Source organism: Culex quinquefasciatus, chromosome 2 (genome assembly GCF_015732765.1).
Source record: "Culex quinquefasciatus strain JHB chromosome 2, VPISU_Cqui_1.0_pri_paternal, whole genome shotgun sequence".
Lineage (NCBI taxonomy): Eukaryota > Metazoa > Arthropoda > Insecta > Diptera > Culicidae > Culex > Culex quinquefasciatus.
This window is the reverse complement of record NC_051862.1, coordinates 161,343,211-161,631,568: the sequence shown is the minus strand read 5'-3', so window position 1 is coordinate 161,631,568 and position 288,358 is coordinate 161,343,211. Positions and strand designations below refer to the sequence as shown.

The window sequence follows — 288,358 nt, the reverse complement described above, 5'->3', positions numbered from 1 at the left end:
CACTCGCCACTACGTGGGGAGTCCTGGAGCTGGTGATTTTAATGTTTCAGCACATTGCACCAGCTGAGTTGTCGTTTTGCAGATACACAGGTTATCAAGAAAGCAAAACATTGTAAAACTTGTATTGAAGGTTGCAAATTTTATTTGGAACAATTTATCATTTTTTAGTAATTTTGTTTTTTTATATTTATTTTACAGTCAGTGCACTGAGCTGATGTCAATTGGTGGCTATTTTGAACTGGCTCCGATGCCCCATAGAACTTGACCATGTCATTTATCATTAAAGCATGATGTATTAGAATATCTCCAGTAAAATTAGACCGCATTTTGTCAATAAAATAGAATTAATGGTTGATGAATTATAAATTTTATGATAAAATAAAGCTAGTATTAAAGCAGTTATAAGATGTTAAAATCAGGGCCGTGCACAGGATTTTTGAAAGGGGAGGGTTTTCTCGAAAGGGGCGCATGGGGTGCTTGTTTAGATTGCGAAAGGGCGCTAACAGTCAATCTTTAAACTCAATAAATAATACTTTGGTATATTTTGCTGGTTCGAATCCCGCGGCGGACGCTCTAAAATTCTAAGTGTAAATATAGGTATCCGGCGCCGTCGCTCTGTGCCTTACTCAAACAGGGCGGCGATTAATTCGGAGTTTGAGCGAATTTGAGATTTTTGCGCAAATGAGTGTTTTGGCGTAAATCGGGAAAGGGATGGGCCGTTCACTTGTGGAGCGTAAAACGAGGTTTTAGTGAAGAAGTGTAGCAATAATTGCTCAAAACAAGTTTTCATAAGTTTTCTTTTTTTTAATATTAAGAGTAGTTCTCTACGATTTCACAATTTTTTTCACGATTTTTAACTTTTCATTTTTTTTATTTGGATGAAACTTTGCCATGCACCATGCATTCTCTATGTCAAAAGAAGCAATTTTGCATCATTCGTTTTTCTATACAAATATCCATACAATTCTGGGGGCTGGTCATATTAAATTTATTTGCAAATTAATGAATTTCTATATCTTGACAAGGGATTTTCTGATCGATTTGGTGTCTTGGGCAAAGCAAAAAATCCGATTTTTTATGTTTTAGGGGACTAAAAAAGACATCTTCGGAGCTTTAGTGATGGTGAAAATCTGGATTAGGAGATATGAATTTTTGAAGCAAAAAAAAAAACGAAAAAGTGGACAAAAATGGTTGAAGCAATTTTGTTAACAAAATGTACCGTTTTCAGGTTAAAGCTTATTTTAGGACCGAATTTTCAATTTATTTTGGTTTCTTTTCATTTTAAAATAATACTTCTGGAATTTAAAGTACCCCTAAAAAATATTTTTGGAGAGCCAAGAAAATTTTGTACAATTTTCTCTCTGAAACTTTCAAATCGAGCAATTTGTTTCTGAGATACACAATCTCAAAGAAATCAAATCGATGAACTTGATTTTTTCTAATTCTATTTTTTTCCCTTTGCTGTCCAACTTTTTTCGATTTTTTTTAATTTTTCCCTTGTCATTTTGAGGAACTTTTGTTCTACGAAAAACTTTACTTCTCTTGTTTTATGTTGTTTTTGTTTCATTTTTAGTTTTTATATTTGCATTTATCTTGTTTAGTTGATATTTGTTTTTGGTAGTATTTGGCCTATTCTAGCACCTAATTTGTCATGTTTTTACAGCCAATTTTTTCATTATTTTATGTATGTTTTTCATTTTTTTTTACTCTAGAACAAACCATTATCATTTAAATTGTTAAAAAATGTTTAGAGGTATAGTCTGAGACAATAGAAAAAAAAGTAAAGAAAATATTAGTGAAAAACACAGCCAAGAAAAACAATCCATTTTTAAAACATTAGTAAAGTCACATAAAACAACACAGCAAAAAATCCGATGGTAAAATCGCATGCAAAAGCATGCACATCACCTTCGTCAAAATAAACACTTAATATTACACACTGCATGTACAATTTTTGCAACACACAAAAAAAAGTTGCAACCGACGGGATACAAACCCAGCACCAACAGTAAGGACTGGCGCCTTAGCCCACTCGGCCATCAGACCGATAAAAATCGGAAAGGATAAACGCATATATGAGCTTGACATTTCGGTCAAGTAGGTTTCCCATACTGATGGGCTACATATTTCAGAGTGTAAAATCACATAAATTTGCATAAAATAATGCAATATTTATTTTACATCCAGGCCTTTTACACGCAGCTGGATTACTACTTTTTTAGCTGTGAAGTCACACGTTCAACCCTAAAAAAAATTCAAATTTTAAGAGTTCTTCTTTTTTAATGCTTTTTAAAGGTCGAAATTTGGTTAAAAAGTTGATTTTTGGCGAATTATTAGATCGAACCCCGTCTAGAGGTGGGGTTGGGTTGTAGCTGGATAAACTAAAAGTGTTCAACTGATCATAACTCGGAAACTACTGGTCCGATTTTCAATCGACTTTTCTTTGCATTTCCTATGTCAAAAGAAGCAATTTTGCATCATTTGTTTTCCATACAAGTCTCCATACAATTTTGAGGGCTGGAATGGGTATGTAAACGTATGAAATTTTGTATCTTTGGACGGAAATTTCTGAAAATCTGAAAAATTTGATAAGAAACTTCATTTTTGGGTCAAACATGTGTAACAGACTTTTTGAGTATAAAAAATGAAAAAAGATAATTTTGAATATATTCCTATCGATTCCTTGACTTTTCCGAAGAAACGTCCTAGTCCTAGGTCCCGTCCGTGTGGATCAATCGGACCGCGCACTGGACTCACAATCCAGAGGTCACTGGTTCGAATCCCGCGGCGGGCGCTCTAAAATTCTTTGTGTAAATATGGGTATTCGGCGCCGTCGCTCCGTGCCATACTCTCGTACACTTAGGAGCCCAGGGCGGCGAAGTCCTTGTAGATAAAAAGGAAGACACTAGTGGTTGGTACTAGCAATGGTGGCCGACAGCTATAAAGTCAACTTCGTTTTTTTCGTCCTAGAAAATCGATAAAAAGTAACAAATTTGCTACAGGAAACAAAGATATACCCAAGTAACCACAAGCACTAAATTGAGGTATTAATTCAGTACTAAATCAGCACTCGAATGTTTTGAAGTAGTAAATAAGCTTTGCGAATGCCTCATAGTACCAACACTTTGCAGCATTACAACTGGCATTAAATCACCATTTACGACCTTGAAAATGTGCTTCAAAGCATTTGATGTTTATCAACAAAGTAACCCATCGATACGGGAAACATTTCAGCCAGACACGCTCTTATTGACTTCAATCCTCCTCCCGTCATACCATTCTAATAAGCGAGCGGGCTAAGGCGCAGTTCTCCCAGTGTGCATAAGTTTTAATTTTGCGTGAACTGGGTTCAATTCCCGCCGATTGAAGTGTTTTTTATTCGTTTTTTTTTTTTTGGTGGAAAACTGCAGCCTGTAATTAAGCCAAATTTTTCAAAACATATGTCCAAAGGACAAAGGACATTATCAAAAGTTCTCCGGTAAATTGAATGACTTTTCTTACAAGCAATAAGCTGCTTTCCGGAAGTCTGATACACATTGTGAAATTTTGCCAACCGTGGACCAAGCACTCCTCGGAAAACTAGTTTACGTTAGCCCTTAGCCAGTACTTGTCCCTATTAACCCCAAGCCTTCCGTAATTGATTGTACTGTGCTTGACTGGATGGCCGCAATAGGGGGATGGCGTCGCTATTTTTAGACCACATTTTCCACTTTTGCTCATCGAAACCGACTACTTTATCGACTTCATTTTGCTGGGCGAGATAGGACGCCGTCTATTTTTAGACGATGACTCAGCACTTTTACACTCTTGCGCTTAAAAAAACCAGGTGGCAGCACGATGTAACGCCACTTCCCTATTTGCTGAGTGATTCGTCAATAATTTTCTTCCAACGCAATGACAACGGGTTTTTCTCATGAACCAGAAACTCGAAACAGAAGAAAGAAAGTCTTCCTTAATGTTCGATGCATCAACCACATCGATTAAAACTTTCAAAACAAACACTCATTTCAGAATACATCAGTTGGCTGGCGCGCATCCTGGAGATCGACGAGAAAAATGCAAGAATAACATCAAAGTGTCACACTCACATGACACGCAACAGGAGAAAAAAAAACAAAGGAGGCCCACCACCAAGTGTGTGGAGCAGCTAGCTGTCCTTTTTTTTCCTCCAGCCTTGACGTCGATAAAGCAGTTTTTTTGTTCGAGCTTTCGGTGAGGCATTAAATCGGCATCACTGTGCGCCACTTGAAATATTTCTCAAGGGAAAAGTGCTGATTTAATGTTTTGAAGCATTATTTGCTGGTATTAAATGCCAATATAATGCTGATTTAATGCCGCTATTTAGTGCCTCGCAGTTACTTGGGTAATTCGACTTACCCCAGAAAATGTTCCAAAAAGGCACCTCTCTCATAAACAAAATTTAAAGAATGATAAAATAATTAACTTATTAAAAAACACTATCAACACGTGAAAAGCACCATAGAAATGATGAAAATATTTTGAAAATAAGATTTCAAAGAAAGTTTCACAACACGTAAAAAAAAACAATCACAAAAGTTAGTAAATATTGCTCGGTTTGTTCTAGAGGTCGTATCGAGGTGCTCCGATTTGGATGAAACTTTCAGCGTTTGTTTGTCTATACATGAGATGAACTCATGCCAAATATGAGCCCTCTACGACAAAGGGAAATTTTGTCATATTCGGAATCCTCGGACAATTTCACGTAAGTTAGAAGTATTGGAGTTGTAAATTTGATTGGAATAATTGCCATTTAGAATGAATTAAAATATTTTTTAACAATTTGTTGGATTAGGGGTAAAACAGGTTTTCGCCTACTGATACAGCATTTGACATATTGATCACAGGGTAAATAAGATCTATTTCTTTTTTCAAAAATGTTTTATTTAATTATTTTTTAAATCAATATTACAACTCCAATACTTCTAACTTACGCGAAATTGTCCGAGGATTCCGAATATGACAAAATTTAGACCAAAAAGTGCCGCTATGGCAGCCTACAGGGCAAAAACTAACGTTGTAAAATGTTTTTTCTAGAAAAATCGAAAAACTATGAGAAAAACTGCGATTGGCCAAAAAGGCTTATAGTCCATGAAATTACCTATCTTTTGACCTATGGGAGTAGGGGAGAGTGGGGAGACTTGATCCCCTTTTTTTGTATCGCACATAACTCTGTCAATTTCTCACAAAACTATAAACTTTTTGCATGAATTGAAAGCTTAAACATTCATCTATGTTTGGCTAATAAGGCTAAAAAATATTTTAAACAGGTTCAAACTGCAGTAAGTTATGTATAACTATACTAAGGCCGATGCAAATATTTAAAAAAGTTTTTGTCCCTCGGCCCTGGCCGAGGTCAAGGGGGGGGCAAAAAAATAAAAAAATATAAAAATTTTAATAACAAGCCATAGTCTTCACATTTAAATGAAAAAAGTGTTTTAAAATGCATTTTACACTAGTTCAGTTGTTTTGAAATCATTAGTTTTCAAAAAATCTAAGATCTGATAAAAACAAAAATTGTATCGAAAAAAAAAGATTTTGCATCGAAAATTTTCTAAAAATCTTAAGATTTTTTAATAAACCCAAACATGCTAAAAATGATTTTAAACGCAGAAGAATGTATTTTAATTTGATTTCAGCTGGTTGCACTTGAATTTTCATTGAAATTTTGAAGTTTATTGTAAAAATATTTTTTTTGCCCCCTGATTTTTCGGGCCAATTTTGAAGGGGGGGGGGGTGACAAAAACTTTTAAAAATATTTGTACCAGCCTAAAGGAAACTATGTATGAAAACCCAGCTCAATTAATTAATCTTGAGGCTGATTCCAGTGACTGTAAAAATGCAGGGATCAAGTCTCCCCAAACGCACTTTTTTAAACAATTGATTGTAAAAATAGTATGACGATAAATTTAACATCAAATGCGTAAGGGTTTTGGAGTTGATAAGTTTATCAAACAATTCATGTATAAAAAATATTTTTTTGAATAATTTTTGAGTGTTTTCTATACATATCAATACAAAGAAAAAAAGATCTCTTGGAAGTTTTTTTTTTTTTTTAAATGTGTGTAACTGAATCTAAACATTTTTTAATTTTTTTCTTTGTTTTCTACTTTGAGTTTTAGTTAATTTCGCACAACATTCTAGAACAAAGCTAATTGTTTTACCCACATGCTGACGAGATACAGGCTTGGGATCAAGTGTCCCCGGGGATCAAGTCTCCCCACTCTCCCCTATGGGTGTTGGAGGCTGTTGCAAAAAGATATTAAGGTTTTAAAAAATCCATTTTTAACAGTAATTTGCAAAAGCTATGAGAAAAAGTCAAACCAATCCTGGATGTCTATGGCACATTTTGAAAGGCTTCAAAAGACCTTTCGAATGCATCTAAGAGAGTTGGAATTGATGAAGTTTTACGGAAATGCGAGCAATTTTAAGATTTTTCACGTTTTTTGGACCTCAAACTTCAAAGCCCGTTTTACCCCACTTCCCTTTGTCGTAGAGGGCTCATATTTGGCATGAGTTCATCTCATGTATAGACAAACAAACGCTGAAAGTTTCATCCAAATCGGATCACCTCGATACGACCTGTTACACATTGGTGAAAAACTCGCTCTTAAGCAACATAAAAATGATAAAAAGTTGCGCCTTGTGATGAAATAAAAATGTTAAATAAAACAATTTGACTACCTTTTTGAAAATAAAATTTCACTAAAGGTGCCCTCATGACAAAATAAAATAAATGAAAAAAGTAAGGCAACATAAAAAAAGATCAAAGATATTTTGAAAATAGGATTTTACCAGTGACGTTGTGTTAAATTAAAAACAAAATAAAATTATTTGACTATCGGCGCTCCTCAAGCAACATGAAGACTGTTCAAAATTAGTCAAACAAAGTTTGCCAACCGGCGCAAAAAACTTGTTGTAGCTAGAACGCTAAACAATTTTTTTTTATGTTACCGTACGCCAAACTCGAGAATTTGCATGATTTTTTTTAAGTCGTAGGGGCGCCTCAAGTCAAATTTTTATAACAAAATCTGTTTATTTTTTTAACGTCATAGTGGCCCTTCCAATTAAATTTTCATATTGAGAATTTTCATAAAAAATTTTAAGTCATAGAGGCGCCTCCAGTAAATTTTCATAATAAGAAATTGTATGATTTTTTAAAGTCGTAGGAACGCATCCATTAAATTTTTCATAGCAAAAATTTTCATTATTTTTTAAGTCTTAGGGGCGCCTCCTTTCAAATTTTTAATATTGAAAATTTGTTTAAAAAAATTGAAGTCGTAGGGGCGCCACCAGTTAAATTTTCATAATAAGAATTTGTGTGATTTTTTTTAAGTCATGAGGGCGCCTCAATCCAAGTTGCCATATCGAGAATATGCCTTTAAAGTCGTAGAGGCGTCTACAGTCATATTTTTACATTGAGAATATGTATTTAAAAAATAATTCATTGGGGCGCTTCCAGTCAATTTTTCATATCCAGAATTTGCATCATTTTTTTAAGTTGTAGGGGCGCCTCCAGTCAAATTTTTAATGTTGAGAATATGTTTAAAAAATTAGGTCATAGGGGCGCCTCCAGTTAAATTTTCATATTGAGAATTTTCATAAAAATGTTTCATTCATAGTCATAGGTCAAATTTTCATAATAAGAATTTGTATGATTTTTTTAAGTCATAAAAGCGCCTCCATTCATTTCTTCATATCGAAAATTTGCCTTATTTTTTTAGTCGTTATGGCTTCTCCAGTCAAAATTTTACATTGAGAATTTGTATTGGAAAAAATTAAATCGTAGGGTTAAATTTTCCTAATTTTCATTAAAAATTTTAGTCATAGGGGCGCCTCCAGTCAAATTTTTCATATCGAGAATTTGCATGATTTTGTTAAGTTATAAGGGCGCCTCCAGTCAAATTTTCATAACAAAAATTGTATGATTTTTTTAAGTCGTCGGGGCACCTCCAGTCAAATTTTCATATTGCATATTCGTATTGAAAAAAAAATAAGTCATAGAGGCGTCTCCAGTTAAATTTTCATAAAAATGTTTTAGTCATTAGGGCGCCTCTAGTCAATTTTTTCATATCGAGAATTTGCATGATTTTATTAATTCGTAGGGGCGCCTCCAGTCAAATTTTTATATTGCATATTCTTATTGAAAAAAAATAACTCTTAGGGGCGCCTCCAGTTAAATTTTCATCATTTTCATAAAAATGTTTTAGTCATTAGGGCGCCTCCAGTCAAATTTTTCATATCGAGAATTGGCATGATTTTTTTAAGTAGGGGCGCCTCAATTTAAATTTTTAGATTGCATATTTGTATTAAAAAAATGAAGTCTTAGGACGCGTCCAGTTAAATTTTCATAATATTCATAAAAATGTGGTAGTCATAGGGGCGCCTCCAGTAAAATTTTTCATATCTAGAATTTGCATGATTTTTTTTTAAGTCATAAGGGCGCATCCAGTCAAATTTTCATAACAAATCATGTATGATTTTTTTAAAGTCGTAGGGGCGCCTCCATTATATTTTTCATATCGAGAATTTGAATGATTTTTTTAAGTCATTGGGGCGCCTCCAGTCAAATTTTTATATTGCATATTCGTATTGAAAAAAACATAAGTCATAGAGGCGCCTCCAGTTAAATTTTCATAAAAATGTTTTAGTTATTAGGGCGCTTCTAGTCAATTTTTTCATATCGAGAATTTGCATGATTTTATTAATTCGTAGGGGCGCCTCCAGTCAAATTTTTGTATTGCATATTCGTATTGAAAAAAAAATAAGTCATAGAAGCGCCTCCAGTTAAATTTTCATAAAAATGTTTTAGTCATTAGGGCGCCTCTAGTCAATTTTTTCATATCGAGAATTTGCATGATTTATTAATTCGTAGGGGCGCCTCCAGTCAAATTTTCACATCGAGAATTGGCATGATTTTATTAATTCGTAGGGGCGCCTCCAGTCAAATTTTTGTATTGCATATTCGTATTGAAAAAAAAAAATAAGTCATAGAAGCGCCTCCAGTTAAATTTTCATAAAAATGTTTTAGTCATTAGGGCGCCTCTAGTCAATTTTTTCATATCGAGAATTTGCATGATTTTATTAATTCGTAGGGGCGCCTCCAGTCAAATTTTTATATTGCATATTCTTATTGAAAAAAAATAAGTCTTAGGGGCGCCTCCAGTTAAATTTTCATCATTTTCATAAAAATGTTTTAGTCATTAGGGCGCCTCCAGTCAAATTTTTCATATCGAGAATTGGCATGATTTTTTTAAGTAGGGGCGCCTCAAGATAAATTTTTAGATTGCATATTTGTATTAAAAAAATGAAGTCTTAGGACGCGTCCAGTTAAATTTTCATAATTTTCATAAAAATGTGGTAGTCATAGGGGCGCCTCCAGTAAAATTTTTCATATCTAGAATTTGCATGATTTTTTTTTAAGTCATAAGGGCGCATCCAGTCAAATTTTCATAACAAATCATGTATGATTTTTTTAAAGTCGTAGGGGCGCCTCCATTATATTTTTCATATCGAGAATTTGAATGATTTTTTTAAGTCATTGGGGCGCCTCCAGTCAAATTTTTATATTGCATATTCTTATTGAAAAAAATTAAGTCTCAGGGGCACCTCCAGTTAAATTTTCATAATTTTCATAAAAATGTTTTAGTCATTAGGGCGCCTCCAGTCAAATTTTTCATATCGAGAATTTGCATGATTTTATTAATTCGTAGGGGCGCCTCCTGTCAAATTTTTGTATTGCATATTCGTATTGAAAAAAAAAATAACTCATAGAAGCGCCTCCAGTTAAATTTTCATAAAAATGTTTTAGTCATTAGGGCGCCTCCAGTCAAATTATTGATATCGAGAATTTGCATGATTTTATTAATTCGTAGGGGCGCCTCCAGTCAAATTTTTATATTGCATATTCTTATTGAAAAAAATTAAGTCTTAGGGGCGCGTCCAGTTAAATTTTCATAATTTTCATAAAAATGTTAAAGTCATTAGGGCGCCTCCAGTCAAATTATTGATATCGAGAATTTGCATGATTTTTTCAAGACATAGGGGCGTCTCCAGTCAAATTTTTATATTGCATATTCGTATTAAAAAAAAAGTCTTAGGACGCGTCCAGTTAAATTTTCATAATTTTCATAAAAATGTGGTAGTCATAGGGGCGCCTCCAGTCAAATTTTTATATTGCATATTCGTATTGAAAAAAAAAGTCATAGAGGCGCCTCCAGTTAAATTTTCATAAAAAATGTTTTAGTCATTAGGGCGCCTCTAGTCAATTTTTTCATATCGAGAATTTGCATGATTTTATTAATTCGTAGGGGCGCCTCCAGTCAAATTTTTATATTGCATATTCTTATTGAAAAAAATTAAGTCATAGGGGCGCGTCCAGTTAAATTTTCATAATTTTCATAAAAATGTTAAAGTCATTAGGGCGTCTCCAGTCAAATTTTTCATATCGAGTATTTGCATGATTTTTTTAATTTGTAGGGGCGCCTCCAGTCAAATTTTTCACATCGAGAATTGGCATGATTTTTTAAAGTAGGGGCGCCTCCAGTCAAATTTTTATATTGCATATTCGTATTAAAAAATTAATTCTTAGGACGCGTCCAGTTAAATTTTCATAATTTTCATAAAAATGGTTTAGTCATTAGGGCGCCTCCAGTCAAATTTTTCATATCGAGAATTTGCATGATTTTTTCAAGACGTAGGGGCTCCTCCAGTCAAATTTTTATATTGCATATTCTTATTGAAAAAAATTAAGTCTTAGGGGCGCCTTCAGTTAAATTTTCATAATTTTCATAAAAATGTTTTAGTCATTAGGGCGCCTCCAGTCAAATTTTTCATATCGATTTGAAAAAAAAAAAATCTCTTTGGCATTTTAGCAACATAGCTAAAAAAAATCGGCCCTTCGGGCCGAGGGGCGCATGGGGTGTAACTAACTTAATTTGCCAGGGGGGGGGGGTTAAACCCCTAAAACCCCCCCCTTGTACACGGCCCTGGTTAAAATGTAACGAACGTTATCAACGGGATCATTCACTGCGAAACTCAGAAATAAAGTTACCCAAAAAGAACAAAAACAAAAAAAGCTCATAGATCTCCGTAGTCACCCCGGCAGAGACCCCGCGGTGACCAACTAGGCCAACTTGGGAAAGTTCCCCCGGCGGGGCGGAGGCGAAGGTGGACAGCAGATAATTTATCGTTTTTCGGTTCCCGGTAAATGTTGCCCGAAAAACACACCTCTACCTAAACTACCCATCATCCGAAGGTCGGTACTGAAGCGAAGGCAAGGAGGACACCCTCCGGGGATTTGAGGCCGCCTCGAAATGCTTCCCCCTGAACTGGCCAGACCATTTGGCGGGAAGCTGATCAGACCCAGTGTCTGAGTTTTCAGGCAAAGGAGGAAAGATTGAGCAGTTGGTGGCGGTGGCGGATCGGCGGCAAATGCTTTAAGGTGCAAATGTGTGAGGACGCAGAAGCCCCGGTAGACAAATGGACGCCTCGAAATTGATTAATCGAAAGGTGTTATTGGGGTGGCTCTGCCAGAGATAGATGGATAAAAGTGGCGGTTGGTCGGCGGACTCTAATGGATTGGTTGATTGTGGAGTTTTAATTACGTTTGCTATTTTTATCTTTAAATTTTGGAAATTCCAGAAAAAATAAAAATATGATATAGGGGAAATATATCTATTCTCATAACTCACCTATCTTTGTTTTGTCGCTTTTTCAATGTTAAATATTTTTCACATAAATTGGTTTTCCACTGTTACATACCAACCAAACGGCTGAAGACTAGTAAGCACGCATTCAAGTAAATGGTTTAAAGCCAAAAATAAGCTATAATTAGCAAAAAACATAATTTGGATCGATTTTAAGAACTTTTCTGGAAAGAGGGTTTAAATATAACTTCTGATCGCTTGAGCACAGTCTTTCAAAACACATAATTTTTATTCCATTATTTCATACTTATTCTAGCACACTTTACAACTTCTTTCGACGCCAACGTTTAAACATTGACATTGACATAGGGGAACAGCATATAATTCCAGCGTGCCTCTAATGTTGCCATATCAGCACTTTGACATTCAATTACAGCTCATTAAAAGCGTTTTCAACTGAAATCGAGTGATAAATAGCTCAATAAAAAGTGAGCAAGCAAGTTTTTATCAAAAGTTGTGCAAAATTAGTTGTTTAAATAGTGAAAATCAGCAAATTGGGTGGAGTTAGGAGCGAGTGCATAACCTGCCAAAACATACGAGAATTTCCCCTAATTTTTTCTTACAAATTCTAGTTTTTAGTAAGAAAATTCATTGTTATATTTTTTCAAAACCGCCGAAGTTTGATGAAAATCAAGTTTTCGTCAAACTTCGGAACTCCTTTTAGTTGACATAAACACATTAGCAGTGTTGTCAAACGATAACATTATTTTTCTTGTTTGTCTATTGACCCTTGCACTGTAACTTGGATTTTGCCCGCAGTTTTCTCTCGCACTTTTGACAACAAGAATTCGAAAAACTAGGCAACCAGTAGTTGTTTGTTTACACTGCCAGTCGCAGTTTCCACCAAACTGGACATCCGCACTTTAAAATTGCGATTGACAGCTGAAAAACAAGCGAGCACTTTGATCATTTTTTAGGAAATTTAAATTTTCCCAAGGCAGTTTGACAAGTCGCAATAGTGCGATCGATAGCAATAATTTAGTGCGAAGTCCAAGTTAGTGGGAATTGCGCAATATGACTCCAAAAATCGTTTCCTTCCATGCAACCCAAGTATGTCACAAAACTGGCAACTCATGCTTCATGCTCAACTGGAAAACTGATTAGACCCTTTGTGAATTTGGTTGACAGCTGAGCAGTTGTCAAAATTTAAACGGCCGCTGCGTGTTTTTAAAAAAAAATGATTTCTGGTAAGTTTAAAAAATAGGTAATTTTGCTGCAAATATTGAAATTCAGCAAATCTTATTGTTGCAGAACCCAAAGAAGACCCGCTGGATTTGTCGATTCCGGGCTGTCGAAGCCACCGGGGCAACAATCCTCAGCGGCGTTGTTTATTTCAATCAACTCGTCCACTTGACCTCCGAATAAACAACAAGCAATCAATGACTGCCAACTCACATGACGGCATCGGCGCTCTGGAGAGGAACGTGACGTTCCTTGAGAACAACCCGCCCGGCGGAAGTCTCGGAACATACAAGAGTGCATCCGCTGTTCGGGAGACCGCTGTATAGACCGCGATATATCGCTCACTACGGATACTTGTGAACGGAACTTTGATAATGAATACGATTAGAAATTCTAAATAAAATTAGAATATATTCGAAATATTCCAATTAAAAAGGGTCACCCCAAGTAGAGCAACCTCTCAAAAATTTGTCCGGGGATCTGCCCAAGGTATGTAGATTAGATGAGGTAAGGCGGGATTTCCCAGCTGTCAAATTAGTTAGCACGAATTCCGGAACTTATATGGAGATTTTCTAAGAAGTGATTTGAATTTGACCAGATTTTTTTTCTGGAGGGTTGCCAAACTGAACCGAAAAACGCATTATTTGAATTTATTTTTTTGAAAAAATATTTTTGTTTTAAAAGCGTATTTCGGTTCAGTTTGTTATGGTTAACAACCCTTCAGAAAAAAAATCGATGAAATTTCCCCTTTTTTGAAAATCTCCATATAAAATCCGGGATTCGTGCTAACTATTTTGGAAAACCCACCTTACCTTACTAATCTACATACCTTGGAATCTGCCAAGGATCTGACACGCGTGCAGTTTACTGAAATCACCGCCAGAGGCGCTGTCAATATTGTTTACACGTGTGGTGTATGAAAAGGTCGTATGAAATAAATACATATTTTTTCCTAAATTTTTCTTTTGTTAGTTTTCACTATCTTTTGGATATTGACGCTGTCGTGCTATCTTGTCGCGCGTCGCTTTTTGACGTTCCGAGAAAACCGCGTTTTAATGTTTGACCTTGAATAAACAAAAATCAGAGCATTCCATGTAAACAAGAACAAACACGTTTTGTAGAGTTGACCATTCTGTGCATTGTCCCGAAGTTTGGTTGAATTTGGTTGCTGGAGTTCCGGGTTATAATTGCAAATGTTTATGGTAGTCGGGCTTATACGTGTGTCAAACACGTTCTAAGCTGAAATCCTTTTGGCCAGTTGTCGCACTTACACCATTTTTCGGGGTGTGTCAGAGCAGCACGACAGCTTAAATTAAATCTTCTTTAATACGAAAAGTGACAACAATTCACGGAGTTTCTTCGGTTATTATTGAATATTTCAGGATTCTAACATTGCTGAGCCAGATAGGATCGAACCCTTAACCTTACGGCCACGGTAGCTCGGCTCGGGATTTGTAAAGTTATCTTCATTATTCTATGCATAGATGAGTCCAAAACACTTGAAAATTTATTAGGTCCACCGCGGAATTCGAACCGACAACATCTGAATTGTTTATTCCACTGTGCGGTGCGATTGATCCACGCATCCAGACAATAGCGAATTTTAATGTATATTTTGAAATAGATTTGAAATTTTATATATTAATTTTTAATTTAGTATAATAATTCTTGTTCAAATAGTTTAAAGATATTGATCTGATGCATTAACTTCTGTTCACCGATAACTGAGACAAACTGCCTATAATGGCCATGCCCTGCTATAATCATCAATTATTTTTATTTACGGTTTAGCCAACCACAATTTAAGTTATAATCAGGAATCTGCGGCAACACCACAGCTGGAAATCGTCCCTTAGAAGGGAAGAGTTCGCTTCCTGTGAGTAGAACACACCACGGTCGGTAGCAACATCGTCGCCCCCATCATTCGTGATATTCGCACCATCAAAACCTGAAAAACCACAAAATCGGAACCTCATCAAGAGCGGGGACAACTTGAAAGCGAATCCGTCACAACAACAACAACAAGCTGTGTGCAACCCAGGAGAGGAGAACGGTGCCGTACGATACGAGAGTTCCGCCCGTTGATGTCATCAGCTGCGCAACGATAGCAAAAGACCCTGAGCTGGGCTGGGGTACGGGCTGCGGTAATCGGCGCGGATAGAATTACACTCTGTGCGTTCAACAATCTCCGGGAAAACGATTCTGCCGCTGCTGCTGCGTAGTCTGATCGCAATCAAGAACATTTTTCTGCCTCCCTACTGATGGCTTTCATAGTGGGATTGAGGGTGGTCAAAATCCTAAAAAAATCTGCTTATTGCATACGTACCTAGAATTTGAACTTTTTTTATTTTATTTTATTTTTTTTTATTTTATTTGTTACAAAATATGTTGAAAAGTGTTCAAGTTTAATAACATTTTCCAACAGAAAAATCCCACTGTGCATTCGGCTGGCAGGAACAGGGGCCGTTTGGTACAAATTTTCGGCAATTTTAGTAATCATAATTTCATCGATTGCCGAGGATAGATTCTCTAGGAGGATGCTCCTAGTTCACCAAACCCAGATCCGCTCGCCGAGATTAGCTCTGTTTACGATCGGTGGCGGTATTTTGCCTCCAAAAGGGACTCCGTACTCTTCAAATAGTTCAAACGAGGAATAAGAAAAAAACATTACATGAACTTTGGTCTATCGATTTGGACCATCTCCGGGTGCCGGTGATGCGTACCGCGCGGCTCGACCCCGGACGGACGATAACGCACACTGCAGCGCAGTCGTAGTCTGGGCTTTGTGGAAGCCGGGCATATTCGGTTAATTGGATAACAAGATTATTATCCCTCGGAGAGGCGGGATGCGTCTGGGACGGGATTTTGGGTGCAGTGCGCTACCGGAGGGACGTAACGTTTACCGAATTAAGTGGATAATTTTTCATTTTTTTTTATTTTTACCTTAAAGTTCAGTCGAACATTTTACCAACTTTTATAGACCCAGTTCACGTGAAACTGAAACACTTTTTTTGCAATTTCGTTTTAAACTACTTAACTGTTATTAGCAAATGACTTAATAGCCTACTTTTTATCGTTCAAAAAACAGTACTGAAAAGTTTTAGATAGTTCAGCTTTTCAGCAAATCCTATTCAAAAAGTGTTTTCCGGATTTGCTTGAAAAATGTATTTAACTCGTTGCTAAACTTGAGATTTTCAGAACTGGTAAACCTAGTAGGATACATTTTGGACTCGTGCTGAACATTTTGCTTAAACTATTGTAGCGTGTTCTTATTTCGTACAGCCAAACTTGAATTGCCAAATCTTCCGACAATTCGGCCATTGGATGTAAAAAAAGTTTTACATACGCTCTTACATCCAATGCACAGAAGTCAAAATTGCAAAATTAGGCAAACATTTGAATTTAAAAAATTGCTGCGGTATCTTCAAAAGAGTTGTAGCAATTTGGTTGCAAATGGGAAAGGGCAACTTTTGGCTAGGGAGAAAAGGATGTGCGACAAAAGGTCGAAAGACATGAGGCCAACGGACAAAAGGTCTAATGTGAAAAAATGAAACAAATAAATATAATTTTAGACTTCTAAAAAATTCTTGACAAAAATATTTTCTTACAGACAAATCTGATTTTTTTTCTGTGAGTAATACTTGGTTTATCCATCCATTTAGTATTGATCTTGATTTTTAAATAAACAGGTTCACTTCCAAACCATTTTTGAGAAGATTTCCGTTCTTTCAAACATGAGCAGTTCTTCCAAAAAAAGTTCGACTTTTGAAATATTTTGGAAGTTTATTTTTATTTTTGTGAGTTTTTCCATTCTTTGAAACATGAGCAGTTCTTAAAAAAAAGGTTTACTTCTATAATTTTTTTAAAGTTTTTTTTATCAAACAACCTATTCTTGTCAGTCGTAATGTTTTTGTGAGTTTTTTCCAATTTTTTTAAAAAAAAATAAGAGCATTTTTTGCAAAACAGTTCGACTTCTTAAATATTTTTTAAGTTTTATTTTATTCATAGAAATTGTTGGAATATCTTAGAGACTTTTACATTCTTTTAAATTTATAAAGTTTCGAAAAATGAAAAAAGTTTTGCTTCATAAATATTGTTGCAAGTTTTCAATCTCTTTTAAACTATCTTTTATGGTCACAATACATCCTAAGAAATAGGAATCTGACTTCAAAACATAGCTGTACACAGCAATTCCCCACGAAAACAGCATGGAAAAAAACAAAAGTGCACGGATCGGGCTCAAATTTTTTCTGGGGGTTCCCTGGCCGAAATAATTAGACCCGTATTTTTTTGTTTGGGTATTAGGGTGGGCAACGTCATGTTAGGGTGGTTCGAAAATTTTCCATTTTTGTCGATTTTCGCAAAACCACTTTTTGCAAGAAATCATAGCTCCCCTCCACTTCAACTGGTTTTAGCTGTCTTATACGCAAATGAAAGGTAATAAGTTGGCCTTTCAAAAAAAAATAGTAAAAGGTTTCAAAAATCTAGCCTAACATATGAAATGGTCAAAAAGGTTGAATTTACGCTTAAATTGAAATAAATATTCACTATTTTTTTCGGAGCAGCAAGTGCTTCCAGAAGAGAGTGTAGAAGAAGTTGATGATTTCAGCGGCGGTGTTCTGTAACATTTTAAATAGTGGACGAATCTTTTCGCACTCTTCGGCAAAGTTGTTCCCTGGTACACGGACTATGAGCTCATGAGGTTTTTGAAAAATTTAAAAATTGTTAAGGGGCTTAAAACTGTCAAAAACCAAAACGCACCGATTTTACGGGTCAAATCCCATCAAAACTTCAAATACAAAGCGCCGGGTCCTGTCGCAAACAATCAAGCTCATATTTGGGATTCGGGCTCAGTTGACCCGTTTTTTTACATTCTAATATAGATGGACTATTTTAGAATTTCGTTAGGGTGATATCATACTTTTTTCCCTTGAACACATTTTAAAATATGAATATCTCGAGTAACCAGACATTCTTTCAACGTTTTTGCGCTATTTCCCCCTTTTAAAGCAACCTGGTACACTATATTCTTTTTTTAAGTCACCTTTTTTTAAACGATTCTCGATTTACACAACTTTTTTTAAGTCATGACTTAAAATGAGAATGAACATGACTTAAATTGAGAATCTGACTTAAATCAAGAATCTTTGGGATTTCGTAATTTGTCGGAGTATTTTCGAAATGTATCAATTGTATTTTGTTTAGTTATGTTATTAAAACATTGTAGCATGGTTTTGGAACACCTGGGATGTTCTAGTCCATCCGAAACTTCCGGGAATTTTGTGCAACTGGCTTACCAAAGAAACTAGTCGAAACTTCAAAACTTTGACAACGGATCCTACCCAGACTGCTTCAGTGAGTGCGGTAAGCTACAGTACATTGTTGTAACAACTTATTGGGATGATCTGGGTCATCCAAGGACTCCCTGGAGTTATGACCTGTGGGTCTACCACCGTAACAAGCCAGAGGTCGACGGTGTTTGACCCCGGAACATACCCGCATAGCTTCAGTGAGTATGGTAGACTACTTTCCAAATGTGTTGAGATGTCCTGGGTCATCCAAGGACTCCCTGGAGTTATGACCTGTGTGTCTACCACCATAACCAGCCAGAGGTCGACGGTTTTTGACCCCGGAACATACCCGCAAAGCTTCAGTGAGTATGGTAGACTACTTTCCAGATGTGTTTGGATGTCCTGGGTCATCCAAAGACTCCCTGGAGTTAAGATCTGCAGGTCTACCACCGTAACAAGCCAGAGGTCGACGGTTTCGGAACATACCCGCATAGCTTCAGTATGGGACTACTTTCCAGATAGATGTCCTGAGTCCACCGAGCTGGAGTTAAGATCTGCGGTTTACTACCGTAACAGAGGTCGACGGTTTGACATATAATAGTTGAGTGGAGATACTTTCCAGATGTGTTTGGATGTCCTGGGTCATCCAAAAACTCCCTGGAGTTAATATCTGCAGGTCTACCACCGTAACAAGCAAGAGGTCGACGGCTTTTAATCCTGTGACATACCCGCATAGCTTCAGTGTGTATTGTATACTTCATTCCTGGTATGTTGGGGTTTTCCAAAAAGTCCTTGGATGACCCAGGACATCTCAACACAAAAATACGTCAACAATACGCACTGAAGCTATGCCGATTTATTCCGAGGTCAAAAACAGTCGACCTCTTGCTTGTTACGGCGGTAGATCCACAGATCATAACTCCAGGGAGTTCTTGGCTGACCCAGGACATCTCAACACATCTGGAAAGTAGTCTACCATACTCACTGAAGCTATGCGGGTATGTTCCGGGGTCAAAAACCGTCGATCTCTGGCTTGTTACGGTAGTAGAACCGCAGATCTTAACTCCAGCTAGTCCTTGGATGACTCAGGACATCTCAACACATCTGGAAAGTAGTCTACCATACTCACTGAAGCTATGCGGGTATGTTCCGGGGTCAAAAACCGTCGACCTCTGGCTTGTTACGGTGGTAGACCTGCAGATCTTAACTCCAGGGAGTCTTTGGATGACCCAGATCATCCAAACACCGCTGAAAAGTAGTCTACCATACTCACTGAAGCTATGCGGATATGTTCCGGGGTCAAAAACCGTCGACCTCTGGCTTGTTACGGCGGTAGACCCACAGATCTTAACTCCAGGGAGTTCTTGGCTGACCCAGGACATCTCAACACATCTGGAAAGTAGTCTACCATACTCACTGAAGCTATGCGGGTATGTTCCGGGGTCAAAAACCGTCGACCTCTGGCTTGTTACGGTGGTAGACCTGCAGATCTTAACTCCAGGGAGTCTTTGGATGACCTAGATCATCCAAACACCGCTGAAAAGTAGTCTACCATACTCACTGAAGCTATTCGGATATGTTCCGGGGTCAAAAACCGTCGACCTCTGGCTTGTTACGGCGGTAGACCCACAGGTCATAACTCCAGGGAGTCCTTGGATGACCCAGATCATCCCAATGAGTTGTTACAACAATGTACTGTAGCCTACCGCACTCACTGAAGCAGTCTGGGTAGTATCCGTTGTCAAAATTTTGATGTTTCGACTTGTTTCTTTGGTAAGCCAATTGCACAAAATTCCCTGGAGTTTCGGATGGACTAGAACATCCCAGGTGTTTCAAAAACATGCTAAAATGTTTTAATAACATAACTAAGCAATATTCAATTGATACATTTTGAAAACTCTCCGACAAATTACGAAATTCCAAAGATTCTTGATTTAAGTCAGATTCTCAATTTAAGTCATGGACATTCTTTTGACGTAGACTTACGTCTTTGTCGAAGGTACTGGGGTGTCATTCCAAAAAACCTGGGCCGAAGGCCCTGGATTACTGCGTCATCCGTCAAACGCTTATATCTTCCTTCCCTCTAATCGAATCGACACGATTTATGTGCCATTCGATTCGAAAATTATTCAGCAATTTGCTATAAAAGTTTCATTGTTGGCAAAATAGTTTAACTATTGAAACAATTGAATGTTTTAAAATGTTTTCAAAATGCAGAGATTTTGCAAGCAAAATGAGCGCTTCCCACTCACGGAAGGGAATGTCAAGTACCTATTTTGAGGGGAAAATCATCCGAGCAACGCGACCGAGTGTCGGTCGCGAAAAAGGAGGGGAAGTAGCGGGCCGAAATCATACATAAGAACGTGCGCCAGAGCCCATTCCATCATTCACGTCTCAGACGTCGGACCGGCAGCAGCAGCAGCAGCAGCAGCAGGAAAGCTCAGCCCAGAGCAGCAGGAGAGAGACCAGAGCAGCAGGAGAGAGACCAGAGCAGCAGCAGCAGGAGAGAGGGACCAGAACTGGAAAAGAAGTGCGCATCGCCTTCTCGTCGTCACCGTCAGCCAGTTGCCTCTCGATGGCCGGACCGTTAGGATCTTTCGTAGTTGCTGTGGTTCGGAGGTGCTTCAATCCCCATCCCTCGTCCCACCCGGGACGAGGCATCAACAAGATGAGGCGCGCGCCTGCTGCCTTCCGCCGAAAAGCCTCTCGTGGGTCAAGCCTTGGTTGTTAAACAATCGGGACATCCAACTAGCTCGTCGAATTCGCGGCGAGCGCTTCTGAAAGATTTACGTCTCATCAAATTCTAGTGTTGAAAGAGTTGCCCTCGTCCCACCCGGGACGAGGCAGCGAGCTAATTTGAATTTAAATTTAAATTTCAGGAACAAATTTTGGTCTTCGGGGGCGACGGATTGCACAGCTTTCTGAGGCTGCTCTCGCCCCCAACCCCTATGCCCCCTCTCCCCTCCCCCCATTCGGCTCGCTAAAATTCCTTCGTCTCTTTCTTTCCTCTCTTTGCCGTTCGAATGGGTGTTCCTTCCAATATATATAGCTAATTCTTCAAATTAATATATGGAAAACCCACATGTCCACATATCTAAATTTTACGTAAGTCTACGCCATTCCGGTTATGTCTGTGACATAACTACTTTAACTTTTATTAAATGATTCTCGATTTAAACACCCCCATTTCGTTGTGTAAATCAAGAATATGGTGTACATACAAATAGAATAGCGTTTTTTTTTCGAGATATTTGAGTTTTAAAATTGCATTATCAGAATAAAAACTGACTCAAAAAGTGACACAACTTATTTTTAAACAGTAAAATTTCCTCAGAAACTGAAAAAAGTCGAGTGAGATGGGGATTGAACTATTTAACAAAATTTATTTAATTTATTTAGTCTTTTAAGAATAAATGCAATTATTTCACCTTTCAACAGTTAAGAAAAATCCCCATTTTCTGCCATTATTTCCTAAATTACCCGCCTTCATCCCCAGTAAACGCCTCCAATGCACTGCAGTCTCCAGTGCACAATTCTTGAGTGCTTTACTGGTCGATCGACTGCAATTCACCATATCGCATCGCCGGCATCGACCTTCCACGCGGGAATCGACAAATCACGGTATCGACGTCAACGATGATGATGATGACGACGATGGCAGTAAAAGCCCGCTCGCGCTCGACGGTTGTTTAGTATAATGCTGATTATACCTATCATCTATTAACATAATTTCAAAATAATGACATCTAATGACTACAGTACTTGTTCGGTAACTGGGCTGAGAACGTAGCCCAGTTACCGAATGCTGCTCGCTAACTGGGCTGAACGAAAAATTACGAGGGGACCACCGATGCATATTTTTTTCCTAATGAAACATTAAGACAAAAGTTACTTAAATTTGTTTACCATGTTTACTTCATATTTTTCTCTAATTGTGACTTGAAATTTGTTAAATGCTTGAAAAAAGTTTTTTTAGTTGTTCCACGTGATTTTTGCATTTACCAACCCCTCGGCCATTTCGGTTTGTTTTGGTTTTTTGACGTTTGTCTGCTTTTTAACTGGGCTACGGCCCATTTATCGAACGCCCAGTTAAAAAGCAGCACAGTTAAACAACGCCCAGTTACCGAACAACTACTGTATTGGAAATCGATTCAATTAGGGAAATTATTATTACCACTTTTCAGCTTTGGCAGAGTGGGAAACGGAGAGAAATATGCGATGGCATCGCCAAGTGGGGGTGGTTTTTCTCGTGATGGAAAGGAATTGTAGGGAAATTGAGAGAGAAAGAAATGTTGGGGGCGAAAAGTGGCTGCGATTTTTTATTTATGAAAAGGAGGAAGTAATGCGAACCCCGCGATAAGATGCTTTTTGTTTGCACCTCTCATAAAACAGTGATTACTCGCTAAATTGGTTCTTTAAAATGGTTGGTAACGGATACTAAATCATTATAATAAAGAATGGAATTCAAATAAATTGGTAAATTGTTGAACATAATCTAACAATATATTTTTTAAACAATTGACTCGAGCTTGTTTACACAACCAACTGATTCATTCTAAGCCCTACAACCAGGGAGCTCTAAATCGATTCATTAGAAGTCATGTTCGTGCACCACGTACCCTTAGGAACCTGCCACCACAAATCACTACCGCCCGACGAACGGTGGCACCAGGACCAGACCAGAACCACTGTTCAGGGCCCCAGAACACACGGGGTTGATGATGATAGCATGTAACATATTAGGGCATTTATCATGTTTTAATATCGGTATAATTTAATGGTCACAATTATGACCGTAATGGGAATTGATTGTGTCTGGTTGTTATTTATTTGCCGCAAATTTATAATCTGAGCGATAAGAATCGTCAAATTTGTGACCGTGGCTGTGGTGTGGCCAGCTCGTGGTGAGTTGTGAGTGTTCTTGGGACCAGTACAGGGGATTTCACTGACTGGTTTTGGTCGAGCAAACCTCACAACGAATCTATGACATTTCCCCGAAACCCACATTCCCGAAAAGACATTTCCCCGAATGCCACATCTCCGAAAAGACACTTTCCCGAAATGTCATTTACCCGAAAATCATTTCCCCGAACAATCCATTTCCCCGAATGGCGACTTCCCCTAAAAACCATTTTCCCGAATGGCCACTTCCCCTAATTTTCCACATCCCCGAAAATCATTTTCCCGAATGACCATATCCCCGAACGGCCATTTCCCCGAACGCCACTGGCGTTCAATGAAGTATCATGTCCACAATTGAACGTTCAAAAAATTCCGAGATTTTTACGAGCGTTTTATTCCAGCTCCACTTGAGTTTTGAATATTTTCTAAGTCAAAATGCCAAATTTTGCGTTACGTAATAAAAGAACGCTCCCTTATTTCTAATGAACAAATCTAAATAGCTGCGTGCCGCTTAATTCATTTGCCTATTTTTCTCATTTCGTCGCAGTCGAGCTAACTTGTCGTACGTCGATTTTGGGCCAAATTGAATTGAGAAAGTCATTTTGTGCAGCTCACAATGCCCAAAACTCGATTTCAATTCTGAGATATTCAATAAAAACCGAAAAATTTTGTCTCGTGCTAACTTGACACACTCTGAAAATTGCTGTAAGTGAGACAACTGGCCAAAGAGGTTTTAGATCAGAATGCGTTTGACACACGTACATGCCCGACTACCGTAAACGATTGTAATTATAACTCGGGACCTCAGCAGCCAAATTCAAACAAATTTCGGGACAATGCACAGAATGGTCAACAAAATAAAACGTGATTGTTATTGTTTACATAGCGTGCTCTATTTTTCGTTTATTCAAGGTCAAACACTAACACGCATTTTTCTCGGAACGTCAAAAAGCGACAAACGACAAGATAGCACGACAGCGTCGATTTGATGCATTTTGTTGAAAATCGAAATACAGTCCAGACTCGGATATCTAAAGGCCTTGTCGAAAGTTCACTTCGGGTAATAACCCCTAAACTACTTTAAAGTGATTTAGTAATTTTAAACCCAAAATGGCGGTGATGAAATCGACGGTAACATTTCAAAAGGCATCATGTACATTTTGACACTTTCTGGGTTATTGCATATTCTGAAAGTACTCCTAATATCCTACCTCTCCACCAAAAATGAGCAAAAGTTACTTCAGTAAAGTCTGTTTAATCATGACTATAAATAAAGTAACATAAACAAAATCTCTGCCATCAGCAGTCCCTGTTTATATAGCCCTGTCAACCTGTCAAACAAAAGACTACATGAACCTCGTGACGAAAAAAAAGCATCATGAACAAAGCGCCATGTACATTCGGCGAAGAAAAACGAATCATAACAAAGCACCCCCCTCAATGACAGCAGGGTGATATCGACGTTGGTGATTTCAAAAGGAGTTATGTTTGTTTTTCTCAAATAAAATTACGGAAATGATGTTTTATTGAATTTGGATGATCAAGTATCAATAAAAGCAACGTTTTTCATCGTTTGTTATTATTAGAACATCTTATTTTGCTTTTATATTAAAATGGGAATTGAAAATGGGTGCTCATCATTCAAAGGCGTTTTTTTCAAAACGCATGGTTTGTACATGATGCTTTTTGAAATGTTGGCGTCGAAATATTTAAAAAAAATGCATTTTGTAATTCAATAATCAACTATTTGGATTTCACTAAAAAGTTAAACAAAATCTAGAACAAACTGATTCCTGCGTTTCGAGTCGTCGCTTAAAGATATCGGTGCTGTGCAATCCTTACCACGTGAATACCGTTTTGGAAAATTGTGCTTTGCTGAAAATTGTCCATACAAAAAATCTTTTTTATTGAACATGGATGATCTCAAAACCTCGCTTTCTTGAAGTTTCCGCGTGGTTTATGAATGGCCTTCTACGGTAATTTTTTTTTCATATTTAAAAACACACGTAGGATAATTTAATATTAAAGTCATACTTTTGTAAAAATATCCCTAAAAAAATTTAGTTTATATCTAAGTTAATATCATTCGAGAAAATGGAACTTTGGGAAATAACCATTCGGGTATATGTAAATTCGGGAAAACGACAGTTCGGTAAAATGGATATTCAGGTAAATGACATTCGGGGATATGGAATTTTCGGGAAAATGGTTTTCGGGGATGTGGAAATTTCGGGAAAATGATTTTCGGGGAAATGGCACTTTCGGGGAAATGATTTTCGGGAATGTGGAATTTTCAGGGAAATGATTTTCGGGGATATGGGATTCGGGAAAGTGGGATTCGGGGATATGGGATAAAACCCTCACAACAGTATTATTACAGCATCCAGAACATAGAAACTAAGAAAATTTAGAAACTAAGAAAATTTAGAAACTAAGAAACTAAGAAACTAAGAATCTAAGAAACTAAGAAACTAAGAAACTAAGAAACTAAGAAACTAAGAAACTAAGAAACTAAGAAACTAAGAAACTAAGAAACTAAGAAACTAAGAAACTAAGAAACTAAGAAACTAAGAAACTAAGAAACTAAGAAACTAAGAAACTAAGAAACTAAGAAACTAAGAAACTAAGAAACTAAGAAACTAAGAAACTAAGAAACTAAGAAACTAAGAAACTAAGAAACTAAGAAACTAAGAAACTAAGAAACTAAGAAACTAAGAAACTAAGAAACTAAGAAACTAAGAAACTAAGAAACTAAGAAACTAAGAAACTAAGAAACTAAGAAACTAAGAAACTAAGAAACTAAGAAACTAAGAAACTAAGAAACTAAGAAACTAAGAAACTAAGAAACTAAGAAACTAAGAAACTAAGAAACTAAGAAACTAAGAAACTAAGAAACTAAGAAACTAAGAAACTAAGAAACTAAGAAACTAAGAAACTAAGAAACTAAGAAACTATCATTTTCCCACATTTCGAAAAGACACGATACCAAAAAAAACAGGTTTAAAGTGTGATAGAATCATTGACTACCTCCACACTGTATGACAAACAAAACCTTTCGGGCAAATATTGACTCCGGTGGCACCTCCGTTTGAGCACCTCGTCAATGTTTTCGCTGCGCTTCGGCCGTGTTTACCCCTCACTAATTTCCATAATATTACGACGGATGGTGGGAAACTTTGAACGACAGGTAGAACACGCAGTGGCCCCTCGACGTCAGCACCGTCGAAACGTTGACAACAGTTTCGAGTGGTTTGCCTGGCCGGCACTTAGTACCTGTGTCTCATAAAAAAATGAACTAAACTGGAAGTAATTCTGGGGGAGGTACCGTTTAGAAACTGGTAGCGCCAAAAGGGATTTATGGGGGTCCCGTCACCATCGAACCCGAGCTTAGACACTCTGTCTAGTTCACACAGCCTGCACCGGGCTAATGACGGCCATAAACTGTGGGAAGATCCCGTTTAGCACTGATGCACCTGATTCAACACAGAGCAGAGAAAAAAATCATCTGTTTGCACATTTAATTTGTGCTTCCAAAAGGGCACTTGGTTGGGATTAGGAATAATTGCTTTGGTCTCCGGACTCCACCTTCGAACGAAACCCAGCAAAAGGATTAGAACTGGAAGAGAGAGGGACCCCAAGAAAAACAATAACATCTGAACCGATTATTGAGGCTTGTGATAAATAACACCTAAGGTAAGGTGATTAGGATTAGGATCTGCGCTGGTAATCTGAAATCCCGTGATTATACTGCACATTTTGAGAACGATTGTGGTTTGGTGGGATCCGCCTCAGACTGTGCGGTGCCACGTGGTTTGGAGACCCAGTTTAATGGCAGAATTGTAAGCTGAAATTTACAACCTTGCGCCGAAGCCGTGACCCCAATCAGGTTTAAACTTTATGGGAGTTTTGCATGATTTTGGTGTGTTTATTTTATGGTCCAGTCATTTGCAATATTTTACATTGCCATGTGGGTTGAGTGGTCCAACCTTGATAGTTTATAAAATATTTAAAATTGTTTGAATAAAATCACTTTGAATTAGCAAAAGATGCTAGGCACGGTCTACTAAAGGAAAGCTCCAAAACACTTATGAGAATGGAAAAATTAAATTTTTCAATTTGGTTTCAACTTTTTTGAGGTCTTGATGAAACCTGGTTGTAAAAGAGATAAAATTAAGTTGTCTTCGACAAAGTTTTATTCATTAGCATGACGAGCAACCTTCAAGAAGAAAGTAATCCAAAAATTATTTGTTTTAACTTAGCCCGGGCAGATGGTAAAAACAACATTCATGCCATTTCAATAACAAATTCTGTTAAAATTACAGAAAATGTTATGGAATCTTCTAGAAAAATCCTTTTTTGCATAACAGTTTAATAACAGTTTTTGTTATCATAACAACATTTGTTATTGGTCTGATATTGGTTGAAAGCCAAAACCACTTTGGAATAACATTTTTTGTTATGGAAGAATAACTCCAATTGTTATTAGAATGATCGGATTAGTTGTTAAAATAACAAAAAATTTAACAAAGATTTGTTCGAAGAAAAACTAATAGTGTTATTAGTCTGTTATTACAATAACAATCCAATAACAAAAAAATCGTAACGACGAATAACAAATCCTGTTATAAATAACATATAATGTTATTAGCCTAGCATTTGCAAATATCAAAAAATGTTATTCCCAAGTTATTTCCATCTGCTCGGGAGATTATTTTGAACACTCTATTCGTGGACCATCTTACTGTGCATTGAGAGCTGCACAAAATGGCCTTCCTAACTCAATTTGGCACAAAATGCACGTGCGACAAGATAGCACAACATCGACGAAGTGCAGAATAAGTTCTTCATATTTTTCAAAATAAATCTAAACGTTATCAGCAAGAGATACACCAAAAAAATCTGGTTTTGAACAACTAATAAACTTAATCTTTTTTAACCTATAGCCTATACCTTTCAAATTCCTGTTTTATCCAGTCTTTTATAGCTATAATTATTTTTATATTTTTTTAGGAAGTTCCTAGAGGAGTTTGTTGTTGTAAGTTTGTTATGATTCCTCCCTTTCAAAATTGAAAAAAAATAATTCATTGCTTGAAACCGTGGCCCAAGTGATAGGAAAAATCGTAAACAACTCGACATTTTTAAATATGATGTCAGTAAACGCTTCAATTTCGTCAAGGTATGATTGATTTGGGCTACCTGAACACGCTCCAATTGTCAGAATTAAATTAAAGTGATTCCCCGACCAGTAAAAAAAAAATTGTAAATTTAGAGCATAATTGATATGGACACATCGTAAGCAACCATGCGCACCCACGTTTATCTATTGGGGTATGAAAAAGGGGATTCTCATGGTTGCTTAACACGATTCCATTGCATTTATACCTAAATTTACAATTTTATTCGATGGCAAGGAATTCACTAAAATTCAATTCTGTCGATTGGAGCGTGTTTAGGAAGCCCAAATCTATCATACCTTGATGAAACTGAAGCGTTTACTGACATCAACCTTAAAAAAATTTCATGTTCTGTTATTCTAGAAGTAAAACAAATCTTTCTTTTTGTTACTAATAAACATAAATCATCATACTTTATATTTGACGTACGAATCCCTTGATCCCTTAGGCGTATACAAAAAAATAGTAATTACAATCTGGGTGCAGAATAGTTGTCCGCAAAGGTTTCAATTTAGAACTGTCAAAGCGGAACCAATTTACTGTTCGCAAAATAATAGCAAGAAGTGGAAAGTATTGTGATCGATCTATAATTTATTTTTCAGGAATAAAAAAAGTCGATGGCGTCGAGCTATTAAGGTATTCGAAGTCAAAACATCTTAAGAAGAGGGTTGAAATCGAGATTGACATGATTCGTTGCTAACATTTCAAAATCGCTATGTCTCACGCAAAACCTATGTTCTTGACGCTTTTTGAAATGTTAGCGACGAATTATCAATAACTATGAATGGTACTTGCCAAATAATATTGGATAATCTTATTCCGATATTATCACTGCACATCAAAGATACATAATCTCGGAAATTCCATTCGGTTGCTCTTCTGATTCATGAAATTCCACCCACTTTTGACACAAGTTTTCATCACGCGGAAAACAAACAAGGCCTCTTTTGGCCGCCCATCGTTTAGTATATGAAGAAAAAAGAGGGATGCACTTAATTTTTCATCGAAAACATCAACATCAACAGATCCAAAATGTTTCAAAACAATTTACTTCAGCAGCAAAAAATATGTCACGCTTGAGCTTGAACATAGCCTTCTACTTTGTTTATGTTTACAGCTGTAGTGCTGTTGTATTAGTGGGGAGCAGTGGGGAGCTTTCGAAAATCACGTTACGCATTCTGTCTTTTCTGCACCCAGATTACAATCTGAAATAAATTGTAGGGCAAGTCGGGTTTATTGAAAGCAAATTGAACCATATTTTATACGATTAGCAGTGCTTTAGTTAAAGGATTATTGTTCTGTCAAAACAAAATTTAGCTGCTGATAAAAATGCAGAGATAATTTTAAAGCGGAATGTAATAATTTGAAAATGGAAAAATAAATAACAATATTTAAAGAAATCATCAAATATTTTCGTCGACCTTCCCAATTTCCCGCTCAAAAACGGAGTTCCACTTGGCATTATTATGATTATCGTCCGAAGCAATTTCCATCAATCCATTCTATCGTCCGCCCGGTCCGTTCATACATCACTCACCCTTCACGGTTCCATCGACGATAATCGGTTTCCGAAAATCAATTAAAATTTTTGCTTACAGGTGTTACTTTTTTGTACCTGGCTGTTTTTCTGCTGAAGTACCATAAATGTTTCAGAGGAACGTGAGTGAGTGTGTGTGTTCGTTCGTTCCAGGATTTGCACAAGAGAATGGAATACAATGTAAGCGAAGAATAGCACGAAGAAGCTGGGAAGCCCTCCAGCGTAGAAAATTATAAATTTCTTCGTCCTTCTCCCCGAAGGCGATCACTTGCTGGCCCAGCGAACTCCCGGACCCTTCGGTTCTAAGGTTTCTTGCTGAGGACTGCAGATTTCATCGTCGTCGTCCTTCGCGAAGACCCTCCCGAGGACCACCTGAGCCGAGCTGAGAGTTCTTCGTTTGCTAGAAAAAATACTAGAAGAAAACTGAAAATCACCGAAAATAAAAATCAGCGCTCTAATCCCGAGCCCGAGCAGACTCCAATTTTCGGTGTTATTTTTCGCTTGAGTGATATTTTGCTTTGCCCCTTGCAAGAAGTAAAAAAAACGGCTGCTGGAAGCGAAAATAAAATAATTTCTGTTTGTGCTGTCTATTTTCCGTTCATTTTCTTATTTAGCTAAATAAACTTGCTACTGCAGTTTTTCCCTCTTTTCAGAATTGAAAAAAAACTTCGCTGATGCTGTTTTTTGCGGTAATCCTTGGGAAAATAAATAAATCGATTCGGGTTACAATAATGAGAGGAAAACAGTTTCATACCTTGGTGAACAAATATTAACTGGTTCTCATTGTTATCTTTTCTTCCTGGCTCTGGAATTGAGCTCGAGGATTGAACTGGTAGCAGCGTCACGTGTTTATCCTGACAGGCATGACATAACACTCGAAACTGATCAATGATCGCTTGAAAAGAATGGATAAGGCATTTTTCCAGGTGGCTCGAACAATTGAATTTCGACGATGTCATTTTGGGAGTCTTCCAATAGGCTTCGGGATTAGAGTAACTTCAGAAGGTGAAACTATTTCGCTGAATTTTGAAAGAGTTTGAATAGATACATTAAAAGGATCGTAAACATGGGCTGAATGAGGACAGCAAGTTTATCGATGATTATATAGCTTTTTTCAACTTATTTTCTGGTTTCAGTTATAATTTATCTAAAACAATCAAATGTAAACAACTATGTTGAAACTAGGAGCTTCTAAAATTGATGTCATTTTAGTATTTCCTAAGTGGCAGTCGTTTGAAAAAAGGCGTAAATCTAAATGAATTTGATTTGAAGGCTTGGCTAGGTTGAATTCCCCGCACTCAAAAAAATGAGTTCGCGTAAACGTGAACAGAGTTCATGCCAACAGGAACCAGGAAGAAAACTGTCCACTTTCATGGTGCAATGCACTATAAAAGTTGAAAAGTTTTCTTCCTGGTTCCCGTTGGCTTGAACTCTGTTCACGTTTACGCGAACTCATTTTTTTGAGTGCGGTTAATTAGGGTGGTTTAGGATATTCTTAATATTTTGCTTTTCATTTTTTGGTTATATCGAGCAAACCAGTTAAATTTTGACCAACAATCATTCTGCACATTACCAGATCATGGGAAACATAATTAGGTTTCCAGAATCACGTGCAATAATCTTTTCTGATATTTGGATCTTATTCCGTTCTGTTCTGAGTTGTATGCAACAGCGATGATCCACCCTATAGCTCATCAAACTAACTTCCTAGAAAAACCATTCAGCCCTCCCAAAGAAATTGAGAAAAATCAAATTGAACTTAAGAACTTCTTATTTATACATCCTCATAACTTGAGAATGTGCAGAAATCGTAGTTTATGCAACAAGTTGCAAAAAGAGGATTTTTTCAGCACGAGTCGTACATTTATCCAACGAGGTTCACCGAGTTGGATAAATATGACGAGTGCTGAAAAAATCAAGTTTTGCAACGAGTTCGATACAACAATTTTTGCAATTCCGAAAAACACCCATTGAGTGAAATTTTTAGTCAAATTTTCATGTATTTTGTCAATAAATCATTTAAAAATGTTGAAAAGTGTTACTTTCCGAAACAAGTGCTGAATAGTTCAACTTTTCAGCACCCATTTCAGTGCTGAAAAGTAGAACTTTTCAGCATTTATTTTGAAAAGTATTCGATTCTGTTATTTTTGGTACAGAAAATTAGGCTATTTCGTCGTAAAAGAATGACAGAAAAAGCAAGTAGTTTCACGACGGAATTGCAAAAAAATATTATTTTAAATTATTGTGTTGGATCGTACAATCAATTCCATTTACGAACAAATTTACCAGAAGCATAATTTCTAGCCCAGAAATTCTGTTAACAATTTAGATAGAAATTATCCACTTAAATCATAAATCAAATGTTACGTAAATGGTACGTAAATTTTTGTTTGTGTTTTCCAATCAAGTTCCAAACATCCGTATGCTTTGTTTTTTTTATTTATTTTTTTAGGGAAAAAGCTTGCTACTTTTGAGCCATAGAAAAGTACAGAAGGTAATTTTATCCAAAATTGTCATTCATTTAATTCAAAATCAAATTGTCAATCAAAAATTTATTTACAAAAATGTTCATGATATGCGTTTTTTTTTAAAGATTCAAGCCACTAAATGTTTGATTATAAATAAATAATATTTTTGCTTTTTAATAGGAAACAGTGTTCATGATTTTTTTCTCTAAAATTTCAGGAAGTTTTTTATTTGTCTAAGAAACATGGAAGATTGAACTTCTGGTTGCTGAGATACAGCGAATAGAAGAAAAAGAAACAGGAAATTTTAAATTTTCTGTGTGATTAATTTCATCCTAATTGTACACAAGAAGTACTAAGTCGTTTTTTTTCTGTTCATGTTCAATTTTAGCGGAACTATTGTTACTATCTAATCATTCTAGAATTTCCATATTTCAGCAAAATCGACCCCGCCCTAATGTTTTGAGATTTTCACCATTTAAAAAATCTCTGTTTTCAAATGGCCATATCGTGAAAACAAAAAATGAATTTCAAAATAATTCCACTGCCATATTTTAAAGGAAATCAGATCAATAATTGAATGGCGTCATTAGATTTTCCAGTTGAATCAAACTCTGGTCCATCGTTCTTTCTTTAAACCGACTTAAATGATGAAAGATAATGGTTTTTGTAAGCTTACTTAAATGTTAACCATAGACCACCATTTAAATAAGTCGTTCTTAATAAAAATATACACTAAAGCGAATTGATCTACTTAACCTCACAGATCATCCCCAGACCAGACCAAATTACCATTCCAATGGTATGTACACTTTCTGCTCCACCCCACCGGAATTCCACAACACACTGCCTGCCACGACTGCCCTCAATTATCGCCGTTGTTGAAATAACTATCATCTTCGCGGGCCTTCGCATCTCAGAGCACATCTCATTGGAGGGCCTTCTCAAGCCACCAAGCTCAATTGCTGCTGCTGATGCTGCCCGCCATCCCGAGAGCGCATTTATTGTGGAAACTTCATTTTTCTGGAGTGTGTAGATCGCGATGAATTTTACGGTAGCCAAGTGTTGCCTCTCGAGCGGCCTCTTGTGGGCTAGTTGCCTCCCGGCCAAAAAATCAGCAGCAGCAGCAGCATTTGATGCAAGAGACCACAAATCTAAACTCAACGGGGTCTTGATGGACCATTTGGCCAAGACCGGCAGCAGCAGTTAGTCATTCGGGTACTCGACAGTCATTTCAGCCCCTGGTTGATGAAGGTGGTGGTGGTGATTTTCATCAGCTAGACGGTTGGTCAGGATTTTAATTCTCAAATGGATTCCTAATTACATCTCTCGAACACATGCACATACACACACCCTCACTCGTCATCGTAGAGAACTCGTCCATTTGCGCAAAGATTAATTTTTTTCGGAAACCCCCTCGAGTTGGCGATATGATGGGTGGGAGGAACAGTTTTGCGACTGATTCCTAACACTCTTGGAAGGGTCAGTGGTTCGAACGTTCTAAAAAGGTAAAATGATAAAACAAATTTTACCATTCAAAAAGATGGATTTTTCAGTAAAAAAGTAACAACCATAAAAAATCCTGGTTATATTAATTAATTTTAAGAAACAATCTTAAATTTGCAATCGAAAATGAATTTAGGGTAATTCTCTGCCAACTCACACAGCAGTTGCCCCGACCCCGCTTCGATTTGCGTGAAACTTTGTCTGATAATCCGAGGGTGAATCTTTGTCTTCCTGAACATGCGAAAAAAGAGGTGTTTTTCAATAATTTGCAGCCTGAAACGGTAAAGAGATTAAATTTGGTGTCAAAAGGACTTTTATGTAAAATTAGACGCCCGATTTGATGGCGTACTCAGAATTCCGAAAAAACGTATTTTTCATCGAAAAAAAACACTAAAAAAGTTTTAAAATTTCTCCCATTTTCCGTTACTCGACTGTAAAAATTTTTAGAACAAGTCATTTTATGGGAAATTTAATGTTCTTTTCGAATCTACATTGACCCAGAAGGGTCATTTTTTCATTTAGAACAAAATTTTTCATTTTAAAATTTCGTGTTTTTTCTAACTTTGCAGAGTAATTTTTTAGAGTGTAACAATTTTCTACAAAGTTGTAGAGCAGACAATTACAAAAATTTTGATATATGGACACAAGGGGTTTGCTTATAAACATCACGAGTTATTGCGATTTTACGAAAAAAAGTTTCGAAAAAGTTGTTCGTCGTTGATCATGGCCGTTCATTGTCACCCGCGACAGACACGGATGACGAAACAAAAAGAAACGCAAAAAGTTAGTTTTTCAAAACTTTTTTTCGTAAAATCACGATAACTCGAGATGTTTACATGCAAACCCCTTATGTCTATACATCAATTTTTTTGTAATTGTCTGCTCTACAACTTTGTAGAACATTGTTACACTCTAAAAAATAACCCTGCAAAGTTAGAAAAAACAAGAAATTTTAAAATGAAAAAATTTGTTCTAAATGAAAAAATTACCCTTCTGGGTCAATGTAGATTCGAAAAGTACATTAAATTTCCCATAAAATGACATGTTCCAAAAAATTTTACAGTCGAGTTACGGAAAATGGGAGAATTTTTAAAACTTTTTTTGTGTTTTTTGCGATGAAAATTACGTTTTTTCAGGGACAAAAGTTACCCCTTAGGACAAAGTTTCACGCTAATCGAAGAGAGGTCGGGGCAACTTTTCCCGATTTCGTGTGACTTGGTAGAGAATTACCCTTTAATATTTTTGATAAAGTACCCCGTTATCAGGTTATAAGATTTTTAAGGTTGATATTTTCAAAATATGTTCATTTTTTGCAAATCTAAAATATTTTATGATGAAAAGCACTCCTGCCAAAAAATGTTCGATAAGCTGCGAAAATTTCCAACAATTTTACTTTTTAGATTTCGTTGTTCGTACTGCTAGTTGTTTAAATATAGCCTCTTATAGAACCATTTTGTGAAAATTTGGGTTTTCTCTGAACTTACTGCGCTAGATAAGGTTAGATGATATGTGCCATGATTCTAAAATACGGACTCATGGAAACTGTTCTTTTGGTTTTCTCTGTTAAAACTAAAACTTTTGTTAATTCTTCTGATCATTTCAACCTTTTTTTTTTAATCATTATCAACATTTGAAAAGGACTTAAAACACTTATTTTGGTAATTTTAAGATGTAAGAAATGTTTTTTAAATTTTGATATTAATTTTATAAATAGATATTTATATTTTAACTTTAAAGAACTATTTTTACAGCGGTGCTTAACTTTTAGAAAATATGTTTGAAGTGCAAAGCGAACATTTTCGATTTTTCAATTTGAAAACACATTTTTGCAGCAAAAAACATTACTTCGGTATAAGATAATGCACCAGAATAAATTCCAGTCCAAAAAAAATTGTTCCTCAAGAACATATTGAAAATCTAAATAGTAGTTTATGCAACATGTTGCAAAAAGAAGATTTTTTCAGGACGAGTCGTAACTTTATCCAACGAGGTTTACCGAGATCGATAAATACGACGAGAGCCTGAAAAAAAAACAAGTTTTGCAACGAGTTGATTATATTTTTTTTTTGCAATCCCGAAAAACGCTTTTTGCATGGAATTTTATGTCAAACATACATGTGTTAAGTAAACTCACCATTCAAATTTAAAAAATATTGGAAAATGTTACTTTTCGATACTAGTGCTGAAAAGTTGAACTTTTCAGCACTGGTATTGAAAGGCATTAAGTTTCCAGAAAAAAAAATCAAAAATATTAAAATTTTCGAATAGTACGGTCAGGAATACAAAATAAGGAAAAATGAATAATAAAAACATGGATTTTTGAAAAAAGATCGTGAGTACATTTTGCCTGTACAAACATTTTTAAATTAAAAGAGTACAATCTCATTTAGCGGAAAAAATACACAAAAAAAATCATGTTGTTATTTGTTGTTCCAAATAGATCACCAAAATACAAATTCTGACAACAGGTGATTTTAGGTCGGAAAGACGGGGTTTCGTTGCAATCATCAAAAGTCAATGGGTAATAAATTAATTTGGAAAATTAAGGGTAGCTTTCTGCATTTAACTTTTAAAAATGTTAATGTTATTGTATTAATCTAGAGTTTTTTTATAGGTCCCATAATCTTTTGTGTTTCATATGTTTATACCTTTTCAAAAAAAACTCTAGAAATGTTCAATTCTTATTGTGACACTTAAAAATAAATCTTTAGTAAGGTAGACAACATTCTTGCTAATTCAGAACCTCTGCCATTTCACCACACGAAAACGGTTCCCTCAAAAAGCGAAACCCCTCTACAGGCCTTCCCATTCACACATCCATTAAGGGAAAAGTCCTTCCCTCGCTAGCATTCCGACAACATTAAGGAGGCGCCCGTACGTCTCCCACCCACTCGCAGTGTACTGTGTAATAAAAATCAGAAATCAATTAATTACCAACTGGAAGTTGATTAAATAAAGATAATTGCACAGTGGTGGTGGCGACCAACCCCAGAAGGGACGCAAGTTGCAGGTTCAAAGTTCATTCCCATCGTTGTCATTTGCAGCGTGGCCCACAATTTGGCTCCCACCCACACGAAATAAGATTGAGGAACCGTGAAAAAGGACCCGGTCATGCCATATGGCCTGCCACAAACATATAAACAGAAGAAAATGTATTACATGTGAGGGGAGTTCTCTGTGAAATCAATTTAAAGATTTTGATAAAAGTGTTTAGTAGAAACTTACAATATTAATAAATGAAGAATACTTTAAATAATATTTACAGAGAAAAAAACAGAGAAATTCACTAACTTCGAAGAATCTCCACAGGATCTTCCCAGAGAGGCCTACCAGCTTCTCGAGGGCAGCAGACACGTGGAAGTTGGTGCGTGTCAGCCGTCAATGTTCCACTTTACCACGAACAACGACCCACGACATCGGCAGGAGGTTTGGCCACCGGCGAGAAGGAATCAACCCTCCCTCCGCCGTGTCGAGTACTAAACTCACGCCCGAGCGCGGCAGACACTTAATTTGTTTGACTCTAATTTGATTACATTTAGGAAAACATACGTTCGTTGATGTCTGGCCGGGACGTGACATTTCAAGGGTTGTGCGTCTTTCGGTGGCAGAGGCCACGTGGTGCTGCTGCCGGGATTTTTATGCTGGTTGGGAATTTTAGTTTGACTCTGATATCGGTGGGGTTAACTTCTATGACATGCTAAAGGCCAAAGCGAGGAAAAAAAAAAGAGTTGTTGCATCCAGTCGATAAACGAGCCCTTTGCTGATGGACACGGGTTTGTTAGCACCAGTTTGTAGTTGGTAATTGGTTTGCGGTTGTGATTGACAAATAAACAGCGGCAATTATCGTCCTAGGGTTGTTTGGGTGTGCCAACAAGTTGTAATCCGATGGGCTAACATTTGCAAGTGAATTTGTAACTTAATTATTTTTTTATGATATCAACCCAGGGTAAATTGATTTTTAAAGCAAACTGCAACCAAAGAAAATAATTCACTTCTTTTGATTTGATCAAATTTAGCAAAGGTTCCCCGAGCATGGGTAAATAACAAGGGAAATGCGTAATAATACCTTTCTCTGGTATCAATACCAAATTTTGGTATTCCTGAACCCTTTAAAATTTGTCTTAAGGATTATCCAAGAGCAAAATTTGGTATCATACCAATTTAAAGTATTGTTTTTATATTACAAAATTGCAGAATTTGTCAATACACCACATTTTAGTATTCTTTTGGTATTGCAGAATTTTATCAAATTACTCTGAAACAATGGGAAATTTATGACCAATTTTGACAAAATAATTAATTTTGCGCTAAAATTATGTCTCAAAGCGAATGCTTTCATTGAAAACCTACAATTTTAAACTTGATTTTTAACATTTTTGAAAAGAAATGACTTAAAATTGTGGAAAATTTTCTAAGTCAGGATACCATATTTTAGTATTGAAGTGTTTTTTTTTTCAAATTCCTCTGAAGCTATGGGATTTTTTTTACCAATTTTGACAAGATAATTAATTTTGCGCTAATATGACTTAAAACCCAAAAATGTTAAAGCTGATATTCAACATTTGTACATACCCACTAAGATTTTTTTTTAAATCGTTGAAATTTCTCTAAGTCGGGATAACCATTTACTTTGAAAAACGAGCCAATCGACAGAATATTGAATTTTGGTGAATTTCAATCCAATTTCATTTTGATAACACTTATTTTTCAAAATTGTTTTTTTTTTCAGAAGCTTCAAGAACTTCAAGCACAAGCCGTTCACTAATGACAAATGTATTCGATGTGGTGAAGAATATCACTAATAACAACATGGAATCATCAGGTGAGAAGATTTGGCTGTTGCATATGGATCATTTCCGTTGTTTCACTAAGTGCAACTGCTACAATAAAAAATGGCATAAAAATACCAAATTTTGGTATTACTTGTACAAAAACCAGCGACCAAAATGTGCTCTTGGTTGCCCAGTAATAGATGGTGAAACACCATGAAATCAGACCAAAATTATATATGTGGAAGACCACAGGAATACCAAAATCTGATTTTCCAAGGGCGCGGGACTACCTAAAAATAAAACCATGGTAATACCAAGTTTTGGTATTCAAGCAATGGTATTGGTATTGAAATAGTTTTATTTTGAGGTATTATTTTACCCTTGGAATAACATGGTTTGATATTGTTGTGCCCTTCCACATACAAGACTTAGTATTATTATTATTTATCTTTATTAATGAGCTAACAGCCGGAGGCTGGTTCAGCTACATACAAGACTTTGGTATGATTTCATGGGGCAACCAAGGGCACATTTTGGTCCCTGTTATTTGCCCAAGTAATACCAAAATTTGGTATTCCCGTGTTTTTTACCCCTGCTTGGATCTCATTTGATAAATTTCAAATAAAAGAAAAGATTCGCAACGTAGTTAAAATGAATTGAATTCGTAAAGATTAATCAAGTCGCTCATAATTTGAAAAGTTTCCTGAAAACATCCCTCAGAGAGACCAACTTTAAGGATTAAAGTTCTGCTCCACCAAAAACTCACAATCATTCCAGCACCCAGCAACGCAAGGATTATATCTGCTGCAGTTGTACTCCTTTCCCTCCTTTTCCACCCACGTTTTCATCTTATGAATTTTGATCAGCCAATTAGGATGCTGGATATGCAGTGACTTACACTTTCTTGATTGGGGCATTCCCTGCTCTGTCAGTCGTCGTCGTCGTCGAGTTGCTGCTCTGGTCCAGTGCCTCAAGATTTTGTCAAGAAAAAGTTGAGAAAATTGAAAATTACGCCAAAACGAGAGAACATTGCACTGCTGATGGCTGCAGGGGAAAGCAGAGGTAATAACGACTTGGAGTGGAAGAAAAGTTCATCCGTCCGAGATTTTTCACTCCCACTTTTGCGCCCAACTTTTGGTCCTTGGAGGAATAACCGGTTCGGTAGTTGAGGGGAGGTTGGGGGAATGTCTGCCAGTCTGAGCAGGCGTCATGGAATGGAAATCAGATGGTTCTGTTTTCTAATCAGCGATTCTCGGGGGAGTATTCGAAATGAACTCATGTCAGGGACAGAAAAGTTTTTTTTCTTACTTCTAAAATGGGAGCACTGCGGCAAAAGAGATTCTGATTTGAATTTTATCGATTTTCTTCTCAGTACATGAAGTTGAATGTTGAACCAAGTTATAAAGGAGGTTTTATAGAAAGAATGCTTATTAAATTTATTTAAAAAAAAACTATTATCTACTTATTTGGAACTCCAAAAACAAACTTATATGAATATGCCAATTTTGGTACTAGAGCCAGCTTTCTAATTCTGTAAAAATCAAAATTCGTGATCACGTCATCTCAACCACAAGTTTCGTGACGCAAACATTCCACACCCACAGGGATTAGATCAAAACTCTGAAAAACATGTTCCAAGTTCAGCACCGGGAGGACACCAAGCTGTCGAAATTCCGACCGATCGGCCGCCTTTGGCCCATACGATGTCCCCTGCTGCGCAAGGACCTGGACCATGGCCGTGAACGTTCGAACGCCCGCTGGGGTGAGGGTGTACCAACCACCCGGTGCAAGCTGCCAAAGGTACCTACCTAAAGCGCGTCACAATGTCTGCTTGGGACCTCCTGAACCGATCGCCGTCCGGACACGGCAGAAAGAGAGAGAGAGAGAAGGGATCGAGAAACTATAAATTTTCGAGAAATTCGTGCCAACCCAGGGAGGGACTCCGAGCCGTGACCATCTGCCTAGTCATTAGGCTTCCTTCTGGGTGTCAGTGTGTGTGTGCGGGGGTGTTTGTCGGTGTGTGTGCGCCCCTGAGGAATGCACGAAGGGAGGGACGAATCATGAATTATGGCTAGTCGCTTCCTAGGAGGTTCCCACTTTGGCCAGAGCGGACCGTCCGACCGTCGGATCATTGGCGTAAATCGAACAGTTCATAATTTTAATTGTTGATTCAATCAGACCCAGTGGTTCACCCTCCCCCTCCGTTCTCACTGTTTTCATCGAGCACACCCCGTGTGTTGGGTCGTGTTGTGAGTGGTGAAGAACACACATCGATTAGCATAAAACTCACACTATTCAGCATTAAACAGCCACTTTGGCTAACATTATTTAAATTTGTTTATTTATGTTTATTTACACATAAATTTAATTTTTATTTTTCACACCTTACATCATTTTCTCTGGGCCGGGGTTAGGAAGCTTATAGCCACCACTCCAAAAGTGGTGCGTAGTGAGAGTTTGAGGAAATAGAGTTTAGAGCGTTAGAGTTTCCGAAGAAGTAAGAGCAGATTGCAGCATATTCGATATTTTTATCAATCATTTTTGTTCTCTTTTTATACTCTTTGTATGTACATTTACATTGCTACAATTTTATAAAACATAAGCTGTCTGAGCCAAAAAAAAAGAAAAAAGGAACACAGAACTTAAATTTAACTTTTGGATAATCGAAACTTCATCGGGACTGGCAACACCAGCCAGCAACAGTCAAGTGTTCGGAGCTCTTCAAACTTTTCGTTTTTTACGCCGTATTTAACCGTGATTACCCGCGAGTTTGCTCCTCCAGCATGCCAAGGGCCGGCCGTGGCCGAGGCAGTTCGAGTGCGGCCTCGAAAAACCCGCGAAGTTCATCTACCGGCAGAGTGCAGAAAGGTAAACATACCAACGCCGCATCGACCGCCATCGCGCACGGGAGCGTGCCCGGTGACGTCACCGATCCTTCATTTTTACACGTGTCATACCGTCCACGTGAGTCCCCAGTACGAACGAGACAATCGACCCGGGCATCCGGAAGCACATCCGGCCAGCAGCAGCAGCAGCCGTCCACAAGCACCACGACAACAACCACTTCCAACGTTCCCACCAGCAACGAATTTGAGATGCTGAGTGGAGAAGAAAACAACACCGCCAGTGACAGCAGCAGTGCTAGCGACGACGATGACGATGATGAACTTGCGCGCAAGCAAGAAAAGAAGAAAAAATGCAACTCTCCGAAGGAACGACGTCCACCTCCAATTTTTGTTTTGGAAACGTTGGCAGACGATATTGACGAGTTGCTTGAGGGACTCCAATATTGTCTCAAAATTGGCAAAACTTCTGTGCAAGTGATTACCCACAAGAAGCTGCATTTCGACTTGGTGGTGAAGAAGTTGAAGTTGCGAAACTTCAAATTCTTTACATTTGACCCTGCGGAGAAGGTCCCAGTGAAGATCGTCCTTCAGGGATATCCGGACCGCCCGACCTCCGACCTGGAAGAACACCTGACGGGCGTCAAGGTAAAGCCTCGAGAGATAAAGGTGCTCTCAAAATCGACTACGGTGACAGGTACGTACACCTTGTACCTCCTGTACTTCGATCGCGGGTCCGTCAAAATCCAGGACCTACGGCGGATCAAAGCACTGGACGGCTTCTTTGTGACGTGGCGATTCTTTACGAAGAATCCGGCCGACGCAGCCCAATGCCACCGCTGTCAGAAATTCGGACACGGCTCAAGAAACTGCAATCTCCCACCCCGGTGCGTAAAGTGCGGTGAGACCCACTTCACCGAAAGGTGCAATCTTCCGCGGAAAAACCAGCTGGGGGAAAACGCCCAGCAGCACAAAGCGCGCGTCAAGTGCGCGAACTGTGGTGGAAACCACACGGCGAATTTCCGTGGCTGTGCCGCGCGGAAAAAGTACCTCGAGGAGCAGGACAAGAAGAAGAAAGCGCCAGCGTCCCGCCAACCTCCGAAGACTTCGAGCTCGAACGCTGCAGCAGCTGGCGGCGGAGCGGTTCCATCGACCAACCCAGCGTTGGGGAGGTTCGTACGCTAGAGTAGCCGCTTCTGGGAGCGGTACTTCACCGGGACAAGCAGACGTCACCGGAGATGACCTCTTCACGCTTCCCGAGTTTTTCGCTCTTGCTGGAGAGATGCTCACGCGCTTTCGTGCCTGCCGGAACAAGGCAGAACAATTCCAAGCTCTCAGTGAGCTGATGATGAAGTACATCTACAACGGATAAGCTGCCTTGTGCAGCGAAGTTTTTCGACGTCAATAGACAAAACATACTGTGATTTAGTTTTAAGCTTTTCTATTTCTATCCTTTTCCTTAGTAAATCTAGAAGGTTTTTTTTTTAATTTTTCCTTCACTTGCCAAATCCATTGTTAGAATATCCAATTACATCAAGATGAATTATAGTTCAAATCATAGTTGAAAGGAACTCCAAAACTCTATTAGGTTATAAGAAATACGGAATTGTTAATTGATTATTTACTAATAAAATGAATTGAATTGAATTGAATAATCGAAACTTCGAACTATCGAGACTGAATTTTACCTGTATTTTTATTTACTTTTATCTAGTTTTTTCCCCCTTCTACTTTTTTAACATCTAAGTATTTTCACATTTTATTCTCCTAAGAGACGTGGTTACGTAACAAAGTAGTAAAATAACAATACGAAACAATGCATTCAAATTCAAAGCACTACTACATATTTGATACCTTGAGAAATTTTTTATGTTATTTCAAATCATAATAAAACAATTTCGGTTGCAATATCAGATACCTACAGCCTTTTATTTAATGGTAAAGGGAAGCAAACAAGTAGAAAAAAAAACTTTAAAATGTCAAAACAATTTAACAAAAATTATCTTACATTATGATAAATTATTAACTGAATCTTTTTCCGAAAGTTTAAAAATATCTTTTCTATATTTCCGATTGTAACAAAAGAATTGAACATAAACTCAGTTTGACTGAAACATTAAAAATCCATTCCTTAGCAATAATAAATTATATTCCGTTGACATTTTGAATTGAATTAAAATGAAATATAAATGCACGAGCGGTTTTACTATCCACAAAATATCTTTTTAATTAGTTTATTAACACCTAAACTACCATGCTCGAGGAAAAGGGGGAATTTCCATATAAATTCCCCCTTTTTCTCGAGTTTGGGAGTTTAGGTGTTAACATAATAAACTAGTTATGATATTTTTTTTTCTAAAAAGAGATGAATTTGACGAAATTGATTATTAAAACTGATTTATTATTATTAAGAATTATTCAGGATGTAACATAATGGGTCTATTTTACGGGCATTTGAGGGCATGATCCCCTAGGAGTACACAGAAAAAAATGATGGTAATATTCATCAGGGAATGGTGACCAATTTTGTGTCAACAAAAGTGCAATATTACATAAGAAACTAGTAAATTTTCATCAGATTCACATTTTTACACATTTTTTTAAGTAAAATTACACAAAAAAAGAGGTGATATTAAACCAACCAAATTTTCAAGCTTCCAAAATTCAATTATCAAACCATAAAATCAGTGCGATTTGGTTTTTGGCAGTTTTGAGCTCATTAACAATTTTTGCATTTTTCAAAAATCTCATGATCTCGTAGTTTGAAACATTCGTCAACCAGTAAGAATGTGAAATAATTTATAACACCGCTACGTAATACCTCAACTTCAAGATCTTCATTCACAATTTTGAATCAAGACTAACATTTCAAAAAAAAGGTCAAATATTCCATATTACACCCTTTTGAAATGTTAGTCTTGGTCCCAAAATTTTTGAAAAAAAATTCCGGAGATATCAGAAAATTTCTCATTTTTTCTTTTTTTAAATTGAAAATAGGACCATAACATTATTATACTAGAAAATAATGTTTAAATGAAACTTTAGGTGAAATGTGAATTCAGTTAATATTGATTCCATTACTCGAAATTTTGAAAACACCTTTGAGAAAACGCCGTAACTTAAACAAGTTATATCTGTTGCAGACAATATATCGATATCGCTCGAGTCCAGAAGTTGATTTCAGTTGAACAGAAGTTGTCCAAGAACTGGCGTCCCGTTCTACTTAAAAAAAACTTGAAATTTTCTTGTTTCTATTTCTTTTATTCGCTGTATTTCAGCAACCAGAGATCCAATCTTCAATGTGTGTGTGTGTGTTTAACCAATCCAATATCCGTAGGCCGGCTACGAAATTATGGGAAAGTATAATCTGTATCAGACTTGGTTTATGCTGATACAGCTTATCGCAGTCTCGGACATTAGGTGGTGTTAGCCCTCGCGCTGCTTCCAATGACCCGTTTCAGAATGACAGAGCTCCTTGCGGTCCAATTCCGAGGTCATTGGGCATTGTCTGGCCCCGCCCAAACATAGACCAAGAACCAGAAGAGTCCTCGAACTATCTTCAGACTTCCAATCTCATAAGGCAAAAATGAGATTGGCGCGTATTTAATGGTTGTTGATAAATAGGCAAATTTTGAAAGATTTAATTTGGATAGATCTCACCAAGTTTCTGGAATTCCCGGTAGCCCTCTTTTTCGGCTGCTTTGCTTCTAAGAGACTGAATGTTGCCATCCGTTTTCAGTCGTAATCATTCCGATGGCCAGCTGCGAGTTCCAAACACGGGCAGCTTAATCTTGCTCATGCTGATACGACACACATCCTGCTGAAAGGATGCATTTTGTGGAATGGTTTCCTTGGCAGCAGCGGACACTATCCTTCGGCTTCTTCGCCGTGTCCTCTTCAGCATCAGCAGCAACTAAATTCCCCGAAAAGATCCCACCAGAACTTATTCTTGTTCACTCTTCAACACGATACACGCACCAAAAACTTCTCATAACGCTTTAATTAATCGAATCAATTATGACCAATTATTCACAAAACAAAACACCTCGTCGAAAAATAATTTGATTCGGCATCACTGTGTCGAAACTGTCAGGAAATCATATATGACAGGGTGAGTTCCGTGAGAGCCCACGCGAAAAAAATGACGTTTGAAAGAGTGACCGGCAAACGAAATGCATAGCCTAGCAACACAACAAAGATGAAGAAGAAATTTACGAGCTAAACTTATGAAATTCTTGCAAAAATGCCGTTATTTTCTCTACACTTCACTGAATTCCATATCTTTGTTCCTTTTTTCACCACTACACGCCAGCGGACGCTTCGAAAGATGCGAACCAGAGATCCAATCTTCAATGTCTCAATATTATTGAAAATTTTCTCAACTGGTCAAAAAAAAAATATTTTCAGGAATGGACACTGTTTTAAAAATCAAAAAACTTATTTTTTCATTAAATATAAATTAATCAATATAAAACTAACCAAATTCGAGTATTTTTTTATTTAATTTTTTTTCAGGAAATCAACATGACAGCATATATTTTGTCCATACTTTACTATTGTTGGCTCGAATGTTGCGGTTTTTGCCCCCTAATACATAAAAAAAAATCCTGGTAAAAATTATTTTTCCTCAATTTTCGTCATAAAAACCTACAACTTTGCCGAAGACACCAAGTCGATCTGAAAATTCCTTCAAAAGATAAAGTTACTTACCATTTTTGTATGGACAGCTGCCAAAATTGTATGGAGTCTTGTATGGGTGAACCAATGACACAAAATGGCTTCTTTGAAAAGAAAAGGCCCAAAAAAGTTTAAGCCAAATAAAAAACATAAAAAAATAAAAAATTTACGAAATTGTCCGAATTTGTAGAGAATTGTTCTATGGAATTTGAAATTAATTTAATTTGGTCAGAGCAAAAACTTTTAAGTGCTTATGCATTTAACGAATTTGGCTTAATTTTTTTTAATTTTTCAGTTAACTCAAAAAAAAACAATTCGAATTTCGAAAGAAAAATCTTCGAGTAGCCCTAAAATCACAATTTTTCAGTACCCAGCATAACTCTCCAAACCGTCTATGCTCGCATTCGAGTCCGGTGGTGGTCAGTACCAGTCAGTGAAACCACTAACGGAAGCATTCCTCAAAAAACCTCCACTTGCCACATAATTGTACTTTACCGCGCAGATGACGACAACGAGCGGAAAGGCAATTGTTGGATGAAAAGTCGTAAACACATAATAAAAATTTTAATTTTAGAAAATCAGTATTTTGCAATAACAAATAAAAGATGCTATTTAAATTAATGTTTATTACAGATTTTTAACTGTGCACCTCAAGAAGATATAATTTCATACAGATTGCTGATTACTTATGCTGCTGCGATGTTGACCAGCTTCTGGAACCCCAAAATGGAAATGAATAGTTTATTTTTCACATGATGCAGCACAATAATATCAATATTGGTTCCGCTGCTGGTGGTACACGTCAGTTCCCGATGCCAGCCTGTCTGTCCAACCAACATGGTTCGGGGTGTGTGTGTGTGTGGGAGCCCCGGGTCCAAATCGTGTGAGGTCCTCCAAACCTGAATGATGCTGATGATGAAAGACAGCGCGAAGAATGAAAGGTGTTAGCTACTTAACCGTGGGTCAATATTTTCTTCCGCATTCATACTCGAATGTTATAATTTAAATTTAAATAACAACGCGCACACACGGACACACAAAAGTTATCACAACACAATTGAGGTGTAACTTTACCACCATGCTTACATACATGGGAATCGGTGGCAGGTTCACACGGGTTCTTTTTTTTTCTTTCGGGGGAAGGTGTCGAAGATCAAGTATGTACAGGTCATTCATGAATACATTACATCAATGGGTACAAGCATATATTTAAATAAATGAGAAACAACGTGGGGTTTTCCAAATCGGTTCTGAAAATTTTCTTTGTTGAATAGTAAGTTAGATACACAAACTGGTTTATTAATTTATTATTATTTTTGCATTTAAATGAAATCAATGTCTTAAAGGTAAACTCATGCAGCAATTTTTCATGGGCTTGATTGAATTCTACTGACCAAATCCTCGTCATATCAGCAAATCTTCACGTTACATAATACACACCCACATGCAAAACTACAAATACATAATCTAAAAACACTCCAGCCCACCCACACACGCCCAGATGTCCACATCAGCCGGTCGAGAATATTGATTTTTCATCTCAAACTCAAATATTCATTTTTGGCTCTGGCGTGAGAGTGTGTACCGAATATCTCACACACACACACAAATCCACCGATTCTGAATCCTGAATGATGATGAATTTCGCTCCCAACCCCACCGACATCAACCAACCAACTACATGAGGAGGAAATTCTGATCCCGGATGATGACGGGCAATAACAGGAGGAAGGAGTCCCGGAACGAATGGGAAATCAGACAGGAGGACAGGCTGGTTGTCGGCCCAGCATCCTGAAGAGTCCCAATCCGGCGGCGTCGACGTCGTCGTGTGGCCCTGAACACGGACGAAGGACAGAATTGTGCAGTTCAGTGTAATGTGGCACATCCTTTTGCAGTATGAACACGTAACGCCGTGCGTAGCTTGTTGAGTACATCGTTGGGGTTGTGGCATCTTGACTCATATTTTTTTTTTTCAAATGTATGGAAACATTTATTGACCAACACACATATTTCAAGTGAGACAAGATAGAACAACACCAACTTCTTCTAGTAAACCTGGTGGTGGCTTCTGCAGTTATCCGCATTCCGTCCGAGACTGAGGTTCTACCTATGGTGCCAAGTAGCCCTCTCGGAAAGGGATAAACCGGACGGTGATTGCCCAGCACACGCGCAGCTATCCAAAGAGCATGTTGCCGATTTTAATGATGTTGACGATGTTGTGCTGCTGCTGCCCAACTGCATCTGGCTCCAGAGACCATCGAAGGGGCCAGGAGCAAATCTGGTCAATGGGGTAGAAACGTGGACGGAGCTTCCAGAAGGGGAGCAAGGAGTTGGGACAGGAAGAAGAAAATTCATATCATTATTATTATTATGACGGAGGAATGGCTTCCATATGAGGGAAATAAATTTTGATCGATGATGGTCTTGTGCAACGTTCGAGCTGGAAAACGGACATGGGCGTTCTATCATTGTATCGTTGCTAAGAAGTAGAATTAAATGCCCTAAGTAGAAATAACCAATTCCTGATATTTTTTTCAAATTCGTAATGTTCAAATTAATTAGTTTTACAAATTGAATCATAATTTCATAAAAATTGTCGATAAAAACCTGGAACAAAAATGTTTTGCTTACACGTACATCATTCCCGGGATTTCCCGTAAAAAATAATTTCCGTTTCCCGGGAAAATTGTAAATCTTCCCGAAAATTCCCGAAATTTAAAAACAACTATACATTTTCTTAACTTGTTTGCACCATTTAATGCATACGAAAAAAATACAACATTAACATTTACTGTTGTCATTTAATATATCAGCTCTTCTGAAATTGTATGTCAAGGTTTATTTTTAGATAATCTTCAATTGTTTAACCCATTCAAAACTTCGAATAGATCTTTCTTATTTGTTTAGCGTCTACATTTTCTAGAAGTCTAGCCAATTATTGAACTTCACCCGTATTTCGAACATTAAAGTTGCTATCTTATATAATTCTAGAAATATTTTTGAAAAATTTCCGTTTCCCAGGATTTTTGTAATTTTTCTCGTATTCTGGAGGTCAATTAAAGCAAATTTTGCTCTACGAAAATTTCACCTGTCTTGTTTTATGTTTTTCTTATTTTATAATTAAAATTTTTGGTAGTAATTACGCATGTTCTACAACCTCTGATCATTATCTTTTGCCTATTTAGAAAAACATTTTCCAGTCATTTAAGAAAAATTAGTAAATAATAATTGGGTAATTCTCTACCAACTCACACGAAATTGGGAAAAGTTGCCCCGACCCCTCTTTGATTTGCGTGAAACTTTGTCCTAAGGGGTAACTTTTGTCCCTGATCACGAATCCGAGGTTCGTTTTTTGATATCTCGTGACGGAGGGGCGGTACGACCCTTCCATTTGAACATGATGAGAAAAAGAGTCCAGATATTTGGTGCAGGGACTTTTATGTAAAATTAGACGCCCGGCGTACTCAGAATTCCGAAAAAACGTATTTTTCATCGAAAAAAACACTAAAAAAGTTTTAAAAATTCTCCCATTTTCCGTTACTCGACTGTTAAAAAATTGGAACATGACATTTTATGGGAAATTTAATAAACTTTTCAAATCTACATTGACCCAGTAGGGTCATTTTTTCATTTAGAACAAAAATTTTCATTTTAAAATTTCGTGTTTTTTTCTAACTTTACAGGGTTATTTTTTAGAGTGTAACAATGTTCTACAAAGTTGTAGAGCAGACAATTACAAATATTTTGATATATAGACATAAGGGGTTTGCTTATAAACATCACGAGTTATCGCGATTCTACGAAAAAAAGTTTTAAAAAAGTTACTTTTTGCGTTTCTCTTTGTTTCGTCGTCCGTGTCTGTCGCGGATGACCATGAACGGCCATGATCGACGACGACCAACTTTTTCAAAACTTTTTTTCGTAAAATCGCAATAACTCGTGAAGTTTATAAGCAAACCCCTTATGTCTATATATCAAATTTTGTGTAATTGTCTGCTCTTCTACTTTGTACAACATTGTTACACTCTAAAAAATAACCCTGCAAAGTTAGAAAAAACACGAAATTTTAAAATGAATTTTTTTTTTCTAAATGAAAAAATTACCCTTCTGGGTTAATGTAGATTTGAAAAGTACATTAAATTTCCCATAAAATGACATGTTCCAAATTTTTTTACAGTCGGGTAACGGAAAATGGGAAAATTTTTAAAACTTTTTCAGTGTTTTTTTCTATGAAAAATACGTTTTTTCGGAATTCTGAGTACGCCATCAAATCGGGCGTCTAATTTTACATAAAAGTCTCTTTGACACCAAATTTCTATCTCATCACCGTTTCAGGCTGCAAATTATTGAAGACACCTCTTTTTTCGCATGTTCAAAAAAGGAAGGGGTCGTACCGCCCCTCTGTCACGAGATATCAAAAAACGGACCTCGGATTCGTGATCAGGGACAAAAGTTACCCCTTAGGACAAAGTTTCACGCAAATCGAAGAGGGGTCGGGGCAACTGCTGTGTGAGTTGGTAGAGAATTACCCAATTTAAAAAAAAAAAAACAATAAAAAGACAAAACTATGTAAAATCATTGAATCTGAACTTCTAAAAATCGTGAAATTAAAAAAAAGTCAGGCAAGTACTCACTATTCGCAATTCGCAATTCGCAATTTTCAGTGTAAGAACGGGCCTTGACCGATCTTATGCACCAGGTTCCCGACGAACACGCACTGCCCTTACACCTACATCTCACCATTGCTCTGAGTCAGTACGAGCAACACGCTAGAACACGCTTTGAGTGTTCGTGCCAGGCATGCACACCTTCTTTTCCGGTTACGCATTTTAACTCGGCCGGGGGTGGTACATTACGTAGGGTTTGATGTAAGTATAAGCGCCTAACCATTTATAGTGTGCCTATCAACTTTCATTAAAGCAAAAACTGTTATATTTTTAGTTTGAATTCAAAAACTAATTGTTATTTTACTGTGTATTGTTTTCTCCTGAAATCTTTCCTAGTGTTGAGTCGTGTTTATCTGTTGCTATTTCTTCTGTCGCGGTGTTTTGTTACAATGTTTTGAACTTAAGCATGTTATTAAAAAATTTACCAAAAGTACAATAATGTTACGTGTGTGACTTTGATCATTCAATATATTGAGTAAGGACTCAAACCTTACTTGTTTGAAGAAAAGGGCGTAGATTAAAACAATAGACAATAAAGGAAAAAGCATACTACATAAAGTTCGCTACTGAAAGAATAAGTGTATGTTGAAGGAAAGAAGAGTAAAAGCTGTATGAAGTAGATTAAAAATATAGGCAATAATTTATGAAAAAAGCTATCTGATAAAGGATAAATAATATCATATAAGCTTAGATAGCATTAATGACAACTTCAGGAGCCGATTGGGGATGTTAGGGAAAACACATAGCAGTTAAAACTGGCAAATAAAGTAGAGGAGACTTGACAGATAAGTGAAACAGGACTAAAGTAGTTGGAGATAAGAAGAAGAGATACTCCGAGTTGCGATGTTCTAGGTACATCCACAACAGTTCGTTCAACATGCTGTGGATCAAAACAATACCTTCTACAATCACAAATTACTTCCCTTTCCCACATTGCCGCTTTATGATGTAGTCCATGCTCTGCAAAGAAAGGGATGTTAGTAAAATATAAACACTATAAAATATCGATACAGTTACTTTCGTGAACCTGAGTGACATCAGGGTTTCTAATGTTGTTGCTGTTGTCTCCAGTGTGATAATATCACTCCAAAGTGGTTGTCGTGGTGCAATCGTTCTCCAACCGCAGGCCCAGACACGACATGAAAATGGAAACAAACAAAAACAAAACAAAACAAAAGATGCATTAGTATAAGAAAATAAGAGAAACGAAAGATCATGCAATCAAAATAAAATGGTGGATAGTAAACAGAAGCAGAATTAGAAAATCAGTTATACATAATAAAGAAATAGAAGATAGATAGTAGCTGAAAGTGGAAAGAAGAGAAACCCCGTATTGCGATGTATCAGGTACATCCACAACAGTTAACTCAACATGCTGTGAATCAAAACAATACCGTCTACAATCTTCCCTTCCCACATTGCGCATCCCTTTCTTTTGGCCGCCTCTACTCTGACCCTCGCTGGTCAAAGGTTTACGAGTTCGTTTCCACAGGCCACCAGCAAGGTCACGTGTTGTCATCATGATGACGAAACCAAGCCAACGTGGAGGTAAGAAAATGGGTAACTTGCAAGGAACCAGAGCAGCTGTTTTGACCAAGGTCTAGGTCAGCTAACAGCACTACGGGTGTAGTTCCGCTCCTTCCAGGATGTTCCTCACCGGGTGTCAACCGAAAAGGTATCATTTCACCCTTGGCCTGCCAGGCAAGTACTCACTATGAAATAAAATTGAAACTCCCTTGTCGAGGAGAGGGTCAAACAAAATGAATAATTCAGATCACCTGCCATGCTTTTTTACATTTTAATGACAAAAGCGTTGTAAAATGCATTGAACACCGGTACAGTTGTTTTACAATCATTGTTTTTTTTAATTTAAGTTTTTTCGAAAAAATAATTATTTGTGAGTGAAAAAAATTTGAGCTATTTTTTATTTTGGATACTTGGAAAATCATCGAAATAATTGTCACAGTACAGTTGAAAAAAACATTTACGATAAAACTATTTATTGAAAATTAATGGCACATAAAACACATATTTTAAAATTTCAAAAAATGTACCTACAAATTTAAAAATAGATCCAGTAAATCAATATCATTTAATCATTCAATGTAATAAAACATCAACATGGCAATCATTTTCGAGAAAGAAAAAAAATTCTTTAGAAGCCTGTTTTTTATTATTCCGTACTATATTTTGGTAAAAAAATAATAATTTAAATTCGAAATCATAGTCTATTTTGATATGCTTATGAAAAATTTATTGAAAATGTTTTTTTATGCAATTGAATTTCTTTCAAAGTAATTTTAAAATACCAGCTGAAAATTTGACAATAATATCTTTTGAGATCGAAAATCGAAAACATTTGTTTGGTTAATTACAATTGAATTTTAAACGTTTTGTTTAAACAAATACTCTTTCTTAAATATCAATTAGTTTAACTTTTTTCAATGCTTATTTTATAGCTTAACAAACTAAAAATACGCAAATGTTTAAAAAACGATACAGCAGAATTGCCTACTGGAAATTGCATAATTTCCCCTCAAACATCGCAATAAAGCTACACTGCACTGCACTATCCACTTTAGCAATATATCATCTGAGCAATCCCTTATTTCGACCCAAAATTCAAAACTCCGGCCACGTCGACCTCCATTCCCTGGCCCTGTTTGCAGGCAGAATCATCCCTCTCCAGGGTTTCGCCATGACCACCGGCCCAACCGGACCGGTCAGCCGTCGGCCGCCCTATTTGCATATGTTTGAAATACACTTCATAATATAATGATCCTCCGCGGGTTCCCCACCAGCCTTTCACTGTACAGGAGACTGGACGCGTCCACCATTGCGTTTTACTCCTGGGGACAGGCCCCCTTCTAGAAAAGGGTTATTTATCGCTTTTTCCCTGCCCTGGCCGGGATTGTATGTACATTCTGCGACGACGGCATGTCGTCCGGAGTTTGGAGAGTGCTCCCGGAGCATGTATTACATTGGGGCACTTGCAGCTACTGGAACTGGTCAGTTGCAGGTGCAGGTTGTTCTAGTGAGAGGGTATCAAATCTGAAAAAAATACATTGAAACAAACCAAATACTTAAAATTTGTGTTTTAATACAATTCTTCAACAAACATTAAATTAAACGAAACTCTCTATGTATTGCACCGGCGTCCGTGGGTAAAAACTTTTCTGCCCTAAAAAACCAATGTGTAACGAACTAAAACTCCCCTTCAAATTCCAATAGCGAAATGTCCAAGTTCATGTCCGAGATGTTCGCGAGCAGGCTCCATCTCTCTAGCTAGTTGATGATGGAAAAGCCGGTCTCCCCAGTCGATATGGCTAGCATCGTCCGTCATTTGAACATCGCACCTCCACATTCTCTCTCCCCCTCATTGGAATACTCTCTGACGAAAGCCATTTTGGTTTACGAGCAAATATTTTCTTCCTGTAGATTGGAAATGTGCACGGAAAAATTTAATTCTAAAATTCAGTTAAAAATTTCCAGAGACATTTATTACTTTGAATACAAAGAGACGAGTTGTTCCTTTTAATTCCGCTATATATTTTTAATATCTTGACAGATACGTATTTCGTCTACTACTTGCAGACTGACGTCGAGAACAGAACACTGATGAAGTCTGCAAGTAGTAGACGAAATACGTATCTGTCAAGATATTAAAAATATATAGCGGAATTAAAAGGAACAACTCGTCTCTTTGTATTCATAGTAATGCATTCTGCTAAAACGCTCAACCAAACCACAATTTATTACTTGCCAGTCTGCCAATCAATTATATAAATAACTGGGTCAAAAAATAAATTTAACTATTTGTTTAAATGGCTCCAAACGCAGTTTCACTATGATTTTTTCAATTGCTCACCAGATATTTTTTTAAATTAAACTATAAATATAAAAATTAAAAAAAAAGAAAAAAAAAAAAGGGCAATTGGAATTTAGTTTTGATCGAAGATCAAAATTATGAAACGAACGAAACTTTTTTCGGTACTGAACAACGATTATTCACACAAAAACATAATATTTTTTGACTGGTTCAATCATTCTCAAAATTAATATCATCGCAGTAAATGAATTTATAAATGTATTGTTATTGCAATTCAAAATCAAATTTGAAAACGAAAATGTTGCTCCCAATTTTTTCGAGCCGTCGAAATAGGCGGCGGGTCAGATAATGTCAAAACCTCTCCCCCCTGACTTCGTCTCACCATCCAGCTGCAGCTATGTTGACAAACAAACGGAGCACGCGGTTGCATGATGGCGGCATTGAGCCAGAATTAGGGGTGATCATGTGGTTAAAAATGATTTTTTTCCAAGAAAAATAATATTTTTCCGACTGAATAAAAAAATTACGAGCATTTTAAAACAACTATTCTTGATGTTTGAGAAGTTATTAAAAATCAAAATTTCAATCCATTATTTTTCTTTTAATTACTTTTTTATTTAGCATCGTAATGTGTCATTTAATTAATGCAATTGAACATATGAATAAAAATGTGGCATTACCAGCAACAACTGTATAATTGTTGTGAAATTATTCATATTTTTTTTTCAAATATTGAATAAATATTAATAATTAATTAATTAATGATTATTGTCAGATTGCTTCACAAAATAATTATCTCTGGATATTGTTTAAATGATATGATATTAGTTTGTTGTGTTCGAATATAATTAATAATAACACCGTGCAACACAAAGTTGAGCTTCATGACGAATCAGGTGAAAGCATAATGTTTAAACATCTCCTTCTATTAAAACAGGCCTGCCCAACGTCCGGCCCGGATCCGGCCCCTGAAGCCGATTCATCCGGCCCGCGACGGCTTTCCAAAATAGTTCTATGACCGTCCCTTAAGGCTGTTCATGAAGTATTAAATAAATAAAATTATTGTTTGAATTAAACAAAATAATCTTGGGATCAAATTTTAACATATTATAAAAACATTCTTCATATTTGCATTTAATTCCTATAATTTTTATATTGATATTTTTTAACTGAAAAATTGTGCAGGAAAACAAAATTATCCATTTTGTAAAATTGTGAAATTGGATTGTTGTCTTAAAATTTACTAAAAGAAACTAAATGTTATTTCTTTCAGTTTTAACTGTGTTTATTTCAAATTGAAGTTTTTTTTCTATTTTCTTTTTTTTATATAAATCAGTAAGCAAAACGAATGTATTTTTCCAGAATACTTTTTAGTGATAAAGTTTTTTTAAAAAAAAGCTTAAAAAATCAAATTATTCATACTGAAAAAAGATCGCTGCAAATATTTTAAAAATATTAAAAAATGTATCGAAAACTTCAAAAAATTGCAACGATCATTTAAATTTGAATGTTTTTTAATAAAAAAAATATATCAAGGTATTTAGTTGCAATCGTCAAAAATAATATCCATACAATTTTAAACAAACAAAAATTAAAATAGGTCAAATAAACACATTTTTGAATGTTACCTTTGTTTTTCATTCTTAAAATCAAGATCATATTTGCAATACTTGTTCTTTTATGTATTTACTTTAAAAGAACTCAATCATAAGAAAATTGAAAAAAAAAATGTGTTTACTTTTTCAACTTTTATCAAATATTCAGTTCCGGCCCGCAGGGCCAAAAGGTTGGGCACCCCTGTATTAAAATTTAAAAAAGTTGGACATCATTGTATACACATTTATGTAGAGAATTTTAGAGCATAAGACCCTATAATACAGAGGCTGTATTTTTGGCATCTTTATGTGACACTTCCATTTAAAATAAACCCAAAATTATGTATAGATCAAGACAAAATCAATGATAAATCAATAACAAAAAAATAAAAAATCTTTTAGCAAGTACAATTTTCATCAAGTTAAATTATTTCAATTACACAATCACTACATTAATTACACATAAACTAATTTTAACCACACTATTTACCATTTATCACTAAAGATTTAATGAATTAGGAAGTTTAGTAAGATTACTGTTAATATTTCATTTTGAAAAAAAGTTTATTTAATTAACATTTAAAACTTTTCATAAAATGTATTTAAATCTGAGGTTAATTTAACAAAAAGTCTCAAATTAGCTCACAATTCACTATAAAATGATTTTTTCCTTAAAATATCTATTCAATCAAATTGAATTTTATGGCACGATTGAAAAAATCCAAATTTAATTTAAAAAAAAAAACGTGCTCTACTGAAAATGCCTGTAAATCTTAAGAATTATTTAATTTCTGTATACTTAGAACTTGTAACTTAAAACTAATTCAAATTGTTGGAGTTGAAGTGTAAAGTTTTCCTTAGAACCCGATAATGAATTTCGTTTTCCTTATTTTCCAATGGACAAATACATGACAGTTTGAGAGTATTGATATAATCGTATTTATCAAAGTTTTCATAATCTTAAAAAAATCGAAATTTGTTGAAACTACTTCTTGAGGTACTTCTTCTCAGGTACCCAAACTCAGGTTAATTCGTACTTATCATTTCGTTAACAAATCTTTAACCTATAAATTTTACCCTGGTTTACGGTACTTTATTTTGTTTTATAATGTTATTATATAATGTAAATATCGCCTCACTTTACTTTTATTTTTACACCCTCCAACCCACAACGAATACATTTGTCATTTATGAACGGCATATGGTTCAAGTTCTTGAAGCTTCTGAAAAATAACAATATTGAAAAATAAATATTATTAATATAAAACTGGATGCAAGTACACCAAATAATTCAATTAAACTATCAATTGTCTCGTTAATCATAGATTAGGATAAGTAATACGAAAACAACCCATACAAACCTTCGGATAATCGAAACTTCGGGTAATCGAGGCTTCGGGTAATCGAGTCTGGACTGTATTACGCATTTCTCGTGTTATTTACCCATGTTCGGGAACCCGTAATCATTTTTTTTAAATAAGAGTTCTTCTTTAAATAATTGGTTAGAGAACATAGTAGAGAATGGATGTTTGCCGTATTTTTAAATGGAAGCTCCTCAAGGGGCGGGATTTGGTCAAAATATTCAACGAGAATTTAAATTTTTCCGTGCATCAGCTTATCCCAGCTCTACGGTCCAGTCAGCGTATGCTGATGTGATGGTTCAACGTAGTGGTGCCTGTATATTAGGACGCCCAGATTTGAGAGGACTTCATAATAACAAACAAAAATTGGACTTTGTATAAATCTTGAAGATTTTTTGATCTAGAGAAATAAAAGGTTCAGATGATGTTACGAAATAAGAGTGTTGTTTAATATTCATGTTCGAGAAAACTAGTTCAACTGACACTGGATTGCAACTGGTCACCCAACTATATGTGGAGAATCCTCCCCAACGCGTTTCTTGCCGACTGGATTTCGCTCATCCGCAGCATCCAACGGACCATTGCGCGCGTTCCAGCCATGCTGTGGAATGGGGTTTCATCGATGTTGTTGTTGATAGCGTAGCCCAGTAAAAGGGCGAAAAAGTGCGAATGAGAGACTTCACTGCCCCCATCCGTTCGTTCGGTTTCAGAACTTTCGCATCCACTTTTGCGATGGTTCCGCTTCGCCTAGTTCCAGCAGGACCAACCATCGGACGGACGGGCACTTTGGACGATGCTCTGATTTGCATTCGGAACACGAACTTTGATCTAATTTTGCGTTACTACCTCGTACCAACCAACCGACGTTGGCCAGCCTTGGCCAAGTTAATTTAAGAACCATCCAGTCGTGTATCGTGGCTTGGGACAGAGCCCGACTCTGGCAGTTTTATTGATTGATACTTGCACTGTGTGTTTACGTGGAGAGTCTGTTTGAAGCTGAGAGCAGGAGAGCAAGAGAGTAGTGGGAATGTACATGAGGAGTTTCTTCTGATGGCCTGTATTTGCGTACAGGTCAAACCAGAATACATATCTTGGATTTGCGAGTGAATAGGAAAGAAAAATTTATTTAGATCATACAGATTAAAATTTGAGTAAAGTAAATCAAACCAACATTTTACATACCTTCACATATTATACTTACAAAAGCAACAACTCAACTCTATTTTTAGACGATATTCAATTTCAAAATTCGTTAAAAATCAACTTTCTAGCAAATTTTAAATTATTTTTAATTATTGGAAGCAGAACTTTCACGAGAGTACATTTTATGATACATGCCTACAAACAAATTTAGAATATCAAAACACAGATTTGCAAAAATACGCTCTGAAAACATCCAAAATTATATTTAAAATCCACCTTAACTTTTTGCGGTTGTCATAAACATTTATTTCCTCTACGAGAGCGGTTCAAAGAAATCCCGGAAGTTACCTCTCGGAAGCAAGTTTGGATTCCCACAAACAGACACCCCCATAAAAGAACCCTTGAACACCTTACCACATTGTTGTCGCTTCCCGAGGAAGTGTCACTTTTGACTCTCTTGCTCTCATAATGCATTTATTGTGGGAAGCGCCACAACCAGCCAGCCAGCCAGCCTAAAATGTGCACCGAACCACTGAAACCGCAAAGTTCCTGACTCCTCAATAAAGCCGAAAACCCGGGCCAAAGTTGGTTCGGGCAAAGTTTTAATTGCACAACACTTTCAATTTTGCGATGGGTTGGAGGTGCTTTGAAAGATGGTAGCTGCTTCTATTATAAGTTTTGTTATTCGATTTTGGTTTTCAAATATTAACAAAATAACATTAAATTTAAATGTTTCCCCAATTGAAATCATTTAGTTTTGATTAAAAATATTTCGAACCATTAAAAGGTACAATATCGGATCACCTACCTTTCCTATGAGGAAGTGGTTAAAAAGTAAGAATAAAAATCAAGCTTTGATGCAAAGCAACCAAAACTTTTTTTTAACTATAACTTTCTGATGAGTGATGTTCACATAAAAAAGTACGATTTTCACTGCCTTCTAACACTTGCAGCGCCGAGTTTGCAGTTGCTAGTAGTTATGGATGTGGGTGCCAGGACAACCTACCATAATTGGCAAAAAGTGATACGATGTTGCAAATGGGCAAGTTTTTTTTTCTCAATTAGGAAGTTTTTTGCTCTGCAGAAAAAGATGTTGTGTTTGAACGTGCTAACTGGTTTTGCAATATGAACGCTGTTTAACAACACTCAGCTCATAGATTAAACGCGTTCAGAACAAGACACGAAAAAAACAAACGTTTTTTTCTGATCAAGCTCAAATTTGGTGGGACTGTTGATACCATTAAAACAAGCAAAAATCTCGATTTTCGTCCAAATCGGACCACCCTCTCCTTTTTGACACCGATACGCCTTTTCCCCAAAAAATGTTTAATCACCATTTAAAAAAATGGTCGAGGAACCGATTGGTGCAATATATTTTCCAATTAAAAATTGATTTCGTTTTATGTTGCGCTAATGAAAATGTTAAAAATTATTATAAAGGCAAGGAAATGCACTTTAAATTGATTTTAGCTGATTGCACTTTAAATTGCATTAAATTTAGAAATTTTTTAGTTTTCTGAAATATTTGTTTTGATTTTTCGGACCGTATTCTAAGAAAGGAGAAGGAGGAAGACAAAAACTTTGAAAAATATTCGAAATTGGCATTGTAGAACCCGATAAAAATTTGAATTTTATGTAGCATTTGATGTTGGTATGGATAACAGGTTAAACAAGATCCAGCTATTTATTGTCAATGTGATCAATTTGCATTAAATCAGGGATCATTCGCAGTAAGTATAATCTAGAATTTTAAGATTTGAGAAAATCGTGCTCAATCGATCCATAACAGATGGAGCTGAATGCAGGTATTTTAACGGTAAATTCAAAATTTTGCCAAGTAGGTCACATTTCATCACTTGAATTCCTTTCTAACCGATGATGTGAACTTCAAGTACTCACCTCGAATGCATAAAAGCAACAATTTGAAAGGAAAATGAACTTAATCTCATTCATTAGTCATTTTTGACGAGAGGAAATGTCCGCAGTAACAGTTCAATAGGGCGAATCCGCGTTTGTAAACAAGCAGTCTATCCCTCTCTTACTTGACGTGAACTGTCACTTGAGCAAAAGGGATAGACTGCTTGTTTACAAACGCAGATTCGCCCTATTGAAATGTTACTATGGATGTGTCGAAAGGTCGTATTGCCAAAAACGGGATGGCACTGTAGTTACTTATAATGTTTCACTACCAGGCAGAAAAAATGAAATGGTGAACGATTTTCAATAAATAAAAAAAAATGATAGGCTGTATTTATAAATTTAAAAAAGCTGTTAAACACGACATCAGATCTAGAATTTGAACAAAACCATTTGATTCTTTTTTAAAGGAAAAGTAGCTTTTTGAATTGAATTAACATCTCCTACAACTCAAACTCATGAAATTTTTTCTAAGGATTTGGAAATGAGAAAAAAAATTCCGTCATGTCACAAAGCAAAAATAAACAGTGTTTAGAGTTTAATGCAGGGCTTAAAAATAGAATTTTTTTTATAATAAGAATATCTAAGAATTAAAAAACATTTGTAATAGCTTCACTGATATGTTCACTTTAAGTAAAAATTTGCGCGAATATTTTTTTTAATAATCTAGAAATTTTCTTCAACGATATTTTGCATTGATACAACATCAGTCTACCAAACTTTTTTTTTTTTTGAGTGAAATAGTCAACATTATGATATCGTTATTATTAATATATAATTGTTTCTAAATTAGTTGATGACACAGTTGGAGGTGCTTCAAAATACCTCAAAAATGCAGCAAAGAGAATAAGATATCGCCAAATGTAGCGAAAATTCGAGCAATTTTAAAATATTTAATGATTTTTCGATTCAAAACACAATTTTCAGAAAAATCAGAAAAGGCGAGTAGCTTGTTAACCCTCTACAACCCAACCCCGCCTCTAGACGGGCTTCGATTTAAAAAATCGCCAAAAATCCATTTTTCAACCAATTTTTGATCTTCAAAAAGCATTGGAAAGTAGAACTTTTTAAATTTTGGAAAATTTTAGGGTTGGAAGTTTGACTTGTTTTATGTGACTTTGCCAATGTTTTTAAAAATGTAATTTTTTTTGGGTTCAACTTTGGCTGTGTTTTTTACTAACATTTCCTATATGTTAAGTAAAAAGAAGCATGCAGTAATTTTTCTAGTGCCCCAGACTATGCCTCTACGCATTTATTTACAATTTAAATAATAATAGTTCCATTTTATAGCAGAAAATGTGAAAAACATGCAAAAAATTGAAAAAGTTACTGTAAAAACATGAAAAAATTAGATAGGCAAAATGTAATGATAGGAGGTGGTAGAGTAGGCCAAATACTACCAAAAACAAACATAAACTAAACAAGATAAATGGGTAATTCTCTACCAACTCACACGAAATTGGGAAAAGTTGCCCCGACCCCTCTTCGATTTGCGTGAAACTTTGTCCTAAGGAATTTTTGTCTCCGATCGTCTGAGTCCATTTTGAACATGCAAAGAGGTGTTTTTCAATTTGCAGCCTGAAACTGATGAGAGATTTGGTGTCAAAGGGATTTATGTAAAATTAGACGCCCGATTTGATGGCGTACTCAGAATTCCGGTTCATCGAAAAACACTAAAAAGTTTTAACTCTCATTTTTTTCTGTTACTCGACTGTAATTTTGGAACATGTCATTTTAAATGCAGAACATTGTCATTTTTTCATTTAGAACAAAATTTTTCATTTTAAAATTTCGTGTTTTTCTAACTTTGCAGGGTTAGAGTGTAACAATGTTCTACAAAGAGCAGACAATTACAAAAATTTTGATATATAAGGGGTTTGCTTATAAACATCACAAGTTATCGCGATTTTACGAAAAAAAGTTTTGAAAAAGTTACTTTTTGCGTTTCTCTTTGTTTCGTCGTCCGTAACTGTCGCGGGTGACCATGAACGGCCATGATCGATGACGACCAACTTTTTCAAAAAAAAATTTCGTAAAATCGCGATAACTCGTGATGTTTATAAGCAAACCCCTTATGTCTATATATCAAAATTTTTGTAATTGTCTGCTCTACAACTTTGTAGAACATTGTTACACTCTAAAAAATAACCCTGCAAAGTTAGAAAAAACACGAAATTTTAAATGAAAAATTTTGTTCTAAATGAAAAAATGACCCTTCTGGGACAATGTAGATTCGAAAAGTACATTAAATTTCCCATAAAATGACATGTTCCAAAATTTTACAGTCGAGTAACGGAAAATGGGAGAGTTTAAAACTTTTTAGTGTTTTTTCGATGAAAAATACGTTTTTCGGAATTCTGAGTACGCCATCAAATCGGGCGTCTAATTTTACATAAAAGTCCCTTTGACACCAAATTTCTATCTCATCACCGTTTCAGGCTGCAAATTATTGAAAACACTCTTTTTTCGCATGTTCAAAATGGAAGGGTCGTACCGCCCCTCCGTCACGAGATATCTAAAAACGGACCTCGGATTCGTGATCAGGGACAAAAGTTACCCCTTAGGACAAAGTTTCACGCAAATCGAAGAGGGGTCGGGGCAACTGCTGTGTGAGTTGGCGGAGAATTACCCAAATGCAAATTAAAATACTAAAAATGAAACAAGAAAAACATAAAACAAGAGAAGTAAAGTTTTTCGTAGAACAAAAGTTGCTCAAAATGACCTCCTGAACTCGGAAAAAATAAAAAATTTCGAAAAAAAAATTTGGGCAGTAGAGGGTTAACAGTTAAAAACACTTTACACTTTAAAATTTGTATTTGACATATATCAGCATTATTTTGGCCTATTGAGGAATTTTTTTAATGTTAGTTTACAGATCCACAAAATGTCTAGCGCTTTATATATATTTTCTATTTAATTCTTTATATTTTAAAAGAACTAGCTATTATATTTGAGAAAAAAATCGTTTTTTGTTCAAAGCGAAACTTATTTTAACCTACACAGAAAAAAATGATGGTAATATTCATCAGGAAATGGTGACAGATTTTGTGTCAAAAAAATGATTAATTTTACCCCAGAAAATGATGTATTTTCATCAGTTTTTAATGAATAATCATCAGGATCACATTTTTACACATTTTTTATGTAATATTACTCAAAAAAGAGGTATTATTCAACCTACCAAATTTTCAAAATTCCAAAATTCAACTTTTTTTCTGTGTATAAAAGCTCTGACTAACCTGAAAATATTTTTTTGAAAAAAATTTCAGCTTGCTTCAAAAATATTGAAGGTTGGGCTAACGGTTGACAGAATCCGAAAGAAAATAATACAAGAAAAAAGGGATTTTTCTACATAAAGTTTTTCCGAGTTTTCGAATATAAATATTAAAAAAATAAATAAATTAAGCTTAACGTTAAATGTATTTTTGGCTTTTTAGTTAAATGCAAAATTACTTCTTTGGTCATGGAAAAAACAACTTTTGCAATTTTTTTGCAGTGCAATTTTTTTCGCCAAGTATTGTGTTCTGATTTACTATGTGCCTATCAGGCTCATAGGCCTGAATAGATCTGCTTGAAATGTAATTTGATAGTAGAAACCATTTTGTTCGATAATTTAATTTACCAAAATTCAGTAAATTGCTTGAAAATGAACGTGTTTAAAGCTCATCTCCTTAAATAAAATGTTGATCAATTTCCTGACGCCACACTCACGGCATGCCATTACAAAATTCCAATCAATTTCAACTACACGATCCTCCTGAAAACATAATTATTCACGGCTGTATGACAACACCGACAGGACGCGCACATTCATCGTGACGGCTGTTAATTTACAAAACTGCTATTGAAAGCACACTGCAGCCGTTACCTACCTACCTTTATAATTAATAATTGTGCCCATGCAGGCAGAGGTACACACTTCAATCATCCTTTTATTTTGTCGATACTGATTTGGATGGAACGGACTAATTATACGTGATTTTTTTTGTTGAACGTTAATCACCATAAATTAAAGCTGCTTTAAATTTTTGTAACTTTATCATGCTTACCGATTTATACTTACTTGTTATTTTTTTTCAACATTCAACATTTTTAAGCGAAAACCAAGGTGAAACAATTCAAAAGGGCGAAATAGATAAGGTGAGGGACTTTTGAAATAAAAACAACTTGCAGTTTCACTTTTTTCATATTATTAAATAAAGTTCTTTTTGCTCGATTTATTTCATCAATATGGTACATATTTATAGATAATGTCGTTTTGTTTTGCGATTCTCATTCTCACGTTCTCTCTCTCTCTCTCATATCTCTCTCATCGTGCTAAATGCTCACGATTCACACCTCGCGCATCATCTCACTAGTTACAATAATAATAATAATCATAATAATAGAGTAATAATAATGCATCACTTGTGTAAATTATAAACGCGTGTCATGTTTTACTTGTTATCTTTTCTTTCTACAGTCGTTTATTAGTGTTGTGTGTTTGCTGATGTGCTGATCTGTGTTTGTGAGGTGTGTAAATTATAATAGCGCAATTAGAAGAGTACTAAACATGCTATCTGCTGTGTTTTTTGTTACTTTCAACACTATCGAGTCGTTTTGTTTATGCTTTTTTTTTTTTGTTTATCATTTTTAATCGTATCGTTTACACACATTCACTCTCGTGACTCGCGCTCACGCTCTTTGTTTAATTTGTTTAATTACTTTCACTATACTTGTTTTGTTTTAATTACTAGATTAACTTTTTACAAATTACATCGTTTTGTTTTGTGGCTTGTTTTTCTTCGTTTTCTCTCTTGTTTTCTGCTCTTCTTTGAGTGTCGTTTAATTATATGTTTTTGTGCTTGTATTCTACACCTTTCTATTGTTTTTTTTTTTTTGTATTTTCAAGGAGGATAGCTTTAAAAAATAGAACAACTAGACGCGTAAACGTTCAACTGAGAATTCTCCATTTTCACGAGATAAATTAAATAAATCGCTCTCTCTCGTTTCGTTCCGGCCCTCCTCCCCCACTCTAATCACAACTAGATCAAACTAATTGGGCATGATTATAACAGGAACCTCTCTCTCTCGAATGGCTCCGCGAAGTTGTTTGTTTTTTTTTGCCTAAATCTCTTTAGCGTGTAACAAAACAATCGAGAAGAAGATGCAACAACAAAAAAAAACACAAATCTCGCGCGTTCTCTCTGGCGTAAAATTTCAGCTTCCGAATATCGGAAAACGAAAAAAAAAACCGTGAGCCAAGAAGAAACCAATTTTATCGGCTGCAAAGCATCGATAAATTAAGCTTTCCGCTTCAGTTTTTTTGTGTTTTGTTTTTCTTCTGTTTGCTTTTTGCTACCCAACTTCTTCCGATTTCCCTAACAAGGCAGCGCACCGAAACGACCTCCTCCCTCCCCCTCCCGCGGAAAACGGGTGTGTAAACAAAACGGATCGAATAAAAAATCATAATAATAACCTAAAACGCTACACAGTTTTGTATGTTCACATATTTACAGGTTCTACTAATTTCACTTTGCCAACCTTTCTTTTTGGCGGGGGCTTCCTCTCACTTAGCACTAATCAATTAATTATATAATAATTTACAGTGTTTTCTCATAATCGATTTGTTTTTTTTCCTATAAATTAAATGAGCACTGGCTAAATTTGTCGTCTTTGATTTATTTTGTTCTCTTACTACTTAACTTGTTTTTCTTTTTTGTGAGTTTTCTGGTTTCATTTTCAGCACTTTTTTTCATTCTCTTCTGTGTTGATTGTTTGTTGTTTGATTAAAAGTTACTATTTTCTGTTTAGGTGTGCTTGTGTTTTACCTATGTTGAGGACTGTTTTTTTTTTTTTCTAATTTTTAAAATAGGTAAAAGATTCCTGATTTGACGACGGTTTTGCGCACGACGCGAGCTTCAAACTCTGCAACTTTAAAGAATCTCAAACTTAATAGGGACAGGGAATAATTTATCGATTTGAACTCCAAGTTGAAGGTGGAAGGTAGCCCAAAGATGTGTTGATAATTTCCGAAAAACTTTTTTTTCCATCGAAAAGCCACTCGAAATTGAGTCACAGCACAGCAAACGAGTTTGAAAGATGATAGATTTCTCTATTAAGACCAGACCAAAAGCGACTTGAACTTAACTTGAAGAAGGAGGAGAAGAACCTCAAGTTTTAGAACACCCGTCGGCAAGAAGGATTGGATTTTGACGGTGGATTTGATGTATTGGATGCGCTCGAGAAAATAAATGCTTCTGTTGAGGTTCGGTATGCACCAGCATCAGGGATTAAGGTGACGCACGGTTGGATGCGTTTCCATGTCATAATGTGTTGACAGCTGCTGGATGTTGGGAGGTGGTTTTGTGAAATAGGTAGGTTTAATCGAAGCGGGAAAAGATTACACCTGGATGATCAAACTAATACTCTTGAAGTAAGATTTAAAATCGGATTCGTGTTGGTCAGCAACCCGAATATTTCTTCTACCAAGACATCAACTTAAAAAATTGTAGATAAAAATTAACCTTTTCAATCGCCTCTTGATACTCATTTGAGTTCAAAACCGAAATTTCATGTTTTGCGTCATTCTGTTTTACTCTGATAATATTTTTCTGAAATTTTGTTATGAAATACTGAAAAAATGCTCAGTTTAATAATACCACAACAAAATTTAAACACTTTTCATATGAATTCTATATTTTTCGAGCCTTGGATGTTAAAGTGATAAATAAATTATTTTTGTATTTTTGTCGTTTATTCCGCAGTTTCAACAGAATTTTTTGCTATAATCGCATGATAGATAAGCCAAAATCTAACTGATTTAAAAATTTTCGCAGAGAACAGTTAATTAGAATAAATTATAGTCATTATTTGTCAAATGTAGTAAAAGTAGCATTGAACAATTATAAAATTTAATTAAGCCATGTATTGAAATAAACAGAAGTGTCTTTTTTTAATTTGGAACGTGTAATATTCAATTCAATTGTGTTTTTATTAGAATTTAACAGTTCTGCTCCAGGATGTTACATTTGCAATTCAGAGATTTGGAGAACCTTTCAACTGAGATCAATTCATAAGCCTTTGCAGGGAGGATACATATTTCTAAGTTTAGATTTTGCTAACTGGGTGTTCTTTTAGGGAAAATAAATTTTGAGAAAAAACCCTAGATCTATGAAAAAAAAAACGTGTAATATACCCTCAATTTAGATTAAAAAAAAATTCAAAGCACTGGAATAGTGGTAAATTTACATATTTTTGAGGTGAAATTACACATTTTTTCTTACATAATAGATGTATCCATTCTCAGACGTAATATTACCATGATTATTTTACTATGTAGACGTCATGGGTTTTTTTCTCGATCAGTGAATATAACCTTTTAGAAAGCCATTTTTTTCCTATGTTTTGGCTATAAATAGGGGTAAAATAATATAGAAGAACTTTGGAAAAAGAAACGCCAGCAAATTTATGAGAATCATTTTTAACATTAGGTACATTTAATAAAAAATAAAAAAAAGTCATTGGCGGAAATTTTGTTATAATTTTTAAACAATCGAAAATCTTTTTTTTTCGACGAAAATCACTCCAAAAATTATTAAGTAAAACTGAAGTATTTAATTGGTTTTGAGCCCATTTGGTAAGATCCAATTTTGATTTTGTTTAAATAAGTTATCAAATTTTTTTTTGTCTTAAATAACTTTACACCTTGGAAAACTATTCCTTCAAGTTCAGTTAGAGTTATCGATTCAAATTATTTGACTATTTTGTCAGAAACAAACTGTCTTTTAAACCTGTTTTGAATTGTATTCATAGCTTTACTGGAAACAGACTAGCTTGATCTGAGAAAAAAAAATAAAGAGAAATATTGTCTTAACCTTTCTATGAGTAATAAATTTAAAACCATTCATTTTCCATCCTTCAAGACAATGTTATTTTAAAACGAATATAATTTTAAAATAGTATTTTTTTTGTATTGAGCAATTCTCTACGAAATCGGTCTTTTTTCTTCAATTTTAATTTTTGTATTTTTTAATCCGACTGAAACTTTTTTGGTGCCTTCGGTATGCCCAAAGAAGCCATTTTGCATCATTAGTTTGTCCATATAATTTTCCATACAAATTTGGCAGCTGTCCATACAAAAATGATGTATGAAAATTCAAAAATCTGTATCTTTTGAAGGAATTTTTTGATCGATTTGGTGTCTTCGGCAAAGTTGTAGGTATGGATACGGACTACACTGGAAAAAAATAATACACGATAAAAAAAATTTGGTGATTTTTTTATTTAATTTTTTGTCACTAAAACTTGATTTACAAAAAAACACTATTTTTAATTTTTTTTATTTTTTGATATGTTTTAGAGGACATAAAATGCCAACTTTTCAGAAATTTGATTTTTTTAATCAACACTGATTTTTTCAAAAAATCGAAATATTAGTCGTAAAAATTTTTCAACTTCATTTTCGATGTAAAATTTTGCAATCGTGAGCTTTTTAGTTTTTGACAGTGCAACAGTTATCAGTTTTTCATTTTTATTAGTGCACATGTTTGCCCAGTTTTGAAAAGCTGAGAAATATTTTGCTTATTCGGACTTTGTTGATACGACCTTGTTGCTGAGATATTGCAATGCAAAGGTTTGAAATTGTTTTCTGTCTCACCCAAACAACCCACCATTTTCTAGCGTCAATATCTCAGCAACTAATGGTTCGATTTTCAATGTTAATATATGAAACATTTGTGAAATTTTCCGATCTTTTCGAAAAAAATATTTTCAAAATTTTTAAATCAAGACTAACATTTTAAAAGGGCGTAATATTGAATGTTTGGCCTTTTTGAAATGTTAGTCTTGATTTGAAAATTCCGAAAATATTTTTTTCGAAAAGATCGGAAAATTTCACAAATGTTTCATATATTAACATTGAAAATCGAACCATTAGTTGCTGAGATATTGACGCTAGAAAATGGTGGGTTGTTTGGGTGAGACTTAGAAAACATCAATTTTCCTGTTTTTAAACCTTTGCATTGCAATATCTCAGCAACTAAAGGTCGTATCAACAAAGTCCGAATAAGCCAAATATAGAGAATTTTCTCAGCTTTTCAAAAATATTTTTTTCAAAACTAGGCAAACATGTGCACTAATTTTAAAAAATGAAAAACTGCGACTATTTTCAAAAAAGTCACTTAAAAATGGATTTAACTTGAAAACGGTGCACTTAATCAAAAAATCACTAAAGTACTTTTTGATTGCAAATTTGATTTTACATCGAAAAATGAAGTTGAAAAATTTTTACGACCAATATTTCGATTTTTTGAAAAAATCAGTGTTGATTAAAAAAATCATAACTCGGTCAATGATTTTTTGCACAACCTGGAAATTTCTGAAAAGTTGGCATTTTATGTCCTCTAAAACATATCAAAAAATAAAAAAAATTAAAAATAGTGTTTTTTTGTAAATCAAGTTTTAGTGACAAAAAATTAAATGAAAAAATCACCAAATTTTTTTTACCGTGTATTATTTTTTTCCAGTGTAGTCCGTATCCATACCTACAACTTTGCCGAAGACACCAAATCGATCAAAAAATTCCTTCAAAAGATACAGATTTTTGAATTTTCATACATCATTTTTGTATGGACAGCTGCCAAATTTGTATGGAAAATTATATGGACAAACTAATGATGCAAAATGGCTTCTTTGGGCATACCGAAAGCACCAAAAAAGTTTCAGTCGGATTAAAAAATACAAAAAAAATCGAATGATCGAAATCCAAGAGAACTGCTCTATTTGTATTGTATTTTAGAGCCAGTTTGTTAATTTTGTACAGTCCAACAAACACGAATATTTTTTTTGAAATCCAAGATGTCGGCAATGAAATATTGAAAAAATGCAGCTGGTAAATTGTCAGCAATCAATTATCCAAATTCAACTGAAAAGGGGTCGCAGAATTCGAATTTGATGTTTATAGTACACATAAATAAAGTGGAATGTTGGAAGGCTGATTAAATATTACCTCATTTTAAGTAATTTTACCTTGAATATGAGTAAAAAAGTGAACCTAATGAAAATTCATCAGAAACTGATTTTTACACAAAATCTGTAACGATACAAAGTAAAAAATAATGTAAATAAGGAAGGTGTAATTTTTAAAGGTTGAATATTACCTCTTTTATGATGTAATTTTACCTCCATTTGGACTGAAAAAGTGACAATACACCAGAAAAGTGGTAAAATTACCCATTTTCAGAGACACATTTTTTCTGACATAAAAGATGTACTCCTTCCCAGATGTAATATTACCATGATTTTATTTACTTTGTACCGTAATGAATACTACCATCATTTTTTTTCTGTGTAGGTAAATAAATAAAATATAAAAAGTTATTTGTGGTTCGATTAGCCGAAGTCCCATACAATTCAGATTTCCAAGTTTCAAAAAATCAACTACTTTTGACACTTAATATTTTTCTCCAATTTAGAGCTTGAAAAATCAGTATACTTTACTACCAAAATAAGCAAAATTATCCTAGTAATATTATTATTCTTGTAAATTGAACTTAAGTAATTTGATTTGGCACTATTCGAAAAGATTTTATCAAAGCATATACTCAAAAGGTTATAAAACATTGGAGACGGTCTTGTAGTTAAAAAAAAATATTCGACTCTTCTTGCATTTTCTTTGCATTTTTGGACGAATGAGAAAAAGCTAATACTCAAACATAACTTCAAAAATTGAACTTAGTTCAGCTGATATATCTTAGGAAAGGTATTTCCCAACGAATTTCAATGTATCTTTTTACATATTCAAATCTAAAACATTATCCGGTTTCTACAGAATCATATTGACAGTTCAACAAGTTCAGGTGAAAAGCATTGAAAATTGTTTTTTTTTTTGCTTCTGCCAAAAAACATTCAAAACAGTTTTTAGAGTGATACATTTATTTTGAGCAAATTCATGAGGTTTTACCGAGGTGAACTGAAAAAGATTGATTTTAAAGGTAAGCCAAAATACATTTACTACCATTATTTGCCTAAACAGTAAAAAAAAAACTCTAATTTTGTAACTGGGAATAGTCAAGTTAACTCAAACAAATGTGTTATTTTATCGCCAAAATGTGTCAATTATCTTTTTTCGGGCCAGTTCTAATATTCAAACATTAATTAAGGTAATATTACTTCAATCACTATCAAGATTTACACCTTTAAAATTTTTATTTTTGTGAAAAAAACAATTTGATTTCTACAGTTATATAAAAATTTAGTACTGTTGTCATTAAAATTCCGCCTTATTTTTGTCAAGTTGAGACCACTTCAAAAATAACAACAAGAAATTATCCCTGGTGCATACAACCCGCGTTTTTCCTCCTCTCAAATTCGAGGTGTTAATTCGTTCTGAACTTTCCGAAAACCTTCCAGAAATAAACCTATCTACTTCACACGTTCCTTAAAAGAAGTCATCATCCAGCGGCAAGTCTTGCGCCCTTCTAATGAACCAAATCCGGACCCAATTCTCGCTCTCGCGACCAAGAATCGTTCTGAACCTCTGCCTCAACGTGCCGACGGGGTTTGGCTCCTCATTTGTCACGGAGGGACTCAGCCTTCCCTAATGATTCCCCCAAAAGAGGGGCAAGCCTATAATCAACTGAAAACTCCAACCGAACCGAGAGGTTCACCTTAATGAAGTGATGATGATGGCCTGCCGACGGGGGGTTGTTGGTTACCGGGAGATTTAATAGAAACATCTCAGGGCGCGCTTCGCGCGCCGTTTGATTAAAAATTAACCAACTTGGGTTCGTCGCTTGCTGGTCAAGTTGCTTTTGCTCCGGTGAGTCAACAATCGAGTTTCGAAAAAAAGAGAGAAAGATTAACATAATTTTTTGTTTAATTTTATGACACCACTTTTTTCCCGAAGGGGATCCGAATTGATCCGGATCGATTCGTTCACACATTAATTACTATCACAAACTAGAGCAGATGAGCTCGCAAGAGGTGACGCACTTTCGAAATAGAGAAATCACGCCGATTTCGATTTGATGATTTTATGGCTGGGCTCGTCCCAGCTGGGGCGCAAGGTGCCGTTAATGGGCTCGTAAAGTTGTCACACTCGTAAAATCTCGGATCTTCGATTTGGGGTCCAGAAAAACAAAGCCGGGTTCGTTATCTGCGTACGCACCAAGTCTCCACGCGCTCGGCTGCCGAAATTTTTAATTAAAATCCACATAAAATCCGTGATTATGACCTTTTTTTTCGAAATTCTGATGAGCCCGGGGGGACCAGCCTCTCGTCACGCCAGAAGTTCAAAACTCACAAATTAAGGCATTTTCCGCGAATTGAAGTTAAAGGTGGTCGTCGCGCCCAAATTATTTCGAATGATTTTACAGAAAAAAATACACCACAATTTCGAAACCGGCAGCTGACGACCTGACGGCGAGCAGCTCTCCTTGGTCAACAAATAGCAATTAATGCACTCACAATTTACCTGTCTCTCGGCTGACACGGTCGATTTTTCCCTGATTTTACGAAACGATACCAGAAAAAAACGCGCACTTTTTGAACGAAGCAGCACAATGCGGCGGGGACAGGACGGGAGGTCGTTACAAGCACTTTTTTCGAGATATCCTTCAAAGTTGCTGAACTCGGGCTGGCAGAGTTTGTTGTTGGCGAAGAGAAAATTGTGTTACACTTGGTTGCGTAAGAGGAGGCGAGTTGATTTTTTTTGAAATAAAATTGTGAAACAGAAGCATTTAATAACTAAAAGAAAAATTAAAGTTTTTTGAAACCTGGAAAAATATTGCTAGCAAAAATTTGGGAAATCAATATTATCAAAGAGCAATTTTGAGGTATAATATTAATTTTAATTTAGTTGTAAAAGGAAGCTTAAGTAATAATTTATTGCAGACCCTTACCAACACGTTTTTTTGACAGTTATTGTTTTCCTTAAAAAGTTATAACAGAAACCACAAAATAAAAAAAAAACATTGGATTTGAACCGAAGAAGTTTTTTAAATTTATGAGAACATTTCAGCGCTTCGTTTTAAAAAAAGCTCTTTGTCTGAAGCAAGACAAATTAACTTAGAATAATGTTTGCATCATAACTCACATTTTTGGAACATTGACAGAGTCGATGAAAAGTATGCAATGCGATAAGTTTAAACTTTTTTTTTATTCAATCTTTTATGAAACCATTAAATTAATATTTGAGAGAAAAATATCTGAAAAAAAAATATGATTTTTTTTATTTTTCAGTTAAGACTTTTTTTAAGAAACTCAAAAACTGTCACGGATTACAAAAATTTGAATTTGTCTAGAATTAGAATTTCAAACTATGATTCCTAATTTTAAAAAATCTACCAAAAGGGAAAATTTCAACAAAACAATGTTAATCAGCCAAAGACAAAGTGTAAACCACTACTCCATTTTACTCAAATCAGTTAATGTATACAATTCATTTAAAATTAGCATGGATACAAATGGAAAACTTTTTAAATTTACATGGAAATTAAATACAAAAATAAATATTATTTAACAGTAATAAATATGCTTAATTTTTCCGTTTATTGTGCAATAAAAATAATTTTTTTGTAAGAATTTATTTTAAATGCTTAAATCAAAATTTTTGGAAATTAATTTTAGCAAATTTATAACATGCAAAAGGGTGAATTTTAACTAGTTTTTTAAAAAATCGGAAACTGTAAAAAAAATCAAAACTTTGAATCTTGTTTAGTTTCTTGCAATGGAATATCACTCTAAAAGTTTCCGAAACTACAGCAATAATAACATAACAAAATCATTACAGATGTTTTAAATAGTGAAAAAGATGGTTTTTTTGTTTCTATTATGGCAATTTCAAAAAATAATTACGATGAAACAAAAAAAAAATGCAAAAGTTTTTTTTTTTCAGATAAGTTGAGGAACAATAGTTTTTGAAACTTTTTTAATCAACTTTCGAAAAGTTTAAAAACAAAAATTGCCGTATTGAAGAACATCCTCAACTCCTTAGACTGATCTATCGACTTTTTATGTATATATTTTTTTAAACAAGGTTATGATATTTTCAGAGCGGGTCTGGAATTGTAGGTTTCATTAAAAATATCAAAAACAAAAAAAAACTGGGTTTTTCAAAACATTTTTTTTATTCAATAGATAATTCGGTCTACGTTGAAAAATATGATTAAGATATTAAAATATAATTAATTTTACACTATCATTATTTATCGTTTAATCATAACGTTTCGAGACAGACTTTTGGAGTATACAGTAAAAAAAGTCATTGTTATATTAAATCTGAGAATGTGGGATAATTTTATATCTGAAAAAATATGGTTTATTGCCTCGAATAACATGTAAATTTCACACCTTTCTGTGTGTAATTTTAATCTGTTCCATATAAATTGAGGTAAAAATATATAAAAAGGAGGTAATGTTCTAACATCAACTTTTCAATATCCAAAATTAATCTTTTTTACTTGGTTGCATTTTGTAAAATATCATTTAGAGCAGACAAACCAAATTAAAACATCAATTTAAAAAATAAAAAAAAAGCCTTTTGACTTCAAAAATTCAACGAGTATAAGTGGACAAAGCTAAGTTTCAAACTTTAAACAAAGAAAATTTAAAGGAGCACTCCATATACAGTAAAATAAAATATATTTTTGGAAGATGGAAACTTTACATGATTAAATATTACTTCTTTTTGATGTAATTTTACCTGAATTTATGTAGGAATTCCCAACAAAAAGATTCGAACTTACACAGAGCACTTTATTGCTAAAACCTTCAAAATTTTCCATGATCTTCTACTCTGTAGAAGACCATTTATATTTTTTGTAAACAATCGAAGATATTAAAGTTTTTAAAACTTTGGCACAATTGATGTTTTTTTTTACTATTTGTAGAATTTCAAGGAAAAAAATCGTATCTAGATTATATTATTCTCAAAGATTATAAAAAAGGTTGAATTTTGAATTTAAGTAAAACTAGAAAGTTGAAGAATTTACTAGCGGTAAAACGATGTACTCAGAGATCTTTTAGAAGTTTAGGGTTTAGGGTGGACAGCAACCAAGAAAATTGGTGTCTTCTTAGTCCAAAATTGTCAAACTTACGGACCCAATCCTGCAAAAATTCGATTGGAAAATAGTCAAATTTTGTTGTAAACTATTTTTTGAGACAATACCTTAGGGGATGAATGAAAAATTATATTGATAGTTCTCGTAGTTTTGAAGATATTAAGTCTATAACAAAAATTTGGGTTCAAAAGCTCTGGTTGATGTGCACCGTTAAAGACAAAAGTTTAACCCGAACAAGTGGTACAAGACGAAAAAGAAGTGTTAGTAAACGTTAAGACAAACCGTAATTTATAAAGAAATATTTTGGTATCTCAAAATTGCTCTTTCTCTGTCAAAAAGGGAAGCTAAATTTCGGTTATTCCCCTCCCAAAATGTAGGCGATGACGTTCTCAAAGTTTCAAAAAAGTAAAAAAAATGCGATGGATTGATTTTTCTCTAAGTTCAGTTTATTTATAAAATAAAAATTTTCAATTCGACTTTCTCTTACGCTACCGAGCATTGTTCACTGCGAAAACTGGGCCTTCTGTCGCGCGCATAACCGAAAAAAAACTATATATGTACAAGTTTGTGTTTTTTTCTTGTTGTTTTGTGGACCGTTGAATTGAGTTTTGTGCTTCTCTCTCTCTCGGAATGTGTTAATTTAAGATTGTTGTTTTTTTTTATTTGCATTATTTTTATTTCAGTTCTTTTGCGTTTTTGCGTGTATCTCAAATTAGCGGGATACGCATCGAATAACAATAGCTCACTTAGTAAGAGAGAGGGAGTAAAAAGGGGTTCTTTTTTGCGTTTTTTGATTTTTTTGTACAAAAGAAAACATCGTAAATAATTCAACTTTTTTGTTCTAAAACGCGAATCTCTAAAAAATATAAAGTTAATTCAAGAAGAAAATGTACAGAATTCATTAATAAGAAAGGAGGGAGGATTGGGGAATGAAAATAATATCACACAGTGGTTGTTTTTTGCTTTCCTCAAAGTTGCACGAACCGGACATCGGCGCGGTCCGGAACCGCTCACAAAACTTAACAAATGTTCCAATCGTTTTTTTGTTTAAATAATAAAGGAGTAGTAAAGTGAGGATTAGAGTGGCGATATGTCCATAAGGTGATTAGTGCGATCGGTACTAACGCAGTTGCTGACGGCGTGATGAAGTTCCGGCGGGGGTGAGGAGGCCGCCGCGTTCAGGCCACCACCGCCGCCGCCGTTACTCAGGTGGTGATGGTGCAGATGGTGGTGATGGTGCTGGTGATGGCGGTAGGCCGACAGCGGTGACGAGGACGAGGATGAGGACGATTGCGAAGGCGGTTGAATGGCGGAGGTGGCGCCGGCCGAGGGGTTGTGGAAGAGTTGGCCGGAGTTGAGGACCGGCGATAGCTGGGGAGGCGGCGCTAGCGGCGACGAGGCCAAGTCTCACATGTGCGAGATGGGGGCCATCGTCCGGAGGACCTGCTGCTGCTGCTGCTGCTGGGTCTGGAGGTCGGGGGAGGCACTGTGCTGGTAGTGCTGCATCAGGTTCCGCTGGTGTTCGGAGGATTGCATTTCCGGCACGTGGTACATGTTGATGAGGTGGCTGAGGTCGGGCCCGGTCGGTTGGCCGTACTCTCGCTTCATGATCAGGTTGTTGTTGGTGGAGGTTGGACTAGGCGAGACGGGTTCGGACTTGACGCTGGAATCGCTCGGACTATGGCTTTGGCAGGAGATTTGGCTGCCGGGCTGGTTGAGGCCGTACGGCGAGCCGGGCTGTTGCTGGATTGAGCTGTACGGCGAGCCGGGTTGCTGGAGGCCGTACGGGGAGGTTTGGCCGCCGGACACGGTGCCGTACATGCCGTAGCCGGTCGCGTTCATGTACGAGTTGAGCGAACCCGTCGAGGCAGCGTTGTGCATCTGGCCCATGTCGTAGCGGTGGTAATTGCTCATGTAGTGCTGCTGGGACTGGTAGGCGGCCGCCGACGGGTCGTGCATCATGTACCCATTGGGCATGTACCCGTTGGGAGGCATTTGGTACATATCACGGTTGGCCGCAGCCGCCGCCGCAGCTTGCTGGGCCGCCGAGATCGAACTCGTGTTTCGCATCGTGTTGCCTTCGCTCGAAGACTGCAGCAACGAGCCCACTCCCAGCGGGTACTTCTCCTTGGTCTTGGTCAGCGTCTTCGTCTTCCGACGTGGCCGGTACTTGTAGTCCGGGTGTTCCTTCATGTGCACCGCCCGCAGCCGTTTCGCTTCGTCGATAAAGGGGCGCTTCTCCGTCTCGGACAGGTCCTTCCACTGGGCGCCCAACCGCTTGGAGATCTCCGAGTTGTGCATCTTCGGGTTATCCGAGGCCATCTTCCGGCGCTGTCCCCGAGACCACACCATGAACGCATTCATTGGCCTCTTGACGCGATCCGCGTTCTGCTGGGCCGCCTTGCTGGTGTTGTTATTGTTGTGGTTCACGACGGTACCTCCGTGCGGATGCGTCTGTCCGCTCGAGGTAATGTGATGATTGCCCAGGCCCGTCGATGGAGGTGTCTGCTGCTGGCTGGACTGCGTCGTCGGACTCAGTCCCGAGCCCGGCTGCAGCGGAGATCCGTGCGGATTGCTCAGCGTCTGGCCGCCGTACGCACTCCCACTATTGCTGTGCGACAGATGCTGCTGGTGACCCAGATGTTGCGTCTGGTGGCCACCCAACTGCGACTGGGCAATGTTCATCATACTCAGCGAGCCCAACGCACCGTACGGCGACGTCGAGTGCCCGTGCAGCGAGGACCCGTGATGCGGGGGCATCGTGGCGTGCAGTATGCCGCCCTTCATGTCAGACTCCATCGTCAGCATATCGTCGCCGGTGCTTTGCCTGTACGTAAACAGTTTGAAGATCTTCGCTTAATACCTTGCACCACAACACAAAACTTAATCCCAATCTCGTTCTTCTAGTCTTCTCGTCTTCCCTTCTTCTTCTACTACTCTTCTTCAACACAGATTAATCCACATTTAGCATGCTTTTCTTCGCCCACGAACGATCATCATTCTTTCACCCCCAGGATCAACCCCTTAATCACAGACACAAACCCCCACTTCCAGAAGGGCCACTGACACTTGCGTGTACTCGCTCTCGCTTTAAAGTCGTCGCGCCGTGCAACTTTAATTCAAACAATTGCTTCTTTGTTAATTGAAACCTTCACCCCCTTCTGGATTTGCGTGTACGTGTGAGAGTGCACTATAACTAGTGGCCGGGTTCTATTGTTAGTAGTTTTTCTTTTGTTTTGCTCGCTCGCTCTCTCTCTCCTCTCGGTGTGCGCGCCCAGACTGCTCTCCCTCTCTATTGTTGTCGTCACTCTTGACGCGATTCGCTGTGTCCAGTCGATGGTGTTCAATTGATCGATAGAACAATCATCATTGCGGAAGGACAATAACAACACACACGTAAAACATCCACGCGCGCCGGCTGCGATCACACGTGCGTTTTTTTACACTGACTAAAACTTTCACGCCGGGATTCGAACCCTAACACTCTGATTGCGCGGACTCTGGCGACGTACAGAAAAACGACTTGAACGCTCGAACGCGAACGGAACACGGAACGGCCGCAAAAATGCCTCTGTACTGCTTCGAATTGAGCACCCTTCTGGCTCGGCAGAGCAAACCTGATAGCGCTGGACGGTCTGGCATTGCCTTACGCTTACCCCCACCACCAACGCGGCTGTGTGGAAGAGCGTCAGCCGCGCCTGTCGAGACCGGAACGGACCAATCCCGGCCCGCCCCGGCACCAACACATCGAAAGCCCCCCGGCGAAGGTAGTGCGAAAACGCACCCGATGAGAGAGTCATGCGAAGCGCACCGACTTGGTAGCATAAATGCGGCAAGCGTGTGTGCGTTGATTGATAGCTGCACGCTCGCTCGCGCGCTCTCCTCCATTACACTGCGTTCCGACACACGCACACAGCGCGGGGAACAAGTTTGCCCCGTAGACAGGCTGACTCGAGCGGAGTGAGAGCGCCGATTGGGGGCGTGGCTTGGCGAGCAACCCCGCTTGCGTGATTTTTCTCTCTCGCTCAAAATGCTCGCTGCCATAATGCGACGTTGCCGCATCTGCTGCCATAAAAGACGGTTTAAGGTCAAACCCGCGTCCGCTATAACGAGAATTGTGGAAAACCTAAAGCGAATAGATCCATCCGGTACACACAAGTCGGGTGACGACGAGGAATCGAAAAAAGCGAGGCATAGAAACCAATATATTTATTGCGATTGGAATGTTGACTACCCCCTTGCGTGACTCCCATTCATACCCGCCCCGGTGGACCTTCCTTTCCCATCGATTCTAGACACCGAGAGAGACAGAAAACGAACAAAAATAGGTAGAATGAAAAATCCTCTTTTTTATGAATTAATGCAGCAACCTACTACACAACGCCGACAGAGGCGAGGGTGTATGCGAAGTGGACACAGCCTCACTCTCACTAGTGCGGAGGAGGACCTGCGGGTTTCTGTTCCGGGGAGACCTGCTGGCACCGACGATGACTCCCGGGTTTGTTCTTTCTTTTTTTTCGGGGGGTCTCCACCACCTTAGGGGGCAGCCCCACCGTGATCCCCGCGTAACAATTCAAGCTTGTTTTAAACACAATAATCCAAGCTGGCCTGATGAATCGAGAGATTGAGAGGGTAAAGGGTCGTCGCCGTTGTACCCTTTTGTTGGAATGTTGCACTCTCAGTTCGGTGAGGATATGACGAATTTAGAGTGCGGTTATGATCGGGGATTGTAGGGGCAAGGGGTACCAGATTTGTGAACTATATCTGTTGTTCTCTTCTTTGGATAGGCTCTTTTGAAATGTAAACACACAACACCTGTTGGTCAAAAAAATATTGTGGAAGGTGGAGAATTTTCGAATAATAATGGTTAATCAGACTCAAATTTAGCTGGAAGCCATGTGTCTGAAATTGATCGTTTTATTCATCTTGAGACCAGCCGCAGACTTTTCCAAGAACCTTTAGTAGAACGTGTTCACATAATTAATTCCGAAAACATTAGTAGTACACTCCAGATTCGATTATCCGAACTTCGGATATTGATGCCTCGATTATCCGAAGTTTCGAATATCCGAAGTTCGATTATCCAAAGGTTTGTATGAGACTTCAGATAATCGAATAACAAAAAAAAATCTTTTTTTCATTTTCTTGTTTTTAACATAAAATTCGAGTTCTGCGACCCCATTATAGTCAAATTTGAGTTGTTAAAAATATTGCATCAACGCCATTTTGGATTTAATATTTTTAAATCATTTTGGCGTAGTTTAGGGGTCATACCTTAGTTCAACAATCAAAAATCAGACAACGAAAATTTTTTTTTATGATTCGATTATCCGCAGTGAAATTTTTCCGAGGCCTTCGGATAATCGAGTCTGGACTGTATTGATTATTGGACCACTTTGGTGAATTAAATGACTGCAAAATTCCCCTTTTGAGTAATACTTTAGGGTGACACATCCTTACCAAAATACAATCTTTACTTAGAACTTTCGTTTTCTGATGATGTAGGTGAAATATCTCATTTGTCTCATTTGTCAACAGAATTGAAAATTTTGAAATCACGACTTACATTTCAATAGGGCCAAATAATATGATAATTGAATTGTAAGTCATGGATTAAAAAACCAGAAAATATGTTTATCAAGGGGTTGAGAAAATTTCACAAAAAAATCACTGTCATCAAGATATCATCGATTGAAAATTGAGGTTAAATTGTTAAGAACTAAAAGAACTCATTTTTGGTGACTTCCGTTCTTTGCAACCAAGGTCGGATCAACAATGCCCAAAAAATCAAATTGAAGGGAATTTTCTCAGATTTTTTTGTTTAAAGTTGGACAAAGATGGACACTATTTTTAAGAATTAAAAAAAAAGACAATTTTGTTGAATAATTCTACCTAAAAATGGCTATAACTCAAAAACGATGCAGTTTTTAAAATTTACAAACGTACTTTTCAAATCCGAATTCAATTTTACGTCTTAAAATGATTTTTTGATTTGATTTTTTTTCTTGTGTTCATTTCCGATACTTTCCAAAAAACACCGTTTCTATTTTTTGTTCGTAATTTAAATTTTGCTAAAAAATCTTCAACTTATCATTCTCACCCGGCTATCAAAGTCACACCGGTTTACGGTATCAAAAAATGAAAAAAAAATATTGCGCCTTGCAGCAATTTCGAGAGTTTTGTGTCAATCGTGCTAGGCCAAGATTTTTTCATCACACTGCTTTGCAGGACTGACAACTGTCAACTTTGCGCACTTTGCACCGCGCTAGAGTGCTGCGGGATAATTTTCATCACAGTTGGCAAACCGAATTTTCATCACACCATCAAAACAAAACAAGTGCTATACATCGACTTCTGACCCCAATCTAGTCATCAAGCTGTGGTGGCCGAGGCAGTTAAGTCATTGAGATGGTCTGTTAAAGGTTCTTGGATCGATTCTTGTAGTTGACACTTTTCGGTTTTTTACGGGTTATTTTTTCTAATAAGCTCGAGGGCATAATTATATCGGCCATCTTGTAACCGTTGGTCACAGTACTTTTAACATGATTCCTCAACCTACAACACTACAACCTACACTAGCAGCGAAGGGATTAGCGTACCACTGCAATTAAGACAGGCTCGACAGCGCTGCGTCGAAACTGCATCAAAAATGGGTGGGATTGGAAAATGGTGGAGTTTCCTTCCGGAAAAGATTAGGAGGGAGAAGTGGAATTTTATCACCGATTGCAAAAATCGGAATCTTTTGCCATTCAGGCGTCTGTGTGGTTAGTCAAGTGTCCCAGTGTCAGTCCCGTTTTCGTACTGGTCACGCTCTGCAACCCGGAAAAGGAAGTGCCCCGGCGGAAGTCAATAATCCACAGGACCTCGGCAACCCACGGTTTTTGGTCGGTCCAGGCCTGTGAGTGCGTAGGGGCCATTGCCTGCATCAAAACGTCCACCATATATCTCCACCTCTGGCGGACCATCTTCACTCCTGGCGCGGAACGCGCCGTCACCGTCAAGGAGGTTCCCCTCTCGGTTCAACCGGATCAGCCAGGTGCTGGATTGGCCGATACCGTCACTGAGGGAAGACGCCTAGCCGCGCGGAAGTCCAGCAACACCCGCTCGACATCCGGCAGCGGAATCCTGCCCAGAGCAGCAACAACAGCCATCAGTCGTTATTTGACTCCAAAGATCCACCGTAAGCCAAGATGCCGGCGCAACACCACTGCATCCCGGCACCAAAGACCGCGATTCCACAGTCGGAACAAGACGGTCCGAAACACTTTCTCTGGGCTGGACGAGCTTTCTGAACATACAAAAATAAATAAATAAACAGCCTGCCATAGCAACGGATATCTTCGTCATGACTGTGAAGAAAAATCACTGTGATGAAAAAATACTGTGATGAAAATAATTGCGCAAGACTCTAGTAAAGTGCAAAATGCGCAATAAGATTGTAACTTTTTTTTAATTGTCCTAATCATTACCTACAATTTTGCTGAAGACACTAAATCGATCAGAAAGTCCCTTCTCGAGCAACAAATTTTGGAATGTTTTAATAGCACTTTTCTATAAACAGTCCCCAAATTTGCATGGAGACTTGTAGGACGAATCTAATGATGCAAAATGGCTTATTTGGACATAAGGAATCGATGGACAAAGTTTCATACAAATTATTGTTTATTTATTGAATAATTGAATAATCATATATTTTCCTGGAATTTAGGAACACCGTTCTCTTGTGAAATTTTCATAATGATGACCTTTTTCGATGAATAACGATTTTATACATAATGCCTTTTAAAACCCGTTTAAAAAAAAATCATAAAAACATGCTCTAAATGGAATTAAGTTCGTTGCAAATATTTGTCAACGTGAATGTCCTTTACCCCCAAAACCGAAGGAGGAATTTACAAACATAAGTTTTCATAATTTTTGTACATCAAATTTTTAAAAAGCTTTTTAATATGAAAATAATTATCAAAACAGGAAACTGCATTTTAAATGGGTTTCAGTTGATTCCACGTCTAATATCATTGAAATTTTGAAGTTTTTTGAAAAAAAAACCCTTGATTTTTTTAGGCCAATACTGAAGGGGGACAGAACTTTGAAAAATATTTGCAACGGCCTAAATAGGTAAATAAAAGAATAATTGAGCTAAACTCTGAATTTAACATAGATTTCAATGCTTTTAGGTAGGAGTTTATTAAATTTTAAAACTCACATAAATATTAGAAAAGGGTACTCGTATTTGAAGTAACAAGAATCTTTAAAAGGTTTAACGATGACGTACATATGTATGATTACAGCTTAGTCTTGAAGCCATGCGGTAGAAAGTACACATTTCACGGGTCCCCCACAGACCGTTATTATGAAAAAAAAAATTCCACCCAAACCAATGATTGGACATGGTTCCTGGGACCATTCTGCACCTCTGGGCCAAGTTTCAAAATATTTGCCGGCAGAAATTTTGAATACGGTCAGTTTTAGTGTTTTGAGTAGAAATTAAGGGGAAATCGCATGTAAAATGCGTAGGAAAAGATCAAAGTTTCAATGTTTTAACTCCGAAACATTACTGGTCATGGTTTTAAATTGTACTAACATGTAGCAGAATGATATAAAAACGATTTACAGCACTGACTTAGCCGGATTAAGCTTAAGTCAAGTGACTTAAGTTATCATTTACAAGTTTATACCTTAATATTGAAAAAAAAAACTACTACATTAAGGAATTTTCAGTCAAAGAAAACTAGATTGCACAAAAATAACTTAAAATGGGGTGACTTTGAGCCAGGGGGTGACATTGTATCAAATTTTACGATTTTATAATAGCCAGATAGTTTAAGCTTGAATTGCAAAGTATAATCGTAGCAAATATTGTTATTAGATTTTGTTGTCCTCTGCCATAAAAAGTTCAATAAGAACGAAAAACAAAAATAAAACAATAGATAAAGCTTTAGTTTCATAAAGCCTTACCGCTTGATCCCAACAAGAGTTTAGGACACAAGTCACATTGAAAACTTACATCGCCTGTACGTATTTGACTATACTGGGTTCGGTGGTGGAGTGTTAAACGTGGTTGCCTCTCACCCTTGTTGGGCTGGTATTGTTTGTAGAGCGAACAATTTGATTTGATTTGATATTTAACTGTACTATTTCCATGTTTTCATAAGATATGCCAAGCTTGTTATAAGATTGATTGTGTTTTTACATTGGGCAGAAGTAGGTTTTGTTTTGATTAATACATTATTAGTGAGTGATCTTGATGATCAATAATATGGTCTAGTGATTTCTAACTATGAGTTACTTTTATCAATTATAAAATGTTATTTTTATTTTATGACGATAACTGCAATGTTGGAAATAATTGGTTGGTTTGAAATATTAATCTTGTGGGAAGTTGTGTCATATAACATTTTCTAAATATTATCATTACACAGGACAACAAAAATATATGAGCTAAATGATAGCTGAAGTACTCTCTCTCTCTCTCTCTCTCTTTCTCTCTTTTTTTTTGTTCTAATTGCAATGTCAAAAAATTGGTATGTACAAAAATTTGTTGCCCTAATATTTTGATTGTTTTTTTGATTTCAGTAGAAATTTATTCAAGACTGTAAATTGTGAACATCATTTTCAAATTTGGAGGATTCCAGAAGATTGTAAATTTATTTTAATTAATTTAACTTTAAATCAACTGGCTTTATTTAAACAGATTAAGCAGATTTACGTAGCAATATCATCAAATTACTTTGTGGGAGCATAAATAGACCAAATTAATCCGTCTACAAATATAAATTGTGCAATCTAGTTTTCTTTGACTGAAAATTCCTTGATGTAGGAGTTTTTTTTTTCAATATTAAGGTATAAACTTGTAAATAATATACTACAGTCACTTGACATAGGCTTAATCCGGCTAAGTCAGTGCTGTAAATCGTTTTTATATCATTCTGCTACATGTTAGTACAATTTAAAAACATGACCAGTAATGTTTCGGACATTGAAACTTTTATCATTTCTTACGCATTTCACATGTGATTTCCCCTTAATTTCTACTTAAAACACTGAAACTGACCGTATTCGAAATTTCTGCCGGCAAATATTTTGAAACCCAGAGGTGCAGAATGGTCCCAGGAACCATGTCCAATCATTGGTTTGGGTGGAATTTTTTTTTTCATAATAACGGTCTGTGGGGGACCCGTGCATTTATTTTAGTTAAATTCGCCAAAATAAGGGGATAATTGATTTATCAAACCAATTAACACATATTCGATTAAGACTCATTGTGTAATAGCCAGAGGCAAAAAATAAATTTTGTTTGAGAATAAAAAAAACCAAAGTTATAGTAAGAAGTATTCGTATCAGATTTTGAACTAATTTCACCTTACAAGAACTGGATTCTTCGATCTTTTAACTGAGAAAGAATATTTCTTAAATTTCCAAAGTATAATACGAACTAATTGAAAAAAACAGGTTAATATATGATCGTACGTTTATTCAACTAGATTTATGCTTGGTATTTTTTGGACCTTGAGGACTAAGAGCTTGGAGTTTAACAGTAAAGTTAAGTTTCATCAGAAACGATACATTTTTTTAACTAGCCTAATTTTCCCAGGACTTATTTACGAAATAAAAACATTGTTGAAAAATCTACACCCAACAGACCGAGACTATCACCTTTAATTTGATATTTAGAAAGTTGTACTTTAGGGATAAAATAATTGTGTGGTTATCTCAAATCCATGCGGGTTTCTACTCTCATTTTGTCTCGCGTGCTGGCAATTCGTTTGCAGTGCACAGTGGGGCGAGGTGGCAATCTAGCGGGACAAAATTAATAGCGCTCTGGGGTTACGTCCTAGAGCTTCGGTGTCTTCAGCAAAGTTGTTCAGAAAAATCAGGGCTACATTTTGGTACTAAAATGTAGTTCCAATTTTGGCCGCATAGGTGGCGCTGAAATCTAACTTTTTCCAGTGACCTCCTAGCGAGTTGGTGTCTTCGACAAAGTTGTAGATCTCGCCAAATTACGTATAGTCACGGAACATGTCAAAATTCTTAAAAATAACTGCGTAAAGTTACAGTTAGTTTAAAAAATAGTTATAATTAAGCTATGAATATTCAGTCAATCTAGCGGGACAAAATTAATAGTGCTCTGGGGTTACGTCCTAGAGCTTCGGTGTCTTCAGCAAAGTTGTTCAGAAAAATCAGGGCTACATTTTGGTACTAAAATGTAGTTCCAATTTTGGCCGCATAGGTGGCGCTGAAATCTAACTTTTTCCAGTGACTCCCTAGCAAGTTGGTGTCTTCGACAAAGTTGTAGATCTCGCCAAATTACGTATAGTCACGGAACATGTCAAAATTCTTAAAAATAACTGCGTAAAGTTACAGTTAGTTTAAAAAATAGTTATAATTAAGCTATGAATATTCAGTCAATCTAGCGGGACAAAATTAATAGTGCTCTGGGGTTACGTCCTAGAGCTTCGGTGTCTTCAGCAAAGTTGTTCAGAAAAATCAGGGCTACATTTTGGTACTAAAATGTAGTTCCAATTTTGGCCGCATAGGTGGCGCTGAAATCTAACTTTTTCCAGTGACTCCCTAGCAAGTTGGTGTCTTCGACAAAGTTGTAGATCTCGCCAAATTACGTATAGTCACGGAACATGTCAAAATTCTTAAAAATAACTGCGTAAAGTTACAGTTAGTTTAAAAAATAGTTATAATTAAGCTATGAATATCGAGAAATTAAAAGTGAGAGTGTGTGCGTGCAACATGGAGTTAAACTTTTCAAAGTGCTATGATAATCTTCACAGCAACTTCACAGAAAGTTTAACTCCATGTTGCACACACTCTCACTTTTAATTTCTCGATTCAGTCAATCTAGCGGAACAAAATTAATAGTGCTCTGGGGTTACGTCCTAGAGTTTCGGTGTCTTCAGCAAAGTTGCTCAGAAAAATCAGGGCTACATTTTGGTACTAAAATGTAGTTCCAATTTTGGCCGCATAGGTGGCGCTGAAATCTAACTTTTTCCAGTGACCTCCTAGCGAGTTGGTGTCTTCGACAAAGTTGTAGATCTCGCCAAATTACGTATAATCACGCAACATGTCAAAATTCTCAAAAATAACTGTGCAAAGTTACAGTTAGTTTAAAAAATAGTTATAATTAAGCTATGAATATTCAGTCAATCTAGCAGGACAAAATTAATAGCGCTCTGGGGTTACGTCATAGACATTCGGTGTCTTCAGCAAAGTTGCTCAGAAAAATCAGGGCTACATTTTGGTACTAAAATGTAGTTCCAATTTTGGCCGCATAGGTGGCGCTGAAATCTAACTTTTTCCAGTGACCTCCTAGCGAGTTGGTGTCTTCGACAAAGTTGTAGATCTCACCAAATTACGTATAGTCACCGAACATGTCTTAATTCTTAAAAATAACTGTGCAAAGTTACAGTTAGTTTAAAAAATAGTTATATTAAGGCTATGAAAATTCAGTCAATCTAGCGGGACAAAATTTCTTAGAAACTTCGTCAAAATTACTTAGTACTTCGTCGCATCCGAACCGGTATACGATTCAAAAAGTTTATTTAGCAATTCTATGGTAAGATATTGACATCTAGTTAAATTAAAAGTATGCAAAATTAAGTTTAGATAAGTTTTATATAGAATTTCCAAAGTTATATAAACATTTATACTAAGTAGTTAGTAAACTTTATATTCAATCCAAATTATTTTTTAACCAGTCAAAGATGCCTATTTGGAGTTGGGAGACTGGATTTATGGTGATATGTCAACAAATAACTTTATGTATGTTAATTTTTCGAAAAGTGTACACATTTTTTCGCACCTTTTTTGATTTTTGTAATAGTATTTGTTATATAATTTTTTATTGAAATCATCTTTTCATGAGCAAACTTTAAATTGTTTACATGTTTCATCACAATTTGTGCATAGTGTCCAAGGGGTGTAAACATACTTTTTTACATACTGTATGTTTCAATGCTTTTGTCACCACCCCTAAATCAGAGGTAGAGCATATTTTCCAAAAAAAAATCAAACTTTCAATGGAAACTTATGTGCAGTCAGCTGAAATCCATTTAAAATGAATTGCTCTGCGTTAAAAAAAATTTTGTGCATGTTCGGGTTTATTCAAAAACAATTTTAATTTAATTAAATTTTAGATGAACAGTATCGCTTAAATTTTTTTTATTGCCGAATCTTATATTTTTTGAAAATAATGATTGTAAGTCAAGAGTACTTTTGTATAATATATTTTATAACCATTTTTTTATTGAAATGTTTAAATTCTGGCTTGTAATCTCACTTTTTATATTTCTTTTAATTTTTTTGCCTCCACTCGACCATGGCCAAAGTCTAATTGTTGCAAAATAACGTCCAAAACGTTATAATTTATTGAAAGATAAAATTAGGCCACTACATAAATTGTTTAGATTTTATGTCACCTAAAAATGGTCTCAAATTTCAATGAAAACACAAGAACATTAAACTAAATACACCTAAAACAATAAAATTAACAAAACTGATAGACAACTGTTATTTTCTGTTTTCTATTATTTTTAAATACCAAAAATTACAGAAATTAAAAAAATTTCAAGTGATAGATAATTTTTTAGTCTTTTAAATGAAAATAACGTAATTTCATTTTTAAATAACCAATTTTGTACATTTGGCCCGCAAGCTAATTTGTTTATTTTTTAAACTAACTGTTACTTTACACAGTTATTTTTAAGAATTTTGACATGTTCGGTAACTTTACGTAATTTGGCGAGATCTACAAGTTTGTCGAAGACACCAACTCGCTAGGAGGTCACTGGAAAAAAGTTAGATTTCAGCGCCACCTATGCGGCCAAAATTGGAACTACATTTTAGTACCAAAATGTAGCCCTGATTTTTCTGAACAACTTTGCTGAAGACACCGAATGTCTATGACGTAACCCCAGAGCGCTATTAATTTTGTCCTGCTAGATTGACTGAATATTCATAGCTTAATTATAACTATTTTTTAAACTAACTGTAACTTTGCACAGTTATTTTTGAGAATTTTGACATGATGCGTGACTATACGTAATTTGGCGAGATCTACAACTTTGTCGAAGACACCAACTCGCTAGGAGGTCACTGGAAAAAGTTAGATTTCAGCGCTACCTATGCGGCCAAAATTGGAACTACATTTTAGTACCAAAATGTAGCCCTGATTTTTCTGAGCAACTTTGCTGAAGACACCGAAACTCTAGGACGTAACCCCAGAGCACTATTAATTTTGTCCCGCTAGATTGACTGAATATTCATAGCTTAATTATAACTATTTTTTAAACTAACTGTAACTTTACGCAGTTATTTTTAAGAATTTTGACATGTTCCGTGACTATACGTAATTTAGCAAGATCTACAACTTTGTCGAAGACACCAACTTGCTAGGAAGTCACTGGAAAAAGTTAGATTTCAGCGCCACCTATGCGGCCAAAATTGGAACTACATTTTAGTACCAAAATGTAGCCCTGATTTTTTTGAACAACTTTGCTGAAGACACCGAAGCTCTAGGACGTAACCCCAGAGTACTATTAATTTTGTCCCGCTAGATTGACTGAATATTCATAGATTAATTATAACTATTTTTTAAACTAACTGTAACTTTACGCAGTTATTTTTGAGAATTTTGACATGTTCCGTGACTATACGTAATTTGGCGAGATCTACAACTTTGTCGAAGATACCAACTCGCTAGGAGGTCACTGGAAAAAGTTAGATTTCAGCGCCACCTATGCGGCCAAAATTGGAACTACATTTTAGTACCAAAATGTAGCCCTGATTTTTCTGAACAACTTTGCTGAAGACACCGAAGCTCTAGGACGTAACCCCAGAGCGCTATTAATTTTGTCCCGCTAGATTGCCACCTCGCCCCACTGTGCAGTGGTGCCAGAAAATTAATATTATTATTTTATGAATTTACATTTAATGTACTTAAATTTTCAAAGACATTTTCCACCTTGAAAATTTAAGGAATTTCAAGAATGGAAAATTGGTAAAATTTGTAGGTTCTAATTTTATATATTTAGCCATTCTGCATCATTGTTTTCTCCGTAAACAATTTAAGAGTTAGGATAAATGCAAAAAATGGTTACACTATAAAAACAAAAACAAACCCAAAGAGTTCTCTAAACCGTAAACAAAGTTCATCAGGAACCAAAAAGAAATATATTTTTTGTTTAAAGTTGTTTGAATTTGCAGAACAGCAACATAAACTTGAGTATCAAAATTATATCGATTTTTTTTTAACCTTTATCCTCTGTTGAAACATGCCTATTTCTAAGCAAATATCCTAGTTCATGTGCTCATGCCTTGCCCTCTCAATCGAATCCGCCGTGATGCGCGTTTGATTTCAGGAATCCTTCAATTGACAACGCACACATCACTTGGAGTGAGCTTATTCGCGTTCGCGTATTCTCCCGATGACACTAAATTTAGACTCTGACGAACCGAAAAAAACAGAACTTCATCGTCGTCGTGACACATTTCGGAATCCTTGAGACCGCGCCACGGCTGCGGGTATGAGAAACACAAACCAGCGCACAAAATCTGGCCAAGCCAAGTAGGACTTGTCCGGAATTGAGGTTGTGAGTGTTTGCAAACCAAACGAGTGAAGATAGGTGTAATCCTGTTTTCCGGTTATTTTTTTCGTTTTATTTTTTTTTATTTCAGGTTCTTCTCCGCGCGCACCAATTCTCCGAGGAACGAAAACCAGGACGACAAGGACTAGTTTTTGTCCCCCGGTGTGTTTTGCAATTGCTAAACAGGATTTTGAGAGGGTACAAGCAAGAGGGAAAAAACTGTACCAAACGAAGCAGACAGGCTGGAACCCCTCGGGTTTTTGGAAACCGTAGAACGACGTGTCGAGGAACTTTTTCGTGCACTCTCGGATGGAACACACGATGGAATTTCGACGACGACGATCACAAAAACGCGCTGTGTGCGACGCAAATTCTAATTTAAAGTTTTTGATTAAAGTGGCAGCAGCTCTGCTCCGTTTTTGTACCTGGGCTTGGGCAGCGTTCGGCAGGTACAGGGTAATTATGTGTTTTGTCGAGTGCAGAGCAAGTGCACTTTTTATGGCCCGGGATCCGAAGGAGAGAATAATTTGTGGCACTAATGTTTGGGAAAACAAATTCGAAACGATAGCCTGATGATGGTTGGTCGTCAAAAGATATTGAGCGCACAAACTTGTAATGAGGTGAACGGGGTTGAGGAAATGGAAATTATCTGTAAACTTTGTTTGAATTTAGGAACGGCCTTTTAAATGATAATAATAAAAAAGTTGTCTAATAAGATTTCTTTCGTTTCAATTATGAGGACAAATTTAAAATGAATGAAAATCGTACCAAACACGATACAATCTGATAAACAATACCGAGCAATTCTCTACGAAATCGGTCTTTTTTTCTTAATTTTATTTTTGTATTAATCCGGCTGAAACTTTTTTGGTGCCTTCGGTATGCCCAAAGAATCAACTTTGCATCATTATAGTTTGTCCATATACTTTTCCATACATTTGGCAGCTGTCCATACAAAAATGATAGTTGAAAATTCAAAAATCGGTATCTTTTGGAGGATTTTTTTTGATCGATTTGGTGTCTTTGGCAAAGTTGTAGGTATGGATAAGGACTACACTGAAAAAAAATTATACACGGTAATAAAAAAATTTTAAGTGATTTTTAATTTCACTGTTTGTCACTAAAACTTGATTTGCAATTAAAAAAAACACTATTTTTTTAATGTTTTAGGGGACATCGAATGCCAACTTTTCAGAAATTATGATTTTTTGAATCAATACTGATTTTTTTAAATCGAAATAATGATTGCAAACATTTTTCAACTTCATTTTTCGATATAAAATCGATTTTGCAATCCAATAAACTTTTGTGAAATTTTGATAAAGTGCGATTAAATTTACTGTTCTTATTTAACTTACAAGCTTTTCTGGAAATTTCATCACAAGGTATATTTTAAGATTTCATAATGCATGAAACATTCAAAACTGAGAACAGTTCTTGATTAATTTGAGGGCAACAGAAATTACTATTGAGTTTTTCATGTGATACTTTGTCGGAGAAGCAGTCGATTGGGCGGTCTCTATCACTCAAGTATCGGACTAACATTCCCATCCACTTCCCCGTGACTCTACCACTGGTCGTGGCCGGCGCCGGTATTGATCAGCATGATAGGGGCCTTTGAGAAGTTGCGAAGCGAGGAAAGATAGCACCCACTCATCTTCCACGGCTCGTGGATGTAACTTCTGGAGGTCCTGGTCAATAACGGAGTAGCAACTGCGGGTGGGCACCTATGCTTATGCTTATGCTTAACAGAAATTACTATTGAGTTTTTTTGCCTTCCTCATCTTACCGAGGAAAGGCTATAAAATCACTCGAAAAATGAACTTCTTAATTCAACCACGTAGACACACCTTCACGTGTACCTATCGATTCAGAACCAAATTCTAAACAAATGTCTGTGTGTGTCTGGATGTGAGTCCGTGCACCAAAAAAATGCAATCAATTATCTCATTCGATACGTCTAGTTAATATTATGAAGTTTAGAATAGTACTTCAAAAGTTATCCTAAAAACAATTTTGGCTAAAGTTTGGAAGATTGTAAAAAGGGTGGTTTTTATAAGAAACCTCGTCTTGATATATATTTTTAGAAAAGTATTTGAAAGGCCTTTCCAATGCGCCCAAATGATCGAAGGTCTGATGATCCTATCAAAATGTATTAGTACTTATGTGATTTTTTATTCATTTTGGAAGTTGGACCTCAGATATTTCGATGAAAATGATGTCCGGATCCATCATGCAACCCGTCATAAGTTGGATAATTGAAAGACCTTTTCAATTGGCCTAAAACATCTGGTAACCCTATCAAATTGTATGAGAACTTAAGTGCTTTTTAAGCAGATTTTGGAGGTTAGATCTCAGATAATTCGAAGAAAATTACGGCCGGGTCTATTATAATTGAAAGATCTGTCAAATGCCTCAAAAACATTGAAGATCTGATAACTCTATCAGAAGTTTTGAGCAATTAAGTGATACTTTAGTACTTTTCAGGAGCCTGATATGTTGATGAAAATGATGTGCGGATCATTCATGCGATCCATTGTTTGATGGGCAATCAAAAGACCTTTTATTGTAGGGTGTTAAGAGATCTTTTGAAATTAAAAAAAATCCAATACAAAACCAATCGTCCCCAAATTTTGATGACTTTAAGAAGAAATAAAAAAAAAAACAATTTTTAGTTGTGACTTCATAGAAAACTTTTTAAGGTAAAAAAACATTAGTAGTTTGAATTTCAAGGTGAATTCAACGCTTATACTAAAAAAACAAAAAAACAAGTGATGCATGTTCTTGAAAATTCATTAGTCTTGAAAAACATAGTTCCTGCATGGATTCCATTCTTTTCTATTTTTTTTCTTCCATGGATAATTTTCTAATTTATTGTTTGATTAAATTTTAAAGTTACATATTTTCTTCAAGTTTAAAGTTTTTTTTCACAGGCAGTAAAACCATTAACTGATCCACACACTTATTCTGATCATTAAACATTTTGTTCCATAATATTAATAGAAACTAGGGTCAGAAATTGTCCAAATAAATTTAAAGTTTCCCAGGAAATTTGCTGAAAAATTTTCGTTTTCCGGGATTTTTGTTAACCCGGGGAGATTATTCTGCAAAAATGCAACTTGTTATCAAATCAATCAAGTTAATATTTCAGTTTTCAGTACATTGCAGTACTTTTTTTTTTTTTTTTTTGGGAGTGTGGTCCAGCCGCACATCGTTGATGTTGAAACCTCTAAACTGGGCCCTCGTCCTGTCACGTCCGTCAGTAGTCTTGTCGTACATTACAACTAGAATCAGATCTGCCAATGAATTAGTACACCTCGACCAAATAAACACTGACGCTGTATGGATCTGACTCTAGAATAAATGCACAGTTGTGTGTTATTCATAAGTCCAAAATGTTCAATTATTCATATAAGTCCAAATATTCATTTGCTAACTACTTTGGCTAACTACTTTGGAAATTGTGAACTGATATACAAATAGGATAGAAATCGCGAATTTAAAAAGAAATGACCATTTACGTCAAAAGATCCGTAGTTCCTCGATTCGCAACAATGGTCAATACAATCATAATCCGAAAACCGTTAGTTCAACAGATCAACGAATTTTGTCCGATATCATTACATTATTGATTGATCGAGACTCTATGGACAATTTGACATAAAAGAATGCCTAGTATGCTACATCAATCAAAGTTTATTAACAGCATTACTCTAACTTAACAATTGCAACTAAATTTATCATCAAATAGATTTGGAAAGCATACAGATTTACTATAAATGCTAATGGTAAGAAACAAATCAATTGTACTATCCTGAAGTCCCACCTAAATCCCACTTTGTGATAGTGAAAAAGTCACAGAAGCAGCGGTGTCTTGTGCAATTGTGATATTTTCACTATCGGAGAACTACTTAGTTCACGAAGACAGCTTATCGGTCAACGCTTAAGCCCTGGGGCTGCGGCAAAGCGAGTTCTCGTAGCATGAAGTGGTGTCCATAGTGCTTATAAAAAAAGAATGTATACCCAAATTTTAACTAATGCACTAGGATCAAATCATGCCCCTTGACTTTACAAGGCCCAGGGAGTTTTCAGTACATTGCAGTACTTAAAATTTAATACAAATCAAAAATATTTTTGCTATAGAAATATTGCTGGGATTTTTAAACTAATCCAATACAAGTAGGGGAACAGCATCTAATTCCAGCGTGCCTCTACTTTTGACAGGTCAGAACTTTGACATTCAATTAAAGCTAATTAAAAGCGTTTTCAACTGAAATCGAATGATAATCAGCTCAATAAGAAGTGAGCAAGCAAGTTTCTATAAAAAGTTTTGCAAAATAAGTTGTTTGAATAGTGAAAACCAGAAAATTGGATGGAGTTAGGAGCGAGAGCTTAACCTGCCAAACATACGAGAATTTCCCCTACTAGGTATATTATACTTTATTTATTTTGGAAACAAATCGATTCAACTGATAACAAAAAATCATTTTCAAGGCCCTTTTATTTTCTAAAGCGATTTCAAATTCTAAATCTCTTTCCAAAAGTTACAATTTCGTCACACCAGCAACCCGCAACAACTGCGCATTTCGAACCAAGAAGGGTTATCTCGATAAGCCATCCAGCTAGCTATTTCTGGCAAACGACAACCACGACGACGACGTTTTAGCTGTTGTTTGCGCCGTTGACCGTGGCTTCAGCCAATGAATATGCGGCTTCCTCGTTCGTCGTCCCAAAATAACCCCCAAAACGGTGTGTGTTTACTTCAACAGCTCTCGAAATTGTTGTTGTTCATACCTACATCCAAAAGCGATGATGGTGGTGGTGGTGGTCCGCCCACGAACCGCCTCCCAGCACCTCGCCCCAGGCCAGCTCGACCTGTGTCCTATGCAAATCCATAGTTCTGCCTAGACAGACCCATCATGAGATCAGAGAAGCAGAGTGGAGAGAGTGTTTGCATTTTGGGGGTTGCAATTTTTGACTTTAATAATTCAACAGACTGCGACCACGATGCTATCTCGTCACCACCGGACGACTGGCCTGGCCCGGTCTGGTTGGTTGATGACAACGCAGTCCTGCCAACTGGTTCGGGCTGGTTCTGTGCGGGTTCGATTCTCATTTGTCGGCGGTTTAATTGGTGTGGAATTATTTATGGGGTGTTTGCCTTGGCCCGGGGGAGGTCAAACCTTTAAAGGTTAACTTGTGTCCCCCCCTAGTTTTACTCGCTAGAGCATGAGCAGTTTTTCTCCCAAGCCACTGATTTGGTTTAAAAAATATTTTATGTTTAAAAATTAATATTGTACACATCATTACATAAACATTTTATTATATTTTAAGCAAAAATATTTTTACTTCTTGACGTTCAGTGCAGCAGCGCACACGAAATTGAAATGAACAAATACCGAGCTCAACACTCAAGCAGCCGCTCGACCCGAAGCCACATACTGTTTTTTCTCTCTTGTTTCTCTCTCTTTCTCGCAAGTGCGGTGCTGCGTGTTGACAGCAATCATTTGAATGCAGTCATGGTGAAGGTGATCGGAATTTCGGTAGAATGTCAAACGAACGTGAGCAGTTCTCTACGGAATCGGTCTTTTTTCTTTAATTTTAATTTTTGTAGGGGAAAGTGGGGCAAGTGTAACAAGCTAAGGAAATGCACGTTATAACCCACTAAAAACGTTAAAAATCAGTCGGATTTTTTATTATCATCTTATTCCAGGACTTGACTAAAACTTTGATAGAACAAGTTTTTAAAAAATCCTGTTTTTTAATGTAAAAAATTGATTTTAAAATTTTAGATTTTCCGTACGTTCTACTCAACTAGTGGGGCAAGACGAACAACCCGTTGGGGCAAGAGAAACAATGCATGAAACAACATGTTAATTTGCTAACAATTGAACTGTTATCCTGCCCACCATTGAAAAAACGGCTAATATCTACTTTTGGCAAAAACGAGGAGCATCTCCTGGAACTTGAATTTCACTGAAATAATGTTTAGACTTGGCTGCCGATGCGAAAAACCAAACGGCTAATATGCCACTCTTATGGGAAATTGCCTTGACAGAGATTTTGTGACAAACTCTAAAACGCGTTTTTCTCGGAATACTTGATTTGGCATAATAGCCGAATTTTCAATTATGGGCAGTATCATTTAGGATACATCAGATTAGAATGTATTTGAAACGTTTCTTTCATTTTTAGATTAAATAATAAAAGTTTACTAAAAAAATGAACGTTTTTACGAAAAAAAATTATTAGTTAGATGATAAATAAAAAAATTGCATAATATCGCTATATTTTGAATGGACATTTTTTTTAAACAATGGTTTATCAGTTTTTATGTACTTTTATGTATTTATTTCCCAATAAAATATGTTGTTGCAGCAATTCGTATTTTTTTCCATACTAAAAATCCATATGGTACACTTGCCCCACCTGAACAAGATTTTTTTAAAATTTTTTGATGATTTTGCAAAAATACACTATTTTTCATTTTTTTTTTTAATTTTTGATGTGTTTTAGAGGACATCAAATGCCAACTTTTCAGACCGAGTCATGATTTTTTGAATCAATAAAACATTTTTCAAAAAAAAACGAAATATTGGATGCAAAATTTTTCAACTTCATTTTTCGATGTAAATTTTGAAAAAAGTTATAAAATAATAATGGCTATTACTTGAAAACGGTGCACTTTATCAAAATTTCACTGAAGTACTTTTTGATTGCAAATTCAATTTTACATCGAAAAATGAAATTTGAAAATTTTTGCGACCGATATTTCGATTTTTTGAAAAGAATTGTATTGATTCAAAAAATCATAACTCGGACAAAGATTTTTTGCCCTTCCTGGAAATTTCTGAAATGTTGGCATTTCGTCAGCTGTGTGCTATCTTGTGACATAGACCATTTTGGTCGAAAATGAGTTAATGATGACGTTTTGCTATACTTAACAAACACTACAAGATGCTTTAACCCGATTTTGGAAACTCGCTTCCGTGTACCGGATATCGCAATACACACTTGTGACATAGACCAATTTATCATCAAAATGATCGTGCACACTTGTGACACGTCATACATGTTGTTGGAAAATGTGGAAATTTTTTCTTGTTTTCCACAAATTTATGTACACACATACTTTCTAAAGGCAATGCAACCTTTTGTTTTTGAAAATATACTGATTAAGTCGGTTAAACTATTGATTTAAGCCTATTTTAGTTTGTATGGGAATTCTGTGCACACTTGTGACACGTAGTACAATTTTACTTTCGAAACACACTTGTGACACGTGCTTTTCAGATTTTTGTTTACATTATTTACTGTATCTTTTAATTGGTGTAACCAAATTAGTTGAAACTTGGAGCGTTTGTTAAGCGATATTATACGAACCGATTGCTTCAAAAAGTTTGGCTCTGTCAAATTGTCAAATCGATTTTCTCGAAAAGTACTAAATGGTCGTTGTCACAAGATAGCACACAACTGACGATTTGATGTCCTCTAAAACACATAAAAAAATAAATAAAAATAGTGTTTTTTTGCAAATTAACTTTTAGTGACAAAAAGTGAAATAAAAAATCACCAAAAAATTTTTTACCGTGTATCATTTTTTTTCAGTATAGTCCATATCCATACCTACAACTATGCCGAAGACACCAAATCGATCAAAAAATTCCTTCAAAAGATACAGATTTTTGAATTTTCATACATCATTTTTGTATGGACAGCTGCCAAATTTGTATGGAAAATTATATGGACAAACTATTGATGCAAAATGGCTTCTTTGGGCGTACCAAAGGCACCAAAAAAGTTTCAGCCGGATTAAAAAATACAGAAAAAATCGAAAGACCGATATCTCAGAGAATTGTTCACGTGTAAAATTTACTAAAAAGCAAAAAAGGGAATAAAGCAAAACCAAAACTTTCAAACACTAGCCTAACCAAACATGGTTTTGCTGATATTCTAAACATTGGGACAAGTATTTTGTGTTTCCTGTGGCTTTTAAAACATGGATTCACTAAAATTACCTCAATCTCCTAGGACCCATAAACTACATTGGTCACAAACCCTCGTGGATTCAAAACTTGAGGGAGAAAGGATTCGTTCCAAAATTGTACCTCTAGATGCAGATCTCATCGCACTGCGATCCCTCCTCTCGCATGAGTTATGAATTTGTTCGCATGCGGTCGACCATCAACTATGCACCAGAGACGGAGAGACAGAGAGAACGAACTGTTAATTGCATAATAATTTAACCAAATTTATAGTGCCTCATAGCTGACAACGATTCGGCGCTGGTGGTAGTGGTGGACCACGGTCGGGGGATGGCCGGTTGATGCTCATTAGAGATGAGAGCTGTGATTATGCGTAATTTATGCTTTCACGTGGAGAAATATGAAGGGTGGATCGCATATTGCGCGGCTACGATTTATGGGCTTCGGCTAGAATGCAAAGTATGGCGGCATTATACGGCTTAAAAGCAATAACACTGGACTTTAAATTGTTTTATGTTGAAGTGAGGTTTGCTCGCTATTCCGGAAATACTACAGCATTAAAATACTTTGAAAGTATGGATAAAACTGGTTAAATTTTTATGGTAACTGATCTAGATCCAAATTAAAGTTCTACTAGACTCATCAAATTAAAAAGCATCACACAAAAAAAAAACTCAAACATTCCACTCGTTCCCATGTGAACACATGTAGCACATTGTTTCACACGATATCTGCTCGTCACTCGCGGAGTAGCTAATTAGCAGTGACTTTTGAAATTAATAACACCGACAATAGCCTAGAAACCCATCAGACCGCCTCCCACCCAACTGGCAGTGCTGACTTCCTCTCTTAACCAACCTAGCCAACACGGCCACTGGACAAACAAAAACAACCTAATAAACATATTTCCGCTGACCCCCGCACATGAGGTACTCCACGCCAAGTTTCATCTGCGCCGAGATTGACAACCTCCACCGCCAGTCAGAGAAGTTGGCCAGCAGCAGCTTTGAAGTTTTCCCCCCGTTGGCAAGAAGTGAGCGTAATTTATCACTCGAGTTACTTCGACGACGACCTGGTGCAAAAAAACATCATATATGGGAAGCGACATTTGCTTATTAGTTGGAGCCGGTTAAAGTTAGCAATGCAGTGTGCTTGCTGCTAATAACCTTTGGCGTATTAACGAGAATGTCAATTTTCGTCCAGCGTCAAAACGTGTGGTGCACGTGGGGTGAGAGAACGATTAGTCAAAATGTTTTTATTTTATTTGTATTTTTATTGTTTTTAAGTTTTTAGGCTTCAAAATCGTTCCAAAAAATCAGGGGGCAAAAAAAATATTGAAAAAATTTAAAATTTCAATGGAAATTCAAGTGCAATCTGCTGAAATCTATTTAAAATGCATTCCCCTGCGTTTATAATGATTTTTAGCCCGATTGGGGTTATTCAAGCACCTCTAGAATTTTAGAAATTTTCAATGTAAAAAAGAAATGTTCGCTAAAGCTTTGGTTTATGTCAAATCTTACATTTTTTGAAAACTAAAACATTGAAAAACATTTGCATCGGCCTTATCAGTAAAAAAAAACACAACCCAGAGATAAGGAATTAAGCAACAAAACAAACATTTTATGAAAGGTATCAGCGAATTTGAACAACTTAATGTGTTGAAGATTTCAGAGATAAACAGGTCATATTGTATTTTTAAATAATTGTTTCATTTAATTCAATTTATTTCTCAGGGTCGTAAAAAATACTCTGATTTGTTTTTGTTTTTTTTGCGATACTACAAATTTATTTGACCCGTGTAAAAAACCTAAAAAAAAAGTCGACAACTTATACCGTAAACCGGGGTGACTTTGATAGGATTTCAATTTGTTTTTGGAATATTTTCCAACAGGTAAGGTTTTTGTCAAGCTTATTATTTTTAAAACATGTACTGGGGTAGGCCACACAAAGTCCATGCACTTTTTTGGAAACAAAGTTTTTTCAATAGTGTTTAAAAAAATAGTTACGTTAAAAAATCTTAGTTTAAATTCCGGGGTGACTTTGATAGTCATAGTTTTTCTTGTTAAAATCATATTTAAGATGATCAAACTTTATTTGTACGTTAAATGCACCATCACTAAAGTAGCTGACATACTTTTTAAGATAAAAAATATCAATGTTTATATTTAGTTAACTAAGTTTATAAGCTGTTTAACAAAATACATATAAATTTAAGGTAAAATTGTTAAAAGGTTGGAATTTTGCCTGAAATTTGTTAAAACTAGTTTTGATTAAAAAATTATCGATTCAATGGCATTTTATACTGAAATCGAAGCAAGAATCGAAAGTTTTCACATTTTATATGAAATTTGTTCCACTGAAAATGCCTATAAATTGGGAGATTATTTTGAATTATGTTTCCAAAACACATAATATCAATTTTTTACAAACTTATTTTACCTTCTCCTAGTAGAAAATTGTCCAAAGAATCCGAAAATGCATTCCATTTTTTGATTCAAAATCAGGTTCATTGAGCAAATCATGACACTTTGAGAATATTAAAATAATGCTATTTATCGACATTTTCTTAATTATAGTTAACCAACTTTCTAAACTTTTCAAAATTTTATGAAAAGTTTTTTTTGAGGTACTTTGAACACTTCTATACCACGGTCAGTATGATTCTAAACAATTCTGTACGTATTTTAATTGTATTCTTCATTTTGCGGAAAAATCTCAAACCTATCAAAGTCACCCCGTTTTACGGTACCTTAAATTTGAAAACGGTACATTTTATTAAAAAATAAATTGCCAAATACTTTTCGATTGCAAATTCAATTTTGCTTTAAAAAATCGTTTTCATTATTTTTTTGTCGCGATTTTCAATATTTAAAAAATTACGATTAAAAAAATCATATCATAACCAGATTTTGCACAAGATGTATTTTTTTCTCCCCTACAACAAATTAAAAAAAATCGGTAGTTAAAAAAATATGTATTCTGGGCAGTGTTGAAAATCTGACGACTATGATTAATTTTGCGATTAATCGCTGCCTGTTACACCTCACGAATAAGACTGCTGAGAATAAACTATATTCTTAAATTGCCACGACTAGCTGTCATTCATCATGAGTGCAGTCGATGATTGTAACAACCCATGACTGCTGGTGTTAAATGGGGAAAATTATAATCAGATCGCAGCAGGTTGGCGACTAAACCCAATCATTAAAATTTTTATTCATCTATGCCACAGCCAGCGATCAAGTGGCAGTCGGGAAAAACGAGATCAAAGCATACTCAGAGGACTTTTCTTCAGGCAATCATTATTCGCTCGAAGAGATTTTTTTTCAACCTTGATTCTGGGACTTCAACTTCACCTACAACTTTGCCGAAGACGCCAATTCGATCAGAAATTCCCTTCTCGAGATACATAAATTCATACATATACATACCAATTTTGTATGACCAGTCCCCAACATTGTATGGAGACTTAGGCGGAAAAACAAACTCGGTAAAAAACAAAGTTTCATATAAATAAAAAAAAAGTCAATGTTATCAAGCATTATTTGTTCTTCTCAAATATATTTAATAAGTGTCAGTACAATTTTGTTTGTATAAGAGATGTTCGCTACGATTTCACAAATCAATTTTATTTTGTATTTTTTTATATGAAAACATTGCTCATTTTAATAAATTTATAATTGGATCTGATTGATGAAATAAGGAAAACTATCTATTTGTAGAGCATTTTAAAAGTAAAGCTGGATTTTAAAATATTGAAATTATTTTTTAATAAAAAGATCAAAAAATCACAAAAATTTCATTTATAGAGATATCGTCAGTTGAAAATTACAGAATAATTAGGTAACACTTAAAAAAAAACTCATTTTCAGCGATTAGAATTTTTCGTGAGGCTGTAACGCAGCAACTAATTGCACGATTTTCAAAGTCTCAGAGAGGAAATTGTAGGAAATTTTCTCAGCTTTCAAAAAATATTTATTTCAGGGTATACCTAAAAGTAACTATAACCTTAAAACGTTAAAAATTATCAAAAAAATGGTAATATAGTTTTCGATTGCAAATTTAATTTTGCTTAAAAAAATGTTTTATAATAAGTTCAGGTTCTTGGTATTTAAAAAAAAACACGATTTTTTCAACAATTCATATTTCTTAAAACATATTTTGCAACATCACGCACTATGGCTCAATATTTCAAAATACGTATTTTGATAATGTAACTTTTAGTAATAAAAAGTTCAGTAAAAAAAAACGGGGTTTTCATGTACCTATTTTCCAAAAAAAAAGTCTTAATCATAACCTAAAACATTGCCGAAGACATCAAATCAATCGGATGCAGAATTTCGTACATTTACATACATACATGGACAAAGTTTCATCCTAATAAAAAAAATAATTAAAAAATTACGAAAAAATTCGCGAAATCGTAGAGAACTACTCATACAAAACAACAACAACATAAGATTAAAGAACGAGATTTTTAAAACAATTTCTTTCAATTAAAAATGCATATCTTTCTTATATTCTGCACAATAAAAAAGCCAATCGCGGGTATCATGTTAAAACCATGGCTTGTCTTTTAATTTTTAATATTTCGATTGTCTTCTAGATAATTTTAAAATAATTTGAAATAATAATAATTTTGATCAAATAAAATAAGTTTTACAAAACATGGTAGATAAAACAAAATAATACTAAACCCCACACCACCCAGTTCATAACTCATGATATATCCCTTCAAGCGATTCCCCATCGCAGTGGCACATGTGGGTTGAACCCGGCGAAATAAGCTCTGCGCTAACCGAAAGTTCGCTTTCAGGGACATTTCTGCCGGGACAATATTTGTTCAACCAGAGTCCCCGTCCGCCAGCGGAAAATATTCACTAGCCCCATACAACAACAGAAAAAAAGTCGCGCGCAAAAAAAAAGCACGTAGAAATGAAATAAAAACGTCATAATCATTAATTTTGGTCACTCCTTTGGACATGTAAATAATTGAGAAAACAAACGGTGTATACGCGCGCGCGCACACACACTCCCGCCAACCTACACTTGATTGGAGTGCCTCGGCGAAGCCACCGTGGGGAACCGTTTCCCAAGACCCATTCCACCGAACCCCGGTGTGGGGACCACTCTGAGCAAAGCCATTCGTGGCCAGTGAGGAGCTGGAAGGAAGGAAGTGAAATTTCATACACAAAATAGTTGAGGTTATGTTTAAGGAGAACTGTCAAAATCACCAAGGCCGTTCATAAGGTTAGAAACATTTTTTACAGCAAAACCAAATTTTTAAAGGAGGAGTGATGGTAAACATTATTTTAACAGTTCTTGGATCGGAAACTCTCAGTAAGATTCCGCCTCTCTTACACAGACTCCTCAATGGCGTGGCTCAAAGTAGTTTTTTACCTTTAATTTCTTGGGCTCTATGCCAAGCCGATTGGCCGAGGCGACCAGGCACCACGGCACCGAAAAGATTGCCGGAGATTCCTACCGAGGGCACAACCACCGTCGTCGGTCGGCGGCGTGAAATTGACGAAAGAAAATTACACATGATAAATTATGCTTCTCCCAACTCTGTGTCTCTCTCTCTCTCGGCAACTACTTTAACACGTTTAATTTTATTCACCTGGGATTGAGGCGAGTGAGTGTGAGAGGCGAAATAATAATGTCGAAGTAATTTAAAATACTAATTAATCAATCAGCGTAATTAACACAACGCGGTAATTTTTCATCGCCGCGTTGACGGGACGGAATGAACGTTGAGTCGGGATTCCGCGATGGGGTGTCAGAACACCGGTGAGGTTCTTGAGAAATTAAACTTTAAGAAGTGCGAGTGCTGGGAGGAATGCGACAGAAGTTTGAAAAAATCGTATGAATAAAAAAATCACATCTAAAATTCTACAAATATCATTACAACTATTGTACAATTGTCGAAAAAAAAACAAATAATCAAACATAAGCTTTCTTTAAAATTGAAGTCCCCTCCCCCTAATACCAAAAACAAAAAAAACAAATTAATTTGCTTGACTCAACTTTTTTTCCTTCAGTTTTTAATGTAAAATCAAACTGGCAATAAAAAAATTCTATACAGATCTTTTGAAAAAGTTTAATTGTTTAAATTCATTTCAACTGAAAAAATCCCGTTTTTCGATTTTTTGAAAAAGTGTCCATGATTGTCCTTTCCTATTTTTTTTTTACGTAGGTTCAGCAAATTTCAAATAAAGTTGCCTAAGAGACATTGGAGATTGGAAATAGGATAAATGAAGTTCTCTAAGGCTCATCCAAAAAGCCTTTTTTTAGTACTAATATTTCAGAAACTAATGGTTCTATATTAAAAGTAAAAAAAAGAAACTGCTTTTAAATTATATGATTTTAATTTTTTTATTCACTACTGAGCAATTCTTTGAGATTTCGGTCATTCGTTTTTTTTGTATTTTTTAATCCAGCTGAAACTTTTTTGGTGCCTTCGGTATGCCCAAAGAAGCCATTTTGCATAATTGGTTTGTCTATATAATTTTCCATACAAATTTAACAGCTGTCCATACAAAAATGATGTATGAAAATAAAAAATCTGTATCTTCTGAAGGATTTTTTTTATCGATTTGGTGTCTTCGGCAAAGTTGTAGGTATGGATAAGGACTACACTGAAAATAAATGATACACGGTATAGAAAAAATGGTGATTTTTAATTTCACTTTTTGTCACTGCAACTTGATTTGCAAAAAACACTATTTTTATTTTTTTATTTTCTGATATGTTTTAGGGGACATCAAATGCCAACTTTTCAGAAATTTCCAGAACGGCCAAAAAATCTTTGACCGAGTTATAAATTATTGAATCAATACTGATTTTTTTCAAAAAAAAAAAAACAAAATATTGGCCGCAAAAATTTTCGATTCTTCGATGTAAAATCGAAATTGCAATCAAAAGGTATTTATGTGAAATTTTAATAAAGTGTACCGTTTCAAGTTATAGACATTTTTAGGTAACTTTTCTGTAAATAGTCGTCACCTTTTTGGTGTTCAATTAAAAATAGTTCTAAACATTTTCGACGAAAATTTAGTGATTATTTTAAAAGCGCAATTTATTTTAAACCAACGGTCAGAACCAATAAACGTAATTTATATTGTTTCAAGGAAATTGAATTTATTTCATGTTTAGATCAGTGTATTTTGATACATTGCTTGGATGGTCAAGTAAAACCTTGTAATATTTTGATATTATAATTGTTAAATGTGGAGACATTTACTTAATACTTGTAAGACTGGTACAAATATTTTTAAAAGTTTTTGTCACCCCCCCCCCCCCCCTTCAAAATTGGCCCGAAAAATCAGGGGGCAAAAAAAATATTTTTACAATAAACTTCAAAATTTCAATGAAAATTCAAGTGCAATAAGCTGAAATCAAATTAAAATACATTCTCCTGCGTTTTAAATCATTTTTAGCATATTTGGGTTTATTAAAAAATCTTAAGTTTTTTTGAAAATTTTCGATGCAAAATCTTTTTTTTCGATACAATTTTTGTTTTTGTCAGATCTTACATTTTTTGAAAACTAATGATTGCAAAACAACTGAACTAGTGTAAAATGCATTTTAAAACACTTTTTTCATTTAAATGTGAAGACTATGGCTTGTTATTTAATTATTTATATTTTTTATTTTTTTGCCCCCCCCCTTGACCTCGGCCAGGGCCGAGGGACAAAAACTTTTTTAAATATTTGCATCGGCCTAATCATCTCAAATATATATGTAAAAGATAGTGAAAACTCACAAAAAATAATTTGGAAAAATATTTATATATGTATTTTATAAGACCTTTTCAAAAAAACACACGTAAACAATATTGACAGCGCATCTGGTGACTTCAGAAAACTGCATGCGTGTCAGATCCTTGCACTCAAACAACCCACCATTTTCTAATGTCGATATCTCAGCAACTAAGGGTCCGATTTCCAATGTTATGGTTCTGGAAGGCACCATTCCAGATCGGCCATTTGGCGGCCATGTTTGTTTTAGAAAAACATTCAAATCTTGGTTCAGAATGTTTCAATCAAAAAACGGTTTTCTTTGTGTTGTTTGTAGAAGCATTTTACATAACGTGATTATTTTTTCATTTCAATTTACTATTTCTGGACCCTGAATTCAGAACCATCATTGACAGTCATTATTCCAAAAGTGAAGGACACCTTCTACGACCTTAAAATATGAAACATTCGTGAAATGTTCCGATCTTTCCAAAAACAATTTTTTCATTTTTTTTATCAAGATTAACATTTCAAAAGAGCCAAACATTCAATATTGCGCTCTTTTGAAATGTCAGTCTTGATTTAAAAAAGCTGAACATAAAAATGATTTTCATCAAAAAAAATCATGAGACCATAAAAAATAGAAAATGTCAAAACAAATGAAAAATAAGTTATGAAAACCCAACGATAGCTATTTTTGTAAACATGAAATTCATAAGAGAGTCAGATAACAATATTTTTTGCAATTCCGTCGTGAAACTACTTACTTTTCCTGTCATTCTTGAACGACGAAATAGCCTACTTTTCTGTACCAAAAATAACAGAATCGAATAGCAACACTTTTCAAAATAAATGCTGAAAAGTTCTACTTTTCAGCACTGAAATGGGTGCTGAAAAGTTGAACTTTTCAGAACTTGTTTCGAAAAGTAACACTTTTCAACATTTTTTTGATTTAAACGATTTAATTACAAAATACGTGAAAATTTGACTTAAAATTTCACTCAATGGGTTCTTTTTCGGAATTGCAAAAAATGTTGTATGGAACTCGTTGCAAAACTTGATTTTTTCAGCACTCTTCGTATTTATCCAACTCGGTGAAGCTCGTTGGATAAATGTACGACTCGTGCTGAAAAAATCCTTTTTTTGCAACTTGTTGCATAAACTACTATTCTTTGCACATCTGTTCAATTGTTTTATACAATTTTGTGTAGCAGCCATTGACCTCTTGGTCGATAATCATTAATTGATGATGATTTTCACAACTTTACAAGTAAAGGGAAAATCGATATCAAAAGTTGCAAAAAAGTAGGGTACTATTCTTAACAACTTGTTGAAGGAATGCTGTCAAAATATTGTCAGCGGAGAAAAATTTATAAAATTCGAGATGCAGTATCTATTTAAAATTCAATTCAAAGCTATGTCCAAAACTACGCAATATTCATTAGGATTATTGCTAATGAAGAGCTCACTAACTAACTAGCAATGCTCTGAATTTCGAAATCCCTTTAACACATATTACATTTCTGGTAACAGCTCACTTCTCAGCCGTTTAGAGCGGCCGTGGCTGACTGGTTACGGTGTTCGCTTTATAAGCGAATGGTTCTGGGTTCGATTCCTATCTGCTCCCAACGAGAAAGTTAAGAACACATAAATTTGAAATGATGAATATGAACGAAAAATCAAATTCGCTCGAGACGGGGTTCGATCCTCCGTCCTTTGGATTGGTAAGCAAAAATGCTAACCATTAGGCCATGACGACTTGGTGAGCGTGGACTGGAATTAGGAATACTGTTACAGAGAGCGAGTTGTGGCGCTATAACCACGGCAAATAGTGTCCAGGGCATTCGTGGAAATACAATGTCCCATCCCAGAGGGTCCCGGAGTACCAAACCTTCTTAGCATGGTGCTCCCAACGAATACAACCAAATCTCGGAGCGTATGGTGGTGTGTCCCCACGCTTCTTCCTCCCCTGTCGATTCAGAATTGTGTTGTTGTTCGAACACTCAGTGCTCAAACTCAACCCAATTACGAGTCATCTCTGCGATACGGCTTTATGCAGTAGGCCTGGCCGCTTTAACGCTTGTGATGTTCCAATGCATTCTAATGCAATGGCGCACTACAAATGTTAATAAATGACAAGAAGGGTGCTAGGCGTCATCTAACCTAAGGCACTCTCCAGGATCCCTTCGAAAGATTGGCTGCGCTAGGGTCTGATTAGATTAGATTAGATTAGATTAGACAGCTCACTTCTCAGCCGTTTATTAAGAACCAAGCAAAGCGTGTTACGATATTCGACCCAAAATTATGTTGTTTTTTCCGGCACAACCTCGGCGAAGAAGCGTTCCGAAATAAACTCATTTGCGCGTTCATTAATCAAAAAACAAATGATCCAACGCAACGCAACAGTCTACCTGGGAAGCTACACGGTGTGATTTTCACAGATCCTAAACTTTCTACAGATTGCTTAATTTCTTTCAGCCTCACTCGAAGAAGACCCGATTTTTCCATCCTTGTGCTCAAACAGTTTCAAAATAAACTCGACTACCCCGATCCCAGTTCAACGACGACTTCATAAAATAAATTAAGGTGCCCACCGAAAAAAAAAGTCGTTTACCGTCCACGTCCAGATTGGAATTTAACGGTCCACCACCACAGTTTGAACAGTTATTGGCGCGACTTTGGTGGGGTGGTGATGATTTTTTGTTGTTTACTTTTGCATAAACAAACCCTCCCCGAACCTGGCCACCGATCGGTGGGTCCGATGAGCAGGAATAAACAAGTTCAATTATTTATGATTAGACGCGTGAAGATTGCCTTTTTAAAATGACGTGGGGTCCATTCAGCGGGCTCACTGATAAATCGATTTTCGGGCAGGTATTATCTAACATGCAATTTCGTGGTGAATTTGTGAGAAAGTCCAGTTTGCGCGTTCGGAGACGACAGCTTGATGGACAGTAGCAGTAGCTGATCGGAGCACTTTTAGGTTAGCCTTATAACGGTTTGTGGTATGGCAGGACTAATTAGTTAACGTCGAAGAATTTCGAAAGAGGTAAAGGACCTTTTTCGAATTTTTTGAATTCTTGGATGAGAACCAATATTTAAATAAATTTATTTTTTTTCCAAAAATTAATCTAAATTGCATGCAAATTTACAATATAAGTGTCAAATGAATCATTAAACGATCCCAAAAACTCATCCTTCTTTTTTTATCAATCTTACTGTGAACTCTCAACTCATCATTCCAGTTCGATCGCAATCGCATTATCAAATTACGAGAAATGGCATAGCACACTAATTCACAGCAAGCCACCCAACCCAACAACCAAAAAAAACACATCTTTCAAATCACGTTTGGACCCCCCAACCGGGCACCCATTGACGCAATAGATGGCTGTGTAATGGTGAAGCTGAGCAAAAACAAAATGCTCCAACCGCGCGCAGCCAAGTCAAGTACAGCGAGCTAGAGAGTAATTTACCCCGCTTGGCCCAGCGTGGGGGCCACAAAACTTTAGCGCGATAGGTGATAGATCAGATAATTTGTTATAATGAGACAAAAAAAGCATCATCTCTCACAGTGAGAGTGTTCAATTACAACCGTAACAATTTTGGAAGCCCATCCAAATTCACACGCAGCATCACCACCACACAACCAGCCCTCTCTGGATCTGATTTCCGGATTTGATCACTCGGACAGATCGTGGCCGATTCCTCGAACCGAAACATAGCGAGCAAATGAAATCACAATGGGTCAGCGTCGGACTGACTGCTGGCTTGGCTATTATTCACCATTTTTACCATTTACCACGCCACATTTGTGCAAGCCAGGGCTGCTGCAATTAGAAGCAATCATAATGATAGAGAAACAAAATATCACAACTGTTGAGTGGAGAGAGTTTGAAATGAAATTTCATCAACAGATACTACATTATGACATGAATTTTATGTTCTGTCTAATATCAAGAACAGCTTAGGAGCAATCATCGGCACACTCAGAAAAAAAAAACATCTAAATAATGAGCCCAGTTTGATTAAGATCGTTCATGAATTAAGTGAGCTACACTGCCAATTTTCGCATAAATGTCTATATGCAAAAACAGTAATCTGAGAAAAACGCAATTAAGGTTTGTCCCACACAAAAGGCTACGTGTTAAGTTTTTGCGGAAAAAAAACTAGGAAAGGACGTGAGTGATTTAACTATTTTTGTATTTTGTAATTTCAAAATTGTTGTAAGTCGAAGGCGTCAAAGACAAACTTGTAGGAAATTGGACGGGCATCCTGAAAAAAATACACTGAAAGAAAAATACACGCCACTTCTATGAAATTTTCAAATTTTTTAGCTTAAGAGTTAATTTTTTTTTTTTTGAGGAAATGGCCTAAGATGTTACAGAAAGACTCACGAAAAATGCAGGATGGTATGTCTCTCCTTAAAAAAATACAAACATTATTCACTAAAGCTGTTTTTTTATGGTTTTTTGACATTTTCTATATGCCAAACTTGATTTTTGAGTCCCGTAAATATTTTTAACGAAAAGCTCGTCCAATTTCCCATAAGATTGTCTCTGACCTCTTTTGAAAATAATTTGCTTTTTCTGATGATTTAAGCAAATTTACTATCCAGGTTACTATCTTCCAGCGAACTACACTGAAAAAAACATTCTATTTTCAGTTATGAGAAATGTATATAGCATATATCTGTAAGCCCATACTTTCAATTGAAATGTGGTCAAAGACAATCTTATGGCAAATTGGACGAGCTTTCCGGTAAAAATATTTACGAGACTGAAAAACCAAGTCTGTCATATAAAAAATTGTCAACAATCATAAAAACCCATTTTTTCAACATATTTATTTTTAAAGCCGCTGTAACTTCACAAGCATTGGACGTAGTACAGTGGTCACTATGGAGACTTTTATGTAAAATTGTCTGGAGAATCGATTTCCGTTAGAGCGTCCAATTTCCCGTCCCGGGAAAAAATGTCCCGGGAATTCCTGAAACTTAAGCGGAAGTATACATTTTCTTAAATATTTGGAACTATTTTTTTTAAATGCTCTGGAAAAAAATGAACAAACTCAACATGATTTTGTTCAATTCAATTATTGTTTGGTTTATATATAATTATTCAGATTATCAGAAATTATGATATCTTTTTTTTTTTTTTTTTTGGGAGGGTGATCCAGCCGCACATCGTTGATGTTGAAACCTCTAAACTGGGCCCTCGTCCTGTCACGTCCGTCAGTAGTCTTGTCGTACATTACAACTAGAATCAGATCTGCCAATGAATTAGTACACTTCGACCAAATAAACACTGACGCTGTATGGATCTGACTCTAGAATAAATGCACAGTTGTGTGTTATTCATAAGTCCAAAATGTTCAATTATTCATTTAAGTCCAAATATTCATTTGCTAACTACTTTGGATTGAAAATCTAAATTTTAATCTAAAATCCTCTAAACTTAATGTTCTAAACTAAACGTTCCTTTAACTGTTGCAGTACTACTTCAATCAAAAAACAATAAAAAAAAATTGTGAACTGATATACAAATAGGATAGAAATCGCGATTTGAAAAAGAAATGACTATTTACGTCAAAAGATCCGCAGTTCCTCGATTCGCAACAATGGTCAATACAACCATAATCCGAAAACCGTTAGTTCAACAGATCAACGAATTTTGTCCGATATCATTACATTATTGATTGATCGAGACTCTATGGAAATTTTGACATAAAAGAATGCCTAGTATTCTACATCAATCAAAGTTTATTGACAGCATTACTTTAACTTAACAATTGCAACTAAATTTATCATCAAATAGATTTGGAAAGGATACAGATTTATTTTAAATGCTAATGCTAAGCAACAAATCAATTGTACTATCCTAAAGTCCCACCTAAATCCCACATTGTGATAGTGAAAAAGTCACAGAAGCAGCGGTGTCTTGTGCAATTGTGATATTTTCACTATCGGAGAACTACCTAGTTCACGAAGACAGCTTATCGGTCAACGCTTAAGCCCTGGGGCTGCGGCAAAGCGAGTTCTAGTAGCATGAAGTGGTGTCCATAGTGCTTATAAAAAAGATTGTATACCCAAATTTTAACTAATGCACTAGGATCAAATCATGCCCCTTGACTTTACAAGGCCCAGGGAGATTATCAGAAATTATGATATCAGAAATATTTCTGATAATATTAATTTTTGAAGCAACTGGGAATAGATCTTGCCTAATGAGTATTAAATTATTACAATTAGGTAAGCTTTTACAATATTAACTCCTTACCTCCAAATTAAAATTGAGTTTTTTTACGTTTTTGTTTACCATGATCAGAAAATCGAATTTGTGCAAAAATAATTAATTCAATTGGTTGAATACCTAGTACTAAAAAAATTACAATTTGAAGTAAAAGAATTATGGAGCACTGGTAAAACTACAGGTGTTAGAGGGTTAAATGTGAAAAAATAGAAGACTTTTTGTGGAATGATGTTGATTTATCGTATAATTTTAATCATGTTGCATAGTAATACAAAAAAAAACATTCAAAAATTACTTTCTATTGTTTGTTTTCAAAAAATGCAAAAATATATTCAAAGCTTGCATCAAATATTTGTAAACATTGGGTTGTTTGGAGCAAAACCAACACTAAAAAGCTTTACCATTTGTTCAAGAGCTAAACCCAGTATTTGTCATGAAAAACATAATTTCTGCATTTTTTTTTCTCAATTCAATAAACTGGTTTAAAATTTCTCATCAAAAAATACCAAAATACATTTTCTTGTAGTTGAAAGATTTTTACATGTAGTCAAGCTGTTCATTGATCTTCACACTTATTTAAACCATTAATGTTGATGTCCTATACAATTTTGTTGCATAATATTAATTAAAACCAAGATCATAACAATTTTCAATTAATTTAAAATTTCCCGGGAATTCCCGGGATTTCCGAGAAATTGGCTGAAAATTTCCCGTTTCCCGGGGAATTTGTAACCCCGGGAAATTGGACGCTCTAATTTCCGTATTCTGTTTTTGAAAATTTTTACGTTAAGAGCACTTTAAAAAAAAATAGTAAATGATTTTTGTATTTTTTTGGAGAGTTGCTCCATCCTGCATTTTTCGTGAGTCTTTTCGTAACATTTTAGGCTATTTTCACAAAAATTTTGAACGAAGAAAAATTGTGGGCTCACCATCAAATTTGACTTTTAAAATTAAAAATCAAAAAATCTCTTAAAAGTAGCGTGATTTTTTCATTCAGTGTATTTTTTTCGAAAAACCCGTCAAATTTCTTACAAGTTTGTCTTCTACCTCTTTTTGAAACGATGCAACGGCTTTGAGATACAGAAATATTTAAATTCCGAATTACAAAAATATTTTAAACACTTACGCCCTTCTCAAATGTCATTATCGAGTGAAACTGGCTCCATATACAGATACACTCAACCCCCGGTGGTTGGTCACTTTTTCGTTTGATACTTTTTTAGTTTGTACCCCGTTGGTTGGTCAAAGTCAAACTAAAAAGTGACGAACTGTCACTTTTTACACAGCGCTCACGCACACTATCAAAACAAACGTTTGGTAGTATGTGTGAACTCCGTGTAAAAGGGGTGTCAAACTAAAACGTGACCCCGTTCTTTTGACAACAGTTGGTGTCAAACCATCGGGGTTTGAGTGTACACAAAAATGGCTTACCTAAGCGTAGGATAACATGTCTACAAAGTTTCATTGAAATCGGAGAGGGTCGGGTACAAAAGTACCAGAAAAATCCTAATTTGAGCTGGAATTGCTCTAAGGATTAAATAAATAGGCAATAATCTAAAAAAACAATACAAATAGAATAATTTTTCAGGAGTTTTGTACAAAGTTCTTTGTCATATTGGTCATGTAGAACATAACCACCTGCACCTTTTATTATTTCCAACATAGTTCTTTAATGCATCATTTTCTGATCTTATCTAACAAAATCAAACCCTAGCACAGTCTCCTCCTTCCGAAGGAATTCTTAAAAATGCCTTAGGTTAGATCACGCCTTGCATTCTTCTTGTATTTTATAGCCAAACGTCAAAGCGGCCAGGCCTACTATGTAAAGTTAACCGCAGAGATGAATCGTTAAACTAGGATGATAACAGAACTTGAATGACCAAATCGCAAAAAAAAACTAAATTTAGTACAAATGAAGAATATCTTGTATTTCCAACTGCCATGTAATGTTGGCTTATCAGCACTTTTCGTTTAAAAAAAGCGCTTTCAAATTGTTTTCAAATGCAACTAAGTAATGAACAGCTTAGCTTGTGAAGGATTCAGATTTCCATCAACAATTATGCAAAAAAAAATAAATGAGTATCGGCAACTATGATGAAAATAATGGATTTAACTTTTAACCTGTCAGAATTATTTGTTGTTCCCATCCCATAAAACCTTGTCAGAGTCACCTCTCTGTACGATATCAATCCAACCATCAGCAGTGAAGCAGCAGTAGAGAGTCAATTAAAGCCCAAGTATGGCCAGTTAGAAAGCTTACACTGAACTCCACGGATGCTGGGCTAGACTGCGGGCCACCAACCAAAACACGTGATCAGTCGTAATTGATTTGCGAATTTCAGCTGATCAAGCTGTAATCAAAACTTACTTTTCAAGCAGTTAAAAAGTCGCCAAGTGGAGAGCCTTACAAGAAAGTAATTACACCTGAGTTGATCCACTTGCAAAGATCACTCAATTTACCCAGAACAAACGGTTGCAGCACAGGTCAACGTGAAACGATCGGACACCGAACAACAATAGCAGAGGAGAGGGCTTAACCGAGAGTGAGCGAGCAAAAACAGGCTAAACTTGGTTTATATCTGGAGCAACATTTGAAAGGGGCGGTACGACATTGCTCTTACGACCTTTCATTACACGCGTTTAAATGGGACGAAAGGCCGTAAGAGCAATGTCGTACCGCCCCTTTCAAATGTTGCTCTGGATATTATACTCTTTTCATCATTGTAACCTGCTAAACAGTGTGAAATGGCACGAACAATACGGCGTTTGAACTTCGAGACAACAACAACAGTGTGCAGTGAGGTAGGTCGTGGGGGCTGTTCAATCGCTACTGTTACAACCTTTTCACACGGGGCGTAATGCCTTTTAAAAAAGCCGTTGTTAGCATGCAAACACACACACAACAAAAAAGCAAAACAAACAAACAATAACTCACCGCATCGATTCCATCTTGTACTGGATCATGTAGCTGTTGAGGAAGGCATTGTCCGGATCGGCGGCCGGATCTTCGTCCTCGCCGGAAGAGTTGGCCGGCAGTTCCAGCTGGTTGTAGTACCGGTCGACGGCTTTCTTGACCTCCTCGTCGGATTCCTCGCCGTCGGGCAGTTCCATCACGGTTACCGTCGTCGTCGTGGTCGTCGTGTTGGTCGCCGCCGATACCGACGGCGGTGGCGACTGGGAACCGCCGCTGTTGCTGGCGACGCTCAGCGTGTCGGCGAAGAAGTGGATCGTGCCGCTGCGAGAGAATGGAGAGGAACGGGGTTTGGTTCGAAAGGTGAGCTAGCGAATGGTAATTCTAACGAGATATGAGTGATAGTGATATAAATTTACAGTTTTGTGATTGCATTTACAAAAGAATTACATTAAGTTAGAGAATAAGATGTCGTTAGGCAAGAACGAACTCAATTTGAATGGTTTATACATTCAAAATAGCTAAATAAGTCATACTGTAAATAAAAAGCAAATTGCATAAACTTAAAAAAGTCTGATGAATTTCATTGTTAGCATCACATAAATTCATTTATTTTGTATTCGCTTCGCTTGGAGACGGTGATTTTAGCGGATTGCAGACTGGATTTCGCCATGTATATATCTCGGGTAATTTTCAAAAGGTCCTAAGCGCCAGTTGTAATTAGAAGCCGTTTTGATCGGTTCTGGATTAATTTATTAAATACAAAAATGCCTTGAGTTGTTCATCTGCACGTCCTTGAAATGCTCTTTATTGAAAACAATTTAAATTTAATCTGATTCAAAGAAGAATAACATTTTAGGTTATATAGTAGCTGTTACAACCGCTATAAAACCTATCAGCCAAAACCAATAGTTAAACCACCTAGTCGTAACAACCTCCCCAGAACCCCTATAAATCTCTCTTAAAACCCAAAAGCACCTCCGCCAAAGGTTGTTACGGCCTATTTATAAAACTTTCATAGAAGTTCAAAGCTTTACAATAGAATCTTAACAACCTCTACAAAGCCTTAATAAAACCATTGTTAAAACCTAGTCAGGAGCTATGGAAAAATGACATTTCATACGTCTTCAAACGCCTTATGTCAAACAGGTTTTATTCTGGCAAAACATAAGTCTTCGTCTTGCCAAAAGATTTTATGGAGATGGCTTGCAAAAATCGCGATGATAAAATAATAAATATTGGAGGAATTTAAAACAATCTATAAACTTATTTCTGGTGGTGGATCAATTTCAGCTGCGGTTGAATTTTTTTCGATATATTTGAGGGAGGTAGAGCCAAAAAAATCAACTCGCTTCATCGAAAATAATTCTTTAGTAATTATAGTTTTCATGAAACAAATATTTTATTGCAATTCTTTGAAATAAATGTTCCATTTCGCTTCGCTTCGCTAGGAGACGGTGATTTTAGCGGATTGCAGACTGGATTTTCGCCATGTGATGTGATGATTGTCTAAGCCCAAGTTGCCTAGGAATCGATAATTGGGAATAGAACCAATTCCACCTGAACCAGATTCTCACCACCATGGCAGCCGTCCATTGCCGGCCGCTCCCATCTCCACCGCGCACCAGGGACAAGGAAAGGGAATTGGAGGACGGGAAGTGTTGATGCTCCACTTTTTTAAGAGTATTAAGGGAAAATCTCCACGGTATCCTCAAGTAAGTTTCGCTTGGAGTTGGACGGTTTTTGGGAAGGTGAATGGTCTGAGGAGCCACCCTAGGCGAGTGGTAACGACCGTTGGCATTGTTGTTCGAATTCTTCGTGTGTTCTCATTTCTAATGGGAATGCTTTCAATTCTTCTCATCTCTTATTGGATGAATTCTAGCAGTCGCCCAGGCTTTTTATAGCGAGGTAATGTAGTTTCTTTTCAAATGCGCCTGCATGCATGCAATGCAATGCATTCTTGTATGTTCTGATATTCAACTTGCATTAAACTTTTATTCTCGTCCGTTTCTTGGATTCAACTATATCAGTCTAAGTCCTACTAAAGCTACTAATGCTCCACGGTAAAGTGGAAAGCATTTTGCTTGTCAATCCTAAGGACAGGGGATCGAACCCCGCCGTGAGCTGAAGTTTTTTTCATTAATTCCAAATTCAATGAGTCCAGAACTTTCTCGTTGGGAGCAGATGGGTATCGAACCCAGAACCATTCGCTTATAAAGCGAACATCGTAACCATTCAGCCACGACCGCTCCTTCAACAAAAGGATTTTCTTTCGGTTCATCGAAAAACAAAACACAGAGAGTTGCACACCTGTTCCATTTATTTTAAAACATTCAATATTACGCCCTTTAAAAATGTTTGTCTTGGCTTAAAAATGTTGAAAATATTTTTTTTGCAATTCCGTCGTGAAACTACTTACTTTTCCTGTCATTCTTGAACGACGAAATAGCCTACTTTTCTGTACCAAAAATAACAGAATGGAATAGGAACACTTTTCAAAATAAATGCTGAAAAGTTCTACTTTTCAGCACTTGTTTCGAAAAGTAACACTTTTCAACATGTTTTTGATTTAAACGATTTATTGACAAAATACAAGAAAATTTGACTTAAAATTTCACTCAATGGGTGTTTTTGGGAATTGCAAAAAATGTTGTATGGAACTCGTTGCAAAACTTGATTTTTTCAGCACTCGACGTATTTATCCAATGTACGACTCGTGCTTAAAAAATCCTCTTTTTGCAACTTGTTGCATAAACTACTATTTTGAAAAGATCGGAAAATTTCACGAATGTTCCATATTTTAACATTGTAAATCGGACCATTAGTTGCTGAGATATCGACATTAGAAAATTGTGGGTTGTTTGGGTGAGACTCAGAAAACATCAATTTCCACACTTGCATGGCAATATCTCAGCAACTAAGGGTCGTATCAACAATGTTCAAAAAAGCAAAATATAGAGAATTTTCTCAGCTTTTCAAAACTATTTTTTTTCAAAAGTGGGCTTTTTGATTGCAAATTTGATTTTACATCGAAAAATTAAGTTGAAAAATTTTTGCGATTAATATTTCGATTTTTTGAAAAATCAGTATTGATTAAAAAAATCATTACTCGGTCAAAGATTTTTTGCACAACCTGGAAATTTCTGAAAAGTTGGCATTTGATGTCGTCTAAAACAGCGAATCTCAACCTTCTTCTAGGCTGGTACCCCCTGCCATATAAATCAAGTAGGCCCGGTACCCCGTTGAGAATCGCTGCTCTAAAACATACAAAAAAAAGTGTTTTTTTGCAAATCAAGTTTTAGTGACAAAAAGTTAAATTAAAAATCACCAATTTTTTTTTACCGTGTATCATTTTTTTCAGTGTAGTCCATATCCATACCTACAACTTTGCCGAAGACACCAAATCGATCAAAAAATTCCTTCAAAAGATACAGATTTTTGAATTTTCATACATCATTGGTATGGACAGCTGCCAAATTTATATGGAAAATTATATGGACAAACTAATGATGCAAAATGGCTTCTTTGAGCATACAGAAGGTACCAAAAAAGTTTCAGTCGGATTAAAAAGTACAAAAAAATCGAATGACCGAAATCTGAGAGAACTGCTCAGCTGCAAAATTTGTACAGAAAATGATATGGACAAACTAATGATGCAAAATGGCTTTTTTGGGCAGCCGGATTCAAAAATACAAAAATTAAATTTAAAAAAAGGACCGATTTCGTAGAGAATTGCTCAGGTAGGTCCACAAAGGAAGAATACAATTTTCTAAGAATTGATTGAATCAATGGACTTCCGATAATCGAGTACGGACTGTACTCAACTGACCCCATTCTCCCCACATGACCCAAACTCGCAAAACCAACACACCGGTAGCGTCACCTCAAAATGGCTTCCCCTTTTCCATCCTTACCCGTACTCATCGACGCCCTCGACCAGAATCTGTCCGCTAGGCCAGTGGTCATCGATAATTACAGAGGTCACTTCCTCCTCCTGCTGCTGCTGCTCGCCCTCCCCTTCCCCAGCCTCAATCACAACCCCATCTTCCCCAGAACAACCCGTGCTATCATGACCGAGTCCGCTGGTGTTGTCCCCGGCGGCGACCAGCAGCAACTCTTCCGTCTGATCGATCTCTTCCACGACGATCTGCTGCTGTAGGCCATCCCGACTCGACTCGTCTTCGGCCGAGCTCATTGTTCCGCACTTAATCACACAAACAATCACTTTGTATCGAAATTAAAACAATACCGATTGTTTTCGCACCCGCCGCGATTGTTTACCGCCGATCGAACAGAAGAAAGCGTTTTAAAACAACGTGGCTTTGTTCCTTTCTGACAGAAGAAAGGAATCTACCGTTGTTTGGGCAGGATTTGACGCGATCGAACCAATACAAGGACGATCACAAACAGGGGAGAGTGAGAGAGCATGCTTCTGCGCGTGATAATAAAAGAGGCAGCACGAATGTGACGAGTCCCGTTAGGTTGGCGCCTCAACACAGCTGATTCTATTGTGTGTCTGTGAGTGCATATCGATTTGTCTGTGTTGGTTTTGTTGTAGAATTTCCGGCCGATTCGTTGACCTCTTCGCATCGCATCAGCTGTCAAACAGTGTGTGCGATGTTTTCGGGGGCGATGATTTGCGCGGCCGGCGCGTGCTTTTTTTGAAAGGAATAGGGTAGGCAGACTACAAAAGAACCGTTGCGCCGTGACGTCGTTGGAATCGGACACGCGGTGTGTGTGGTTTGAATAGGTTTTTGAACTGTTTTGAAAAGGTTGGAAATTTGTAAAGGACTGTTGTTGGATGAATGGAGGGAAGAGCAGACCAGCAGACAGTCAGGCTGGTGCTTGGATGTGCGGTTTGTTTTTCTATGGTGCAATGTTTACATGAAATTCAAAGGAATTTTTGTTTGGACAAAAGATATCAGCTGACTGCTTCGAAACGGAAAGTATTACTTGTTGACCTTGACCTAGAGCAGAGTTGATTTAAAGGTAGTTTCACGTGTTATTTTGCTTTGCTCATTGAGGTAAAGCTCTATTTTTGTACTTTTAGATAAGGCCGCTGTATTTTAGCAACCAGAAGTCCAATCTTCAATGTCTCTTACACAATTTTATAGAATTTTTTTTAAACTTTTCAACAAAAATATTTTTAGAAATTGTCATTCATGGTAACTATTTCTAAAAATCGAAAAACTGCAAATATTTCACTGAAATCAAACTTTCGGTGGCTATATCTTGAAAAATCTGTAAAGTACTTTTCGATTGCAAATTCAATTTTACATAAAAAAATGCGGGTAAATTTTGTTTGTATAAAATTTCGATTTTTTTTCAAAAAATCACTATTTAAAAAAACTTTGCAGCAGAATTTTTGACCATACTACTCTATGGCTCAAAAATTGTGGATTTTTGTTCCCTAAAGCATATCAAAAAATCTCGAAAATAAAAAATACGTATTTTGGGAAATTGAGTTTTGGTGAAAAAAAAACAGTTTTCAAAAAATCCGCATTTTTTTCCGTGTACCATTTTTCTGATTATTCCTCAACAATACCTACTACAACTTTGCTGAAGACAACAAATTGATCAGAAAATTCATTCAAAAGTTAAAGATTTTCGAATATTTACGTAAGTTCCATTTTTGTTTGAACAGCTGTCAAAATTGTATGAAGACTTGTATGGGTGAACAAATGACACAAAATAGCTTCTTTGGTCATAGAGAAGGCCCCACAAAGTTTGAGCGACAAAATACAAAAAATACAAATGGTCGAAATCGGCTCAACTCAAAAATGTCTAAAAATAATTAATATTCTTTTAAATAATTTATTCTAGTTTTAGAAAGTTAGTATCACATTCTTTCAAACTTGTAATGTTCTTTGAAAAAAACAAATTGTTTTGTATTAGTATTTTCCCAGTTTTTAATTCTTTGAAAAATATTTGCAACGGCCTAAACATTAAAAATTTATAAATTAGTTCAAAATGATGTTTTGAAAACAGCCATAAAAAATCCCTCCACCTTGATAAATTTCCTCAAAGTTAAAACAAAGCCTCAAAAACTTTCGGGTGCAAAAACTTGAAATTGACAGCGGCACCAAAGTTTTCGCTGCCACCACCCTCCCCTCTTAACATATTACGAGTCCTTTTTAAAAAGCGATGGAAAAACTACACCTTTTTGCACAGGCCCCTCACACGCTCCGACAAAAGTCAAAAACTTTAAGACGTTATAAATTTCCGCCACAATGTGCCATTGCCGGGTGGCCATGTGTGGGAGTCACACAGTTGCCTCTCCAATGGAAGCTAAATATCCCACTTTTTTTAAAAGGTAGAATGGTTTCAGTAGTCTTTAATGATTGAAAGATTAATTTTTTTTGCTTTAGTCTATTTTTTATTTTTAATAATGTACAATTTTAAAATCATTTTTGGGGCGAGTTAAGCTTAAAAAGTTTTTTTTTTAGTTTTTTTTTCATGTTTCAAACATAGATTTTTAGTGTTTTCAAAAATGTTCATAACATTTTTTTAAGTTCGTTTTAAACCATGCTACCTTTCCAATTTATCCCTCCCCCAACTCAGATCAGAAAACTTGGTCTTGTGGTACTTTTCCATATTTTTAGAGCAGACTCCAAACCAAAGTACGTCAGTGGAAGCGTAGGTGAAAAATTCTTCCAGTTTGTCCCTCACCACCCCTCCAAAACACCCGGTTCACACAAATTTCTTGAAACCCGCAGCATCACAACGAACGCACACACAACATCCCACACGTATGTTTGTGTGTGTGGTTCGTCGGTATGCATGGGTCCGTCCGGTCCTTTACAACCGATATCTAACCGGAAGTCCTGCCATGCACAACCTCACACATCCGCCTCCACGCGTCCAAAGGGAGGGACGAGGTGAAGTTTAAAAAATAAGACGAAAAAAAAACACGAAGAAGCAAAACGAAGGTGCCAAAGAAGCGGGCAGATCCATAAATTTCTAACCGCACTCCCGAGATTTTCTCCTCCTACCTCCAAGCTATGCCGATCCGGTCCGGTCCAGCCAGGATATTTCCCGCCAAGGATGCCGGCGAGCAATCTGGACGAAAGTTTTATGGAGGCACTACCGTTGGCGGGAGGGGCTTTGGAATTGAGGATGAATTGTCCTAAATATAAATTAAATGTGCACAAAAAATAAACTCTGACCAATTATTATTAAAAACGAATAGAGCACTTTTCACAAAAATAAGCTAATTATAAAAAATATATTTGAATGTATGCAATTTTATTTTGATGAAACGTTATAGGTGCTTTATCTAAAACTAAAAAAGTTATTTTGCATCATTCTTTTGTCCATACAACTTTAGAAACTCTTCAAACAAAAATGCTATTAAGATATTCAAACATCTGTATCTTGAGAACGGATTTTCGAATCGCTTTGGCGTCTTCGGATAAGTTTTAGGTACATCCCAAGTAAAATTTTGAGCTTTTTAAAAGCTATTATCAGCCAAAACCAACATTAAAACCACTTAGTCGCAACAAACTCCCCAGAACCTCGATGAACCCCACTTAAAACCCAAAAGGACCTCCGCAAAAAGTTGTTAAGGCCTATTTATAAAACCTACATAGAAGTTCAGGACTTTACAACTCTTCAAAGCCTCAATAAAACCTTTGTTAAATCCTTGTTACGAGTTAGGGAAAAATCACATTTCATACGTCTTCATGCGTCTTATGACAAACCGATTTTATTCTGGCAAAAAAAAAGTCTTCGTCTTGCCAAATGAAATAATGGAGATGGTTGTCAAAAATGGCGATGAGAGATATTGGAGGTAATCAAAATAATTTCTAAGCTGATTCCTTGCAATTGATAGCTCAAATTCGACTGCGGTTGAAATTTTATGAATAAATGTGGGGGAGATTGAGCCAAAAAAATCCTCGCTTCATCAAAAATATTTCATCTGCAATCACAGTTTTTAATGAAATTTTTTTATCCACATTTCAAAAAAAAAAATTATTTTTGAACTCCTATGGCTACGATGTCAGAAGTGCATCATAATTGTGTGTCTTCGTCAAATTTTAATCAAATTTATGTTTTTTTATCAATTTTTTCTGCTTAGATGGCGGTCAATCATTTTGAATCAGACCCCGCGTTTAGCGCCATATTTAAGGATTGCTCTTTGGCTGCGTTAAATGCTCTTTTAGGAGCTTATGGTTTTAAGTGAGCTTTTTGCATGCCTAATGGCACATAACATCTACACCTTTGGTTTTAAAGAAGCATGCGATAAAACCGTGTGGCATTGCCATGTAGTTTTCAAGCCTCTATTAAAACTTTTATAAAACTTCATTGAAAGCCATTCGGCTTTTATTTTCACCAGGTTTTATGTCCGAGGCATAAAACCTTGTTAGAATTTTTTAATTAGCTCTTGCATATTGGTTGTGGTGAATGTCCAAATAAAGCCATTAGGCAATCAAGATGCTACCATAAAACCTTAATAAAACTAGGTGGTGGCTAGTTGGTTTTAAAATGTTACTTGGGACTTAACCCTTCTAAGTTTGACACTTTTTCGTTTGTTCCTCGTTGGTTCGACAGCTCTTGGTGTCAAATCATCGGGATTTTAGTGTATTGCTTAGAACTTTTAAGAAAAAATATCAACACCCTAAAAAAACCTTTTTTTTATTGTTGACACAGATGTTAAACTGCGCAAAATAACTTTTTTTTTTTAATTCTCATTTCTGCATATGTTTTATATGCAAAGAAAATATGTATTGAGTTATGACACAAGCTAGTCAAAATTCATTTGGCGTTGATTTTATGTCTCTCGGTTCTGGTCAAGGTCGAAAGCGGGCAAAACGTAAAAAAAATAATTTAACATTATATACTCAGCTTTTGGAGCAATATGCTTTATACATTATTACAATATGCTTTATACATTATTATAGGTTTTATAGCTCCGAAAATTTGCAAAATATCAATTAAATTATAAAAAAAAATTTTTTTCCTAAAGTATTAGTCCACTTCCGATCAGTAATCTCAAAGTTCCAAATTTGCTAAAATCTGGAAATGTCCTTTTTGATCAAAACTATAGCCATAATATATTTAAAATTTGTTATAATCAATTGCACAATTTTTTCATGTAAAACAAATATAAGCAACAATAATTATTTTTTGGCCCCCTGTTTTTTTTTAATTTCAAAACTTTATATAAAACATACAATTGTCTAATTTTATGATGAAAAATGTAATTTAAAATTGGAAAGAACTGCACTTAAATTTCAATATCGTGCACCGTTTCACCTAAATTGATTTTTTTTTATTAAGTGACTTTTTTCCTGTAAAAGTCGTGGCCAAGCTTGTCATATTAATGTCTTCCTAATGTTTAATAAAAAAAAAACACAGACAAAAATATAATAGTTATAGCAAATTCCGCTCTTTACCAAACTCACTCCACCAACCCGTTCCACGAGGTTAAGTTTGATGGTCTTCTTCCAGCCAGTTCAGCAAGACGTGTTCACGTGTGCTCGAAGTCACCGCAGAAGCTACGGCCAAGTTTAAAGAGCACACCTGGGTTGACAAAATATCGCCATCATGCTTCTAAGCTCCAGCTCCCACTCCAAGTCCCCCAAACCCGAGTTGGACGGACGGTAAAAAGCTAAAACTTTTCCTGTGCCAAAGATAAGAAAATGGGCGTCTTTGTCGGGGCATTTTTCTTCGGCAAATCTTTTTGGCCGGGCAAAAGTGCTTCGATTTTTTACTCTCCTCCCTCGCGCTCCGGTGCGGTCCTCCGCTTTGCGAACATTAGCAGACCTTTAAGGATCACCATCCTTTTCCACATTTTCCTAGAAGCTTTTCTCGGGGAATTTTCCTTCTCTCTTTTTCCTGATTTTCTTCCAAAAGAAAGAGTATCGCATCAGCATGCTGCAGGACCTGCGCGTTCTTGGCGAAAATTTTCTCCTCGTAACCTTTCGTCGAGAAAGGGTTGAGAAACCGTGACCGAGACAGGAAAATACAATCATTTATCCTGATGATTAATAGTTTAATTAGAATAATTTACACTTCTTTCTTGTGCCATTTGTTTTTCCAGGGTTCCACAAGGGTTGCCCGGAAGAGAGCTCTGGGAATAATTACCAGAGAACGTGGGCTTGGTCTTTTCTTGGAAATTTTCCTGCGGTTAAGGTGTAGGAAGTGCAAAGTTTTCGTCGTGTCCGGGTAAAGGATACGCTTAAAAGTGTAAGTGTTCTATGGAGACGTACGAGGAACAATTAAAAGCCAAAAGTTTGCTGAAATTGAGTGATGGATTGCGGGCAGTAACTTTCCACTTACGGTGAACGAGGGTAAAGAGTCTGATATTTGAACATAGTTTCAGAATAGAGGTAACCGTTATTATTTGTGAGCGATTTTTTAATGCTCTTTGTTGGATGCAATTATCAATATTTAATCAAAATTAAAAAAAAACGCGGTTATAACTCGGCAACTATTGGTTTGATTTTAAATGCAAAAAAATCTGTAAATTTGTTCAATCTATTGCATTAAAATAACTGAATATTTTACTTCATATAGGTTCATACGATAAACTGTGCTTAATTTTTTGAGATCATCAAGATGTCCTAAACTTCACAGCCCAATTCCAGACCGCCATCATTCGCCAAGACTCCTCCTTCTGAAACACTTGTGGACCGGTTGCTGATGCAGTAAATTCCTCAATGAGCTCAAGTAATTCCATCCTGTGTGTAGTCTCCTGAGTCTCGAGCATGTCAACCAGCAGCAGCAATGTCTCACACCAATCTGCTGAGGTCCAATCCGAGACGTCGTCGTTCGGAGAAATAAAAAGCGTCAATATCAATCTAGTGGTCCACGCTACTGGTTCTGGCCAACCAATCAGAGGGAAAGCTAATTTGGCCAGTTCTCAATTAGAGCCAAGCCAAGATTTATGGGCGCAATTCTGAGTCGTGTCTTGTCGTCAGCACATCTCTGCGGATAGGTTTTTTATGTGTGCTCCTGTTGCAAAACCGTTGGCTTCCTCGGGCCAGTGACTTTGGCATCGCGACATGTCGGGAAATAAAACTTAGTCAGCTCTAATTTAATCAGCGCGTCGCCGTCGTCGTCGTCGATGAGACAATTTAGTCTTTTATTCGGTCCCCGGGTAAACGAAGCCAATTTACCAATTATTTGCAATACTCGGGTTGAATCAGAACTGCTTCTGTTGGCGAAAATGAAGAAAATTCAATTGGCTGCAACGACTTTTGCTCGATTCTTGGACAGATGTAGTTTTAGTATCTTGAGAATCCTCCTGGAATAAATAAAGCAAGATTATTAAATTGGTACTCAGTGAAATAATTAAACAGCAAGAGCAGTTCAAACAATGACCCAGTGAAAATTCTAAAAATAACGAAGAACACGAAAGAATCTTTTAAATTGAATGACTCGTGATAATGCTCACGCACTTAACCATCTTGCACGCAAAAAAGAAATCCAAGCCAGTTTCTTGAGCGATTTTTGATTTATTACCATCTACGAAGGATGAAATATGGAACACACACACACACACACACACACAAAAGTTCAGAGGCGACAAAAACTTTTAACACTTCTGGTGCCAACTTTGGGAACAAAATAAACTTATTCAAAAAAAAGGATCCCCAAGGGCTGTTCGGAAAACCACACATGAATCGCGCTGTAATTTATGGCCGCTTTTTTTGGCACTGCATTTTTCCTCTTTTTGGCATCAATTTTATGACGGGTTGCGTTTATATTTTATTGCTCTTTGACTTACAGGCGAACAGACCTAGTTTCCTTGAGGTTGCGAGTGATGAAGATCCTTGAAGTAAATAACTTTCAGCAGGGTAGCAAATAGGATGGGTTTTAAGGATCGTCGTAAAATCATAAACAAATAACCTTCCCACCGAGTGCAGTCGAAACTCGAACTTATGTTTTACGGTGGATGATTTAAAAAAATCTGAGAGTGACTAAAAACCATATTGATTAAAGTAACGCAGCTTCTATGTATAATCTTCACAATTGGGTCCTAAAATGAAGCTTAGATTGCTGATATTATTGTTTACAGCGATAAAGCTTATTTTTCTGAATACAATGACCCTTTGTACGACCACAAAGAGTTTAAAATGAATTTTAAATCAATTTTGAAAAATTAACCTCGCGGTCCTTCTTGACAGAAAAGCTCCTACTTGACAGCTCGTTCCAAGGGGACCATAGTTGATCCATCGAAAAAATGTTGTCTTGTCCAAAAAAAAATTGCATTAAAATGAAAAAAAAGTGATCAGAAATGGTTTTTGATCGTGTTTTTTACCGTTGTAGATAAAAATTGACATAGGGCTTTAGTACCCAATTGAGAGACTTTAGAAAAGTTGTAGTTTTTGTTCAGGATCAGGATAATATGTGAGTAAGAATAGCAAATTGGCTTAGTTGGTTTAAACAACATGTAAACGAATGTCAAAAAAATAAATTTAGTTCAAATAGCAAAGCAAGAATACATTTTAATTTTCACTTTTTTGTGGTATTGGTTAAGCCAAGATCCAGAGTATTATTTCATTCATCAAAATGTGTTTAATCACAAAATTAACCTCAATTTCTAGCAAATCATGTTGATTTGACTCAGAGGTCACAGCGTTTACTGTTCCCTTCAACTTTCAAAAAAAAAATCAAATCAAATCCTTAGAACAAAATACCCGCTAGGACTAGCCGTCGTGCCGCCTTCCGAAAAAAAATCTTGCACAATGGGAAACCTATTCCAAGAAATATTAGGTTTCAAATAATTGCACTTTCCGGAGGTTCCTCCCGGGCGGAGAGTGGGAAAAAAGCGGAGAAATCTTATTCACAAAATCACAGGATTTCTTTTTCGCTATACTCCCGTCCTCCTTCTCTTCGTCCACACAGGATTGCTGTCAATGCCCTCCCGTGGCCAACATCGGCTTGTTCCAGGGAAAATTAAAGCCACACTAGGGTGACAAGAAAAAAAAAATCTGGCTCGATTGGCAAAGAACTTTGTCGAAGACCGCAAAACAATCCAAGTTAAACCTGGCGTATTGTTAGCGAATTAAAGAAGACGTTTTTATATGGAATTATTTTTTTCAATAGTTCAATAGCGACCCTTATATCTTAAACGATTACGCTCAAAATTTTCACAGTTACTTATTTTTGCGAAAGGAAGATTCCTTAGGGGGCTTTATGACGTTTCGCGTACGCACACTACACAGAAAAAAAAAATGATGGTAATGTTCATCAGGAAATGGTGACAGATTTTGTGGCAAAATAAATGATAAATTTTATCCCAGAAAATGATGAATTTTCATCAGTTTTTGATGAATATTCATCAGATTCACATTTTTACACATTTTTATTTACTATTACACAAATAAAGAGGTAATATTCAACCTACCAAATTTTCAACATTCCAAAACTCAACTTTTTTTTTCTGTGTAGCGCACCATTTGATTTTGCTGGCCGAACAAAATTTAACCTCACTTGTTTTCGTGTACGTACACGCAATACATACGCACGTAAATAACTCTATTCCTGAGGTCGATTTTTTTTATTGTCACCCTAAGCCACACACATACACGCAATTTTGGGGGGCAGGAAAAGCGACCCGTAATGCGTCATTCATTTGATTTTGCTTTTTTCTTTTTCTTAGGTGAACTCGGTTGCTATCATGAGTGGGTCTGTTTTTTACGAAATGAATGATTTAGAAAACATGGGATGGATGGGGAAATTCTGATTTTTTTTGAACTCCTGATTGAAATCCAACATTGCGTTGATAATTTTTAAAAACGACAATTCAAAATACTACCATTTGACAGCTAGTGCTTTTGTTGTGGATAAGGTGATTTCCTAGCTGTCAAAATAGTTTTCACGAATCCCGGATTTTATATGGAGATTTTCAGAAAAGTGAAAATTTTACCATTTCCCGGGGAAAATTTCACCGGATTTTTTTCTGTAGGGTTGTTAAATATGCCAAACTTAACCGAAATACGCTTTTAAAACAAAAATATTTTTTCAAAAAAATAAATTCAGATAAACGCGTTTTTCGGTTCAATTAAGCATGCTTAACAACCCTGCAGAAAAAAAAATCCGGTGGAATTTGGCCGGAAAATCGTCAATTTTACCCTTTTCTGAAAATCTCCATATAAAATCCGGGTTTTGTACTAACTATTTTGACTGCTGGGAAATCCCGCCTTATCTAATGTACATATCTTGGTCCACAACAAAAGCATTAGCTGTCAAAAGGTAGCCCATAACAAATCATTGTTTGGGTTTGTACGTGAATTGTGTTGCTGGTGGCAAATTTTATCATTTCCTTGAAGATGCCACTGAACTTCCAAGATGGCGGCTACTCCGCTACCCCCTGTTTAAATCTGATTAAAAATGTGCAAATCTTATATCACATTTATCATACGTCAACTCTTGAGTTTTTTTTAAAGGTCCTATAATCAAACTTTTAAATTTTTGCTATTTGTTTTTTTTTTGGGTTTTTTTTTACTTGAGTCAAGGGTATTCAAAAACACCAAACAAGCAAAACAAATTTTTGTATGGGTCCTTTTAAAAACAATACCCCAGAAATGTACCATCACTAAGGATGCTGCTTAATAAAATGTTGTCATAATGTTGTCTGAAATTCTTTGAAACTAGTTTTTTTTTTTAAATTATAACCTTCGATTTTTTTCATTTAAAACTGAATTTGAGGCACCGAGGCAAAACTTATTACATTTTATATAAATTTTGTTCTACTGCATATTTTTGCATAGTCTTCAAGACTTGTTCGAATTATGGTCCAAAACTCTTTTTTTGGAAATCAATAGTGTCTTCTTCAAAAGAAAATTGTCGAAAGAATTCCTAAATTTATTCCGTTTTCTCTTATTTTTGTTTTACCTTATTTTCATTGATAAAAATCGTGACACGTTTTGAACATTAAAAAATTCTATTTAACAATATTTTCGACATGCTTTTGATAAAATTAGTCGTTGAAGGCGTTGATTGCGACTTACCATTTTGGTGTCCTCAACAAAGTTGCTTGGATTGACATGACACCCTTATCGAGAACCATTTTGGGTAATTCTCTACCAACTCACACGAAATCGGGAAAAGTTGCCCCGACCCCTCTTCGATTTGCGTGAAACTTTGTCCTAAGGGGTAACTTTTGTCCCTGATCACGAATCCGAGGTCCGTTTTTTGATATCTCGTGACGGAGGGGCGGTACGACCCCTTCCATGTTTGAACATGCGAAAAAAGGGGTGTTTTTCAATCATTTGCAGCCTGAAACGGTGAAGAGATAGAAATTTGGTGTCAAAGGGACTTTTATGTAAAATTAGACGCCCGATTTGATGGCGTACTCAGAATTCCGAAAAAACGTATTTTTCATCGAAAAAAACACTAAAAAAGTTTTAAAAATTCTCCCATTTTCCGTTACTCGACTGTAAATTTTTTTGGAACATGTCATTTTATGGGAAATTTAATGTACATTTCGAATCTACATTGACCCAGAAGGGTCATTTTTTCATTTAGAACAAAATTTTTCATTTTAAAGTTTCATGTTTTTTCTAACTTTGCAGGGTTATTTTTTAGAGTGTAACAATGTTCTACAAAGTTGTAGAGCAGACAATTACAAAAATTTTGATATATAGACATAAGGGGTTTGCTTATAAACATCACGAGTTATCGTGATTTTACGAAAAAAAGTTTTGAAAAAGTTACTTTTTGCGTTTCTCTTTGTTTCGTCGTCCGTGTCTGTCGCGGGTGACCATGAACGGCCATGATCGATGACGACCAACTTTTTCAAAACTTTTTTTCGTAAAATCGCGATAACTCGTGATGTTTAGAAGCAAACCCCTTATGTCTATGTATCAAAATTTTTGTAATTGTCTGCTCTACAACTTTGTAGAACATTGTTACACTCTAAAAAATAACCCTGCAAAGTTAGAAAAAACACGAAATTTTAAAATGAAAAATTTTGTTCTAAATGAAAAAATGACCCTTCTGGGACAATGTAGATTCGAAAAGTACATTAAATTTCCCATAAAATGACATGTTCCAAAAAAATTACAGTCGAGTAACGGAAAATGGGAGAATTTTAAAACTTTTTAGTGTTTTTCGATGAAAATACGTTTTTCGGAATTCTGAGTACGCCATCAAATCGGGCGTCTAATTTTACATAAAAGTCCCTTTGACACCAAATTTCTATCTCATCACCGTTTCAGGCTGCAAATTATTGAAAAACACCTCTTTTTCGCATGTTCAAAAATGGAAGGGTCGTACCACCCTCCGTCACGAGATATCAAAAAACGGACCTCGGATTCGTGATCAGGGACAAAAGTTACCCCTTAGGACAAAGTTTCACGCAAATCGAAGAGGGGTCGGGGCAACTGCTGTGTGAGTTGGCGGAGAATTACCCTTTTCTAATTTTCAACTAATGTTCAACACCACATTTCGGAATATCTTATTTGCACTTAATTTTGTGATCTTGGCCTCTGTGCTTTGGATGATCGAAAATATACCTGTATAACTTGTTACAAAATTTATCACAATTAAAAAAATTTCAAAGATATGAACGTTATATTTTTCAACGAATTCTGAAATTTATTTTGGCTTAATCTATCAATTGGCGAAAAGCAAAACAATGATTGCAATACTTCTTCTAATTTTTTTGGTAAATGTGATTTTTCTGATTTAGCTCGGAAATGGATAAAATATATTTTGAATTTAAAATTTCAAACAAATACCTTATACCTGGTCCACGATTACAAGTCTTTCCCACCCAGCATCCGTTCCACCTTCGCAAGGTATTCGATTCCTTGAAAAAAAAATCTGCGTCGTTCCACAAAATTCCGCTTTCTTTCAGAACTCATTTCATGCCTCTTTGCGTTCCTTCTTGGTGCTGCTTTTTTAACAATTCCAGGAACCCAACATCCAGTGCGGTGCAACAGCAGCATAAAAAACAGAACATCCAGAAACAGAGCGCAGAAAAGTAGATCACCTTATCGATTTCCACAAAACCCGATATAATATACGGCTAGAGGGCAAACGAACCAGACAACAGCCCAGCATCGGCAGCAATCGCGTCCTGAGAAAAGAAAGTCCTGAAGCATATGATCTCCTCTTCACAGCAAGAAAGAAAGAAAGAGTCCTTCTGTTTGAACCCCGCCCGCCAATGATGGTGAAAATCGATAAATTTTTGGATGCAAAAAAAAGCAGGATACCTCCTTCAACACAGTGCTCGGCGAGGATATTTTTGAAGGTGGCTTGAAATCGAAGAAGGAGCACCAGCAATTGTACCCCGTTTTGAATGAAATCTCCATTGTTAGAAAGTGTCCTTTTTTTTTGCTTTTTGGGACCAACCGATTCAAGGACATTCACAGATATCAATGGGACATTCATTCATAAATTAAAAGTTAATTTCTGTTGTGGTACATTTGACCAGATTACACGGCCGAAGATTTCCTGGGAGTTGTTGTACGAACCCAATTCTGAATGGGCTTTTGTTGATCGTGGAGAGGTGTTGCTGATTTTGCGATAAGTTCTTCATTTCATCTGGATCATGCAGTAAACGTTGCATCAAATGTTCGAAATAATTAAAATCTACGCAAAATTTTGTAATCAACCGGTTTCTCGACCTCTCAAGTTCCAAAGGGGAGGAAGTAATTGAGGGGAAGCAGCACTATTATTATTCCGTCCAACCCACCCCGTTCTATAACATACCCCCGGAACATGCTAGTTGCGCGTTGATTACAAACCCAGAGGTTCAGAACCAGGACGACGACGCGTCATCCCGCGCGAAACAACTACACAATGCACGCTTGATTGACGTGTAACGCCCCCCTGGCTTGCGTTTCGGGGTCCCACCCGAATCAAATAAACTCAGTCTGCCCGCGTGGTGGTATTTAATTTCGCCTCCTCCAGGAGCCTCCTCTGGGAACTTGGGCCGATTGCCTTCAAGTTTGTGGGCCGGGATCCATAGGGAGTTACGAAAGGTCCTGTTTACAAGTGCTTGAAAACATAAAAACGAACATTCAAAAATAAGTATTTTTCTGATTCAAAGTAAAACTAAAAAATCTGCAATTTTTGATAAAGTGAATCTAAAAATAATGTAATCTCTATAAAACACAACATCATGTTGTCATGTAATCATGAAGCACGAAGACATGATTTTCTTCTCGTGATTCGTCATGGATTTCCCACCGCGCATCCAGGCTCGATTCTGCAACCGGGATTCTTTTTCCCCTCTCTAGGGTTAATATTGCTGGTTGGCCCCTGGAAGGAAGTCCCCTGGCAGCAGCGGCGTCGTCGTCGTCGAACGATGCAAATCTTGCCAAGCGTCAACGTTGAAGTTTGGGTTCATTAGTTGATTGCGCCATCCACCACCACCCCCGGTGGACTTGATCCCCATGTGTCGTAGTTAGTTGGCAATCCTCCTCCTCGGTGATGTTGTGGTGCTGCAATCGAGAGGAATCACGGGGGCAATTAAATCTAATTTCGTTGAATATTCGATTTGTTGTTGATGAAACATTGGGTGCGAGTCCCGAAGGAGAGTCAATTAAATTTGCAGGATTATTGATTTTGTCAAGTTGCAGAAGGGTACACATAGCTGTGATAAACTGTTTAATGTTTGTTTATTTTTTGCTTTTAAATTTGGTCTATTTTTGAAAATGTAGAAAACAAATTCGTATAACTAAAATAAATTTAAGACTTGAAAGCAGCCAAAAATAAAGTGGATAAAGCATCGATCAAAGCAGAGAGCCAAAATAGAAAAGAGTAGGTTAATTGTAGCTGAGCAATTTTGTTCAACCAAGCGTAACGTGAGGGGGTCTAAAAATAATTTAATTGAAAACGGAACTGATTGCGATGGACGAGGCATCTATGAAACGAAATTTATATCACCACTATTAAATTTCAACTCCCAAACAGCCGTGATCGTCTAGTGGTTAGGACCCTACGTTGTGGCCGTAGTAACCCAGGTTCGAATCCTGGTCACGGCAATGTTTCTTAGGGAAGTGGATTGGGATATTTTTTATGAATTGGAGTATTTTACATCGCAGACAATGATATTTTTTTTCTTCAAAAGACAAGTTTTCTTTTTTAGCGGTTGGTACGGTATGTCCACGCATCCTTCCTTCCCTGTAGATTCTGTGAAATGTGATCCGTTCTCAGAATCCTCTCTGCGGTAAACACAACGCAGTAGGGCTGGCCGCTTTAATTTTTGTAATACATTTTTGGGTGTTTTCGGATGTACTGCTATTATTAATACTGACAAGAAAAGTACTTGGGGCGTAATCTAATCATAAGACTTTCCAGCATGCTTTCATAGGACTGGCTGCGTTTGTGTTAGGGGACCATCCATAAACCACGTGGACACCTTAAAGGGAGGGGGGGGGGGGTTGGTATATCCAAACAAGTGTCCACGTGGTTTGTGGGTTAGAAAAGACAAGTTTTCTTTTTTTTTAAATCTTACATTTAAAGATCTCTTTTTCACGATGGAAACAACATCGCTATACTAAATTTTAACACTTCGTCAAATTTTAACTTCAATGATATTAGTAATCTAACCAACCAACGTGAATTTTACTTTATTGTATTTACAAAAGGGATCTTTGCAATATAAGAATAAAAATAAATCAATCTTATTTAAATTTAGTAGCAAATCAATTTATATGACACACTGTTCACATCCATAATGCCATACAATTCTATAAAAAATATATTGAAAAATGCATTCAAATGTTGACTAAATAATGAATTACTATTTTGTAATCTCTAATTTCATAATTTCTGTATCTTTCTGTAAATAAATTTTCTACAAGTAAAATTAAGCAAGCAGAGAAAATCGAACCCAATTTTCCCCCATTTAAAGCTAAGTGTAAACTTATCGCAAAAAACTGATTTTTCTCAGGATTTGTTGAGGAAAAATTGTACCGAAAAATAAGGGGGCAAAAAAAAATATTTAAAAAAAACTACAAAATTTTAATGAACATAAAAGTCAAATCAACCTAAAACAATCTAAAACGCATTTTTCTGCCTTTATAATCATATTTAGCATGTTTTGGCTGGATCAAACATATTTTGAATGATTATAAAATTCCAATGTACAGCACCGCAAAACTTTTTTTTGCGAAAAAAAATAAACTTTCGTCAATACTTAGGTATTTTGAAACCATATTCAATTTTTAAGCTTTTTTTGCACAAAACATTGATCATCTCTAAAGCACAAACAAAATAAATTAAAAATAATACTTTCGGCCAATTGAATTTTTGTTTTTAAAAGTGACATAAATAAATCTGTATTTTTTAAGTGAAACTATTTTTTTATAATTCGCCTTTGACTTTGTCGAAGATACTAAATTGATCAGTAGATTTTTGAACATTTTCCAATCCAAATGTTTTTAATTTTTACAAATTCCATGCTATCTTCAAGCCAACTAAAAAAAAAGATTGAAATGTGTTATTTGTTGACTCTTGTCAACATTAAAGAAAACATTTAAAAAAAAAATGACTAGCACACGCTTATAATGTGTCGTGAAATGATTTCATTCAAGAATATTTAAAAAAAAACAATCGAATTGCGAATATTCATAATTTATCGTCTTGCGCACAAAATACGAGCCTTCAAAAGAACTTATTCCAACTGATTCCAACAACTCTAACTCTGATTTCTCACGTTAAAGCAGTTAAAATTAAAATTACATGGTAAATTTTCAAATAGCTCATACGAACAATTAAACAAACCAGGTACCAGAAACTACATGAAAAAATTCTCACACATTAGAAATTATGATTTTTTTCTTAAAAATTAAAACCATTTAAGTTTCAAATAACTTGCCAGTCTATCTCGATGCTGAAAAGCCTTTATCTTTAAACATTTTGCTCACAAACTAGAACCATAAAATCAACTGTTTCCGTAGTGTAGTGGTTATCACGTCCGCTTCACACGCGGAAGGTCCCCGGTTCGAGCCCGGGCGGAAACATAGCTTTTACTGCTGCGAGAGGAATATGCTAATATGACACAAATTGCTGGTTGTGCCTTGTTGATGTGCTGATGTACAAATCTTTGACCGTCAGAAACTAAAAAAAATACTTAGATAAATTTGCACCTCTATTGTTGTGATAACAAAATTACTGAGTCTGACTAGTACATGAGTATGATTATGATGATTATGATGATATAAATCAATTAAGGTTTAATATGTGATCTGACTGCCAAAAAACTGTGTACTTTTCAGCAACTTTAGCATAAGCTAAAAAAATGTTTCCGCCCGGGATCGAACCGGGGGCATTCCGCGTGTTAGGCGGATGTGATAACCACTACACCACGGAAACAACTGATTTTTTTGTTTCTTTTATCAAGTTAATTTTTTAAGCAAATGTCTTTTTCACATCAGACTGAACAAAATTTCAATGTAGATTTATATGGTTTATAAGAACATTTTTTATAATTGAAAAAAATCAAATAAAATGATCTAGATAAAAGGTTAATCAGAAAAAATGGTAAATTCCAATCTTGAAAATTCCTGGTATTCACAAGTACCATTCTCACCAACTCTCCCACATCGAACCTCGCTATCTGGCAAGCAATCGAACAAATGAAAACCCATATCCCAAGTGCGAGAAAGAGCACCACGCTGTCTGGCACTGCTGCCAGTCGTACGTACCACTAATAATCGCCAGGACTCAAGAGGGATTTCTTTCACAAATCCTGCTGTTTTGAACCGTCAGCCAACCAGCCACGGCAAAAGAGGTGGAAAATTCTGTCATAAGGTGTTTCCAATAATCTCACAGTGGGACGCCACCCCGGATTAACTCTCCGGTGCACCTTTCCACGTCCAGGATCGGGGACTACTTTTTTACTGTACACAGTGAGAAAAAAGTTGAAGTTTCAATGTAAATTTACATGCGATTGATGTAATGTTTAATTTTCAGCTTAAGTCTATTAGTAACTTCATGATGACATTTTAAATCAATTTCAAGTTTTTTTTAATTTACTTTTTGCGTACAGTGCCCACCACCCGGACAGAAATGTCACGACGCTGTCACTGTCAGTGCAGGCTCCCATGGCGCACTACGGACGCGAGGATGATGGTATGATCCCGGAGACGGGTCGTCCCGCCGAGGTCGGGGAGTGCCAAAATGTTGCGCATGGATGGATTGATGAAAATGGGAAAAAATCCGCTGCCACCACACAGCTAAAAAAGTAGTAATCCAGCTGCGTGTAAAAGTCCTGGGTGTAAAATATATATTGCATTATTTTATGCAATTTTATGTAATTTTACGCCCTGAAATATGTAGCCCATCAGTATGGGAAACCTATTTGACCCAAATGTCAAGCTCATATATGCGTTTATCCTTACAGCTTTTCATCGGTCTGATGGCCGAGTGTGCTAACGCGCCAGTTCTTACTGTTGGTGCTGGGTTTGAATCCCGTCGGTTGCAACTTTTTTTTTTGTGTATGCAAAAATTGTACATGCAGTGTGTAATATTAAGTGTTTTTTTTTGACGAAGGTGATGTGCATGCTTTTGCATGCGATTTTACCATCGGATTTTTTGCTGTGCAGTTAATCATTTCTGCCAGCGCCCGGTGTCTTCCCCCTGGAGATTGGTGTGTGTCGCACCGAGGGGCTTAGCCACGATCCGGTTCATTTCAGAGACCGACCTATACGTATGATGAACACATCAAAGAAAGCAATTTTCATAAATATTTTAATCCTTTCATTTATGTACCGATTTGGGATTTGCTTAATATCCTATCATTGCTCTCTTTCCCCTCCATTACACACACCGCCATGGAGTCCCGGTCCTAAACCTGAAAGTTTGATGAATCCAACAACAATTTTGCCCAACTAAGAGGGTTGAGTGAGTTGTTGCCACATTGATTCGTCCTGTTGCACCTCATTAAGGATTATCGGATTTGCGCTTGCAGAACAGTGATGATGAAGAGAACTGTGCATGGGAGGGAATTGTTTTGTCATGTACGAACTGATTTGGATTTTGGAATTCATTTGGAAGTTTAGCTAGTGCATGGAGAGAACATGATTTGATTAAGTTTACGTCTGATTTTTTTTTTTTTTGCTGGATGGCTTTTCAATTTGTTTGACACTATTTAATTATGAGAGGTTTCAATATTTAATATATTTAATAATTTTCAATGGTCCTGAGTCTCTGGAAAATCTCGAACAATTTTAGAGCCCTTTAATACTCGATTTATGATTGCATCGATCCACATTGTTAAATGATTGTAGTGATTTTTCCGAGACAAATTTCGATCAAAATTGAGTGCATAATTTTGCCTGCATCGTCAAACGAATGTGCCATTGATTGCAAAGATACTTTTTTTTAAATTTTGAATTTTGAATTTTGTTTAAAAAAGTATGATTGCAAATTTGTCAAAAACACATCCAGTTTTATTGGAAAACCTACATATTTTGTTTAGAACAGTAAAAAACTTTGTTTCCGCCCGGGCTCGAACCGGGGACCTTCCGCGTGTGAGGCGGACGTGATAACCACTACACTACGGAAACAGATGATTTATAAGACAACACAGCAAAAAATTGTGTCAATTTGGAAAGTGTAATTTTGGAAGGCTGCATATTACCTCTTATATGATGAAATTTTACCTTAATTTAATCTAATCTAATCTAATCAGACCCTAGCGCAGCCAATCTTTCGAAGGGATCCTGGAGAGTGCCTTAGGTTAGATGACGCCTAGCACTCTTCTTGTCATTTATTAACATTTGCAGTGCGCCATTGCATTAGGATGCATTGAAACATCACAAGCGTTAAACCGGCCAGGCCTACTGCGTAAAGCCGTATCGCAGAGATGACTCGTAATTGGGTTGAGTTTGAGCACTGAGTGTTCGAACAACAACACAATTCTGAATCGACAGGGGAGGAAGAAGCGTGGGGACACACCACCATACGCTCCGAGATTTTTTTTTGGTTGTATTCGTTGGGAGCACCATGCTAAGAAGGTTTGGTACTCCGGGACCCTCTGGGATGGGACATTGTATTTCCACGAATGCCCTGGACACTATTTGCCGTGGTTATAGCGCCACAACTCGCTCTCTGTAACAGTATTCCTAATTCCAGTCCACGCTCACCAAGTCGTCATGGCCTAGTGGTTAGCATTTTTGCTTACCAATCCAAAGGACGGGGGATCGAACCCCGCCTCGAGCGACTTTAATTTTTCGTTCATATTCATCATTTCAAATTTATGTGTTCTTAACTTTCTCGTTGGGAGCAGATGGGAATGATGAAATTTTACCTTAATTTAGACTGAAAAAGCGACATTACACCAGAATAGTGGTAAAATTACACATTTTTAGAGGTAAAGAAAGGCATTTTTTCTGACATAAAAGATGTGATTTTCTGTGAATGCAATGATTAAAATTTCATCATTTTAAACTGCTAGTGTTACACAGTAAAAAATAATGTAAATTTGGAAGCTGTAATTTTGGAAGGTTGAATATTACTTCTTTTATGATGTAATTTTACTTCAATTTAGACTGAAAAAGTGACATTACACCAGAAAAGTTGTAAAATTACACATTTCCAGAAGTAAAATTACACCTTTTTTCTGACATAAAAGATGTACCCCTTCCCAGATGTAATATTACCATGATTTTTTTTCTGTGTATGGTATTACTCGATATTTAATCCTCATAATTTAGTAATTAATCAATAACTCACGTAATTACAGAAAGTACTAGATAAAACAGACAAAACCGTCAAACAAATTTCAGCACATGCTAATTTTGAGAGTAAGCACGAACTTTGGAGTCACGTGCATTTTGATTTTTTCGAAAATATATGGTTATTCTCTTTTTATATAGAAAAAAAATAAAACTTTTAAAAACGAGCTATAGTGACAAAATAAGAATGCAAAAAGCGTTTTAAAATGCATTTTAGACTAGTTCAGTTGTTTTGCAATCATTAGTTTTCAAAAAAGTAAAATTTGACGAAAATAAAAAAAAAATAGAGCGATTTTTTTTTTTGCGATACTAAACATCGAAAATAAAAAAAATCAAGAGATGTTTAAATAAACTCAAACATCCTAAAAATGATTTCAAACTGATTGCACTGATTGCAATTTCAGCTAATTGCACTTGAATTACCATTGAAATTTTTAAGTTATTTGAAAAAATATTTCCTGATTTTTCGGGCCAACTTTGAAGGGAGGAGTGACATAAACTTTATATAAAATTTGTACCAGCCTAAATGTGCAATGTTGTATGAAAAAATAACTGATGCAAAATTGCTTCTTTTGACATAGGATCAATTTCATCCAAATCAAAATATGAAAATTTAAAAATCGCAAAAATGCGAAATCATAGGGGTAATTCTCCGCCAACTCACACAGCAGTTGCCCCGACCCCTCTTCGATTTGCGTGAAACTTTGTTCTAAGGGGTAACTTTTGTCCCTGATCACGAATCCGAGGTCCGTTTTTTGATATCTCGTGACAGAGGGGCGGTACGACCCCTTCCATTTTTGAACATGTGAAAAAAGAGGTGTTTTTCAATAATTTGCAGCCTGAAACGGTGATGAGATAGAAATTTGGTGTCAAAGGAACTTTTATGTAAAATTAGACGCCCGATGTGATGGCGTACTCAGAATTCCGAAAAAACGTATTTTTCATCGAAAAAAACACTAAACAAGTTTTAAAAATTCTCCCATTTTCCGTTACTCGACTGTAAAAATTTTGGAACATGTCATTTTATGGGAAATTTTATGTACTTTTCGAATCTACATTGTCCCAGAAGGGTCATTTTTTCATTTAGAACAAAATTTTTCATTTTAAAATTTCGTGTTTTTTCTAACTTTGCAGGGTTATTTTTTAGAGTGTAACAATGTTCTACAAAGTTGTAGAGCAGACAATTACAAAAATTTTGATATATAGACATAAGGGGTTTGCTCATAAACATCACGAGTTATCGCGATTTTACGAAAAATTTTTTTGAAAAAGTTGGTCGTCATCGATCATGGCCATTCATGGTCACCCGCGACAGACACGGACGACGAAACAAAGAGAAACGCAAAAAGTAACTTACAACTAAAAAATAACCCTGCAAAGTTAGAAAAAACACGAAATTTTAAAATGAAAAATTTTGTTCTAAATGAAAAAATGACCCTTCTGGGACAATGTAGATTCGAAAAGTACATTAAATTTCCCATAAAATGACGTGTTCCAAAATTTTTTACAGTCGAGTAACGAAAAATGGGAGAATTTTTAAAACTTTTTTAGTGTTTTTTTCGATGAAAAATACGTTTTTTCGGAATTCTGAGTGCGCCATCAAATCGGGCGTCTAATTTTACATAAAAGTCCCTTTGACACCAAATTTCTATCTCATCACCGTTTCAGGCTACAAATTATTGAAAAACACCTCTTTTTTCGCATGTTCAAAAATGGAAGGGGTCGTACCGCCCCTCCGTCACGAGATATCAAAAAACGGACCTCGGATTCGTGATCAGGGACAAAAGTTACCCCTTAGGACAAAGTTTCACGCAAATCGAAGAGGGGTCGGGACAACTTTTCCCGATTTCGTGTGAGTTGGTAGAGAATTACCCATAGAGAACTTTTAGGTACCTATCAAAAACTATAAATTTTTGATACAAGTGCTGATAAGTTGAATCTTTCAGCATCCATTTGGATGCTAAGCAAGTAGTTTTGCAATGGAATAGAACATGTTTAAGGGGTTACATACATGTAGAAAATCACAAAATTTCATATTACAGAAAATTTATTCAATCCACTAAAAAGATGATTTTCAATCACTCCTGAAAGTTTTATGAAGATATTCAATGATTTAACTGAGTTAGAGACGATTTAAGTTCAGAATTTTGCCATGCGCAAAGCGGACTGTCAAATTTTCTGAGCGTTTTTCTCGAAACACCGAGTAAATTTACGGGTGCCACGATACCTCGAGATGGGATGGACCAAATTGACTGAAATTTGGGGTAAAGACTCTCAAGGCATATCCCGTGTGCATGACGAAGCCCGATTTAGAAATTTAGCTTTTTTTTAAAATACAAAAATCAAAAACTGACGATTTTTATATGAAAAACACAAAAATATTGTTAACTTTTTTTAAAATAAGTTTTTTGAAAATCGGCCTTCGTCATGCACACAGGACCTGTTTAACGAGTCTTCACCAAAATTTTTAGCCGATTTGGTCAAGGCAGTGTTGAGATATCGTGGCACCCGTTTTTTGAAACTGCTAACTTCAAATAGCTATATCTCGGCAATGATACAATCAAATGACTTCAAATTTGTTTTGATAATAGATGAAAATTTATATGTTCATGCCCTGAAAACAGATTTTAAATTAAATTATGTGTGTGCTCACAACAACCTCAGACTTTTTTGTCAATTTACATGTATGTAACCCCTTAATTTGGGTCTTTAGACATCCCCAAGAAATGCTTTACTAAGGTGACCTGAAAATTTGTAATCCAATATGGTTTTGATGAAATATTGAGAAATTCATTCGTTGATGACACTGGCAATCAGAGGTAGCTAAACTCGAATTAGGTGCTATGAATGCGATTCATGATTTCGATTACCCGATTTTTTTTGGAATTCCAGATGTACTTTAAATAATCAAGTCTGGGTTGTAACACAAAGAACAAAAATACAAAAAGTGTTTCCGCCCGGGATCGAACCGGGGGCCTTCCGCGTGTTAGGCGGATGTGATAACCACTACACCACGGAAACAGACATTTTACAAAATGAAAAATGAAAAGTTAGGGCTTACAGTTCAGCTTATCAGACCTTTGAACATAAATTAAAACTTTCATAAAGTGTTTTTAACTATTTCAAAGTATTACAAACTACTCTCTATTAACAATGTTGTTTGAATAGCGACAAACTGTTGAAGTGACGACAATATGTCGAAAAGCTGAAAGTTTGACGAAAATTTATATATTTACCCTATCTGAAGGAAATTGATATTAATGAATTTTGGAATTGGCCGCCACACCCCCGTGGTATGTATCATCAGTTAATGTTTTTCAATGAATTCCTTCAAGTAAAAATTGTATTCTATACCTCTCTCAAAATTGGCTCGCCCGCTCAAAATCCATCAATAACTGTCGTTAATCTTCCGCCAAGCAGTGAAGTGAAGAAAGCGAGAGGAAAAAAAAAATACCCTTCAGTATCAATAGCCACCAGGAATTCAAATTAATTGCATTGCACCTGTGTGTGTGAACTTGCTTTTGACTTCACGCTCGGCAGGTGTGCAAAGAATTTAATCATACCAGCCAGTCAGCACAGGTACAGGTACATCAGAGAGAGAGAGAAACTCCTGTCAAGTCAACCCCCAAGTCGAGTGCGCCTTTCATCGAGCTCACTCGGACTTGACAAACGCAGCGAGTGAGCGCGAGAGGGCTTTTCGTGCTCGAAATTGATGCAGAATAATTTAGATTCATCGATCCGAACCGCTGGGCAGGTCCGGAATCCGCCCCCAGCGGATTGCTCCTTCCGCCTGCTGCCGCGGGGATTTAATCTAATTCCACTGGGGAGACCCCCCGGCGGCGTAACGTAATGTGCACATTGATTGAATGCCGGCGAAAATTGCATGGTGACGGATTTTGACAAGTTATTGAAAAATTTTGCAGTGGATTTGAATTTATTTCGTTTTTAACAGAAGATATATCTTAAGTAAAACAGAATTTGACTAATTAATTAGTATAGAATCAAACAAATAAATAAAATTGGAATTAAGTGACCACCATGCCAAAATGGTGAGTGAAAGGTGTCAGCCGGATTGTGTGAGAACAGTGCAGAAGATGGATCCAAACAAAACGTTCCGGTTCGTGTTCACTTACGCCTTTGTGAGCAATCTGAAAAAGTCCATTTCAGATGGAATTTTACAACTCCCTGGTCAATAACGGACCCGGGATGGCCATATGGTGGTGGCGATCAGCCAACCAAGCTCCAGGATATCGGACCGACTGGGTGTTTGTGTATGTTCCAAAGTCCGTTACACATTTAACGCATTTCCTCTTGGGCGCTTCTTGGACTGGCCACCGGCTAGGACCAGTTACCGGGAACACGGACTATCGCCAGCGACGAAGCCGTCCAGTGAATACTAAATCCCATATCTCTAATGGCACTTGATGCTCTTGTCCGGGAGCTTTTGCGAGGAACTCGTACAGTAGACACGTGCTCGAAAGGTGCCTAAAGTGCATTCTATTGAGAGTTGAATAAATCCGATACTGTTGCGTTTGTTGATAAGCTATACAGGATTTGAAAGCTGTTTGGATCACTGTATGGTACATTTTTATAAAATTTGTAAATAACAAATACATTGAGAATGTTTCAATTATGCTTCAAGGAGTTTTTCTCTGGTGTTGACAAAAACTTTTAATAATATTTGCAATGGACTGATGAACCCAAGTCTGATATAAACTATAGGGTAGAGTAGTCATCAATGAGACACGGGGAACAATGATAAAATGGCTCTAACAAGTCGTAGTTTTAACCAATCAGGCTCATATTTGGGGGAAAGATGTGTCTACTATATACACGTCTGCTGTAATAGTGGCTTTTGTTATGGACACTCCCTTGCAAAGTTATTCATACAAGATTGATTCTGGGGTGTAAAAGTAAATTATGAATAAAAATTACATTTTCGCTCATAGGCTGCTTTTAACACAAAACTAATATTTCTCCAAATTTGTTTCATCATTTCACAGGGCATGAGTTGGGCTACAATGTCCTATTATTGAGTTTGGCCAAAATTTATAATATACACAGAATCTAGGGCTGTCACATTGTTACCCACTTTTTTCGGCCCATGGGTAACAATGAGACACTTTGATTTTTCTTCATTAAACTTTTCAAAATCTATGGAAATCTTTCAAAACATGAATTGTAAGTGATTTTTGGCATATTTATTGAGTTTGAACTTCATTTAACTAGAAATATAAAGTTATTTATAAAATAAATGGATTTTACAATATTTAAATACTTTTTAGTATAACTTTTGTGAATTAAAGTTTCATATTGGCAAAATTTCTTTAAAATGTTCAAAGCAAGTCACCTGCAATGGAACAATATAAAAACATGATGTTTTACTAGAAAAGTATTGATTTTTGTAGAGTGTCTCATAATGACGGTCATTGTTCCCCAGCTGTCTCATTGTTCCTGCCAAGTGCGTCTACAATGAGACAGTTGAACAACTCTGGCTGTAGAGGTCGGATCGATCTCATATTTTGGTCAATATTAGAACACTACCCTACATTCCTATCATGTTCTGCACGCCAGGGGGTATTGGATCACACACACAAATTGATTTATAATAAAATATTGATGTAAACCAAATTCATAGCACAAATGTTCACTTTTGAGCAGCAATGTCACGTCAAATTTGAAAAAAAGTATGGCCAAGTACCGAACAAGGATGTTGATTGATAAAATTATCGTCGATAATTGTATCGTCTAACGAACGATAACGATAATCTATCGTTATCGTTATTTCGATAATTCTATCGGCGATAATCTTATCGTCGATAATGAACGATAACTCATTTTTTAAATCTTTCTAAAATCGACTTAATTCAACCAAATTGATGTTTTCACCAAGAATATATATTGTTTAAATGTTTCAAAGTATCAATACTCAAAATTGTTCACAAAATAACAAATTTTTTCACAAAATAACAATTTTTTTGAAAATATTCAAATTTTCGAAATTTGCAATACGGATTAGCCCGGGTCAAAAAAATTAAAGTTACTCAAATCAAAAATTATATGAGATTGCCCAAAAGTTTACTCAAAATGGAGGCTCAGGCCAAAATTTCAGCCAATTTGGTTGAAAACTGGCTTGCCTTGAGCAGGAACAAGTTTAAATGGGAATTAACCCGTAAAACTGGAGCATTTAGGTAAATTGCTCTGTACAAGTCAGCCGTTAACAAATGGCGACTTTTGCATACCATGGGGTCCTAGGGGATGGTCTGGGAACAATTCCTCCGAAGGGTGCAAGACGATCCGAGGCCCCTGATCTTGCCTTGAACCGGATTCATTCCGGCGTCGCAGAAATTCTCATGGTCCCAGCTAAATGTATAGGGGAAAATCAAAGCACACTAAGAAGGCTCCCTCGATCAGAGGACGCCACATGGCAATGAGCCACCACGAGGTCCAATCTTCAATGTCTCTTAGACAATTTTATAGCAAATTTTCTGAACCTTTCAAAAAAAATATTTTTAGAAATGGTTACTCATGGTCACTATTTTAAAAAAATGAAAAACTGCAAATATTTCGCTAAAATCAAACTTTCGGTAGCTATATCTTGAAAACGGAGTCCTTTATCAAAAAATCTGTAAAGTACTTTTCGATTGCAAATTCAATTTTGCATTAAAAAATAATGTCAAATTTGTTTCTGCATGAAACTTCGATTTTTTCCAAAAATCACTATTTTTCAAAAATTCATAACTCGGCGGCAAATTTTTTGACCATGTTTCTCTATGGCTCAAAAGTTGAGGATTTTTGTCATATCAAAAAATATCAAAAAATCTCAAAAATAAAAAAAAACGTTTTTTGGGAAATTGAGTTTTAGTGAAAAAAAGTTGATAAAAAAATCTGCAATTTTTTTTTCGTGTACATATTTTTTTCTCAAAAGTCCTCAACAATACCTACAACTTTGCCGAAGACACCAAATTGATCAGAAAATTCACTAAAAGTTACAGCTGTTTGAATATTTACATACCATTTTTGTATGGACAGCAGCCAAAATTGTATGGAGACTTATATGGGTGAACCAATGACGCAAAATAGCTTATTTGGTCATAGGGAAGGCCCCCACAAAGTTTGAGTCAAATCAAAGAATACAAAAAATAAAAATGGTCGAAATCGACCGATTTCGTAGAGAGTTGCTCTATTTTCGGAAATATTAAAATTTTCAAATAATCAATCTGCGTATCAAACGAAGAAAAATCTTGCATGCTTCGAACCTACAATATTGAAGTTTGCTTCGTTTGATGCTCATAAATATTGCATGTTATAGAAATTTGATCATTTGCAAAAACTTACGACATTTTGTGGAAATTTTGAGCAATCCGCTTCCGTTGCAAATTTAATGTTTTTCTAAAAATACGGTATTTTGTAAAAATTTCAGTGTTTGATGAAAAAAATCTCATAATCTTAAAAAGGCACATCAAATTTCGCCCATATTGCAAATCATGATATTTCGCCCATATTGCAAATCATGACAATTTGAGAACTTTCGAAAAAATACGGTATTTCAAAGAATACAGTATTTTGAGAATTTGAAGTGTTTCATAAAAAAAACTATAATAAACTGAAAATGCACATCAAATTTTGCTTCGTTTGATATTCACATTGCAAATCATGAAAATTCAAGTACTTTCGAAAAAATACGGCATTTTGTGAATGCATAACAAATTTCACTACTTTTGATACCCAAATTGCAAGTTTCGAAAATTTAAATATTTTCGAAAAAATACGGTATTTTTTAAAATTTCAGTATTAAAAAAACTTAAATGAAGTGAAAAAACAAAATTTTGTTTCGCTTGATATTGCAAATTTCGAGAATTTGGATATTTTCGAAAAAATACGGCATTTTGTGAAAATTTTAGTATTTTCCTAAAAATACTGTCAAGAAGTAAAAAAGCAAACAAAATGTCGCTTCGTTTGATATTTATATTGAAAATTTGAGTACTTTCTAAAAATACGGTATTTTGTGAACAATTTTGAGTATTTATACTTTGAAACTTACTACTTTTTTCAAAAAATATATTCTTAATGAAGGCCTTGAAAATTTAACGTGATTGGGTTTAATTAAGTCGATTTTAGACAGATTTAGTAAATGGATTATCGTCCATTATCGGTGATAAGATTATACTCTCTCTCTCTCTCTCTCTCTCTCTCTCTCTCTCTCTCTTCGGCTCTCCCTCTTCCTCTGAGCACATTCCTGTGTGACTGTCGCCAACGAGCACAGTAGGTCAAGCAATTCACGAAGTTTTTGAATCGCTGTGTGAATCTAACTGATCAATCACTGGCTCCTCGCGAATCGTGATAGCTCACGATTGGTTGGTCAATCGCCATGGATTGAGGTTCAAATTCGTAAGATTTGCTTCAAAATTACACCAGAAAACTTCTTTCATCGTATATTTTCAATTAGACTGAAGTTACAACGAATGTAAAATCATATTTTTTCTGAGTCATGCAATTCAGTTTGCTTCGGTACGTAGCACCGATTTAAATTGCTATTAGTCAGGGAAGTGTCCAAACCTGGTAAAGTTTTGACATTTTCAACCTTCATTAACAACCTCCAGAACCTTTGCAGCATGATTAATTTCACCGCGGTGTCCCTCCCTTCTATTACAACCATTAAGCCTCCGATTTCTTCACGGTTTAAAGCAACGAAACTTTAAGGGAGAACCCTTTTTCTTTCATGTTTCGTTCGAGGACTTCGTTTGGGGCATGAGACGCAAGTACCCAGCAAATATCATCATAATTCATCTTCCATCCGTCTTGTCTCGCGTCTTTCTCATTCTGTTGATGGTTCTATCGCTGGCCGATGCCATGCAGTCTGGCCGGACCAAACACACAGTTTCGTGGTTCCGTTCCATCCCTTCTGCACGCAATCCAAAATAGTTACAAAAATACCAACCGCGGTCATGAATTCCCGATTTTTTGGTAGGATTTTTATGTCAGGCAAGAATGTGTGGGCGTTCGCCATTAGATGGGTTGATGAATTTTAATCTTTCGTCCTCCGTCGGTTGCCCGCCCAGAATCAAAGTGTCGAGTCCCAAAAAAAAGCACAGAGTAATGCTGATGGATGCTGGATCTACCTGGAACTTTTTTTTTTGTGGTCCACTTTGTCAGTACTTGCCGATTGATTCATAAATTATGTTGGTTTGAAGGATGGTTTCCGCTCGGAGCAGACTTGGAGGAGAGCAACGAAAAAAAAGGATCAATTCTCAACACACGCAGAGTAAAAAGATTTTTTTCCGAAGTTTTGCTTCATGCTTCATAGCGGATGCTGCACACGGGGGATGCAAGGTCGCCACGAGAGACCCGTGTGACAATCCACCCCCGAAGGGATGAAGTTTCCTGGAAGCACCGGGTTCGGGTGGTTAATGAGTGGACGACATTTCGGATAAGGTTGCTTCTCAGGTAGAACGTATTTCGTGGAAGTTTTTGGGCATGAGTTTAGCTTGTAGGAACGGAACAATTAGAATTTTGGCAAGCACTTAGAAGTTAATCGATTCTAAAAATCACAGTAATTATGTGATTTGATCTAAATTGATTGTCTAAAATAAATATCTGTTTCCGTGGTGTAGTGGTTATCACATCCGCCTAACACGCGGAAGGCCCCCGGTTCTATCCCGGGCGGAAACATTTTTTATAGTGGCAGTAATGAGATAATTAACACTGAAATAAAAAAAAAGTACCAAATTCCTAAATTCTAGGAATTTTACCTCCTTTCCTTATTAAGTAATCCAAAAAACCCGATTACTAAAAAAGGAAAGGAGCCAAAATTCCTAGAATTTAGGAATTTGGTACATTTTTTTATTTCAGTGAACCATCTTGTAACAAAGTTGAATTGTTCTTTATTGATGTTTACAAATTCAATATTGTTTGGGAACCAGTGCTTTAGAGGATCAATACAACTTGTGAGCAAAGACCCAACAAAAGCCAAATTAATTTAGCAGTGTTGCCATTTTTTTAAATCATAATTTTTGAAAATCTTTAAAATATAAATCTATTTTTTGACGTAGACTTACGTCTTTGTCGAAGGTACTGGGGTGTCATTCCCAAAAACCCGGGCCGAAGGCCCTGGATTACTGCGTCATCCGTCAAACGCTTATATCTTCCTTCCCTCTAATCGAATCGACACGATTTATGTGCCATTCGATTCGAAAATTATTCAGCAATTTGCTATAAAACTTTCATTGTTGGCAAAATAGTTTAACTATTGAAACAATTGAATGTTTTAAAATGTTTTCAAAATGCAGAGATTTTGCAAGCAAAATGAGCGCTTCCCACTCACGGACGGGAATGTCAAGTACCTATTTTGAGGGGAAAATCATCTGAGCAACGCGACCGAGTGTCGGTCGCGAAAAGGAGGGAAGTAGCGGGCCGAAATCATACATAAGAACGTGCGCCAGAGCCCATTCCATCATTCACGTCTCAGACGTCGGACCGGCAGCAGCAGCAGCAGCAGCAGGAAAGCTCAGCCCAGAGCAGCAGCAGCAGGAGAGAGACCAGAGCAGCAGCAGCAGGAGAGAGGGACCAGAACTGGAAAAGAAGTGCGCATCGCCTTCTCGTCGTCACCGTCAGCCAGTTGCCTCTCGATGGCCGGACCGTTTGGATCTTTCGTGGTTGCTGTGGTTCGGAGGTGCTTCAATCCCCATCCCTCGTCCCACCCGGGACGAGGCATCAACAAGATGAGGCGCGCGCCTGCTGCCTTCCGCCGAAAAGCCTCTCGTGGGTCAAGCCTTGGTTGTTAAACAATCGGGACATCCAACTAGCTCGTCGCATTCGCGGCGAGCGCTTCTGAAAGATTTACGTCTCATCAAATTCTAGTGTTGAAAGAGTTGCCCTCGTCCCACCCGGGACGAGGCAGCGGGCTAATTTGAATTTAAATTTCAGGAACAAATTTTGGTCTTCGGGGGCGACAGATTGCACAGCTTTCTGAGGCTGCTCTCGCCCCCAACCCCTATGCCCCCTCTCCCCCTCCCCCCATTCGGCTCGCTAAAATTCCTTCGTCTCTTTCTTTCCTCTCTTTGCCGTTCGAATGGGTGTTCCTTCCAATATATATAGCTAATTCTTCAAATTAATATATGGAAAACCCACATGTCCACATATCTAAATTTTACGTAAGTCTACGCCATTCCGGTTATGTCTGTGACATAACTACTTTGACTTTTTTATATAACTTTTAGGTGCAGAATCAGATTTCAAAATTTGCTTTACGTCAAAAACAATTTTTCATATAAATACAACGTGATTGAATAAATCGTAATGAAAAATGTAAAACTTAAGAAGAAAGTGCAAAACAAAAAACCACAAAAGTTTTTTTAGAATGTTCCCCTAAGTGAATTGGGTCAGCATTTTCAAAGATTTTAGTCAACTGTTTCCGTAGTGTAGTGGTTATCACGCCCGCTTCACATGCGGAAGGTCCCCGGTTGGAGACCGGGCGGAAACATCATTTTTGAAAGCTTCCGTCGGTTATGCAAATGATCAGATGAAACAAAAGATTTCTCAATTGGTCAAAATGTTGATGCAAATCTTTTAAAAATGATGCAAATAGTATACTAGCGCGACTGCTGAAAAGTTAACTTAAATGTGAGGTTCGCATAAAAAAAAGATGTACGATGTTTGTATGACACAGCAAGGGCAGTTTTGTCACATTTTTAAAACATATTTTTTGCAAAACTTAAAAATGAAGTTTGGAATTTTTTCAACTTCATTATTAGCGGCAAAATTGGATTCGAAATTGAACAGTACTTTTAAGAAATTTTAATAAAGTGCACCGTTTTTAAGACAAATACACCTAATGTTTGATTTTTGCGAAAAAAAGCTTTTTGAAGGATAGCAATATAACCTCATTTTTTGTATCTCTTTCTTTTTCTGGCCTATATCTCAGCAACAAGAGTTCCAATCTTAAATGTTTCTTATACATATCTATAGACAATTTTGAGACTGTTCGAAAAAAAATTGAGATTTGGGCAACTATGTACACAGTAAAAAAAACAAAATATGCAAACATTTCGTAAAATCCAAATTTAGATGAATTTATCTTGAAATTGGTGCACTTAAAAATTTGTTTTACGACAAGAAATCGATGATTTATATAAATACAGTGTGTATGGAAAAACCAAATAAAAATGTAAATAAAACATTAGCAAACAATGCATAATGGCTTTTTTGAGAAATTAAATTTTTATTGGTTATCTTTATTTTCATAATCGATTTTTTGAGAAATCAATTTATTATTCGTTATCTTTTGGACCATTTTTCCAAGGGTTTCCAGCAAGGCCTCAGACTGGCAAGTAATTAATAATTACTTTGATTTTCAGCTGGTAATTAGGTTATTCTTCAATTACTTAGTAACTCATGGTAATTAGAGAAATTTAAAGTAATTAATTGGTAATTAAAGTTATTTTTGAGTAATTAAAGAAATTGTTTTTTTTTTAATTGTACTTCTTCAACGAAACTATTTATTTTCTATATATAATAGGGTGTTTCAGCCAAACAAAAAAGTTCTCAGATCACGGCAAACCGAGGTTCCTCTTGTAGAGGATACCCATAGGGACTCTCATGCCAAATATCAGCCCATTTGGTTGAGAATTGGCCTGTCCCCAGCGAGTTGAAATTTACATGGATGGGATTTTTGTGCTTTTCGTTCAATCGTTCCTACAGGCCTGGGGACAACATGGATTCACTCGGAATAAAGACAGGTGTATAGGGAATGGTCCAATGAACACATTCCAGAAGAAATTAGGGTTGTCCATTCAGTCCCCAAGGTGCGCATTGGATCGACGTCCGGTGTCTCCAAAACCAACGATTCATCCTTCAAAAGCATCGCATTTTCTTAGTATGCTATGACGGCTAGGTGAAACCCCCGACGCCCCATATCAGACGGTGAACACGTGGCAGTGCATACACTCAAGTTTTGGCTCAAAAACATTCTTTAAAGTAATAAAATTATAATTATTGATGTTCCTGTAAGGATTTCAACTCTACAAAATAACGTAGCATGATGATTTTGTAATAATAATGCAATCGATGCCTCTCCACGTGTTCACCGTCTGATATGGGGCGTCGTGGTTTACACAAAGCCGTCCTAGCATACTAAGGAAATGCGATGGATGAATCGTTGGTTTTGGAGACACCGGACGTCGATCCAATGCGCACCTTGGGGACAGAATGGACAACCCTAATTCCTTCTGGAATGTGTTCATTGGACCATCCCCTATACACCTGTCTTTATTCTGAGTGAATCCATGTTGTCCCCAGACCTGTAGGAACGATTGAACGAAAAGCACAAAAATCCCATAGTAATTTCCATGTAAACTTTAAACCGCTGGGGACAGGCCAATACTCAACCAAATGGGCTGATATTTGGCATGAGAGTCGCTATGGGTATCCTCTACAAGGGGAACCTCGGTTTGCCGTAATCTGGGAACTTTTTGTTTGGCTGAAACACCCTAATATATAATCTATTATAACAGTATTTAATTAATTTCAAATAAGATTGAAACACAAAGATTAAAAAGGCTGGTTCTTTATGTAGAAGGCCTGAATCACCACAGTTCTCTCCTAAAACTCTCCTAAAAATTATTTTTATCATGTTGTTTATCGAAGCTGATTAACAACAAAAGGCAACGCCATGGTATATTACTCAGTGAAAAATGTTTTGTGAATCCGAAATCTATTCATTTTTATAAGGTTATTTTAAAAATATGTTTTTTTTTTTTGCAAGAACTACATTAGAATTGATTATTTTTTTATGCAATAGGCAGTCAACATTGTTTGAAGTTTATGTGGATGAAATATTAAAAACCAAAATGTACTTAATTATCATTGATAAAAACAAAGTTTTCATGTGATAGCCATTGAATAATCAATAAAAATATGTTTTTTTACATTTTTTCATAATCTGCAGAAATTGTTTCAATGTTAAAAATCAAACTCAGTGAAATTAAAATCGACTAATATTCAGATGCAGAAATTAAATCCAATGTAAATGTCACGTTTTACATGATCCGTATTTTCAGTAATTTTTTTTTTTAATTTGCTTGAGAAAAAAACCATGCAAAGTAATGTCAAACTAATGCTTGAAAAATATTTTAAAACTTAACGTTATTTTGATGAATTTCACAATTTTCATGAAGAACCGCTGCAAATATTTGTCAAAGTTTATGTTTGGCTCGAAAATCAGGGGCCTTTTTTTCAAACAACTTCTTTATTTTAAGAGCGAGTTTTTCACCGATGTGAAACAGGTCGTATCGAGGTGCTCCGATTTGGATGAAACTTTCAGCGTTTGTTTGTCTATACATGAGATGAACTCATGCCAAATATGAGCCCTCTACGACAAAGGGAAGTGGGGTAAAACGGGCATTGAAGTTTGTGGTCCAAAACACATGAAAAATCTTAAAATTGCTCACATTTCCGTAATACTTCATCAATTCCAACTCTCTAAGATGCATTCAAATGGTCTTTTGAAGCCCTTCAAAATGTGCTATAGACATCCAGGATTGGTTTAACTTTTTCTCATAGCTTTTGCAAATTACTGTTAAAAATGGATTTTTTTAAAACCTTAATAACTTTTGGCAACAGCCTCCAACACCCATACTCCCATAGGTCAAAAGTTAGGGAATTTCATGGACTATAAGCCTACGGTATTAACTTTTTGGCCAATCGCAGTTTTTCTCATAGTTTTACGATTTTTCTAGAACAAACATTTTACAACGTTAGTTTTTGCTCTGTAGGCCTCCATAGCGGCACTTTTTGGTCTCAATTTTGACATATTCGGAATCCTCAGAAAATTTTACATTAGATTGAGGTGTTGGAATTTTGAATTTGATTGGAAAAAATGGCATTTAGAATTAATTAAAATATTATTTAGAATTTTGTCGGATTAGGGGTAAACAAGTTTTCGCCTACTTGATACAGCATTTGACGTATTGATCATAGGGTAAATAAGATCTATTTATTTTTTCAAAAATGTTTTATTTAATTATTTTTTAAATCAAAATTACAACTCCAATACTTCTAACTTACGTGAAATTGACCGAGGATTCCGAATATGACAAAATTGAGACCAAAAAGTGCCGTCTTCTTGGCCTACAGGGCAAAAACTAACGTTGTAAAATGTTTGTTCTAGAAAAATCGTAAAACTATGAGAAAAACTGCGATTGGCCAAAAAGTTAATACCGTAAGCTTATAGTCCATGAAATTCCCTAACTTTTGACCTATGGGAGTATGGGTGTTGGTGGCTGTTGCAAAAAGATATTAAGGTTTTAAAAAAATCCATTTTTAACAGTAATTTGCAAAAGCTATGAGAAAAAGTTAAACCAATCCTGGATGTCTATAGCACATTTTGAAGGGCTTCGAAAGACCATTTGAATGCATCTTAGAGAGTTGGAATTGATGAAGTATTACGGAAATGTGAGCAATTTTAAGATTTTTCATGTGTTTTGGACCACAAACTTCAATGCCCGTTTTACCCCACTTCCCTTTGTCGTAGAGGGCTCATATTTGGCATGAGTTCATCTCATGCATAGACAAACAAACGCTGAAAGTTTCATCCAAATCGGAGCACCTCGATACGACCTCTAGAACAAACCGAGCAGAATCTACAAATACTGCCTCTTAATGGCATTCGACTAGCAACTGAAAACAGTTTCAAATTAATAATTAATTATATTAAAATTAATTTTTATTGGAGTAAAACAGTACAGTTTTTTTTTTTTTTGCTTTTATGACAAACACGACCTCAAAAAACCTAAGTCAACTTAGATAATCTTCTTTTGCAATTGATTGATAAGGGTTCGGTTGATTGAAACGTGAAACATAATGGAATTTCAAATCAGATAATGCACAGGTTAAATTGGCCATAAAACAAATGTTATTGTTCATATAAATTGAGCTTCTTATTTTTTTCCTGAAAATTTTATAATTACAGTGGACTCTCTCGTTGTCGATATTGAAGGGACCGTCGAGAGAGGGAGTTATCAAATTATAGAACGAAAAATCAAAGCAATCTTCTTGAAGGGACTGAAAAATTTATTGACAGCTGGAGCAATATTGATATCGAGAAGATCGACAGCCAGAGAGTCCACTGTAAATACTAATGTCAATTTAATAGTAAAATAAAACAATTCCAAATTTCAAATCTATTAACTCGCTGTAAGATATTATGTAAACATCACCCAAAGTTTCAGTGCCCTCTAGTGGGGGGCATTTTTGACGTTTGATCGCCTGTAGCTATTTTCAATAAAAATTATACGTGAAATTCACAATATCCAGATAATTTTTGAAAGAGCTATCGAATGAGCTATTTCTAAATAATTTAGTTCAGAGCCGTAGAAATGAATACTTAAATTTAAATTAAATGTTTTTTTTTATCGTAGTTAAAAGTAATTAAGTAATTCATGTAATTAATCATTTTGGACCAGTAATTTGAGTAATTAATTGGCAGACTGGCAAGTAATAAACGCTTCTGGAAACCCTTGCATTTTTCCCTACTTTAATTGAGTCAGCAATTTTCAAAGATTTTAGTCAACTGTTTCCGTAGTGTAGTGGTTATCACGTCCGCTTAACACGCGGAAGGTCCCCGGTTCGAGCCCGGGCGGAAACATCTATTTTGAAAGCCAGCGTTGCTTATGCAAATGACCGGATAAAACAAAAGATTTCTCAATTGATCAAACTAAACTGTTGGTGCATTCGTTAGAAAATGTTGCAATTCGTCGCTGTCGCGTTTTAATGTTTGTCCTTGAATATACAAAAACAAGAGCACGCAATGTAAACAGTAATGAACACGTTTTGTTTTGGTAACCGTTCCGAGCATTGTCCCTAAGTTTAGTTAAATTTGGTTGCCGAAGTGCCGAGTTATAAATACAAATGTTTACGGTAGTCAGACTTGTACGTATGTCAAACGCGTTATGACCTGAAAACCCTTTGGCCAGTTGTCGCACTTACATCAATTTTCAAAGTGTTTCAAGATAGCACGAAAAGATTTAAACTTGTTTCGTAAATGAAAAGTGACAAAAATGCACGGAGTTTTTTCGGTTTTTATGGAATATCTCAGGATTGAAATCAAATTTTGGGGATCTGTGAAGGTCAAAAGGGAGGCATTGTGAGCTGAAGTCAATTTGGCCCAAAATGCACGCGTGACAAAATAGCACGACAGCGACGAAATAGTATACTAGCGTGACTGCAGAAAGGTTAACTTAAATGTAAGTTAAAAAAAAGTTTAGTTTAGGTGGATTTATCCGAAAACGGTGCACTTTAAAAATTTGTTTTACGATAAACCAACAATTATTAATATAAATACAGCGTGTATGGATAAATCCAATGAACTATGTAGGGGAGTGTGGGGTAATTTGGACACCCTAAGGAAATTGCTCTGCCACGGGCTGTATGGATATTTTAAAGGAATGTGGATGACACCAGAGGATAATAGAGACCATATTTGATAGAAAAATGTCATTCATTTCGATAAATTTTGATGAAAAACCCATTTTTATCGCAAAAATTAAAAGGTGTCCAAATTACCCCCACATTTTTGTGTGGGGGTAATATGAACACCCCTATGGGGTAATTTGGACATGCCTTGTGGGGTAATATGGACATACATTGTGGGGTAATATGGACATACCTTGTGGGGTAATATGGACACCTTTTGTGGGGTAATTTGGACACATGTTGAAGAATAAGTTTAACATTTGATTTTTTGAGCATGTTTGAAGGATAACCTGGTTTTATAATTGCTTTATATTTTGAAGTGTTGTTTTGCTCACAATATTTCATAAAAGGTTTAAATAATGATTTTGTGATACAACTATATTTCAATAGGAAGATAACAAATTGTTCAGTGTAATATACATAATTTATTCATTCTTTCTGAAATGATTCAAACATTGATTCTGGATTAGGCACAAGTATAGTTTTTAGTCATTAAGGTATCGTTTAGATTTATATAAATCAATCTTTATATAGAACTAATTAACCTGAAACTATCCATATTTTTTTTTAATTTTACATTCTGTGGCCCTTCAAATTTAAATAATATTATAAACCAGCATAGAAATTAGAAATGTCAAAGAAATTAATTAAAAGCAATCAACATTAGAGTCTAGTTGAACGCCAAATGTACAGTAATCAGATTTTCATCAATTCGAATATTGGAATAAATTTATCTAAATTAAAAAAGGGGTTTTGTGAAAGTTCTCATTGTCCACATTCCTTTTTGAGTGTTTTGACATTTTAAATCCCTCTAAATTTAACAAAATCCCTTTAAAAACTCAGCCAACCATGAAAGTTACTTTTTTTACCTTACAGGTAGACTTTCAGGTATGCCCAAATTACCCCACAAGCCATGTCCAAATTACCCCCATAGCATGTTCTATCAAAAATTGCAATTTTTGATGAAAAAATGGATAAAATGCACAATTTTTATACGTACATATCTCAGGCATCGTCCAAGCAACCCCCTTAAACAAAAATTGACTTCTTTTTTGCCATATAACCCCTGCAAAACCTTATTTCCCAACCCTCAAATATTAGAACTTAAGGCGGGGCCAACCGGCCTTTGGAATCTTTTACATATTATACCCAAACTACTTAACCTATTCCAACTTTTTTGGTTTATTCATACTCCTAGGCCATTACTAGTACTAGCCTTATCACTTAAATTTCCGTTTTCACTTTATATCCGAAGAAAACGTGATTTTTAAAGGGGTGTCCAAATTACCCCCACTGTCCATATTACCCCAAACTCCCCTAAATGAAAGTTTATCAAACAATGCAACAAGTATTTTTTTGTTGTGAAATAAATTTTTATTTGATATATTTTTGTCCATTTTCCCCTATGGGAATTAGATCAGCAAATTTAAACTTATTTTTTCAACTGTTTCCGTAGTGTAGTGGTTATCACGTCCGCTTCACACGCGGAAGGTCCCCGGTTCGAGCCCGGGCGGAAACATCATTTTTGAAAGACGTCGTTGGTTCTGCAAATGATCGGATGAAACAAAAGCTTTATTTAAAGATTAATCAAACTGCTAAAGCATTCATGTGAGGTTCACCTCAATAAATTAAAAAAAACAACGTATCAGTGCTTCTAGAGAAATTTTTTTAATGCAAATAGTTCAATAGCCACAAAAACGAAGTTGACTTTATAGCTGTCGGCCACCATTGCTAGTACCTACCACTAGTGTCTTCCTTTTTATCTACAAGGACTTCGCCGCCCTGGGCTCCTAAGTGTATGAAAGTATGGCACGGAGCGACGGCGCCGAATACCCATATTAAAACAAAGAATTTTAGAGCGCCCGCCGCGGGATTCGAACCAGCGACCTCCAGATTGTGAGTCCAGTGCGCGGTTCGATTGATCCACACGGGCGGGACGATAGCCACAAAATTATTTTAAAAATCTGTTTCCGCCCGGGATCGAACCGGGGGCCTTCCGCGTGTTAGGCGAATGTGATAACCACTACACCACGGAACGCTTGATTTTAAAAAGTTTTTTTTTTGAAAATTATAATTTAAAAACTTTTGAGCCATAAATTAGTTTTAACTACAATGTTTGTTAATAGAAACACAATTAATATAACCGTTTCCGTGGTGTAGTGGTTATCACATCCGCCTAACACGCGGAAGGCCCCCGGTTCGATCCCGGGCGGAAACATTTTTTTTATGAACAGCTTCGTGATTTTCTTGGTTATGTTCTTGTAATTGTAAGGTCGAATCACTCTTCCAGGTGGAGTCCCAGCTTCATACGACGGTGGAACCAGTCAAGACATCATCGAATCGATCCGTTCAATCAGTCAACGTGCATCACGGCTCAGGGACCAAACTCATCACTCACCTTCAATGGATGCCGGTTCTAATCCGGCTTATCTGGGTCGATTTTGCCCCGGGTAGGAAACGTATTAAATTGGACCAGAAGGGGGTGGTAACCGATTCCCCAGCACTTCTCGTCGTCACTGTATCACCAGCAGTGTTATATGTATATTCAAATTGATAAGAAAGTCCTCACACGATGGATGAATCAGGCAATAGCTGCTGAAGTGATACTTTGGAGATGATGGGTGCGGTTTACCAGTCAGAGGGATCCCATCCTGATTGATAACGCATTGAATGAAAATTGAGATTATCCTTGGCTTTGTGTGAGGTGAATTGCAAGTTGATGGCAGTGTAATTACTTTTACTACACTTATAGCAAATGGTTTCTTTGCTCAATTTGTGGAAAAGAATCGTAGATTTGGGCTCGAACTCATCAAATTTTAAGCTGATTCCAATAAAATCTACAATGTCTGGTTAAGTTAAAGAAAAAAGTAATACATCAATTGGACAAATTGTAACTAGCACTTCGAGTCAAGTTGGCGCCCAACAAGCCATTATAAGAAAGCAATTTTCCTCAACGAAAGATGAAAATCGTGTATTATCAAGATTATTGCTTTCACCTCAGCTCAAAATCTTACAGAAATAGCTTTCTCTGCTTCGCATCGCAAATGATGAAGGAGCCAAGCCAAGCCAACCAGCGATTATTATGCTGTTCCGATCGCCATTTGCTAATGCAACTTCCGGTGCGGTGTCAGGAGAGCGCAAATCTGCGACCAACTCAGCGACGTGAAACACAGAAAAGTGCTTCTACTGGAGAAAGGTCCGTTCCTTTTTGGATCGTAAATCATTCGCCCCCCATAACGAAGCCCCTCTCGCTAATCATAATTAATAAAAATAAGGAAATGCCAACTTCCTAATTTCTCGTAATCTTGGCTGGTCGGTCGGTTTCTTCGCTTCTGACAAAATAATGGAAGTTTGCTGCTCTCCATTCTTCGCAAAATCCCGGCCAGCTTCCGGACCCCGGGCTTGAGGTAAATATATCATTCGTGTCTAATTTTCTTATAATCTTTCACTCTGACCCCCACCTCATGTGTCTGCGGGACGGCATCGTCTTAAGAGCGACCGTGCTTAGACCGAGTGCGTCTAAGTTGTACAGGGGCTTTGCATTTTGCCCCAAGACGCCAGGACATCACGTAGAGAGCGAGCGACGCGCTCCGTCTCAGTTTCGGAGAAGAAGTTTTCAAAATAATGTCCTTCCTGGTGAAGACAGCCAGCTGGGGGTGGGAAATGACAAATTTTTGTTTGCGAGAAGAAAGAAGATTTGGGAAAATTTTGGTGGTAATTGTGAGTTTGGATTGGAGTTTTATCTGTTATTTATTTATTGTTCTAATTGTTTACTATATACTTATTTCAAAGAAGAATTTAAATTTAAAATATCAACTGTTTCCGTGGTGTAGTGGTTATCACATCCGCCTAACACGCGAAAGGCCCCCGGTTCGATCCCGGGCGGAAACATTTTTTTAAATAAGATTTGCTTATGTAACATGAATTGAATGAAGAAAACAGTAAGTGAATTTTTATGTTTTGCCTTCCTCACTGAAGAAAAGCTATAATATTACTCGAAAAATGATGTTCTGATTGAATCTAATTTAATCTAATGGTGTTCTTCAACATACCTCCTCGACTTATCTTCACGTACACATATTTACTTAGAATCAATCTCGGAACTAACTGCATGGATTTATTCCAGATTTGTTCCATTTGATCCATTTAGAGATTCCATAGGTCCTTACTGAAAAAATCATGTTTGGAAAAAATGTTAGTAAAGTTATTTCAAAAAAAGATTTTGGTAGATGCGAAAAAGAATTGATCTTAATATCACCTCAACAGATCCTGCTCAGATGTCGTAAATCAAAACCTTAACTTTCGATCTCATGCGAAAAAATTGGGAAACTTTTTTGTAGCTTTGCTTAAATATAATTTTTGCTTGCATTCAAGCACGCGCTTTTGCTATTGATTTTTTAAATAATGTTCAATTAAACAGCCAAAAAATGATGTTTCCGCCCGGTTTCGAACCGAGGACCTTCCGCGTGTAAAGCGGACGTGATAACCACTACACTACGGAAACAGGTGATTTGAGTGCTAGAATATGTTCAAGTCAACAAAAAAACAACATTTAAAAATATGTTTGATTAGTATATAAGTAAATATTTTATTATCTTAGTTTTTTGAATAGTTTTCTTTTTCTTACAGGTTTTTTTCATATTTTTGTATTTTTTTCAAATCCTGTATTTTTTTCTATTATTACCTTATGCTTCCACATGATTTGTCGTGAACCGCAAACTTTTTAAAATTACATTAATCATCAGTTTCCGTAGTGTAGTGGTTATCACGTCCGCTTCACACGCGGAAGGTCCCCGGTTCGAGCCCGGGCGGAAACATTGTTTTTGGAATCGGTCGTTGATTATGTAAATGACCCTATGTTGGAAGAGGATTAAGTGTCCAATATGAAGTAATGAAATCGTTGATAATATATGAACGTTTTGGTGCGTTTAGTTCAGGGGTGCTCAAAGTTTTTGAATGCCGGGCCAAATTTGAAGCTCACATGAGCTTACGGGCCAAATGTAAAAAAATCTTTGTCTGAAAAAAAATATTTCAATACATAAACCGAAAAAACATTTACCTTGGATTTTTTTTCTTCAAAAATTCAGGTATTTTTTTATTCGTCGTTTAAATATTAGACACCAAAAAAAATATTTTTTTTCAACCGTTTTTTTTTTAAAGGTTTCAATCAAGTGGTTCAAATTTATTAACCAACAAAATACAAAATAGCAACAAAAAAATTTACGTCAGTATTTTATTACAACTTTTATGCCAAACATTGAATCAGGAAATACAGTATTTTTGTAGAAAATTCAAATGCCATGGTCTGGTCAAGTTCGAGGGGTTGTTGAACATTTTGTGGCACTTGTATTTTCAACAATTTATTTTTATTTTTAAAATGTCCTTTGCAAAATTATGTATTATTATTTATACCTATATTTTTGCAATCTTTGCAGTTCTCTACTTTAATCATATCAGCATTCTTATAAAACACTCAACCAAACCACAAAATATTTGTTTCGTATAGTCGATATCAAATATGAAAAAATCTTTATTTTTATTTTAAAAAAACATCTCTATCAATCTCTTAAGGTTTCATTAAAAAGCTTGAACTAAACCTTAATTTTTAAGAATTCAAATTTACTTAACACATTGGTGAAAGGGCCATTCATGGAGATCATTCAAAATGGGCCCGCGGGCCATACTTTGGTCACCCCTGGTTTAGTTCAATTCAAGGTCATACACATTTAAAAATTGTGAAAATTTGGAAGGTTGAAAATTCGAAAGTGTAATATAACCACTTTAATTATGTAATATTACCTCAATTTTGAATAAAAAAGTGGCAACAAATATTTTTAAAGGTAAAATTACACATTCTTCGTGAAATAAAACTTGTACCCATTCCCAAATGCAATATTACCATGATTTTTTACTGTGTAGAACTAATCATCTTACAAAATGTGTACAAAGTGCACTAAAAAGCAGTTCTCTTAGATGTCGGTCATTCGATTTTTCTGTATTTTTTAATCCAGCTGAAACATTTTTGGTGCCTTCGGTATGCCCAAAGAAGCCATTTTGCATCACTATTTCGTCCATATGATTTTCCATACAAATTTGGCAGCTGTCCATACAAAAATGAAATATGAAAATTCAAAAATATATATCTTTTGAAGGCATTTTCTGATCGATTTGGTGTCTTCGGCAATGTTGTAGGTTAGGACAAGGACTACACTGAAAAAAAATTAAACACGGTAAATTTTTTTGGTGATTTTAAATTTCACTTTTTGTCACTAAAACTTGATTTGCAAAAACACAATTTTTATTTTTTCAAAAGAGCCTAACATTCAATATTACGCCTATTTGAAATGTTATTACCTAAAAACGGCTATTACTTTAAAACGGTTCAATTTATCAAAATTTCACTAGATCGATCGAATCGAATCGAAAAATGAAGTTGAAAAATTGTTGCGACATATATTTCTTTTTTTTTTTTGTAAAAAAAATCAGTATTGATTTAAAAATCATAACTCGGTCAAAGATGTTTTGACCGTTCTGAAAATTTCTGAAAAGTTGGCATTTCATTTCCCCTAAAACATATCAAAAAATAAAACTAGTGCTTTTTTGCAAATCAAGTTTTAGTAAAAAAAAAGTGAAATTAAAATCACCGAAAATGTTTTTTCCGTGCATCATATTTTTCAGTGCTGTCCTTATCCAAACCTACAACTTTACCGAAGACACCAAATTGAATTTTCATAATTAATTTTTGTATGGACAGCTGCCAAATTTGTATGGAAAATTCTGAGGACAAACTAATGATGCAAAATAGCTTCTTAGGGCATACCGAAGGCACCAAAAAAGTTTCAGTCGGATTAAAAAATACAAAAATAAAATTTAATAAAAATAGATCGATTTCGTAGAGAAATGCTCTAAAGAGACTGCTAAATTCGACTCAGTAGGGGAAATATACCTATTTTCGTCACACTAAGGTTTTCAACCAATTCTCGTCACTTTTTCAGTTTCCTGCTATTTTTTTAAATTTCAGTAAAAAAATCATGTTTCCGCCCGGGATCGAACCGGGGGCCTTCCGCGTGTTAGGCGGATGTGATAACCACTACACCACGGAAACGATTGATAAGAAATTTTTTGATGTCTTTGACAAAATTGCTTAGATTGGCATGGTCTCGTGGCGCAGGGGTAGCGGCTTCGGCTGCCGATCCCGATGATGCTATGAGACGCGGGTTCGATTCCCGCCTTATCCACTGAGCTTCTATCGGATGGTGAAGTAAAACGTCGGTCCCGGTTTCTCCTGTCTCGTCAGAGGCGCTGGAGCAGAAATCCCACGTTAGAGGAAGGCCATGCCCCGGGGGGCGTAGTGCCAATAGTTTCGTTTTTTTTTTGGCATGGTCAACAACCTCCTAGAAGCGAAAAAAAATCGCAGGAATTTTCTTGAAATGTCAGATTTTCTAAAACACCCTTAATGTGAACCAACCTAATACAGTCTTGAAGTTCCTGTCTTAAATTATAAAACAAATATATTTATGTTTGGTTGTTAGGGTTGTACTAGCCTTGCAAGGGTGGTCCAAAAAAAATGCATTTTTCGACGATTTTGGCATGAAAAAACAATCTTAGTTATCCGCTTTGCAGAAGAATGATGATAAGTTGCGGTTTTAAGGAAAACACATGAATGTTTTTAAAACATATCTAAACTTACCAAAAGGTCAAATAAAAACCATTTTTTGCGGATTTGAAGGCCTCGGGCCCATTTTTCGAACCATCCTAACTCATGTATAATTACTTTGGACAACTTCCAGGCCAAATTGATGCCAAATTGGATAACTTTTTCTTACGTCCTGCTATATTGACGTGGAAACTGAAATCGAGTAATTAATAGCTCCATCAAGTGTATTGTTGAATAATTTGTGAAAATAGTGAAAGACAGCCAATTTTATGGAATTTTCTGCTTAATTTTAGGACCCAATTGCCCTTACCAATTGTAACTGCTCTGAAGACACCAAAGCACATTTCTGAAAAATAAATACAAAACTTTTGACATTATTTTTTAAAGTTATGAAGCCAAATAACACTTGATGTCGTGTCACGTGACTGACATTTCATCAGCTTTATCAAGTTTGAATTTCAACTTCTAAATAAACATCTGTTTCCGTGGTGTAGTGGTTATCACATCCGCCTAACACGCGGAAGGCCCCCGGTTCGAACCCGGGCGGAAACTGGGTTATATTTTATTATTAAGTTATTGTTTGCATGTTCACATACGTGTCACAGGCCCAGCCAAAAGTCAGCTTGCAAGCCTGCATCAGACTTGATCAGACATGTTTTTAGTCTTAATTTTGATATATTTTTTTCTAGTGCTTAGCACACGTTTATTATAAGTGAATATTTGCATACCTGTCGATGAAACCATAGGGACGTGGCGTTACATCGTGCTGCCACCTGGTTTTTTTAAGCGCAAGAGTGTAAAAGTGCTGAGTCATCGTCTAAAAATAGACGGCGTCCTATCTCGCCCAGCAAAATGAAATCGATAAAGTAGTCGGTTTCGATGAGAAAAAGTGGAAAACGTGGTCTAAAAATAGCGACGCCATCCCCCTATAAAACATGTTTCCGCCCGGGATCGAACCGGGGACCTTCCGCGTGTGAAGCGGACGTGATAACCACTACACTACGGAAACGGTTGACAATGTTATTAATATTTTGCAGAGTATTTAAATTAATGAATAAGTATTAAAAGTTATAAAGTGGTTCATAATATCAAAAATTCTACGTTATAAAACCACAATTAATTTTCCTAACGAATATCTTGAATATCCCTTAAAACCACTCATATAATATTTATTGCACTAATGAATATTTACAGAAGCAAATGATCCATAAACCAGCTTGTGTGTTTTTTTCTTCAAGCTCACCCCGAACCAAAAGCCAACGGAAATCTGCGTAACGGTAATTGAATTTCGAAAACACGCACCATATTGACGCAATCATCTTAAATTTTATTTTCGGTTTTATATCTCCAGCGTGGCCACACAGCCCGGGGTTTTGCCACCCCAAACCCAACCCAACCCATCGCAAAAGTCCCACGTGGCAGCAGCAGCAGGACCTTCCGCCCCGAGTTTAGTTGACTGCCATTGATGATGATAATTGAATAATAAATTAGAACAATCCCTCCCCCTACTTGAAGTGGCGATGTGGCGTGGCGTAGCCCGGGATTTTCCTAGTGCGAAAATCGCATCGCTTCCATGTGGGATTCGCTGATTTTCAACGGTTGTTCCTGACTCGACGGCTCGACGACTTGAGGTCGTGATTTTTCGGAGGGTTGCAACGTAAAACCTCTGCCTATACAAGTGGGTGGGAGGGTGGTTGAATTGAAGCGATGATGATGTTGCGTGTGCGTCAAAAAGTCACCAGGGAAATGTTTTTCGCCTTCCCCTCGACGTGGTGGAAATTTCTCGTCCTGGAAGGGTGCTAAAGTTGTACTTGATCTGATTTAAGTGAAAATTTATTGCATAAATTATTTATTGAATTATATCCCGAACGCGGCGGAGTTGTGTCGTCGGGTCTATCCTCGGGGGAACGTTTGAACGGTTGAAGGTTGGGTTGGACGAAGTTCAGCTGTTTTTGATTGAGATGTTTTGCCACTGCCAAGGACTGACTCGCAGCGGGTGTTTGTTTTTGTAATTAGATTGCAGTCCCAGCAGAGTTGGTTGGGTTCATCAACTGAACCACGAGAAGGTATCAAGTTTGAAGGGGTCTTGCTGCCAAAAATCAGGGTAGCAGTTTATTTGTGCTGGTTAAACACACTTGAATGTAATTAATTTACAAATATTTATATAATGTAATTGGGTGCTGAAGAACAAGGAAGTTTTATATTTTTTTATTTACACCAAATATCTTCCAAACTATAGTGTGATGGATTTGAGTGCAAAATTCATAAATTTTACCTTTTACTCGCTTTCGCTCAAACAACTATTGTCAAAGCCAATTTTCCTAAATTTAATTCTTCATCTCTATTCTCTAGAATAATTCTGCACACCCTGCCCTTTCGTTCCAGCACAAATCTCAAATGCCATCATAAAAAACTTTGTCAACATTCCAAAAAAAATAAACAGCCAAACCTAAATCCAATCCCACTTCCAATGGTCGTAGTTTGTGTTGTCAACACAACAGTCCCCACCCGAAAAAATATCTCTCCGTGACCTGTTACTTCCGGAATCGAAAAAAACCTCAGCCACAGAATGGGCCACTGCACCTGTGTGCCCACGGATGGGGGTGCTTCGTGAACCGCATCGCAGCAAGACTTCCACACCCGTGCGTTCATGTGTGGAGCCCCCTCCCGGGTCGGTAGATCGTCGCGTCGCGTTGGGCGCACCTGTCTAGTGGATATAATATGCAACAGGAAAGTTAGTGGCACCGCGGTAGCAGGTCACGCGGTGGGTTCAATGCTTTTTTAATACTTTCAAATGAAGATTACTTTAAACCGAGGTTAAATTTACAAAAAAAAACATGTTTGTGTTCTGTTGATAAGGTTTTTGTCACATGATTTATATTTTCAGCACTAATTGTTAATTTTTATTCAATTGCGTTTAAAAAAAAAAGTTAGGTTGAAATGTGAAGTTTGCTATTTTTCATTTCTCTCTTTATCACAAAAATTTGATTTATTAAAAGTTTCGATAAACCAAAAGTGTCAATTTGCATTAAAAAAGTAGGCGAATACACACATTTTCGGCACACTTAGCTTTCCGACCAATTCTAATCACTTTAGCAGTTTTTCACTCTCAAAACATAATTTTTAGAGAAATCAACTAAGGAGAGTTGATTGCTAACTTTTATTTGACACAAATGACACAACACATTGACACAACTACAAACGGAATGGTATGGAACCATACTGATTCTTTGGACAATTTTTCACTAAGAACAGTACTACGGCAGTACTAATTCGTTTTTAGATTACAAGTTTTAATTGTTATTGAAACAGAATTCAAAAATATCTCCAGTTTTACAGTAAATTGGATTTTTTGTGTTCATGGTTTTGATAACAACAAAGTTCGTTATGCTCATGAAAAAAAAAATTATGAATTTTGATCAAATTTAATTTATTTTACTTACTCAAAAATTAAAATACATTCCAAAGAAAGTTTTTAAACTTAGCAAAAAAAAACATTCACTTTAAATTTTTCAAATAAAAACACAAAAGCAAGGGTCCTGATTGCTCCAAAAAGACTCAGTCACTCGCGAGCACAAGTCTAGCGCGACGAAAAACTGCTCTGACCGTTTCCTACCGTTTGTCACTTCCACACCAATCGCTACTGAACACTCTCTCTTGGCTCTCCCTCTCACTCCAATCGGGTAGTACAGTGAATGGTTCAGAGAGACCGTTTTTGTTAAGTCGCTCAAAATTGACTGAAAATAGTTTGCGATCGGCATTGCTTTAATCATTTAAAAAATTGCTCAAAATGAATTATATCAAAAATATTTTAACATTGGAATTTGGAGCACCCTGGAGCTCAGTACAGACCTTCAAAATTTATCATTTTTTTGAAAAATTGACCCCAGCAAAATCAAATGGCGTCTTAGGCGTCACGAGGCGCGACGCTTATCTTTTTTGCCGGGCCGATTTTTCGAAAATATGCCAAACTTTGAAGGTCTGTACCGAGCTCCAGGGTGCTCCAAATTTCAATGTTATTTATACCAAAAGATGCGCAAAGATCTGGCCTACACGCCTATGATGTTGAAAATAAACGCTTCAGTGGTCAAAATGCCTCGAAAAGTGACATTTTTGAAAAAATCTTTTTTACGTGTTAAATCCCATTTAAAATTCAAATGCAGAGCGCTAGCTCCTGTTACGTCCAATCAAGCTCATATTTTGGATTTGGGCTTAGTATGCCTACCGAAACAAACCCTTGAATGCCCGCCAAAAAGTCATTTTTGTTACATCCTAATATGCACACATTTGAGCTGAAATTGGTAAGAAACACAGCTACTTTGACATTCGAAATAGTATTTTCAGGAATAAAATTTTAAAAAAATCAAAGACTTGAATTTTTTAGTTTAAAACAAAATTACAGTGGCTATATCTTAAAAGCAGTGCACTTTATCAAAAAACATGTAAAGTACTTTTCGATTGCATATTTAATTTTACATTTAAACTGAAGTAAATAAAAAGTCGAATACATTTACATTTTATTTTTCCATACCGTAATCTGGGGTGAATCGGGACTACAGTCTGAATAGGGACAGCAGTTTTTAGAGCACTTAAAGCTTTTAAATTTAGAAACGGATGTACACATTTTGTAGGCCTGAGTCTGTTCTAACCGAAACCAACCAGAAAAATCAAAATATTGTGCTCCAACATGGTAAAAACTGCTGTCCCAATTCGCCCCATGTGTCCCGATTGACCCCAGTTTACGGTACTTTTTAAGGCTCAAAAATTGCGTTTTGTTGTCCCCTAAAACAAATCAAAAACTGAAAAATATTAATTAAAATTAAGTTAAATAAAATATTTGTTAATTTGAAATCGGCATTTTTTCCATGTACCATTTTTTTTTTAAATTCCTTGAAAAGTTACAGATTTTCAAATATTTCCGTACCATTTTTGTATGGACAGTAGTGTGTCCCAAAAAAAGGCGATGCGGTGGAAACTTTCGGGCTCACTCGGATTTCGATTGGTTTTGCCTCAGGAACAATGTTTTCGTACAACGAAAATTTCTCCAAAATCGTTTAGAACTCGCGATTTGTGATTTTCTGAAAAATTGTCAGTTTTCATAGGCTTCATCCATAAAGTACGTCACGCTAAAATCAGCCAAAATTTACCCCACCTCCCCCCCTTTGTCACACTTTCCCTATACTTATAACACGCAATGTCACACTTTCTCTCATTTATTGAGTGATTTCAATCCCCTAAAGTGTCCACATGGTTTATGGATCTCCCCTAACGTGATCGCAGCACCTAAGAGGTCCTAATAAAAATAAGTGACGAGTAAAAAAAACACTTCTTACAGACTTTTTGTCAAGATTATACAGACACCGCCTTTCAGGAAAATGGCATTCCTCTACAAGGATTTTTTCGTAGCGATCAGATGGGACCATTTGAGGTTATGTAATTTCAGAGCTGGTGATTCTGAGTCGATATGTACAAATGAAGGTAGGTCCAGGGTTGCGAATGAGCGAGCGCTCACGGAAAGCGTGCTCGCTCCAGCTGGAGCGTGAGTTTTTATCAGGTAGCTCGTGCTCGCTCACGCTCACCGGAGCGTTTTGCGCTCACGTGAGCTGGTGAGCCAAAGTAGGTAGTTGTTTTTCCCTGTTGAAGCATCTGCCTGTTTGAAACGAAGTTTTTAGAACTATCTCAGCACAGGCAGCAAAAACAAACAAAAAAGTGGTCAAACAAACAAAAGTAAGCAATAAAATGGATTTAGTCGGCGAACCGAAATATACATTCTGTTTAAATTCAGAATTAGCCAAGGGGCAGAATGATTCACTCTTGAGTGTGCTAACAAAGAGCTAACTCGTTCTTAATGTAAAAAATCATTGACGTGAAGAGATGCACTGATATGTACAAAAAATTAAATTAATTGACAAATGTTTATTTTAAGTTTTTAGAATCTGAAGTTTTGACTCAAGGCGGTTTTAAAAACACCAAAAAATAACATTTGTTTTATTGGACATTTAAAAAAAACAGCAGTAAGCTTTATAAAAGTTATAATCATCCCTCATATTCGGAACATTTTAGAAAATGTCCATATTCAAAAAATCATTTATTGAATCTGTAATTGAATATTTTCAGAGGCTTGGTAGCGGAAGTGTTAGATATAATTTACTTGACGGAAGAGGAGCCACCCTTTATGTGCTAAAACATAACAATGACAATTTATATTATTTCATTCAAATGAGTTATTTCAAACACTAGCAATTTGGAGGCTTTTTTGTAAAAAGAGAACCCTATTTTCTAGAATGAGAAAGAGAAAGATTAACTGTATAAAAATGATCAGCCGTTTTAAGCACTGAACGATTTATTAAATGGAATGACTTTTGTTTAATGGTTGCTCATTCTGATCCGCACGCTGGAATGGTAGCCAACAAACTGTTTAGGTACATAAAACAGTTTAATTTTATATTTTAATCAACCAAGCATATAACATTGAATCGAACTTACCCCAGCATAAATCTTCTTGAATTATTTCATTGTTTTGTAAGTTTTTCTAAGGTTTACAGTCCTTTTTGTTCACGCGCTTCCCCCTTCCCTTGTTTCCACTGACATGCTGCCCCTTAAGTACAAAATCTAACTAGGATTGAAAAACAAAAAAACTGTCTCAAAAAGTTAAACGATTCGCGATACTTCCAAAATGAGCGCTCCGTGAGCGAAAAATGAGCGCGAGCGCGAGCGTGGGGCAAACGCGAGCTGAAAAAATCGGAGCAAACGTGAGCGCGGGCAAACGTGAGCTAGCTCGCGCAGCGCTCCTCCTCACGAATGAGCGAAAAGTGAGCGCTCACGAGCGCGTGAGCACGTGAGGAACGCAACACTGGGTAGGTCTTGGAGGTCTAACTAAAAAGTTCGTTTTTCAAGTGATTTTATAGCCTTTCCTCAGTAAAGTGAGGAAGGCAAAACTGATATTTTTAAGATAATTTCTATCTCAACACTTTGAATAATCTGTAAACATTTTACAAGCAGGAATGTTCAAATTCAGTTTGAACGATGAATGATGATTTGTTTTCAATAACTCAACATGTGTTGTCTTATTTTATAAAAAACAAGCCTTTCCCGATAAACTGCCTTTTTTCGTTTGTTGACGTTTTTAACTTTTTTGCTTATTTAGCCTCTTGTGATCAAAATTTGATTATACGCAGCTTTTTCCATACAATCTGCAGATTTTTCGGTATCGGTTCCAGAGTGGCCAAAGTTGTAACTTTTTGGCGTAAGAACCTTCCTTGGACTTATACAAACCCAACGCAACAAAAAGCACCTCGATCCGACGTTCCGTGTTGAATTGATTCGCGTTCGAACAAAACCGTCGAAATTTTTTATATATATAGATGATGTTTTTGAGCCCACCTTGTGCCCTCCAACAAATCCACGTTTCTGCACCCAGCCAATACCTACAACCTGCGCCTGCCAACTGTGCCTCTGTTGTACGAAGGCGTGCGCGCGCGTCAAGTCATAAAATCACCAAGTATGAAAAGTTTCCGGTTTTGAATTTTTAATGCGTCGTTGCTTGGCAGCAGCCACTCATTCTCTCGGTGCTAGAAGGCAGAACAGAACAGGAAAAAAAATCTGTAGACTCTCTCCGCTCGTAACATACCCATAAAGCACCGAAAAACTTTGGCCCCTGAAAGTATACTACGTGTGTGGGTGTGGGGTGAGGGGAGTCACGGTGGGTGGCAGCTGATGTGTGCCACCTGTGGAAGCGCCCACCGCAGAGTCATACGACGACGACGGGAACTTTGGTCTGCACACAGCCCAGGCAAAAGGTTAAATTATGTAATATCAAACAAATTGCGAAAATGTGAAAAGTTTTTCCTGTGCTCTGCGTAAGTGAGCTCGGTGGAAATATGTGGATGTTGCAGGAATCGATGCATGAAACCATAATCATTTCCTTGTGCACACATTGACTAGGTAGTAGTGGGTGGCTGAGAGGTGGGTGTTATGCATTATGGAGAACGGTAAAGTGGCGTTTCAATGGCCTGCTGCCACCCACAAGTAGAAGCATGAATTATTGAAGGTGCTAGAAGGCTGAAAGCGATTGCCAAGGATAATAGATTGATTTTGTTGCAAACAGTGTTGACTTTGCTTGGGTTCTAGAGTTATTATGAATGTTTGCTTAACTACACACTGTTATTTGTGTAAAGTTACCAGCAACTAATAGGAAGATTCCATCTTCAACTTTCAATACAATTCGTTGCAAAATATAGTATGTTAAAATTCCACGGGGGGGACTTTAAAATCGTTGAAACACTATTTCTCAATCAAAAAGACTCCTAAAGATTTAAGAAATTTATAAGATTTGAAATTCATCATATTTTTGTGTAACAATTCCGAAAATGAAAAACACAAAGGCAATGATTTGAATCTTCAAGGACTCTTACAGTGGGGAGTTAACCCTTAGTGAGGAAATCGATTTATAAAATGGCTTTCCATCAAAAAATTCCAAGACAGTGAAAAAAAACATAATTTCCAAGGACGCGATGCCAGGATCATCATAATGCAAGGAAAAACCTCGTCACAACAATCAGCAACTTCTTATCCTTACTCGAAACCCTCCCCACGGATGGAAACTCGACGGGGGGATAAGTTTTCCTACAGCCCCACACTCCATCACAACAAAAAAGTGAGAGTGTTCCCAACAGATAAAAGTTGACTCCCCCTCGACGAACCCTTCTCAACGACGCGTCGTTGACGACGACAAACCCGACCCATCTTCCTTGGGCCCCTGAAACTTCAGTCATCTTGTCTCGTGCCGATAACACTCGAAAATCCATCAATTTTAGCATCGCATCATCCGCCATATCGTCGTCGTCGTCCTGCCAAGTTTTTGTGTGTCCCAGAGAACCGGTCTCGGATTTTCACCACCCCCCAACCTTGGGCACATGCTTATCACAACGCAGCAACCCGGTGCCGGTGCCAGTCATGAATATTTTAGCCCCCAATCTTTCGCAAGCCATAGGCGAACTCCAACATGGCCTCAGGACTCAGGTTCCATGATGGTAAAAATAACGCTCGCGACAGCCCGACCAACTCGAGCGGTTGTTTTATGCCACTTCCGTCTTGGAGAAGGTGCCTTTCCATAAGACTTCTACAATAGGGTGTTTCACTCTTGTAGTAATATTTATTTAGCCAAAAACAATGAGAAAAACATTATAAATGGATTCACAATACTTGCTCGTTAAATAGATTTTAATTGCAAATTAACAATAAATCGAATACGATTATTTTTATAATTTTAACAACTTATCCTCCAACTCCAACAAAAACTACCTTACGAAGTATTTTAAAGTAACCAGATTCCGACTCCGACACAAGATATCAACATTTTTCGAATTATTTTCCGTGATGAGCCTTTCAAATCTTCAAGAAATTAGAAAAAACATTTTTGTTTTTTGAACAAAACATATTTTTTTAAATCAAATAAAAAACCATTGGTTTTAAAACAACTTTACAGCCCATGTTCGAATAAATGTCCCATATGCATTTCCACCACTTTCAAGTTGATAAAGCAGTTTGCTCAAAAAAAAATCGTGGTGAGGTAGATGGGCGTACGACGAACACGGAGAAGTCTAACAAAATCAACACAAGAGATTATTTTGATTTTATGCATATTGTTCTACCAATAGTCCTTTGCAGAAATTGCATATATGCGAATTATTACATTTTTATTATTTGAAAATATTTTTAAATGAAACAGTGGATCGATCACCAGAATTCTGTCGAAACAAGTCAAGTCTTGAGCAGCTTCATGGCTCATCTACAATCACTTTACTTAGAAAATTGCACTTATCTTAGGAATTTGAATCAATGGAAATTAATCTTCTACAATGGAAACGTAATCAAATTAGAAATTTGACGTATGCTTTGGAAAATTTCAAAATGTACGGTAAATTGACGTTTCCATATCAAAGCTAAATAAACAACGGCATAGCAACGTATATCAGTCCAGCAAGTTTTCAAAGTTGATTGTAGATGACGGCCATAAATTACGTACTTTTCTACAGTGGACTCTCCCGTTGTCGATATTGAAGGGACCGTCGAGAGAAGGAGTTATCAAATTATAGAACAGAAAATCAAAGCAATCTTCTTGAAGGGACTGAAAATTTTATTGACAGCTGGAGCAATATTGATATCAAGAAGATCGACAGCCAGAGAGTCTACTGTAAGTAGCTTATCTATTTTACTTTGCTTAACTATTCTAAGCTAAGTGAGATCACTCGAGAACAAAAGAAAGAGGAAAGTTCAGGCTTTGAAGCAACGATGCCAGATTATTTTTTGGGAAATCTGTATTTTCTTAAAAATAAATCTGTATTTTATCTGTATCATATCGAATTCGAAGCAATATAAGACATTCATAAATTTTAACTGTAGATGCAAGCTTTTTAATCACATTAAAGCATAATTCATTTACTAAATTGTTTAAATTTTAAAAAATAATCATTTTAAGAAAATCTGTATATACAGATTTTTGTGATTTTTGAGATCGAAAAATCTGTCAATTACAGATTTATCTGTGTATCTGCCATGGCTGCTTTGAAGATCTGAAGAATGCTTCCGATTTTCAATATCAGATGGCGCAGTTGCGCACGAGAAGCTTTGATGTCAGTTTAAGCTCATTTGTCAAAAGAAGTATCAGAATTCCTAAATTGAGCCAGCAAATTTGGGAATTGGTGACTTCTCTGTCAGTAACTGGCAAATTCCTAAAATTTAAGAATTGAAATATTTCTTTTTATTTTCAGTGTATGTTCTATAGAACGATCAATTATTTATATGGTAGTCTTTAAATTTGCATTAGACTTTATCAATGCTTTGAATCGCGGTAAAAATCACGAAAAAATTCTGTAAATTTAAGGTTTAAGCACAATACAAAAAACAATATAGATCTGAGGCACTGGAAATTATCAGGTAAGTACTTTTTGTAAATGCATAATAAAGTAAATTGTACATTACTGTTGAGTTTGCTAAAAATCGCATAATCTTAGTCGTTGCTCGGTGTTTCAAACATTATCAAGCAAAAATCCATACAATTCTGTATCATCCTATCACCCAACCCACCCAAAAGTTAAGGCCTAATTCATTTTTGCACCATGTCTGACATAATTGAGTTTCACGCAGCTAAGGCAACATTTTCCCTCCTCATCGCTGTCCCCCTGAGAGAGAGCGCTAGAAAGAAAGCAAGAAAGAGTCTACCTTTTTCTTCAAAATCCTGATGGGTTTCTTGCGGCGGTGGCCACCACCACCACCACCGTCGTTGTTGATAAGAACCGGCGCAGACGCACAGATTTTCGGGGGACAAACCCCCGGTCGGATTTTGGCCGCATACGCACACCTACGGGCTTGGCCAAAGTACGCACTTCAGCGAACCTAGCGTGCCCTTCACAGGAGAAGTTGAGGGTGGTTGGACGCAGACAGGATTCTCGGGGGTTGGGGAGTTTGGGAACAGTTTTGCCTATTGGGGTGATGTTCGAAGTCAGGAGGACGACCAATCAAGATCTAGAACAAAGAACTGGAGGGTTCGCTGGGGTTGCCATATGAAATCTGGAGTTTTGGGAAAATATGTTTTAAGAAGGTTGGTCGCGCTAGAAAATGATAGCACTACTGACAATGTGGGCCGTTTTCGGTTTTATATTGAGTGATTTTAATACAATAAGTACAATATTTAATTAGAATATTCAGCAATTGACGAACTGGCAGATTAAAAAATTGGCATTTCCAGATTTACTTTGTAACCTGACAGCAGTGGAGTTTGTATTTTTTTTAATAATCAGAGAGATCAGATTTCGTAACCTAACCTAAAACTATGCTAAACTTTTCATGCTTCATCTAAGTTAGTTGAACTCAATTCTAAGTGGATACAACTGAGCTGGTTTTAATTTAGCTTCAACAAGCAAAAAAAAAATACACTCTCTTCTCACGAATAATAGTGTTTGCCTATTAAAATAGATAAATAATTCTGCAATTTGCAAACGTATAGCGTTCAACAGTTCATCATGGAAATTGCTGCCACACTGAAGCACCCGTTGAAGGAGCCTGATGGAAGTGGTGAATAAAATGGAAAATTTTTACAATCTCATTCCGGGGCCTCGACCAGCCTGACCCGGCAAGGTGGAAGGGAAGAAAATCATTTCACAAAAATGAATGAGCGGGAAAAATGTAAAAATGTAACTGAAGGACCGTGGAAAGCGTCGTCGTCGTCCTGGTGCAATGTATACTTAATGAATCATCATTATCCCGGGTGCGGTTTGCAAATGAGCTTCCAAGAAGATGGTTCTTCTGGTGGTGGGGAAAAATTGTGGCCATCGCACGCCTAGATGCAGACCCAAAGTTGGTTGGTGAAGCCTCTTCCGAAAGATTGACGGAGCTCCATGAAAAACTGGGAGAGCCATTTCATAACGACGTAACCGCAGACTTGGGAGGCTTTTTTAGGAGGGTGGACTGGGCGAAAGAAAACATCCTTCTGTTTACGATTGGGTAAGTTGGGTTTTCGAAGTGGAAAAGTACTGTGACAGAGGAACAACATCGTAATTTACTAATTTGACTCTATCTGAAACATTGAGATTAAACTCAAATTGAAATGAATCAGACTTTTAAAAAAATGACAAATTAGGTTGCGTTTTCAAATTATCAGCAAAAATTCACTTTACTTAAAAACCTACGAGTCAAATAGTCCAGTTTTTGGTAACGATAACTGAATACTACAAGTTCCTAAATGGAGAGTGGGTGGATGGCCCCGCAATAGAAAAGCCTGTTCTGAGAAGTTGGCAGAACAAGAGTACCTCACCGACAGCAGTGGCAGATCAGCAGCGTTGGAGTGTGCAAAGAGACGAAAGGAACCGTGAAGTTTTGAAGCGTGGCTCCGACCTCTTGTACCGACGCCACAAAATGCAACCAGAAGAGATAAATGTCACTCATTACGAATGCACTGCTCTCCGTTGTCACCGGTGGAGTTGTTGCAGTTCTTGTGGTTTTGCAGCCGGCCCCGGCACTCGACGAATGCACTCGTGCATGGTTGACAACCTTCTTCATATTTTTTTTGTTTATCGCTGACAGTAACGACCTCGAACAGGGGTTCTCCAACGGGAATAATATTTTTCCTATCTAGAAATCAATGTCAAGCTATTTTTTATTTATTTGTTTTGTACACTTAGTTTTTGACAATTCCTTTCTAGTACATTAGGATGTAACAAAAATGACCATTTTTGAGGCACTTTGGCCACTGAAGCGTTTATTTTCAGCATCATTTTGGTATATACATATTAGACTGGCTCGTCGTTATATGAAAAAATTCAAAAATGATCAAATCAAACCAGAACAAAGTTTTTTTGATTCCTTTTGGGCCTCAAAACAACCCCCTGAAATTTTGGAGCGATTGGTTGCGTCCACACTTTGCGCATTGCATTTCAATTTTGTATGGGATTTAGTATGAAAAATCTGTCTTTTTTACATTTTGATTTTTATCATTTTTATTTTCCACTAAAGTTTTCAAACCAATACAATAGCGTTAAAATTGAAAAAATTCTCTAAAACTTTCTCGAAGAAAGTATTGTGCTATCTTGCTCCTGTCAAAAGATACATCGTCCTCAAAACTCGTCTAAAACGTGTTTTTTACTCGGAAATCACGTTTTAGACGAGTTTTGATGACGCTGTATCTTTTGACAGGAGCAAGATAGCACAATACTTTCTTCGAGAAAGTTTTAGAGAATTTTCTCAATTTTAACGTTATTGTATTGGTTTGAAAACTTTAGTGGAAAATAAAAATGATAAAAATCAAAATGTAAAAAGAGGGTTTTCCCATGCAACCGAATAAAACATGTTCTGAAAAATCGACCATCTCGAGTCATCCTAATATATATATAACATTGAAGTGTTAAGTAGAGAACCTAGAGCTTATTAGAGAATGGACAACTCAAATAAAAAGTACCAATCGAAGCACGAGAACTGTCGAACAGATGTACCAAAATCTATTGTCTTTTGCTCGATTGGTACCTCCATTTGACAGTTGTCGTGCTTCGATTGGTACTTTTTATTTGAGTTGTCCGTTCTCTAATAAGCTCTAGGTTCCCTAGTTTTAAGCCCCAGGTGAACAGGCCTTCAAAGTTTGGTTCCAAAAAATGTAAGGCAAAAAAAACAAATGAATATTCTATCAATCTACCAAAATTCTGTATTATTGATTCAATACTGAATTTCCAACATTTACCATTGCATTTTTGTTTAAGATACATGATAACTTAACGTTTATGAAAAAGATAACGATGCCTTAGCTATTTGTTTATATTTATTTAATTTATATATTTAATGTTATCTTCAAAACAGTATATCTTGACTTTTTTTTGATAAGGTCCTATAAACAAAAGTAAACATTGAGTGTATCCCGCTTACTCCGATGGACTTTGACATAAGGTGTGAAAGGGATACACTCAATGTTTACATTTGTTTATAGGACCTTATCAAAAAAAAGTCAAGATATATCCTAATAGCAGTTTATGCAACAAGTTGCAAAAAGAGGATTTTTTCAGCTCGAGTCGTACATTTATCCAACGAGGTTCACCGAGTTGGATAAATACGACGAGTGCTGAAAAAATCAAGTTTTGCAACGAGTTCCATACAACATTTTTTGCAATTTCGAAAAACACCCATTGAGTAAAATTTTTAGTCGAGTTTTCATGTATTTTGTCAATAAATCGTTGAAAAGTGTTACTTTTCGCAACAAGTGCTGAAAAGTTCAACTTTTCAGCACCCACTTCAGTGCTGAAAAGTAGAACTTTTCAGCATTTATTTTGAAAAGTGTTGCTATTCGATTCTGTTATTTTTGGTACAGAAAAGTAGGCTATTTCGTCGTTCAAGAATGACAGGAAAAGTAAGTAGTTTCACGACGGAATTGCAAAAATATCCTTTTTGTAATTTCGTCATGAAATAACATACTTTTCCTGTCATCCTCGAACGATGTAACGGCCTCCTTTTCTACCAAAAATAACAGAATGGAAAATTAATACCTTTCAATACCAACTTTTCAGCACTGAACTGGATGCTGAAAAGTTAAACTTTTCAACACTAGTATCGAAAAGTAACATTTTTGAATATATTGTTTTTTATTTGAACGTTGAATTTACTTAACACATGGATGTTTGACATAAAATTCAATTCAAAAAGCGTTTTTCGGGATTGCAAAAAATGTTGTAAGCAACTCGTTGATGCACTCAAAAAAATGAGTACGCGTAAACGTGAACAGCGTTAATGCCAACGGGAACCAGGAAGAAAACTGTTCACTTTCATGGTGCAATGCACTATAAAAGTTTACGCGAACTCATTTTTTTTTAGTGTGCCTTTCTCACTTAAATATAGATTTTTGGTAAAATAAAAATATCCAGCCTAAAAATGATCTCTAAATATAACTTTATATACTAATAACTATCGTCAGGGTCAGACGTCAGATCTTTAATCCTTTGGACGCGTTGGATAGGTCTTTTGATAACACATCCAACGATGGGTCGCATTCAGGGGCGCCGACTAGTCCAAAATGTTGGGGGGGCACGGTTGTTTTCCGAAATCGATAGGTAAGAGTGGCGATTAGATGTTAAAGTTTCTTGTATATCACGAATTTTAATAATTTTATTACGATTTTTTATCATCCGGAATCAATTTTTTTTAGAAAAAGAGGGGAATTTTGAATATGTTTTGAAGGCGAATTCCTTCTCATTGGCATATTCTCACTTATTTTCTAGAAGTAACAGTCAATAATAAAAATAATCAGATATTTAGAAATTCAACAATACAAATATTCTTAAAATAAAATAAAAACAAAAGTAAACAGCAAAAATTTAGAACTCCAGAAATTTTAAAATACAAATACACATTTTAAAAAAACATCCATTTTTCAAATCAGCAATTTAGAAAAAAATAAATAACAAAATTCAATATTCCAAAAAAAATAATAGTTTAAAAAAATTCTAGGGTAAAAAATACTACTTCTAGGGTTAAACATTCTAGGCTTAAAAATGTTAAGAAAAAAAAAATAATCAAAAAACCAGAAATTAAGAAATAACAATAAAATTCAATGTTTAAATAAAATCGAAAATTTCAAAATTAAGATACATCAATCAATTTTTTAAGAATTTAAAAAATTTAGAAATTTAAGAATTTAAGAATTTAAGAATTTAAGAATTTAAGAATTTAAGAATTTAAGAATTTAAGAATTTAAGAATTTAAGAATTTAAGAATTTAAGAATTTAAGAATTTAAGAATTTAAGAATTTAAGAATTTGACCAAAAACGTTTCAAAATGGAATCCCAATACTCAATAATGCTGATTTCCTGTTTTTTTTTGCGTATTTTTTGAGGGTGCAGTTAAAATTTCTACAGCCTTTTTATTATTTTTTAAATCGAACATAAATGGCAGAAGGCGATACACTTTTGTTTTTTAAGATTATAATGTGAAATTGTCTCAGATTAGGTTTTAATTTGTCTGTTTCTTAGTAAAACGGTGCGCTAGTTTTCAAAAATTTACTTTTTTTGAAACAATTGTATTTTTGGGCTAAAATTGGTATAAAATGGTTAGCGGTTAGCAAATGTATTTGAAATCTTTTCAAATCGTTTCTAAAATTACCCAAAAAATTATCGAATTTATCAGCATATTTGTAAATGTAAAGCAGTCAACAAATGACCATTTTGAAAAGTCTTTCAGTTTATATTCGCTTAATCCTGATCTACAATGGCAAATCGCAGAATGTTGCGTTTGAAAACATGATGATTGTTTTCACAAGAGTTTGCGTAAGTTTGATTGTAGATGAAGTGCTATGGAAAAAGTACATTGGTTTTGTTTTTGAAACAACATGCACAGATAGAAATCTTATGAGCAAATCAGTTAAATCTATGTTGACGAAATCTCTCAAATCATTTACCGATGACTCTGTGATCTTGTACTAAGCTTACTGATTTTCCTAGAGAGCACAGTGGTATAGATAAAATGTTGTCGACTTAGAATAAAAATGCATCTAAGTCCAGAAAATTGTAAACGATTTTGTTCATAAAATTTCAGCGATTTCGAAAACAACAAATGTTTTTGAACTATTTTACGGATTCGCTTACAAGAATTCTATCCGTGTGTACAAACAATGCATTGCAATGTTCCATTTAAGTTTTAGATATTATTTTCAATTATTTCTGTGATTTTTTTATATTTGATATAAGAATATTTTTCTTCCAAAATTTCTGGGGGGGCAAATTGTATGGGCTGCCCCCCCAGCCAAATTTTAGGGGGGGCAAAAAGTACCGTGCCCCCCCAGAGTCGGCGCCCCTGGGTCGCATAATGGACTCAGCCCTCATTTTTATCTAAATATTTGAGATCCGGCCTCTAAAATGTGTACAAATAACACTTTAATGCCAATTACATTTGATAGGGTTGTCCGATCTTTGATGTTTAACGCTCATTTGAAAGGTCTTTGAATTATCTAACTGACGATGGGTCGCATGATGGACATCACTTTCATCGAATGATCTGAGATCCGGCCATTAAAAAGTGTATAAATAACACTTAAGTGCTAATAACTTTTGATAGGGTGGTCAGATACGATGTCTTAGGCTCATTGGAAAGGTGTGTTAAATAACTTTCTAAAAATATATATCAAGACGGGGTTTCTTGCAAAAACCGCCCTTTTTACAATCTTCTGGACATTAGCCAAAATCGTTTTTTAAGCATAACTTTTGAAGTACTGTTTTAAACTTCATAATATTAACTAGGGAAAAAAGGGTTAAGAGCGAGTTTTTCACCGATGTGAAACAGGTCGTATCGAGGTGCTCCGATTTGGATGAAACTTTCAGGGTTTGTTTGTCTATACATGAGATGAACTCTTGCCAAATATGAGCCCTCTACGACAAAGGGAAGTGGGGGGGGGGCGGGCTTTGAAGTTTGAGGTCCAAAACACATGAAAAATCTTAAAATTGCTCGCATTTCCGTAAAACTTCATCAATTCCAACTCTCTTAGATGCATTCCAAAGGACTTTTGAAGCCCTTCAAAATGTGCTATAGACATCCAGGATTGGTTTGACTTTTTCTCATAGCTTTTGCAAATTACTGTTAAAAATGCAATTTTTTAAAACCTTAATAACTTTTGGCAACAGCCTCCAACACCCATACTCCCATAGGTCAAAAGTTAGGGAATTTCATGGACTATAAGCCTACGGTATTAACTTTTTGGCCAATCGCAGTTTTTCCCATAGTTTTACGATTTTTCTAGAACAAACATTTTACAACGTTAGTTTTTGCCCTGTAGGCCTCCATAGCGGCACTTTTTGGTCTAAATTTTGACATATTCGGAATCCTCAGAAAATTTTACATTAGATTGAGGTGGTGGAATTTTGAATTTGATTGGAAAAAATGCCATTTAGAATTAATTAAAATATTATTTAGAATTTTGTCGGATTAAGGGTAAAACAAGTTTTCGCCTACTTGATACAGCATTTGACGTATTGATCATAGGGTAAATAAGATCTATCTCTTTTTTCAAAAATATTTTATTTAATTATTTATTAAATCAAAATTACAACTCCAATACTTCTAACTTACGTCAAATTGTCCGAGGATTCCGAATATGACAAAATTGAGACCAAAAAGTGCCGTCTTCTTGGCCTACAGGGCAAAAATTAACGTTGTAAAATGTTTGTTCTAGAAAAATCGTAAAACTATGAGAAAAACTGCGATTGGCCAAAAAGTTAATACCTTAGGCTTATAGTCCATGAAATTCCCTAACTTTTGACCTATGGGAGTATGGGTGTTGGAGGCTGTTGCCAAAAGTTATTAAGGTTTAAAAAAAATACATTTTTAACAGTAATTTGCAAAAGCTATGAGAAAAAGTCAAACCAATCCTGGATGTCTATAGCACATTTTGAAGGGCTTCAAAAGTCCATTCGAATGCATCTAAGAGAGTTGGAATTGATGAAGTTTTACGGAAATGCGAGCAATTTTAAAAAATTTCCTGTGTTTTGGACCTCAAACTTCAAAGCCCGTTTTACCCCACTTCCCTTTGTCGTAGGGTGCTCATATTTGGCATGAGTTCATCTCATGTATAGACAAACAAACCCTGAAAGTTTCATCCAAATCGGAGCACCTCGATACGACCTCTAGAACAAACCGAGCAGAATCTACAAATACTGCCTCTTAAGAAGATCATTTTTCGAGTGATTTTATAGCATTTCCTCAGTAAGGTGAGGAAGGCAAAAACTCATCTTTTGTATTAGATACTGTTCAGGACGTTTTTTATCAATATTGTGGATGAAAAAACCGCTATACAAATAATGTTAACGATTTTGGAAATAATGTTGTCGATTTTAAAACTATTTACACTGAATTAATTTTTATTTTCGATTTTGAAAAATTCAATGTTTACAAATTCGACAACATAGAGTTACCGGACTTGTTCTTAAGGGCAACGAAAAAGTAGTAATTGTCAGCTTATAAAAAAGTTTCAAAAATATCATGGAAAAAGAAGAAGAGAACCACTGACCCAACAGACCTACCTAGATACTGCAGGTTGCAGTCTGTTGAAAAAATGGGTGTATCAGGGCAGGGCGGTAGATGCAACGCAAAGGCTTGAGTCGAGAGAGTGACGGGCGATTTTCACCATCCATCGCGTCCCATCATTACGATCAACCTTCCCCCGGTGCGTTGATTTTTCACCAGGCAGTGCAGAAGGGTCCATTTGGGTGACGCACGGCACAAATTGACTGTGGATCAAGGGGGAGGGGGGTCTCATGACTTCATGACCATCGCATTGGCAGCGGAGTGCATCGTGTGGCCTCAGTTGCAGCTCATTTCAAAAAATGATACCGCGACTGCACCTTATTTGGCTGTAGGGGCGGCGTTCGACTGGAGTGCATTCTTGGCACCCGCTGAACCGTGCCCAGACGGCGGCATTGACAGGTCGTCTGCTTTCGGGGGACATTTTCAATCATGGACTGCGTAATTCAGTGTTAACTTTTAAATATTTTGAAAACTGTTTGATTTTGTTAATTCTATTTGTTACTAAAACCACTAACCTATATGATCTGCTAATCGCATCATCCTTCTGAAACTCATTTACGACTATGTTGCTGTTTATCGGCTTTTTTATTCGACCACGAACCCTAAAGCCATCCCAACACGCCGGCCCCCGGAGGCTATCTGGCCCCAAAAAGGTTGTCCGAATTACGTAATACTAATATTCTGTTTTATCTAAATTACAGTGCACGAGAAAAAAGAACTTCTGTTTTTCCCCTCTTGGTTGTGAAGTTATCTCCTCTGGAAGATTCGGCCTCTGCACGCCCGGATGCTTTCCTAGATCCTTTCAGCAGCTAAGAAGTGCCGGGGCCAGCGGAGAAGATGTTTTTCGTCATCTTGCGAGCACCCCCTCCACCAAGGGGAAGCAATCTCCCTGGCCCTGGTTTCGGATCCAAAGTGACAGACAGGACGCCGGCTTCTTCTTTTAGCTAGAAATGTCAAAAGGGACGAAATTCCGCCGATGCGGGGGAGGAGGAGGAGGGGTCCATTTCTTGAATCGATAACCGGAGACCGGAGCAAGAAGAAGACGACTATCGGGAGGGAAAACTTGCAGGAAAATCAGGGCGGCTAAGAGAAATTTTGAGCAGAAAAAAATACGGTCCAGAGGAGGGCTGTAGAGTGATGGAAAAAAAACATCTTTTAGCTTCTTGTGAGTGGCGAAGCGAAAAATAAAGCAGAGGAACTCAGTCACCGGATATTGCAAATGTCCTTTCTAATAGATAGCCATAAAAGTCGCCATTCCGGAGACTGGTTTCTTGGTGGATGGCTTATTCGTTACGGCCTGCCGGACGTTGTGTTTCAGACGTTAGCAACAAAAAAAATCCAAGATGAGGCAGTTGAGTGTTATAAAAAAGATACAAATTAAATATCACCAAAATGTTCAAAAATATTATTAAATATTGTTATGATTTTATAATTGCACTGTACATTGCCTGTGAGTACTAAAAACAACTAATTACATCTTTATAGCTTCACAACTGATGTGTACTTCATTTGTCCAACATTTAAGCTGTACCTTTTATATCGTTCAAATCAGATCAGTAGAACTTTTTCAGCACTAGTATTGAAAGGTATAAATTGTCCATTCTGTAATTATTGGTAGAGAGAAGTAGGCCAATCATCACACAGGAAAAGTAAGTTGTTTCACGACAGAATTGCAAAAAAGTATAGAACATATTTTGTATATGTGTGTATATGTTTTGTATTGTGTATATGGAGCCAATAGTACTCGAAAATAACATTTGAGAAGGGCGTAAGGTATTTCAATATTTTTTGTATTTTGCGATTTAAAAATTGCTGTATCTCGAAGCCGTTGCATCGTTTCAAAAAGTGGTCAAAGACAAACTTGTAGGAAATTGGACGGGCATTCTGAAAAAATACACTAAAACAAAAATACACGCCACTTCTATGGGATTTTTTTATTTTTATGTTTAAAAGTTTAATTTGAACGTGGTGTCACGATTTTTTTTGTTCAATATTTTTGAGGAAATAGTCTAAGATGTTACAAAAAGACTGACGAAAAATTCAGGATGGTATGTCTCTCCTAAAAAAATACTAGAATCATTTATTGCGCATTTTGCACTTTATGGCCTATCTACAATCACTTAGCTTAGAAAATTTAACTTAGCTTAGGAATTTGAATCAATGGAAATGAAGCCGAGCTTCTACAATGGAAAAGTAATCAAATTAGAAACTGACGTATGGTTTGAAAAATTTCAAAATCTACGGTAAGTTGACGTTTCAATATCAAAGGTAAACAAACAACTGCATAGCAACGTATATCAGCTCAGCAAAATTTCTAAGTTGATTGTGGATGACGGCCGTAAGTTACGTACTTTCCTAAGTAACTACTTTACTTAGATGTTCTAAGCTAAGTGATTGTAGATAGGCCATTACTAGAGTCTTGCGCAATTATTTTCATCACAGTGATTTTTCTTCACAGTGATGACGAAGATATCCGTTGCTATGGCAGACTGTTTATTTATTTATTTTTAGAAGTTCAGAAAGCTCGTCCAGCCCAGAGAAAGTGTTTCGGACCATCTAAGCGATTAACTTGTTCCGACTGTGGAATCGTGGTCTTCGAAGCCGGGATGCAGCGGTGTTACGCCGGCATCTTGGCTTACGGTGGATCTTTGCAGTCAAATAACGGCTGATAGCTGTTGTTGCTGCTTCGGGCAGGATTCTGCTGCCGGATGTCGAGAGGGCATTGCTGGACTTCCGCGCGGCCAGGCGTCTTCCCTCAGTGTGGGTATCGGCCAACCCAGCACCTGGGTGATTCGGTTGAACCGAGAGGGGAACCTCCTCGACGATGATGGCGCGTTACGCGCCAGAGGTGAAGATGGTCCTTGACGTTTCGATGCAGGCAATGGCTTCTGCGCACTCACAGGCCTGGACCAGTACAAAAACGGGACTGATACTGGGACACTCGACTAACCATACGGACGCCTGAATGGTCAAAGACCCCGATCTTTGGAATCGGCGATAAAATTCCACTTCCCCCTCCTAATCTTTTCCAGAGGGAAACTTCACCATTTTCCAATCCCACCCATTTTTGATGAAGTTTCGACGCAGCGCTGTCGAGCCTGTCCTAATTGCAGTGGTAGGCAAATCCCTTCGCTGCTAGTGTAGGGTGTATTGTTGATGTTGGGGAATTAATTTAAAAAGTGAAGGTTCGTTCAAGAACTATGACCAACGGTTCCAAGATGGCCGATATAATTATGCCCTCGAGCTCATTAGAAAAAAAAAACTCGTAAAAACACCCAAAAGTGCCAAATACAAGAATCGATCCAAGAACCTTTAACAGGCCATCTCAATGACTTAACTGCCTCGGCCACCACAACTTGATGACTAGATTGTGGTGAGAAGTCGATGTATTACACCTGTTTTGTTTTGATGGTGTGATGGAAAATCGGTTTGCCAACTGTGATGAAAATTATCCCGCAGCACTCTAGCGCGGTGCAAAGTGCGCAAAATTTACAGTTCTCAGTCCTTCAAAGCAGTGTGATGAAAAAATCTAGGCCTAGCACGATTGACACAAAACTCTAGGAATTGCGCAATAAAACCTTAATATCTTTTCTTTTTTTTTTGTTTTTTTTTTCAAAAGTGGTCTAAACGTCAAAATTTTTAAAAACCGATAGTGGAAATCAATTCCCAAGACAATTTTACATATAAGTATCCATATTGACCATGGTCCTATACAGTCCTATCCTATACAGCGGTTTTAAAAATAAAAATGTCGAAAAAATAGGTTTTTTTGGTGGTTTTTGGCAATTTCTATATGACAGACTTGATTTTTCGGTCTCGTAAATATTTTTATTGGAAAGCTCGTACCAGAAAAATTCCTGATTTGAGCTGGAATTACTCTATATTGTTCAAGTAAAATGAACATTTCACATAGTAGGGGAGAGTGGGGAGACTTGATCCCCGGGGACACTTGATCCCAAGCCTGTATCTCGTCAGCATGTGGGTAAAATAATTAGCTTTGTTCTAGAAAGTTGTGCGAAATTGACTAAAACTCATTGTAGAAAACAAAGAAAAAAAATGTTTAGATTGAGTTACACACATTTTTCTAAAAAGTGCTGCAAAAAACTTCCAAGAGATCTTTTTTCTTTGTTTTGATAAGTATAGAAAGCACTCAAAAATTGTTCAAAAAATATGTTTTATACATGAATTGTTTGATAAACATATCAACTCCAAAACCCTTACGCATTTGACGTTAAATTTATCGTCATACTATTTTTACAATCAATTGTTTAAAAAAGTGCGTTTAGGGAGACTTGATCCCTGCATTTTTACAGTCACTGGAATCTGCCTCAAGATTAAATAATTGGGCTGGGTTTTCGTACATAGTTTCCTTTGGTATAGTTGTTCATAACTTACTGCAGTTTGAACCATTTTTCAAAAGTTTTGTAAACAAAAATTACCAGCTTTTGTAAACATGCTCAATTTTGGTCTAAAAAAGAAAATTTTAAGTTTCTAAGTATTTTGCATGCTAAACTTGTTATATTTTGAACACAAACGTACAGGTTTAATGTTAAATTGCTGTAACTTATAGAAAATTAAAAGTTTGGATGAATAAAAAACATTTTGCTTAAGATTTCTTCAAAATGTTGAAAGGGGGATCAAATTACCCCCAGCATTTTGAAAATGCCGGATTAAAATATTTTTTTAAAACGCTTGGCATGATTCGAAGAGTTCATCTGATGAAATACCCTTATTAGCCAAACATAGATGAATGTTTAAGTTTTCAATTCACGAAAAAAGATCATAGTTTTGTGAGAAATTGACAGAGTTATGTGCGATACAAAAAAAGGGGATCAAGTCTCCCCACTCTCCCCTATAGTTAAATGAATTCAAATAATAAAACATATAATATTTGTTATGTGTTCAACCCTCCGATTTTTCAGGTCAATTCTGAAGAGGAGTGGGTCGTCAAGACTGAAAAATATTTGCAACTGTATGTAACACAAATTAAGAAGGAATGTTTGTCTAATAAAAAGTTCGGGTTTTTTGTAAGACTCAATGATAAAAGTATTTAAGTTATCGGGGATAAAATAAAAATAATTTTTGAAAATGCCTTTCAAAAGTACGTCCCTGATGCTGGTACATCCTACTGCTGAGCCCTCCAGATTGTCCTCCAACCACTCTCAGCCGTTGTCACCACCGGCATCACAGTCATTTCGGTCCAGATATGTTTATATAATTAACATCCGGCGATCAGGACGATAATGGCCACCGCCATTTCGCCGTTTCTCCCCTCTTGGGTCCGTCAGGGGACAGTTTTAGCGACGAGAGCAAGCAACAACAACAAAAAAACAGGACATTAGGCCTTCTTCACGGGACTTGGCGACGTCGTTGCTGCTGCTGCTTCGTTATGGTTATTAATGTTTATGTGGCACATTTGGCCAAGTGTGCTGTCAGGCCAGATTCCGGAAACACATCATTCGGCATGACCTCGGCGCACACGTTTCGAGGATTTTTTTTCCTCCGCCAAGGACCAATTCGTCCAGCAGGGGCAAAAAATGGATTGCGATTCCGGTTTTCTCATTTCCGGCCCGTGTTCTTCTGCTCGCCGAACTGACGAATACAGAAAAGGATACTTTGAGCGTGTGACAGGCAGCGACGGCGGCGTGTGCGCACTTCTTCCGGAAATCAGCAATTACCAATAAATTATACATTCGACGAGAAGCTGCTTGAGCGAACCGGGGGGCTTGAACATCAGCGGTACTATTGAGAGCTTAGATTTATGGTGGACGAGAATTAGGGCCTTAGCAAAAAAAGGTTCTTTTATGGAGAGCAATTCCACAGCAAATATAGAAAAATGTGAATATTTTTAGAAAATCGACGCTCTAATATCCTATGTTAACAGATTTACATTTATTTCGTGTGCATGATGTTTGATTATTCAACAGAGCATCAACTTGCAGATTCAATGGAAATAATATTTTAAAATTGTAACGATCAATTTTTAAAAATCTATTTTTTCAAAAAAAAATCTAAATATTTGAGTGTTTTTTTCTAAACATTAAACATATAAACAAGCTTTCGTGCTCTTGAAACTCATAAAGAAGTACTTTGCGCTGGTCTCCACTTGCCACTGGCCACGAGACCAGCGAAATTTAAATTCGTCCATGCGTTTCAGCTTTCTCTAATTTTATGGCCGAAAGGAGCAAAATAATGCAAGATATGGGTTCTTTTTCGGACGGTGCTGGCTGGCCATCCGGAATCCGGAACGTGCAGGAAAAAATAACGGACTTATGGAACGACGTCGGCGAATAAAAATATATATGTATGTTGGTATGTCCCGCACAAATAATAGATGATACTGAGCAGTGGCGGCAAGCGGATGCATTAATCGGACTTCCGGCAAAAACTGAAACGGGAGAATGCATCCAGCCAGGATATGCTGGCTGGAACGTCGTCTCTTTGCTAGGGGTGGATAGCCGAAGTCTTGGCCGTGCACGAATAGCAGAAATGCTTTCATCCGTGGCGAGGGAGTGATTCCAGGCTAATGGTTCGTGGAATTTCTGGCCAAAACGCTGCGGAGCGAGAATTCGTAATCGTGGGTTTGGCTTTAGGTTTTGTTTTTTAAACGATTTAAGGTTACAGTTGCGAATAAAATCTCAATCTCTTAGGTACACTTTTAGCTAAATTTAATATTTGTACTGCATTTTATTGCAAAAAATCCTCCAACATCAATTTCGGATATCTTTTTTAAATACACCAATTTCGTTTCAAAATAAAATATTCAAAAAGAAAAATTCGTCTACAAATGTATGTAAAATCTAATAGAGAAAAACACTCAAATTTGAAAGAATTGAACTCATAATAAAATGTAATCCATTTGGGTAATTCTCTACCAATTCACACGAAATCGGGAAAAGTTGCCCCGACCCCTCTTCGATTTGCGTGAAACTTTGTCCTAAGGGTTGACTTTTGTCCCTGATCACGAATCCGAGGTCCGTTTTTTGATATCTCGTGACGGAGGTGCGGTACGACCCTTTCTATTTTTGAACATGCGAAAAAAGAGGTGTTTTTCAATAATTTGCAGTCTGAAACGGTGATGAGATGGAAATTTGGTGTCAAAGGGACTTTTATGTAAAATTAGACGCCCAATTTGATGGCGTCCTCAGAATTCCGAAAAAACGTATTTTTCATCGAAAAAACACTAAAAAAGTTTTAAAAATTCTCCCATTTTCCGTAACTTGACTGTAAAAAAATTTGGAACATGTCATTTTATGGGAAATTTAATGTACTCTTCGAATCTATATTGACCCAGAAGGGTCATTTTTTCATTTAGAACAAAATTTTTCATTTTAAAATGTCGTGTTTTTTCTAACTTTGCAGGGTTATCTTTTAGAGTATAACAATGTTCTACAAAGTTGTAGAGCAGACAATTACAAAAATTTTAATATATGGACATAAGGGGTTTGCTTATAAACATCACGAGTTATCGAGATTTTACGAAAAAAAGTTACTTTTTGCGTTTCTCTTTGTTTCGTCGTCCGTGTCTGTCGCGGGTGACCATTAACGGCCAGGCTGCAAATTATTGAAAAAAACCTCTTTTTTCGCATGCTCAAAAATGGAAGGGGTCGTACCGCCCCTCTATCACGAGATATCAAAAAATGGACCTCGGATTCGTGATCAGGGACAAAAGTCAACCCTTAGGACAAAGTTTCACGCAAATCGAAGAGGGGTCGGGGCAACTGCTGTGTTAGTTGGCGGAGAATTACCCATTTAAAATCCTGCAGCAGCTATTTATGTCCATAAAATTCATCAATATACCAAATTGCATTTCCGCGGAACGGCTGACGGAATTTCTAACAAGGATGCGCTGGAAACAAAAGCCTAGAGGGTACTTCTTAAAGATCCTCTCACCGTGTTAAGGAGACACATGACGGTGTTCATCTGTGAATACTTCTGGTTAAAAAAAATACCTTAAAATTGATCCTTTTTGTCGGAATTTCTCCACTTAAAAGTCCCGTTACAATACTTCGAACCCCTTTCCCGTAGGACACAGGATGCACAAAGTGCTAAAAACCGTGTTCTCCTCGCATGGCTTCTTCCGGTGCGGGGAGAGTGCCCTCTGAACTCGGTTTCCTTCCTTCGTATCGTCATATAGGGAAGATTCAGACCCTTCGAGGGGTTAAAAGATTTCTCGTCTTACATACGAAAAAGGTCTAAAGACACCTTTTTTCAAAAATACAACCTTATTTCCATCTTTTCTCACATCCAAAAATCTATTTTTGAAATTGATGAAATTTGTACCAACAGGTCCTTTTCACTCAAAATTCAACCTTCTGAAAATCTTAAGCCACCATGACAGCGTGTATTTTTACGAGTTCAACTTTTTTTCGCTGCTGCCCTACCCCACTCACCTAGAATAATGTTTCGGAAAACAATAAGAAGCATTTTATGAGTATGTGCGAATGGCGGCAAGGGCTCCATGCTGCTGCAAGGACTGTATTTATGGTGTGCCAAAACCACAGCAGAGAAAAGAAAGGGATGCCAACAACGGCAGCAGCAGCAGTATATTCACGGTGAGTGCTTAAAAATTAAACATTTTCCGCGCCATAAAACAATTGCCTTAATCCAGATTTTGCCATTTAACCCCTAATAAAAGTAATAAAACTTGAAATTTATATATTACAGGTTGGGCTTCACAGGCAGAGTTGTCTCTTTGCCAAATGATTTAGTAGTTTTTTTTTAATTGCCATGTGTTGATTTTTTTAAACTGATTAAAACTAAAAACTAATATGATGACTATACTCTTTACACCTATTTCAAAAGTCTATTTATTTTACACTGACAAAAAAAAATCTGAACAATTTTGATTCAAATCATTAATTAGAAAGTTTACAAATTCTCGTAGAATTTGTTTTTTTTTTTTGTCAAATATTTAGCCGAATGTTAGATTCTAGTACATATTGCTGGCAATTTCCAGGTTGTATGCAACAATGCAACAACAACAATTCCCCAGAATTGCATCAAGTTCAATAATAAATTGTTTATGATGCTAAGATAACATTTTGAAAGTAGATGTGATGACAAAAATACGTTAAATTAGTAAATTTTTTAAGGATTTACATTTTATAAGAAGCTCATCAGATACAAATTGTTGCTACTTATACTTCGCAAAAAATCAATTCAAGTGATTTCGTCGCCCAACACGTGCGGGGGCGTTCACTGTGGTGACGACTACGACGACGACGACGTTGTTCAGCCCAACCCTCGCACACGTGTGCCGGGGACTGGCTCAACAGCACTCATCTTCAGGACCTCGAGTGCGCGCGTTTTAAAATGATTTTTGATAGACCACTAATTACACACTTCATCACATCTTCAACGCACAGCCGCTGTGACTGTAATCTCTGCGTTCGGTTGGATGGCTGTTTCTGATTTATGCTGTGATTTCGCAGGCAGCACCACCCTCTCCTCATCTCATCTAGGGGAAACATGTGCGGCGCACTTGAGGTTGAGATTTGCTCAATGTTGCTGCCGGGGGGAAATGGTATAATAATTAATTTCTCTTCCAACTATGTTGCTCAAACATTTTTGCCACCACGTCATTAGAGAGGACTCCCACCTCCATTTCCCCTCTTCGCCAACCTTCAACAGAATCGCGTGGCCACGAGCAGGATAATAAATCACGTGGCAGCAGTGGTGGTGGGCCATTAGGGAGGCCCACGTGGAAGTGGCTTGGGAAGAAGCGAAGGAAGATTATTTTTCACCCAATTTGTGTGTGCCAAACAAAATGGAGCACGCCGACGACGACCCTGTCTTGCGAGTTGCCAAGACGATTTCCCGGGGACATTTGGATGGCCGAGGAGTCCTTCCACGAAGCGACTTGAATCGTGGGCGCCGAGGACACACTAATGTCACCTTTTTATCTTGTCCGTTTACAACTTCCGTTCATTTGTCTCTCCTGTTTGGGGGGGTGCAGATCTTGGGTTGGAGTTTCTTTTTTCCTGGTCCTTTGGAAGGTTGTTTTTTTTCCTTCAAGGGGAAAAGCACAAGTCTTGAATTGGACTTGTGGTGAATTTCAATTTGGAGCTTAAATTTTTCTCGTGTTATCTCTCGGGTAACTTTTCAATCCATCTTGTAAAGTTGGTGTGATTTTGTTTCAGATTTGTTTTTTGGTAGCGATTTGGGGGAGGTGCATTTTTTCTGATTTCTTTTAGAAATTTTTGGCATAAAAAAAATTACATCATGAAATCAAAACAAAATTTAGGTTATGGCGGTCTGTTTATAAAAAAAATGATAATTTTTGATACATTTTTTAGTCATCTTCATGAAACCAACGATTATACCATATCTAAATTTTTGTATTATTAAAATAATAAAACTTTCCTGGAGGCTTTCCTATGAAGAAATCAAGCGATTGCATCACATTTTATTTATTCAAATTTTCCAGGAGGCATTGTCCCGGTCTTACCTAGAGGTTAGGTCGTTAGCTCAGTCCAGGTGTAGGAGTCGTCTCCCTGGGTCCTGTCTCGGTAGAATTACTGGTAGGCAGTTGGACTCACAATCCAAAGGTCGTCAGTTCGAGTCCCGGAGGAGCATTGGTGTCTACCCGTGATGCTACTTCGTTATTGACCAGGACCCCCAAGAATTGCTCCGTGGACCACAGATGAAAAGTAGGAACTATTCGCCATTTTCAAAGGTCCTTATCATGCTGATCAATATCGACGCCGGCCACGACCAGTGGTAAGACACGGGGAAGTGGATGAAAGTGTTAGTCCGATACTTGAGTGATGGAGACCGCTAAATTGGCGGCATCTCCGACAAAGTATCACATGAGTTTTGAGGGGTTACACAGAAAAAAAAGTTGAATTTTGGAAGGTTGAAAATTTGAAAGTTGTAATATTACACATTTTTTTTTGAAACAAAATCTGTCACCATTTCCTGATGAATATTACCATCATTTTTTTTCTGTGTAGTAGGATGGGTATGAGGTCAGGATTCACTGTGTAGATGATGCGACCAAAAGCAATTTGTTTATCGGTTGAATTTTTAAATTCTTAGGCAGCTGGCTGCGGAAATGAAAATTATTTAGAAAGTTTTTTAATCGAACGCTTGCCTTCAGAACATTGGTGCTGTGAAAAGACTTTTGATTCGCGAAAACATATTTAATATTAAATGCAAAAATACGCTATTCATAAAATAAAAACCCAAAGGTTTGAGAATAATAATCAAATGTGGTTGGTTTCAGTTTTATGGTACACAAAAAAAAAGGATGGTAATATTCATCAGGAAATGGTGACAGATTTTGCGGCAAAAAAATGTTTAATTTTACCCCAGAAAATGATGAATTTTCATCAGTTTTTGAAAAATGGTGAAGTTTTGGAGCTTTGGTATCTTCAGATTGTTCTCGAGAACAGAACACTGATGAAGTCTGCAAGTAGTAGACGAAATACGTATCTGTCAAGATATTAAAATATATTGCGGAATTAAAAGGAACAACTCATCTCTTTAAATTCATAGTTCAAAAGTCAGTATTTTTGAACGTAGAAATTCAGGGTGTGAAATTATCATAAAACCAAAAATATGACCAAAAATCGATGTTTGACACTTTAGCTTAATGATGAGGTCAGATTCAGAATCAGCGGGCAAAATTACATGGAAAAACATATAGTTGGAAAATTTTAGAATTTCGTTAGGGTGGTCCCATACACTTTTCCCTTGGAAATTAGACATTTTCAAATGAAGATATCTCGAGTTTAAATAAATCTCCTCTTTTGAATGCAACCTGGCACTTAAAATTTGGCCTGCGCCTGTTCGAGATATTTGAGTTTTGAATTTGCGTCTTTTTTACTTTAAAATGGCTGTAACTTTTGACCCTTAAGTCCAAATAGACTTGTTAGAAAACAAAAATGTCCGTTTTCCAGAGCTCTAAAAGTGCTCCGAAAAACACTTTTCTCTAAAACTTAACCCTGAATTTCTACGTTCAAAAACTGATTTTTGAAGGTTTGCTCAGATGCTTTCTCTAAATTTGGTCGTAGAAGGCGTAGATTGCGAGATAAAATTTTTGGTGTCTTTGACAAAGTTGCTTGGATTGGCGAGCCCAACAACTTTTTTGAAGACGAAAAAACTCCCAAAAATATTCCTGAAAAGTTAGATTTTAAATCACCCTAATCGTGAACCACCCTAGTTTTAAACCAAACTAAAAATTTCCCTTTTCCATATGCAACAACTCTTCTCAAGACACCAAAGCTCCAAAATTTCACCATTTTTCGGAAAATCCATTTTCCACTTAGTTTTGCGTTCTGGACCACTGTGCAGTGTGCATTGATGCAAATGACTTCATTGATCATTAAAAAGTCCCTGGATAGTTTAAGTCATATAAAAAAATAAAGATTGAATTGATCAACGCGTTATATATTTAAAAAAAACTAGAATTCATTTGAAAAACAATAAAGTTTTATTTCTTTTTTCGATCTGTGCTTCTATAAATTAGAAGATATAATATTTTTTAAATCAAAATGGAAATAACAAACGTTTTAAAATGTACTAGTATAAGAGGTGGAAATTTGATTTATTTTTATTTTTGGCAAATAACTGGGGGACTAACACAACTCACAGATAACACACCGTATATTACCCTTATTTCACTTATATCAAATGTGAGCACTTCACTCATTCATTCATACCAGAGCAAGAATCAATAGCATACTTCTTTTGTTCGTTCAAAATTACACACCACCACTCTGTGGCGTGTCATTGTGGTAAGTTTTATTTGTTTTTTTTTTCATATCTTTTTCTTTTCAATTTAGTGATGCAACCACTTCCCATTGATCCCACTCGGGATCTCACTTTCGCCGACTGCTTGCTGCTCATAATTTGACACAAGTTAATCCCACCGCTAGACATTTCGGCTGGCTTGACAGATCGTTTAATTAAGGACGAAGGCAGCGTTGGACCCATCATGATGTCACACGACAAGATGACGAGAATAAAGAAAGAAAATCATGGGAATCTTTTATCCCCGATGCTCTCGCTCTCATTGTTAAACGGGGCCACTTCGGGATGGTTTTCAGTTTTAGCTGTTCCTCGATTACTGTGAATGGATCTTTAGCGTTTCGTTTTTTTTTTCGTTCAGTGTTTTTTTTTTTTCTTCTTTTCTCCATGCTTAAACTACGAAACGAGGGTCAATTGTTTCCAGTCAGGATGCTTCTGAAGTAGTGGCCTCCGCCAACTTGGGAGCGAGAGAAAGAGACTCTCACTTTCTTCCCGTATTGTGCCACCGTTTGACAAGCACTGTGATAGATGCACATTTGGAGTTTTCGACAAATGAAATTGTTAGTGAGTTACCAAATTGTTTAAATTTTGAAAAAAAAACGCTATAATCAAACAACGAAGAATAAAGCGCTAATCTTCTGGAATAATTATTTAAAAAAAGTTCCAAATTAAGACTAAAGATAAATACAAGAAAATATTGATCAAAAAATGTTATGCTAAAAATGCCACATGATTTTTTTTCTTGTACACACTATGCGCTGCCGAGCCCATCGAGGGTCCCATTTTCTGAGCAATTGCCTCCTCAAATGCCTGGTAGTTAATTTGCGAAAAAAAAGTTACACAAAGAAAAACAACTTTTGTCCCACAATTACCATACACACATACGAGAGAAACAAACACACACCGCGTTCACCATCCATTAATCATTGCACAGGAAAATTTCACTTTGTCCTTTGATGGGGCCCCCTTCCTAACACCACTCTTGTCAGGGGTCAGTTTTCAGCCATTCACACACATGGCCGGTTGGCGAAGGTTCGCCTCAATCAGTGTCAGATCGCCCTCATCATTATCATCGCATTTATTTCTCATTTTCTATGATTTTGATCGGACTTGTTATGATTTTATTGTTGTTTGCCAAGCCCCGGTGCGGATGATGATCCATGACTTGCCTGGTGGCTGCTGGCTGCTGGGGATCTGATCAATGTGCCGTGGCTAATTAGTTTAAATTAATAAGTATAAAGGTACTTGTGGTCGGCGTTTGAATGCACTTTTTCAAGTCAAGTTGAGGGCTGATCGTCGTCGACGCTCTTTGGGCAGGAAGTGGCGAATTTAGCTCCGTTTGAAGAGCCCTACGAAACCAGTATATGTATCGCTTACAAAAGAAAGATGAACACAAAAGTTATTAAACGGTTCTCACTTACACTGTGGTTGTTGACTTTTTAATTGCGATACTGGTACTCGGCTTTGATGTTGTGATATCTGGTGTAATTGGCCAGAGTACTAGGAGATGGGCACATGCAAGGCCCTTCAGTTTCAGTCATTGGATCTACTCGGCTATTTCGAACAAAAAACGTATTTTAAATTTTTCATTAATAATAGTTTTTTTGCTGTAATAATAATAGAATTTGTTCACAAATATGTTTCTTCCATAAAATTTAAATTATTCAGGCAGAAAATATGATTTTCATGGCAAACTGGTTAGAGCTCATTAAAGATAAGCATTGAATTTAACTTGAAAATCGTCTTTTTCGCTTGAAAACCATAAAATTCATCACAACTCAAAGTTTTCAAATATTTGGAGCGAGTTTTTGAAATATGTTTGCATATTTTGGCCACCTTTTATATTATACACAGTAGTTTTTCAATATTTTAGACGTACTTCAATAATTGGACGTACTAAATAATACAGCTTCAGTATTTTACAAAGTAAAGCACACAGGCAAATTCCCTGTTTGCAGGTCTAATAAATATTCAAACATAACAGCCCAAATCATCATCACATCACCTCAATATTCTTGTTAAATCTAGAGTTAAAGAGTAATTTCATATGCTCAAAATTACGATTTGTCAGATGCTGTTTTTTTAAGATTATGAAAAGATTTTGAAATCGAAAATGGAAAAATAAAAATTTTAGGAAAGAAACAAACGATTAAATCCATCTTGATTCTCAATTCAGGGTTAGGCTTCATCCATAAAGTATGTCACGCTAAAATCAGCCAAAATTTACCCCCCCTCCCCCCCTTTGTCACGCTTTTCCTATACTTTTAACATGTAATGTCACGCTTGCTCAGACCCCCCCTCCCCCCCTAGAGCGTGACATACTTTATGGATGACGCCTTAATAGAAAAGTCTGTAATAACTGTATTACTGTAGACTCGATTATCCGAAGTATTCAAAGAAAGTCCAGATAATTGAATCATGAAATTTTCATATTAGACCGATGCAAATTTGTTTTTAAGGTTTTGTCCCTCAGCTCTGTTTTCAAAATATGTAAAATTTTACGAAAATAATTTATTTTGCGAAAATTAATTTCAGCTGATTGCATTTGTATTTCCACTGAAATTTTGAAGTTTTTTGAAAACATATTTTTTTGCCCCCAGGTTTTTCGGGCCAATTTTGTAGGGGAGGGTAGGGGGCAAAAACATTAAAAAATATGTATACCATCTTTATTTTTATTTTATATGGGTAATTCTCCGCCAACTCACACAGCAGTTGCCCCGACCCCTCTTCGATTTGCGTGAAACTTTGTCCTAAGGGGTAACTTTTGTCCCTGATCACGAATCCGAGGTCCGTTTTTTGATATCTCGTGACGGAGGGGCGGTACGACCCTTTCCATCTTTGAACATGCGAAAAAAGAGGTGTTTTTCAATAATTTGCAGCCTGAAACGGTGATGAGATAGAAATTTGGTGTCAAAGGGACTTTTATGTAAAATTAGACGCCCGATTTGATGGCGTACTCAGAATTCCGAAAAAACTTATTTTTCATCGAAAAAAACACTACAAAAGTTTTAAAAATTCTCCCATTTTCCGTTACTCGACTGTAAATAATTTTGGAACATGTCATTTTATGGGAAATTTAATGTACTTTTCGAATCTACATTGTCCCAGAAGGGTCATTTTTTCATTTAGAACAAAATTTTTCATTTTAAAATTTCGTGTTTTTTCTAACTTTGCAGGGTTATTTTTTAGAGTGTAACAATGTTCTACAAAGTTGTAGAGCAGACAATTACAAAAATTTTGATATATAGACATAAGGGGTTTGCTTATAAACAATACGAGTTATCGCGATTTTACGAAAAAAAGTTTTGAAAAAGTTGGTCGTCATCGATCATGGCCGTTCATGGTCACCCGCGACAGACACGGACGACGAAACAAAGAGAAACGCAAAAAGTAACTTTTTCAAAACTTTTTTTCGTAAAATCGCGATAACTTGTGATGTTTATAAGCAAACCCCTTATGTCTATATATCAAAATTTTTGTAATTGTCTGCTCTACAACTTTGTAGAACATTGTTACACTCTAAAAAATAACCCTGCAAAGTTAGAAAAAACACGAAATTTTAAAATGAAAAATTTTGTTCTAAATGAAAAAATGACCCTTCTGGGACAATGTAGATTCGAAAAGTACATTTAATTTCCCATAAAATGACATGTTCCAAAAATTTTTACAGTCGAGTAACGGAAAATGGGAGAATTTTTAAACTTTTTTAGTGTTTTTTTCGATGAAAAATACGTTTTTTCGGAATTCTGAGTACGCCATTAAATCGGGCGTCTAATTTTACATAAAAGTCCCTTTGACACCAAATTTCTATCTCATCACCGTTTCAGGCTGCAAATTATTGAAAAACACCTCTTTTTCGCATGTTCAAAATGGAAGGGTCGTACCGCCCTCCGTCACGAGATATCAAAAAATGGACCTCGGATTCGTGATCAGGGACAAAAGTTACCCCTTAGGACAAAGTTTCACGCAAATCGAAGAGGGGTCAGGGCAACTTTTCCCGATTTCGTGTGAGTTGGTAGAGAATTACCCATATCCGTTTTTTAAATTATTTATAAGCCTAAAAAAAGACGCACACACCCAAAAGGTGGTTAAAAGAGCCCAAAATAAAAGCAAAGTTAAACATTAAAAATGTTCAATTTTATTTAAATTCACCACAATCTTCAAGGAAACCTTTAAACTTCACATTTCATCTTCAACTTCCAGGACAACACCAAATCACGCCAAGAGATTTCTCAACCCAAATAGACACCACCCCCCGCTCACACCCCATACTGCATCCACTTGCTCGACACTTTGATGTTTGAACTTGCAAGGATTCCATTCTTTTCATCTCGCTGTCTTGATCCTTTGATGACGTTTCTACGGGGTTTCCCTCCTTCCTCCTTAGGACTTCGCGTGACACACACGCGAGGAAGCAACAGGAATCCCACCTGCTGTGACGAGTGCCTAGAATCTCACCGGTTTGATCTCGCGCGATTATGAAAATTGCACACCTCCCACCTACAGCTAACTAGCTGGGAAGCCAAAATTAATCAAAACGACATTGCTTTAATATGCACTTCGAGTTTGTTCTTAAAATAGGGGGAAGGTTAATTATCACCGGAGGGTTGTACGAGGACATGAGAGGGGGGGAAATTGTCCAAGATTACATTTTTTTCAATCATGACATGTGCGAATTCAGCAGGAGCAGTATCATCTTCGTCACCCTCTCAGGTTCAATTTTGAAGCTGGAAGCTGTCTCTGTTGGGATGATAGAGCTGTTTCGATCGGTACTAGAAGTCGGGGACGTACTAAGCATGTGCCGTAAGAAGATTAAAAAGATAATAAAAAGTGATTTGGTTTTGTCGATTACGTTTTTTTGTGAGGGAAAATGTGTTTCTGCTTGAAACATACTGGAATATGTTTTTAAGGATTTCAGCCTGTCTCCTATTCCGTTTTACTATCCTTATTTACATTTTGTCTACAAGACTATCATGCTTTTGCCTTTTCGTATCTTTCTGACTTGATGAGTTAATGTCTTAATGTCTTAATGTCTTAATGTCTTAATGTCTTAATGTCTTAATGTCTTAATGTCTTAATGTCTTAATGTCTTAATGTCTTAATGTCTTAATGTCTTAATGTCTTAATGTCTTAATGTCTTAATGTCTTAATGTCTTAATGTCTTAATGTCTTAATGTCTTAATGTCTTAATGTCTTAATGTCTTAATGTCTTAATGTCTTAATGTCTTAATGTCTTAATGTCTTAATGTCTTAATGTCTTAATGTCTTAATGTCTTAATGTCTTAATGTCTTAATGTCTTAATGTCTTAATGTCATAATTTCTTAATATCTCAATTTCGTGTTTTCTCAGTGTCCTAATGTTTGCATGTCTTTTTATGTGTGAATACAAATCTTTTCAAGCACCTAACCCTGTTCCCAGCCCTACTCTAACTATTTCCATAATCTCCATCGCACCCATGCTGTTACCTTTTCGGAGTTTATCCACCAGATTCCTAGCCAAAACCCGTCGATCGTTACGTGTCGCCAAAGCGTTGTATGAAAGAAAAATTCACCATCCTGCGGTGGCTGAAAAAAAACTCACCGAGACAGTCAGCCTTGCGGCAGTGTTGCCAACCAGCCAACCACGGTGGAGCAAATGCAACGAGAAAAAATATCAATTATATATTTCTTTATGTGGCTTCGTAATTTCTTTCCAGCAGTTGCGCCGAGCAGCTCGGTAGAGGAAATGGTTCTATTTTCATCCCAGTCTTATTTTCATCCTATGAAATTAGGAGCATTTCAGAATCACCCACCTCAACCCTTTAATCGTTTCTCGGGCCATGATTGCGGTACCTGGCAGTTTTTTTTTTCATCCTTCGCCGACTTGTAGGCGGATATGCGCTCGGGGTTTATTTTTCCTCATTTTCCTGCTATTTGGGCGAAATAATTACATGAATTAATGAAAAGCAAATAGAATCCCGTGTGCCATTCTGGGGAAGAAAAAAAAGGTAATGGCATTTTATGTGCGGTGGCTTCCCATTGCGAGGAAGAAAAAAAAAGAATGTCAAGCGGGAAACCAAGGTGGAAAATAGCGCAGTTTGTGTGTGTGTTTATGTCATTCCGAGTGTGTTTTTCGCCCTTCGATTCCATGAATGCAGATTGAATGTACGATTATGTGCTGTGAGAGGAAAATTATGTGTTTGTTTTTATTCAACGATTTTCATGTTAATTTACAAAGAAAAGCAAAGCGATTGCCTTTCACACATAAATCGTACTGATTGGTTTTGATGCAATATTTTAAAAGCAAACCTGAAGAAAAAGGGGTAGAAACAGTATATTAAAAGAAATTTATAAAGGAATTTAAATTAAAAAAATAGATTTTGATGCTTTGTGATCACAAATCCCGTACTGTTTTTATCATTCATTGTTTACATAAAAATCCTTGTTTATGGTCGAATGAATCCAATGCACAAATTTAATTAAGCAACTTATAAATGTTATCTGCCCCTGAACGCATAAATGTCCCATTTGCATATTCATCACATTTGAGCTAGTGATGCAGTTTGGTTCAAAAAAGCTAGGGTCTGATTAGATTAGATTAGATTAGATTAGATTAGATTAGATTAGATTAGATTAGATTAGATTAGATTAGATTAGATTAGATTAGATTAGATTAGATTAGATTAGATTAGATTAGATTAGATTAGATTAGATTAGATTAGATTAGATTAGATTAGATTAGATTAGATTAGATTAGATTAGATTAGATTAGATTAGATTAGATTAGATTAGATTAGATTAGATTAGATTAGATTAGATTAGATTAGATTAGATTAGATTAGATTAGATTAGATTAGATTAGATTAGATTAGATTAGATTAGATTAGATTAGATTAGATTAGATTAGATTAGATTAGATTAGATTAGATTAGATTAGATTAGATTAGATTAGATTAGATTAGATTAGATTAGATTAGATTAGATTAGATTAGATTAGATTAGATTAGATTAGATTAGATTAGATTAGATTAGATTAGATTAGATTAGACTAGATTAGATTAGACTAGATTAGATTAGATTAGATTAGATTAGATTAGATTAGATTAGATTAGACTAGATTAGATTAGATTAGATTAGATTAAATTAAATTAGATTAGATTAGATTAGATTAGATTAAATTAGATTAGATTAGATTAGATTAGATTAGATTAGATTAGATTAGATTAGATTAGATTAGATTAGATTAGATTAGATTAGATTAGATTAGATTAGATTAGATTAGATTAGATTAGATTAGATTAGATTAGATTAGATTAGATTAGATTAGATTAGATTAGATTAGATTAGATTAGATTGGATTAGATTAGATCAGATTAGATTAGATTAGATTAGATTAGATTAGATTAGATTACATTAGATTAGATTAGATTAGATTAGATTAGATTAGATTAGATTAGATTAGATTAGATTAGATTAGATTAGATTAGATTAGATTAGATTACATTAGATTAGATTACATTAGATTAGATTAGATTAGATTAGATTAGATTAGATTAGATTAGATAAGATTAGATTAGATTAGATTAGATTAGATTAGATTAGATTAGATTAGATTAGATTAGATTAGATTAGATTAGATTAGATTAGATTAGATTAGATTAGATTAGATTAGATTAGATTAGATTAGATTAGATTAGATTAGATTAGATTAGATGATGCAGTTTGGTTTGGGAAAGCATGAAATACCAGTATATTGTTCTTAAAATCATTAAATGGTTGATAAAATAAAACCTAAATAAAATAAGAACTGAGAATTTTTTAGCTCTCCAAGTTTTTAAAGAAACGATTTTTGTATAAATAAATAACGATTTTTGGGCCCTGCTGTTCTAAAAAATTGCCATACAAGCAAAAAAACGAAATTTGAAGCCTAATTAAAAAAAAGCGAAAAGGCTAACAGTATGATTCTGATTATACTTATTTAGAAAACATTTATAAATAATGTCCTAAAAAAGGGCGTTATATTAAGAGATTCCTTTCTTCTTACTATCACATCATTTTTTTCATTCTCTAAGCAATACGTTCTCCTTGTTACTAGCAAACTCACTCCCCATTTCGAGCAAATCAACTGTAAAAAGGTAGTCCGTATCTCAGCTCAGCATAAACTGCAAAGCAACGTAATAATTGAAGTAATATAAAAAATAATAGATGTTAAATCTGGGAAACATATATTTAAAAAAATATTTAATACTGTAGAAAAATTCAAATAGCGTAGATAAAGTATTTTAATCCCACTGCTTTCACCCACAAAAACCACCCCAAATGCAAAGTTCGATTGTTACGCCACAAGCGGAGGTGGTGCCATAAAATTACAGGCGCATATTTCATTCAATAAAAACCACAAAAATTAACGACACATTAAGTTAAATTTAGCTACAATTTCCTTACTTAATATCAGGCACCATTAAAAATATATTACGCAGAATCTGCTCCGGCCAACCCCTACCCCGCACCAAGAACAATTTCCCCGTTGCGCGAAAAACCAACGAATTTCCTTATGCTCTTCCCCGTTCGCGTCAGAGAACATGTCCGCAAAATTCCGCCAACCCAACCCACCAAAAAAAACACACACACAGAATGTGTAGGTTCTAGTGTGTGTGTGTGTTTATGCTGGATGCTGGAATGTGGCTGTGTGTGAAAGTCAGCCATATTTCGCCGAGAATGGAACGTTCAGAATTTCCCATTTTCCCACCCCCAACTTCCCCCCCAGTACTAATATTCCTTCCTGCAGGCATGGAATATGAGCACTTCCCAGTACATTTTTTTCACCGTCCTACAAGTCAACGAGATTCTCGTCTGTTGCTGGCCCAAGCTGTCTCTATACTGCCGGGAAGAGCCATCATTACGATATGTTTGGCATGATAATTTAAACGAAGCCATCGCCAAGCAATAAGAAGGAACAAAAATTGGCAGAGATAGTCCCGGAAAAGGGCACGATTAAATCGAAATTTGAACGAAACCATTTTAAAAGAAGGAAAAAGAAATAAAATCAATCAAAAAACAAATGAAACCAACAAACTGAAAAATACCAATATTTTTTCGTGCCCACTTTTCCAACCTTCGGGAAGAAGCAAACAGATAGAAAATGGAAAATTTGCATACACCCCCACCACCCAGCAACAATCTTCCCCCCTTCCCAACGTCGGAGCAGTCGAACCCACTTTCCACCGTTGATGATTATGACGATCATATCCGGCGAGAGGAAGCGTTCCTCGTCGAGGTGGAAACCCCCACCGAAGGAGCCACCAACAAGGAAAATCTTGCGAATGATTTGGGCTAAATTTTTGTTTGCTCCGGTTTTATTTTTATTTTTTTGCGGAGGGTGAAATGAAGCTGAATTTATGGATTCAAAAACAGCGTGAAATTTTATGGTTGGAAATTGCTGCCATTTTCGAGCGGAAAGTAAGTGTTTTGGAGGATTTTGAGCTTGGGAAATCTGGGAAATTATGCTGAAGTAAGGAACTGTTTAGAGGGGGGTGAGGATGATACTGAGAGATACAACGTGATTTATTTACACAATGGTATTACAAACAAGTGGGATACGTGGAACTTGTAATTAAATTGAACCGACTTCATGAAAAAATTACTTGTTTAACAAGTTTGACAGATTGTTAATTATTAAGTTCAATTAAAAGTTTGGTTCAACTAAAATAAACGATATCCATGGCTAATATAGCCGTCAACTGGGGCGAATCGCGACTACAGTCTGAATAGGGACAACATGTTTTAGAGTACTTAAAATATTCAAATTTGGGATTGAATGAACACATTTTGATGCTCTGAATCTTGTCTAACCGAAACTACTCCAAAAAAGCAAAATATAAGGTTGGAACATTTCTTAAACTGCTGTCCCAATTCGCCCCTTGTGTCCCGATTCGCCTTAGATGACGATACCTAAAATGGATTAAAATCTGATGGAATTCCAAACCCATCATTCCTAGTATCTCTTCAAATAACGAACTTAATTTGACCTCCTAGACCCACCTTCAAGTATACATATCGACTCAGAATCAAATTTTGATTAAATGTCTGTGTGGGTGGTTGGATGTTGATCAAAATAATTGCACTCGATTATCTATGGTGATGTTTAGCGAAGAACTTCAAAAGTTATGCTTAAAAAACGATTTTGACTAAAGTCCGGAAGATTGTGAAAAAGTAGATTTTTGTAAGAAAACCCATTATTTTATAGAAAGGTATTTAAAAGACCTGTTGGCGGCTAGACTGGCTGCGTAAAAATGACAGCCCTGCTCGCTTGCCGCAACCAGCTTGCTGCGATCGAGCGCAACCCTGCGAAACGTTTTTCGCGCGCAACGGCGCGACGTTGCCACGACGGTGACCGAACGAGAACGAACGAGACACGAACGACGAGCGACGACGACGACGAGAGAAAAAACCGCCATTTTGCGGTACCATTCCCTTTTCACCCTCGGTAGTGTTAACACGCGTTGAAAGTTTCTTTAGTTAAATAAAGTTAGTGTTAATTAGTGTTAAAGAAAACCCGAGTGCTTTACTTTTCATCACACCCACGGCCATCGGATTCTAAAATACAGTCCACCCGTGAACATTCCGCCTTTTTCCGTGGGGCCATCGTGCCGGCCCGGACATTGGTCCAATCGACCCGAATTTGGACATCCGGCGTTGATGTGGTGAAGAAGCCCGGTGAAAAGAAGGAGGCAAAGGCCTCAGAGTGCAAACGGACAGTTCCCGTGCAACCCAACTCCGGTGAGAGACACGTAGCCGCGAGTGACAAGTGCGAGACGACAAGGTCTCGATTCCAAACATTCGCGAAAACCCGACGGAGGCAGCTTGCCTCGTTTCCCGTCGCGAGTGTTGAAAGTGAAAAAGAAGAAGAAACAAACAACGAACAAGTGTGAAGTGGAAGTGCAAAATGCCGCCGAAAGTTCAACGAACCCCGGCGAAGAAGCAGACGGAAGAAGATGAGTTGGACGGCCTCATCCACCTCCGGAACCAGGAGATGGACACCCTCGAGGAGCTCCAGACGGAACTCGCTGGTTGGGCACGAGCTGATCGCACGGCTTCGGATGTCCGATCGCATCTGAAGAACCTGGAGCGGATCAACAACGACTTCAGTAACCTCCACCAGCGAATTGTCCTCCTGACGGACTCCAAGACTCGAGATCCACACGACGCAAAGAGGAAGGAGTTTAGAAAGCTGCACGATCAGGTCTCCAGAACTCTCGAGCGATGGGCGGATGACCTCGCACCCGCTGTCGCTGTAGGTCCATCCACGGCACTCCAACCAGCCAGGCCCCAACCGGTGATCATCTCGCAACCCCTGCCCAGAATCATCCCAAAATTCGACGGCAAGTACGAATCCTGGGACAGGTTCAAGGTTATGTTCAAGGACGTCGTGGACAAGTCTAACGAGCCTGCCAGGATCAAGCTCTACCACCTGGAACAAGCCTTGATCGGAGAAGCTGCAGGTTCGATCGACGAAAAGACCATCCAGGATGGCAACTACGAGCGAGCCTGGGAACTGCTGGAAGAGCGGTTCGAAGACAAGCGGCGGATGGTCGATCTCCACATCGGCGGTCTGCTAGGAGTGCAGAAGTTGGAAGAGGAGAGCCACGCGGACTTGAGATCCCTGCTGGACAACTTCACTGGACACGTCGAGAACCTCAAGTTCCTGGGCCAGGAGTTCTCCGGAGTGTCCGAGCAGATCGCCGTCTACATCTTGGCACACGCGCTGGACGAAGGAACCTACAAGCAGTGGGAGGCGACCATCAAGCGTGGGGAACTCCCGAAATACGAAGCGGCCATCCAGTTCCTGAAGGACCGGGTCTCCGTTCTGGAACGGTGGGAGGCCACGAACAAGTCGGTACCGAAGCAGCGAAAACCAGCCAAGCCCTCCGCCAACAAGCCGTCTCAGCGAGCCAACGCGGCCACAACACCGTCGCAGCCGGAATTCCGGTGCGAGATCTGCGCCGAGGCACACCAAACGTTTCGATGCTCAACGTTCCTCGGATACACGGTGGCTCAGCGAAAGGACAAGGCGAGGGAGAAGAACCTGTGCTACAACTGCCTGCGGCCAGGACACTCAACGAAGCGGTGCTCGTCCAAGTACACCTGCGGTAAGTGCCAACGGAGACATCACACAACCCTGCACGAACCACGAGAGCAGCAAGAACCTGCGCAGAAGCCGGCCACTCCCCAGAGTGTGGCCCCACAAGCGAACCAGCCACCAGTGGTCCAACCCGCTGGCACATCTCAGCAGACGTCAAGCCAAGCGACCTGCAACCACACCCAGACGGTGAAGACCGTGATGCTGCTCACCGCGGTCGTTAACCTGCTCGACGACCAGGGCCAATCCGTGCCCTGTCGCGTCCTCCTCGACAACGGTTCCCAAGTGAACTTTATTACGCTCACTATGGCCGATCGCTTAAAGCTACAAAGAGTTGCTGCCAACGTCCCGATCTGCGGCATCGGGGCCGTGAAGACCTACGCCAAGGAGTCTGTCACGGTCGAGCTCAAGTCCAGAGTCAGCAACTTCTCCGTCAACGTCGAGTGCCTGATCGTGCCGAAAGTGACCGGGATGGTTCCAGCTGTGCCAGTTGACATCAACGAGTGGCCGATTCCTGTCGGCGTCCAGCTGGCCGACCCAGCATTCCACAAGCCTGACCGCATCGACATGCTGCTGGGGGTCGCAATGTTCTTCCGGTTGCTAAAATCGGGACAGATGGAGTTAGCTGGCAATCTACCGGAGCTGCGCGAGACTCACCTCGGCTGGGTCATCGCCGGAGAAGTTGGAGACACCGTCCCAAGCCCGCAGTACACGCACACTGCCACACTCGACGACATCAACGAAGCGATCCAGAGATTCTGGCAGGTCGAGGACATCGACAGTGCCACAGCGGTCTCCACCGAGCAAGAAGAATGCGAGGCGTTCTTCGCGTCCACCCACAAGCGAGATCCAACCGGCAGGTACGAGGTACGCTTGCCATTTCGTCCAGTCGTCGCCAAGCTCGACGACAACCGCAGCCTCGCTCTTCGGCGCTTCCTGTCGCTGGAACGGCGACTCGCCCGAGATCCTGCTTTGAAGCTGCAATACGGTGAGTTCATTAGGGAGTACGAAACACTGGGGCACTGCAAGTCGGTTGAAGAGGCCGACGACTTACCGAACACGAACTGCTACTACATGCCCCATAACGCTATCCTGCGCCCCTCGAGCTCCACGACCAAGTTGAGGGTCGTATTCGACGCATCTGCAAAGATGTCCCCACGAGCGTGTCCCTGAACGAAGCCCTTCAGGTCGGAGGCACTGTCCAGAACGATCTCTTCTCGATCCTCCTCGCCTTTCGAAAGCACCCTGTCGCCTTCACCGCAGACCTCTCGAAAATGTACCGCCAGATTCGCGTGGCCCCGTCCGACACTCGCTTCCAACGAATCTTCTGGCGGGCCGATCCTTCCGAGTTCATCCGTGTCCTGGAACTCACCACGGTGACCTACGGAACCGCGTCCGCACCCTTCCTTGCTACGCGATGTCTGGTCCAGCTCTGCGACGACGAAGGTGAAAATTTTCCGCTGGCTGCCAAGATTGTGCGCGAGGCCTGCTACGTCGACGATATCTTGTCCGGTGCGAGCTCCCCCAAAGAAGCGATCGACTGTCTGACGCAGCTGCAAGGCCTGCTCAGTCGCGGTGGATTTCCTATCCACAAGTGGACCTCCAACGAACCTACGGTGATGGAACGCATACCTGAAAGCGATCGAGAGAAGCTGATCGACCTGGACGGATTGATCGGCGGTGTGGTCAAGGCCCTGGGACTCTACTGGAGTCCAGGAGACGACGAGTTTCGTTTCACCGTCACCCAAGCTGAAGCAGATGCCACCAAGCGCCGTGTCCTATCGGAGATCGGCAAATTCTACGACGTGCTGGGACTCCTGTCGCCAGTCATCATCAAGGCCAAGATCCTGATGCAGCGAGTTTGGCTCGCTGGTCTATCCTGGGACGTTTTGCTGGAAGGCGGGATGATGGACACGTGGCACCAATTCCAGTGCGCACTCCCCGACGTGCGCGACATCCGTATCCCTCGGTACGTGATCGGGCCTGGCAACCCGGGCCTGGAGCTTCACGGATTCAGCGACGCCTCCAAGGTCGCCTACGGTGCGGTGACCTACGTTCGCAGTCTGCTCCCGAACGGCAAGTGCAAGATGCGGCTGCTTTGCAGCAAATCGAAGGAGGCGCCAACCAAGCCACTGGACATCCACCGACTGGAACTGCTTGCCCTTCGACTGCTCTCGAGGTTGCTGGTGAAGGTCATCGCGGCGCTGAATCTCCCGTTCCGAAACGTGGTGCTTTGGTGCGACAGCCAAGTCGTGCTTGCGTGGATCAAGAAACCGCTGGACCAACTACAAACGTTCGTGCGCAACCGCGTCGCGGAGATCCGGAAAGAGACCGGCGGCTTTATTTTCAAATACATTCGCTCCAAGGACAACCCGGCCGACCTGATCTCTCGCGGCATGTTTCCAGCCGCCCTGATGAAATGCGGTAAGTGGTGGGAAGGACCAGAGTTTCTTGAATCCGTCGTGTACCAGGAGGAACCTACAATCGAGATACCGGACAGTGAGTTGCCAGAGTTGAGAACAGTGAAGCTAGTTACCTTGCTGGCCTGCAACACGACCGACTTCCCGATCTTCGAGGACTGCAGCTCATTTCGGAAGCTGCAGCGAATAATGGCGTACACAGCTAAAAAAGTAGTAATCCAGCTGCGTGTAAAAGTCCTGGGTGTAAAATATATATTGCATTATTTTATGCAATTTTATGTAATTTTACGCCCTGAAATATGTAGCCCATCAGTATGGGAAACCTATTTGACCCAAATGTCAAGCTCATATATGCGTTTATCCTTACAGCTTTTCATCGGTCTGATGGCCGAGTGTGCTAACGCGCCAGTTCTTACTGTTGGTGCTGGGTTTGAATCCCGTCGGTTGCAACTTTTTTTTTTTGTGTATGCAAAAATTGTACATGCAGTGTGTAATATTAAGTGTTTTTTTTGACGAAGGTGATGTGCATGCTTTTGCATGCGATTTTACCATCGGATTTTTTGCTGTGTATGTGCTGCGTTTCGTGAACAACTGCCGGATCAAGAACCCCACGGAACGAACTCGCCTACGCCATCTCACTGTTCCTGAGCTGCGGTCGTCCCTGAAGCTGATCGTGAAGGTGGTGCAGCACGACGTGCTGTCTCAAGAGATCCAGCAAGTGGCCGAGAACGACACGGCAGGGCGTCTCCAAGGGTTGACGCCGTTCCTACACGAAGGCCTCCTACGAGTTGGAGGAAGACTGCAGCACTCCGAGCTGCCGTTCGCAGCCAAGCACCAGCTGATCCTGCCCAAGCACCGAGTCACCAACCTGATTGTGAAGGCTTACCATGAAGAACACCTGCACGCGGGGCCATCGTCCCTGCTCGCAATCCTGCGGAGACAGTTCTGGCTGCTCGACGGACGGTCGACAGTTCGGAGCGAGACGAGAAGCTGCGTGACGTGCTTCCGCGCGAAGCCACGCAGTACGAGCCAGCTGATGGGGAGACTGCCGTCCTGCCGTGTGACCGAGAACCTTCCGTTCGACGAGGTCGGCGTGGACTACGCCGGACCGATTACTGTGAAGGTGGGAACCCGGAAGCCACAGATCGTCAAGGCATACTTTGCCGTCTTTGTTTGCATGGTGACCAAGGCGATCCACCTCGAACTTGTTTCGGACCTCACGACCGAGGCATTCCTGGCCGCCCTACAACGCTTCGTCAGCCGACGCGGCGTGCCTCGCCGAATCCACTCGGATAACGGCACAAACTTCAAGGGGGCCAAGACTGAACTTCACGAGCTGTACGTCCTCTTCAACGAACGCACGTTCAACGACCGGGTCCAGATGTACTGCCAGCCCAAGGAGATCACCTGGTCGTTCATCCCTCCCGGCGCGCCGAACTTCGGTGGCCTTTGGGAGGCCGCTGTAAAGAGCACGAAGTACCACCTGAAGAGGATCCTCAAGAACGCACAGCTTACCTTCGAGCAGTACGCGACCGTGCTTGCGGAGGTCGAGGCCGTGCTCAACTCAAGGCCGCTTTTCGCAACGTCAACCGACCCTGCGGATCCGGAAGTCCTGACGCCGGGACACTTTTTGATCGGCCGTCCGCTTACGGCAATCCCGGAACCGGCGTACGAGGGAACACCGACAAACCGGCTGTCCAAGTGGCAGCACCTGCAGCTCTTGCGAGAGCACTTCTGGAGAGCTTGGCGACGGGACTACCTGACGACCCTCCAGCCAAGAGGAAAGAACCGGAAGAAGATGCCGAACGTCCGCCCTCAAATGGTGGTCCTGCTGGAGGAGAAGAACGCGCCGCCGCTTGAGTGGAAAATGGGAATCGTGACGCAAACTTACCCTGGACCGGACGGTCTTGTGCGCACTGCGGATGTGAAGGTCGGTGGAACCGTCATCCGACGACCGACTTCAAAGCTGTCCGTCTTGCCGATCCTGGACAACGAACCGGAAAAAACTGCTGCGTCTTCGTCCCAGCCCGGGGGGAGGATGTTGGCGGCTAGACTGGCTGCGTAAAAATGACAGCCCTGCTCGCTTGCCGCAACCAGCTTGCTGCGATCGAGCGCAACCCTGCGAAACGTTTTTCGCGCGCAACGGCGCGACGTTGCCACGACGGTGACCGAACGAGAACGAACGAGACACGAACGACGAGCGACGACGACGACGAGAGAAAAAACCGCCATTTTGCGGTACCATTCCCTTTTCACCCTCGGTAGTGTTAACACGCGTTGAAAGTTTCTTTAGTTAAATAAAGTTAGTGTTAATTAGTGTTAAAGAAAACCCGAGTGCTTTACTTCTTCATCACACCCACGGCCATCGGATTCTAAAATACAGTCCACCCGTGAACATTCCGCCTTTTTCCGTGGGGCCAACGTGCCGGCCCGAACAAGACCTTTCCATTGCATCAAAAATGTTGATGTTCTGTCAACCCTATCAAAAGTTATGGTGTTTTTATACACTTTTTTGAGGCTGGATCCTGGATCTCAAAATTTTGATGAAAAAGTTGTCCGGATTTATCATACGACCCATCGTTAGATAGATAAGGTAAAAAACCTTTCCAACGAGTCCAAAAAATTGAAGATCTGACAACGTTTTCAAAAGTTATAAGCAATTGTGCTAAAATATAGTTTTGACAGATACAAAAAAGGGCGAATATTGTAAAAGATCCGGCTGAGGCAGCACTAAACGTTATGGAATCGGCCTCGTTAGCCCAAGCTTTCTTCATGTAATGGTTTTTATGGCAGAAACGTAAGTAACGCTTTTATAGCATTTTGTTTGCATGTATTCAGGCGCATTTTTTAATACAAGCAGAAAGCGTTTTAAATTGATTTTAGGAGGAAGGCATCAATCACTCAGGTGGTTTAAAGTATCGTTTTTTATTATAGCACTCATTTTACCGCTGAAAAGTTCAACATTTCAGCACTTGTTTCGAAAAGTTATACTTTTTGACACCGTTTTGGTTTTTGAGTTGACCAAACATACCTACGCCAGCCTAAAGCAGGGAAACAAAAAACTTATTACTGAAAAAAAAACCATTCAAAAAACACGATTTGCAGCATATGCAAATCATTTTGCTACATACTTGCTTCATAAACCTTTCAACTTTTTTTAATGTGTAATTTTTCAAGTCAGTGATATCATTTCATGCCCAATGCTCTTCCCACTTTTATCGGAAAATAATTTATTAAATAACAGGCAATCATTTCTCCCCTTCCAACCCTCCTCCAGCTAATATTTACAAATCGTTGCCAGAGGTGATCGTCCGTAAAATTTAATAAAACTTGGACTGTGTGTGTTTGCTTTTGATTGTGGTTAGGGCTTACGCACTTGCTCTGCAACTACCCCCGGGGGCATCCCGGCCGAATTTTCCTCCGTGTGAATAGTGACGAACCGAGTTGGAAAAGTTTATTGGAACGTCGTCACAGTGCAAATATTTCGTCACCGTTTCTTTTCCACCAGAAGCAGCTTGAAATTCGCTGAGAGTGTCGAAGGGCGCCACAAACAAGTAGAGGGACTTCCGTCGAGGACGTATTTAAGGACCAAACGCACCACCCAACAACGATGATGAAGGCGGTTGATGTTTGTTTGTGTACACAAGCGCTCTCACACAACAACACACAGGTTTTCCACAGTAGTTTCAGACATCAGCAGCAGGTGAGTTAGGGCATGCTCGAGGGATGTTATGCTACGTTGGAAAAACAATTTTCCACCTCGTCCCGCTGCCTGCTCCTCCCAGTTCGTCAGCTGAGCTGCAGCAATTTGTCTGGCAAGAAGGCCGAAATGTGTGTGCGGTCACACAGCCATTAAGAGCTGGCTGGGAAAAACTGGTGAAATTGCTGGACGAAGGGTGCGGGCGATGCCCGGCAGGGAGAAAACAGATTTTCTTCGTGGACCCCGGCAAACATCAGGTTCCCCCCCTTCATTCCTCTAGATCGGATCTGGTCGACCCGAAAAGTATGAGTAAATATAATTTTCATGCTCATACAGAATGTATGATTTGTGTGCACACAGCACAAGCCGAGAGGTTGGTGGATAGCTCGTTTTTTTCACGAAAGAGTGGCGGAAATGTGACATTCGACTTGTGAGCCATTCTCCACGAAACCCGGAAATGGATTTCATTTATAGTTTTTGACTTGGCATAAAATTTGTAGGAGGTTTCTCCAAGAACAAAGAAGCTACTTGCATTATTGGTTCGTCCATACAACTCTCCATACAATTTTGACAATTTTGAAATTATTCCAAAATCTGCAACTCGGAAAGGCTGATTTAAGGGGAATTGCTCTTGTGTAACTGCACAGATTTAATCAAGTAACTATTTATTTGCAGTGGAAGCTCATTCGTGACCTGGACTATGATCTAGGATAATATTTTTTACATTAAATTGAAATTGAATTTTGATTTTCGCCCAATCGATCTGGATTTTTTATGCATTTATTATTTATATATTTTTTTCGAACATTGGTTGCCAAAAAAATCAATTAAATTTTCAATTTTGCAATCTCCATGGTCGTGTTTATTGGCGAACGCCCGAAACGAGATGCAATTAATTAATGTTTACTCACCGGAAGGCGCCTTGTGCGTCATGCCTAATTACCCGAGCAATGATGGCTTCGAACGCAAAATTACTCATTCATGATGGATTGAACACACACACACTTTCCAAACTCCCGGAAAACTTGGGCGCATGATTCTGTTTTCCTTTTTCCAGGACGCGTGGAAAATTCGCTCTAAACTTTGGCTCGAAGGCAGCGCGTGTGTGCCCCAGCCGCTGTGGCTTATGTGTGGATTTCAATCCATCCAGGAAACTCGCAACCTCGATTTTGATCCTGGCGAAGGTCCTTCGCTGTGTGGCTGTGGAATGTTGGCACTTGATGAATTATTTAGTGCTGAGATTGGAGGGAGAAAAAAAAGTTCTGAGCGAACACACATACTCGCCAGGGCGTGCGCCAAAGTCTATGGTTCGTAAAATGATTTTAATTTATAATGATGTTTTCGGAAGGCTGTTTGGAGTGCACGCTTCGGAAAATTGAGTTCACCCAAGTCAAACTTCGAACGCGCAATTTGGTCGCGACGGTGGTGGTTAATGTGCGATAAGTTGGGCGGAACGTAACCTTAAATGTTCTGAGAAAAAATATTAAAATAATTTGAGTTGTCGTTAGCTTTTCATTACTCTTTTCCTAAGCTTAATCAAACCCCAAAAAAAATCCTTTATTGCACAATCTTTCATCACCTCACCAAAGAACAAGCAGTCTCCCACTGTTTTATTCGCTGACTTTCATTATCACCCTCATCCCCCACCTGACTTGGCTTCTGCTCATTATTGAAATTACTTTCCCAGCATGGAGTGGCAACCTGCCAGCTCAAATTAGGCATTTCATACGAAAATGTGCGAAAAGTTGTTTTTCCTTGCCTTGGTGGCGGCGCCTGGTCGGGGTGTGTTTTTCGCCACCCACACCAACCTTATGGGTGGGGGAGGGGGTTTTATGACGCCATCGTCAGGATATCAGGATGCTCATTACAGTTATTATGGGCTGCTGCTGCAGCTTTGGTATTGCAAAACCGAGCCCAGAGGTTTGTGCCATTCGCGTAATGTAACTCTGATTTTGTGCTGTGTTTGGCTGTTGTTTTGTTTTTTCCCCGGTTTCAACGAATGTGCAGTACCGTTATGAGGAGCTACTTTGGAAATTTTTTTGAAAGAAATCCTATCACCATTAAAAATCCACTTGTTTTCTGAAAATATTTCAATCGACAACAAACCAAAAAATGCATGCTATTTCAGTGTTTCAAGAAGCTGTAAACACATTTCTAATAAAACATTCGCCCTCAAATCGAATCAAATTATTCGCTCTACAGCAGCGATTCTCAACCTTCTTCTAGGCCGGTACCCCCTACCATGTAAATCAAGTAGGCCCGGTACCACTGTTGAGAATCGCTGCTCTACAGCATTGCCTTGGCGTTCTCGATTGCGAGATTCCTACTCGAAACTTAGTGTCCGAAGGCTTGATTGTTGAGGCAATTGCAAACCTCTTCTTACACCTAAGCTTTCCCACCCACTCCACGATTCGAACTGACGACCTTTTGGATTGTGAGTCTAACTGCCTACCAGCGACTCTATCGAGGCAGGACCCAGAGAGACCTACACCTGGACTGAGCTATCGACCTAACACCTCTAGGTTAGACCGGGGCCAAATTTTACTTCCCCTTCCGACGGAAGTCGTGATCAGACAAATCTCGTCTCGAAAAATGCCACCGGGACCTTCTGAGATCGGACCCAGGCCGACTGGGTGAGAGGCAACAACGCTTACCCGTACACCACGGGTCCCGGCAAAACATTCACCCTACGATAGTAATAATAATGGATAATCTACTGAACAATATTTAGCAGCTTTGTATAAGATATTTGTGATCCTTTTTAATGTTTAGAAAATCGCACATCATTCCACTGTCGTCCAGATCGCAAAAATATGTGGAAATGGATTCTCCGAAAAATTGTGATGTTTTGGAGATTTGGTGTCTTCAGAAGAGTTGTTGCAAATGAGAACTTTTAATTTGATTGAAAATAAGGGTGGTTCACATTAGAGTGATTTTGAAAATCTAACTTTTCAGTTGTTGAGCTTGCCAATCCAATCAACTTTGTCGAAAACAGCAAAATTTTATCTCGTAATCTACGCCTTCTATGACCAAATTTAGAGAAAGTATCTGAGCAAACCTTCAGAAATCAGTTTTTTTTTTTCAATTAAGCAATTCAGGGTTATGTTTTAGAGAAATGTGATATCCGGGACACTTCTACACGGATACAAATCCTGTAAGCTAATCCGGTAACACTGTGTTATTGAATTCGACCACATGGAAATGTTTCCAAAATCGTCAACATTTTTTTTTCAATTTTGAGCAACAATGTTATCGATTTTGAATACATTTGCAGCGAAATCGATTAAAATGTTGACGATTTTGGGACATTTCCATGTTGTCAAATTCAACAACACAGTGTTACCGGATTTGCTTACAGGATTTCTATCCGTGTACAGTAGGGTGCCCAGAAAAAATGACCCCCTGCTCCACAAGCGGAAAAAGGGTTTTTGGATTATATGCAAATTTTAAGTGAAATTGGTTGCGATTTAACCATTGATACCCGAGCCTAAAGTAGGTAAAAAACATGTTTTTCACACAAAAATTACTTTTTCAAATCGCTAATAACTTTTCAGGATCGAGTTTTACAGCTTTGCCGGGTCCGGTGGCGCAGTGGTTAGCGTGGTAGCCTCTGAATCCCAGTATGGCCTGGGTTCAATCCCAGACGGACCCGGTAGCATTTTTCGAGACGAGATTTGCCTGATCACGCCTTCTATCGGATGGGGAAGTAAAACGTCGGTCCATTTGCGTAAAAGAGGTTTTGGGTGACTCACCACACATAACCTTCGGACTCCTAGAAATGAGTAGAAACTTGCAACAGAGCCCACAAAAGACCCGGGGGTCGTTAAAGTGGATTGCTTTGCTTTTTATGTTCTACAAAGTTGTACAAAAAAATTGGGTTTTCTATTCATTTTTCGTTTTTTCCCATACAAACTTCACCTTCGAGTATCAATGGGTAAATGTTGACCGATTTTGCTTATATTTAGTCCAGAGTCCTTGAATAGCTTGAGGAACAATATTCAGCTTGTGGAGCGAGGTTTTGAGAAAAAGTCCCATATTCTGGGCCATAAATTTTTTTTATTTTTTTTTACAAGTCAATTTGGTCTTAAGGGTCAAATGTCACAGCCATTTTAAGGTCATGAAGATGCAAATTTAAAACTTATATGTGTCTTGTACTTTTTGAAGAAATAATCTAGAAGCAATCCATCCAAAGACATTGTTGTTATCCTTTCAAAAAATGACGCGTGTTCACTTCTATAACAAACTTATCACATTCAACCTTCATATTTTGACCATCTTATTTATTTACTTATTCCACCTTAAGCGGTTTTTTGCAACGCAACGCAAAATTTATGATTCAATAAATAGATTTATAATTTCAAGTTTTACATTTATTTGAAAACTAAAAAAAAAGATTTTTATGTTAACCGATACTATTTGATTTCTTCAGAAAAAAAAATATTTTATTTCTTTTCAAAAGATTGATTTGTTTGAGTTTTCAGATGAATTTTAAAAAGAAATCAAATACATATTTCCAGCAAACTTTATGATTGCATGTTTAAAATTAAACACACCTGCAATTTTTTTTTTAAAAGAGTTCCAAATTCGTTTATGATAGAAAAATTATCCTGAAAAATATACGAAGATTAGAGGTTTTCTAAAGCAGCCTGATAGGATTTAAAAAGTTCACTATTGAATTTTAAGAAACATATCAAATCAAAACAAATAAAAATTTAATCATTTTTCAATCATCTTTAAGGCCGTTGCAAATATTTTTCAAAGTTAATTTAACTTTCAAAGTTATATAAACTTATTAGTAAATTTCATATTCAATACAAAATTCTTTTCTAAACAAGTCCAGGATGACTATTTGGGGTTGGGACACTCGAGTTTGACTCTCCAGAATTACTCAAATTAAATAAAAATCAGAAAAATGATATCATTGATATCAAAATAGAAAAAAAAATCTGAGAGTCCAAAGTATTCTTTCCAAAGTGCCTTCCGTCACGGTGCTTTCCAGACCCAGCCGGTGCACTCAACGTGAATGCATTTTGGGCTTCGTTGCATAACACCGTGGGGCTGTGGGTGTTTGTGGAGCGGCAGAGCAGGGCTCGGGTCGAAGACAAAAATAAGCGTTTAAAATGTTTTTAAGTTAATGAGAAAAGCGAAATTATTCCGCATACATTCCGCCGAATGGAAAGCGGTGATTTTTTCGCTTCTTACACTTTTTCGTTCTGTTTTCGCAGGACTCATTTTTTTCCGAAACCCAGGACGGACAGGAAAAGCGTTTGCTGCTGTTGTTGCTGTGTGTGTGTTTGTTTTTATTTTCCTCGTTGTTGGTGGCATCGTGCTGCATTTTATGGCTCGCTGGAAAATAGGTGAAAATGAAAATGCACCTGAATGAATGTAGTGAATGCAGCACGATTCCTGAATGGAAGTTTGCATTTTTTTTGCTCTGCTTTGGATTCGGTAAAAATTGTGGTGTCGGTGGGGGCGGAAAATGCAAATATTTATCATTACCACGCTCGGAAAAAAGAATTTGAGTTTATGATTTGTTGTAATAAATTGGCATAGTTGGCAAATAATTATACAGAGTAAGCACTCAGGGAACTTAATCTTTTGAAGCGATCTGCTTAGAAATTATATCAAACTCTTAACAACATTGACGTCAATTTACCTCTGTACATCATCATTAGAACGGCCATATTTTCTCACAGAACTTTGGTTGATCCCGGGTGTCGCTTGGGATATCTCACGTCCACAGACGATCAATCAGTTAAAGTCGCGTTGCACCACGGCGTGCACTTCTGAGGAGCCCTTCTGCGTGGAGGAGTATTCACACCGTTCCGTGAGTGATGTGTCCGTCCACATTATACAATTTAATCCTACCCGAAATGATAAATTACCCTCAAAGTTGGGATTAATACGCCATCCCACGCGTTACTCACCCTTACTTCGGCCATCAGAGCCGAGATCTTTCCACGAGTTCTCGCCGACGACCGAGTACTTTGGACGGATGGATGGCAGGAGACTTCAATAATAATTATTTTTAAGACGCGGCCGCCATCACACGGAGTCGTTGGTATGCAAGGTGCGTAGCAGTACTTAGTTTATGGCCGCCATTGCCGGTGTCACCTGACGATCGTCCTATTCATGGCATTCATAAATTACGTGATTATTTTATTTTTGTACGTCTTTATTACAAATTTCTACACTTAAACTATAGTTTGAAGACTAAAAGCAATGAGATACATGTCAAAATTGCAAGTTGGAAGCAGTGGTGTAAAAAATTAGACAAATAAAAACATTTTTCAATCGTAAAACCAAATCGAACATTACACTCAACCCCCGGTGGTAGGTCACTGTTTTGTTTGACACTTTTTTAGTTTGTACCCCGTTGGTTGGTCAAAGTCAAACTAAAAAGTGATGAACTGTCACTTTTTACACGGCGCTAACGCATACTATCAAAACAAACGTTTGGTAGTGTGTGTGAACTCCGTGTAAAAGGGGTGTCAAACTAAAAAGTGCCTCCGTTCGTTTGACAACAGTTGGTGTCAAACCATCGGGGTTTTAGTGTATTATGGATCTGTTATTTCAATGCTATAAACAAGGACACCACATGATCATCTAATAAAAATCTGGCAAAAATCTTTCAGGTGCATAGGATCCCTGTGACAACTCTGTTCAAATGTATATTAATCGTTAAACTAAGTGCATTTTTGTGTTTCAAAGCGGCTGAATTTGCATGATTTACGGATTCGCTGGTCGTCAGTTCGAATTGCGGGTTGGATCGGAGCTTAGGAGTAAAAAGAGGTTTGGATTGCCTTACCGTTTCAAGCCTTCGGACACCAAATTTCGAGTAGGAAATCAAAGCTTGCAGTTTGGAAAACGATGCACTATTTTTGTTGTTCTTTGTATGTTGTATCCGAAACTAATAAAAAATATCCAACATTTAGGCTAAAACTGCTGTCCCAATTAACCCCATCTGTCCCGTTTCGCCCCAGATGACGGTATTCGATCAAATCTAATCTTATCTAACACAAACGCGGCCAGTCCGATGAAAATGTGTTACGAAAATTAAAGCGGCCAGCCCTACTACGTTGTGTTTACCGCAAAGAGGATTCACATTTCACATAATCTACAGGGGAGGAAGGATGCGTGGACATACCGTACCAAATGCTCCTGTTCTTTTTTAACATTGCACTACGCTTTTTACGGACGTCCCCCTCCCCAGCTCAGCATCCCAGCTTTCAAGACACAGAACCGATGATGGACGACCCGCGGCCGCCGTTGGTGTGACGTTGATGGGACCAAGATTAACCACATCGTGACGATTGTCGTAATGACATGCGCTGCGGCAAAGATCGACAGCGCTGGGACGAGAGTTGGACAAATGGAAATGTTTCGTCCCGCGAGTCCAAAACGAGACCCCCTCCCTCAACCTGATTCCATCGCGGGCGGGTTAAAATGAATAATTTAATGTTGGGTACAGTTTGTACGGGTTTGTGGGGGATCTCCCAGAGGGTGGTGACCTGGCCAGGAGTTTACCTGAGAGGTAATGGAAAAAATCAACACGAAGCAACTTGGGAGTACATACCACACGAACTCCAGCGCGAGATTGTGGCGATGATTAATAAGATATGCCATAACTAATTTGGACAAATTACTATCGACATTTTTCCCCGCGCAGTCGTTACGAATAACACCCGGCCTGGTTTGGCTGCTGGGCCAAATGATTGTTTGTGCAAGTACTCTGTGCTGGCGGCCTATGGCCAAGGGAGAGCTGCTTTGGACACGGGACTCGGACAGCAGTAGCGGTTCAAATGTATCGAGCGTAGCGAAGTTTTATCGCGGGTTCGATCTTGACCTCCACTGTGGCAGGAACCGACCGCGCGGGTTGTCTCGCATTCCACGTTTGTTGGATGTCTAACTCGATTTTAATTGAAATGTTAACTAGACGAACGAGTTGCAAAGTGTGAACCATAGTATGGAGTATTTTATTGTTTGATTTTCGGAGTTTGAACTTGTGAATCATAAACAAACCCTCAAAAGTTCAAAGATTATTTTCTTTATTGTGTAATAACACGAATAAAATATTAGCACATCAAATACCACATGACATCGCCGATGCATTACGATATCTGTTACACACACTTTAGTGGCACCCCGCAGCGAATCAGTTGGGCATATTTCCAGCGATCAAACTTCAATCCCTGCTACTAACAACTCGACTCGATTTTATGTGCCGTGGAGATGGTCCCTTCCGTAGGGCACGTGAGTGTCAAAATCGTATCCTGTCGAGGGACGATTTGCGAGAGAGGCTAGAACGGAAGCATCTTCCCTGCTTCTAGAGTCATTTTCTGTGACTTTTTATGTTCGCCCGCGCAAATATTTCCACTTTTTTATGTGACGGAGGGAACAAGACAAATGGCTTGTAATAAAAATTGTAACGATTTGACCAAACACACACACATGGGATTGGGTGCGGAGGACCCCTCGTTGTGCACTTCCGAGGGATTCGGATGCATCTTACCCCGCGAGGGTGGATGGCTTTATCTCCGGGAATCCCGGGCTTGTGAGTAATGGAGGGTAGATAAAAAGTGAATTGCTGCCATGAAGATAAAGATTCCTTCGTCAGTTTCGGCGACATTCTACAAGAATGAAGGTTTTCATAAAACTTTAAAGTCTATCCGTAATATCCTTCGATCCAAGGTATCAACCTTCAAGTTCAACTACCGGAACCCCTTCCCTATAGGACCAAAAACCTTCCCGTGCATGCCACGATGAGTTGCAATCTAGATTGAAACAATGTTCGCCGGACTTGAAGTGCCCTTGAGTTGTTGGGCTTGCCACTTGACAACTGTTACTTGACGCTGCTGCCACTCTTCGACGTGCGTTTTTTCGATGTCATCTAGCCCTTCGCTAGGACACCACCGACGTGACATGTTGGATTTCATGAAAGGTAAAAGCTCTCTTCCGGTGAGCACGCTCACTTGAAAACTTAAAAATGGTTTGAAGCCCCTTTGCTGCGCTGATGGTATTCCAGCATTTCTCCGCGGATGTGTTCTGTAGAAAGTGTTACGGTCTAGAATACGAGAGTTCACGGCAGCTGTTGAGATTCGAAGTGGTGGTTGATCCACTGAAACACTGATTCTTATTTACACGTTTTGGAACTCACTAGAAGACAGCTAACTCAAATTTAAAACACTTGACTACAGGTCTTGCTATTGTACTAAAAATAACAGTTGGACCAGATTTCAATCCAAGTCTTGTACTAAAGTGACTAATTCCAAAGCATGTACTATTCATAAATCACATAAAGTTAACTCATATCCAAAAACTGATTCATTCCCCAATTGTACTCAACCCGACTGCATCTCTACCTCCTCCTGCCGGGCAAGAGCTTCCCATTTTTCTGCTCACTTATAAAGTGGCAAACATTTGGAACTTTGGAAAACTGTTGCATCCAATATTTTCTTTCCATCATCGACGTCGTTTTGTAGCAATTACCCAGGACTCTTTTATGATTTCCCGACTGAGGGAGGGGCATTTCGGGGAGGTCGGTAAAAATGCCTCGTCTTTTTCTCGCTTCATTCAACTGGTGATCTATTGTCTGCCCCCTACTCCCCCACCCTGAGCAGCAGTCCCAGCTGGAAGAACATCGTTTGTTCAATAGGGCCTATCATCATTACCATCACCATCGTCGTCGTCATCAATGAATCCGGTGCAAACCGGCTGGCTGCCTCCGAGCAAAAGGTTCACCGTCGGAATATGGAATCCGATAATATCTAAAAATGTCATCCACTTTGGTGCAACTGCTGCTGGTCCTGGTCCAAGCCTCCGGTCCTGGGTAAGGGTTAAAACAATATGATTGGAAGGTTTGTTTTTCTACCTCGGCAAGCGAACTGAAAGAACTGAGAGAATCATTTTCTGTTTGTTTGCTGATTGAGAAGGATAACTGTTGGGAGGGCACATCTACACTGTTCAATGGATATGATCTACCCTCTCCCTCAGGAATCCCTAACCATAATTGGACCACCCTAACCGGCCACCCCGAGAGATGCCCTCTCATAAATAATTTGGCAATAAAATATTTGCTCAAACCCGGATGCATATTAGGCACAGCATCGGGAAATGACCTCCGGGCACCGGAAATGGAACACATTGTTATATCGATACACATTAGATCCCCTCCCATCGTCAGGTTCGATTGAGTTACAGTAACCAAGCTTCTTGTGGGTCCGGCCACAGCCATAGTGTCTTGTGGCATAGAATTACCATTTATCGGCTCCGGTTGACTGAACTGCAAATGGTTTTTTCGCCTCAATGGCTCAGCTTCTTCCAGCATGTTGATTTGCTCTGCAAATATGAACCCACTGAGCTATTCAGCTGGATAAATTTCTGACCTAGCCCATCTGGTAATTAAAATTGCAATTTTAATTTTAAGAGAGCTGCAGTGTAGTGAATTGTTCAGTATTTTAAACATTTATCTACAGGTTTTTTTGAACTAAAAGAACTTCATTGTGATAACAGAAGTCATTTTGAATTGGTTAAATAAAAACAAACTTGCATAAGATTTAAATTCAACGTTCTCTAAATAGTTTTATACCTTTTCATGGATATTGTTAACAAATTAGAAGTTTAAGATCAGTGTTTTGATAAGCACCAGTCAGAATTTAAACAGGAAGAATTTTGTAGTGATGGATGCTTTATTTTCCAAAACTTAATATCAACAAAAAGCTGCATCAAGTAAGATTATTTACTACCGGGGAAGAGGAGGAGGGCGTCCCAAAATTTAACATAACTTTTCAATATGGCACCCTTTTTTCATCCAACCCCCAAATATCAAACTTTTTCTGCACAACAGAGCTTCGGCATAAGCAACATAAGCGCTTCCACACTGCGTTCGACGCGTTCGTCCTTCCCTTGGCTCGGAAGATTTATCAGTTTTATTATTATTATTATCATTTTCCTTTCTCGTAAACTTTAAATGAGATTTTATTTGTTTTCGCTTGCAAAATTTTATGAAAACTCATTATTTCTCCACCCCGGTTACTCTGCAGCGGTTGACATATTGAAGAGTTGGTTGGTTCGGGGTTTCCGGCGAGGGGAAATGGGTAATAATAATAATATCATCGAAGTCCCAGCCCCCAAACTGCCACCGTCAGCGCGCGCTGAGGGCTGGCGAACGACAAAAGTGCAAGAAATTTTAATTTAACGAGATGAGACAGGAGAAAAGGTTCCTGATTGTAGGCTGGTGTTGCTAGTGCCACTGGTGTATGGTTTGACGAGGCTGAACAAAATGTATGCTGATGTAGGGTAACGAGTTGTAGTTTTGACTTATGATTTAATTTCAGACATCTTTTTTAGTATTTATTTTAAAAACATGATTTTATTTATAATAAAATTATAAGCTGAAAACATAGAGTTAAAGTAAACCAAATTTCAAATACCTAACCTTGAATCCAAGCAAAAGATACGTGAAATAAATTAACATAAATGATCGGAGGGTCGGGCGTGATGTCTTTTATGAAACATTCGATTTCTTATCTGCTGGGCCGACCGTTCGTGGATGGTTGCTGCAAAAAAGTAAGCAATAATGAGTATCAGCCGAAATGATATCATACCAGGCAGCAGCCCCACCACCTCCTTTAGCATGGTCATGTCGTATTCGAGGTATAAATTTCATTAGTTTAGACGTAATTAATTATCAGGTATCAATCAGACGATGACTTGGAGAAAAAAAAAATCCTTTCATGGTTGGTATGAAAAGTCGTGATATGGAGAAATAAGACTAGCATATCAAAGTATATGCTTCGTTTTTTTTTTTTTTTTGTTTGTTGTTTGTTGCAATAGTTCAAACCTTTTTTTGTATTTTTTTAATGTAATCATGATTAACATCTGATCAAGAAAAAATCTAAAAAACTGCATCAATTCTTTTAAATTGCAAAAGTGTTTGTTTCTCAGCCCTGATCAGTTTCGGAAGCGGGAGAAAAAAAATAACAACTGATTTTCAAAATGTATGCATTATTTTCAAAACATTAAAACTACAATGTTTTACCACCTGGTTTTTTCGGGGAAATTTTGAAGCTGACTTTGCATTAGCCTAAGTAAAATTTAATCAATGTTTTTATTTATATTATTTATATGCTCACTGTAAAACATTTCCTATATTCCATTTAATTAAAAATCGAAGCCGTAAAAGTGAAAACTGGCAAAACTGCCAAATAAATTTAAAATGTCATCTGAATCATATCCAAAAAAATTATTTTTCAAAAATGATTATTTTACGCAATTCAATTTTGTGTGTATATAAAGTCGAATTAAAAAAGGATAAATCTATTTTTGAGTCTATAAATATCTATCAAAAAATATTTAAATTTCCTAAAAATATGCTTAGGCTGGTACAAATTTTATTTAAAGTTTTTGTCTCCACCCCCCTTCAAAATTGGCCCGAAAAATCAGGGGGCAAATTTTTTTTTCAAAAAACTTCAAAATTTCAATGGAAATTTAAGTACAATCAGCTGAAATTGATTTAAAATGCGTTCCCCTGCGTTTTAAATCATTTTTAGAATGTTTTGGTTGATTTAAAAATCTTTTGAATTTTTGAAAATTTTCGATGTTTAGTTTTCGTCAAATCTTACTTTTTTTTGAAAACTAATGATTGCAAAACAACTGAACTAGCGTAAAATGCATTTTAAAACACTTTTTGCATTCAAATGTTGAAACTATCTATGGCTTGTTATTTTTATTTTTTTTAATTTTTGCCCCTCCTCGGCCCGGCCAGAGCCGAGGGACAAAAACTTTGAAAAATATTTACCTTATTCTTGGTAAAATTGGTATGTGGGAAACTATGAATAACTTATCATTATTGGTAAGATTATTTATATTTTTCTGACTTTATACTAGAAATATTTTTCATAATTTTGTTGCTCGAACCTGTGATAAAACGTGCCAGAAATATGACTTTGAATGAAAATTTCAAGAAAAGAGTAATATTAGCCATATTGATGTTCGATTGTATAAGTGCTTTAGTAATTTGATGATTCAGAAAAAGTAAAATAAAACTTGTTTAAAATGTCAATAACTTTAGATGATGACACGACTATCAAGAGTTCCCAGATTTGTTTTAAAAAATCTAAATTAGATCAAGCAAGTAAGTGAGGCCATAACTCATTTTATACTAAACATTGACACACAAATTAAATACGATTAAAAAATATATATGCACTCTGTGTAAAGTTAAGATTATTTGTGTATATTTGATTTTCCGTAAGTACTGCAAATATTTATTCACTGAAAATTCAAAGTTGACCTAGCGAAAAAAAACCTATTTAAAATGTTGCTTTGGGTAGTTATTTATCATCTTAGAGAATCATATTTATGATTTTGTTTAAATTCGGATTAAAATCTTATAGCAAGTTTTTGATTACTACGAGTAAGCAGGTCACAAACACATTTTTAAACATAAAAAAATCATTTAGTATAAACTACGGGACAGTTTTGAGTCCCAAAAAGCTCTAGAAATAATCTTGTTATTGCAGATTTGGGAGTTTTTCAACAAGTAGGAAAATTACCACAACGTGACTTAATGGTCACTAAAACTATTGTTCTAATCTAATCTAATCTAATCTAATCAGACCCTAGCGCAGCCAATCTTTCGAAGGGATCCTGGAGAGTGCCTTAGGTTAGATGACGCCTAGCACTCTTCTTGTCATTTATTAACATTTGTAGTGCGCCATTGCATTAGAATGCATTGAAACATCACAAGCGTTAAAGCGGCCAGGCCTACTGCGTAAAGCCGTATCGCAGAGATGACTCGTAATTGGGTTGAGTTTGAGCACTGAGTGTTCGAACAACAACACAATTCTGAATCGACAGGGAGGAAGAAGCGTGGGGACACACCACCATACGCTCCGAGATTTTGGTTGTATTCGTTGGGAGCACTATGCTAAGAAGGTTTGGTACTCCGGGACCCTCTGGGATGGGACATTGTATTTCCACGAATGCCCTGGACACTATTTGCCGTGGTTATAGCGCCACAACTCGCTCTCTGTAACAGTATTCCTAATTCCAGTCCAAGCTCACCAAGTCGTCATGGCCTAGTGGTTAGCAATTTTGCTTACTAATCCAAAGGACGGAGGATCGAACCCCGCCTCGAGCGACTTTGATTTTTCGTTCATATTCATCATTTCAAATTTATGTTCTTAACATTCTCGTTGGGAGCAGATGGGAATCGAACCCAGAACCATTCGCTTACAAAGCGAACACCGTAACCAGTCAGCCACGGCCGCTCCTCAATGGTCACTAAAACTATTGTTCATTGAATAACTATGACTAAGGCGTCATCCATAAAGTATGTCACGCTAAAATCGGCCAAAATTAACCCCCCCTCCCCCCTATGTCACACTTTGTCACGCTGGCTCTGACCCCCCCTCAGAAAGTACGTCACGTTTTGTCGGACCCCCCTCCGCACTATCTTGTTTTTTGTACAATTTTACACAGTAAAAAATCATGGTAATATTACATCTGGGAAGGGGTACATCTTTTATGTCAGAAAAAAAATGTGTAATTTTACCTCTGAAAATGAGTAATTTTACCACTTTTCTGGTGTAATGACACTTTTTGAGTCTAAATTGAGGTAAATTTACATCAATTAATCTGTAAAATTCAACATTCAGAAATCACAGCTTCGAAATTTACACATTTTTTTACTGTGTGGCATGATTTAGAAAAAGGATGATTCTGAAATTCGGAATACATTCGAGATTTTTTTTTAATTTTTACAGGTTGCGTTTGGATTTTTTAAATATTGTTCAATGTTGTAGTGATAAAAATCACCATCACAGTTTTTTGAAGCATATTAAATCTATCATCAAAAACTCTGTTTCTTAAATCCTTGAATCGTGTTTGATTTATAAGTAAAAGTTATCAAACATAAATTTTTTAAAGCTATATTTAAAAAAAAAACGATATTAAAGAAATAGTCTAGCGTGACGTCACAGTCTCACGTATCCCCCCTCTCCCCTTGTCACACTTTGTCACACTTGCGACAACCCCCCCTCCCCCCCTAGAGCGTGACGTACTTTATGGATGACGCCTAAACGATTTTAACGAATGTATTACTTTTCTCTCAAATTACAGGCACATAATCACTAATTTTGAACAAAGGCAAGAAATCTCGGGTCCATGGAATTCCCGGGAAATAGCAAAAATCAATTCTCAATTCCCGGGAAATTAAAAATCTCGAGAATCGTCAGCCATAAATTATGACTCACTAGAAAAGTTTTTCGTTTACCTATCTAACAAGAGGTCATATGATTGAGCTGGATATTAATCTCTTTATACTCGGAATTAATTTAATAATTAACTTTTGAATTAATTGTCACATTCTAAATTTTAAAAGTCATTGCAAAACTTTTATAAAAACATATTTTACAAAGGATTTTTTCCAAAAACATCTATGACAAGCTTTAGCCCAAATCGGTTAACCCGAGCAGACGGAAATAACACGAGAATAACATTTTTTGATATTGGAAAATACCAGGCCAATAACATTTTATGTTATTTATAACAAGATTTGTTATTCGCCGTTATGATTTTTTTTGTTATTGAATTGTTATTGTAATAACAGACTAATAACATTTTAAGTTATCCTTCGAACAAATCTATGTTATTATTTTTTGTTATTTTAACAACTAATCCGATCATCCTAATAACAATTGGAGTTATTCTTCCATAACAAAAAATGTTATTTCAAAGTTGTTTTGGCTTTCAAACAATATCAGACCAATAACAAATTTTGTTATGATAACATAAACTGTTATTGAACTCTTATGCAAAAATGGATTTTGCAAGAATATTCCATAACACTTTCTGTTATTTTAACAGTATTTGTTATTGAAATGGCATGCATTTAGTTATTACCGTCTGTTCTGGAATACTCAAAAATAATAATTTTATTTATGAACGTTTTCAATTTATTGAAGATGGGTTTAAGTATTAGTTTTTATAAGGCTAACTGTTTTCAGTATAATTTAAATCTTTTAAAATCATTAACATTCCAACGCCCAAGGCTCCAAAAAAGTTGGAACGGTAACTTCAACTCAATGGATCTCGGGCATAACTCAATCAATCAAGATGATTCTTCTTTCCAGTGATTTGTTAGGATGTCTAGATGATTCTAGAACTTTGCAGAACTTAATTTGATGAAATCTGTAATTTTTGCGATTAAAAACATCGTTCCAACTTTTTTTTTCGCGTACAAAAAAAAATTCGCCAAAAATTCCGCGGAGGCAGTCGTTTTGAAAAAAGGTGGAACGATGTTTTCGGTCGCAGAAATTACAGATTTGATCAAATCAAGTTCTGCAAAGTTCTAGGATCATCTAGACATTCTTACAAATTACTGGAAACAAGAATCGTCCCGATTGGTTGAGTTATGCCCGAGAACCAGCGAGTTGAAGTTACCGTTCCAACTTTTTTGGGAGGCTTGGGCGTCCGTGTAAGTTGGACATGCGTTGGGCGTTCCAGTGTTAATTTGAATCATGCAAATAAGAACAATGATTTACAAATAAATTAAACATGTGCAAAGAAAAAGATTAAAACACAAAAAAATATAACCGGTAATATTAAACCATTGAGACATCTTAAACATTCTTCCTATGTGTACAAGAAATTTCTTATTTTATCATTCAAATGAAAAAAATTTCACTAAATCAATACCCCACCTGGCCCTAAAACAATAAATTAAAGTTAAATTATTTGTTTTTACCGTCACGGAGTGATTAAAAAAAACTATCAACCCCCTTGAATGTTACCTGTGCGGCGCTAAGCAAACAAAGAAACGCGAACTTCGAATCCTTCCGGCGACCGGGGAAAACGCAAAGCAGCAGCATTCGGAAGAAAAGCTTATGAATTATGGGTCCACCGTTAAGTACACACACTCACACAGAGCCACCTCTTGGCTTCTCTCTTACGAATCCTGTATTATTTTCGGTTTTAGGCCATAAATTTTCACCGAACGCCACTAAATCTTATCCTCGTTACCTCATTGTTATCAGAAAACTATAACGATGAAAGAATTATTGCACGCGCGCAGAGGAAAAAGGCCCCGCCACGTCCTACTTGTGAATTTAATTTCCAATTAACGGGCGAATCCCATCACGACGACGACGACCCCTACGAGAAACATCTTTTCTTAGGATATCAGAGTTGAGACGGGGAAAAGTGTATCAACTTTCCCTTTTTACTGTATTTTCTCGCACGCAGAATCCATGTGGTGTCAACATGGAAGCTCTGCTCTGAGAAAAAGGTGATAATTTATGTGGGTACAACCGAACACAGTTTTATTATTTATTACAGGTTAGTCCGACTTTGGGCTGGGATTTATTCCAGAAATTTTTCTTTCATAAATTATGCATCCAGAGACGAAATCCTCACTAAACCACTCACGCAGGGTCGATTAGTGTTTGCATTTGGGACCTCCCTCCCTTGGCAAAAGGGGTGTAATTTAAGACTTTTTTCTGACATAACCATAGCATTCCTGGGTTCGCGTCCGCCCTGAAATGGAACTGTTTTGACATTTCACCAGTTTTCAAACATTTTCCCATTGGTCCTCAATGCGCTTGTTGTGCGCCGAGCAGTCGATCCAGGTCGTGGTGGGAAACCTTAAGGAAACCAGCAATCAGGCACAAATCTCCAGAAAGAATGGAAATTGCAGCAACCGGGAATTTAATTACATAATTTAGGTTGAAATTTTAGACGCCAATTAGCATTTTACCTTAGTCGAATAAAACGATGATGACGATGAATAGCGACCGCGGTCGTCGTCGCCGCCGTAATTTGGAGGCAGGGAAGTGCATCGAAATTTTAAATTAAATTACATAACATGCCAGACAGAGGGTAGGGACGCACAATAGGCGACGAGCCGGCAAAACCCCAATCCAGTTTACCCCTGAGAGCATGGAGTTATGCTGCGCGATATGTTGTAACGCAATGGCAACAATCCACGCCTCACCGGCGATAGCCACCGCGACAGCGCGGTTTAGTTACCCTCCAACTTCCCACCCTCCAGATATTTTAAAAGGATCTTTACCCTCCACCCTCCAAGTTTCCAAGCAACTTTTTCAAAACGACGTATGTTTAATTTGATTTAATATGCATACAGCATTTTGAAAAGACACTCCTGGTCAAAAATTATATTTGAGAGCTCTCCGAAGAATTCACTCGATCAAATATGGAGAAATCTCTTGCACCAACACCACCACCAACCGCCCTGTTCCGCTATCGATGGCTAAGTTATGTTTCAAGCAGCACCACTACCCACACTAGTAATGTTACATCAGCGATGGATAAATTAAAGTTTTTAATCAATGGGCTTTTGGGAGCGATTTAGATTAATAATTTGCATAATTTACCGTTTTTACTTTCAAACAAACAATTAATTAACAGATTAATCACATTTCGCTTTTCAACTAATGAATCATTCCTTTCTAAGATTTTTATTCATTTCAATCATTTTGAGCATTTCAATAGTTTGAAGTATGTTGAGTTGATTTTAAATATTACGAGTAATTTTTATATTTAAGGTATTTCAGGTATACGAATGTATCAAGTTTTTGAAGGTTTTTAAAGATTTCACGTAATTCAAGTTTTTTGCAGTTTTCATGGATTTCAAGTATAATAAGTATTTCCAGCATTTCAAGTATTATAAGTACCGCAATCAGGGGTGAGATTGGTTCATACAAAAATGCAGAAATTTGTATGACCCAACCTCACCCCCTCACGGTGCATCAAGTATTTCAAGGGTTTAAAGAATTTCAAGTATTAATTTTTTTCTAAGCATTTCAAGTAAATCAAGTTTTCAAGTATTTCTTGTACACAATCATTTCAACATTTGTAACTATTTCATGAATTTCAAGTATTTCAAATTGATTTTTAATATTTGTAGTATTTCAAGTGTTTCAAGTAGTTGCAGTAAATATTTCAAGTATCTTTTTCATTTATTTTAATTTCATAAAGAATTTAAAATATTTCCTGTACTTCAAGTATTTTGTGTTTTTCAAGCATTTCAAGTAATACAAATAAGTCAAGTATTTCAAGTAATTCAGTTTATGTTAATATTTTAATTTTTCTATAATTTCAATTCATTTTTTTTTTAGATTTAATCGTCTCTTACTAAGTTTAATCATGAAATATCTTTATAAACGTTTCAGGAGTGATTGAAAATCATTTTTTTAGAGGAATTAATAAATTTTCAGTAATATGATTTTTTTGGTTTTATACATGTATGTAACCCTCGATGTACACATCCAAATTTAAAATATTTCTAGTATTTCAAGTATTTCACGTGATTCTATTATATTAAGTTTTTAAAGTTATTCATTTTCAAGTGATTCCAGTTTTAAAAATATTTGGAGTCTATCAAATACTTTAATCATCTTAACACTATTTTAATTTTCAAGCACTTCAATTATGTTCATGTTTTTTTATTTAATTTTTTTTAAGAATTTCAATAATTTAAGATTTTTAAGGTATTTCAAGTACCAAGTACATGAAATACTTTAATTATTTGAGCAAAAATTTGACAAAAATACCAGTTTTTTAAGTGTTTCTAAATAAATAAAATATCTGATTTAAATTAATTTCCTTTTTTGAATAAAATTTAAAAAGCCGAATGTTATTATTATAAAAGCATCATATTTTAAGGAGTTTATGTAAACCGGAAAGTGATAATAATGATTGAAACTCATCTGAATATACAAAAGAAATCTTGGAACAATAGAAATTTGTCGATGTTTTCGATTCTTCAAACACTTCAATAACATAAAACAGTTAACAGTTTAAAATTTAAAAAATGTTCTGATTAAGTGAAAATCATTCTAAAACCCGAATAAAATGGTACTTGAAATACATAAACTATTTATTGTACTTTCAGTTGAAATATTTTTGTAGCTTGGAATACATGATAAAATATTTAAACACGAAGTATTTGACGTGTCAACAATTCTTAAAATACTTTAACAACATTTAAAACATTCGAAATCACTAACATATTTTTAAAACACTGAAACACGTAAAAAAATCATGCTTCATATGATCAAAATACTCGACAAACCTAAAATGCTCAATATAATAACAAAACAAAAAAAAACAAAGCAGAAAGACTTTAAATAATAGAAACTTAAAAATTTAATATACTTAGAATCTTTGAAATAATTGAAATAAATGAAAAATAAAAGTAATCGAAAAATGTTATATAATTTCGAAATACTTAAAGTCCTTGAAAATAATGAAATGCTTGAATGACTTAAACAACTTGAATTAATTACATGAATCACATGAATTACTTAAAGTAATAGAAATACTTCAAGGTCTTGAAAAAACAAAATACTCGAATTAATTCAAAAAACAAAATACTCGAATTAATTCAAAAAATAAAATACTCGAATTAATTGAATAACTTGAAATACATTTAATATTGGAAAAACTTGAAATTCCTGAAATACACGAAAACACGAAGTTTTTCAATTGCAAGAAATTTGAAGTATTTGAATTACTAGAAATGTTTTACTTCTATAGTTTTTAAATGTCCAATTACCAAAATTTTGCTGTGTTTTTGAATACTACTAACTAAATGCGGTTCCAGAAACACCAAAAAACAAAAAAAAAAAAAACAAAAATGTTTTTACTGGACTTGAAAAAACCCCAGACTTGAAGTACTTGAAATTCTTCATATACTTGAAACACTCGAAATACTCGAAATACTTAAAATACTACAAGTTTTTGAAATATCTAAGATCAATCTGAAATACTATTGATTCTAGAAACACTTTCGGTTCTCGCAATACTTTAAATCCTTGAAATCCTACATCGAAAACTTGGAAAAATTTAAAAACTTAAAGTACTTATGAGACTTAAAACCCAATACTCCAAAACTTGAAATGCTTGATGTACCGTCATCAGGGGTGACATTGGGTCAGACAAAAATTTCGAAATTTGTATGATGCAATCTCACCCCCAGACCCAATGTCATCCCTGATGACGGTACTTATAACACTCTTGAAATATTTAAAATCGATTTGAAATATTTGAAGAATTTGAAAACATGAAGTATTTGAAATACTTAAAACATATTTATTTACTTCTATTGTTTCTTTAAAGGTCCAATTTTGCTACCTCTGACTCAATGCGGTTTCAGATACACCAAAAAGACAAAATTTTGTTCATTTGACTGTAAAAACTCCAAACATGAAGTACTTGAAATCCTTCAAGTTCATGAAATCCTTGAAATTCTTCAAATACATGAAAATTGCTTGAAACACTCAAAATACATAAAAGACCGAATTCTTGAAATATTTAAGATCAATTTAGAATACTTCAAATCATAGAAATTGAAATACATGAAATACTTGAAATACTTCAAAACTCGAAATTTATTAAATACATGAAATCCTTGAAATATCTGAAAACATGAAGTATATACAAGTATATACAAGAAGTATTTAGTTTTTTTGAAGGTCCATACCAATATTTTGCCTGTGTTTTTGAATACCGCTAAATCATTGCGGTTTCAGAAACACAAAAAAACAATAACAACAAAAAACTAAATTTTGCTTACTGAACTTGAAAAAAAACCCCGGACCCCTTCAAGTACTTAAAACACTTCAGATACTTGAAACTTGCTTAAACACTCCAAATACTACGAAATATTAAATTACTACAAATTCTTGAAATATCTGAAATACTATACATTCTTGAAATACATTCAGTTCTCGCAATACTTTAAATCCTTAAAATTATACAAACACTTGATATACTTGAATACCTACTTCGAAAACTTGGAAAAAATGAAATACTTCAATTACTTATAATGAAAACTTGAAATACTTGAAATTCTTGAAATGTTTGATGTACTTATAAAAATCTTAATTCTTAAAATATTTAAAATCAATTTGAAATATTTGAAGAAATTTAAAATAATTGAAAAAATATATTATACGTAATTAAATAACTTGAATTTCATGAAACACTAAGATACTAGTATACGAAGTATTGAATAAACATGAATTAATAGAAACATTTGATATTTTTATTTACTTCTATTGTTTTTATAAAGGTCCAATTTTGATTTTTTGGCTTTAGAGTGTTTTTAACGCAATGTGGTTTCAGAAACACAAAAAAACTAAATTTTGTTCATTGGACTTAAAAAAAACTCCAAACATGAATCTTGTTTGAAACACTCAAAATACATAAAAAAAACTACAAATTCTTGAAATATTTAAGATCAATCAATAAATACATGAAATACTTTAAAAACTTGAAATACTTGCAATACTTAAAATCCACAAAATACTTTGCATACTTGAAGCTCTTGAAACACATGGTGTTATTATTACACTTTAAATCCTTGAAATAATTAAAATCAATTTGAAATAATTGAAACAATTTAAAAAATAGAGTATTTGAATTATTTAAAAAACTAAAACTAATTGGATAAACAATATTTGAATAACTTGGAATACATGATATACATACAATATTTGAAATACTTGAAACACTTTAAATCCTTGAATACTTTAAAAAACTTGATACACTCGTATACCTGGAATTCCTTAAATATAAAAATTACTCGTAATATTTAAAATCAACTTAACATACTTGAAACTATTGAAATGCTTAAAATGATTGAAATGAATAAAAATCTTAGAAAGGAATGATTCATTAGTTGAAAAGCGAAATGTGATTAATCTGTTAATTAATTGTTTGTTTGAAAGTAAAAACGGTAAATTATGCAAATTATTAATCTAAATCGCTCCCAAAAGCCCATTGATTAAAAACTTTAATTTATCCATCGCTGATGTAACATTACTAGTGTGGGTAGTGGTGCTGCTTGAAACATAACTTAGCCATCGATAGCGGAACAGGGCGGTTGGTGGTGGTGTTGGTGCAAGAGATTTCTCCATATTTGATCGAGTGAATTCTTCGGAGAGCTCTCAAATATAATTTTTGACCAGAAGTGACTTTTCAAAATGCTGTATGCATATTAAATCAAATTAAACATACGTCGTTTTGAAAAAGTTGCTTGGAAACTTGGAGGGTGGAGGGTAAAGATCCTTTTAAAATATCTGGAGGGTGGGAAGTTGGAGGGTAACTAAACCGCGCTCACCGCGACGGGGTTGAAGAGGAGGGGTGTTATCGGATCGAGGGGTCTAGAGAGTCAAATATAATAAAATTTCAAATCATTTAAAAAACATTAAATAAACTGTTCACGACCATTTGTAAAATATTTTATCAAAAAGCAAAACCAGAACAGAAAAAAAAGTTGAATTTTGAAAGGTCAAAAATTTGGTAGGTTGAATATTACCTCTTTTTTGAGTAATATTACATAAAAAATGTGTAAAAATATGAACCTGATGAAAATTCACCAAAATCCGATGAATATTCACCGGTTCCTGATGCAATATTACACATTTTTTTGAAACAAAATCTGTCATCATTTCCTGATGAATATTACAATTTTTTTGATTTGATTTTTTTCATGGAAAAACACATCAAATTTCATTACAAAAAAAAACTGCTCTGACCGTTTCCTACCGTTTGTCGCTTCCACACCAATCGCTACTGAAACAGCTCTTTTTGCTCTCCCTCTCACTCCGATCAGGTAGTACAGCAAATGGCTCAGAGAGGATGTTTGCGCTAAGCTGTTTCGAAATAGTCTGCAATCGGCCTTGTTTTGATTTTTAACCCTCTAACGACCATGGTTGCACCAGAGTACCACTATTTTTTTACTTCAAATTGACATATCTCGAAAACTATGGAATGAAATGAACTCATTCTTCCAGCATAATGTTAATTAGGATGTTTACTGCTTACAATTCAAATTTCATCCGATTTGGTCAAGTCTATAATAAATGGCAAGAAAACCCGATTTAATCCCACCTGGGGTGAGATAGAGCCTTTCTTACTAAAGAATATAACGATGGTAGAACTTCTTTCAATTCATAACATTGACTTTGTTTAGAAGAAGAAGAAAGTCTTATGATGAAAGCAAAGTATTATAAATGATATGATTTCCAAAAGAAACAAAAAACGCCATTTTCACCAAAAGAATATTTTTAATCGTACGAAACGAAACTATTGGCACTACGCCCCCCGGGGCATGGCCTTCCCTTCCTCTAACGTGGGATTTCTGCTCCAGCGCCTCTGACGAGACAGGAGAAACCGGGACCGACGTTTTACTTCACCATCCGATAGAAGCTCAGTGGATAAGGCGGGAATCGAACCCGCGTCTCATAGCATCATCGGGATCGGCAGCCGAAGCCGCTACCCCTGCGCCACGAGACCCACCCGTACATATTCTTAATCAAACAAGCGTTTATCACAAACGCGAGCATAGCAAGCTTCACAAGCGCCAGTGACAACGCACACCGCGGTAGGCGCAAAGAAAAACCGAGGTATAAGTGAACCGCGTGTGCCCAGGGGGTAGCGAAGAAGCCGCCATCTTGGAAGTTCAGATAACAAACACTCAGAATCAGTATTATTCATATTACTTTGGTAACACGAAGTGTGTTATCCTGGTTAAACTCAAAAGTCCCATGCAAATGTGTAAAACCAAACTGAAAAATGTGTAATGCCGATTCACAGTGTACGGGCGCACTGTTTGATCGACCAAAAGAAAAAAGCAAAAAAAGGTAAACAGAAAAATCACTATTTTCGATATGAATTTTCAGCCAATATTGGGATGGAATCTCCTAGGATATGGTAAAATTTGCCATCAGCAACACAATTCACGTGTTTTTTCAGGTATTTATCGATTGAATTGCGGGAAATTTGAAAATCAAATACCCAAACAATGATTTGTTATGGGCTACCATTTGACAGCTAGTGCTTTTGTTGTGGGCTCTCATTTGACAACCGTGCTAATGTCGACTGTTGTCAGTTTGCTTTGGTCGGAATAGGGTTGCCATCCCCCCGCGTGTGCCGCACGGTGCAGGGAAGATAGCCATTCAGCTTCTACGAATGTGACAGAGTCAGAGATAGCTATTTTTACAACCGCACCACTACACACTCAATCACGAGTACCTTAGGTAGAAAGCCATTGGCGTCGCCAGCATTGAAAACTTTGAAAACGATATAAACGATGAAAAACTTAGAAAGCTCCTATTGGAATCCAATGAACCCTGTTAAAGAAACTTACGAAATCACGAAAAAATTTAGTCTACTTTTAGGCGATTTTCGGAGCCCACGGAAAACAAATAGATTGTAGCGGGATGAATGTCCTATGTCACAAAAGTTTTTAAATAAACATTGGACAGTTATGCAAAAACAAACAGGACAAAAGAAACCGAAAAGCTAATACAAAGCTATTACATGTTGTAGGAAACATCGGTAGACAAGCTACTACAAACGAGTATAAGTCGAGCCAGCAAATATATGCGCCAGCATTCTCGCGCCAGTATTCGAAGCTCAACTTGACAACTTGTCGACTTGGCGACGAAGCGTCAAAAATCGATGCAGTGTGATTTTTTGACGATTTTTCCGATTAAAATTCATGCTGAATCGACATATTTACGAAGATGGAAATGACGTCCTGGCTTAAAGTAAAACCTATACCTTTCTTTAGTAAGAAAGGCAAAAAGTAAATCGTTGTAAAAATTGATCGGGATTGCCGATCGATGTCGAATTTGTTTCAGATGCTCACTCATGGTCTGTACTATGAATGTAGCAAGAAATTTTGAATAAAATCAGAAATGAAAAATGTTGGCGAAGGTCACCAGGTGGGCTTTTACCTTTTTTTTGGGATTTTTTTTCTTATGGTAGGTCAATCAAACGGCTCTAACTCCAGAACCGTATTATGAATCTGGATGAAAATTTGGGAGGTTGTAGGGCTCAAAAAATGCAATTTTTGAGATAAATAAAAGATATGAAAATGAAAAAATTTGACCATATCTTCATTTGAAAACTGTGTATTTTGTTGAAAAGTCTGGCCGCATCCGAAAACAGATGGATATTTCGAAAATTGCGCGGCAGCTCGCCCAGGTTCAGCACACTAGCTTTCATCTGCATTTAGAAGAATCGAAATCGGATATATGGGAGCTGAAAACGGCGCGACACAAAATTTAGCAAAATTTTACCACATACGAACATCACTCGACCTCCACGGAATTTATTTTCTCAAAATTCGAGGGTTGGAGATAGACGAGTTCTGTCAAGGTGAATCAATAGAGCGTCAAAAATCGATGCAGTGTGATTTTTTGACGATTTTTCCGATTAAAATTCATGCTGAATCGACATATTTACGAAGATGGAAATGACGTCCTGGCTTAAAGTAAAACCTATACCTTTCTTTAGTAAGAAAGGCAAAAACGTAAAAATCTCCAAAGAGGTTAAACTGCTTAAATCATATTATCAAAAATGCTTTGCGATTGCTGTCAAATGTGTTTTTGTGTTGTGTTATCAACACAAAAACACATTTGACAGCAATTTCCACCATGCCAAATATGAATTTAGAGAACAGGCCAAGTGAGAGCCTCGCTGGTATTTTGTTAGTTTCTCTCCTCTCTGAAAATATTCGTTTGTGATTCGGGTCGACGGACGGAGTAGGCGATTGGCCTAGGCACTGGCAGCTAGCAAGTCGTATTTGCTCACGATTGATTGCGCGCAAAGCTGTGTTCGGCGATGAGTGAGTGATTTCTGATCTTTGAGCCGAAATCACGTCCCTTGAGTATATTTTTTAATATTCCCTTAATTACAGTTTAAAAATTGGACAGAAGAACACTTAAAATTGAAGAAAATATTAGGGTTGGAACTTTGACATGTTTGATGTGACTTTACCAATGTTTTTAATTTTTTTGTGGGGTCAACTTTGGTTGTTTTCTTTCATTAACATTTCCTATATTTTATGTAAAAATATGTATGCAGTATTTTTTTTTAAATATTCACGCTGTGCTTCTTCGCATTTGTCATCAATTCAAATGATAAGGTATAATTCTGTATTAGAAATATGAAAAAAAAAAACAAGTAGAACAATCATAAATCTTCTGTAAAATTATCAAAAATATAAAAAGAAACTGATAAAAGGTGGCAGAATAAGCCAAATACTATTAAAAACAAACATAAACTAAACAAGATAAATCCAAATAAAAATTACCTCCTAAACATGGAAAAAAAAATTCTGGAAAAAATATTTGGGCTTTAGAGGGTGAGGTAGCCCATTATTAGAGGTCAAAAGCAACATAAAAGTGTATTTTAAGATAAAATGGCGTCTAGGAATGGGTACCAAATTTTATCATATATTTACTAATTGGATCATAAATTCGTACACAAGTGATAATAAAAATCAATAATCAATAACTTGCAAATATATTCCCTAATCGTATTGGTCTTTAGAAAGAGAAGTTTAAAAGTTATGTTTTGAACAGCTACTTTTCAAATGAAATATTTGTTGTTTTTATTCAAAACCCTCCTGTTCATACTTTGAATATTAGATATGCTTCAGTAATGACATTTTGGACCCAAAAAGAGCGAAATACAGTATTATTTTCGGATGGTTTAGAAAATGTTTAACAATTTCGTGGTTTGACCCAATTTCACAAACATGGTTGAAATAATCGTTAAAAGTTAATCTTTCAATAATTTACATTTGATATTCTTTCAAAATGAAATTCTACTGCAATATTTAATTGTATGCCCTCCTATATTTATTTTTCTTTTCAATTGAATAATTTTAACCTTAAAAAAATTATAACTGATGACAATCGTCCTACCCCTCGTAACACTCGTTCTTATACGAACACCTAGATCGGCAACCTTCTCCTCGAAACAAACAAAAAACCGTAATTCCATCCGGACTCGCAACCGGTTCCCTTCGAAGAACCCGTTCCCCCGCACTTACGGCGGTATCGCCACCACCTCTGCTTCAAGACGACCAATTTGAACCCCAGCATTGCTGCTGAGGTCTTCCACGAGCTTCCAGTTCGCGGTTTCCAGGACCCGCGAACGATACACGATACGATGCATGTCTGCTTGAATCCAGTTTCCAGAAGGGGTTCAACGCAAAAAAAAGGACGAAGTAAAAAAAATCCCTTCCCTTGTTAAGGGATCGAAAAAAGGATATTCACACAAAACTCGTCGAGGCGTCTTTCGTCGTTCGCGAGACAAATGCAACTCGTCGCGGCCGGGTAATACGAGATATGCACACGCGGAGGAGAGATCCCGTCGAATTTCGAGTTGCACAGCGTAATGGGTTTGAGACGCTTGATTTAAGGACGAGCTGGTGCGCGAACAACTGACCAAGGGTGTACGGGAGAAAACCGGCCATTCGGGTTGAATTTCACAAACTGCAGCACTCCGTCTGAGTGAGATTACGTGAAAATGATAGAACAATTTCCACGAAGATAAATTTAATAGTTTTTTTTTTTTTTGCTTGGATTGAACCAGTTTAACCTGCTCGACATGTTGGTGCATTACTGCACGGATGAAACGCATGATTTTAATCAGAATGCAAGTATTTAGGATATTGGAAGCAGAGCCGAATACTTTTCCAAGATGCTTTAAAAACTACACTTTCAACTTATTTAAACTACTTCGGGATTTATGCTTTCCCAACATGTAAGCAAAAATGGGTTCGATAGATCTGGACAAAATTTTCATCAATATTATCACTCCCTTGTGGACCACCGATCAGTGAGGTACTCCTGGATATTAGCTCCTGAAAAGTGCTTTAAAAGTGCAAAAAATGCCTCACGGCAAGAAAAAGAGGCGGTCCTCACCAGCAGGATCGGCAGATTTGAAGAAGCTAAAGAATGCCGAAGCGCTACCTGCAAAGCCAGGCAGTTTGAGCAAGGACGCTCAAAATTCGTCTGAAACCAGTTCGCTACCCTTCCTGTGGACGTGAGCGAGAAGGAAGAATTTGAACGACGGGAAAAGTTGCCACCCATTTTTGTGAAAACATCGTCATCGGATTCGGTGCGAAAGTGGCTGACCGGGTTTATCAAATCTGGTGCTTTACGAGCTTCCATTCGCTTGTGTGCTGATGGACTCAAAATTCTGCTACCTACCAGAAAGGATTACAACTACGTTCGGGATTTCCTGAACAACACAAAGATTGAATACTACAGCCATGACGATCCAGGTAAACGCCCCATGAAACAGGTCCTCCGAGGCCTGTACGACATGGATGTGAGTGTGCTGAAAGAAGAGCTCAAAACTCTGAAGTTGAACGTAATCGAAGTCTTCAAGATGACGAGACACAACAAGGACATCAAGTATCGTGATCAGCTGTACCTGGTTCATCTCGAGAAAGGATCGACAACGCCGTCTGAGCTGAAGGGAGTTCGGGCAATTTTCAACATCATCGTGACTTGGGAACGTTATCGTCCAGTGCACCGTGACGTGACACAGTGTTCGAACTGCTTGCAGTTTGGACATGGTGGAAGGAACTGTTTCATCAAGAGTCGTTGTGCAACCTGCGGAGGTGAGCACAAAACTCAAGCATGCGAAACAATCAACGAGAACATCGAAGCGAAATGCTTCAATTGCGGCGGCGACCATTCTACCAAGAATCGAAGCTGCCCAAAACGAGCTGAGTTTGTAAAAATTCGGCAGCAAGCGACGACGAGGCACCAACCAAATCGTCGCAAAACACCACCAGCATACACGGACGTGGATTTTCCTGCTTTGGCGTCACCTGGAGCGGGATCTGTTCGAGTGGTTCCAAATCTGCAGCCATTGCCGTTGAATCAACGGCTAAAAGTTGCAGAGAATACAACACCTCCAGGCTTCAGTCAGCAACCGAGGGAAAACCAACCAGCATCAACGGATGAAGGCAGTAGTAACCTGTTTTCACCACAAGAACTTTTGAACATTTTCATCGAGATGACAACAACACTGCGTGGTTGCAAAACTCGTGCGGAACAAGTAAGAACGCTTGGAGGATTTATCTTAAAATACAGTTCGTAGTTTACTCGTTTTAATGATTTTGAATATTTCAATGAATTTATTTTTTTAGTTTTAAGTTAGGATTAGTTGTTAAAGTGATTTTTTTTTCTTTTTTACCCACATGTATTCGATTCAATGCAATAATGTAAAACAATTTGAAGTAAATAAAATAAATGTGATCAGTTAATAATAAAACGAAAAATAAAACAAAGATGAAGAGCATTAGGCCATACCACTTAGCATGTAAAAGAAATGTAATTATTATAAGAAAGTTCAATAAAGACATATTTAATTTAAAAAAAAATAAATTCATCAATATTAGTTTAAGAATATCACATTTCACTTATTAAACTTTTGAGATTACCAAAGGTTACCAGATATTCGAACTTTATAAATCTTTATAGAAGAATTTTGTCCTTTAGATCAAAAAAATTATAATCCTAAGTAGATCTAGAAATAGTTTGCATCGAATTTTCCCAGAGCTGGCTTAAAATAAGAATAATTCTATTAAGAATGATCAGATTTAAAAAAAAATGTTTTTTTTATTATATACAATTTTCCTATAACCAAAGAAGCCATTTGGCATCTTTGGTTCGTCTATATAAGTCCCAATACAATTTTGGCAACCGTACATACAAAAAGCTATCAAAATATTCAAAAATATGTATATTGTCGAAAATAAATGCTGCGATTGATTTGAAAATTTCGGATTTCAGATTTTTTTTTGTCAAGCTCGATGGTTCTCAACCTTTATTGATCCATTCCCCCCTTGGTTGAATTTCAGGAACATCATTTCCATATACTGAAACTGTTTCCCTGAAAAGTGCTCTAAACGTCATAATTCCTGTATTTTTCGTGAGTCTTTTTGTAACATCTTAGGCGTCATCCATATAGTATGTCACGCTAAAATCGGCCAAAAATAACCCCCCATCCCCTGCCCCCTATGTCACACTTTGTCACGCTGGCTCTGGCCCCTCCCCTTGAAGAGTACGTCACGTTTTGTCGCCCCTCCCCCCCCCCCTCCACACTATCTTCTTTTTTTTACAATTTTAGCATGGTTTATAAAAAGGATTATTTTAAATTTGGAATTCAATCAATTTTTTACAGGTTGCGTTTGGATTTTATTTCAATGTTGTAGTGATAACACCATCACAGTTTTTTAAGCATATTAAATCTATCATCAAAAAACCTTGTTTCTTAAAGCCTAGAATCGTATTTCATTTATGACTAAAGTTTATCAAACATAAAACTTTTTTATTTATATTTTAAGAATGAATTTTCAGTATTAATGAAATAGTCTAGAGTGACGTCACAGTCTCACGCCCCCTTTCCCCCTTGTCACACTTTTTCACATTTGCGATCAACATCGTGGGTTCACCTTTAAACTAATAAAACATAAAATTGGCGTGTTTTTTTCTTTCAGTGTATTTTTTTCGGAAAGCCCGTCAAATTTCCTACAAGTTTGTCTTTGACCACTTTTTTATACGATGCGACGGCTGCGAGATACAGAAATCAAATGTCATTATCGAGTGAACCTGGCTCCATATACACACAAATGGCTTACATTACCGTAGGATAACATGTCTACAAAGTATCACTGAAATCGGAGAGGGTCGAGAAAAAAGTACCTAAAAAATTCCTGTTTTGGGCTGGAATTGCTGTAATGTTTTATGAATGTTTCTGTACATATGAAGCAAATGCAAAAACTCAGTTTTATTTTTTATGAATCAAGGAGCAATTACACTACCGCAAACAAACAAACTCGCACTTTTTGACAGTTTTCCAGTTTGCCTGCTTCGTTTGTTTGCCTGGATTTGCTTGTACAAACGTCAACCTGCATACATTTTGCCTTGTTTGCGAGTTTGCCACAAACAAGTTTGCGAGTTTGGCAAACTGCCAAACACGAAAAAGTGCAAGTTTGTTTGTATGTTTGCGGTAGTGTAATAGCTCCTTCACAGGCAAAAATTTGACTAATATTAAAAATAAACAAAAAAATTAACATGTCAAATAACTTTTAAAATAAATATTTTTTAAATCTCGATTATTTTTTCAAAGTTATAGAACATTTCTCAAAAAGATGCAAAAACTCCCAGAAATTCCTGCCCATTATATGCTTTAAAAAAAATCAACACAAAACTTCACAAATATATTTTTATATTTTCTCATGTGCTGGTCAGTTTTCAAACAATTCAAATTTAATTTAATTTTTACAATATTACCTAAACTTAACAAAAATCATAAAAAAATCTGACAAAAGTAAAAAAAAACAAGTCATGGTCAAAACAATAGACTAAATTAGAGACAGTTATTATTTTTTTACTTTCAAAAACTGCTCACTTGGAAAGAATATGAAAACTTACTTGATTTTTTCAAAAGAAAATTAAGTACGTCTAATTTTTGAAAACTATTGCAAAAAATTGATCTTCTGCTCATCTTTAGAGGATAATGTTAAAATTAGCAGAAATTGATTTAGGAAACCCAACAAATAATAAATTATTATGTTTATAAAACTCGAAAAAATGTATTCAAAACACTTTTTTATTTTATGAAATCGTTTAGTACAATTTCTCGGAATTTTCTATTATTTGGATAAACAACGCTGAGCTAAGTCATGACTTCTACAGGTAAAACAAGGCACATTATCAACAAAAAATGAAAAAAAAAGAAATAAGGACTTTGTTCAACATTTTTTGAAAAAGTGTGTTTTATGAAATGCTAAATATAAGATTTATCACAAGTCCAAAAAATTGATAACATTCCATTTATTGGTAAAGAATTAGACTTTTGCATTATCTTGACTTCCAGCAAAATACAAAACAGAAAAAAAATCAAATTGTTTGTTAACAGCCAACTTTGTACAAGTGATAAATAATTTACTCTCAATTTTCTCTTCCAACAAATTCCTCATGAAACTGCTTTAAAACTTGTACTCGTGCTCGAACAAGATTGTTGCAGTTTCAAATTAAAACATTAAAAACTCAAACATAACCTGCTACCGGTGTTCCGCTTTTCGCCGAAAACCCCGTCGGCACTGGGACCATGTCCTTGTTCTGCCCCAGTTAGCACTTCATTAGCACACAGGTTTTTGAATGTGTTTCATTCCTCGCTGGTCGATTCCTCCCAGGCACGAATCGGACACAACCGAGCGTCGGTGTCCGACATTTTACACCGGGGGTTTTGCCTTTATAAAAATAAAACATACGCTCCGGACCGACAACACAGTATTTTCTCCGAACACAATGGTGCTCTGGTGCTGGTCCCTGGGGGCATCCCCGGGCCGGGTTGGTAATCTTATTAGACAGGTTAATTTGATTTTATATCCTTCCAGACGGAGGCAACCCGTCAATAAAGATAAATTTTATTGCGAAAACGCCGTCGGCATTTTTGGCCCATAACAACATCATCAGCGGCCGTGGTTCCAGCAACCCCCGGGAACATGGTCCGTACGTCCGCCAACACCACCCACACAACCCTCCAACCAGAGTGAGAGGCAACACCCCTCCCTCACTCTCTTTTTCACCCAGCAAAGCTGCTTTAAATTCAAATTTTAGTTTGTTTGCAGCCAGGGCCAGGGAATCAGGCCGGAGTCGCCGGATTTAAAGTAACAATGAGTTTGATCCTAGTTTATCACTGCAAGACCATCTCTCGCTCATCATTGACGGGGTGACGGCGCGCGGCAGGGGCAGGGTGAGTGGAGTTGAGAGAGCAAACATGAGCGATAGAGAGAGAGCGAGAAAGGGAATCCTTGAACATATTGTGAACCAGGCGAGTAGTGTGTATTTATCTAGTGGGTACTAGCGCATTGACACTGGGTGGTGGGTGGAAGGGGGCCAAGGACCTCATCGATGGCAGGCGAAAGTGGAGCATTTGGAGAAGTGGAGTTTAGTACCCAAAGTTGGCGGTGTGGCGATAAAAGTGGCCGTACTGATGCCGTTGATGCTGGTGTAATGCCATGTGATTTGAGCACTGGCCCTTTTGCGATACTATTGCACTTAGAACACTTTAGGAGTGAATTGCAAAAAAAGAACTGGAAGAGTTTAGGGAAACCCCTTTACGTAAAATATGCAGAATACATTCCATTTACATGACACTACTACAGAAAAGAAGTCGACACCCACCTCATTTATAAATTAAAGTAAAACTATGAGATAGATTTTTTTCGCATTTCGTCAAATTCTTCTTAATATCTATAAAATTGCCACAATAAAATCTGAAATTGTCAACTCCGATTTTACTAGCACTGCTTCTTCATTATTTGTAGATAATCTGGTATGTTTCACATATTTTTTTAAGTATTCTTTTCGCATATTGGCCAAGAAAATTAAATAATGAAATGAAAATTTACCCTCACTTTTTCTTTAAAAAAACTAATTTATTTCGTTATAGGTTGGTGTAATAAAGTGGCAGTCCATACTCAAATATTAGATGTTTCAATTATACGAAGTTCGATTATCCAAAGGTTTGTATTTTGTATCACTTTAGAGCAGTGTTGGGGTCATATTTTAGTTCCGCAATCACAAATAAGACAATGAAAAAAAGTGTTTTCCTTGATTCAGATAATCGATCTTAAGATAATCTAGTAGACTGAACTTAAATCAAGAAGAGAAGAGTGGTACCTTTCAATATTAATAGTTTATTCATATCTTATTTATCAAAACAATGTAACTCTAACTTCCAAGATGGAAAAAAAAGCTTTAACTTTTCTAAACTGCATTTGGTATTAAATATTTGGCAGTTTTTTTCGCGTCAAACAAAGCCCAAAATGAGGTAAATTTGATATAAAAAGGCTGCGTACATTGAAAATGCACTTCCAACTTTTTTAGCTTGGGAGTTTATGTATCGCAATTCAAAAGGAACTTTATTCTCAATATGGTCAGAGGAAAATTTTCAAATCAGGTAGGTATTTAATTTAACGCATTGTTAAATTGAATTAACTTAAAATGGTATTTGTTCACCAGTGTTTCAACAATCAACATCAATGCAAAATATTGTTTTTGACCTTTTACCCGGCAAAATCATATTGATTTACCTCAGTTAACAGTTTGATTATTGCTAAAAATTTTGTGGAGTAATAAAATATAAATTGATCCAAATGGCCTTCATAAAAAATGTTCATCTAAAGCTGGCTGAAAAAGGTTTTTTTGCTTGGGAAAACTGCCTGAATTTCATTTACTTTTAATCTAGAGTTTTTTTTTAATAAGTCCTATTAATATATGAAAGACAATAGCTTATAGGACCTTTTCAAAAAAAACTCTAGATTTAAATGATTGCATTTTCTTTTTGCATGCAATTAAACTCAAAAATAAAAAAGGGGGTTCCATTCTTTAAATTTATTTTTTAATGGACACACTTTAAATTTCACTAAATATTGGTAAAATGCTGTTTTAGCGTTGTTACACCACAATATTTAGATATTTATGATTGGATTGATATTCAGACTATAGACCCGATTCACCCCAGATGATGGTATTTTCAAATGTTTTTTTTTTGTTTAAATTAAGACACTCCTTAAAAAAACATTAGGTGTAAAGCATTATACAACCCAACTCCCTCGACTTCCGGACGACATTCGTATAGGGGTATCACATTTTTCGAAAAATCTAAAAATATTTGAATGTATTTGTTAAATTTAAACTTAAAATTTCCATTCACGATTGCAAGTACTTTTAGCAAAATGTCTTCTACTTTTCACACAAAATAGAGATCGGGTGCAAAAGCTGAAAATATTGAAAAATTGTTTTCGTTGAAGAAAACACTAGTTTTTCAAACGCAAATTTCAATTATAAATTTAAATAAAATCACTGCAATTTTGTCTTCTACAACTTCACACAAAATAAAGAACGGGTACAAAAGCTGAAAAAATTGAAAAATTGTTTTCGTTGAAGAAAACACTAGTTTTTCAAACGCAAATTTTAATTATAAATTTAAATAAAATCACTGCAATTTTGACAGCTTTGTATGATTTTGACCAAGTTTTTCTATTGGGTAATTCTCTACCAACTCACACGAAATCGGGAAAAGTTGCCCCGACCCCTCTTCGATTTGCGTGAAACTTTGCCCTAAGGGGTAACTTTTGTCCCTGATCACGAATCCGAGGTCCGTTTTTTGATATCTCGTGACGGAGGGGCGGTACGACCCCTTCCATTTTTGAACATGCGAAAAAAGAGGTGTTTTTCAATAATTTGCAGGCTGAAACGGTGATGAGATAGAAATTTGGTGTCAAAGGGACTTTTATGTAAAATAAGACGCCCGATTTGATGGCGTACTCAGAATTCCGAAAAAACGTATTTTTAATCGAAAAAAACACTAAAAAAGTTTTAAAAATTCTCCCATTTTCCGTTACTCGACTGTAAAAATTTTTGGAACATGTCATGTTATGGGAAATTTAATGTACTTTTCGAATCTACATTGACCCAGAAGGGTCATTTTTTCATTTAGAACAAAATTTTTCATTTTAAAATTTCGTGTTTTTTCTTACTTTGCAGGGTTATTTTTTATAGTGTAACATTGTTCTACAAAGTTGTAGAGCAGACAATTAAAAAAAATTTGATATCTAGACATAAGGGGTTTGCTAATAAACATCCCGAGTTATCGCGATTTTACGAAAAAATATTTTGAAAAAGTTACTTTTTGCGTTTCTCTTTGTTTCGTCGTCCGTGTCTGTCGCGGGTGACCATGAACGGCCATGATCGATGACGACCAACTTTTTAAAACTTTTTTTCGTAAAATCGCGATAACTCGTGATGTTTATAAGCAAACCCCTTATGTCTATATATCAAAATTTTTGTAATTGTCTGCTCTACAACTTTGTAGAACATTGTTACACTCTAAAAAATGACCCTGCAAAGTTAGAAAAAACACGAAATTTTAAAATGAAAAATTTTGTTCTAAATGAAAAAATGACCCTTCTGGGTCAATGTAGATTCGAAAAGTACATTAAATTTCCCATAACATGACATGCTCCAAAAATTTTTACAGTCGAGTAACGGAAAATGGGAGAATTTTTAAAACTTTTTTAGTGTTTTTTTCGATGAAAAATACGTTTTTTCAGAATTCTGAGTACGCCATCAAATCGGGCATCTAATTTTACATAAAAGTCCCTTTGACACCAAATTTCTATCTCATCACCGTTACAGGCTGCAAATTATTGAAAAACACCTCTTTTTTCGCATGTTCAAAAATGGAAGGGGTCGTACCACCCCTCCGGCACGAGATATCAAAAAACGGACCTCGGATTCGTGATCAGGGACAAAAGTTACCCCTTAGGAAAAAGTTTAACGCAAATCGAAGAGGGGTCGGGGCAACTGCTGTGTGAGTTGGCGGAGAATTACCCTATTGTGACAAAATATTTGTTGTATATAACAGGGTGCTCGGTATGATAGATTTTTCAGAACAGCTATTTACCGGTCCCACAACCATCTAAAATTTGGAAGCTAATTGATTTTACCCGGCAAAGCGATTCAAGTTTGTATAAAAGTTGTTACAGTACAGACTTGATTATCCGAAGGCTTCGGAAAAATTTCACTTCGAATAATCGAATCACGAAAAAAAATGTTTTTTGTTGTCTTATGTTAGATTTTTGACCTTAAGTATAACCCCTAAACTACGCTAAAGTGATTTAGATTTTTTAAATCCAAGATGGCGGCTAATTTGCCGATGATGAAATATTGAAAAAATGCATTTTTTATTTAATAGGCAATCAACTATTTAAATTTGACTAAAATTGGGTCACAGAACACAAATTTGATGATAAAAACGAGAAAAACAAAACAAATATTTTTTGGTCGTGATACGATTGTCTGAAGATTTATAAACCTTCGGATAATCGAAGCTTCGAATAATCGTGTATGGAAAAATACCTCATATAAAAGTATATTTTTATATTTTTTCTTCAAATTGAAACCAACAATCGTAGTATAATATACCTGAATGTAGTTAAATATTTGTTTTTTTTAATAGGAAAAATATATCATTATGTGTTTTTGTGAGGCTTTTAGACACTTCTTAGATTATTTCCACAACTTAAAAAACGGGCTCACATCCAAATTTTACTTTCAAAATCAAAAAATCTCATAGAAGTGGCATCTTTTTTTTCTTTAAGTGTATCATTGGTCTGAAGACTCATCAAATTTTCTAGAATGTTGTCTTTGACCTCTTTTTGGTACCGTCATCAGGGGTGACATTGGGTCTGGGGGGTGAAATTGGGTCATACAAATTTTAGCATTTTTGTATGACCCAATCTCACCCCCCAGACCCAATGTCACCCCTGATGACGGTACCATGCGTCGAGATACAGCAATATTTGAATCACAAAAAAAAACAAAAATATTTAAATAAGATATTGCGCAATTCTCACTAACTTGGACTTCGCACTAAATTATTGCTATCGATCGCACTATTGCGACTTGTCAAGCTGGCTTAGGAAATTTTAATTTTCTCAAAAAATGATCAAAGCGAGCCGATGTAGCTCACCTGTCAATCGCAATTTTTAAATGCGAATGTCCAGTTTGGTGGAAACTGCGACTGGAAATGTAAATAAACAACTGCTGGTTGCCTAGTTTTTAGAAATTTTGTTGTCAAAAGTGCGAGAGAAAAGTGCGGGCCAAATCCAAGTTACAGTGCAAGGATCAATACAACAATGGCAAATATAAGCCTAGAATAACATTTCTACAAAATTTCATTGATGTCGGAGAAAATCGTGTTTGGTCTGGAATTACGTACCTATTAATAATTAATATTCAGTGAATTAAAAAAAACATGTTAACAGGAATCAACAACACTTTAATATGATATGCAACAAAACTTTATTTTAATATACTCTCAAAAAATCATTATTTTCTCGCTTCATTTTCTCATGCGCAAAAACAGTTTCCTCCCCAACTTATGCAATCCCGTCGGCATTTTCCGTTTCAAGCGGCAACGCCACCAAATCCACCAACTGGAACGAATGCGCTGTACGGTGCGATGCGATTTTTTCTTACTTCTTTCAAACACAAGACGGAGCATGTCGGATAGAGCCCGTCGTCCTCGTCTTAGTCGTCGCCCGTCAACGCCACTCGGCTGCTGAGCAGCGAATCGAATCTCTCTCGCAATGCCAACTCGGCAGAACGTCGGAGTTTGCAGGGCAAATTCGCTACTGCGCACAATCTCATAAGAACCCTCTCGCGAGTTTCCCCTTCGTGATTTTTTGAAGGAAAAACCTGTAGCAGGACTTTTGGGACTCTCCTAGAGAAATTTGCACAAATACAGTGAGACCTTTTTGAGAGAAAATTTTATATTTCAGTGAGATTTTGCGTGTTCGATTAAGGCGCGCACTCACAACGCACAAATCCTTGCAGACTTTGGCAAAGTGTTGGTGTTCAACACTCTCCCACCGGCCATCAATCTGTGTATGTACTTGAGTATGTGTGGAAAAAGGGGATTTTCGCCAGCAGGGTATTTGTGGAACGCGAATATTTTCACTCCATTCTGCATTACACGCTTCATTCCTCTGCACACAAAAGCCGGCGTTACTGTAGCCACACACCTTACTTGCCAGCTTGGTGATAGTGTACAAGTCCTGATCTAAAGGGCTGCTGGTTGACTGGTTCAAGTCCTGCCATCGACGCCGCCGCCGCGACGCAGCATACAAAATGTCGTGTGCAAAACGGCACCAAGTGGAGAGGGGGTGGGAAGGTGGAAAATCGAAGCGACGACGCAAGGTGGAATATTTTGGGGGGTGGGGGGTGGGTGGAAAATGGCGGAAAAGGTGAAAATTAAACTTCGCTCTTGGTGAAGGATGGCACGAGGATGAGGGGGGGGGGCTGGTGGAACAGGACGAACCTTCGCTGATTGAATGTGGGCCCGCGCGTACACGTCCGTCGCCGGTTTTGCCTCCCCCAGGATTCTCCGGTGTGACCTTCCGCGTAGTGGTGACGGGAGTGCACAGCAATAAAAGCTAAAAAGGTTCAGATTTTATAAACAGCAATTTGAAGAAGCCAAAGAAATGCAAGACCCAGTTGTGAAACTTCAAAAAATGCAAAAAATATTTTTTTTACAAATACTAACAAACTCTTATTAATCACAAAATCATAGTAAGAGCCATTATTGTATTTCAAACATTGAATTAATACTTTCTCCTTCATATCGAGAGTTGAGATATGAACAATGAAAAATACAACAATTTTCAAAAATACGAGTACTTGGGCTGTTGCAAATATTTCTCAAAGTTTTTGTCATTACCAATCATCTGTATGGGTGTATTATGTATATTATAAAAAAGATTCATTAAAAGGTTAATATTGTGGTTTGCAATTTATTTTGATTTTTTTTATTTTTGCATCGGCCATATGTTAAATCCACAAAACTTTTCAAAGTATTGTTATCTGAATTTTCACGGTAATGACATCTGGAAATATCTACAATGTCTACATAGTCTTACTTAAATATTTGAATATTTGATAGGGTTTTCTGATTTAATAGAAACATTAGAAATCTGACAACTTTGTCTATGAATACCTTAATTAAATAGCTACATAACTTTAAAGTTCAGAAGTCATAAATTTATAAAGAAAGAATGCTAATTACTTTTTTAACCAATTTGTTTTAAAATTTAGACTTAAGTATGGCACTAGCAATGCAATGGTGGGTTTGGTTTCTCGCATCTGATCGAGGTCGATGGTCAAAATTTGATACTAAAAGTATCTTAAAATGTTTTACACACTGTTTCAGTTGTGCTACTGTAGAATAAATTCAAAATATCAATAAATTCATGAAAATATTTTTTTCTTCTGATTTTGATCTGTTATCCCAAAATCCAAAACTTGTGGTAAGATTAAAATAGACCCTTTGAAAAAAAAACAAATTCAGGGAAATTTTAAAGCGGGGAGGGGACAAAGACTTATAAAATAAAATTTGCATCGGCCTGCATTTACTTTTTTACAATGTTATGAAAATACTTAATTTTCTATAATGACGAAAAGACCTTTATTTTATCAAAAACAAACTGTGCTGAATATCAACTTTTCAGCACTTGTGTTATAATACTTTTTAACACTGGTTTGGTTTATGGAGATCTTTTCAATAAAAATATTTCAAAATTGTTCTTATTTGGCCTAAACTACGAAATTATAAAAAATATCCATTTGCAGACTTTTTCAAAAGAAAAGCTGGATTTCCAAATATAGAATAATTTTTATTAAAAAGATCCAAAAATTTCTCAAAGGTTTAATTTTTTACCATTGAAAATTTGACCAATAGTTTCTGATATCTTAGTTTTTATTTCTATGAAATTAGGAAAATATCTATTTCTAGACCTTTCCAAAAGAAAAGCTTGATTTTAAAATATTGAATAATTTTTGTTGAAAAGATCCGAAAATTTCGCAAAAAAATATTATTTTAACATTGAAAATCGGACTCGGATAGTTTCCGAGATATCGTCAGTTGAAATTTCAGGCTATCAAAAATTCATTTTTATCGATTCGAATTTTTTGTGAGTTTTATTTTTCGAGTTCTTTTCGCGCACATAAGGCTGGTACAATTTTTTTTTCAGTCTGAAAAATTAGCGAGCGAAACATTTTTTTTTCAAGAAACTTCGAAATTTTAAAACAAATTGGAAATTCAAGTGCAATCATCTGATATCAATCTCAAATGCACTCCCCTGCGTCTAGAATCATTTTCAACTTGTGTGGGTTTATTCAAAAATCTTTTGATTTTTTTTTTTCAAATTTTCGATGTACAGTACGCAAAAAAAAATTGTTTTGTTATAATTTATATTTTCCCCAAATCTTATTTACATTTTTTGAAAACTAATGATGCAAAACAACTGAACTAGTGTAAAATGTATTTTAAAACACACTCAAATGTTGAGATTATGGATTGTTATTAAAAATTTTGTATTTTTTTATTTGTTTTGACAAAAACTTTGAAAAATATTTGCATCAGCCTAAATTATCTAAAAAAACTAATTTCCTGATTTTCAAAGTTCTACAGAGAAAACTGTCGAAAATTTTCTCAGCTGCTTAAAAATATTTTTGGGATTGCTTTTATTTCAAAGAGTGTTTTTAAAATGCAAAAAACGAAAAGATTAAAAAGCAGCTATACAGTCCAAACTCGATTATCCGAAGGCGATTTTTTTCAAATCACGAAAAAATTCTGATTTGAGCCACAGCCAATAAATTTTCAATCGTTTAATTAATAATGAATTTCATAAACTTGTTTAATTCTTGTAAATTCAAACCAGTTTTTCAATAAATTCATATTAAATGTCCATTTGTGCATTTTTGATCAAATGAAAAACATCGTTTGAAATTTATTACAACCAATATTACAGTTTGGGATTCTCGAACTTTCATGATTAAAGAAAAGTGTTTTGATCCGAACTCGAAAATGGAAATAATTTACGTGAGACAACTATGCATCTGCAGGTGCAGGTCTACTTTGATCTAGTGAAAATGCTAATCAATGCGAGAGGTTATGATAGTTTTTAAGAGCTATTGCAAACTTATTAGAGCTTTGCTTAGAATTTTTAAAGTTTTTGTTACAACAAGGAAGTTTAAATGTTATTTAAAAAAAGAGTAATTTAAACTATTAATTCAATTAAACAAAATATTTCCTTTTGACCTTTTAGACTTCGGTTAGAACTTCTTTAAAAGTCTTCGGTTAGAAAACAGTTGAAAGTAAAACCATACAAAATCATTTTGACTTTTTGTAACAAATATCCATTTCAACATTTTTTACATGGTAATATTATTGCCACCCACCGGATGCTGTCACATCATCGCCCCGCCACATCACCACAGCGGTGTGGGTGGTTGGCGTTGATGATTGAATGGAGACGGTAGGTGAGTGATTGGAAATGTCACGTCGGAAAATTGTGATTTTTTGTGGAGCACCAGGCAAAATCCGAGGACTGTGTGGTGGAGGGATCAGGGAGAAAAATGGCACATGACCTGGTGAGTCCAAGGTGTTTATGAACTTGATGGACTTGGCAGATGAACGAATTTCAGAAACAAGGACAGCAATTTCGTAACACGTGAATGGCATGTGAAATTTTCGGCGGTTGAAAGTGACGTGATGTTATTGGAGTGGAAAATGTGCGATATTTTGCATACGGATTCAATGCATGTAACTTTGGAGAGTGGATCGACCTACATTCTGAAAAAAACACAGTCTGAAATCTGTCTCATTTGATCAGAAATCCGTCAAAATGCTTAAAATAGAGTATCATGTTGTTTAAATCGCCGATGAGAAATCGTCCAGCTGGCTTTCAGCCCACTCAAAAATACCCGCACAACACCCGGAACCCTCCTAGGGACCGTCAGCAATCCCGGCCACAATTATTTCAAGATTGCATGACAAACCGAATGCGCACCGCTTACTCAGGCAATAATTTTGAACCGCTTTTTTATGTACATTACTCGTGTAAAAAAAAAAGCAAAGACATGATTTCCCTGCAAAAGCCCAGGACTGCTGGCGTTCTGTGTCTCCCTCATCAAATCATTAATAACCGTTCACGAGTGGGCCATTTGATGCGGTCCTCCAGGAGAAATCCTCCTCGATGTGGAACTTCCGCAGGCCACAACATCGTGTACACCACACCCCTCTAGGAGAGTTGTTGCGAATATTGGGTGGTTTGTTTGGTGTGAACAGTAAAAACTATTAAAAATAAAACACATAATTTTCATGCTAATTTTAATTTTATTTGAAGTGCAATTTGTTTGTTTTTCAAAATTAAAAACAGAACCATGTTTTTTTTTCAAATATTTTTAACAGTGACAAAGAAAATAAGGAAACCTCTCAACTGCAGTTTTTCCTGTGTACAATGTTTCTATCTCGTAAATATAAATGATATGCCCCTCGAATTCGAAGTAAAAAATGATTTTCCAATGCCGAAGTAGAAGGCAACGAAAAGAAACGCCTCATCAAAAGTTATAAAAGTGACATTGCAAAATGTTGTATAACTTGTGGTTACTTTTGGATATGGAAAAAAATAAAACTACAAAAAAATAAAATTAATTGTTTGATGCTTATTTAAATATGTTTTTATAAACTGCAACTAGTAGATACTTTAAGTTTAATTCTTCTACATATTGAAAAATTCTATGAAAAATTGCCCTTTAGTTGTTTTGATTCTTGATTCTAACAAATTTTTTGAATATTGGTAAAAATTTAGGCAAATTAAACTTACTAAAACTAAACACATTGCTGTACCCTCACCCCTCAAATCTTAACTACAAGCCCCCTTGAGGGCCTAATCAGAATCCAGAAAGGAAGCCAAAAATCAAGTGAAACCCTGTGCTGCGTGGCATAGTTTTAATGATTTTTTATTACGCAAATATTTTAGAGCAAGCGCCCCTCCCTTTCCCCTAACCCTACCTCACCGCATCATCGCACACCCGTTTGTAGTTTAGTTGGAACGATTTGGTTAAGGGTGTCCCCTACGGGTTTTTTTTCAACTCAGTACCGCGATGTGCGTGTGTGTGATTATGTGCATGTGCCGCGATGACTAGGCCGTAACTATGATTGAGCGTAACGATGATTAAGCAGAGGAAACCGTGCAGCTGCAGAATATTTTGTCACGTGATGGTAATTTTCGGAGCCGTTTTTTATCCCGGTCCCGGTGATAATCAATTATGGATGCTGTGTGTGTTTTTTTGTTCCTGGAATGCTCTCCCAGATTTCACTAATGAATCTACCGGAATTGATTGCATCACACACACAGTGTGTGGCGTCGGGTAATCAAAATTAGATCACGAGGGTCATTGGCACTGGGTTGTTCAACGGCAGCTTTGTTGAATTTTGTAAGTCCTTGACACATATTATAATATGAAAAATAATCTGGATTAGCATATTGGTAATTTCAATATTAGCCTGGTAGTCAATTCTTTCAGGTTAATTTAATTTACATTGAAATGAATTCTTTTAGAAAATGATAAAGAAAAACCTGGAGCAGGTCAAATTTGCCTGAAATTTTCAGGGGTTGTTTGCAAATATGTAACTAGCATCTGGACCAAATATGAGCACTCTAGTTCAATGGAAAGTGGGGTAATCAGAACACATAGTATAAACGTCTAAAACCCTTGAAGATCTTAACTAAGCAAAATTTGAACTAATTTCAAAATCCAAAGAGCATCTAAGAGGGCTAAAAAAATGGAAAGAAATTAAGGGTGAAGCATTTCAATTGGTTAAATCTAAAGGAAGTTATTAGAATTTTAGTGAAAAAATGGCAAAATATTCAAACTCAAATAAGAAATTGTTCTATCAAGATATCAACTCATTTCGACTTGGACCTTGTAGGGGACATCTGGGACATCCATACAAATGGATGAAAATAAATATTTTTAAATACGTTTGTATTGTAAAATTGGCTCAGAAACTCAAATTTGATAAAATTATCTCAAGAAAATTGGATCTGAGGATTCTTTCAAGCAAAAAAAAACAAAATAAAAAATCTCTTTAAGAAAAAGTTTATATTTTATATGTTATCCTGCCTTACCCAACCGTTCTCAGTCACAAATGGTAGTCCCTGATGTCCCCTGCAAGCTCTAGGTCGATTTGAGTTCGAGTTGAGTTATTAGACTATGACAAACTCGCACTTTTTCATGTTTTCATTTTTGTTATTGATAATTGTTTTATTACAGATTTTTCAATTGCATGATAAATTAAATTACCACGTTCAGTTGGTCGATTTCAAAATAATTCGTGCTGTGTATCGACTCCACTATACACTACGCTCAAGTTCTGCCAAAATGTTGACCAAAGTTTTGCCTCCAACTCCAACCTCACCACTGACTGACTGACTCGTGCTGTGGCTCGATTTTTCCCATTTAATCCGCCATTATTGAAATTCAGCAATCTTTCATCGCATCTCACAAGTTGTGACATCGCCGCGCTACTGTTCTTGATAGCATTCACCGGAGGGAGTCCTAACCAGCACCGGGAGCAGCATAGAAAACACCACCCAATAGGAGCAACAACAACAACAACATCCCTGCCTGGACATGCCGCGCGTTATGAAATATGTCAGAAATCTCTCCGTCCCGTCCCTCCCCTCCACGTGGTCGCCACCACGTCATTGCGAAGGATTCCTCCGGTCCTTTCTGCAGCTCTGTGGGTAGGACAACAACGCTCCAAGACCCTCGTCTCACTTCTAGTTTGATTAGTTTTCTCCGGGCCGTGACATTCTTCAAGTTTTTTTTTTCTTCTCTTCTTCTTGTTCTGTATTTCTAGTTTGCTCCACAGCGAATATGCGCGTAAATACGAAATCCTGCGGTGAGACAGAGTAGCGGATGAAACATAGCTTCTGCGAGGAGACGCTTCGAAAAAGGTTCAAAATCTAAACCAACCCTAACCAAACTCCTGCTCCAGCGAGAAGCCATTTTGAAAAGTGATTCCATCTATCAGCCAGCAGCGTTGAAGACGACACGAGGTATAAACTGCAGAAGCTGATCTCCCGCTGGGTTTCAGATCAAAAACATCATCTAGAACGGTTTTTTCAGAGCAGCGGTTTTTTTTTCGCCATAAGCCGGTATACAAGTTGAGTACGCAGCTAGACAACTAGAAGGTATCCCGCTAGCAGTGAGTGCAACTGAACCGGGGTACTTTCGATAAGTTGTAGAGGGGAAAGGGTGACCCTTACCTCGGGTGTGGTGGCCGCGAGCACTGTCTTTGGTGTTGAGTTAGCAAAGTCGTGCAGGAAGCCTGGTGTTACGGGAATGTCCTGTTTGAGGATTTGTGTGGATTTTGACGAACAAATTTATTTCACTTTACATTTCATATGTAGTTAGATAATCCTAAATTATTTGCATGTAAACACCCAGAAAAAAAGAGTTATGCTCGTAGTTTTGTTATGTTTCTGTCATTTTATAGTGACTACATTACCTACTTATCAACCCAAAAAGTATCAGTTCTAAAAAGTTCAACATTTCAGCATTTGTTTTGATAAGTAATGCTTTATGCAACTTGTTGCAGAAACATTTTTTTCTAATTACGATCGATGCATTTTGCAAAAATAAGACTACCACGTACGTGAAATTGTCCGAGGATTCCGAATATGTCAAAATTGAAACCAAAAACTGCCGTCTTCTTGGCCTACAGGGCAAAAACTAACGTTGTAAAATGTTTGTTCTAGAAAAATCGAAAAACTATGAGAAAAACTGCTATTGGTCAAAAAGTTAACACCGTAGGCTTATAGTCCATGTAATTACCTATCTTTTGACCGATGGGAGTATGGGTGTTGGAGGCTGTTGCAAAAAGATATTAAGGTTTTAAAAAAATCCATTTTTAACAGTAATTTGCAAAAGCTATGAGAAAAAGTTAAACCAATCCTAGATGTCTATAGCACATTTTGAAGGGCTTCGAAAGACCATTCGAATGCATCTAAGAGAGTTGGAATTGATGAAGTTTTATTGAAATGCGAGCAATTTTAAGATTTTTCATGTGTTTTGGACCTCAAACTTCAATGCCCGTTTTATCCCACTTCCCTTTGTCGTAGAGGGCTCATATTTGACATGAGTTCATCTCATGTATAGACAAACAAACCCTGAAAGTTTCATCCAAATCGGAGCACCTCGATACGACCTCTAGAACAAACCGAGCAGAATCTACAAATACTGCCTCTTAACAAAAAAAATGGATGAACATGATTTGATTCAGCAAATCACTGTTTATTTTGGGAATATATTGAAACGTGCAAGTCTGATAGCAAAGTGAAATCAGTTAGCTGCAAAAACACACAGTTTTATATTGTTGTTTACAAATTTATCCAAATAATTCCTTGACAGTTTTTGTTATACCATGGTATCATATCGGCAAAGTATACGGATTTTTGCCCAGCAAGAGTTGGTAGCCTTATGCAAAGATAATAATTCAATTTTGAACAATTTCAATTTAAATAAAAGGATACGACCTGCTGAAAATGCATATTTTGGTAAAAAATAATAATTAAAATTAGTTTTCTGAATAATCAAACCAAAGTTAAATTTCGAAGCAGAGCATTATTATTAGTTTTGATTTTCCATGTACTTATTATTTCTGAAAATTCCTAATTATAACCTAAACCAATTCAAATACACTAAATCGACCAGAAACCCCCTTCTCATAAAACCGGATTTTTTTCATATTTTCATAGCACTTTCTTATGGACAGCTCCAAGTTTGTTTGTGGACTTCTATTGAGGCACCAATGATGCTTAATGACTAAATAGGACACATAGAAGCAATGGACAAAGTTTCTTCCAAATAAAAAAAAAACAAAGAAATATTAATTTGCGAAAACTTAAAGAAGTCCTCATCAACGATTGATGTTTGCGCTGTAGAAGCGTTTTCATGGATTACACAAATGTTAAATCTCGCAAATTTCATCATAATAGTGAAAAATGCACATTTAAATCGATTTTTCAACAATTTTAAACATCCTTTTTTCCAAGGGAGCAAACCTCTTCGCTAAACCCTCGCACGATAGCAATCGTGCCCAAGGAGATTGATTTTTCTAACTTTTTCCACCCTCCTCTCGCGCTCTTGAATTTCCCGCCCAAAATCCACCCATCGAGTTCGGTTCGAAATACATGGGCGCACGTTTATGATTCCTCTTATAAATATCATTTACACTGATTATCCTCTGCTAAGGCTTCTAAAAAACAGTGCCCCAGAGCGAACACGAGTGGCACTTGTGTGGGCACATCCTCCCTCCTCGCATGTGCACATCCAGCGAGGAGTTTCAGGCCAGGTCCGGCCCCGGACGTGATGGAGAGCGACCGCGTTGATTTTTCCTCCCCGATAACAAGGATTTTCCACCCCCTGTAACCAGCGTCTCGTCACGAGTCGTGATGATTGGGGGAAGAAATCCTGAAATCTCTTGCTCGTTTGAGGAATTTGCATGGATTTCGAGTGGGACGCAGAGCCCTTAGAGTCCTCAGAGCGTAGCCAGGGGTGCACCTGCCCGGCTTCGACTCGACACCGAGAGGGGCCCGCTCCGGAACTTCAACCATGGCCTCTTTCGTTGGCTTGATGCGAACAAGTACACCTCTTGTGGCCAAGCGTGAACCACAATTGCGGTTCCGACTCAAGAGATCATCAACGCTCGAGTGATTCCAGGGTCTCGCTTTTTTTTACGTATTTAGTTCACTTCATAGCCCTGTAGGAGCAAACCGCACAAGTAGGACGTGATGTGTACCACGAGACGAGGAGGAAGGTGAATTTGGTCGCTGGATTAGTTTTACCCCAGAATATACGACTGGGCCTAATAAGAGACCGAATCCTGGCGGCTTAGCGACAATCTGTGCCGATCATCAAAGAGCCGGGATTCCCCGAGGGGACGGTTTTTTATTGATTACAAACGATACAATTTATTGCGGTGGGCTCGGGATTGACGTAATGAATCATTACGGATTATCGAAATTACTTTCGGCGATATTCTAGCTATTGGATGTGCATGTGCGCGTGTATCTTCAACTGATTGGATGCTATCAAAGAGATATTTATCATCCAACGGTGAACTCATTTGTGAAAGATATTTAATTTGCGGAAATCAAATCCATCTGGCATCAATCGATGAAACTGGTATATCCGAATAGTTTGCAAGATACCACTAAGACCGTTGCAAATATTTTTCAAAGTTCATTGGCAACGGCCTAAAGATCTGTCAACCCTGTCTCGAGTTATGACCACTTAAGTGATATTTATGTACTTTTTTTGAGGCAGGATCTCACTTAATCTAATCTAATCTAATCTAATCAGACCCTAGCGCAGCCAATCTTTCGAAGGGATCCTGGAGAGTGCCTTAGGTTAGATAACGCCTAGCACACTTCTTGTCATTTATTAACATTTGTAGTGCGCCATTGCATTAGAATGCATTGAAACATCACAAGCGTTAAAGCGGCCAGGCCTACTGCGTAAAGCCGTATCGCAGAGATGACTCGTAATTGGGTTGAGTTTGAGCACAGGGTGTTCGAACAACAACACAATTCTGAATCGACAGGGGAGGAAGAAGCGTGGGGACACACCACCATACGCTCCGAGATTTGGTTGTATTCGTTGGGAGCACCATGCTAAGAAGGTTTGGTACTCCGGGGCCCTCTGGGATGGGACATTGTATTTCCACGAATGCCCTGGACACTATATGCCGTGGTTATAGCGCCACAACTCGCTCTCTGTAACAGTATTCCTAATTCCAGTCCACTCTCACCAAGTCGTCATGGCCTAGTGGTTAGCATTTTTGCTTACCAATCCAAAGGACGGAGGATCGAACCCCGCCTCGAGCGACTTTGATTTTTCGTTCATATTCATGAATTTCAAATTTAAGTTTTCTTAACTTTCTCGTTGGGAGCAGAAGGGAATCGAACCCAGAACCATTCGCTTACAAAGCAAACACCGTAACCAGTCAGCCACGGCCGCTCCTTGAGGCAGGATCTCACTTAAATGTATTAAAACTATGTCCGGATCCATCATCCAACCCACCGTTGGTTAAGTAATCGAAAGAACTTTCCAACGAGTCCAAAACAATAAAGATCTGGCAACCCTGTCTCGAGTTATGACCACTTAAGTGATATTAATGTACTTTTTTGAAGCCGGATCTCACTTAAATGTATTAAAACTATGTCCGGATCCATCATCCAACCCACCGTTGGTTGAGTAAACATAAAAACTTTCCAACGAGTCCAAAACATTGAAGATCTGGCAACCCTGTCTCGAGTTATTACCACTTAAGTGATATTTATGAACTTTTTGAGGCCGGATCTCACTTTAATGTATGTAACCGTTGGTCACAGTTCTTGAACGAACCTTCACTTTTTAATTTGATTCCCCAATACACAACATCACACCCTACATTAGCAGCGAAGGGATTTTCGTACCGCTGCGAATAAGACCGTTCTTGGCGGCGTTGCGTCGAGACGGTACACAATGGGTGGGATGGAAAATGGTGGTTTTCCCTCCAGGGAAAATAGGAGGGAGAAGTCTACCTGGCTCGCCGATCCCAAAGATCGGCCTCTTTTAATCTTCAGGCGTCCGTGTGTTCGGTTGAGTGTCCTTGAGTGTCAGTGTCGTCCTGTGCTGCACTCGCTACGCCTTCCTGGAGGAAGTGCCCGGCGGAAGTCAATCCGTTGGACCTCAACGACACACGGGATCTGGTCAATCTAGGCTTGTAAGCGCGGCGGTGCCGTTGCCTACATTTAATCGTCAAAGACCCCTAGACCTCTGGCGCGGAACGCGCCATAATCGCCAAGGAGGTTCCCCTCTCGGCGAGCCCAAATCGGTGGACTCCGGGGCTTGCCGATTCGTCTACGAGGGAAGACGCCTGCCCGCGCGGAAGTCCAGCAACGCTCGCTCGACATCCGACCGCGGTTCCCAGCCCAGCAGCAGCAACAGCCTACAACCGTTACCGGGCTGCAACGACCCCCCCCCCCCCCTGGGAGTTCCGGCGGCACAGTCGAGGGCGCTCCTGTGACCGGCCATCGTAGAGGTAACGCCGAAGGCGTTCAGCCCGAGGACCAGCTGCAGCAGTACGGTACGTTGTCCCAGAGTTTGTTTTACACGCCCACACCCACACACAAATACACGGTTCAATAAAATTATACCTTTTAAGTTGAAAAGTGTGGTTCTGTGATTTTTACTACCCTATCCGTATTTACCTGAATCCGCCTAGTAGTTCGTGCCGACCCTGAGTGATGAGTAGTCAGTAGCTAGGTCTACGACTACTTTTGAGTTGATGGTCTTTTGTCCTGGAAAGGACTGAGCTAGCCGTCCTTGATAACTGACCAAAGTCATTAGTTTCATGTATTAAAACTATATCCGAATCCATCATCCAACCCACCGTTGGTTGAGTAATCATAAAAACTTTCCAACGAGTCCTAAACATCAAAGATCTGGCAACTCTGTCTCGAGTTATGACCACTTGAGTGATATTTATGTACTTTTTTTGAGGCAGGATCTCACTTAAATGTATGTAAACTATGTCCGGATCCACCATCCGACCCATCGTTGGTTAGGTTATCAAAAGACCTTTTCAACGAGTCCAAAACATTGAAGATCTGGCAACCCTGTCTCGAGTTATTACCACTTAAGTGATATTTATGTACTTTTGAGGCCGGATCTCACTTAAATGTATTAAAACTATGTTCGGATCCATCATCCAACCCACCATTGGTTAGGTAATCGAAAGACCTTTCCAACGAGTTCAAAAAATTGAAAATCTAGCGACCCTGTGTCGAGTTATGACCACTTAAGGGATATTTGTGTACTTTTTTTTTGGCGGATTTCAAGAAAAACTAGATGAAATTTGTGTCCAAACCCATTTGTTCAGACCGTAATGAAACTATCTGTTTGTCGATAAATTTAAGAAATAAACTGAACTGAATTGAATTGAAGTTAGCTAGATTATTCTTTAAAATTCTCCGAAAAAAAATTGTCCAACGTTCCTTGGACTTGCCATAGTCGTGCTCAATGACTATATTTCATAAGACTTTCAACATTCAACAACATTCAACATAAGACTGGTTGAATATATTCCAAAAAAATAGAGCCGACAATTGTCATTTAAAATTTCAAAACTTAATTTGCTTCCATACTCAATTCCATCACTACCATCATTAATTTCCCATTATCACTGCAGTTACACCACTCAACCTCCTCTGGTCCCGCTTTCCTCTCTCTTTCTCTTCCACGTGGCCAAATCAATCGAACACCCGTCATCCGGAAAATCAACGCCGAAGCATGCGGTCGCCGGCCGTTCGCCGAACCCAATCCGCTCCGGGTGTACCTACAAAATTTAATTATAATAATCCGCATATAAGATTATCTGTTAATTGAATTTCCATTTACCGGATTCTGGTGCTGCCTGCTTCCACTACTGTGGCAGCAGCAGCAGCAACACCGGAAGGCCACAGGAACCGGGACCTCATCTCACCGGGACACACGACCAAAGCCGCCATGGCCAAGAACCGTGTCGTGTAATGTCAATCAAAATGTGTCACAACAGATTTAAAACGAGCCACCGTCATTGGTGCAAAAATGCTTTCTGCGGAAAAGTCCTCCTCCTCACTCGCACTTTTCCATCATCTTCATTTGGTTAAATAAATTAAAGTCACGTGGCACACCGTGTGCCACCACCGCCGACGTCCCTGGTCCTTGAAACGACGGCACACTTTTCTATCACTTAATGCCTCCCCTCTGAAATCCGCTGAAGAGAGATGAAGTTGATTGACTGTCTGTGGGTCGATATTTTCGCTAGTTTTCCCGCCAGTTGGGAAAATAGTCCAGCCCTCAGGCGTCGTCATCGGCGTCGAAATTAACTCTCTGGGCGTCTGATTAACTGCGGATTATTATCGAATTCATTAGCTTGTGAAAATTGGGAAATCTTAAAATATGAAGCTCATTATTTGAGGGGGTGAGATGACGCCATCGAATGACCATCATTTTTTTCCTTTGAAATTCGCGAGTTTAAAAAAAATGTGGGAACTGTTTATGCTGATAAAACATAAAAAAAGATAACGCAAAACGAGCTGAAGAGGACTAGAACAACAAACACACAGAAAAGTTTTTATTTCAGCAATATGGAATGGTGTAAGCTTTCACCCACTTTCGGAAAATCTCTTGGCTCTTGACGAATTCCCTTCCGGAGGAAAAAAATAACCCCTGCCCCCTACTCCACCCACCACTTTAACTTTAAAGTATTGAATAACACACACCCAGTGCTGGTCGCTTCGACGAAACCCCGATGAAAATACAAAATTGATTTATTCTTTCCATTTACTCCTTCCCATATCTCTCTCTTCCATCGAGTTGCGAATATCCCAGCCGGTAGATCCATATTGATAAAGTGGGTGGGATGCTACTTTGGGCATTGAAAATTTGAAAACTTGCTTCGTATATTTAGTAAATTCTTTTTCAAAAATATATATATTTTATCAAAACAATACAAATGTTATTGATATTTTCGATTTTCAAATTTGAGTTTTGCTTTCAGAAAGTCGACGTCGTCGTACTATCTTGTCGCACCCGCCATTTCGACGTTCCGAGAAAAACGCGTTTTAATGTTTGACCTTGAACAAACAAAAACGAGAGCATGCAATGTAAACAATAACAAATATGTTTTGTTTGACTGAGCATTCTGTGCATTGTCCCGAAGTTTTGTTGAAGTTGGTTGCTGGAGTCCCGAGTTATAATTACAAATGTTTACGGTAGTCTAACTTGTACGTGCGTCAAACGCGTTCTGACCTGAAATCCCTTTGACCAGTTGTCGCACTTACATCAATTTTCAGGGAGTGACAAGATAGCACGACAAGATTGAAACTACTTTCATATGTAAAGTGACAAAAATGCACGGAGCTTTTTCGGTTTTTATTGAATATCTCTGAATTGAAATCGAATTTTGGGGATCTGTGAAGGTCAAAAGGTGATGCATTGTTAGCTGCACAAAATGGCGTTCTTAACTCAATTCGGCCCAAAATTCACGTACGACAAGTTAACACGACGGCCAAGGGGTTTCCAGCATCGTGTCAGACTGGTCACTAATCCGGAATTACTTGGAATTTGAGCAAGTAATTCTGTGATTCCGGATTTACTGAGTAATTCCAGAGTAATCCTGGTAATTCCTAATAATCCCAGTAATCCTGGTAATTCCATGATTCTTGTTTGTGAAAACATACTTCAGAAAATAATAAAATAATAAAAAATAACTGTTAAAAAGATAATTTCGATAAACCTTTTACAATTATATTTATTGCCTATTAATTTTCATGTATGAAACCAAAGTTACAGCTAGTACGGGATCATTCGGATTTTGAGTAAGTAATTCAGTAATTCCAGAATTACTCCGCAATTCTGCAGTAATTCCTGTAATTCTGGAATTACCTAGTAATTCCGTAGTAATTCGAGTAGTTCCATAGTTACTCAGTAATTCGTGTATTTCCCATTTATTCAAGTAACTACTAGTAATTCTTTAAAGGTAAATCGGCAGAATGCATTTTGCTTTTCCTTGATGCTTTTTATGGTTGTAAGAAGTACAGAGCGGATTCGAAATGTCCGCCAATTAGGATGCTCTCTAATTCAAATGTATTCGGATGAAAAACACTCAAACGTCAAAATCAGTTGTCAAACTGACGTTGATGTTTACCACATTATTCGATGATTTCCAAGTAAAAACGTCATAAAATCTATGTTTTCTTTATATTAGTTATGTTTTTAAAATCAAACTATTAGCTCAATACTATTAAAATCAATCTAAACAGGGATAGCACTTTTAGATAGTTTTGAAGATTTTTTTTGTTCTTTGTTGTGCTTTGAATTTTAAATGCACTCAAACGCCAAAATCAGTTTTAAAAACGATGTTGATATTTACCCAATTGTTCGATGATTTCCAAGCAGAATGTCTAATTTTCCCAGGTTTTGAGTTTCCCGGAAAACGGGAAAAATATTTATTTATTCCCGGGAAGTTTTTAGTTTTTGAAAAAGTCATAAAATCTATGTTTTCTTTATATTTGTTATGTTTTTCAAGCTTTAAATTTATAGAATTAGCTCAATACTATTAATATCAATCCAAACAAGGATAGCAGTTTTTAGATAGCTTAACATTCCAACGCCCAAGGCTCCAAAAAAGTTGGAACGGTAACTTCAACTCGCTGGTTCTCGGGCATAACTCAACCAATCAAGATGATTCTTCTTTCCAGTGATTTGTTAGATGTTTAGATGATTATAGAACTTTGCAGAACTTAATTCGATCAAATCTGTAATTTTTGCGATCAAAAACATCGTTCCAACTTTTTTTTTGCGTGTAAAAAAAAATCGCCCAAAATTCCGCGGCGGCAGTCGTTTTAAAAAAGGTGGAACGATGTTTTTGATCGCAAAAATTACAGATTTGATCGAATTAAGTTCTGCACAATTTTAGGATCATCTAGACATTCTTACAAATCACTGGAAACAAGAATCTTCCCGATTGGTTGAGTAATGCCCGAGAACCAGTGAGTTGAAGTTACTATTCCTCCTTTTTTGGGAGGCTTGGGCGTCTGTGTAAGTTGGAGATGCGTTGGGCGTTCCAGTGTTAAACAAATTTTTGCTGTTCTCTGTTGTGCTTTGAATTTTATATGCACCACATTTCTAATTCAAATGAAATAAGTATCTTATAAATATTTATTTTTTATTTATTTCTATATGACATGAATAAAACAGCTTGAAAATTGGTTATAGATGTCTAAAAACAAAAACAAATAAAATGGTACCAATTTATGTAAAATTTTAGAAAAGTTTAAACTTATTAATTGTAATACTAATGTAATTTCCAGGCCAAATTATGGTTTTTGTTTAATTCCGGAAATTCCCCCTACAACATATAAAAATCACGGGAATTTTGTGTTGGGAATTCCCGGGATGGACGTACTATTGCCAAGCACGTGGTTTTGTGCATTTGGCGTCATCCATAAAGTATGTCACGCAAAAATCGGCCAAAATTGACCCCCGCTCCCCCCTATGTCACACTTTGTCACGCAAGGTTGAACCCCCCCTCAAAAAGTACGTCACATTTTGCCAGACCCCCCCCCCCCCTTGTTTTCTATGGGATTTTTTATAGTTTCTATTTCTTTAAACTCTCATAATTTTGGTATTTTTGCCAATTTTAAAATAAAAAAATAATTTGTCTGATTATTCCTTTTTAAGAATATAATTGCGATATAAAAAAAAAGTTTTGTATCTTTTAAAAATTATAAGACCTGGTATAACATTCAAGTATTAAAAAATCTTGAAAACTGTTTTTCATAGCTTTGTATCTAATAAGTTCAAACTATTTACAGCAGTTTTCTTATGAACACCCTGCTTACAAATCATTTATTTTTATCGAGCAAGAATTTGCATAATATTGAAGTTTCAGCTGAATAAAAAAAATGTGACTTTTTATATAATCAATTATAATGTGATACTTCTAAATAATATTATGCAATCATTAAAAAAAACCAAGCGTGACGTCACAGTCTCGCAAACCCCCCCTCCCCCCTTCGTCACATCTTGTCACACATACGGTAACCCCCCCCCCCTCCCCCCCTAAGAGCGTCATTCGATCCAATTCTCAATATGCTGGAAGCTAGGCAGTAATTCCAAGTTATTTTTATAAATTTGAGCAATTCTGCGTGGTTTCTGGAAATCCCAAGTAATTCTGGGAAATCAAAATAATTCATGACATATTGCCAGTAATCCTGGTAATTCCATTTAGACTTGTCAGTAATCCTTGATGCTGGAAACCCCTTGACGACGGCGACGAAGTGACGTTTTTCGAGACTTAGAAACTAGTAGAGAATTTAATTTGTTGAATTCATTATTTTCCGCTGGAAAATATCACAAAAAAAGTTGATCGAAGATTTTTTTTTCTAAATTCACATTGAAAAATTGGTTGAATACTTTTATAGACTTGTGTAAACTGATTTTTTATATATTTAATAATTTTTATTACTCTATTTTTTAACAAATTTTAATTTTTTTCTTTCAACTTTTTGAATTAATGAAATTGTTAACATTTGAAGCGGATTTGAACGAATGCATTTTTTACTCAACATGATAAAACTTTGGCATTAGATATCTCCAATATTTTGAAATAAAAATCTTGTACTATAATATATCATTGTGAGATATAATCTATAGAAACCAAGATTTTTTAGAATCTGTAAAGTTTTTTTCGCGAAATTATTTTTTCATCGCTAGAATTGAAAAGTAACATTTTTCACTATTTTTAGTTTTGATCGGTGAATTTACTTAGCTCATGGATGTTCGGCATAAATTTCCATTCAGAAAGCGTTTTTTGGGTTTTTCAAAAATGTTCTTCAACTCGTTGCATAACTTGATTTTTTCAGCACTCGTCGAATTTATCCAACTCGGTAAATGTACGACTCGTGCTGAAAAATTTTCTTTTTGCAACTTGTTGCATAGACTACTTATTTTGCGTTTCTCTTTGTTTCGTCGTTCGTGTCTGTCGCGAGTGACGATGAACGACCATGATCGACACAAACAACTTTTTCGTAAAATGGCGATAACTCGTGATAATTACAAGCAAACCATTTTATGTTTATCTATCAAAATTTTTGTAACAACTTTGTAGAACATTGTTACACTCAAAAAAAAACCTTGCAAATAGAGAAAATACACGAAATTTTAAAATGAAAAATTTTGTTCTAAATGAAAAAATTACCTTGCAGATGCAGTAAATGATATTTATTAAAAAGACATGTCCCATTTTTTTACAGTTTAACAACGAAAATGACAAAGCTTTTACAACTTTTTTGTGTGTTTTTTTTAAATTAAAAAAAAGCGTTTTTCTCGAAATTCTTAGTACGCCATCTAATCGGGCGTTCAATTTTACATAAATGTCCCTCTGACTCAAAATGTCCATCTTATCACCTTTTCAGGCTGCAAATTATTGAAAAAACATGTATTTTTTCGCATGACAAAAGTTACCCCATAGGACAAAGTTTCACGCAAATTGAAGAGGGGTCGGTCCACTTTTTCCGAATTAGTGTGAGTTGGTAGAGAATTACCCAAATGACTCAATTTTAGTTAAATTTGAATAGTTGACTGCAAATTAAATTACAAAACGATTTTTTTTTTCAATATGTAATCAGCGGCACCACTTTGGACACCATCTTGGATTTAAAAATTCTGAATCACTTTGACCCCTTAATTAGCGGTCATACTTAAGGTTGACAATCAACAATAAGACAGTGAAAAATATATGTTTTTGTAATTCGATTTTTCGAAGTTTCTTTTATCCGAAGTGAAATTTTTCCTATGCCTTCGGATAATCGAGTCTGGACTAGAAATACTCTGAAAATTCCAAAGCAACACCACTTCACAGTTTTAAACCCGTCTTCTTTTCTGAGTAAATTGTAACACACTGTAGCATCTCTGCTGCCAAGTAGCCGTTGGTTCCCCTATATCCTACCCCGAGAAGACGAAGGTTATGGCTTTAAAATATTTTCAGATTCGATATCTGTGCAAATATTGATGCTGTGGACATAAATTTCGTCAATGCTGCTGCTATGCTACTCTGTTCGGTAAATTGCGATAAAGTGGTTTCTACTGATGGCTACTCTGGTGCGGTTGCCCTCCGCCTAGGACAACTCACTTCCACTAAAAGTATTTCTGTGTAGTTTGAGAAATTGTACAAAGTAAAGTGTACTTGCTGATTGGCGAGTTAGGAGTGTTTTCGTTTGAAAGTAACACTCATCTTGAATCGATCTTGAGTTTCTTACTGAAAACATCAAAATTCTACGTTTTTTCTCAGCTCATTTTTACTGTACGCATACGCAATCCCAAATCATTTACTCACCTCGTATAGGCGTTTAGAGCGAGCAACCTCCAACCTTTCCCCGTGATTGATTAGCCATAATCACCCCCGGTAAAGCGGTAACGACTCTCATAATTTCAAATAATTTATTCATGCATCCTTGCACATACGATAAGCCGACTTTGTAACGCAACAAAAATGTAAGTACCACCGAAGAGGAAGGAAATTTTCCCTATCCCACACCCAGAAAATAATCCCTCTCACCCAACCCAACCGCGTCCGGGATTCGATTCCGACTTCCCGCTGATGTAGGCTGAACCAACGCCGCCACCACCACCACCATGGATGATGATGATGTGCCAAAGCCAATCGATTCCCGGGAGGTGACAGAGCATTCCCGCCGTTCGAATTCCCTGGGCTTCGGAGCAACAGCTTCTTCCTTCTCCTGGATGTTGAATCCCGGAGGGAATCGCGCCAGCAACTTTTTATTACCACCGCCACCACCCCTGTGGAACTTCCTCCCTCCCTGTATTGGGGTGGTGGGTGAAATCGCTGCTAGAACCAATCTTTATTAGATTTTATTACATTATTATGTTGTTCTCAGCTATGTTCGCAGCATATGCTTGGTTGGCACCTCGGATGGGTTCGGGATCCAGGGTGTTGGTAGAGTGTGGCCTTAGAGGTGTTCACGTGGGTAGGGTTACCATACTTAATGGTGCACATCAAAAAGAGTCTTACACACTAAGACTTTTGTAGCCAGCATTTCACTTACTTGAAAAGTACGAGAACTATCGATATAGTTTTTGATTTATGCTCAGACTTTTCAAAATCAAACTTTTCTAGAATGCAAAAAAAAATTAAAAGAAGATACCAACTTCCCGGTTTCTAAGTTTCGTCAATTTTTTACGAAATTTAAAACTGCAAGGTATTTTTCCTACTGCTAATTGCTGTAATACCGTTATCAGTGGTGACGTTGGGTCTGGGGTTGAGATCATACAAAAATGCTGAAATTTGTATAATTCAATATCAACCCCCGAACCCAATGTCACCCCTGATGATGGTACACAGAAAAACCTCTGCCTGAAAATGTTAAACTTTTGATGCAGCATGGAAAGAAAACTGATTTTTTTTTCTTGAATAATTGCACAATACGAATAAGGATTCACCCACAACTAGAATGTCCATAAATAATTGTTATGTTGCTAAATCACATGACAGGGTTGCCAGATTATCAAAATTTAAGACTGAACGGTATTATTTTTTTTGAAAATTCTGCCATCGATCTCACAAACCCTGGCAATCCAGAACACCACTAACTGATACACAATCCTAGCGGACAGAATTCTCAGTAAGAATTATTTTTAGTCTAAATCTGACTCCACTGATGATTTATTTGTAATTATTTCAACAGCTTTTCTCTTTTCAAATGTACGTGTGTATGTACAGAAAATTATTTACAGTAAGCATTTGAATCAATTTTGATTACAAATTGTGTGTGTGTGTGTGTGTGTGTGTGTGTGTGTGTGTGTGTGTGTGTGTGTGTGTGTGTGTGTGTGTGTGTGTGTGTGTGTGTGTGTGTGTGCAACCAACCAAACGGGACCACGCGGTCGCTTCTTACAAATTGAGTTGTTTCCATGTATTTTAGATTTTAAATCCTATACATGCAAATAACTCGCATAGGCATTTGGCAGGTGTTAGCTCTGCCGAGCTTCCGTGACCCATTTCTACGCAGGCTAGCCGTGCGCGAGGTACTTCAGCTTGAATCGACAAGCCCCGCCCTAAAGAACGTTTGCATCAATCGGATTCAAACGTTATTTAGCACTTCCGAGTCCTTGTCAAATGGACAAAGACCCAGCACGTATATAGTTTGTAGTAGTAGTATTCCTAATTCTACCAATCCAAAGGACGGGGGATCGAACCCCGGTTCGAGCGACTTTGATGTTTTGTTCATGTTTAGAGTTTCAAAAAATCATATTTCCTGAACTTTCTCGTTTGGAGCAGATGGGAATCGAACCCAGGATCATTCGCTTACAAAGCGAACACCGTAACCAGTCAGTCACGGCTGCTCCATATTTCCAATTGGAAGTTTCTCACCCGAAAAGCAGCATCATCCGTCAAACCGGCAGCGATTACATTCACTATTTCGTTACAAATCCGGTTACTTCTCGAGCCGCCTGCATTTTGAGCCGCTCAGAAATCGAGCCGCCAATCTCAGCAAACGTTGCCTACTCCCGCCCCCTTCACTCACTACTCCTTCAACATTTTCCTCAGCAATTTTCACAACTTTACAACAATAAAAACTTGGAAAATCCACCCATTTTTCTCTTGAAGGCCACCTCCTGTATCGACAGAAATTTCTGATCAAAATTTAACAAATGGCTTCAAAAAACTCCGTTCGTTGACCGAGATTTCTCATCAAAGTGTCACTTCTTCACAACACCCAAATCACATGAAAACCTGCAAAAATCCGTCTGAGTTCTTGTACCACTCAAAACCACTACACTACCGAAAAAACTTCTTTTGGAACTGTCCCGCCGGAAAGTCTAAAAATCGCGAACCGTAAAACGTCACGATGAAAAATTCGAAACGAGGAGAAACCAAAAAACGCGCAATTTCTAGTCAACCAACCGCGACCAATCAATTTTGATTACAAATTGCTTGAAAAATTAACAAAATATATATATTTTTAAATTATAACAGTGTGGCCAGATTGTCACATTAATGGCTCAAATCCAAATAACTATCTAACAGTTGTATAAAGGTGGTTTAAGAATTAATACCGTAAACTGGGGTCAATCGGGCCACATGGGGCGAATTGGGACAGTAGTTTTAACCATGTTTGAGCACAATATTTTGATTTTTCTGGTTGGTTTCCGTTAGAACAGACTCAGGCCAACAAAATGTGTACATCCATTTCCAAATTTAAATGCTTTAAGTGCTCTAAAAACTGCTGTCCCTATTCAGACTGTAGTCCCGATTCACCCCAGATTACGGTAACAAACAAACCAAACGTATTTTATATAATTATATTGAAAATTCCGAATTGCCTTACAATGCAGAGTCGCAGAATCTTGAAATTAAAGAACTATGTTCGAAATTAAGTAAACCAAAGGGGAAAACCTTACAATAATTATTAAATTTTCCAGCAGAAAAATAAAAAAAATAAACTCTGAAATTAGGTTTAAAAATTCAGAAATTTTAAAATTATATTTAAAACAAGCCTTACCCGGCAAACTTCGTTCTGCCATTTTTCGTTTGTTGACGTTTTTAACTTTTTTTTCCTACTCAGCCTCCTGTGATCAAAATTTGATTTTACGTAACTTTTCCCATACAATCTGCAGATTTTCCGGAATCGGTTCCAGAGTGGCCAAAGTTGTCTTTTTTGGCATAAGAACCATCCTTGGGCTTATACGAACCTAACGCAGTAAAAAGAGCTCCGATCCGTTGTACCGTGTTCAACTGATTCGCGTTCGAACAAAACCATCGAAATTTTTTATATCTATTAGGGTGTTTCATCCAAACAAAAAAGTTCTCAGAATCAGGCAAACCGAGGTTCCCCAAGTAGAGGATACCCATAGGGACTCTCATGCCAAATATCAGCCCATTTGGTTGAGAATTGGCCTGTCCCCAGCGGTTCAAAGTTTACATGTAAATTACTATGGGATTTTTATGCTTTTCGTTCAATCGTTCCTACAGGTCTGGGGACAACATGGATTCACTCGGAATAAAGACAGGTGTGTAGGGGATGGTCCAATGATAAAATTCCAGAAGGAATTATGGTTGTCTATTCTGTCCCCAAGGTGCGCATTGGATCGACGTGCGGTGTCTCCAAAACCAACGATTCATCCTTCAAATGTACGCATTGTCCTTAGTATGCTATGACGCCCCATGTCAGACAGTAAACACGTGGCAGAGCATTCACTCAAGTTTTGGCTCAGAAACATTCTTTAAAGTAATAAAATTATAATTTTTGATGTTCCTGTAACAATTTGAATAATTCCAAATAACGTAACATGATGATTTTGTAATAATAATGCAATCGATGCTTCTCCACGTGTTCACCGTCTGACATGGGGCGTCGTAATTTTCAGCTAGCCGTCATAGCATACTAAGGACAACGCGTACATTTGAAGGGTGAATCGTTGATTCTGGAGACACCGGACGTCGATCCAATGCGCACCTTGGGGACAGAATGGACAACCCTAATTCCTTCTGTAATGAGTTCATTGGACCATCCCCTACATACCTGTCTTTATTCCGAGTGAATCCATGTTGTCCTCAGACCTGTAGGAACGATTGAACGAAAAGCATAAAAATCCCATAGTAATTTACATGTAAACTTTGAACCGCTGGGGACAGGCCAATTCTCAACCAAATGGGCTGATATTTGGCATGAGAGTCCCTATGGGTATCCTCTACTTGGGGAACCTCGGTTTGCCTGATTCTGAGAACTTTTTTGTTTGGATGAAACACCCTAATATATATAGATAAACTGTTATAAAATTTAGAATTTTCAAAAAAAAAACGCAATATATTAAATTTAAAAATTCAAAAAAATTAAAATTTAGAAATATAAGAGTACAAATATACAAAAGAAAATAAAATTGAAATACAGTCCAGACTCGATTATCCGAAGTTTCGATTATCCGAAGTTCGATTATCCGAAGGTTTGTATGGGACTTCGGAGTCTGGACTGTATATACAAATCGCAAATTCAAAACATAAAAAATTTAAACATTCAAAAACTCAAAACTAAATTATAATCAATAAATTAAAACATTAAAAAAAATATTCAAAATTTGAAAGTTAAGTTCAGAGCATCAAAAATTAAAATATTGTAAAAAATAATGTTGCAAATATAATTCACAATCAACCAAATAATAATTTTAAACAATTTGAAGAAATCAATAATCTAATATTTAAACAACTCAAAAATTCAAAAATCAGATCAATTCAGTTCGTACTGTATTGACTCGTCAAAAAGCTAAATAATAATCAATAAATTCAATAAACTCAAAGCTAAATAATAATCAATAAATTAGAACATAAAAAAAATATTCAAAATTTTAAAGTTAAGTTCAGAGCATCAAAAATTAAAATATTGTAATAAATAATGTTGCAAATATAATTCACAATCAACTAAATTATAATTTTAAACAATTTGAAGAAATTATTAATCTAATATTTAAACAACTCAAAAATTCAAAAATCAGATCAAATCAGTTCGTACTGTATTGACTCGTCAAAAAGCTAAATAATAATCAATAAATTCAATAAACTCAAAGCTAAATAATAATCAATAAATTAGAACATAAAAAAAAATTCAAAATTTTAAAGTTAAGTTCAGAGCATCAAAAATTAAAATATTGTAATAAATAATGTTGCAAATATAATTCACAATCAACTAAATTATAATTTTAAACAATTTGAAGAAATTATTAATCTAATATTTAAACAACTCAAAAATTCAAAAATCAGATCAAATCAGTTCGTACTGTATTGTCTCGTCAAAAAGCTAAATAATAATCAATAAATTTAATAAACTCAAAGCTAAATAATAATCAATAAATTAGAACATAAAAAAAATATTCAAAATTTTAAAGTTAAGTTCAGAGCATCAAAAATTAAAATATTGTAATAAATAAAGTTGCAAATATAATTCACAATCAACTAAATTATAATTTTAAACAATTTGAAGAAATTATTAATCTAATATTTAAACAACTCAAAAATTCAAAAATCAGATCAGATCAGTTCGTACTGTATTGACTCGTCAAAATTTCTTAAATTGATTAAAGAATTTTTTTTTTTGGATTTCACGTTTTTTCGTATTTAGGCCGTTGCAAATATTTTTTGAAGCTTATGTCCCTCGACTCTGGTCGGGATCAAGGGGGGGGGGAGCAAAAAAATAAAAAATATATAAAATTCAAATAACAAGCCATGTTCTCAACATTTGAATTAAAAAAGTGTTTTAAAATGCATTTTACACCTGCTCAGTTGTTTTGTAATCATTAGTTTTCAAAATATCCAAGTATTGAAGAGATTCATTTTTTTCGTCGAAAAAAAACTTTTTGCGGTGCTGTACATTGGAATTTCACAAAAATTAAAAATATTTTTGATCGATCACATACATGCTAAATATGGTTTTAAACGCAGGAAAATGCATTTCTAATGGCTTTCAGTTGGCTAGACTTCTATTTCCTTTAAAATTTGAAGTTTTTTGAAAAAATATTTTTTTTGCCCCCTGATTTTTCGGACCGATTTTGAAGGGGGGGCGACATAAACTTTGAAAAAAAATTGCAACGGCCTTATACAAATATTAAAGAATTTAAAAATTGAAGAATTTATTTTTCGTATTTTGTTTTTTTTTTTGGGAGGGGAGAACTCAAAATTCAGAACACTGGAAATGTTTTTAAAATCATTAATTAGGTTCTTCAAAAATAATCAATTCAATTCGGTTTTATTAGTGAATAATCATGTTACAGTTAGTTCATTCGCAGTACATAAAAGAGTTTTTGAGTTCCTTTCAGCTGTGTGTTAATCTATTTTGGAACAATTATTACGAAAACATTTAGAAAAATCTTACTGAAATTGTTAAATTCTTCAAAAATATAAATTGATGTTTTTTCGGAAAGTTTTTAAACATTAAAATTTAAAAAAATAGAACCTTTAAAAAAAATATTTCGGAATTGATAATTTGAGAGATTTAAGTGAAAAAATAAATTACCATTTTTAGGTTTTTTTCCTACACAGTAAAAATAATTGTAAATTTGGAAGGTGTAATTTTTGAAGTTTGAATATTTTTGTGATGTAATATTACCTCAATTTAGACTAAAAAGTGTCAATACACCGTAAAAGTGGTAAAATTACTCTTTCGAACCAGATTCGAACTCAACATGTAATACAACACGTGTTAGCTTAAATAATATCTTTCTGCAAGTCCTTTTCATAGATTATTATTTAATAGATTTAAACGAGAATACCCACATTTTGGTAACACTAATCAAATCACCGATCCCCCCAAATATGGCACCGCCAGGATTATGGCCGGAACGGCTTAACCATATTAGGAAGCACACACACGCACATATTGCCTGACAGAAGGCAATACTGATGTAATACTCTGACAGGACACCGAGAGAGCGCTCGCGGAAAAGAAGATTAGACACAAGCTCATCATCACGCATTGCCGCATCCGCATGACGCGCGCGGAACATCGCCCAGGCCAGGTTGATATCTCCCGGGTGCAGAACATCTCCGTAAACGGATTGGCTCTGGCCCACGTGGTGGGATGGTGTCGTGAACGGCTTATGGGAATTATGATGCCGGGTTGGTTGCCACTGTCATATTGGTTGGGTTGGCTTATGATGATGATGAGTTTTGGATGAGAGGAGTGAACGTATCTAGACGGGGCAGGATTTTTGGGGAAACCATATTGCTGAAAATGCTGGAGGAGTGTTGTGAGCAAATCGGTAGTAATTAGGAAGCAATAATCACTATAAGTTGGCTGTAAAAGTTTCCGGAGTAGCATAGTGAAGAAAGGAAGGCAAGATCTACCAGGGTTAACATTCTCGTTAGGAAAATGGGGTCATAATTACTTTCGTTGTACGTCTGAAGGGCTTTAAATTGTAATTCTTTGCGAAGATAAATTTATTGAATTATGGTGTTATCCTCCAAAATGAGTTAAAAAATATCTAAAAAAAAATATTCAGCGTACTCCCAAGCTCGAGAAACAGGGGTATTTTTTCTCGAGCTTGGGAGTATAGGTATTGAATACATTTGACACAAATTTATACTGTGACTTAGAATAAGCTACAATCGCTCAAAATGTCTAATATTGATAACTTGCTTCAAGTTTTGATGAAGCTGAAAACTTCAATCTAATCCATTAACAATCACTCATATCTCAAATAAAATACCTCTAATTAATTAGAAACCACCCACCGAACACATTTCCCGCCACTAAATGTCCCGTAACGAATCGGTAAATGATCCCATCCACGTGTGCAATACGCGCCTGAACGTCATTCTTCAGCTCGTCAGCAGCGTCAGCTAATCGGGTGCGGGACATTTCGCCGAATGTCGTTTCGCCGACGGTCATTTCGCCGAAGGTCATTTCGCCGAATGTCGTTTCGCCGCATGGGACGTTTCGCCGAATTGACAAATAATCGTAAAATAAACATATAAAATGGACACAAATTGTATTAACATATTTTGAAAAAGTATAATGTCCCTAAAAGGTGATTTTGCAATCTTTAAAAAAATATTTTTTGTTTCTTAGTATAACATGCATAAACAATCGCCTAAAAATAATCTAGTTGAAAAAAATTATGCGAGTTTTTGCATTCTTTCAAATATTAGCAGTTATTTAATTACAGCAAACAATTTTAAATCATTTCTGTGAGTTTTTGCATTAATTTCTGTTAGTTTTTTTGCATTCTTGTTTTAATATATCATTTGAATTGAAGCAGTTCTTTTAATTTTCTGCTTATAATTTTGATAAATTTCTGTTAGTTTTTGCATTCTTTGTTTTTTAAGAATATTATTTGTATAATTTTTGGGAGTTTTTGTATTCTTTCCAACATGAGGAGTTCTTTTGATTTTCAGCACAACATTTTGCAAAATTGCTGTTAGTTTTTGCATTCTTTGTTTTTTAAGCAAATTACTTGTGTAATTTTTATGAGTTTTTGCAGCATTTTGAAAAAATGCCGGTAGTTTTTGCATTCTTTGTGCACTGAGCATATTTTTTAAATTATTTCTGAGAGTTTTTGCATTCTTTCAAACATGAACAGTTTTTTTTTATTTTCTGCTTATAATTTTGATTATTTCTGTTTGTTTTTGCATTCTTTGTTTTTCAAGCAAATTATTTGTATATTTTTTGGGAGTTTTCGCATTCTTTCAAACATGAGCAGTTCTTTTGGTTTTTAGCACAACATTTTGCAAAATTGCTGTGAGTTTTTGCATTCTTTCAAACATGAGCAGTTCTTTTAATTGGCTGCTTATTATTTAGATTATTTCTGTTTGTTTTAGCATTCTTTGTTTTTCAAGCAATTTATTTGTATAATTTTTGGGAGTTTGTGCATTCTTTCAAACATGAGCAATTCTTTTGGTTTTCATCACAACATTTTGCAAAATTGCTGTTAGTTTTTGCATTCTATATTTTTGGCATATTTTTCAATTATTTCGGCGAGTTTATGTATATTAAATTTTTTAAGCATATTATTTCTATAATTATTTGTATTATTTCTGTTAGTTTTTGCATTCTTTGAAACATGAGCAATTCTTTACTTTTTAAATTATTATAGATAACACTGCAGCAAACAAATATCGTAAATTATACAAAAATGTTAATTTTTATTCAATTCGGCGAAACGTCCATTCGGCGAAATGACTTTCGGCGAAACGTACCATTCGGCGAAACGACATTCGGCGAAATGACCGTCGGCGAAACGACATTCGGCGAAACGTACCAGATCCCAGCTAATCACGGACAACCACTAGAGCGATTAAATACCTTGGTTTCGTTGCGCCCAGAATAAGAACAAACATGCAGACCTGGGAAGGGAGTCTGCTACCAACTCTTCAAGAGTTCCGTCCCACCTTTCCCTCGACTGCAAAACTCGCAATGCGGTGGCGTGCCGTGAAAATTTTTACACTCCCGTGCCCGGCCACAACATGGCCACGTGGCTAGCCGGCGGCCAGGAACGCCCCACCGGTTACATCGCCCGTGTGCACGGCCGTGAGCATCAAACCGCTATCATAAAAACGGATCGAAATTCATTATCCGTAGATTCATCGGTCGGTGTCCTCGTCGTCAGCTGCTGAATGTCACGTCCATATAGAGGACGCACGCGTGGGAGATATTCAATCCGGATGGAAGGGTGCCCGACGAATGGCCTTCGGCACGCCGGAAGACGGCGTCGTCGTCGTCAACGTCTATAATCGGAATCATCGCATCATCATCGCCAATCAAAATCCGGCCGCCGGCAGGAGTTTAGCTTCGTAATTATCGACGTCACGCAACTTTTGACAGATAAGAAAACGGCAAGCGAACATGTGTTTGATGGGGCGATAATGGGTATAACGCTCGATGTTGTACGTTCGTACCTATCCCCGACGATCTATGATGGATTGGCTAGACAGGATGAGAGGGCGGTTTGAAGGGTGAAACATAGATTTAAATTTTATGCCATGGCGATATAACTTTGAAGCAAAATGGTTACACGAATAATAATAACAGTGTTGTTGTTTTTAGTTCAATGCATTTTCTTAAATATTTAGATGATTTTTTTATGCTTCATTTTCTAATAAAAAAAATCATTTTCAAATCATAAACTTTAAAAATATCCAACGCTTCAATTGCATGCTCTCTAAATCATTCTTAGATAGTTTATTGACAAGTCACAAAAACATTAAATTTTGATTGTCATTTCGACGTCGTCGTGCTATCTTGTCGCACCCGCCATTTCGACGTTCCGAAAAAACGCGTTTTAATGTTTGACCTTGAATAAACAAAAACTAGAACACGCAATGTACACAATGACAAACACGTTTTTTTGACTGACCATTCTGTGCATTGTCCCGAAGTTTGGTTGAAGTTGGTTGCCGGAGTCCCGATTTATAATTACGAATGTTTACGGTAGTCTTACTTGTACGTGCGTCAAACGCGTTCTGACCTGAAATCTCTTTGGCCAGTTGTCGCACTTACATCAATTTTCATGGAGTGACAAGATAGCACGACAAGATTGAAACTACTTTCATATGTAAAGTGACAAAAATGCACAAAAATTTTCGGTTTTCATTGAATATCTCAGGATTGAAATCGAATTTTGGAGATCTGTGAAGGTCAAATGGTGGGGCATTGTGAGCTGCACAAAATGGCGTTCTTAACTCAATTTGGCCCAAAATGCACGTACGACAAGTTAGCACGACGGCGACGATTTGAGCGATTCCGCTGATAGCAGAATGAGGGTTTTCATTTGCTGAAAAGATCACTCATTTTTTATGTAAAGATTCCGTAGAAAATGTAATTCTTTATAAGTATTTGATTTTTTTTTTTTTTGCTCATAAATGCAAAATTTGTTTTCTTTATTAAATAATGTATTGTTATGTAAATGCTTTCATCTAGGGATTAATAAATTAACCAAATGTTTTCTTTTTTTTTTGTTATTTGATTTCCGATTTTTTTCAGTTTCCTGCCAATGGTCCGATATTTTTCCCGTGAAAAGTTCAAAACTAGTCTAGGTTGTATTAATCACGGTTAAAACTAGCTTTTGAAAGCTGTATCTTTTGCCAGGAGCGAATGTATGACAACAGGTCCAAAGACAAAAGGTGCCTAAATATTGAAAATGAAAAGGTGTTTTGAACGGTTTTCGGTAAATAACAGTTCAGTTTCATTAAATTTTTATTTTTTGAATTAATTTTTTTTATTATTTCGAAGGTTATTTTTGCATTTTTTTTTGTAGTTTTTTTTGTATGGACAGTTGTCCACGAGGGGGGGGGGGGGGTAAAAGATTCCCAAAAAAGTGTCCACGTGGTTTATGGATGACCCCAAATGGGTAATTCTCCACCAACTCACACAGCAGTTGCCCCGATCCCTCTTCGATTTGCGTGAAACTTCGTTCTAAGGGGTAAATTTTGTCCCTGATCACGAATCCGAAGTCCGTTTTTGATATTTCGTGACGGAGGGGCAGTACGACCCCTTTCATTTTTTGACATGCGAAAAAAGGATGTGTTTTTCAATAATTTGCAGCCTGAAACGGTCATGAGATAGAAATTTGGTGTCAAAGGGACTTTTATGTAAAATTGTACGCCCGATTTGATGGCGTACTCAGAATTCCGAAAAAACGTATTTTTCATCGAAAAAACATTAAAAATGTTTAAAAACTCTGCCATTTTCCGTTACTCAACTGTAAAATTTAATGTACTTTTCGAATGTACATTAACACAGAAGGGTAATTTTTTCATTTTGAACAACATTTTTCATTTTAAAATTTCGTGTTTTTTCTAACTTTGCAGGGTTATTTTTTAGAGTTTACCAATGTTCTACAAAGTTGTAGAGGACTTCGGATAATCGAATCCCAAAAGAGCAATTCTCTACGAAATCGGTCTTTTTTCTTCAATTTTAATTTTTGTATTTTTTAATCCGACTGAAACTTTTTTGGTGCCTTCGGTATGCCCAAAGAAGCCATTTTGCATCATTAGTTTGTCCATTTAATTTTCCATACAAATTTGGCAGCTGTCCATACAATAATGATATGTGAAAATTCAAAAATCTGTATCTTTTGAAGGAATTTTTTGATCGATTTGGTGTCTTCGGCAAAGTTGTAGGTATAGATATGGACTACACTGGAAAAAAATGATACACGGTAAAAAAAAATTTGGTGATTTTTTTATTTAACTTTTTATCACTAAAACTTGATTTGCAAAAACACTATTTTTAATTTTTTTATTTTTGATATGTTTTAGAGGACATAAAATGACAACTTTTCAGAAATTTTCAGGTTGTGCAAAAATCTTTGAACGATTTTTTTAATCAATACTGATTTTTCAAAAATCGAAATATTGGTCGCAAAATTTTCAACTTCATTTTCGATGTAAAATCAAATTTGCAATCGAAAAGTACTTTATTTAAATTTTGATAAACTGCACCGTTTTCAAGTTAAATCCATTTTAGGTGACTTTTTGAAAATAGTCGCAGTTTTCATTTTTAAATTAGTGCACATGTTTGCACACTTTTGGAAAAATATTTTAAAAGCTGAGAAAATTCTCTATATTTTGCTTCT

At 36.8% G+C, this 288,358-nt stretch overlaps 3 protein-coding genes and 17 non-coding genes across 20 annotated transcripts; 12 read left to right on the top strand and 8 right to left on the bottom strand.

Moving 5' to 3' along the window:
- Positions 1-76,052: 76,052 nt before the first annotated feature.
- LOC6039581 (repressor of filamentous growth 1) lies at positions 76,053-120,482 on the bottom strand. Its single transcript, XM_038253743.1, has 3 exons — positions 120,022-120,482; positions 116,132-116,431; positions 76,053-78,455 (listed from the first exon to the last, which is right to left on the bottom strand). Exons 1-3 carry the CDS (start codon positions 120,300-120,302, stop codon positions 77,036-77,038), a joined length of 2,001 nt encoding a protein of 666 aa, XP_038109671.1. The 5' UTR covers positions 120,303-120,482; the 3' UTR covers positions 76,053-77,035.
- A 14,497-nt stretch (positions 120,483-134,979) lies between these two features.
- Positions 134,980-135,051, top strand: Trnah-gug. The gene has a single exon. It is a non-coding gene; the product is annotated as a tRNA-His (tRNA).
- Positions 135,052-136,961: 1,910 nt separating this feature from the next.
- Trnav-cac lies at positions 136,962-137,034 on the top strand. The gene has a single exon. It is a non-coding gene; the product is annotated as a tRNA-Val (tRNA).
- Positions 137,035-137,313: 279 nt separating this feature from the next.
- Positions 137,314-137,386, bottom strand: Trnav-aac. The gene has a single exon. It is a non-coding gene; the product is annotated as a tRNA-Val (tRNA).
- Positions 137,387-139,508: 2,122 nt separating this feature from the next.
- On the bottom strand, positions 139,509-139,581 carry Trnav-cac. Its single transcript has one exon. It is a non-coding gene; the product is annotated as a tRNA-Val (tRNA).
- Positions 139,582-143,699: 4,118 nt separating this feature from the next.
- Trnav-aac lies at positions 143,700-143,772 on the bottom strand. Its single transcript has one exon. It is a non-coding gene; the product is annotated as a tRNA-Val (tRNA).
- Positions 143,773-150,350: 6,578 nt separating this feature from the next.
- Trnav-aac lies at positions 150,351-150,423 on the top strand. The gene has a single exon. It is a non-coding gene; the product is annotated as a tRNA-Val (tRNA).
- A 1,737-nt stretch (positions 150,424-152,160) lies between these two features.
- Positions 152,161-152,233, top strand: Trnav-cac. Its single transcript has one exon. It is a non-coding gene; the product is annotated as a tRNA-Val (tRNA).
- Positions 152,234-157,320: 5,087 nt separating this feature from the next.
- On the top strand, positions 157,321-157,393 carry Trnav-aac. The gene has a single exon. It is a non-coding gene; the product is annotated as a tRNA-Val (tRNA).
- Positions 157,394-159,666: 2,273 nt separating this feature from the next.
- Trnav-cac lies at positions 159,667-159,739 on the top strand. Its single transcript has one exon. It is a non-coding gene; the product is annotated as a tRNA-Val (tRNA).
- Positions 159,740-160,185: 446 nt separating this feature from the next.
- Trnav-aac lies at positions 160,186-160,257 on the bottom strand. Its single transcript has one exon. It is a non-coding gene; the product is annotated as a tRNA-Val (tRNA).
- Positions 160,258-160,365: 108 nt separating this feature from the next.
- Trnav-aac lies at positions 160,366-160,438 on the top strand. The gene has a single exon. It is a non-coding gene; the product is annotated as a tRNA-Val (tRNA).
- Positions 160,439-162,038: 1,600 nt separating this feature from the next.
- On the top strand, positions 162,039-162,111 carry Trnav-aac. Its single transcript has one exon. It is a non-coding gene; the product is annotated as a tRNA-Val (tRNA).
- Positions 162,112-162,651: 540 nt separating this feature from the next.
- Trnav-uac lies at positions 162,652-162,724 on the bottom strand. Its single transcript has one exon. It is a non-coding gene; the product is annotated as a tRNA-Val (tRNA).
- A 240-nt stretch (positions 162,725-162,964) lies between these two features.
- On the top strand, positions 162,965-163,037 carry Trnav-cac. The gene has a single exon. It is a non-coding gene; the product is annotated as a tRNA-Val (tRNA).
- Positions 163,038-165,252: 2,215 nt separating this feature from the next.
- Trnav-aac lies at positions 165,253-165,325 on the bottom strand. The gene has a single exon. It is a non-coding gene; the product is annotated as a tRNA-Val (tRNA).
- A 1,031-nt stretch (positions 165,326-166,356) lies between these two features.
- On the top strand, positions 166,357-166,429 carry Trnav-aac. The gene has a single exon. It is a non-coding gene; the product is annotated as a tRNA-Val (tRNA).
- Positions 166,430-166,813: 384 nt separating this feature from the next.
- Trnav-cac lies at positions 166,814-166,886 on the bottom strand. The gene has a single exon. It is a non-coding gene; the product is annotated as a tRNA-Val (tRNA).
- A 42,216-nt stretch (positions 166,887-209,102) lies between these two features.
- LOC119766379 lies at positions 209,103-211,469 on the top strand. The gene has a single exon (XM_038250884.1). The coding sequence runs from the start codon at positions 209,103-209,105 to the stop codon at positions 211,467-211,469; it is 2,367 nt and encodes a 788-aa protein (XP_038106812.1).
- Positions 211,470-211,570: 101 nt separating this feature from the next.
- Positions 211,571-214,781, top strand: LOC119766378. The gene is made up of 2 exons (XM_038250883.1): positions 211,571-212,926; positions 213,321-214,781. Exons 1-2 carry the CDS (start codon positions 211,571-211,573, stop codon positions 214,779-214,781), a joined length of 2,817 nt encoding a protein of 938 aa, XP_038106811.1.
- Positions 214,782-288,358: the final 73,577 nt, after the last annotated feature.

Coding starts and splice junctions, on each gene's coding strand:
- LOC6039581 (XM_038253743.1), bottom strand. CDS start 120,302: ATGAGCTCGGCCGAAGACGAGTCGAGTCGGGATGGCCTACAGCAGCAG. Junction 116,432..120,021: donor GAGGGCGTCGATGAGTACGG/GTAAGGATGGAA, acceptor ATTCTCTCGCAG/CGGCACGATCCACTTCTTCG. Junction 78,456..116,131: donor TACAAGATGGAATCGATGCG/GTGAGTTATTGT, acceptor GTTTACGTACAG/GCAAAGCACCGGCGACGATA.
- LOC119766378 (XM_038250883.1), top strand. CDS start 211,571: ATGTACCGCCAGATTCGCGTGGCCCCGTCCGACACTCGCTTCCAACGA. Junction 212,927..213,320: donor TGGCGTACACAGCTAAAAAA/GTAGTAATCCAG, acceptor TGCCGGATCAAG/AACCCCACGGAACGAACTCG.
- LOC119766379 (XM_038250884.1), top strand. CDS start 209,103: ATGCCGCCGAAAGTTCAACGAACCCCGGCGAAGAAGCAGACGGAAGAA.